At 32.4% G+C, this 244,050-nt stretch overlaps 44 protein-coding genes and 2 pseudogenes across 50 annotated transcripts; 27 read left to right on the top strand and 19 right to left on the bottom strand.

The window, feature by feature from the left end:
* Window positions 1-6,470: 6,470 nt before the first annotated feature.
* Window positions 6,471-7,706, bottom strand: LOC124911638 (ATP-dependent Clp protease proteolytic subunit-like). The gene is made up of 2 exons (XM_047452141.1): window positions 7,391-7,706; window positions 6,471-6,853 (listed from the first exon to the last, which is right to left on the bottom strand). The coding sequence occupies exons 1-2, from the start codon at window positions 7,704-7,706 to the stop codon at window positions 6,471-6,473; spliced, it is 699 nt and encodes a 232-aa protein (XP_047308097.1).
* Window positions 7,707-15,802: 8,096 nt separating this feature from the next.
* Window positions 15,803-18,864, top strand: LOC124911637 (ATP-dependent Clp protease proteolytic subunit-like). Its single transcript, XM_047452139.1, has 3 exons — window positions 15,803-16,196; window positions 18,161-18,376; window positions 18,452-18,864. The coding sequence occupies exons 1-3, from the start codon at window positions 15,803-15,805 to the stop codon at window positions 18,862-18,864; spliced, it is 1,023 nt and encodes a 340-aa protein (XP_047308095.1).
* A 370-nt stretch (window positions 18,865-19,234) lies between these two features.
* LOC124911636 (glucosamine 6-phosphate N-acetyltransferase-like) lies at window positions 19,235-20,168 on the top strand. The gene is made up of 3 exons (XM_047452138.1): window positions 19,235-19,243; window positions 19,313-19,613; window positions 19,831-20,168. The coding sequence occupies exons 1-3, from the start codon at window positions 19,235-19,237 to the stop codon at window positions 20,166-20,168; spliced, it is 648 nt and encodes a 215-aa protein (XP_047308094.1).
* Window positions 20,169-20,367: 199 nt separating this feature from the next.
* Window positions 20,368-21,658, bottom strand: LOC124912028 (uncharacterized protein At5g03900, chloroplastic-like). Its single transcript, XM_047452582.1, has 6 exons — window positions 21,603-21,658; window positions 21,373-21,517; window positions 21,212-21,298; window positions 21,037-21,100; window positions 20,803-20,946; window positions 20,368-20,728 (listed from the first exon to the last, which is right to left on the bottom strand). Exons 2-6 carry the CDS (start codon window positions 21,432-21,434, stop codon window positions 20,585-20,587), a joined length of 501 nt encoding a protein of 166 aa, XP_047308538.1. The 5' UTR covers window positions 21,435-21,517; window positions 21,603-21,658; the 3' UTR covers window positions 20,368-20,584.
* A 231-nt stretch (window positions 21,659-21,889) lies between these two features.
* LOC124912027 (pentatricopeptide repeat-containing protein At3g02330, mitochondrial-like) lies at window positions 21,890-24,694 on the bottom strand. Its single transcript, XM_047452581.1, has one exon. The coding sequence runs from the start codon at window positions 24,474-24,476 to the stop codon at window positions 21,912-21,914; it is 2,565 nt and encodes an 854-aa protein (XP_047308537.1). The 5' UTR covers window positions 24,477-24,694; the 3' UTR covers window positions 21,890-21,911.
* Window positions 24,695-25,666: 972 nt separating this feature from the next.
* On the bottom strand, window positions 25,667-31,051 carry LOC124912024 (subtilisin-like protease SBT6.1). The gene is given in 11 exon segments (XM_047452579.1): window positions 25,667-26,017; window positions 26,163-26,223; window positions 26,299-26,802; window positions 27,464-28,004; window positions 28,006-28,527; window positions 28,748-29,011; window positions 29,110-29,294; window positions 29,588-29,704; window positions 30,077-30,229; window positions 30,298-30,426; window positions 30,493-31,051. Coding segments are annotated over 11 exon segments (2,736 nt in total). The 5' UTR covers window positions 30,658-31,051; the 3' UTR covers window positions 25,667-25,922.
* Window positions 31,052-32,743: 1,692 nt separating this feature from the next.
* Window positions 32,744-36,170, top strand: LOC124911635 (annotated as a pseudogene).
* Window positions 36,171-40,478: 4,308 nt separating this feature from the next.
* LOC124911633 (ATP-dependent Clp protease proteolytic subunit-like) lies at window positions 40,479-41,207 on the top strand. Its single transcript, XM_047452137.1, has 2 exons — window positions 40,479-40,719; window positions 40,795-41,207. The coding sequence occupies exons 1-2, from the start codon at window positions 40,479-40,481 to the stop codon at window positions 41,205-41,207; spliced, it is 654 nt and encodes a 217-aa protein (XP_047308093.1).
* A 370-nt stretch (window positions 41,208-41,577) lies between these two features.
* On the top strand, window positions 41,578-41,970 carry LOC124911632 (proline-rich receptor-like protein kinase PERK1). The gene is made up of 2 exons (XM_047452136.1): window positions 41,578-41,586; window positions 41,656-41,970. Exons 1-2 carry the CDS (start codon window positions 41,578-41,580, stop codon window positions 41,968-41,970), a joined length of 324 nt encoding a protein of 107 aa, XP_047308092.1.
* A 265-nt stretch (window positions 41,971-42,235) lies between these two features.
* LOC124911631 (ATP-dependent Clp protease proteolytic subunit-like) lies at window positions 42,236-43,920 on the top strand. The gene is made up of 3 exons (XM_047452135.1): window positions 42,236-42,431; window positions 43,217-43,432; window positions 43,508-43,920. The coding sequence occupies exons 1-3, from the start codon at window positions 42,236-42,238 to the stop codon at window positions 43,918-43,920; spliced, it is 825 nt and encodes a 274-aa protein (XP_047308091.1).
* A 3,084-nt stretch (window positions 43,921-47,004) lies between these two features.
* On the top strand, window positions 47,005-47,397 carry LOC124911630 (proline-rich receptor-like protein kinase PERK1). Its single transcript, XM_047452134.1, has 2 exons — window positions 47,005-47,013; window positions 47,083-47,397. Exons 1-2 carry the CDS (start codon window positions 47,005-47,007, stop codon window positions 47,395-47,397), a joined length of 324 nt encoding a protein of 107 aa, XP_047308090.1.
* A 2,679-nt stretch (window positions 47,398-50,076) lies between these two features.
* On the top strand, window positions 50,077-50,805 carry LOC124911629 (ATP-dependent Clp protease proteolytic subunit-like). The gene is made up of 2 exons (XM_047452133.1): window positions 50,077-50,317; window positions 50,393-50,805. Exons 1-2 carry the CDS (start codon window positions 50,077-50,079, stop codon window positions 50,803-50,805), a joined length of 654 nt encoding a protein of 217 aa, XP_047308089.1.
* A 365-nt stretch (window positions 50,806-51,170) lies between these two features.
* LOC124912029 (proline-rich receptor-like protein kinase PERK1) lies at window positions 51,171-51,574 on the top strand. The gene is made up of 2 exons (XM_047452583.1): window positions 51,171-51,184; window positions 51,254-51,574. The coding sequence occupies exons 1-2, from the start codon at window positions 51,176-51,178 to the stop codon at window positions 51,566-51,568; spliced, it is 324 nt and encodes a 107-aa protein (XP_047308539.1). The 5' UTR covers window positions 51,171-51,175; the 3' UTR covers window positions 51,569-51,574.
* Window positions 51,575-51,833: 259 nt separating this feature from the next.
* Window positions 51,834-53,512, top strand: LOC124911628 (ATP-dependent Clp protease proteolytic subunit-like). Its single transcript, XM_047452132.1, has 3 exons — window positions 51,834-52,029; window positions 52,815-53,030; window positions 53,106-53,512. Exons 1-3 carry the CDS (start codon window positions 51,834-51,836, stop codon window positions 53,510-53,512), a joined length of 819 nt encoding a protein of 272 aa, XP_047308088.1.
* Window positions 53,513-53,887: 375 nt separating this feature from the next.
* Window positions 53,888-54,820, top strand: LOC124911627 (glucosamine 6-phosphate N-acetyltransferase-like). Its single transcript, XM_047452131.1, has 3 exons — window positions 53,888-53,896; window positions 53,966-54,266; window positions 54,483-54,820. Exons 1-3 carry the CDS (start codon window positions 53,888-53,890, stop codon window positions 54,818-54,820), a joined length of 648 nt encoding a protein of 215 aa, XP_047308087.1.
* Window positions 54,821-57,150: 2,330 nt separating this feature from the next.
* On the bottom strand, window positions 57,151-57,879 carry LOC124911625 (ATP-dependent Clp protease proteolytic subunit-like). The gene is made up of 2 exons (XM_047452128.1): window positions 57,639-57,879; window positions 57,151-57,563 (listed from the first exon to the last, which is right to left on the bottom strand). Exons 1-2 carry the CDS (start codon window positions 57,877-57,879, stop codon window positions 57,151-57,153), a joined length of 654 nt encoding a protein of 217 aa, XP_047308084.1.
* A 966-nt stretch (window positions 57,880-58,845) lies between these two features.
* Window positions 58,846-59,409, top strand: LOC124911621 (ATP-dependent Clp protease proteolytic subunit-like). The gene is made up of 2 exons (XM_047452125.1): window positions 58,846-58,921; window positions 58,997-59,409. The coding sequence occupies exons 1-2, from the start codon at window positions 58,846-58,848 to the stop codon at window positions 59,407-59,409; spliced, it is 489 nt and encodes a 162-aa protein (XP_047308081.1).
* Window positions 59,410-59,779: 370 nt separating this feature from the next.
* On the top strand, window positions 59,780-60,172 carry LOC124911619 (proline-rich receptor-like protein kinase PERK1). Its single transcript, XM_047452123.1, has 2 exons — window positions 59,780-59,788; window positions 59,858-60,172. The coding sequence occupies exons 1-2, from the start codon at window positions 59,780-59,782 to the stop codon at window positions 60,170-60,172; spliced, it is 324 nt and encodes a 107-aa protein (XP_047308079.1).
* Window positions 60,173-60,367: 195 nt separating this feature from the next.
* On the top strand, window positions 60,368-60,712 carry LOC124911618 (glucosamine 6-phosphate N-acetyltransferase-like; the record flags this gene model as incomplete). The annotated part of the gene is made up of 1 exon (XM_047452122.1): window positions 60,368-60,712. A coding segment is annotated over one exon (333 nt), but the record flags the coding sequence as incomplete, so codon positions are not given.
* An 833-nt stretch (window positions 60,713-61,545) lies between these two features.
* Window positions 61,546-62,103, top strand: LOC124911617 (ATP-dependent Clp protease proteolytic subunit-like). The gene is made up of 2 exons (XM_047452121.1): window positions 61,546-61,621; window positions 61,697-62,103. The coding sequence occupies exons 1-2, from the start codon at window positions 61,546-61,548 to the stop codon at window positions 62,101-62,103; spliced, it is 483 nt and encodes a 160-aa protein (XP_047308077.1).
* Window positions 62,104-66,222: 4,119 nt separating this feature from the next.
* Window positions 66,223-69,203, bottom strand: LOC124912025 (pentatricopeptide repeat-containing protein At3g02330, mitochondrial-like). Its single transcript, XM_047452580.1, has one exon. It carries the CDS (start codon window positions 68,988-68,990, stop codon window positions 66,426-66,428), a length of 2,565 nt encoding a protein of 854 aa, XP_047308536.1. The 5' UTR covers window positions 68,991-69,203; the 3' UTR covers window positions 66,223-66,425.
* Window positions 69,204-70,053: 850 nt separating this feature from the next.
* Window positions 70,054-75,583, bottom strand: LOC124912023 (subtilisin-like protease SBT6.1). Of its 2 annotated transcripts, XM_047452577.1 has the most exons (10): window positions 74,845-75,583; window positions 74,650-74,778; window positions 74,429-74,581; window positions 73,940-74,056; window positions 73,462-73,646; window positions 73,099-73,362; window positions 71,813-72,881; window positions 70,647-71,150; window positions 70,512-70,572; window positions 70,054-70,366 (listed from the first exon to the last, which is right to left on the bottom strand). In XM_047452577.1, the coding sequence occupies exons 1-10, from the start codon at window positions 75,430-75,432 to the stop codon at window positions 70,272-70,274; spliced, it is 3,165 nt and encodes a 1,054-aa protein (XP_047308533.1). In that variant the 5' UTR covers window positions 75,433-75,583; the 3' UTR covers window positions 70,054-70,271. The 2 variants fall into 2 exon arrangements, with proteins under 2 accessions (XP_047308533.1, XP_047308534.1); XM_047452578.1 differs by lacking the exon at window positions 74,845-75,583 and having other exon boundaries at window positions 73,940-74,066.
* An 831-nt stretch (window positions 75,584-76,414) lies between these two features.
* LOC124912529 (protein SYM1-like) lies at window positions 76,415-77,484 on the bottom strand. 2 transcript variants are annotated; one of them, XM_047453165.1, is made up of 3 exons: window positions 77,224-77,484; window positions 77,044-77,138; window positions 76,415-76,971 (listed from the first exon to the last, which is right to left on the bottom strand). In XM_047453165.1, exons 1-3 carry the CDS (start codon window positions 77,398-77,400, stop codon window positions 76,563-76,565), a joined length of 681 nt encoding a protein of 226 aa, XP_047309121.1. In that variant the 5' UTR covers window positions 77,401-77,484; the 3' UTR covers window positions 76,415-76,562. The 2 variants fall into 2 exon arrangements, with proteins under 2 accessions (XP_047309121.1, XP_047309120.1); XM_047453164.1 differs by having other exon boundaries at window positions 76,418-76,971; window positions 77,044-77,141; window positions 77,224-77,483.
* Window positions 77,485-78,610: 1,126 nt separating this feature from the next.
* Window positions 78,611-81,135, top strand: LOC124911510 (pentatricopeptide repeat-containing protein At5g21222-like). Its single transcript, XM_047452010.1, has 4 exons — window positions 78,611-78,753; window positions 78,832-79,013; window positions 79,087-79,983; window positions 80,071-81,135. The coding sequence occupies exons 2-4, from the start codon at window positions 78,942-78,944 to the stop codon at window positions 80,890-80,892; spliced, it is 1,791 nt and encodes a 596-aa protein (XP_047307966.1). The 5' UTR covers window positions 78,611-78,753; window positions 78,832-78,941; the 3' UTR covers window positions 80,893-81,135.
* Window positions 81,136-81,271: 136 nt separating this feature from the next.
* On the bottom strand, window positions 81,272-82,367 carry LOC124911614. Its single transcript, XM_047452117.1, has 3 exons — window positions 81,957-82,367; window positions 81,661-81,846; window positions 81,272-81,553 (listed from the first exon to the last, which is right to left on the bottom strand). Exons 1-3 carry the CDS (start codon window positions 82,365-82,367, stop codon window positions 81,272-81,274), a joined length of 879 nt encoding a protein of 292 aa, XP_047308073.1.
* A 2,033-nt stretch (window positions 82,368-84,400) lies between these two features.
* Window positions 84,401-88,818, bottom strand: LOC124912653 (protein tesmin/TSO1-like CXC 5). Its single transcript, XM_047453300.1, has 8 exons — window positions 88,205-88,818; window positions 87,545-87,652; window positions 87,222-87,399; window positions 86,293-86,646; window positions 86,088-86,182; window positions 85,912-86,006; window positions 84,764-85,171; window positions 84,401-84,683 (listed from the first exon to the last, which is right to left on the bottom strand). Exons 1-8 carry the CDS (start codon window positions 88,450-88,452, stop codon window positions 84,550-84,552), a joined length of 1,620 nt encoding a protein of 539 aa, XP_047309256.1. The 5' UTR covers window positions 88,453-88,818; the 3' UTR covers window positions 84,401-84,549.
* A 6,329-nt stretch (window positions 88,819-95,147) lies between these two features.
* On the top strand, window positions 95,148-101,017 carry LOC124911613. Its single transcript, XM_047452116.1, has 6 exons — window positions 95,148-95,341; window positions 95,416-95,533; window positions 96,195-96,392; window positions 99,087-99,113; window positions 99,261-99,347; window positions 100,556-101,017. Exons 1-6 carry the CDS (start codon window positions 95,148-95,150, stop codon window positions 100,592-100,594), a joined length of 663 nt encoding a protein of 220 aa, XP_047308072.1. The 3' UTR covers window positions 100,595-101,017.
* Window positions 101,018-106,516: 5,499 nt separating this feature from the next.
* On the top strand, window positions 106,517-109,365 carry LOC124911145 (NADPH:adrenodoxin oxidoreductase, mitochondrial). Of its 2 annotated transcripts, none has more exons than XM_047451589.1 (13): window positions 106,517-106,744; window positions 106,806-106,910; window positions 107,008-107,121; window positions 107,203-107,256; window positions 107,324-107,440; window positions 107,509-107,618; window positions 107,703-107,776; window positions 108,138-108,199; window positions 108,290-108,485; window positions 108,581-108,644; window positions 108,732-108,799; window positions 108,884-109,035; window positions 109,108-109,365. In XM_047451589.1, the coding sequence occupies exons 1-13, from the start codon at window positions 106,628-106,630 to the stop codon at window positions 109,339-109,341; spliced, it is 1,467 nt and encodes a 488-aa protein (XP_047307545.1). In that variant the 5' UTR covers window positions 106,517-106,627; the 3' UTR covers window positions 109,342-109,365. The 2 variants fall into 2 exon arrangements, with proteins under 2 accessions (XP_047307545.1, XP_047307546.1); XM_047451590.1 differs by having other exon boundaries at window positions 106,718-106,744; window positions 106,994-107,121.
* Window positions 109,366-109,455: 90 nt separating this feature from the next.
* Window positions 109,456-113,912, bottom strand: LOC124911144 (polyprotein of EF-Ts, chloroplastic). Of its 2 annotated transcripts, XM_047451587.1 has the most exons (5): window positions 112,074-113,912; window positions 111,753-111,935; window positions 111,368-111,487; window positions 110,385-111,093; window positions 109,456-110,253 (listed from the first exon to the last, which is right to left on the bottom strand). In XM_047451587.1, the coding sequence occupies exons 1-5, from the start codon at window positions 113,809-113,811 to the stop codon at window positions 109,626-109,628; spliced, it is 3,378 nt and encodes a 1,125-aa protein (XP_047307543.1). In that variant the 5' UTR covers window positions 113,812-113,912; the 3' UTR covers window positions 109,456-109,625. The 2 variants fall into 2 exon arrangements, with proteins under 2 accessions (XP_047307543.1, XP_047307544.1); XM_047451588.1 differs by lacking the exon at window positions 111,753-111,935.
* Window positions 113,913-124,754: 10,842 nt separating this feature from the next.
* On the top strand, window positions 124,755-126,621 carry LOC124911610 (protein SPEAR3). The gene is made up of 5 exons (XM_047452113.1): window positions 124,755-124,966; window positions 125,096-125,185; window positions 126,071-126,135; window positions 126,299-126,389; window positions 126,517-126,621. Exons 1-5 carry the CDS (start codon window positions 124,757-124,759, stop codon window positions 126,619-126,621), a joined length of 561 nt encoding a protein of 186 aa, XP_047308069.1. The 5' UTR covers window positions 124,755-124,756.
* A 3,185-nt stretch (window positions 126,622-129,806) lies between these two features.
* On the top strand, window positions 129,807-130,930 carry LOC124911609 (probable xyloglucan endotransglucosylase/hydrolase protein 26). The gene is made up of 4 exons (XM_047452112.1): window positions 129,807-129,959; window positions 130,020-130,163; window positions 130,257-130,450; window positions 130,522-130,930. Exons 1-4 carry the CDS (start codon window positions 129,807-129,809, stop codon window positions 130,928-130,930), a joined length of 900 nt encoding a protein of 299 aa, XP_047308068.1.
* An 833-nt stretch (window positions 130,931-131,763) lies between these two features.
* Window positions 131,764-132,435, top strand: LOC124911608 (probable xyloglucan endotransglucosylase/hydrolase protein 26). Its single transcript, XM_047452111.1, has 2 exons — window positions 131,764-131,957; window positions 132,027-132,435. Exons 1-2 carry the CDS (start codon window positions 131,764-131,766, stop codon window positions 132,433-132,435), a joined length of 603 nt encoding a protein of 200 aa, XP_047308067.1.
* A 1,510-nt stretch (window positions 132,436-133,945) lies between these two features.
* Window positions 133,946-137,838, top strand: LOC124912425 (casein kinase 1-like protein 3). The gene is made up of 14 exons (XM_047453043.1): window positions 133,946-134,173; window positions 134,349-134,389; window positions 134,705-134,774; window positions 134,882-135,030; window positions 135,376-135,471; window positions 135,563-135,633; window positions 135,930-135,991; window positions 136,075-136,138; window positions 136,314-136,398; window positions 136,495-136,621; window positions 136,719-136,844; window positions 137,008-137,143; window positions 137,282-137,474; window positions 137,556-137,838. Exons 1-12 carry the CDS (start codon window positions 134,098-134,100, stop codon window positions 137,049-137,051), a joined length of 1,011 nt encoding a protein of 336 aa, XP_047308999.1. The 5' UTR covers window positions 133,946-134,097; the 3' UTR covers window positions 137,052-137,143; window positions 137,282-137,474; window positions 137,556-137,838.
* Window positions 137,839-140,820: 2,982 nt separating this feature from the next.
* LOC124911606 (E3 ubiquitin-protein ligase ATL42-like) lies at window positions 140,821-142,302 on the bottom strand. Its single transcript, XM_047452109.1, has 3 exons — window positions 141,977-142,302; window positions 141,554-141,900; window positions 140,821-141,476 (listed from the first exon to the last, which is right to left on the bottom strand). The coding sequence occupies exons 1-3, from the start codon at window positions 142,300-142,302 to the stop codon at window positions 140,821-140,823; spliced, it is 1,329 nt and encodes a 442-aa protein (XP_047308065.1).
* A 14,578-nt stretch (window positions 142,303-156,880) lies between these two features.
* Window positions 156,881-157,979, top strand: LOC124912071 (ethylene-responsive transcription factor TINY-like). Its single transcript, XM_047452627.1, has one exon. The coding sequence runs from the start codon at window positions 156,982-156,984 to the stop codon at window positions 157,765-157,767; it is 786 nt and encodes a 261-aa protein (XP_047308583.1). The 5' UTR covers window positions 156,881-156,981; the 3' UTR covers window positions 157,768-157,979.
* Window positions 157,980-174,138: 16,159 nt separating this feature from the next.
* Window positions 174,139-182,285, bottom strand: LOC124911260 (dolichyl-diphosphooligosaccharide--protein glycosyltransferase subunit STT3A). The gene is made up of 21 exons (XM_047451717.1): window positions 182,047-182,285; window positions 181,827-181,889; window positions 181,450-181,505; window positions 181,270-181,341; window positions 181,075-181,180; window positions 180,906-180,956; window positions 180,417-180,512; window positions 180,188-180,247; window positions 179,996-180,109; window positions 179,024-179,110; window positions 177,845-177,948; window positions 177,460-177,555; window positions 177,173-177,293; window positions 176,873-177,085; window positions 176,494-176,778; window positions 176,260-176,403; window positions 175,989-176,175; window positions 175,804-175,901; window positions 174,762-174,841; window positions 174,489-174,666; window positions 174,139-174,391 (listed from the first exon to the last, which is right to left on the bottom strand). Exons 1-21 carry the CDS (start codon window positions 182,161-182,163, stop codon window positions 174,326-174,328), a joined length of 2,394 nt encoding a protein of 797 aa, XP_047307673.1. The 5' UTR covers window positions 182,164-182,285; the 3' UTR covers window positions 174,139-174,325.
* A 1,003-nt stretch (window positions 182,286-183,288) lies between these two features.
* Window positions 183,289-185,657, bottom strand: LOC124911615 (protein phosphatase 1 regulatory inhibitor subunit PPP1R7 homolog). The gene is made up of 6 exons (XM_047452118.1): window positions 185,318-185,657; window positions 184,865-185,095; window positions 184,604-184,750; window positions 184,382-184,524; window positions 184,195-184,309; window positions 183,289-183,678 (listed from the first exon to the last, which is right to left on the bottom strand). The coding sequence occupies exons 1-6, from the start codon at window positions 185,603-185,605 to the stop codon at window positions 183,598-183,600; spliced, it is 1,005 nt and encodes a 334-aa protein (XP_047308074.1). The 5' UTR covers window positions 185,606-185,657; the 3' UTR covers window positions 183,289-183,597.
* A 3,479-nt stretch (window positions 185,658-189,136) lies between these two features.
* LOC124911603 (probable E3 ubiquitin-protein ligase RHC2A) lies at window positions 189,137-189,496 on the bottom strand. Its single transcript, XM_047452105.1, has one exon. It carries the CDS (start codon window positions 189,494-189,496, stop codon window positions 189,137-189,139), a length of 360 nt encoding a protein of 119 aa, XP_047308061.1.
* Window positions 189,497-200,925: 11,429 nt separating this feature from the next.
* LOC124912466 (cytochrome B5-like protein) lies at window positions 200,926-202,093 on the top strand. Of its 3 annotated transcripts, XM_047453092.1 has the most exons (6): window positions 200,927-201,112; window positions 201,185-201,279; window positions 201,372-201,407; window positions 201,510-201,587; window positions 201,668-201,759; window positions 201,857-202,093. In XM_047453092.1, the coding sequence occupies exons 2-6, from the start codon at window positions 201,187-201,189 to the stop codon at window positions 201,924-201,926; spliced, it is 369 nt and encodes a 122-aa protein (XP_047309048.1). In that variant the 5' UTR covers window positions 200,927-201,112; window positions 201,185-201,186; the 3' UTR covers window positions 201,927-202,093. The 3 variants fall into 3 exon arrangements, 1 of the variants encoding a protein (XP_047309048.1); XR_007096671.1 differs by lacking the exon at window positions 201,857-202,093 and having other exon boundaries at window positions 200,926-201,112; window positions 201,168-201,277; window positions 201,367-201,587; XR_007096670.1 differs by lacking the exon at window positions 201,857-202,093 and having other exon boundaries at window positions 200,930-201,112; window positions 201,185-201,277; window positions 201,367-201,587.
* A 1,002-nt stretch (window positions 202,094-203,095) lies between these two features.
* LOC124911322 lies at window positions 203,096-208,311 on the bottom strand. The gene is made up of 14 exons (XM_047451790.1): window positions 208,067-208,311; window positions 207,255-207,310; window positions 206,902-207,076; window positions 206,684-206,785; window positions 206,110-206,181; window positions 205,801-205,917; window positions 205,415-205,492; window positions 205,204-205,266; window positions 205,005-205,101; window positions 204,601-204,679; window positions 204,301-204,512; window positions 203,879-204,024; window positions 203,677-203,799; window positions 203,096-203,577 (listed from the first exon to the last, which is right to left on the bottom strand). Exons 1-14 carry the CDS (start codon window positions 208,148-208,150, stop codon window positions 203,428-203,430), a joined length of 1,554 nt encoding a protein of 517 aa, XP_047307746.1. The 5' UTR covers window positions 208,151-208,311; the 3' UTR covers window positions 203,096-203,427.
* A 5,301-nt stretch (window positions 208,312-213,612) lies between these two features.
* Window positions 213,613-214,534, top strand: LOC124912074 (mitochondrial import inner membrane translocase subunit TIM17-2-like). The gene has a single exon (XM_047452632.1). It carries the CDS (start codon window positions 213,686-213,688, stop codon window positions 214,352-214,354), a length of 669 nt encoding a protein of 222 aa, XP_047308588.1. The 5' UTR covers window positions 213,613-213,685; the 3' UTR covers window positions 214,355-214,534.
* Window positions 214,535-216,885: 2,351 nt separating this feature from the next.
* On the top strand, window positions 216,886-218,161 carry LOC124912052 (probable 3-hydroxyisobutyrate dehydrogenase-like 1, mitochondrial). The gene has a single exon (XM_047452608.1). The coding sequence runs from the start codon at window positions 216,910-216,912 to the stop codon at window positions 217,933-217,935; it is 1,026 nt and encodes a 341-aa protein (XP_047308564.1). The 5' UTR covers window positions 216,886-216,909; the 3' UTR covers window positions 217,936-218,161.
* Window positions 218,162-220,870: 2,709 nt separating this feature from the next.
* On the top strand, window positions 220,871-224,348 carry LOC124911355 (receptor-like protein kinase 5). The gene is made up of 2 exons (XM_047451829.1): window positions 220,871-223,624; window positions 223,702-224,348. The coding sequence occupies exons 1-2, from the start codon at window positions 220,954-220,956 to the stop codon at window positions 224,124-224,126; spliced, it is 3,096 nt and encodes a 1,031-aa protein (XP_047307785.1). The 5' UTR covers window positions 220,871-220,953; the 3' UTR covers window positions 224,127-224,348.
* Window positions 224,240-227,293, bottom strand: LOC124911356 (hexokinase-1-like). Its single transcript, XM_047451830.1, has 8 exons — window positions 226,791-227,293; window positions 226,359-226,509; window positions 226,083-226,265; window positions 225,935-226,009; window positions 225,398-225,553; window positions 225,099-225,328; window positions 224,944-225,025; window positions 224,240-224,752 (listed from the first exon to the last, which is right to left on the bottom strand). The coding sequence occupies exons 1-8, from the start codon at window positions 227,060-227,062 to the stop codon at window positions 224,405-224,407; spliced, it is 1,497 nt and encodes a 498-aa protein (XP_047307786.1). The 5' UTR covers window positions 227,063-227,293; the 3' UTR covers window positions 224,240-224,404.
* A 7,619-nt stretch (window positions 227,294-234,912) lies between these two features.
* LOC124911602 (ATP-dependent Clp protease proteolytic subunit-like) lies at window positions 234,913-236,055 on the bottom strand. Its single transcript, XM_047452104.1, has 3 exons — window positions 235,753-236,055; window positions 235,434-235,680; window positions 234,913-235,355 (listed from the first exon to the last, which is right to left on the bottom strand). The coding sequence occupies exons 2-3, from the start codon at window positions 235,666-235,668 to the stop codon at window positions 234,913-234,915; spliced, it is 678 nt and encodes a 225-aa protein (XP_047308060.1). The 5' UTR covers window positions 235,669-235,680; window positions 235,753-236,055.
* A 1,867-nt stretch (window positions 236,056-237,922) lies between these two features.
* Window positions 237,923-241,786, bottom strand: LOC124911601 (annotated as a pseudogene).
* Between the last annotated feature and the right edge of the window lie 2,264 nt (window positions 241,787-244,050).

Here is a 244,050-nt window from a genome sequence, read left to right as displayed (position 1 = left end):
GAGCCAGCCCAATATGAGTCGGTATATCCTTGAACATCTAGGTGACCTTGGGGCTTAAACAACAAGCCCTTACCCGATGTTGCCTTCAAGTATCTCAGAATGCGATAGACTGCATCCATATGAGTCTCGCGAGGATCATTCATGTATTGGCTCATAACACCAACAACATATGTAATGTCAGATCTAGTATAAGCAAGGTATATAAGTCTCCCGACTAACCGTTGATATCTCTCCTTATCCACCTCGGTACCAACACCTCCGAAGAGCTTATGATTAACTTCAAAAGGTGAGTCCTCAGGTTTGTATCCCAACATCCTAGTATCATATAGGAGATCAAGGACATACTTTTGTTGGGAGAGAAAGATCCCACGAGACGATCTAGCTATCTCAATCCCAAGAAAGTACCGCAACGAACCCAAGTCTTTGACCTCAAACTCGGTCGCCAACCGTTGTTTGATTAAGTTAATCTCATCTTCATCATCACCCGTTACAATGATGTCATCGACATACACAATCAATATTGTGATCTTGCCTCCTTGTCTCTTAACAAACATTGTATGGTCTGAGTTGGTCTGCTTGAACCCAAACTTTATCATAACACCGTGAAATCTCCCAAACCATGCTCTAGGAGATTGTTTTAGCCCATACAAAGTTTTCTTGAGTTTACACACTTTTCCTTCTGTAATATGAGATGAGAAGCCAGGAGGGACATCCATATAAACTTCTTCCTCTATGTTGCCATGCAAAAAGGCATTCTTCACATCAAGCTGCTGAAGATTCCATCATAGATTGACAACACAAGAAATTAGGATCTGAATAGAGTTCATCTTGGCGACGGGAGCGAACGTCTCATGATAGTCAATCCCAAGTGTCTGTGTGTATCCCTTCGCAACCAGTCTTGCCTTGTACATTTCAACAGACCTATCTGGCTTATATTTTACAATGAACACTCATTTGCATCCAACTGTTTTTTTTTGCCAATTGGAAGAGTCACAAGATCTCATGTGTCACTCTTTTTAAGAACATTCATTTCTTCACCCATAGCACATTCCCACTTTGGTTCAAGTATAGCATCCTGCCAACACTGAGGAATATGAATAGAAGCCAAAGTGGAAACCAATGCACAATAGGAAGGAGATATAGAATCATAAGAAACGAAGTTAGAAATAGGATGTTGAGTACATTTTCTAGAACCTTTTCTAACAGTTATGGGAAGATCAAGGTTAGAAAGAGAAGGATTACCGTTTATATAGGAAGAAGGAGCAACTGTAGGACTAACTTCCGGATCAGACAATTTAGGGGGTAATATAGCATCTCCATGTTGTCTACGTGAGTATGTTACCAAATTCGGTCCATCTAGTCTACCAGGTTTCAAAATGGTTCTCCACTATAAAGTGCTTTCATTTCCTCCTGTAAACATGATTCTCCACTAGAAGGTGCTTCCCCCTCCTCCTGTCTTGGAAAAGTAAGAGGGTCGATAGGAGTGGAAGAAGACTTCATGTTTATTTCTTCTTTTTCTAAATTCTCCCCTAAATAGGTAAATATGAGCTGGAGGTGTAATAAGGAGTTGACTCCCAGAAAGTGACAACATGACTAACAAACACTCGTTTAGTGGGAGGATGATAGCATTTGTACCCTTTCTGAGTTGGAGAATAACCGATAAAGACACATTTTAGAACCCGGGGATCTAACTTTCTACGCGATGGAGCAGAGTTATAAACAAAACAGACACATCCAAAGACACGAAGTGGGAGAGGATGTTTTGAAGTATGTGGGAGAAATGATGTTGGAGTCTTGAACTTAAGAACAGTAGATGGAAGACGGTTAATTAAATATGATGAAGTTAAAATTGCATCTCCCCATAGGAAGCTAGGAACATGCATAGTAAACATAAGAGACCTAACAACCTCCAAAAGATGACCATTCTTTCTCTCTGCTATCCCATTTTGCTCAGATGTTTTAACACATGTAGTAAGATGCACAATGCAATGAGAAGATAAGTAAGACTCAAAATCCCCATTAGTATACTCTGTACCATTGTCGGTCCGTAAGATTTGTATAACAACTTGAAATTGTGTATGAATCATATCATGAAATAATTTAAAGCATTCAAATACTTCATTTTTGTGACGAAGTAAGTAAATCCAAGTGAGATGCGTATGACAATCAATAAAAGTGACAAACCATCTATAACCGGAATGACTAGTAACCCGAGACGAACCATAAACATTAGAATGAATGACAGAAAATGGAGTCATGCTCCTTTGATTACTAATAGGATAACTGGAACGTTTGTGTTTTGCAAGTTCACATGGTTCACACATAAAGTCAGAGCTACTACATTTCTTAGTTAAAGTAGGAAAAAGATGTTATAATACACCAAATGAGGGATGACCACAGCGTCTATGTCATGAATGCAAAACTCTAACGGAGAATTAGTTGATACTTGGTGGACCATCGGTGAAGAAGTAGGCACATCCTCTAAGACATATAAGCCATTGCAAACTTTACCCCCACCAATCGTCTGACCGGTTGTTATGTCTTGAAAAACACAATGAGAAGGGAATAATGTTACCGAGCAATTTAAAGACTCTGTAATACGTTTACCAAATAACAAATTTGAAGTGAATGATAGAACATGTAAGACAGAGTTCAATGGTAACTTAGAAGAAAGCTGAATAGACCATTTTCCTAGAATAGGTATAAGGGATCCATCTGCAACCCGAACTGTATTATGTTGAAATAAATAAGAGCTAAACAAGCTAGAAGAATTTGTCATATGGTCAGAGGCTCCTGAATCGATGATCCAAAAATTAGAAGAAGGATGTGAGGTTGTTAAGGCAGAAGCCATATCGGAGTGGGCAAGATGAGAGGATGTGGAAGAAGCAAAAGAGTTGGCTAGCAAGTTGTAAAGAACACTTGTCTCCGAAACTGTCAAAGGAAACTCCACTATAGGTGGAGGAGTATCCATACCAGAAATTTGTGTCTCCATTGAAAGAAACCCTAACCCTAATTTCATAGCTCTGATACCATGTTACAAATGAAATGATTCAATAATAGGGTTTTTCATTATTACAGCCTCTCCAATAGATGGAGATTATATACAGGGATAAGAGGCTTAAAACCTAATGTATCTGGGCCTTAATATATATATGGGTCTTAATACATAACACCCTAAATATATAAATACTATACAATATTAACCCATTATTTTAACACGCGTTCATTTATACAAAATAACGTCGTTTTGTTCGTCTTCTTCGCTGAGACGAGGCGAACGCCGGATGATCGCGCTCAATGCCGACGATCTCTTCTTCTTCTCTCGACCTCATCCTCTCAAATTTTACCCTCGTGCACGCCTCTCTCTCACCATCATTACCCCTAAGATAAGATTTCAAATCTTATCCTAGAATGGGCTGGCGAGGACAAAGCAGAAACAAAGAAGAAGAATTTCAGAAGCAAAATTGAACTTTAATTCAACTTCAATAACCGATCTAGCTCGAGTATAAATACTCTCTATGTGTTCTTCTTCCCATCTATCCAAGAAAATCATACTATCACAGCCTGCTCAAAGATCTCAACGGAGCTTCGACGACTGGTTTTTAAAGAAATCATTCCGGCGATCCAAGCTTCGATTTCGAGTTCTGGAAAGCTTCCTTGAAGTCATTAGTGTGTTTTCCAATTCCTACTAAGTTTTCAATCAATCTGTAGTTCAAGTTGTGATTCAATTTTTTTTTTAAATTTCAATCGAGTTGATCTTATTTTTGAATCAATTTTATGCTATGTGTAGTCAAAATTGATCCTAAGATGATTTCCAATCTTTTTATCGAAATAGATTTCATCAAATCAACCTTAATCGAAAAAACTCAAATTTGATTTGAAAATCTGGAAATTTTTAAATTCATGTTTTGAGCTTTTATGCTTGAATTTTGATTCAAAAAGTTGTCTAACATGTTTGTAAACATGTTAGGATGATTTTCAAATCATAAAACATACATTCCGATAATTTTTGATCCAACTGAAATTTTTGAAAAATAAAGTTTAAATTTCAGTTTTAAAAGTTGTCCCTCGGATTATTCCCTCTAGATAGGAATGAGGTGGGTGAGAAGGATAGAGCTCAACTTATTATATACGGATACAGATATTCCTTGTCATTCTAATCTTGTTATAGTTCGACATAGCTCTCTCTTTATCCTTATGTCTTTTATCCCTGGGATGTCTTCCTCGTTATAGAGCTTGTGTAATGTTTTTGTTTTGGCGGTGTTCGACTATAAACATAATTTGGAAGCTATTGGAACAAGAGTTGTGCCCTAAGATGGCCTAATTAAAATGTTCTCAAATCTTTCCATTGAAATCCATTCGGAAAATTGATCTTTGTAGGGCCTATTGATCGATTATATGATTAAGGATTGTGATCCATACATCCTAGAGAGTTCTTAGCAACACACAAATTATGTTTACAAGATATATATCAAAATATACAAATTTGTTATTTCATACCAAATGAAGAACATTCGGTCCTCTATGACCGAGTCTTGTAGGACCGAGGACAGAGAAGCTTTGGTCCTGACCGAGACCAATGACCTAAAAATTTGACCTAAGACCGAGATCCAAGACCGATATCCTTGAGTTAGGACCGAGAAGTTTGACCTAGGACCGAGAGGTCCAACCTTAGGACCGAGCATCCTAGACCCAAGACCAAGCCCCTCCGGTCCTTCGACCGAGAATCCCGAGCCTCAATCGAGAGCTCACTCGGCATAGACCGAGCCTTTCCGATCCTAGACCGATGAAAATGGACTCAAGTCTTAGGACTCTAGTCTAAGGTCTATTTAGTTCCATTTTTCAAAATAATCTTGAGAGGTATGAAAATGATTTCAAAGTATTTACGGGATATTTCCCAAACAAATATTTTGACTAAGGCCCGTTTGGTGTTTATTTCTAAACCCTAACATCATTTTCTGATATTTTCAGAATATATTTATTTAATCTTGTATTACACGCAATCGTAAGTACGCCATTTTAATAATTTTGTATAATTATTTACATAACCCGAACCTACCTTGTTTAGGACGCTGGACCAATAATTCGAAAAAATAAATGTTATAAATAAATCTTTTGCTAGCCAGACTTTTGAAAAATAAATTTGTTCTTTAACGGGCACGGAGAACATATCGCGAAAGCCTTTTCTCGAGTGTAACTAAACAACGAATTAGGAAAACTCTAGTGCTATTACGTTTTTACACGTACGCTAAATGATTTATTTTTGAATCTCTAAACCAAGCGCCAAAACTATATCTTTGTACAATTTTTTTTCTTAAATAATTTTTTATTTAAAAGAGATTTTTGACTTGTAAACTGATGCTATATTTTTATACCTTTACCCGTTCAGTGACTTTTAAATCAGAACTAGAATCCCGAGAAACTGGACGTTAGGACCGGTAGGACGAGAAAAAAGGTGCGTACAATTATATAAATAATTTCCCTCATTATATTTATTTTATATTAATTACTCTTTCTTAAACAAATTTAAAGTCCAAAATTTATAATTAAGTTAATTTTATAAGGTGAAATCAATGTGAAAAATATGTAAAACAAACAATTTCATATCTTTGTAATAACTTAGTTCATTAATTTAATTACAAAATTAAGCTAGAATTTTTAACTTAATTTAAATAACTTTACATAATAATTATTACGTAGACAAACTTAAATTCCTTATAAAAAATAATTGATAGACGGTTTAATGAAACTCTATCTTAAATAATCGTATTTTTAAAATTTTGACTAAGGATGACAATTTGTAACCATCTCGTAGTAGCCGAACCGAATTGTCCCGTTTTGACATTTTTTTTCTGATTTGATCGGTAATTGACCGGGGATGGGTCGGGGATGATATTTATGTTCCTCGTCCCGAACCGCCCTAATTTCACTCCAAACACTAAAAAAAATTAAATATATAAAATTACTAATATATTTATTTATTAATTATTTTTTTATAAGAATTTTAAGTTTATTTCTTTATAAATATAAATTTTTAATATATTAATATATTATATTAAAAAAATCGTTTATATAATTGAATTATATAAAAAAATTGTTTATTTTTGAGAATATGATATAAACGGTGCTCCACAGGGATTCTCTGAAATCGAATGGGACAGGATTGTACGTGGAGGGGTGATAAATGCATTCTCTAGTCATGTCGCGTCATAACATGATATTAACTGATAAATATATAAATTGATGAGATAATAGGAGATATTTGACAATATTATTATATAGCAATTTTCACTATTTTGTTAAATCTAAAAATGAGTTTAATGTTGCAAGAAAAATGTTTAAAAAAAATAATTGTGTCAATTGTATGTGACATTCTTAGTGCAAGCTTAATACCAAAAAGAAAAAAAAAACTTAAGTTGAATCTCTAAAATTCATACAAAGCAAACTTATTATAGGTTTTAAAAAAGCCACTAAACATTCTCCGGTGCATTTTGAACTGTCATCAGCCCATCAGGACGTTGGATAACGACCTCATCAATTAGTCCCAATTTCTTGGCCTTTTCAGGAGTCAAGATATAGCTCTCCAATGGATGCTTTTCCGAGATTATTTCTACAGTTTGTCCAGTATGTTTGAAATACAATGCACTCAATACATCCATCTTCTTGACCCAATACTCATCCATTTGTGGATGATAAGCTGTTTGATAAATCGTAATCTCTGAATTTGGGAGAGCAAATCTTCGTCCATTTGTCCCTGCAGCCAACAAGAGTGAGCTCATCTCCATAGCTTGACCCAAACATATTGTGTTTATGGGACATCGAATATACTGCATTGCGTCGTAGATAGCCATACCTATCATATATAACAGCAAATTATTAAGTGTCTAACTTAGATCGATGGACTAAACAAAGAAAGACATATTACTTTTTGTATACTTTAAGTTTAGTTTCAAATAATTTACCATCCAATCAATAATAATTTTAGAACATATTTATATCCTTCCTATATATATATAATGTTTTTACTTAATAACTTAAGTCAAACAATATTATTTGAAAACATAATCACTTGGTTATTCAGGAAATAATCCTAGATCAAACAAGACCATGTTTTGTGATTGTCATACAAAAAAAAAGAACAATAATTACTTCTTTATTTTTTTCAAAATCTGAACATTAATAATAAATTTCCTGTGTAAGAAAAATGTTATAAAAGTAAAGATAAGTTAAACACATACAAATATAAAAAATCAAAGGTCTTATCATTTATATATGTAGACACATAAACTTAAAAAAATATTATGTCTAGATGAGATAAGGATTATAAATAGTTTGTATAATGATAGTAATGAGTAATGTAAAAAAGGAAGAAGCTAAAACAGGAAGAAACCTGCATAAACAGCAGGCACACCAAAAGGATAATTGATGTACAAGTTGATGGGCTTGGACGGGTTCTCGGACTCCAGGAACAAAAGATTTTTTATAATATTATTGACCGAATTATACTTGTCCATACTCTCAATGATGTAAATGTTTCTTTCTTTTAAATGGATATCAGAGACCATGGAATAAGATCTTTTTGTCACTGCTGCCGAAGACAACCGTCGGCTGATCATCATGTTATTAGATGTTTTCGCCATTGACGAAAACAATAGGCCAGCATTTACCGCAACTTTACGGGTTATCCTGATCAATAGGCTCCCCATGGCGTCTATCTATATCTATATATATATGAAGATAATGTTATATATAAAGAGCAATTTGTCGAATTATAAGCTTATAAACTAGCTAGAAACAGTTTTAGATCTAATTAATTAAATCAATCAGCAGTGAATTATTAATCATAATATATACCATACCTTAAAGAAGAATGGACTGTTCCTTGTACAAGGGTGGTGATAATGAAGGCGAGGGATGGAGATTCAATGATAGGCGGCTTCTTATTAATGAAACACGAATTGGCAAGGAAATAAAATATAGGAGATTTTTAATTAAAATAATATAATATTAATATATATACTATTCAAATTATATATTTCATATATTATTTATTAGTTATTTATTACCATATATATATATATAATTAATTAATTAATTAATTAATTAATGATGCTTAATTCGCTATTGCTTTATATTTGAATCTTGGTATGAATATAGATACATATTTGGATAAAAAAAATGGGTTGAATTAACTATTGATATTCTTTACATTAATATATATATATATTCTATTTCCTTAAATATTAACTCCTAATTAAGTTTGATACATGTACTCACCATTTGAATTAATAAATATATAGGACTATAATTTCTCCTTCCTAATTCTAATTTACTCCTTAAAATTACTTTCCTTTCTAAATTATTTTATTTTTAAAAAATAAATATTATATTTAAAAATTACAAATTTAAAAAGAAAAATTAAAAGAAAAATTAATATTTTAGTTATATATATATATAATTTGTTAATCATTTCATAATATCTTTTTCTAAATTAACTCTCCTAAAATATATATTATTAACTTATAATTATAAGTTGCATTTATAAAAACTATTTATATATATTATATAATTTATTTTATTTAATTATTTTATAATTTTACAAATATATATTATATATATATAACTTATTTAAAAATAAATTTTTCAATATATTTAAATATAATATATATGTATATAACTAAAATAGTATTTTCTATTTCCTAATTAATTCTTTTTTAAATTCTTAATATATTTAAATATAATATATATATATATAATATATTAATTTCTTTTTATTAATTTTTTTTCTCTCATTAATTAAAATAAATAAATTAGTATTTTAGATATATATATTATATTTAAATATATTAAGAATTAAAAAAATAGAAAATAATAATAAATATTTTAGTTATATATATTGCATTTAAATATATTACAAAGCTAATGTTTAAATAATATATATATATAAAATATAATTATGAAAATTTTATTTTATTTTTTCCCTCATCATAATATATTTATATATATATTATAAATTCTTTCATAATTTTTTTCTTAATTAACTCTTCTAAAATTACTGTCCTTTTTAAATTTATTTTTTCTTTTATTTTTTCTTTTATCATAATATATATATATATATATATATATATATATATATATATATATATATATATATATATATATATATATATATATATATATATATATATATATATTATTGACTTATAATCATTAACAATATATTTAAATATAATATATATATAATTAAAACATTAATTTATCTTTTTAACACTAATATATATATATATATATATATATATATATATATATATATATATATATATATATATATAACTAAAATAGTAACTTCATATATATATATATATTAAGAAACAATAAAGAAGAAAATTTGAATGAAGAATTTTTTTCTCTATTATCTCCCTCTCATATATATTTAACTTTTAGTTAATAACAAGATATATAATTATTATTTTGTCTCTTTTATCACTTTTCATATATATTTTAGATTTAGAGTTTATTTTAAATAAATTTTACTTTAATGTATACATGACTAATAATTTCACAATAAACCAATTTAATTATATTTTAAAAAATATTATATAAAATATACTTTTACTTTCCTTTTTTTTATAGTAATTAGTATAAGGTTATTCGGTTAAAATATGTGTGTATATATAATAATATTATTTTGTTGAATAGTCATTAAATTTTTATTAAAAAGAGATAGATTAAAAATATGGATAATGAATTGAAGAAGAAGAGTAATTAAAGAAAAGATGAAGAGCCTATGGCTAAGTATTATCCCTTTTCATAATTTAACCCTACTTTGTGACATATATATTTATAGAGAATAGAAAGAGAATAATAAAAAATGAATTCCTAATTAGTTGGGGGTGTAACAGATTAATTAAACTAATTGTTAACTAATTGAGAAAAAATATGTTAATCACGTGACTATTTTAACTTCTCTAATATCCTCTTCAAACGAAACGAGGAGACACAAACCGTGAGTTTGTCTCGTAAAAGTGTGAATCTGTGAGATGAAAGACCTTTGGTGAGAGTGTCTGCAATCTGATCTTCGGTAGGAATGTATTTAATGTAATGTAGTTTGTTTGCAACTCTTTCTCGAACAAAATGAAAATCGATTTCTATGTGTTTTGTGCGAGCATGAAACACCGAATTTATTGATAAAAAAAAGTGGCGCTAATATTGTCACACCATAGAGTGGGAGGAGCCGATAAAGAGACTCGTAATTCACGAAATAGTGATTGAAGCCAACATAGTTCTATAGTGGCATGAGCGAGTGCACAATATTTGGATTCAGTACTTGAGCGAGCAACCACTTTATGTTTCTTTGAGTTCCAAGAAATAAGATTATCACCAAAAAAAATACAATAACCAGTTGTTGATCGTCGATCATCCGGACAACCTGCCCAATCTTCATCAGAGAATGTTGTTAAGGTAAGTTTGGAGTTGCGACGTATGAAAAGACCATTATTAGGAGTATGACGTAGATATCACAAAATTCGTTTGACAGCTATCCAATAAGTTGTTGTGGGAGTTTGCATAAACTAACAAGCTCGATTTACTGCGAATGCTAGATCGGGATGTGTGAGTGTAAGGTATTGGAGTGCCCCAACAATACTACGATAAATTGTGAGATTAGAGAGTGGATCACCATCATATCGAGAGAGAGAGAGATGAACCCGAAGCAATTGGTGTATGTAATGATTTTGAATTATTCATATCAGCATGCATAAGAATGTCTTAAATGTATATTGTTTGAGATAAAAATAATTCAGAGTCGTTGCGTGTTGCTTCCATTCCAAGGAAGTGATTTATTTGACCAAGATCTTTGATCGGAAAAACATCATTTAGTCGTTTAATTGTGGTTGAGATATGAGCTCGAGAATTACTTGTGAATATAATATCGTCTACGTAGACAAGTATATAAGAAGTAATGTCATCAAAGTGAATAACGATGTATCTGACTTAGTTTCAATGAATCCATGAGAGAATAATGTAGATTTTAGCGTAGTGTGCCAGGTGCGAGGAGCTTGTTTGAGACCATAAATGGCTTTGTGTAGGCGACAAACGTGATTAGGAAATTTTAGATGAAAAAATTCAGGAGGTTGTGCCATGTAAACTTCTTCGTTAAGTGAACCATGTAAAAATACATTACTAACATCCAACTAATTAATTGACCACCCATTAATAACAACTAAAGAGAGTATGGTACGAATCGTTGCTAGTTTGATTACATGGCTGAATGTATCTTCATAATCAATACTTTGTTGATGATGAAAACCTTTGGCGACAAGACGAGCTTTGTGACGCTCAATAGAGCCGTCTGTTTTATATTTAAGCTTAAATACCCATTTACAACCAACTACATTTTGTTGTTGTGATCGAGGAACAAGAGTCCATTTTGTTGATTGTGGAGAAGTGCATTAAATTCATTTGTCATAGCTGAAAGCCAAGAAGGGTCTTTATTAGCCGTGGTAAAATATGTTGGTTCTAAAGCGGAAGCAGTAATAGTGTGTGATATGAGAGCCTAAGACCATGATCGAGAACGAGTTATCATAGGATGTGTGGAACAAGTAAGTGCTTGTAGAGGAGATGGTGTTCTAACTTGAGGTTAAATAGATGTAGGTGTAGTTGATATAGATTCAGAAGATACATGCTCAATAATGGGAGATTCAATAGATGTAGGTGTAGTTGATATAGATTCAGAAGATGTAGACTCAATAATGTGAGGTTCAATATGACTATCTTCTATGAGGGGAGTAGGAGATACCATTATTGGTGTAATTGGAGTGATATGTACTACCATTGAAGATGTAACTAGAATTTGAGGTGTTTGGGGAGATGTTGAAGAGTTTGACAATGGAAAATCGTATTCATTGAAGGTAACATGTCGGGATATAAACATACGTTTAGTTAGAATATGTAAACACTTATAGCCTTTGTGAGAAGAGCTATAACCAAGAAAGATGCATTGTACGGATCTGAAATTGAACTTGTGTTTATAATAAGGACGCGTGAGAGGGTAACATGCACATTCAAATGTCTTTAGTGAGCCATAGTTTGGAAATTTATTAAATAAAACTTCAAATGGAGATTTGCGTTCCAATACTGGAGTTGGGAGCATATTGACGAGGTATGTTGCCGTAAGAAACGCTTCAGGCCAAAAAATTTGAGATAATTTTGCATGGGAAAATAATGTCAAACTTGTTTCAGTTAGGTGACAAATCTTTCTTTCAGCGACACCATTTTGTTCACTATTATGTGGGCAAGTGAGTCGGTGTTGTATACCATGAAGATCAGTAAGTGTCTGAAGGTTGCGATATTCTCCTCCCCAATCTGTTTGTAATATTTTTATATTTCGGCTAAACTGATTTTCAACCAATCTTTTAAATTTGGTAAAAATATCTAATACATCTGATTTTCAAGTAAAACGACTATAATCATCCATACAAAGTACAAAAACATTTGTAACCATTAGAAAAATTAACCGGAACAGGTCCCTAAACATCAGAATGTATCAAATCGAGAGGAGCAAGAGTACGTGAAACTGATAATGGAAATGGTAATTTGTGAACTTTTCCAACAAGACACGATTCACAAAATGAAAAATTATTTTTGCCTAATGTTGGTAACTTGAAACGAGAAATAATAAAAGATGTTGTTGGTATAGTAGGATAACCTAGATGATGATGCCATGTGTCAACTGGTGAACGTTTTCCAAGGAAAGCTTGACATCTAAAAATGTCTGGTGGTTTCTCGAGACAATACAATCCTCCTTTAAGTAGTCCCCTTAAAAGTTCAACTTTCGTAATCTGGTCCATTACAACACAATAAGAAGGATGGAATTCGAAATAGACATCATTATCGAAAGAAAAACGTGTCACACTTAGGAGATATTTTGAAATATTTGGTACGTTTAACATATTCCGGAGATGTAATATTTTTTGCATACTCGGAATAATGGAATTACCAATATTATGAATATGAATAGTCATTCAATTGCCAACTGTAATATTACTTGTACCTGAATAAGGAACATGAGATTGAAGATTACATAAATCTGACGTGATATGATCTGTAGCACTTGAATCAGGATACCATGATGGGTCTGGAATTGTAGATGGAGCAGCCATCATTGCTACCGGAGTGATTTGTTTTGATTCGTATCGATGGTAACAATCAACTGCTAAATGACCATTTTGATTACAAAGTTGGCAAATAAGATGTGATATTTATATAGTGGCTGTGTCCGAGTTTACCGCAAGTGATGCACTTTGGACGATTTCCATTATTTTGATTGCCACGTGAACCCTCACGATTTTGTTTGAAACCATTTAGATTTAATCCATTATTGGTGTTGTTGAAGGAATCAGGCCTACTATTTAAAGAACTATATCCATTATTGAAGGGCCCAATGCTGAAAGACCCACTATTAAAAGGATCAGTCCCATTATTAAAGAAATTAGGCTCAAATTTGTCAATAGCATTGTCTCCTGTTGCATTAGGATAGAAACAGTTCCTTCCTTCAGATTATTGAGCTAACGGATGAGAGTAAACTGAAGAACCATGCGACCGTCCTCATGCTCGACGATGATTATTTCGATTTCCATGGTTTTGACAAGATCTCCCATAAGCAACATTTACAAAAAAAACATTTACTTGGCCGGATTACAGAAGTCTTTGTTCGTGATTTAGTAGAAGCCTTGTAAGTTCGCCAAGACTTACAGGTTCAACTCTTGTCGTGATTGCAACGATGAGTGATTCGAAGTCTCGTCCAAGGCCACTGAATATATACAAAACTATATCAAGATCTTGAACTTTCTGTCTAGTAATTGCAAGTGAGTGGGCTATTGATTTCATTCTTTACAAATACTCATGTATTGTGGAGTTTCTCTTTTTTTGGGTTTGAATTTGTAGTTTCAGTTGCATTACTCTAGTAGTAGATTGACTAGAAAACATGGTTTCTAGGGCTAACTAGAGTATTCTTGTTGTTTCTGTGGCTTCTTTTGCAAGTGCAAAAATATTTTTTTGTAAGTGTAGAAATTAACCAATCTAGTATTCTTGAATCTTGAATCTCTCATTCTTCATACTGTGGATTCTTGATATTATCTCACTGTGGATTCTTGATATTAATGACTGTGACATCTTGAGCGATAATTGCACTTCAGTCGCACCACCTTTTCAATGACTCAATATGTGGACCTGTACCTGCAAGAGATAGTTCGTCTGTATGGTATTCTAGTAAGGATAGTTTAAGACTGAGACCCATGTTTCACTTCTCATTTCTGGGAGAGTCTTCACAAGGGAGTTATAGGTATCCCGATTTGCAAATGAAGTATCCCGAGACCCATTCTTCATGCAAATGAAGTATCCCGATTTATTCGGTACGTTTTAATTTCGGGGTCGAAATTCTTTTAAGTTGGATCGAGTTGTCACACCCCAAATTTCATTTTAGACCGAGTAACTTCGGTCCTAGCAAAAACCAAGGACCCAAGGCAAATCTGTGTCGGGGACAAGGGAAAATCTATGTCACGACAGAAGGGTCTGACCGAGGGAGTCCGACCGAAGGGTCTAACTAAGGGAGTTCGACTGAGGGGGGTCCGACCGAGGGGGGGTCCAACCGAGGGGGTCTGACCGAGGAGGTTCGACCGAGGGGGGCCGACAGTTGTCACACCCTAAATTTCATTTTAGACCGAGTAACTTTGGTCCTGGCCAAAACCAAGGACCTAAGGCAAATCTGTGTCGGGGCCGAGGGAAAATCTATGTCACGAGCGAAGGGTCTAACCGAGGGAGTCCGATCGAGGGGGTCCGACCGAGGGGGTCTGACCGAGGGGGTCCGACCGAGGAGGTTCGATCGAGGGGGTCCGACCGAAGAGGTTCGACCGAGGGAGTCCAACCATGGGGGTCCGACTGATTATATTTTTCTAACCCATACTTATGCCACCTCATGCTTATGCCACCTCATGCTTCTAAACTCATACTTATGTCACCTCATGTTTATGCCACTTCATGCTTATGCCACTTCATGCTTCCAAACCCATATTTATGACACCTCATGATTATGCCATCTCATGCTTCCAAACCCATACTTATGCCACCTCATGCTTATATCACCTCATGCTTCAAACCCATACTTATTAAACCAACTGATGACAAGCAGGTGATCAGCCCTCTTTTGATAACCCATGCCTATGACAAGCAGGTGACCAGCCCTCTTTTGATAACCCATGCCTATGACAAGTTGGTGACCAACCCTTTTTGTTAACCCATGCCTAAGACCAATGTTTTTGTAATAATGGACCATCTTTTAATTGTTTTTGATGTAAAGGACCGTGTCTGCTTTTAAAAGACCGAAGTTTGTATTGCCACTTATATATATATCACTCTTCCGCAATTGTTTCTGTTTTTCCGTTTAGGTGTGTACGTTTTAAAACATCCTGCACTCGGTCTAAGTAAATTAAGAGTCAGAGGTGTTACAGTTGGTATCAGAGCAATGGTTGCGAACCTTTGTACTTTTACACACATGCTCCTGCAACTGCAACTCCAAGGACTCACCTTCAGGTTATTAAGTGTTTAAATAAATTGTTAAACTGATAATAAATTGTGTAGTTCTATTTCCATTAGAATCATGAGAAGAGGAACAAGAGTCAATGCATCTACCCCATCTGATGAGGCTGACCAGAACAACTTATCTGGCCTTGTTGGTGCCTTGAGGGATCAAAACCGGATACAGAATGAGAAGATGAGGGACCAAAGCTGAATCCAAAACGAGTAGATGTGCAAAATGTTCCAAGCTAATGGGACTAATCTGAATCATGCCAGCAACAGCTACGAGGGAGGTAGCCAACCACCAGCCTATAAGCAATTCATGAGCTTCAAACCAGTAGACTTTAAAGGAAGCACTGATCCAATGGTTGCTGAAGAGTGGATGCAGTCAATGGAGACAATTTCCGAGTTTATGCAATGCAGCAACTCAGATAGGCTAAGGTGTGCATCTTTCATGTTCAAGGACGACGCTAGAATCTGGTGGCAGGGAGCCAAGTCCACTCTAGACCTTAATGCAGCAACCTGGGAAGAATTCAAGGTTGTATTCTATGGCAAATACTTCACTTTAAGCACTAGGAACAAGTTGGTCAGGGAGTTTCTGGAAATCCGCCAAGGAGATTCAAGTGTTGTTTACTATATTAAAAATGAAATTTACAAATTATTATATTTTTTTAAGGATTTTATTCCAAAACTTAACTAACATTTTCCTCCGTCATTTGACCGTCTATTCCGAATTGCCCCGTTTGGGACGGTTTTTCCCCGAAACCGAACGAGAATGGGGCGGGGATGGTATTTGTGCCCCCCACCCTGACCCGCCCCGATTTCACCCCGTTTTCACCCCGATTCTTCCCCGAATACCATAAACATAATTAAATATATTAAATCACCAATATATTTATTTACTTACTATATTTTATAAGAGTATTAAAATTATTTCTTTACAATAATATAAAATTTTAATATATTACAATATATATTATATTAAAAAAATCGTTTATATAATTTTATTGTATAATTTTTATTTATTTTTTTAAAATAAAAATTATTAACGGTGCCCCGCGAGTTTCCCCGAAACCGAAAAAAACCGAACGGGGCGGGGATGGTATTAAAAAAATCCCCGAAATTAAAATGGGGCGGGGATGGTAATTGCATTCCCCGCCCCGAACCGCCCCATTGCCATCCCTAGCTACCGGCTTTCTAAAAGCTTAAAGCTTTGTTTGTTTATATTTTCAAACCAAAGAAGTCTTATCTTCTCTTTCTCTCTTCTTCTTCTTCTTCCGGCGACAAGCTTCTTCCGGCGACTTTATGGATTCCTCACTCCTCTCTCTCTCTTCAGTTTCCCAAACAAGATACTGTGAAATTCTTGTACTTTCCATGATTCTTTTGAGGTTTTTTTGGGTTTTTTGGATTGTTGGGCGGCTCTGCGCCAACGGGCAGAGGGACAACATTCAATATCCATGTTTTTCATTTGAAATTGGTTTTATATATATGTATCCCTCATTCTCTCCCTCCTTCACACTTCACAATTCATCATGTTGAATCTTATAAAATTCGCAGCAGCAGCTGCTTCCCGACAACCACTTTCAAGAGATTTTAAACAAAAAAAAATGTTTCAAAACTTAATTAAATCAATAAAATATATTATTAATTAATTATTTATACACCGACAACCCATTTGCAAGCTGCTAGCCTGCTGCTACAGCCTACCGGCTTTCTAAAAGCTTAAAGCTTTGTTTGTTTATATTTTCAAACCAAAGAAGTCTTATCTTCTCTTTCTCTCTTCTTCTTCTTCCGGCGACAAGCTTCTTCCGGCGACTTTATGGATTCCTCACTCCTCTCTCTCTCTTCAGTTTCCCATACAAGATACTGTGAAATTCTTGTACTTTCCATGATTCTTTTGAGGTTTTTTTGGGTTTTTTGGATTGTTGGGCGGCTCTGCACCAACGGGCAGAGGGACAACATTCAATATCCATGTTTTTCATTTGAAATTGGTTTTATATATATGTATCCCTCATTCTCTCCCTCCTTCACACTTCACAATTCATCATGTTGAATCTTATAAAATTCATAGCAGCAGCTGCTTCCCGACAACCACTTTCAAGAGGTTTTAAACAAAAAAAAATGTTTCAAAACTTAATTAAATCAATAAAATATATTATTAATTAATTATTTATACACCGACAACCCATGTGCAAGCTGCTAGCCTGCTGCTACCGCCTACCGGCTTTCTAAAAGCTTAAAGCTTTGTTTGTTTATATTTTCAAACCAAAGAAGTCTTATCTTCTCTTTCTCTCTTCTTCTTCTTCTTCCGACGACAAGCTTCTTCCGGCGACTTTATGGATTCCTCACTCCTCTCTTTCTCTTCAGTTTCCCAAACAAGATACTGTGAAATTCTTGTACTTTCCATGATTCTTTTGAGGTTTTTTTGGGTTTTTTGGATTGTTGGGCGGCTCTGCGCCAACGGGCAGAGGGACAACATTCAATATCCATGTTTTTCATTTGAAATTGGTTTTATATATATGTATCCTCATTCTCTCCCTCCTTCACACTTCACAATTCATCATGTTGAATCTTATAAAATTCACAGCAGCAGCTGCTTCCCGACAACCACTTTCAAGAGGTTTTAGGACTCCCCCATTTATTTCATCATTCCTCTTGGAAAAGAGAAGGATCAATGTCACTGGGTTGATCGACGACGAAAACGTTGAATCCATAATTTTTCAACTCATGTACTTTGAGTATAGGAAACCAAAAGCGCCAATCCAAATGATTATCAATTCTGGGGGAGGATTAATAACTTCAGGTAGGTTTATTTCTTTTCTTTTTTCTTCTTCTTATTACATTACCTAATTGGCTATTTATTGATTTTTTATATTAGGACTTGCTGTTTATGATCAAATGAAGGCGCTGAAATGTCCTGTACACACTTGTTGTGTCGGGAATGCAGCATCCATGGCTGCAGTGTTATTGGCAGGAGGGGAGAAAGAATTTCGATATGCTTCCGCGAACAGCTCCGTGATGATCCACTCTGCCATAGGTGGATATCAGGGAAGCTCAAAAGACGTACAAATTACATTTAATCAACTAATGGCAGAGGAGAACAAAATTGTTCTCGCTTTGGCAAGAGACACCGGAAGTTCAATCGATGTTATCAGGAAATGTATTGAGAGGGATAACTTCATGTCCCCTCAACAGGCCAAGCATTTAGGATTGATCGATATCATAGGTATCCTTCCCCTCATTCTCTCGCCAAAACATGAACATCCCAAGGCCGACAATGATATGAATTAGGGTTCTAAATATGGTTCTGTCTAATTGATTAACTATTAGGAATTATTATTAGTTAGTGGATTATATTCCCCATCCCCCATTATGATTATGATGGGCTTTTGTTTTTTTTGATGGGATGATACTGCTGATTATGAAACCAAAGAATTTTATTGTTTTGATATTATGTAATGATGCTGAAATATTTTGAATAAATTTTGCTGAAATATTTTGAATGAATTTTGAGATTGTTTATGTTTGACTTCATTCTTTTGTTTGATCTGTTATTTCTGATTAATTTAGGTTAAACAATTCTATATAAGCTTATATAACTTGGCTCTAAAAATACAAATTCTCTTAAAATATCAGTAAAGCTTATATAACTTGACCTAGAATGAGCCAGGTAAGAACAGATTGACTGTAATTCATTCACCAGGGTAAAAACAGATTTACTGACATTATTCATGTATAGGTTGTGAGGGCATTAGAAGGAGATGTATCGTTGGCTGATCTAAACGAAGGAATCAAGCCTGGACACAGTACAGTATACAGTTCTCATGAAAGTTCTGATTACGACACAAGCCAATACAATGAAGATATGAAGAAATTTAGGAAGATGGCTTTCGAAACACAGGAGCAGGGAAGTAGCGAGTACAGTGGAGGAAGAACTACGAGCGAATATGGTTTGAATCCATCCGGTTCAAGCAGTGAAGGAGTTGTTAACACGAGAGAAATGGAAATGGGGAGGTTGAAGAAAGACAGTTCAGGGTTCGGTATTGGAAGCTAATTGTAAGACCTTAAATTCATTCTTATACAAAGCAATTTGTTTGTGTATTTTATTGCAAGATATATATAAGTTTCAATTCTTTATTTTAAATTTATTGGTTGAGTTTAGTTTATAGGTCTCATTTGACTTGGCTTGTGTATTCATTCTCTATTGAGATTAACCAAAATATTATTATAACTTCATTTCTGATCATAATTTCGAAGAGCGATTCCGAGAGTTGAGTTTATACGGAGACGATCATGTAATTTGTGTAATTGAGGATCCAATGAACAAGAATAAGATCATTGCAACTGGGAGTGTGTTCATCGAGAGAAAGTTCATTCGAAATTGTGGAAAAGTTGCGCATATTGAAGATATCGTTGTCGATTCCGCCGCTCGAGGGATGAATCTTGGGAAGAAGATCGTAGGTTTCCTCACTGATCATGCTCAATCGACTGGCTGTTATAAGGTGATTCTCGATTGTAGCTTGGAGAACAAAACGTTTTATGAAAAGTGTGGTTTCAAGCAAAAGGAAATCCAGATGGTTAGATATTTCATTTGATTTCAGTTTTCAAATAATGTTAGATATTTCATTTGATTTCAGTTTTCAAATAATGTTAGATATTTCATTTGATTTCAGTTTTCAAATAATGTTCAATTTAAGATGATATTATTTAGGGTTTAAACACTCCTTTGCTTCATCTGTTATTTCTGATTCAATTTAGGTTAAACAATTCTATACAAGCTTATATAACTTGGCTCTAAAAATGCAAATTCTCTTAAAATATCAATAAATCCTACTCTACAAAAAGAACCTGAAAATATATATAGTTGTGAATTGGTTTTACAACAAAAGAACTAGAAAGCGTTGTTGTTGTCGATCTTCTTCGGGTAATAATTCTCATTTTCTGCTGCTGTTGTTGGCAATCCTATATCTATTATGGAGGAATGGATACGCCTCGAGGCTCTCGACCTCTGTCATTCCAACTTCTCGAGTTCATTTAGCTTTCGTTCCCACTCTTGAGCATCGAATTCTTGTTCGAACAAGTCTTTGTCGGTACTGTAAACTATTATATCTTGTCCAATGAAAGTTCGCTGAGCCATATCTCGGGCACTCAGAAGCTAACCGTGCAAGAAAAAGAACATGTGTTTTAATTGTTTTGTATTATGATAAAATTGAGTAAAAAAATTTTTACCTTTCGCATAAGAGTGTAATCTGGTGAGTTAAGTGCTTGGGCAAATTTCTCCCTAGCCGAATTTCTGTTCTCTATTTGGGCGTTCTTGTTGCGAATCAGGAGCCATCGGGCCAATGGAATCAGAAAAAATGAAGCAGCATAAACCTAACAAATTAACCTTCTTATTAGACACATATATATATAGGCAAAACCATTAAGCTAAAATAGCAAGGAAGTTGTATTATTTATTCACACCTGAAGCCAAGGGAAAATGGTACCCACAAACGAGATGAATCCAGTTGGTGCAACTGCAACAGTTCTTCAAATGAAACAAGATCAATGATTATCGTTAAATGTGAGAAAAGTTGGATCATACTTCTTTGCCAAACTCGAATAAACCAAAAGAATGATTATCGTGCTTAAGACATACTTTAGCATGCCATCGAGTACAATTACGCCAAAGAGATTGAGGGCACCGAGACCAATGACCATTGCTTTCTCAGACGAGCTGGTTTTACTGCAAAGCCAAAATATGTTTTACTTGAGAAACTTTTGGGGCAATAGAAAAACTGTTTTAAAATGAAACCCTACCTGAATTGCCATTTTTTCTCCTCGAAAAACTTCTGAACCCCTCCTCTACCCAATCGGCCCATTTCCTCCCAACATATTCTTTTCTATTGCTCCTCTGGGGAGAAGCTGTACGCTGTAACGACGGGAATCAGTATAATATATTTCCCTGTATAAAATAAACCACACAAACAGATTGAAACAACTAGTGCTTTAACATATACATTTTTTAGAAAAGTAACATCCAAACATACCTCATCGTCCACCTCTGGCTGCCCATCAAACCGCAAAAGCACAGTTAGGATGTATGAATCATCCTCCTGGAACAAATCACGAAAAAGAAATCTAGAATCAATAGGAAACGTCACTTTGGATTTATTCGGCCTCATAACAAGGATATCATGCAAAATCAAGAACTTGCAAATTGGGGAAGAGAACAAACAGTTTGAATCAAGCGGATTTTTCCTTTTCAGAAAAACCCTTCTCCAAACAAGTTTCGAGTCTAAAACATAAACCATATTAATTAAGAATTAAAAGACAGCAAAACTTACTTGATTGTGTTCTTAATCCATAAGAATATCCTCGAACCAAGTCATTTCAACCATTAGCAAATGAAGTTGTTGATAAATCTCTTGGCCTCTCGGATGAGCCTTGTCCGCAACTAAAAACATATGTAATTCATTCTTAACTTCAATCCAGCTGCAACCCGGTTCCTTCTTCAATCGACCAGACCTCATCATCTTCCTAACCTCTTTAACTTCATCCCACATTCCGGCATCAGCATAAACATTTGACAATTGAATTAAGGCAGCCGAATCTTCATTATCCATCTTCATAATAGCCTTTGCTGCTATTTCAGCTATCTCAACATTCCCTTTCAATTTACAAAGATTCAGCAATGTTTTCCAAGTAACATCATCAGCTTCATACGGCATCTCTTGAATAACCTCCAAAGCTTTTCTAATTTGACCAGACCTTCCGAAAATATCAACCAGACAAGTGTAATGCTCGAGCTGAGGATCCACCCCGTATTCTTTCTTCATCGAGTTGAAGTAATTCACCCCTTTCTCGACCAGCCCCATGTGGGCGCACGCACGGAGGATAGCTACTAGAGTGGCGTGAATCAGCTTCAATCCCTCGAGCTGAAGGCGATCGAAGGTTCTCAACGCCTCGTCAGCAAGACCGTGATGAGCGTAGGCGGTTATCATCGCGTTCCACGTCACTATATCACGTTTTAAAGATCTCTCAAAAATCAGTTTACTGTCGTCCAAGATTCCACATTTCGAGTACATGTCCACCAGCGTGCTGGATATTAACACATCTTGTTGGAGATTGTGTTTCGTAATTTGAGCGTGGATTTGTTTTCCGAGTTCGACTGTTGCCAGATTAGAACATGTATCGAGAACAGTGGCGTACGTGTAAATGTCGGGTTCGGCTTGATCTTTTAACATCTTGAAGAAGAATTTTTGGGATTCTTCGCTTTGGTTGTGTAACGAGAAGCCTGAGATTATCGCGTTCCATGATATTATCGTTCGTTCTTCGAGCCGGTAATGAATCTTTTCTGCCTCGTCAATCTTCGCGCATTTGCAGTACATATCGACAAGTGAACTCCCGACACACCAGTCGAACCCCATGCCAGATTTCACTATTCTCGTATGAATTTCCAATCCTTTGTTAAGAGATTGTTGACTCGAACAAGCTTTCAATACGCTACCGTAAGTGAAGTCATCGGGTTCCATTCTGGATCGCAGCATCAAGACAAATAACGAAAGAGTTTCGCCTTCTTCTCCGTTTTGAACATAGGCTGCAATCACAGCATTCCAAGAGACAGCATCCCTTATTGGCATCTCATCAAACACTCTTCGTGCAATAAGGGAATCACCACACTTTCCATACATGTCAAGAACAGCATTCGCCACGCAAACTTGAGACCATAGACTACTCTTTAAAGCCAATCCGTGAATTTGGATTCCCTGTAAACGACCCTGGATCAATGAACAAGCACTTACTGCTCCTGATAGAGTTATTTCATCAAATGGAAGACCAGACTGAAGCAAACGTTTGAATATCTGCAAAGCATCTAATCCTTGACTACTTCGAACGCAGCCAACAATCATAGCATTGTAGGATTGCACACTATGATTTCTCAACGAGTTAAATAGCTTTCTAGCATCAGATAATCTACCAGATTTTGCATACATATCTAAAATTGAAGTTCCTACTAACATATCAGATCCCAAGTTAGTCTTTAAAGCATGAGCGTGTAACTGAGAACCAAAACCTACTTCACATAAAGCTGCACATGATCTAAAAACGCTAGCATAAGCAGATTGACTCACCCCAACTCCATCTCTCTGCATTTTCTTGAAGAGTTCCAAACCACCGTAAAGCTGTTCATTTTGAATACAACCTGCAATGGCAGCACTCCAAGAAACCAAATTCCTTTCAGGCATTTCATCAAAGAACTTCAACGATTCCTCCAATTTCCTACATTTCGCATACATGTCTATCAATGCACTGCCAGTTACCACATCACAATCAAAACCCATGAAGACTGCAAGTGCATGAACCTGTATCCCCATCTCATAGTTATCCGAAGAAGAACAAGCTTTTAAAACAATGGCAAAGGTTGCTCTATCCAACACCAAGCTCTCCATCTGCATCATCAGTAGGAACATCTCTAAGGACTTCCTGTACTTACCAATCTGTGAATACCCAGAAATTAACGTATTCCACGAAACAACATCCTTCACAGGCATTAAATCAAACATGGAATGTGCAACCTCCAGGTTTCTAGATCCAACATAACCAAAAATCATGGCATTCCATGAAATCATATCCCTGTGAGGCATTCTGTCGAATACTTTACGTGCATAATCTAAAGTTGAACATTTTATATACATCTGCATTAAGCAATTCGTTACAAAAACAGTGGGTGTGAAATGAGTCAATACCATCCGGGCATGAGCTTGCTTCCCCGGAAATATCGCCGCTCGCTGCGAACATTGTTGGAATATGTGAGAGAAGGTTCTCTTTCCTTCTGCTGCAACGGTAGTCACTGAACGGATATGACGAAAAGAATGAAAATGGAGTTGAGGAGACAGACTGAAGAGGAATCGCTTGAACATAGGTGAGGTAATTTATGAATGGCTGCGGCGCCATGCTCTACACCGACGGCGAAGGCGACGGCGATTCCTTCCTCCCAAGAAGAGAGAAAGATCGCTTCACAAAGTCACCGAGATTTTAAGAAGAATGAAATTATTGCGGCGGAGGAAGAATGAAGAAGAAACTGCCGTCTCTTCCAAATCAATGGCTGTCCAGCGCAGGGCAAGGCGGGAGAGAAAGGAAATTTGTTTTTCTTTTTACTAGTAGGGCATTTTTTATTATAAAAAATAATCAAACAAATACTTTTTTCAATGAAATATTTCTTTCATAATTTTTTTTTTTTTTTTTTTTTACCAAAACATTTGGATAAAAAAAAAATCTTTAAAAATTATTATATTTCAAATCCTAACCCAATATAATTATTTATTTATTTATACGAAATTTGCAACTAGGGATTACAATTATAATCTTTTTAGTTGTTTCTCATCTGATTTGTTACGTTATGAACAAGTTTTCTCCCGATTTGATCGAGATGGTATCAGGGCTGGTCTTAGGTAAGGCAGGTTTGATCTCTAAATCGACATGTTTAAACATGTTATTTAACCAATCAAACTAGATTAATTTTATTTAAAATAATACAAACTTATATTATATTTAGGGCACCTCAATGCTTGTGTCAATACTCGATGGTATTTAAGTCTCCATCGTTACTCTTTATATTTTATAAAAAATTTAAGTTTATTTTTTAATATTAATATGAATTTTCAATATATTACAATATATTACAATATATATCGTATTAAAAAAGTCGTTATATATAATTTTATTAAATAAAAAAAATATTTTAAAACCGATATATAGTAAAAAAAAATCTCCAAAATAAAATAGGACGGAAATAATATTTCCCAAAATAAAACAGGGTTGAATGGTACTTATTCCCCGCATAAATGGTAAATAAATTGTATTTGCTAGAGTTCTTTTCCATATGAAATTGTCAACTAAATGAGTTCCATCAATAGAAAATTTTGATGATTTTGGGTGCTCACTTTCCATTGACATGGAAGCATGAGAGTTAACTTTTTGTGCTCAATCTTTAGCACTAGTAACAGTTTACTATTTGTTTGACATAATAACATAAATTGATAAAGAAATGATCTTTTGAATCCGAATCTAGATTAAAAAAAATAATTATATAGAAAAATGAAAGATGTGATAAGCAATGGAAAAAGATATAAGCTTATGTTCTTCTGTACTGTGTAATGGGTGCTTGCTAGTATACACTATTTAAGTACCAGAGTCTACATAATAATAAAAATCGCCTACAAGAAGAAACTGAACATAATCATAATCGAAATTATAGTCAATTCTACAAAACTTACCATCATCATCATCATCAGAAATTCCTAATCATATCAAAGCCATTTTTATGATGATTGTGATGATATCTATTGCATAAGAACTACTTAAGGCTATAGGTTGGTGAATCGGGTGGCCGAATTCGAACCTTTCCTCCTCCTCCTTCGCTTTTGCCGAATCCTCCATAAGCTCAAGAAAAGCAGCAAACCTACCAAAATATTTCAAAAAGATGAATTCTACTCCAATGTTATATCATCTAAGGTCTTGTTCGGTTGGTTTGGGTTATTTCGGTCTTTTTAACCAGATAACCCAAACCGAACAATGGCTGAGTAAAGTACCACCAAAATACTAACCACAAACAGCGACAATGGCAGGAAGGAGCCAACGACTGGCAGCTAGCACGGACATGTCGAGCTGCACAAATAAAAAAAAATGAAGTACACGATGAAAATGCAAAAAAAAATTAAATAAAATAAGAGAGTTTCTTACATCATCTGCACTGAGTATACCCAAGTACTTATTCCCGGTAGACACGTCTTTTATCTTTGTTGAACCGGGACTTCTCAAATTGTAAGTCTCAGACGCAAAAGAAGAAGAGTTCAAACCTATCCCCAAGTCGAGGACTGGATAGCCTGGCAATCTACGGTTTCTACCCCTGACATGTAAGTTATATCCCTTTGTACCCCATACTTCAAACCTGGAATCACTTCCACATACCAAGGGCTTTCCAACAACAGCAGAATAAGCAGAAAAGTTAATATCTGTTCTTCGAGAAGGTAATTGGTTGTCATTTTGGTAGATGGGTTTGTCTATCCTCATTTTCCCTGAGAAAAGCACAGGATCTTTAACATTTTTGCTGGTGAAATCCAGCATTTTCCTCAATAGCAAGTAACAATTCGTAACCATGTGGCTGCTGTCTAGACAGTTGGAATCTCCGTATACTGCGATTCGACCACTGCCCGCATCAAGAAAACCAAGAATAGGATAGTCTGCCTGCATCATTCACATTCAAAGTCTTAAACATTAGCAAATCCCAATATAAGACTCCCTTTTATGTGTAAATATTTGTGTGTAAAATCTATCTTCTTTTATTTGTTTTTTTCAACCAGATGTAAGAGGCTAGCACAACATCAATTGAACCTTATACCTCAGCCTCTTAGATTAGAGTCTTTCGAATGAAGCTATCATGGGCGGATAAAAACCTAACTTGTGGTCTAATCCAACCACAAAATGAAACCGGTGACATGTTTAACCAAACGAAAAGGTATGTGTTTCTCAAAAATGTTTGGGCCATAACCCAACCGTAGTTTTTTTCTTAGACCAGAACCTTTTAATCCGGAGGAGGCTCACGCCATAGCCTCCCTTAATCAAAGTGTTCTAAATGGTTATAGACTCTTAGTTCAAAATTCTTACCACTTGAACTATTAAGGATGGGTAGCCCAACCACATTTTCATTTGTCAAATAAAAGTGTAATCTCACTCTGCTATTATCGATCGAAAAACATATTTGTTTTTGAAACACACCAAGCTGGGTCGACCAACAAGCTTCTACTTAAGAAGCAGAGACTCTAAAACCACACAGCTTTATTTTCGAGCGTTACAAATACAAATCAGGAAGAAAGAAATGAGAAACAGAGGACGGATAAGATTTTACCTTAGACTTGGAGCTTAAGATGTTCTGTGTGGCTCCACTTTCTGAGCTATCCATGAAAGGGAAGTTATGTACATACCCACCTCGAGGAAACCTAACAATATCTGTCCCAGAAGCATATCGCGTCTGCTCATCGTCAATAAAGAAATCACCATTCAAAATCTTATCACCAAATGCAATACCCAAAGGGGCCAACAGATCATTCAAGGCAGGAACATTAGCGCCACCTGTCACCGGGGTCCACCAACTTCTCGTATTATCATCGAAAAATCTCATTTTCACCATCGTGTCTATGTTATACCATTCGGAAAACACTATAAGGCCTAGCCCGGTATGAACAATGTCATCCCTCAGTTTCCTAATCTCCTCAGGGAAATACTCATCTTCAAGATCAACCAATAGGAGTGTTCCATACTGATGAGCGTCAAAACATGTCAGAGGCGAACCGAGAGTCTCAACATAATATCCAGCCTCCGTCAGCATATTGAACATTATGTGAAAATTTGTATGTAAATGGTCGCCATGCCAATCGAGAATGTCGACCATCTAACGAGTCTCTAGGAATATAACCAGGCGGGTATTTTATATTGTGAAACTGATCCCAAAGTATGCGGTTTGATCTCGGAGGAGTGGGGATCACTTTCAGCTTCAAGCGAAGAACACAAGTGCTGCTTCTTTTTCCAGCTTTCTCCTCTTTATCAGAAGGACTGATCACATTGAGAGTTATATTGCCTTCAATTTCACCGGAGAACTGAGCTCCTTCTTCTTTAATTTGTATGTAGAGGGCTAGGAAACCAGTCCAAGGCCAAATTACCTCTGAATATTTGAAATGAATACTAAGAAGATTACCCACTTCGTCTGAAGGATTCCACGTTGGCGAACCTTCAACATAACCAATTACACCCATCCCATTCAAAATGGTTGCGTTAAAGACTACAGGCATTGCACCCGCATAGAGTGGTTGTCGGCAAAAAGGCCACGAATAAGGACAATCTGTATAATCAAGTACACCAGGGAAGATGCTTGCTCGAGGTTTATAACTCTTTAGAATTTCAAAGGATTCTAACCTGACATAAAAATGATACATAACAATAATAAAGAACTTGATTTCCATGCAGGAGGAACGCTTCTTCGTTAAAAAGGGGTTTTGCTTTTTACTTTCATGTCACGCTTTAGCTGTTGTGCTTAATCGACCTCATTTTCATTTTATGCATGGACCATTTTCAAAAATAAAACTAAAATTGTGAAAAATACACACATATTGAACCGAGAGGGTGAAGAACTTACAGATCAACTCGTCCTGCACCTTGTTCATACATATTTGGTCCAGGAAGCTTTGAAGCGCCTTCAACAAGTGCTTGCTTCATGCTTGCGGGATTTAGTATTTTCTTTCTTTCAGTTTCGGGAATGACACTAGCTAGAAGGCATACTACCCCAGCCACTACTGGACTTGCCACACTAGTGCCCGATAAACTTTTACAACCTGTACTAATTTTCGATCCCATAATCTCCCTCCCATATGCCACAACATCAGGTTTCACACGACCGTAGCTATAAAAATAAAACAAAAAAGATTTCAGTTTGGCATATATGGTCCAAACAGAAATATATATCAAAATATATCCGCCCATCCATACGTATATACATACCCATGAGGGATCTCCCAAGTGCTCATGCCACGTGAAGAAAACGAAGCTATGTGGTCATTGTAATCGATGCCACCAACACCAATAACGTCACTTTGATCTGCTGGATTGTTTAAAGTACCATAGAGAGGTCCATCGTTTCCAATTGCCGAAACCATGATGATATTGTTAGCTGTCAATTACCACACCTGTTAAAAATTCACATAAAAAAGAAACATCCATATCTTATGAGGACTCCAAAGGGATATCATTCTAAGAAATAAAATCTTACATTTATCTCAAATGCATATACAAATTTTAGCAATAAACTTAATGCATAAAATCCCAAAAGGTTTGAAAATACTAAAGATCACTCTCGAAGCAGAAAGACAAATAAAACTGATTATCATGAGCAATTCTTCTAACCAAATAGTATACAAAATGAAATTCAGATGAAATACAAGAACAGATCACATCACAAAAGGCAAGAGAGGGAAGTTACCTTCTCCACAAATGGAAGATCCAAATAATCAGGTCCACCTATACTCAAATTTAGAACATCCATATTCATTGCAATAGCATAGTTGAAGGCATCTAGGAACCAAGAAGTGTACGACACCTGCAAGAAGCTGAACTCAACCTTCTCATAACTTTGCAAATGACAAAGTAGACAACAATCAAAAGAAACAGAAACCAGAATGTGGACGAACAAACATAAAAAAAACTTAATCTTAAAGGCCCCTATTTGGAAACACTTTTGTTTCTTTATCTGGATCCAGATCAAGATCCAGATGAGAAACAACTAACAACTAAATTCAACTTCCAAATGTGATACCATCTGGGGATCCACATTAAGAAGTATAACAGAAATGGTGTTCTCAAGAAGATAGCAACATCAGAGCTATGATATTTACCACTGATAAACACTACCAAGTGCGAGGAAACAGTTGACAGGAGGTATTATTAATTATCCATGACCAGTTTACATTACCTGAGCATCTGTAAATACGCGAAATGCATAGATTTCAGTGTCGGGTGCAAATCCAAGACACTCTGAATCTTCACCAGCAATAACACCAGCAACAAATGTCCCATGACCAAGATTATCATTCAATGTATCCTCATTTGTCCAATTTGTCCGCTCCTGAAACATAAATTATTTATAAATAGATAGGGCTAAACCTCTATATGGGATCCTTAGGAGATGCATACCTTGATGTTTCGGAAATGTGGGTGATTAGCTCGGATGCCAGTGTCAAAAATAGCCATCTTCACTTTTGCACCAGTATATCCTTTGGACCAAAGCGTTTCGGCACCAAACAATGATGTAACTTGAGATCTCTGAAACATCAATCTTAAGTAAAATTCATAAACACTATATCTTGTTTCTTAACGCAAATCACTTACATCCATCAAGAGGTTGCGTCTCCCATCAATGCTGAAATTAATGGAAGGAGAAGCCACACCATCCTCAGTCTCACTAAACGACATTGCCGTGAAAATCTTTCCAGGCCGCTTCTGCCCATCGACAAAAGCTCCAACTCGCTTCGTTTTCTTACCAAGTAAGCTCATTTGATAGCTTAAATCTACCCATACATCTTTAACAAGCTCCAATTTCCGAATCTCCTCAATCAAGCTTTCCTGAACCCCATTGTCAACCTCCACCAGGCCGAAGTCTGTTGGAAACTTCGCTGCAGGGTTCTTTCGCTCAACCCATTTCCACCCGCTAACTCTTACGCTCTCTTCGAGATAGATCTTGTGAGCTTCCGCTTTTTTGTAGTCATGAAATCGAACAACATAGTTCTTAGAATCAGTTACTGTAACCTCATCGGATCCTTCTATGATCGAAGTTGAAGTTAGGGTTTGATAAGCAATTCTGGTACCATCTCCATATATTCAGCATTTTTTAGGGCTTAGAGGATTAAGAATTTAGCAGGATTCATGAAAATACAGACTTTTGAATCTGTTCTCCTATAATGTCCTGCAACATCCTTTGAATAGGATAAGTTTTAAATATTAATGTGTCCTTCAACTTTTGTTAGTTGTTCAAATTGACATCTAAAGTTTATTATCCAAATTAACTATAAAGTTTCATATATATAATTAAATCTATACCAAATAATATTATAGATTTAAAACAATGTTCCCTATGTTTCTTACAAGAAAAAAGAGAAATTGAAAAAAGTAACTTTTATTAGCTTTTTCAATTAAATTTTTTTTTTTGTTTGGTTAGGATGTCTTGTTTCTCTTTTTATCACTATAATTTGAGTTGGAGTTGTGTCGGTTCAGCATCCTATTCAATCGAATCAAAACTTGTGTTTCAAATTTTTATAATTTGAATAATATTATTAGTCATTAGTGAGTCGTTTGTTGTTCTTACTCTCCAATTGTGTTGGTTACCGTATTTGTGTCAGTCTCTTTCTTAGCAAAAGAAAAAAAAAAAGAAGAAATATCGGATTAAAAATTATTTTTATTTCTTTTCGATAAAGAGTTAGGTAACTTATCCTCAAATGATTTGTATTAGTTTATCACTATTTCAATCCTATAATAGATGATAATTATTATTTGGCAAACCCTATTTTAAGGTTATTTATCAATTTTTATTTTGTGGTTCTGAATATTTGATATAAATTATTTTAATACCGTTTTATTAGTTTGTTTAGTTGTTATATTTTAACCGACGTTAAACAACGAGTTTATTTTTTAGTGACTTTTCATAAATTGTATGATGGTGATGTATTTTTCATTTAGAGTTTTTTTAAAATTATTTATAATTTGATATTTAAATTATAATTTGTCTTTTAAATATTATTTTGTATCATTAATTAATTATTTTTTAATAAGTAACTCTTAATTAAATTAAAATTAATTTCTTATAAAAAATTAAAATAATTTAGAATGTAGTTGTAAATTTTATATGAGGGGCTAAAGTTATAAAATTATTAAAATTTGGACTAAATGTGTTATTAATTGTATTAAATGACTATTCCTTTTTTTAAAATGTTCAAATAATGCATTAATTTTGAAAAAAAATAATTTCAGACAACCCAAATATAACCAAAAAAATAAATAAATCCTTCACCAGATTAAGAAAACAAAAGGATTACAAAATTAACAAAAAGGAAAAAAGAAATATAACGTGGCGGAAGCTGTATCTATTATAAATATTTTTATTTAGAATTCTTATCGATGTGGAAACGTCTTCAACCAATCAAAAATCTTAAAAGTTCATTCGGTAATTTCTATGGATAAGATTTTCTGACGACTCTTTTGTTTGTTTGTTCTTCTTCTTCTTCCTCTTCTTCTGCAGCCAGCAAATGCAATTCATGGAAACAACTGAAAGCAGTAAGCTCTCTATCTCTCTCTGATCAAAATTGTTCATTTTAATCCAAGATAACACTGTATTCCTTGCTTTGTTTATCAGTTTATTATAGCTTTCTGATTCAAGAACCAGAGCAAATTTCCCAAAAACAAAACAAAAATTACTTTCATTCTTAATAATCGGTTTTTGAGAGTGAGATCGACCAGTTGTAGCCAAAGAAATGCTGGGGGAGTTTGGCAAAGATAGACCAATTAAAACCAATCACCACCGAATCCAAGCTTCACCAACTGCGGTATCCGAACGAAGAAGAACGATGCGACGGTGAATCAGTGATCGATGGATGTGATTTGTCGCCGTCATTTGATTCAGTGGGACTATGCACGTAGTACACCACCGATTTCGGGAATAGAGGAGACGATGGCGCTATACTCGTCGCGTCTGATTCCGATTTTGTTTGAGCCATTTCCTCTATTTCTTGCCAGAATACTTGAATAAATTGAAAGGATTTGTTTGCATATCTATCTTAAATTACTTAGATAAGTAGAAACGTGTAAACAATTGAGAGTGGGAAAAGTAACGGCCGGTTTTGGGAATGAAAACCGGAAAAGATTCTCCATCTTTGCATGTTACCGACGCTAAAACGTTGTTTGGCAACATTTCCATGTTTGTCGCTAAAAGAATTATTGTTGCCATATTTTATTTTTATATTTATTTATTGTGTGTGATGAACCGGAATCTATGCATGAGAAGCCGGTCGAATGATTCAGATTACATACGCCATCATCTTCAAAAGGATAGAACCGCTAGATTCAAGCCTCTAAACTTTCTCAACTTGAACAATTTGTCCCCTCAATTTTTTTTATGTTGTGCATGACCCTTGAACTTTTAGGATTTGGAAAATATTAGTGGGGATAAATACATCACCTTTGACTTGACAAGAATATTAAATTTATCCAAGATATCCATAACGATAAATATATAATATTTTATATGTATATCCATAACTTTACTAATGATGTCACATTTATTCAAATGGATAAAAAATATATAAAATGTTAACTTTTAGTCAAGTTAAGTAATTAAGATCACCCTCTTCAAGAGATCAAAAGATTGGGATGGATAATGTGTTTTCATGTATTATTATTATTTTTTTACTAAGAAATTAAAAGTTTTTTCATGTCAATTATGATAACTGTTAAAGATAATTTAATACAATAAAAAATAAATAATAATAATAAATTGTACACGGAAGATCCTGATTGCATATCTAATTAATTAAATAATAACTATTTAAAATATAATATTTTCACATTAATTATATTTAACTTTTTAAATAATTTATTAATATATTTAAATTATAAATTAAAATATTTATATTATGTTATTTTAAGTAAAATTTAAATAAATTATTATATATTACTTTTAAAAATTATAATATTTGAAAATTAATTGGAAAATTAAATAAATTGATGAAATTTACAAAAATCTTAACACTCCATTGACCTCAATAATCACTATTATCACTTAAGCTACCTTATAGAGTTATCACGTCTTAATTTTAAATAGACTAAATTTAAAATAATATTAAATTATTCTTAATCTTAATATATAATAATATAATTTTACCCCAATTATTATTTTTTTATTTCAATTTTTATAACTCTTTAATATAATTTTTTTTGTTATATAAAAAGAATTGCAATTAAGTTATTAGAAATTATATATAAATTTTAATTAAGTAATTTTATAATTATGATTCATAATATGACAAGATTAATAAAAATAGTGTAAATTGTAAAAAGCTAAATAAAAAGCAACTAAATAAAATATTAATAAATTGAAATTATAAAGTAACTGAAATACACTATTTTAAATAACAGGTTCATGCACTATTTAAATAATATATTTTTTAAACTTTTAAATCTATATTTAAATAATATTTATAAAATAATTAGTATGTAAGATAATATTTTTTAAAACTAAATATCCATAAAATACAAAACTTTGGTTATTTATTAAAAGTGGTAAACTAATATATATTTATTAAAAAGTGTAAAATAACATATTACAAATATTTTATTTTAAATTATTTATAGATCATGGATAATCTTGCCTAAAATAACCCAAAATTGTTTAAAAGAGAGCCGCATGCATGTCTAAAGGAGAAAGGCATTTCAAGCTTGATTCTCGAAAGAAGCAATTGTTTAGCTTCTCTATGGAAACACAAATCATACGAACGTCTTCATCTTCATATTCCTAAACAATATTGCGAGCTTCCACTAATATTGCCTTTCCCTTCTACTTATCCAACTTACCCAACAAAACAACATTTCATATCATATCTAGAGGATTATGCACGACATTTTGGGTTGGTTCCATCGTTTGGGGAGACTGTCGTTCATGCAGAGTTCGATAATGTAAGTGGTTATTGGCGGGTGAGGAGCCAGACCAAGGGAGGGGAGATCAAAGAGTATGTCTCTTCGGAGTTGATTGTCGCCACGGGCCGGTGAGAATGCTGATGACTTTGTGCCGGAGATTGAAGGAGTCGACGAGTTCTTGGGGACGGTTGTTCATAGTAGTTGTTATAGGATTAATGGTGAATGTTATAGAGGAAAGAAGGTTTTGGTTGTTGGATGTGGGAATTCAGGAATGGAGATATCTTTGGACCTTAGCGATCATGATGCCATGACATCTCTGGTTGTTAGAAATACAGTAAGTTATATTACTCGACACAAAATATTTCAATCTTAAATGAAAACATATATATTTTTAAAGATAAATAAGTTTTTTTTATTATCTAAATGGTTTAGGGTTTAGGATTTGTATCAACTTTGATTTTTATTTATATTTTTAACATAAAGGTTGGGACTTGGGAGTTATAACATAACACAATCTATACACAAACCAATTATTTAATTTAGTTCTTAATACAATATTATATATTTACATAAGTCAATTTTCTTTTTCTTAAGGTGCATGTTTTGCCTCAGAAGATGTTTGGAAGATCAACTTTCGGCATATCTATGAATTTGCTCAAGTGGTTCCCCGTGAAGATCGTAGATTATTATTTGCTCATGATGTCATGGATCATACTTGGGAATACAGCTCGATCGTTATGGTCTAAACCGACCAAAGATTGGTCCCCTCGATCGAACTCAAGGGCATTTCTGGAAAGACGCCTATCTTGGATCTTGGTACACTAGGGAAGATTAAAGTTGGGGACATTAAGGTAGTTATATTCTCTTTTATTCTAAAAAATATTTTTCTAATTGTTACGAAAATAAATAAAGATTGCTAAAGGGCGATGTTGATTCACATGTATGATAATTAAAGGTACGACCCGGAATAAAGAAGGTAGATCGTGACTCAGTCGAATTCGTAGATGGAAGCATGGAGGAGAATTTGGATGCTATCATTTTGGCAACAGGTTACAAAAGTAATGTACCAACTTGGTTAAAGGTACATGATCTTATTTTTCTTTCCAATTTATTATTAGAATTAATTAATCAAAGTACGTATCAAGTTAATTGGTTAACCTTTGTTGGTGAAACATTTAATCAGGAGACATGTTTCTTTTCCAAAAAGAACGGGCTTCCTCAAAATCCTTTTCCAAGAGGATGGAAAGGCAATAATGGTTTGTATATATGTTGTCGGATTCACGAAACGTGGCCTGCTCGGTACTTCCATGGAGGCAAGATGGATAGCGGAAGATCTTTTTATTGATAGGAAAAAATCTATTTTGAATTATGTCTCATTAATATAAATTGTTATTAGGGTTTGTGGTTTCTTGTTGATGAACCTAGCTATATTTGTTTAGGGTTATCTCTACTTTGAGTGGTTTTTGTTTTTAATAAAGTTATTTTGACAAGGAAATTAATCTTATGAGAAAAATTGTGATTAGTTAATCTTAGTAGATCATTTTATTATATACATATATATATTTTCTTTTTTTGAAACTTACTATTTGTACTATTAAGTAACATCATAGAGGAAAAAATAAAAGTATATAAGGAAAACATGACAATTAAAGAGGAAAATTGATCCAAATACAAAAAAATAAATCAAATTAACAAAAATTAGATTACATTTTATTTTCTATCATTTCACAACTCATCCTTAGTCAATTCCTCCCTACAAACCATCTTGTTAATTAACCTCTAAACTCAATTCAAAAGAAAAAGGGAAATTAGTTGATAATGAAAGAATGCATGATTTCCTCAATAAGCCATATTCCAAGCCTTATTTGAAAATTTGCTCAATTGAAATATGAATAGCTAGTGATTTTTTAAATCGGTCTAGATATAAGAGATGACTTAATGGTGTTGAAAACATTGTCCATGTCAAGTATTTGACGACCTCGGTAAGTTATAAATGGTCAACCCAAATAATCGTGATATTATATCTTAGCGAGATCTATAAAATTTTCACGTTGGTCAATATTATACCTTGTTGTTGAAAAAGGTTATGGGAAATCTTATGGTTTTCTAACAAATAGTAAATATGTGATAAAGGAAATTGCCGTTGCTCACCGTTATTAATTGTACGGTGAAATCGCACTCCATCTTTCGTTAATATATGGAGTCAATGTATTATTTATTTTTAAGTTGATTAAAATATTTTTTTGAAAACAAAAAGAATGTACGTACCTAGTTAGAATATAACTAATAATTAAGTGATCATAATTAAAGAGATTGTAGGGAAAAGAGTAGACAGTGATCTTATGGTCGGGGAGGAGGAATTAGGAGACGACAATCATGGTCCATTCACACGTGATTGCCATAACTGGAAAGCATGCAAATAATATTATTATATATATATATGCAATATCATTTTCAAATAAATGATCAATATCGATTACTCTCTAATATGAATGGATGATGAACAGTATATTACACAGTACGTACGTAGTACATTAATTAATCAAATTAAAGTGATTCATGGTCGGTCGAACATGTTATATCACATTTCCATTTTTAGCTCATGATTTTCTTCACCCAATTGGTCCACCCCGAAGACCCATCTTAATTTCAAACATCTGATCACGCGCACAAATCATACTTTAGGAATGGGCTATCACTGCAAACTTCATGTATGTGCCCTCTAATTCAAAATATCTCATTTTTGGTTAATTCAAATGGTTCATCACAACTAACTCATAGTCAACATGAGACTTATCGTACGTATTAGGCATGGGTTGTAGCTCGCGTTGTCCACTTCCCTAAAATGTGATAAACCTCTAACACAGTTTTAAGACATAGGGTCGGATTGTAGATTTGGTGTATTACTTTGCACCCCTCGTTATTTTCAACATATCACTCAAATCATCTAAAGTTCTTGATTCTTTTGTTCATTTCTTTCCATCTGAGTTTTGATGTTTCTTAGAACTTGTAAGAAAACAAACTTTATTATAGGTTTTTTTTCTCCATATAACGGGGTAGGTATATTACATAAACATTTAATTGGATTGAAATTTTGAAATATGACACATCATTCCTTACACTTTGTTATCAATATTTTTTTCGCTCTCTATTAATATTACTCATATTATATATCCATCATATATAATTATTATTTTTTTTAAGAATTCTTTTAGAAAAAAATATCTGTTAATTAGCTTTTTGGACTATGTATGGTTATTGATCAATAAACTTTGATATAGCCTTAGATTACCAAGTTAGCATATGGCATAAATTTCAAAACTTTCATGAAAATAATGATCCAATAAAAAGATTAAAAGATTCAAAATATATACCAACCGGAATATTAATGTTGTCGTATGAATAGTTGACCTGGTTTTAAACAAATGAATGGTCCCTAGCTCCTTTAATTCACATTTTACACATTTTGGTTATAAATGAATTATATATTGTAAAATTAATTAATTAAAAGTACTATTTCATTTATCATGTTCCCATTAATGTCGGCATTGACTCAAAATATTATATGCATTGACCCAACCCAAAACTCTCCTTTAGTATGCGATCAATTGAAAGGGATGGATCCTTTTTTACTTAGCTAGTCAACATATATAATATATAATATATAATATATAAAAATAAAAATAAAAATAAAATTATATATATACAATGATATTATAAAAATATTAGTTGTTAAAGCTAAACAACAAAACCATAACATCATTGTAGAGAATTCAAATAAATAATATGAAGGTTTCATTTTCATAAAAATAAACTCTAATTTAAAAATAAAATACACCCTATCATTCAAGTTAAGCTGTGAAAAAAGAGAAACAAAAAAAAAGGCACATAATTACAAACTTTTATTGACATGATCTCCCTTGTAGTTAGTTGTAACTACACTATAAAAAAAAAATATAAGCTTTGTCAACTTAAGACTTGTTTTAATAATAAATGCAATAATGATTATGTTCTTGTTAATAATTTTAGAATATATATATATATATATAAGTTGAAAAATGTTATATTATGTATTGGAAGAAATCTAACTAAAAAATCACTTATATTTTTAATTTATTATATATTAATAAATTGAGATTATTTGGGTAATTAAATTCAATTATTCAACTAATCCGATAACATCAAATTCTTATTGAATTAAGTCATTTTCAATCACTAATTTAAAAACCAAAAAAAATGTTTCAAAACTTAATTAAATCAATAAAATATATTATTAATTAATTATTTATACACCGACAACCCATGTGCAAGCTGCTAGCCTGCTGCTACCGCCTACCGGCTTTCTAAAAGCTTAAAACTTTGTTTGTTTATATTTTCAAACCAAAGAAGTCTTATCTTCTCTTTCTCTCTTCTTTTCTTCTTCCGGCGACAAGCTTCTTCCGGCGACTTTATGGATTCCTCACTCCTCTCTCTCTCTTCAGTTTCCCAAACAAGATACTGTGAAATTCTTGTACTTTCCATGATTCTTTTGAGGTTTTTTTTGGGTTTTTTGGATTGTTGGGCGGCTCTGTGCCAACGGGCAGAGGGACAACATTCAATATCCATGTTTTTCATTTGAAATTGGTTTTATATATATGTATCCCTCATTCTCTCCCTCATTCACACTTCACAATTCATCATGTTGAATCTTATAAAATTCACAGCAGCAGCTGCTTCCCGACAACCACTTTCAAGAGGTTTTAAACAAAAAAAAATGTTTCAAAACTTAATTAAATCAATAAAATATATTATTAATTAATTATTTATACACCGACAACCCATGTGCAAGCTGCTAGCCTGCTGCTACCGGTAAGGATGACAATTTGAAACCGCCCCGCGAAAACCGAACCGAATTGCCCCGTTTGGGACGGTTTTTCCCCGAAACCGAACGAGAATGGGACGGGGATGGTATTTGTGCCCCCCACCCCGATCCGCCCCGATTTCACCCCGTTTTCACCCCGATTCTTCCCCGAATACCATAAACATAATTAAATATATTAAATCACCAATATATTTATTTACTTACTATATTTTATAAGAGTATTAAAATTATTTCTTTACAATAATATAAAATTTTAATATATTACAATATATATTATATTAAAAAAATCGTTTATATAATTTTATTGTATAATTTTTATTTATTTTTTTAAAATAAAAATTATTAACGGTGCCCCGCGGGATTCCCCGAAACCGAAAAAAACCGAACGGGGCGGGGATGGTATTAAAAAAATCCCCGAAATTAAAATGGGGTGGGGATGGTAATTGCATTCCCCGCCCCGAACCGCCCCATTGCCATCCCTAGCTACCGGCTTTCTAAAAGCTTAAAGCTTTGTTTGTTTATATTTTCAAACCAAAGAAGTCTTATCTTCTCTTTCTCTCTTCTTCTTCTTCTTCTTCCGGCGACAAGCTTCTTCCGGCGACTTTATGGATTCCTCACTCCTCTCTCTCTCTTCAGTTTCCCAAACAAGATACTGTGAAATTCTTGTACTTTCCATGATTCTTTTGAGGTTTTTTTGGGTTTTTTGGATTGTTGGGCGGCTCTGCGCCAACGGGCAGAGGGACAACATTCAATATCCATGTTTTTCATTTGAAATTGGTTTTATATATATGTATCCCTCATTCTCTCCCTCCTTCACACTTCACAATTCATCATGTTGAATCTTATAAAATTCACAGCAGCAGCTGCTTCCCGACAACCATTTTCAAGAGGTTTTAGGACTCCCCCATTTATTTCATCATTCCTCTTGGAAAAGAGAAGGATCAATGTCACTGGGTTGATCGACGACGAAAACGCTGAATCCATAATTTTTCAACTCATGTACTTTGAGTACAGGAATCCAAAAGCGTCAATCCAAATGATTATCAATTCTGGGGGAAGATTAATAACTTCAGGTAGGTTTCTTTCTTTTCTTTTTTCTTCTTCTTATTACATTACCTAATTGGCTATTTATTGATTTTTTATGTTAGGACTTGCTGTTTATGATCAAATGAAGGCGCTGAAATGTCCTGTACACACTTGTTGTGTCGGGAATGCAGCATCCATGGCTGCAGTGTTATTGGCAGGAGGGGAGAAAGAATTTCGATATGCTTCCGCGAACAGCTCCGTGATGATCCACTCTGTCATAGGTGGATATCAGGGAAGCTCAAAAGACGTACAAATTACATTTAATCAACTAATGGCAGAGGAGGACAAAATTGTTCTCGCTTTGGCAAGAGACACCGGAAGTTCAATCGATGTTATCAGGAAATGTATTGAGAGGGATAACTTCATGTCCCCTCAACAGGCCAAGCATTTAGGATTGATCGATATCATAGGTACCCTTCCCCCCATTCCCTCGCCAAAACATGAACATCCCAAGGCCGACAATGATAAGAATTAGGGTTCTAAATATGGTTCTGTCTAATTGATTAACTATTTAGTATTATTATTAGTTAGTGGATTATATTCCCCATCCCCCATTATGATTATGATGGGCTTTTGTTTTTTTTGATGGGATGATACTGCTGATTATGAAACCAAAGAATTTTATTGTTTTGATATTATTTAATGATGCTGAAATATTTTGAATAAATTTTGCTGAAATATTTTGAATGAATTTTGAGATTGTTTATGTTTGACTTCATTCCTTTGCTTGATTTGTTATTTCTGATTAATTTAGGTTAAACAATTCTATACAAGCTTATATAACTTGGCTCTAAAAATGCAAATTCTCTTAAAATATCAGTAAAGCTTATATAACTTGACCTAGAATGAGCCAGGTAAGAACAGATTGACTGTAATTCATTCACCAGGGTAAAAACAGATTTACTGACATTATTCATGTATAGGTTGTGAGGGCATTAGAAGGAGATGTATCGTTGGCTGATCTAAACGAAGGAATCAAGCCTGGACACAGTACAGTATACAGTTCTCATGAAAGTTCTGATTACGACACAAGCCAATACAATGAAGATATGAAGAAATTTAGGAAGATGGCTTTCGAAACACAGGAGCAGGGAAGTAGCGAGTACAGTGGAGGAAGAACTACGAGCGAATATGGTTTGAATCCATCCGGTTCAAGCGGTGAAGGAGTTGTTAACACGAGAGAAATGGAAATGGGGAGGTTGAAGAAAGACAGTTCAGGGTTCGGTATTGGAAGCTAATTGTAAGACCTTAAATTCATTCTTATACAAAGCAATTTGTTTGTGTATTTTATTGCAAGATATATATAAGTTTCAATTCTTTATTTTAAATTTATTGGTTGAGTTTAGTTTATAGGTCTCATTTGACTTGGCTTGTGTATTCATTCTCTATTGAGATTAACCAAAATATTATTATAACTTCATTTCTGATCATAATTTCGAAGAGCGATTCCGAGAGTTGAGTTTATACGGAGACGATCATGTAATTTGTGTAATTGAGGATCCAATGAACAAGAATAAGATCATTGCAACTGGGAGTGTGTTCATCGAGAGAAAGTTCATTCGAAATTGTGGAAAAGTTGCGCATATTGAAGATATCGTTGTCGATTCCGCCGCTCGAGGGATGAATCTTGGGAAGAAGATCGTAGGTTTCCTCACTGATCATGCTCAATCGACTGGTTGTTATAAGGTGATTCTCGATTGTAGCTTGGAGAACAAAACGTTTTATGAAAAGTGTGGTTTCAAGCAAAAGGAAATCCAGATTGTTAGATATTTCATTTGATTTCAGTTTTCAAATAATGTTAGATATTTCATTTGATTTCAGTTTTCAAATAATGTTCAATTTAAGATGATATTATTTAGGGTTTAAACACTCCTTTGCTTCATCTGTTATTTCTGATTCAAGCACTCAAGCAAAAAATCGTTTATATAATTTTATTGTATAATTTTTATTTATTTTTTTAAAATAAAAATTATTAACGGTGCCCCGCGGGATTCCCCGAAACCGAAAAAAACCGAACGGGGCGGGGATGGTATTAAAAAAATCCCCGAAATTAAAATGGGGTGGGGATGGTAATTGCATTCCCCGCCCCGAACCGCCCCATTGCCATCCCTAGCTACCGGCTTTCTAAAAGCTTAAAGCTTTGTTTGTTTATATTTTCAAACCAAAGAAGTCTTATCTTCTCTTTCTCTCTTCTTCTTCTTCTTCCGGCGACAAGCTTCTTCCGGCGACTTTATGGATTCCTCACTCCTCTCTCTCTCTTCAGTTTCCCAAACAAGATACTGTGAAATTCTTGTACTTTCCATGATTCTTTTGAGGTTTTTTTGGGTTTTTTGGATTGTTGGGCGGCTCTGCGCCAACGGGCAGAGGGACAACATTCAATATCCATGTTTTTCATTTGAAATTGGTTTTATATATATGTATCCCTCATTCTCTCCCTCCTTCACACTTCACAATTCATCATGTTGAATCTTATAAAATTCACAGCAGCAGCTGCTTCCCGACAACCATTTTCAAGAGGTTTTAGGACTCCCCCATTTATTTCATCATTCCTCTTGGAAAAGAGAAGGATCAATGTCACTGGGTTGATCGACGACGAAAACGCTGAAGCCATAATTTTTCAACTCATGTACTTTGAGTACAGGAATCCAAAAGCGCCAATCCAAATGATTATCAATTCTGGGGGAAGATTAATAACTTCAGGTAGGTTTCTTTCTTTTCTTTTTTCTTCTTCTTATTACATTACCTAATTGGCTATTTATTGATTTTTTATGTTAGGACTTGCTGTTTATGATCAAATGAAGGCGCTGAAATGTCATGTACACACTTGTTGTGTCGGGAATGCAGCATCCATGGCTGCAGTGTTATTGGCAGGAGGGGAGAAAGAATTTCGATATGCTTCCGCGAACAGCTCCGTGATGATCCACTCTGCCATAGGTGGATATCAGGGAAGCTCAAAAGACGTACAAATTACATTTAATCAACTAATGGCAGAGGAGGACAAAATTGTTCTTGCTTTGGCAAGAGACACCGGAAGTTCAATCGATGTTATCAGGAAATGTATTGAGAGGGATAACTTCATGTCCCCTCAACAGGCCAAGCATTTAGGATTGATCGATATCATAGGTACCCTTCCCCCCATTCCCTCGCCAAAACATGAACATCCCAAGGCCGACAATGATATGAATTAGGGTTCTAAATATGGTTCTGTCTAATTGATTAACTATTTAGTATTATTATTAGTTAGTGGATTATATTCCCCATCCCCCATTATGATTATGATGGGCTTTTGTTTTTTTTGATGGGATGATACTGCTGATTATGAAACCAAAGAATTTTATTGTTTTGATATTATGTAATGATGCTGAAATATTTTGAATAAATTTTGCTGAAATATTTTGAATGAATTTTGAGATTGTTTATGTTTGACTTCATTCCTTTGCTTGATTTGTTATTTCTGATTAATTTAGGTTAAACAATTCTATACAAGCTTATATAACTTGGCTCTAAAAATGCAAATTCTCTTAAAATATCAGTAAAGCTTATATAACTTGACCTAGAATGAGCCAGGTAAGAACAGATTGACTGTAATTCATTCACCAGGGTAAAAACAGATTTACTGACATTATTCATGTATAGGTTGTGAGGGCATTAGAAGGAGATGTATCGTTGGCTGATCTAAACGAAGGAATCAAGCCTGGACACAGTACAGTATACAGTTCTCATGAAAGTTCTGATTACGACACAAGCCAATACAATGAAGATATGAAGTAATTTAGGAAGATGGCTTTCGAAACACAGGAGCAGGGAAGTAGCGAGTACAGTGGAGGAAGAACTACGAGCGAATATGGTTTGAATCCATCCGGTTCAAGCGGTGAAGGAGTTGTTAACACGAGAGAAATGGAAATGGGGAGGTTGAAGAAAGACAGTTCAGGGTTCGGTATTGGAAGCTAATTGTAAGACCTTAAATTCATTCTTATACAAAGCAATTTGTTTGTGTATTTTATTGCAAGATATATATAAGTTTCAATTCTTTATTTTAAATTTATTGGTTGAGTTTAGTTCATAGGTCTCATTTGACTTGGCTTGTGTATTTATTCTCTATTGAGATTAACCAAAATATTATTATAACTTCATTTCTGATCATAATTTCGAAGAGCGATTCCGAGAGTTGAGTTTATACGGAGACGATCATGTAATTTGTGTAATTGAGGATCCAATGAACAAGAATAAGATCATTGCAACTGGGAGTGTGTTCATCGAGAGAAAGTTCATTCGAAATTGTGGAAAAGTTGCGCATATTGAAGATATCGTTGTCGATTCCGCCGCTCGAGGGATGAATCTTGGGAAGAAGATCGTAGGTTTCCTCACTGATCATGCTCAATCGACTGGCTGTTATAAGGTGATTCTCGATTGTAGCTTGGAGAACAAAACGTTTTATGAAAAGTGTGGTTTCAAGCAAAAGGAAATCCAGATTGTTAGATATTTCATTTGATTTCAGTTTTCAAATAATGTTAGATATTTCATTTGATTTCAGTTTTCAAATAATGTTCAATTTAAGATGATATTATTTAGGGTTTAAACACTCCTTTGCTTCATCTGTTATTTCTGATTCAAGCACTCAAGCAAAAAATCGTTTATATAATTTTATTGTATAATTTTTATTTATTTTTTTAAAATAAAAATTATTAACGGTGCCCCGCGGGATTCCCCGAAACCGAAAAAAAACCGAACGGGGCGGGGATGGTATTAAAAAAATCCCCGAAATTAAAATGGGGTGGGGATGGTAATTGCATTCCCCGCCCCGAACCGCCCCATTGCCATCCCTAGCTACCGGCTTTCTAAAAGCTTAAAGCTTTGTTTGTTTATATTTTCAAACCAAAGAAGTCTTATCTTCTCTTTCTCTCTTCTTCTTCTTCTTCCGGCGACAAGCTTCTTCCGGCGACTTTATGGATTCCTCACTCCTCTCTCTCTCTTCAGTTTCCCAAACAAGATACTGTGAAATTCTTGTACTTTCCATGATTCTTTTGAGGTTTTTTTGGGTTTTTTGGATTGTTGGGCGGCTCTGCGCCAACGGGCAAAGGGACAACATTCAATATCCATGTTTTTCATTTGAAATTGGTTTTATATATATGTATCCCTCATTCTCTCCCTCCTTCACACTTCACAATTCATCATGTTGAATCTTATAAAATTCACAGCAGCAGCTGCTTCCCGACAACCATTTTCAAGAGGTTTTAGGACTCCCCCATTTATTTCATCATTCCTCTTGGAAAAGAGAAGGATCAATGTCACTGGGTTGATCGACGACGAAAACGCTGAATCCATAATTTTTCAACTCATGTACTTTGAGTACAGGAATCCAAAAGCGCCAATCCAAATGATTATCAATTCTGGGGGAAGATTAATAACTTCAGGTAGGTTTCTTTCTTTTCTTTTTTCTTCTTCTTATTACATTACCTAATTGGCTATTTATTGATTTTTTATGTTAGGACTTGCTGTTTATGATCAAATGAAGGCGCTGAAATGTCCTGTACACACTTGTTGTGTCGGGAATGCAGCATCCATGGCTGCAGTGTTATTGGCAGGAGGGGAGAAAGAATTTCGATATGCTTCCGCGAACAGCTCCGTGATGATCCACTCTGCCATAGGTGGATATCAGGGAAGCTCAAAAGACGTACAAATTACATTTAATCAACTAATGGCAGAGGAGGACAAAATTGTTCTCGCTTTGGCAAGAGACACCGGAAGTTCAATCGATGTTATCAGGAAATGTATTGAGAGGGATAACTTCATGTCCCCTCAACAGGCCAAGCATTTAGGATTGATCGATATCATAGGTACCATTCCCCCCATTCCCTCGCCAAAACATGAACATCCCAAGGCCGACAATGATATGAATTAGGGTTCTAAATATGGTTCTGTCTAGTTGATTAACTATTTAGTATTATTATTAGTTAGTGGATTATATTCCCCATCCCCCATTATGATTATGATGGGCTTTTGTTTTTTTTGATGGGATGATACTGCTGATTATGAAACCAAAGAATTTTATTGTTTTGATATTATGTAATGATGCTGAAATATTTTGAATAAATTTTGCTGAAATATTTTGAATGAATTTTGAGATTGTTTATGTTTGACTTCATTCCTTTGCTTGATTTGTTATTTCTGATTAATTTAGGTTAAACAATTCTATACAAGCTTATATAACTTGGCTCTAAAAATGCAAATTCTCTTAAAATATCAGTAAAGCTTATATAACTTGACCTAGAATGAGCCAGGTAAGAACAGATTGACTGTAATTCATTCACCAGGGTAAAAACAGATTTACTGACATTATTCATGTATAGGTTGTGAGGGCATTAGAAGGAGATGTATCGTTGGCTGATCTAAACGAAGGAATCAAGCCTGGACACAGTACAGTATACAGTTCTCATGAAAGTTCTGATTACGACACAAGCCAATACAATGAAGATATGAAGAAATTTAGGAAGATGGCTTTCGAAACACAGGAGCAGGGAAGTAGCGAGTACAGTGGAGGAAGAACTACGAGCGAATATGGTTTGAATCCATTCGGTTCAAGCGGTGAAGGAGTTGTTAACACGAGAGAAATGGAAATGGGGAGGTTGAAGAAAGACAGTTCAGGGTTCGGTATTGGAAGCTAATTGTAAGACCTTAAATTCATTCTTATACAATGCAATTTATTTGTGTATTTTATTGCAAGATATATATAAGTTTCAATTCTTTATTTTAAATTTATTGGTTGAGTTTAGTTTATAGGTCTCATAGCTAGTCAACATATATAATATATAATATATAAAAATAAAAATAAAAATAAAATTATATATATACAATGATATTATAAAAATATTAGTTGTTAAAGCTAAACAACAAAACCATAACATCATTGTAGAGAATTCAAATAAATAATATGAAGGTTTCATTTTCATAAAAATAAACTCTAATTTAAAAATAAAATACAACCTATCATTCAAGTTAAGCTGTGAAAAAAGAGAAACAAAAAAAGGCACATAATTACAAACTTTTATTGACATGATCTCCCTTGTAGTTAGTTGTAACTACACCATAAAAAAAAATATAAGCTTTGTCAACTTAAGACTTGTTTTAATAATAAATGCAATAATGATTATGTTCTTGTTAATAATTTTGGAATATATATATATATAAGTTGAAAAATGTTATATTATGTATTGGAAGAAATCTAACTAAAAAATCACTTATATTTCTAATTTATTATATATTAATAAATTGAGATTATTTGGGTAATTAAATTCAATTATTCAACTAATCCGATAACATCAAATTCTTATTGAATTAAGTCATTTTCAATCACTAATTTAAAAAACCAAAAAAAATATTTCAAAACTTAATTAAATCAATAAAATATATTATTAATTAATTATTTATACACCGACAACCCATGTGCAAGCTGCTAGCCTGCTGCTACCGCCTACCGGCTTTCTAAAAGCTTAAAGCTTTGTTTGTTTATATTTTCAAACCAAAGAAGTCTTATCTTCTCTTTCTCTCTTCTTTTCTTCTTCCGGCGACAAGCTTCTTCCGGCGACTTTATGGATTCCTCACTCCTCTCTCTCTCTCTTCAGTTTCCCAAACAAGATACTAAGAAATTCTTGTACTTTCCATGATTCTTTTGAGGTTTTTTTGGGTTTTTTGGATTGTTGGGCGGCTCTGCGCCAACGGGCAGAGGGACAACATTCAATATCCATGTTTTTTATTTGAAATTGGTTTTATATATATGTATCCCTCATTCTCTCCCTCCTTCACACTTCACAATTCATCATGTTGAATCTTATAAAATTCACAGCAGCAGCTGCTTCCCGACAACCACTTTTAAGAGGTTTTAAACAAAAAAAATGTTTCAAAACTTAATTAAATCAATAAAATATATTATTAATTAATTATTTATACACCGACAACCCATGTGCAAGCTGCTAGCCTGCTGCTACCTACCGGCTTTCTAAAAGCTTAAAGCTTTGTTTGTTTATATTTTCAAACCAAAGAAGTCTTATCTTCTCTTTCTCTCTTCTTCTTCTTCTTCCGGCGACAAGCTTCTTCCGGCGACTTTATGGATTCCTCACTCCTCTCTCTCTCTTCAGTTTCCCAAACAAGATACTGTGAAATTCTTGTACTTTCCATGATTCTTTTGAGGTTTTTTTGGGTTTTTTGGATTGTTGGGCGGCTCTGCGCCAACGGGCAGAGGGACAACATTTAATATCCATGTTTTTCATTTAAAATTGGTTTTATATATATGTATCCCTCATTCTCTCCCTCCTTCACACTTCACAATTCATCATGTTGAATCTTATAAAATTCACAGCAGCAGCAGCTTCCCGACAACCACTTTCAAGAGGTTTTAAACAAAAAACAATGTTTCAAAACTTAATTAAATCAATAAAATATATTATTAATTAATTATTTATACACCGACAACCCATGTGCAAGCTGCTAGCCTGCTGCTACCGGTAAGGATGGCAATTTGAAACCGCCCCGCGAAAACCGAACCGAATTGCTCCGTTTGGGACGGTTTTTCCCCGAAACCGAACGAGAATGGGGCGGGGATGGTATTTGTGCCCCCCACCCCGATCCGCCCCGATTTCACCCCGTTTTCACCCCGATTCTTCCCCGAATACCATAAACATAATTAAATATATTAAATCACCAATATATTTATTTACTTACTTTATTTTATAAGAGTATTAAAATTATTTCTTTACAATAATATAAAATTTTAATATATTACAATATATATTATATTAAAAAAATCGTTTATATAATTTTATTGTATAATTTTTATTTATTTTTTTAAAATAAAAATTATTAACGGTGCCCCGCGGGATTTCCCGAAACCGAAAAAAACCTAACGGGGCGGGGATGGTATTAAAAAAATCCCCGAAATTAAAATGGGGCGGGGATGGTAATTGCATTCCCCGCCCCGAACCGCCCCATTGCCATCCCTAGCTACCGGCTTTCTAAAAGCTTAAAGCTTTGTTTGTTTATATTTTCAAACCAAAGAAGTCTTATCTTCTCTTTCTCTCTTCTTCTTCTTCTTCCGGCGACAAGCTTCTTCCGTCGACTTTATGGATTCCTTACTCCTCTCTCTCTCTTCAGTTTCCCAAACAAGATACTGTGAAATTCTTGTACTTTCCATGATTCTTTTGAGGTTTTTTTTGGGTTTTTTGGATTGTTGGGCGGCTCTGCGCCAACGGGCAGAGGGACAACATTCAATATCCATGTTTTTCATTTGAAATTGGTTTTATATATATGTATCCCTCATTCTCTCCCTCCTTCACACTTCACAATTCATCATGTTGAATCTTATAAAATTCACAGCAGCAGCTGCTTCCCGACAACCATTTTCAAGAGGTTTTAGGACTCCCCCATTTATTTCATCATTCCTCTTGGAAAAGAGAAGGATCAATGTCACTGGGTTGATCGACGACGAAAACGCTGAATCCATAATTTTTCAACTCATGTACTTTGAGTACAGGAATCCAAAAGCGCCAATCCAAATGATTATCAATTCTGGGGGAAGATTAATAACTTCAGGTAGGTTTCTTTCTTTTCTTTTTTCTTCTTCTTATTACATTACCTAATTGGCTATTTATTGATTTTTTATGTTAGGACTTGCTGTTTATGATCAAATGAAGGCGCTGAAATGTCCTGTACACACTTGTTGTGTCGGAAATGCAGCATCCATGGCTGCAGTGTTATTGGCAGGAGGGGAGAAAGAATTTCGATATGCTTCCGCGAACAGCTCCGTGATGATCCACTCTGCCATAGGTGGATATCAGGGAAGCTCAAAAGACGTACAAATTACATTTAATCAACTAATGGCAGAGGAGGACAAAATTGTTCTCGCTTTGGCAAGAGACACCGGAAGTTCAATCGATGTTATCAGGAAATGTATTGAGAGGGATAACTTCATGTCCCCTCAACAGGCCAAGAATTTAGGATTGATCGATATCATAGGTACCCTTCCCCCCATTCCCTCGCCAAAACATGAACATCCCAAGGCCGACAATGATATGAATTAGGGTTCTAAATATGGTTCTGTCTAATTGATTAACTATTTAGTATTATTATTAGTTAGTGGATTATATTCCCCATCCCCCATTATGATTATGATGGGCTTTTGTTTTTTTTGATGGGATGATACTGCTGATTATGAAACCAAAGAATTTTATTGTTTTGATATTATGTAATGATGCTGAAATATTTTGAATAAATTTTGCTGAAATATTTTGAATGAATTTTGAGATTGTTTATGTTTGACTTCATTCCTTTGCTTGATTTGTTATTTCTGATTAATTTAGGTTAAACAATTCTATACAAGCTTATATAACTTGGCTCTAAAAATGCAAATTCTCTTAAAATATCAGTAAAGCTTATATAACTTGACCTAGAATGAGCCAGGTAAGAACAGAATGTCTGTAATTCATTCACTAGGGTAAAAACAGATTTACTGACATTATTCATGTATAGGTTGTGAGGGCATTAGAAGGAGATGTATCGTTGGCGGATCTAAACGAAGGAATCAAGCCTGGACACAGTACAGTATACAGTTCTCATGAAAGTTCTGATTACGACACAAGCCAATACAATGAAGAAATGAAGAAATTTAGGAAGATGGCTTTCGAAACACAGGAGCAGGGAAGTAGCGAGTACAGTGGAGGAAGAACTACGAGCGAATATGGTTTGAATCCATCTGGTTCAAGCGGTGAAGGAGTTGTTAACACGAGAGAAATGGAAATGGGGAGGTTGAAGAAAGACAGTTCAGGGTTCGGTATTGGAAGCTAATTGTAAGACCTTAAATTCATTCTTATACAAAGCAATTTGTTTGTGTATTTTATTGCAAGATATATATAAGTTTCAATTCTTTATTTTAAATTTATTGGTTGAGTTTAGTTTATAGGTCTCATTTGACTTGGCTTGTGTATTCATTCTCTATTGAGATTAACCAAAATATTATTATAACTTCATTTCTGATCATAATTTCGAAGAGCGATTCCGAGAGTTGAGTTTATACGGAGACGATCATGTAATTTGTGTAATTGAGGATCCAATGAACAAGAATAAGATCATTGCAACTGGGAGTGTGTTCATCGAGAGAAAGTTCATTCGAAATTGTGGAAAAGTTGCGCATATTGAAGATATCGTTGTCGATTCCGCCGCTCGAGGGATGAATCTTGGGAAGAAGATCGTAGGTTTCCTCACTGATCATGCTCAATCGACTGGCTGTTATAAGGTGATTCTCGATTGTAGCTTGGAGAACAAAACGTTTTATGAAAAGTGTGGTTTCAAGCAAAAGGAAATCCAGATGGTTAGATATTTCATTTGATTTCAGTTTTCAAATAATGTTAGATATTTCATTTGATTTCAGTTTTCAAATAATGTTCAATTTAAGATGATATTATTTAGGGTTTAAACACTCCTTTGCTTCATCTGTTATTTCTGATTCAAGCACTCAAGCAAAAAATCGTTTATATAATTTTATTGTATAATTTTTATTTATTTTTTTAAAATAAAAATTATTAACGGTGCCCCGCGGGATTCCCCGAAACCGAAAAAAACCGAACGGGGCGGGGATGGTATTAAAAAAATCCCCGAAATTAAAATGGGGCGGGGATGGTAATTGCATTCCCCGCCCCGAACCGCCCCATTGCCATCCCTAGCTACCGGCTTTCTAAAAGCTTAAAGCTTTGTTTGTTTATATTTTCAAACCAAAGAAGTCTTATCTTCTCTTTCTCTCTTCTTCTTCTTCTTCCGGCGACAAGCTTCTTCCGGCGACTTTATGGATTCCTCACTCCTCTCTCTCTCTTCAGTTTCCCAAACAAGATACTGTGAAATTCTTGTACTTTCCATGATTCTTTTGAGGGTTTTTTGGGTTTTTTGGATTGTTGGGCGGCTCTGCGCCAACGGGCAGAGGGACAACATTCAATATCCATGTTTTTCATTTGAAATTGGTTTTATATATATGTATCCCTCATTCTCTCCCTCCTTCACACTTCACAATTCATCATGTTGAATCTTATAAAATTCACAGCAGCAGCTGCTTTCCGACAACCATTTTCAAGAGGTTTTAGGACTCCCCCATTTATTTCATCATTCCTCTTGGAAAAAAGAAGTATCAATGTCACTGGGTTGATCGACGACGAAAACGCTGAATCTATAATTTTTCAACTCATGTACTTTGAGTACAGGAATCCAAAAGCGCCAATCCAAATGATTATCAATTCTGGGGGAAGATTAATAACTTCAGGTAGGTTTCTTTCTTTTCTTTTTTCTTCTTCTTATTACATTATCTAATTGGCTATTTATTGATTTTTTATGTTAGGACTTGCTGTTTATGATCAAATGAAGGCGCTGAAATGTCATGTACACACTTGTTGTGTCGGGAATGCAGCATCCATGGCTGCAGTGTTATTGGCAGGAGGGGAGAAAGAATTTCGATATGCTTCCGCGAACAGCTCCGTGATGATCCACTCTGCCATAGGTGGATATCAGGGAAGCTCAAAAGACGTACAAATTACATTTAATCAACTAATGGCAGAGGAGGACAAAATTGTTCTCGCTTTGGCAAGAGACACCGGAAGTTCAATCGATGTTATCAGGAAATGTATTGAGAGGGATAACTTCATGTCCCCTCAACAGGCCAAGCATTTAGGATTGATCGATATCATAGGTACCCTTCCCCCATTCCCTCGCCAAAACATGAACATCCCAAGGCCGACAATGATATGAATTAGGGTTCTAAATATGGTTCTATCTAATTGATTAACTATTTAGTATTATTATTAGTTAGTGGATTATATTCCCCATCCCCCATTATGATTATGATGGGCTTTTGTTTTTTTTGATGGGATGATACTACTGATTATGAAACCAAAGAATTTTATTATTTTGATATTATGTAATGATGCTGAAATATTTTGAATAAATTTTGCTGAAATATTTTGAATGAATTTTGAGATTGTTTATGTTTGACTTCATTCCTTTGCTTGATTTGTTATTTCTGATTAATTTAGGTTAAACAATTCTATACAAGCTTATATAACTTGGCTCTAAAAATGCAAATTCTCTTAAAATATCAGTAAAGCTTATATAACTTGACCTAGAATGAGCCAGGTAAGAACAGATTGACTGTAATTCATTCACTAGGGTAAAAACAGATTTACTGACATTATTCATGTATAGGTTGTGAGGGCATTAGAAGGAGATGTATCGTTGGCTGATCTAAACGAAGGAATCAAGCCTGGACACAGTACAATATACAGTTCTCATGAAAGTTCTGATTACGACACAAGCCAATACAATGAAGATATGAAGAAATTTAGGAAGATGGCTTTCGAAACACAGGAGCAGGGAAGTAGCGAGTATAGTGGAGGAAGAACTACGAGCGAATATGGTTTGAATCCATCCGGTTCAAGCGGTGAAGGAGTTGTTAACACGAGAGAAATGGAAATGGGGAGGTTGAAGAAAGACAGTTCAGAGTTCGGTATTGGAAGCTAATTGTAAGACCTTAAATTCATTCTTATACAAAGTATTTGTTTGTGTATTTTATTGCAAGATATATATAAGTTTCAATTCTTTATTTTAAATTTATTGGTTGAGTTTAGTTTATAGGTCTCATTTGACTTGGCTTGTGTATTCATTCTCTATTGAGATTAACCAAAATATTATTATAACTTCATTTCTGATCATAATTTCGAAGAGCGATTCCGAGAGTTGAGTTTATACGGAGACGATCATGTAATTTGTGTAATTGAGGATCCAATGAACAAGAATAAGATCATTGCAACTGGGAGTGTGTTCATCGAGAGAAAGTTCATTCGAAATTGTGGAAAAGTTGCGCATATTGAAGATATCGTTGTCGATTCCGCCGCTCGAGGGATGAATCTTGGGAAGAAGATCGTAGGTTTCCTCACTGATCATGCTCAATCGACTGGCTGTTATAAGGTGATTCTCGATTGTAGCTTGGAGAACAAAACGTTTTATGAAAAGTGTGGTTTCAAGCAAAAGGAAATCCAGATGGTTAGATATTTCATTTGATTTCAGTTTTCAAATAATGTTAGATATTTCATTTGATTTCAGTTTTCAAATAATGTTCAATTTAAGATGATATTATTTAGGGTTTAAACACTCCTTTGCTTCATCTGTTATTTCTGATTCAAGCACTCAAGCAAAAAATCGTTTATATAATTTTATTGTATAATTTTTATTTATTTTTTTAAAATAAAAATTATTAACGGTGCCCCGCGGGATTCCCCGAAACCGAAAAAAACCAAACGGGGCGGGGATGGTATTAAAAAAATCCCCGAAATTAAAATGGGGCGGGGATGGTAATTGCATTCCCCGCCCCGAACCGCCCCATTGCCATCCCTAGCTACCGGCTTTCTAAAAGCTTAAAGCTTTGTTTGTTTATATTTTCAAACCAAAGAAGTCTTATCTTCTCTTTCTCTCTTCTTCTTCTTCTTCCGTCGACAAGCTTCTTCCGGCGACTTTATGGATTCCTCACTCCTCTCTCTCTCTTCAGTTCCCCAAACAAGATACTGTGAAATTCTTGTACTTTCCATGATTCTTTTGAGGTTTTTTTTGGGTTTTTTGGATTGTTGGGCGGCTCTGCGCCAACGGGCAGAGGGACAACATTCAATATCCATGTTTTTCATTTGAAATTGGTTTATATATATGTATCCCTCATTCTCTCCCTCCTTCACACTTCACAATTCATCATGTTGAATCTTATAAAATTCACAGCAGCAGCTGCTTCCCGACAACTAGGGATGGCAATGGGGCGGTTCGGGGCGGGGAATGCAATTACCATCCCCGCCCCATTTTAATTTCGGGGATTTTTTTAATACCATCCCCGCCCCGTTCGGTTTTTTTTCGGTTTCGGGGAATCCCGCGGGGCACCGTTAATAATTTTTATTTTAAAAAAATAAATAAAAATTATACAATAAAATTATATAAACAATTTTTTGCTTGAATGCTTGAATTAGAAATAACAGATGAAGCAAAGAAGTGTTTAAACCCTAAATAATATCATCTTAAATTGAACATTATTTGAAAACTGAAATCAAATGAAATATCTAACCATCTGGATTTCCTTTTGCTTGAAACCACACTTTTCATAAAACGTTTTGTTCTCCAAGCTACAATCGAGAATCACCTTATAACAGCCAGTCGATTGAGCATGATCAGTGAGGAAACCTACGATCTTCTTCCCAAGATTCATCCCTCGAGCGGCGGAATCGACAACGATATCTTCAATATGCGCAACTTTTCCACAATTTCGAATGAACTTTCTCTCGATGAACACACTCCCAGTTGCAATGATCTTATTCTTGTTCATTGGATCCTCAATTACACAAATTACATGATCGTCTCCGTATAAACTCAACTCTCGGAATCGCTCTTCGAAATTATGATCAGAAATGAAGTTATAATAATATTTTGGTTAATCTCAATAGAGAATGAATACACAAGCCAAGTCAAATGAGACCTATAAACTAAACTCAACCAATAAATTTAAAATAAAGAATTGAAACTTATATATATCTTGCAATAAAATACACAAACAAATTGCTTTGTATAAGAATGAATTTAAGGTCTTACAATTAGCTTCCAATACCGAACCCTGAACTGTCTTTCTTCAACCTCCCCATTTCCATTTCTCTCGTGTTAACAACTCCTTCATCGCTTGAACCGGATGGATTCAAACCATATTCGCTCGTAGTTCTTCCTCCACTGTACTCGCTACTTCCCTGCTCCTGTGTTTCGAAAGCCATCTTCCTAAATTTCTTCATATCTTCATTGTATTGGCTTGTGTCGTAATCAGAACTTTCATGAGAACTGTATACTGTACTGTGTCCAGGCTTGATTCCTTCGTTTAGATCAGCCAACGATACATCTCCTTCTAATGCCCTCACAACCTATACATGAATAATGTCAGTAAATCTGTTTTTACCCTAGTGAATGAATTACAGTCAATCTGTTCTTACCTGGCTCATTCTAGGTCAAGTTATATAAGCTTTACTGATATTTTAAGAGAATTTGCATTTTTAGAGCCAAGTTATATAAGCTTGTATAGAATTGTTTAACCTAAATTAATCAGAAATAACAAATCAAGCAAAGGAATGAAGTCAAACATAAACAATCTCAAAATTCATTCAAAATATTTCAGCAAAATTTATTCAAAATATTTCAGCATCATTACATAATATCAAAACAATAAAATTCTTTGGTTTCATAATCAGCAGTATCATCCCATCAAAAAAAACAAAAGCCCCCATCATAATCATAATGGGGGATGGGGAATATAATCCACTAACTAATAATAATACTAAATAGTTAATCAATTAGACAGAACCATATTTAGAACCCTAATTCATATCATTGTCGGCCTTGGGATGTTCATGTTTTGGCGAGGGAATGGGGGGAAGGGTACCTATGATATCGATCAATCCTAAATGCTTGGCCTGTTGAGGGGACATGAAGTTATCCCTCTCAATACATTTCCTGATAACATCGATTGAACTTCCGGTGTCTCTTGCCAAAGCGAGAACAATTTTGTCCTCCTCTGCCATTAGTTGATTAAATGTAATTTGTACGTCTTTTGAGCTTCCCTGATATCCACCTATGGCAGAGTGGATCATCACGGAGTTGTTTGCGGAAGCATATCGAAATTCTTTCTCCCCTCTTGCCAATAACACTGCAGCCATGGATGCTGCATTCCCGACACAACAAGTGTGTACAGGACATTTCAGCGCCTTCATTTGATCATAAACAGCAAGTCCTAACATAAAAAATCAATAAATAGCCAATTAGGTAATGTAATAAGAAGAAGAAAAAAGAAAAGAAAGAAACCTACCTGAAGTTATTAATCTTCCCCCAGAATTGATAATCATTTGGATTGGCGCTTTTGGATTCCTGTACTCAAAGTACATGAGTTGAAAAATTATGGATTCAGCGTTTTCGTCGTCGATCAACCCAGTGACATTGATCCTTCTCTTTTCCAAGAGGAATGATGAAATAAATGGGGGAGTCTTAAAACCTCTTGAAAATGGTTGTCGGGAAGCAGCTGCTGCTGTGAATTTTATAAGATTCAACATGATGAATTGTGAAGTGTGAAGGAGGGAGAGAATGAGGGATACATATATATAAAACCAATTTCAAATGAAAAACATGGATATTGAATGTTGTCCCTCTGCCCGTTGGCGCAGAGCCGCCCAACAATCCAAAAAACCCAAAAAAAACCTCAAAAGAATCATGGAAAGTACAAGAATTTCACAGTATCTTGTTTGGGAAACTGAAGAGAGAGAGAGGAGTAAGGAATCCATAAAGTCGACGGAAGAAGCTTGTCGCCGAAAGAAGAAGAAGAGAGAAAGAGAAGATAAAACTTCTTTGGTTTGAAAATATAAACAAACAAAGCTTTAAGCTTTTAGAAAGCCGGTAGCTAGGGATGGCAATGGGGCGGTTCGGGGCGGGGAATGCAATTACCATCCCCGCCCCATTTTAATTTCGGGGATTTTTTTAATACCATCCCCGCCCCGTTAGGTTTTTTTCGGTTTCGGGGAATCCCGTGGGGCACCGTTAATAATTTTTATTTTAAAAAAATAAATAAAAATTATACAATAAAATTATATCAACAATTTTTTTAATATAATATATATTGTAATATATTAAAATTTTATATTATTGTAAAGAAATAATTTTAATACTCTTATAAAATATAGTAAGTAAATAAATATATTGGTGATTTAATATATTTAATTATGTTTATGGTATTCGGGGAAGAATCGGGGTGAAAACGGGGTGAAATCGGGGCGGATCGGGGTGGGGGGCACAAATACCATCCCCGTCCCATTCTCGTTCGGTTTCGGGGAAAAACCGTCCCAAACGGGGCAATTCGGTTCGGTTTTCGCGGGGCGGTTTCAAATTGCCATCCTTACCGACAACCATTTTCAAGAGGTTTTAGGACTCCCCCATTTATTTCATAATTCCTCTTGGAAAAGAGAAGGATCAATGTCACTGGGTTGATCGACGACGAAAACGCTGAATCCATAATTTTTCAACTCATGTACTTTGAGTACAGGAATCCAAAAGCGCCAATCCAAATGATTATCAATTCTGGGGGAAGATTAATAACTTCAGGTAGGTTTCTTTCTTTTCTTTTTTCTTCTTCTTATTACATTATCTAATTGGCTATTTATTGATTTTTTATGTTAGGACTTGCTGTTTATGATCAAATGAAGGCGCTGAAATGTCTTGTACACACTTGTTGTGTCGGGAATGCAGCATCCATGGCTGCAGTGTTATTGGCAGGAGGGGAGAAAGAATTTCGATATGCTTCCGCGAACAGCTCCGTGATGATCCACTCTGCCATAGGTGGATATCAGGGAAGCTCAAAAGACGTACAAATTACATTTAATCAACTAATGGCAGAGGAGGACAAAATTGTTCTCGCTTTGGCAAGAGACACCGGAAGTTCAATCGATGTTATCATGAAATGTATTGAGAGGGATAACTTCATGTCCCCTCAACAGGCCAAGCATTTAGGATTGATCGATATCATAGGTACCCTTCCTCCCATTCCCTCGCCAAAATATGAACATCCCAAGGCCGACAATGATATGAATTAGGGTTCTAAATATGGTTCTGTCTAATTGATTAACTATTTAGTATTATTATTAGTTAGTGGATTATATTCCCCATCCCCCATTATGATTATGATGGGCTTTTGTTTTTTTTGATGGGATGATACTGCTGATTATGAAACCAAAGAATTTTATTGTTTTGATATTATGTAATGATGCTGAAATATTTTGAATAAATTTTGCTGAAATATTTTGAATGAATTTTGAGATTGTTTATGTTTGACTTCATTCCTTTGCTTGATTTGTTATTTCTGATTAATTTAGGTTAAACAATTCTATACAAGCTTATATAACTTGGCTCTAAAAATGCAAATTCTCTTAAAATATCAGTAAAGCTTATATAACTTGAACTAGAATGAGCCAGGTAAGAACAGATTGACTGTAATTCATTCACCAGGGTAAAAACAGATTTACTGACATTATTCATGTATAGGTTGTGAGGGCATTAGAAAGAGATGTATCGTTGGCTGATCTAAACGAAGGAATCAAGCCTGGACACAGTACAGTATACAGTTCTCATGAAAGTTCTGATTACGACACAAGCCAATACAATGAAGATATGAAGAAATTTAGGAAGATGGCTTTCGAAACACAGGAGCAGGGAAGTAGCGAGTACAGTGGAGGAAGAACTACGAGCGAATATGGTTTGAATCCATCCGGTTCAAGCGGTGAAGGAGTTGTTAACACGAGAGAAATGGAAATGGGGAGGTTGAAGAAAGACAGTTCAGGGTTCGGTATTGGAAGCTAATTGTAAGACCTTAAATTCATTCTTATACAAAGCAATTTGTTTGTGTATTTTATTGCAAGATATATATAAGTTTCAATTCTTTATTTTAAATTTATTGGTTGAGTTTAGTTTATAGGTCTCATTTGACTTGGCTTGTGTATTCATTCTCTATTGAGATTAACCAAAATATTATTATAACTTCATTTCTGATCATAATTTCGAGAGTTGAGTTTATACGGAGACGATCATGTAATTTGTGTAATTGAGGATCCAATGAACAAGAATAAGATCATTGCAACTGGGAGTGTGTTCATCGAGAGAAAGTTCATTCGAAATTGTGGAAAAGTTGCGCATATTGAAGATATCGTTGTCGATTCCGCCGCTCGAGGGATGAATCTTGGGAAGAAGATCGTAGGTTTCCTCACTGATCATGCTCAATCGACTGGCTGTTATAAGGTGATTCTCGATTGTAGCTTGGAGAACAAAACGTTTTATGAAAAGTGTGGTTTCAAGCAAAAGGAAATCCAGATGGTTAGATATTTCATTTGATTTCAGTTTTCAAATAATGTTAGATATTTCATTTGATTTCAGTTTTCAAATAATGTTCAATTTAAGATGATATTATTTAGGGTTTAAACACTCCTTTGCTTCATCTGTTATTTCTGATTCAAGCACTCAAGCAAAAAATCGTTTATATAATTTTATTGTATAATTTTTATTTATTTTTTTAAAATAAAAATTATTAACGGTGCCCCGCGGGATTCCCCGAAACCGAAAAAAACCGAACGGGGCGGGGATGGTATTAAAAAAATCCCCGAAATTAAAATGGGGCGGGGATGGTAATTGCATTCCCCGCCCCGAACCGCCCCATTGCCATCCCTAGCTACCGGCTTTCTAAAAGCTTAAAGCTTTGTTTGTTTATATTTTCAAACCAAAGAAGTCTTATCTTCTCTTTCTCTCTTCTTCTTCTTCTTCCGGCGACAAGCTTCTTCCGGCGACTTTATGGATTCCTCACTCCTCTCTCTCTCTTCAGTTTCCCAAACAAGATACTGTGAAATTCTTGTACTTTCCATGATTCTTTTGAGGTTTTTTTGGGTTTTTTGGATTGTTGGGCGGCTCTGCGCCAACGGGCAGAGGGACAACATTCAATATCCATGTTTTTCATTTGAAATTGGTTTTATATATATGTATCCCTCATTCTCTCCCTCCTTCACACTTCACAATTCATCATGTTGAATCTTATAAAATTCACAGCAGCAGCTGCTTCCTGACAACCATTTTAAAGAGGTTTTAGGACTCCCCCATTTATTTCATCATTCCTCTTGGAAAAGAGAAGGATCAATGTCACTGGGTTGATCGACGACGAAAACGCTGAATCCATAATTTTTCAACTCATGTACTTTGAGTACAGGAATCCAAAAGCGCCAATCCAAATGATTATCAATTCTGGGGGAAGATTAATAACTTCAGGTAGGTTTCTTTCTTTTCTTTTTTCTTCTTCTTATTACATTATCTAATTGGCTATTTATTGATTTTTTATGTTAGGACTTGCTGTTTATGATCAAATGAAGGCGCTGAAATGTCCTGTACACACTTGTTGTGTCGGGAATGCAGCATCCATGGCTGCAGTGTTATTGGCAGGAGGGGAGAAAGAATTTCGATATGCTTCCGCGAACAGCTCCGTGATGATCCACTCTGCCATAGGTGGATATCAGGGAAGCTCAAAAGACGTACAAATTACATTTAATCAACTAATGGCAGAGGAGGACAAAATTGTTCTCGCTTTGGCAAGAGACACCGGAAGTTCAATCGATGTTATCAGGAAATGTATTGAGAGGGATAACTTAATGTCCCCTCAACAGGCCAAGCATTTAGGATTGATCGATATCATAGGTACCCTTCCCCCATTCCCTCGCCAAAACATGAACATCCCAAGGCCGACAATGATATGAATTAGGGTTCTAAATATGGTTCTGTCTAATTGATTAACTATTTAGTATTATTATTAGTTAGTGGATTATATTCCCCATCCCCCATTATGATTATGATGGGGGCTTTTGTTTTTTTTGATGGGATGATACTGCTGATTATGAAACCAAAGAATTTTATTGTTTTGATATTATGTAATGATGCTGAAATATTTTGAATAAATTTTGCTGAAATATTTTGAATGAATTTTGAGATTGTTTATGTTTGACTTCATTCCTTTTGCTTGATCTGTTATTTCTGATTCAATTTAGGTTAAATAATTCTATACAAGTTTATATAACTTGGCTCTAAAAATACAAATTCTCTTAAATCTCTATTAATTTATAGATTACATCATATTTGAAAAAGGAGACAGGTTTTATAATTGGACCATATATTGATTTTTTTTAATTATATATAGAAATTTGAATTCAAATATTTTTACTTTTCTTACTAAGACTGAAGTAGTCCGAAGAAAACTATAACTGAATGTTGCCCTATAGTGATGATTTTTTTTTCATTTTTGGACTATTTTGTACTTTTTTTTCAAAGTTTAGAGGCTTAATACTTTTCAGAGTAAGATATGAGGCATTTTTTTTTGTCCTTTTTTCCAATATCCTATTATCATAGAGATTGACAACTTCAGGAATGAGAATACACTTACCGTTGTGGTCTTAGGATCAAGATACGGAGCAAGTTCTTCAGCTGTGACCACTCCGCCATTTGATGATATGTACTCCCCAATCTGTACGTTTATGTGCATTGATCAGGAATGATTGTATGCACACTAGTCAGATGATTGAAGATAGACTTGAGAAGTAGTCAATTACCAATTTCCAACGCTCCTCTTCTATACCTTGATTTGGTTCACCATCCCCAAAAACAAATGAGAAAATCTAAAAAAAATAAAAGGAAAATCCAAGTTGCCAAGTTAGCATTTGTTCTCAAATCCCCAGGGAAAAGAGGAAGCAAACAATAATAATATTTTGGAAATCCTGACAGACAGATTCAACGAAGTTCATCCCATTATATGCTCGCTTTCGTTGCCTCCTGTAGTAATATGGATCCCAGTACCTAAAGAGAACCTTGCATGAGTTAGGCTTCAAATTCATTCCAAGTAATGAATTCAAACAGGATAAAATTTAACTAGTACAATGATACAACATAAATATTAGGGCTTCGAAAGGCCAACAGTTTAGAAGAGTTACAATAGGATGATTATGTATTATTTTTAGTGGATAATTAATAAAATAGGATAGTTCTGGCACATTACCAAAACAAATCAGTGGGACTGAAGAAAAATGTGAACCCTGAATCATATGATCTTCCACGCCTTCCACGATTATCTTCATCACTATAAACAAGATGTTTGAAAAACAACTCATCTGTGAGAGTCTGACAGTAAAAAATAAGATGATGAAGTGTGTATTCTATATAAATGGAGGTAAGTTGCATATAGCTTAAGAATAATGTCAATAGATACCTTCTACTTGAAAGCAAAGCAATAATGGTTGTGTAAACAATTACAATTGAAGCAATTAGTGCCGTTCCAAAGGAGACCCTTACTACATACTCAGCTGCTGACTGTATAGTAACAAATATTGAGTAAACTTTTTTACCTTTCGCCTAAGAGTGTAATCTGGTGAGTTAAGTGCTTGGGCAAATTTCTCCCTAGCCGAATTTCTGTTCTCTATTTGTGCGTTCTTGTTGCGAATCAAGAGCCATCGGGCCAATGGAATCAGAAAAAATGAAGCAGCATAAACCTAACAAATTAACCTAGATTATTAGACATATATAGGCAAAACCATTAAGCTAAAATAGCAAGGAAGTTGTATATTTATTCACACCTGAAGCCAAGGGAAAATGGTACCCACAAACGAAATGAATCCAGTTGGTGCAACTGCAACAGTTCTTCAAATGAAACAAGATCAAGTCAGACGATTTAGTGTAAAATGTGAGAAAAGTTGGATCGTAATTCTTTGTCAAATGCATTTTTTGTCACTTTAACAAAAGTTGATACCAAACTCAAATAAACCAAAAGAATGATTATCGTGCTTAAGACGTACTTTAGCATGCCATCGAGTACAATTACGCCAAAGAGATTGAGAGCACCGAGACCAATGACCATTGCTTTCTCAGACGAGCTGGTTTTACTGCAAAGCCAAAATATGTTTTGTTTTGGGGCAATAGAAAAACTGTTTTAAAATGAAACCCTACCTGAATTGCCATTTTTTCTCCTCGAAAAACTTCTGAACCCCTCCTACCCAATCGGCCCATTTCCTCCCAACATATTCTTTTCTATTGCTCCTCTGGGGAGAAACTGTACGCTGTAACGACGGAAATCTGTATAATATATTTCCCTGTATAAAATAAACCACACAAACAGATTGAAACAACTAGTGCTTTAACATATACATTTTTTAGAAGAGTAACATCCCAACATACCTCGTCGTCCACCTCTGGCTGCCCATCAAACCGCAAAAGCACAGGTAGGATGTATGAATCATCCTCCTGGAACAAATCACGAAAAAGAAATCTAGAATCAATAGGAAACGTCACTTTGGATTTATTCGGCCTCATAACAAGGATATCATGCAAAATCAAGAACTTGCAAATTGGGGAAGAGAACAAACAGTTTGAAACCACAAAGAGCATACAAATAGTAGTTTTTTTTCCGACCAGAGTATTTTATGGTGAGGAGGCTGGCACTACATCCCACCTCCCACTTCACTCAAGGTGCTTTAAGTGAGAACTGAACATAATACATTACTAATTTAAGGACAAACCTCTAAATTCCGAAAAAAATAAAATAGCTCAAAACCTTATAGAAATGGTAAAAATGTTCACTCTCAATGGAGTCTCAGTGTAATCCCCTTAAGTTGTTGCTACCTTGCCTTAGAATTCGTAAGTAGTACACGAGTGAATTTTATACTAAGACTGAAGTAGTCCGAAGAAAACTATAACTGAATGTTGCCCCATGGTGATAATTTTTTTTTCATTTTTGGACTATTTTGTACTTTTTTTCAAAGTTTAGAGGCTTAATGCTTTTCAGAGTAAGATATGAGGCATTTTTTTTTGTCCTTTTTTCCAATATCCTATTATCATAGAGATTGACAACTTCAGGAATGAGAATACACTTACCGTTGTGGTCTTAGGATCAAGATACGGAGCAAGTTCTTCAGCTGTGACCACTCCGCCATTTGATGATATGTACTCCCCAATCTGTATGTTTATGTGCATTGATCAGGAATGATTGTATGCACACTAGTCAGATGATTGAAGATAGACTTGAGAAGTAGTCATTTACCAATTTCCAACGCTCCTCTTCTATACCTTGATTTGGATCACCATCCCCAAAAACAAATGAGAAAATCTAAAAAAAAAAAAGGAAAATCCAAGTTGCCAAGTTAGCATTTGTTCTCAAATCCCCACCCTCTCCCCCACATTGTTCTCTGACGATGTCCCCTAGGCTCAAGGGGCCTTCTCTTTCTTTCTTCAATCGTGGAGATCAGGACAAGTGGGTTGGTTCGTCCTCATGAGTTGCAGCCTGCAATCCGAACTGAGGACAGGTTTTGGGGGTTAGCTCACCCTCACGGGATCGCGACCCTTTGTCCCGGCCATTGTAGCACGTGTGTCGCCAATGACATAAGGGGCATGATGACTTGACGTCATCCTCACCTTCTTCCGTCTTATCACCGGCTGTCTGTCCAGGGTTTCCAACCTCAACGATGGCAACTAAACACGAGGGTTGCGCTCGTTGCGGGACTTAACCCAACACCTTAGAAAGCTCATTTATGGGTTCGCGAACATGTTCGTTTAGAGTCTCGTTTACAACCTTGTTTAGTATTTATTAATAAATTAATATTTAATAACAAAGAAAAGAGAAAGATATTCACCTAAGTTGTAAACGAGCCGAACTTGAGCCCGAAGAATATATGTTAAACGAGCTGAGATGAAACCTGAAACTGTTTGGCTTGGCTCATTTACAATGCTAAGAATCTATAATCACTAATCTCTCACAAGTCACAATTGGATTCCAAACAAGGCCTTATGTTTAAATTCGGGAACATTACCCATCAAATCATCAACTAAAACACAAAAATATCATTCTTATTGTTTTTCTCTTTTCATAAATGCATTCAAACAGGGTTTTCTTTTCTTGTAAAAAAAAATCGATTATCTCATATCCTTATCAAGCGGATTTTTCCTTTTCAAAAAAACCCTTCTCCAAACAAGTTTCGAGTCTAAAACATAAACCATATTAATTAAGAATTATAAAGACAGCAAAACTTACTTGATTGTGTTCTTAATCCATAAGAATATCCTCAAACCAAGTCATTTCAACCATTAGCAAATGAAGTTGTTGATAAATCTCTTGGCCTCTTGGATGAGCCTTGTCCGCAACTACAAACATATGTAATTCATTCTTAACTTCAATCCAGCTGCAACCCGGTTCCTTCTTTAATCGACCAGACCGCATCATCTTCCTAACCTCTTTAACTTCATCCCACATTCCAGCATCAGCATAAACATTTGACAATTGAATTAAGGCAGCCGAATCTTCATTATCCATCTTCATAATAGCCTTTGCTGCTATTTCAGCTATCTCAACATTCCCTTTCAATTTACAAAGATTCAGCAATGTTTTCCAAGTAACATCATCAGCTTCAAACGGCATCTCTTGAATAACCTCCAAAGCTTTTCTAATTTGACCAGACCTTCCGAAAATATCAACCAGACAAGTGTAATGCTCGAGCTGAGGATCCAACCCGTATTCTTTCTTCATCGAGTTGAAGTGATTCACCCCTTTCTCGACCAGCCCCATGTGGGCGCATGCACGGAAGATAGCAACTAGAGTGGCGTGAATTGGCTTCAATCCCTCGAGCTGAAGGCGATCGAAGGTTCTCAACGCCTCATCAGCAAGACCGTGATGAGCGTAGGCGGTTATCATCGCGTTCCACGTCACTATATCGCGTTTTAAAGATCTCTCGAAAATCAGTTTACTGTCGTCCAAGATTCCGCATTTCGAGTACATGTCCACTAGCGTGCTGGATATGAACACATCTTGTTGAAGATTGTGTTTCGTAATTTGAGCGTGGATTTGTTTTCCGAGTTCGACTGTTGCTAGATTAGAACATGTATCGAGAACAGTGGCGTACGTGTAAATGTCGGGTTCGGCTTGTTCTTTCAACATCTTGAAGAAGAATTTTTGGGATTCTTCGCTTTGGTTGTGTAAAGAGAAGCCTGAGATTATAGCGTTCCATGATATAATCGTTCGTTCTTCTAGCCGGTAATGAATCTTTTCTGCCTCGTCAATCTTCGCGCATTTGCAGTACATATCGACAAGTGAACTCCCGACAAACCAGTCGAAACCCATGCCAGATTTCACTATTCTCGTATGAATTTCCAATCCTTTGTTAAGAGATTGTTGACTCGAACAAGCTTTCAGTACGCTACCATAAGTGAAGTCATCGGGTTCCATCCTGGATCGCAGCATCAAGACAAATATCGAAAGAGTTTCGTCTTCTTCTCCGTTTTGAACATAGGCTGCAATCACAGCATTCCAAGAGACAGCATCCCTTATTGGCATCTCATCGAACACTCTGCGTGCAATAAAGGAATCACCGCACTTTCCATACATGTCAAGAACAGCATTCGCCACGCAAACTTGAGACCATAGACTACTCTTTAAAGCCAATCCGTGAATTTGGATTCCCTGTAAACGACCCTGGATCAATGAACAAGCACTTACTGCTCCTGATAGAGTTATTTCATCAAATGGAAGACCAGACTGAAGCAAACGTTTGAATATCTGCAAAGCATCTAATCCTTGACTACTTCGAACGCAGCCAACAATCATAGCATTGTAGGATTGCACACTATGATTTCTCAACGAATTAAATAGCTTTCTAGCATCAGATAATCTGCCAGATTTTGCATACATATCTAAAATTGAAGTTCCTACTAACATATCAGATCCGAAGTTAGTCTTTAAAGCATGAGCGTGTAACTGAGAACCAAACCCAACTTCACATAAAGCTGCACATGATCTAAAAACGCTAGCATAAGCAGATTGACTCACGCCAACTCCATCTCTCTGCATTTTCTTGAAGAGTTCCAAACCACCGTAAAGCTGTTCATTTTGAATACAACCTGCAATGGCAGCACTCCAAGAAACCAAATTCCTTTCAGGCATTTCATCAAAGAACTTCAACGATTCCTCCAATTTCCTACACTTTGCATACATGTCTATCAATGCACTCCCAGTTACCACATCACAATCAAAACCCATGAAGACTGCAAGTGCATGAACCTGTATCCCCATCTCATAGTTATCCGAAGAAGAACAAGCTTTTAAAACAATGGCAAAGGTTGCTCTATCCAACACCAATCTCTCCATCCGCATCATCAGCAGGAACATCTCTAAGGACTTCCTGTACTTACCAATCTGTGAATACCCAGAAATTAACGTATTCCACGAAACAACATCCTTCACAGGCATTAAATCAAACATGGAATGTGCAACCTCCAGGTTTCTAGATCCAACATAACCAAAAATCATGGCATTCCATGAAATCATATCCCTGTGAGGCATTCTGTCGAATACTTTACGTGCATAATCTAAAGTTGAACATTTTATATACATCTGCATTAAGCAATTCGTTACAAAAACAGTGGGTGTGAAATGAGTCAATACCATCCGGGCATGAGCTTGCTTCCCCGGAAATATCGCCGCTCGCTGCGAACATTGTTGGAATATGTGAGAGAAGGTTCTCTTTCCTTCTGCTGCAACGGTAGTCACTGAACGGATATGACGAAAAGAATGAAAATGGAGTTGAGGAGACAGACAGAAGAGGAATCGCGTGAACATAGGTGAGGTAATTTATGAATGGCTGCGGCGCCATGCTCTACACCGACGGCGACGGCGACGGCGATTTCTTCCTCCAAAGAAGAGAGAAAGATCGCTTCACAAAGTCACCGAGATTTGAAGAAAAATTAAATTATTGCGGCGGAGGAAGAATGAAGAAGAAACTGCCGTCTCTTCCAAATCAATGGCTGTCCAGCGCAGGGCAAGGCGGGAGAGAAAGGAGATTGGTTTTTCCTTTTACTAGTAGGGCATTTTGGATTATAAAAATAAACAAACAAATACAAATTTCAATGAAATATTATATTTGATTGAAAACCAATTTTTTTACCAAAACATTTTGGAAAAAAAAATTTAAACAAAAATAATTTTTTTTTTCTTCAATAAATTATTATATTTCATTCCTAACCCAATATATTATTTATTTATGCAAGATTTGTCACTAGGAATTACAATTATAATCCATTTAACTATTTCTGATCTGAAATGTTCCAGACAATTTCTCCCCCTGTGAAAATGGTAACAGGGTCTGTCCTAGAGTAAGAGAGTCGAGGTTTGATCCTAAATCGATATATGTTTTAACATGTCATTTAACTAACTAAGTTATATTATTTTTATTTAAAATAATACAAACTTATTATATTTATTTAATAATATATAAAATATAATTATTTAAATTAAAAAATAAGAATAATTTTCAGTTGTAAGAAAATTCCAACGTAAAATAAGGCGAGAATAGTAGTTAAAATATTTCAAAATAAAACAATTTAAGCATAAATCTAGAATAATCACGAGCCACATAAATTGTATTTGCTATAGTTCTTTTGATCAATAGAAAATTTTGATGAACTTGGGTGCTCACTTTCCTTTCACATGAAAGCATGAGAGTTAACTTTTTGTGCTCAATCTTTAGCACTAGTAACAGTTTACTATTTGTTTGACATAATAACATAAATTGATAAAGAAATGATCTTTTGAATCCAAATCTAGATTAAAAAAAATAATTATATAGAAAAATGAAAGATGTGATAAGCAATGGAAAAAGATATAAGCTTATGTTCTTCTGTACTGTGTGTAATGGATGCTTGCTAGTATACACTATTTAAGTACCAGAGTCTACATAATAATAAAAATCGCCTACAAGAAGAAACTGAACATAATCATAATCGAAATTATAGTCAATTCTACAAAACTTACCATCATCATCATCATCAGAAATTCCTAATCATATCAAAGCCATTTTTATGATGATTGTGATGATATCTATTGCATAAGAACTACTTAAGGCTATAGGTTGGTGAATCGGGTGGCCGAATTCGAACCTTTCCTCCTCCTCCTTCGCTTTTGCCGAATCCTCCATAAGCTCAAGAAAAGCAGCAAACCTGCCAAAATATTTCAAAAAGATGAATTCTACTCCAATGTTATATCATCTAAGGTCTTGTTCGGTTGGTTTGGGTTATTTCGGTCTTTTTAACCGGATAACCTAAACCGAACAATGGCCGAGTAAAGTACCACCAAAATACTAACCACAAACAGCGACAATGGCAGGAAGGAGCCAACGACTGGCAGCTAGCACGGACATATCGAGCTGCACGAATTAAAAAAATGAAGTACACAATGAAAATGCAAAAAAAAATTTAAAAAAATAAGAAAGTTTCTTACTTCATCTGCACTGAGTATACCCAAGTACTTATTCCCGGTAGACACATCTTTTATCTTTGTTGAACCGGGACTTCTCAAATTGTAAGTCTCAGACGCAAAAGAAGAAGAGTTCAAACCTATCCCCAAGTCGAGGACTGGATAGCCTGGCAATCTACGGTTTCTACCCCTGACATGTAAGTTATATCCCTTTGTACCCCATACTTCAAACCTGGAATCACTTCCACATACCAAGGGCTTTCCAACAACAGCAGAATAAGCAGAAAAGTTAATATCTGTTCTTCGAGAAGGTAATTGGTTGTCATTTTGGTAGATGGGTTTGTCTATCCTCACTTTCCCTGAGAAAAGCACAGGATCTTTAACATTTTTGCTGGTGAAATCCAGCATTTTCCTCAATAGCAAGTAACAATTCGTAACCATGTGGCTGCTGTCTAGACAGTTGGAATCTCCGTATACTGCAATTCGACCACTGCCCGCATCAAGAAAACCAAGAATAGGATAGTCTGCCTGCATCATTCACATTCAAAGTCTTAAACATTAGCAATTCCCAATATAAGACTCCCTTTTATGTGTAAATATTTGTGTGTAAAATCTATCTTCTTTTCTTTGGTTTTTTCAACCAGCTGTAAGAGGCTAGCACAACATCAATTGAACCTATACCTCAGCGTCTTAGGTTAGACTCTTTCGAATGAAGCTATCATGGGCGGATAAAAACCTAACTTGTGGTCTAATCCAACCACAAAATGAAACTGGTGACATGTTTAACCAAACGAAAAAGTATGTGTTTCTCAAAAATGTTAGGGCCATAACCCAACCATAGTTTTTTTCTTAGACCAGAACCTTTTAATCCGGAGGAGGCTCACGCCATAGCCTCCCTTAATCAAAGTGTTCTAAATGGTTATAGACTCTTAGTTCAAAATTCTTACCACTTGAACTACTAAGGATGGGTAGCCCAACCACATTTTCATTTGTCAAATAAAAGTGTAATCTCACTCTGCTATTATCGATCGAAAAACATATTTGTTTTTGAAACACACCAAGTTGGGTCGACCAACAAGCTTCTACTTAAGAAGCAGAGGCACTCTAAAACCACACAGCTTTATTTTCGAGCATTACAAATACAAATCAGGAAGAAATAAATGAGAAACAGAGGACGGATAAGATTTTACCTTAGACTTGGAGCTTAAGATGTTCTGTGTGGCTCCACTTTCTGAGCTATCCATGAAAGGGAAGCTATGTACATACCCACCTCGAGGAAACCTAACAATATCTGTCCCAGAAGCATATCGCGTCTGCTCGTCGTCAATAAAGAAATCACCATTCAAAATCTTATCACCAAATGCAATACCCAAAGGGGCCAACAGATCATTCAAGGCAGGAACATTAGCGCCACCTGTCACCGGGGTCCACCAACTTCTCGTATTATCATCGAAAAATCTCATTTTCACCATCGTGTCTATGTTATACCATTCGGAAAACACTATAAGGCCTAGCCCGGTATGAACAATGTCATCCCTCAGTTTCCTAATCTCCTCAGGGAAATACTCATCTTCAAGATCAACCAATAGGAGTGTTCCATACTGATGAGCGTCAAAACATGTCAGAGGCGAACCTAGAGTCTCAACATAATATCCAGCCTCCGTCAGCATATTGAACATTATGTGAAAATTTGTATGTAAATGGTCGCCATGCCAATCGAGAATGTCGTTACGAACATCTAACGAGTCTCTAGGAATATAACCAGGCGGGTATTTTATATTGTGAAACTGATCCCAAAGTATGCGGTTTGATCTCGGAGGAGTGGGGATCACTTTCAGCTTCAAGCGAAGAACACAAGTGCTGCTTCTTTTTCCAGCTTTCTCCTCTTTATCAGAAGGACTGATCACATTGAGAGTTATATTGCCTTCAATTTCACCGGAGAACTGAGCTCCTTCTTCTTTAATTTGTATGTAGAGGGCTAGGAAACCAGTCCAAGGCCAAATTACCTCTGAATATTTGAAATGAATACTAAGAAGATTACCCACTTCGTCTGAAGGATTCCACGTTGGCGAACCTTCAACATAACCAATTACACCCATCCCATTCAAAATGGTTGCGTTAAAGACTACAGGCATTGCACCCGCATAGAGTGGTTGTCGGCAAAAAGGCCACGAATAAGGACAATCTGTATAATCAAGTACACCAGGGAAGATGCTTGCTCGAGGTTTATAACTCTTTAGAATTTCAAAGGATTCTAACCTGACATAAAAATGATATATAACAATAATAAAGAACTGATTTCCATGCTGGAGGAACGCTTCTTCGGTAAAAAGGGTTTGCTTTTTACTTTCATGTCATGCTTTAGCTGTTGTGCTTAATCGACCTCATTTTCATTTTATGCATGGACCATTTTAAAAAATAAAACTAAAATCGTGAAAAATACACACATATTGAACCGAGAGGGTGAAGAACTTACAGATCAACTCGTCCTGCACCTTGTTCATACATATTTGGTCCAGGAAGCTTCGAAGCACCTTCAACAAGTGCTTGCTTCATGCTTGCGGGATTTAATATTTTCTTTCTTTCAGTTTCGGGAATGACACTAGCTAGAAGGCATACTACCCCAGCCACTACTGGACTTGCCACACTAGTGCCCGATAAACTTTTACAACCTGTACTAATTTTCGATCCCATAATCTCCCTCCCATATGCCACAACATCAGGTTTCACACGACCGTAGCTATAAAAAATAAAACAAAAAAGATTTCACTTTGGCATATATGGTCCAAACAGAAATATATATCAAAATATATCCGCCCATCCATAAGTATTTACATACCCATGAGGGATCTCCCAAGTGCTCATGCCACGTGAAGAAAACGAAGCTATGTGGTCATTGTAATCGATGCCACCAACACCAATAACATCACTTTGATCTGCTGGATTGTTTAAAGTACCATAGAGAGGTCCATCGTTTCCAATTGCCGAAACCATGATGATATTGTTAGCTGTCAATTCCCACACCTGTTAAAAATTCACATAAAAAAGAAACATCCATGTTTTATGAGGACTCCAAAGGGATATCATTCTAAGAAATAAAACCTTACATTTATCTCAAATGCATATACAAATTTTAGCAATAAACTTAATGCATAAAATCCCAAAAGGTTTGAAAATACTAAAGATCACTCTCGAAGCAGAAAGACAAATAAAACTGATTATCATGAGCAATTCTTCTAACCAAATAGTATACAAAATGAAATTCAGATGAAATACAAGAACAGATCACATCACAAAAGGCAAGAGAGGGAAGTTACCTTCTCCACAAATGGAAGATCCAAATAATCAGGTCCACCTATACTCAAATTTAGAACATCCATATTCATTGCAATAGCATAGTTGAAGGCATCTAGGAACCAAGAAGTGTACGACACCTGCAAGAAGCTGAACTCAACCTTCTCATAACTTTGCAAATGACAAAGTAGACAACAATCAAAAGAAACAGAAACCAGAATGTGGACGAACAAACATAAAAAAAACTTAATCTTAAAGGCCCCTATTTGGAAACACTTTTGTTTCTTTATCTAGATCCAGATCAAGATCCAGATGAGAAACAACTAACAACTAAATTCAACTTCCAAATGTGATACCATCTGGGGATCCACATTAAGAAGTATAACAGAAATGGTGTTCTCAAGAAGATAGCAACATCAGAGCTATGATATTTACCACTGATAAACACTACCAAGTGCGAGGAAACAGTTGACAGGAGGTATTATTAATTATCCATGACCAGTTTACATTACCTGAGCATCTGTAAATACGCGAAATGCATAGATTTCAGTGTCGGGTGCAAATCCAAGACACTCTGAATCTTCACCAGCAATAACACCAGCAACAAATGTCCCATGACCAAGATTATCATTCAATGTATCCTCATTTGTCCAATTTGTCCGCTCCTGAAACATAAATTATTTATAAATAGATAGGGCTAAACCTCTATATGGGATCCTTAGGAGATGCATACCTTGATGTTTCGGAAATGTGGGTGATTTGCTCGGATGCCAGTGTCAAAAATAGCCATCTTCACTTTTGCCCCAGTATATCCTTTGGACCAAAGCGTTTCGGCACCAAACAATGATGTAACTTGAGATCTCTGAAACATCAATCTTAAGTAAAATTCATAAACACTATATCTTGTTTCTTAACGCAAACCACTTACATCCATCAAGAGGTTGCGTCTCCCATCAATGCTGAAATTAATGGAAGCAGAAGCCACACCATCCTCAGTCTCACTAAATGACATTGCCGTGAAAATCTTTCCAGGCCGCTTCTGCCCATCGACAAAAGCTCCAACTCGCTTCGTTTTCTTACCAAGTAAGCTCATTTGATAGCTTAAATCTACCCATACATCTTTAACAAGCTCCAATTTCCGAATCTCTTCAATCAAGCTTTCCTGAACCCCATTGTCAACCTCCACCAGGCCGAAGTCTGTTGGAAACTTCGCTGCAGGGTTCTTTCGCTCAACCCATTTCCACCCGCTAACTCTTACGCTCTCTTCGAGATAGATCTTGTGAGCTTCCGCTTTTTTGTAGTCATGAAATCGAACAATATAGTTCTTAGAATCAGTTACTGTAACCTCATCGGATCCTTCTATGATCGAAGTTGAAGCTAGGGTTTGATTTTGATTTTGATTTTGGGGAAACAACAAGTGGGTTCCGTCTAAAGAGGGTCTGAAGAAAAGGAGAGCGATTGAGATGATAACGACGACAATCGATAATTTGAATCCTAACATTAGTGCGTCGATCATGACGAACAAATGATCGACGCCAAATCTTTCCACATCGGAGAAGAAAATGAGAGAGCGACGAAGAAGTGATTTCTCAGACGATTTACATGCAAGTAAGTCTGCGATTTCGAATTCCTTAATTGGGTTTGTTTTGACCTCTTAACCCAAATAGCAAAGAAAAAGCTTTCTCCAAAACAAGAAAACTCTGTATACTAACTCCAGTTTTTTCCATCAATCTTTCTTCAAGATCACTTTTTTTTCACTCACTTAATTTCTATTAGTTTTGTCATTGAACTTTATTGATTTGTTCATTTTTCTCATCTTTTAAATACCTAAGCAAATTTATTACTATGTTTTGTTTTTTTAGTTTAGAAGGATTTACTTCAATTTAATGTGGTAGTAGTGAAATTGAAATAATTGTTAAACAATCAGGGACATTTAAATTATTGTTAAACAATCAGGGACGATAGTAGGACTTGTATGCCCGATAGTCGGGTACAAATATTTTAAATTGGGGTCGGGCATTGGGAAGGGAGAAGGTACCAATTGGATATGGGTCGGGATGAGAAATGTACGAAACTCAAACCGATATCTGATTATATTAATATAAAAAATATAATGTTTTAAATACATTATCGTTAAAAATATTTTAAGATCTATAACATAAATATTTAGGTAAATAATGATATTATTAATTTTAAAATTATGTTTCTTCTTATTCGACTTCTACTATTATATAAGTTTTTAATCGGGTAGTAGGGTACTCGTCGGATCAGGTACTCGACGAATTGAGAATATGATGGAAAAAAATACTTATGTTGAAGTTATGATCGAATAAAAAAGATCGGATTTGGGGATGTGAATAGGTAATTCACTACCCGACGAGTAAGGTACTCGTTGTCATCCCGATAAACAATACGCTCTATCATACTTTATCCTATGTCAATGCACATAAACAAGTTTACATTCTTTTGCTCAATTTTATCAAGATTTTCATTCAAACTCACAAATGAATTTCACAAGTGATTCTAATGAAACTCGAAAACTTTCCTACAATATACACAAATTCCTCATAACATAGGGTAGGGTTGGCTACTACAATCAAAATTAGAATGATCTTTTACAAATTAGAAGGTTTGTCGTGATCCCTATCATGGTTTTTTTATTCCCTTTAAACGCAGAGAGTTTACAAACCGTTGTTTCCAAGCAACATCTTTTTGTTGTTCCATCCACGACAAAAAGACACTATCCAACAAGCAAAACAAGTTCACATAAAGGAGTTGGTATCTCACATGAACAAATCCAAAGTTTACCATTTGGATAAAAGGCCATACACCACCTTCCAATATCAATGCAGGCATGAAATCCCTCTTAACACTTTCCTTCACTTCATAAATACTTGTATTCTTACCGGATGAAAAACCCATGTATGTTAAGAACGCCAACAAACTCAAGGGCCCGAAAATTAGGCTATCCATTGCAACTTTACAAACCACGAATTGAACCGACCTGGCTTGTAGATTAAGCCTTAGCCTCATAAATTGGTCCAACCATTCATACCTATAATAGTCAAGAATTTGAATTTCACATACAAAATTAAGGAATGTATCATGGGTTAGAGTAATTACAAACCATAGGTGACCGGTTGGTCCAATGAAACCAAAACCGAACATGCTTGTTACAGCCACTCGTTTCCAGTCAATCTGCAGGAAGTTATCTTCTCCATCCTGCTGTTTTTATAATTATACACGATTCCTTAATTCCAACGGTCAAATGCAGAAAACATAAAGATTCTGGAAATTATTGACTCACTGTCGTATACGACGTGGCGGCGGAGATACAAAGGTTGCGCCTTTTGGCGGCGGAGAAGGAAATCATGGATTGAGCAACGATATCTCCGGCGGCCCAAAGAATGCCGGAGGTGGCCACCTGAGTTCTCACTGGATGAACTGATAAGCAATTCTGGTACCATCTCCATATATTTAGCATCTTTTAGGGTTTAGAGGATTAAGAATTTAGCAGGATTCATGAAAATACAGACTTTTGAATCTGTTCTCCGATGATGTCCCGCAACATCCTTTGAATAGGATAAGTTTTAAATACTAATATGTCCTTCAATTTTTGTTAGTTATTCAATTGACATCTAAAGTTTATTAGCCAAAATAACTATTAAAGTTCATGTATATACTATAATTAAATCTATACAAAACAATATTAGAAATTTGAAATAATGTTTCCTCTGTTTTTTAAAGAGAAAAGAAGAGAAATAGCTTTTTTTTATTATTTTTTTAACATCGGGATGTGTTTTTTTTCTATCACTAAAATTTGAATTGAAGTTGTGATTTTGTTTGGTTCGACATCCTATTTAACCGAATTAAATTTTTTGTTTCGAATCTTTATGATTCGTATAATACTCTTAGTCATTAATGAGCCGTTAGTTGTTCATAATATCTGATTGTGTTGGTTATCTGATTACCGCATATGTGTATATGTCCGTAAAAAAGAGTTATGTAATTGATTTTTCATTCGTAAACTTTTATATGATTTGTATTAGTAAATGGTCAATTATTATTTGGTAAGACCTTTTCGAAGGTTGTTTATCAACTTTTATTTGTCATTCAAAATATTTGATATAGATTATTTCGACATCTTTTTGTTAGTTTGTTCGACTTGCTATCCTCGTTTAAAAATTTTAATGTGTTCATTTTTTTTGGGTGAACTTCCATAAATGGTATGTTGGTTAGATATTTTTCATTTAGAATTTTTTAAAATTATTTATATAATTTGATATTTAAATTATCAATTGTTTTCTAAATAATATTATTAATTATTTAATTTTTAATAAGTAACTCTCAATTAAATTAAATTAACTTATAAAAATAAATAAATTAGAATAGTTGTAAATTTTATATGAGGGGCTAAAGTTATAAAATTAGGACTAAATGTGTTATTAATTGTATTAAATGACTATTCCTTTTTTTTAAATGTTCAAATAATGCATTAGTTTTGAAAAATAATAATTTCAGACAACCCAAATATAACAAAAAAAAATAAATAAATAAATCCTTCACCAGATTAAAAAAACAAAAGGATTACAAAATTAACAAAAAGGAAAAAAGAAATCTAACGTGGAGGAAGCTGTATCTATTATAAATATTTTTATTTAGAATTCTTATCGATGTGGAAACGTCTTCAACCAATCAAAAATCTTAAAAGTTCATTCGGTAATTTCTATGGATAAGATTTTCTGACGACTCTTTTGTTTCTTCTTCTTCTTCCTCCTCCTCTGTCCACTCTTCTTCTTCAGCCAGCAAATGCAATTCATGGAAACAACTGAAAGCAGTAAGCTCTCTATCTCTCTGATCAAAATTGTTCATTTTTAATCCAAGTTAACACTGTATTATTTGCTTTGTTTATCAGTTTATAGCTTTCTGATTCAAGAACCAGAGCAAATTTCCCAAAAACAAAAATTACTTTCATTCTTAATAATCGGTTTTTGAGAGTGAGATCGACCAGTTGTAGCCAAAGAAATGCTGGGGGAGTTTAGCAAAGAGAGACCAATTAAAACCAATCACCACCGAATTCAAGCTTCATCAACTGCGGTATTTCATCTTTCATTCACCAAATTTTAATCAATCTTTTACAAATTCTGATCAATTGATTGATTGATTGCAGGAAACAACCCATCAATCAGAAAAAATTAACAATACCCAGATGCTGCAGCAATCTCGTTGTCTGATTTGCTTAGAGAACAAGAGTTGTTCAAGAGTTCGTTCAAGAACAAAGTTAATGAACGTTCTAATCGAAAGTGGTAAGCCAGAAGAAGTGCACTTAATCTTCAATGGTTTAATAGAAGAAGGCCATATACCAACACTAGTAACATACACAACCATCTTAACCGCTCTAACCTTACAAAAGCGTTTCAAATCAATCCCATCTCTCATTTCCAAAGTCGAACAAAACAACATCAAACCAGACTCAATCTTCTTCAACGCAATGATCAATGCCTTCTCTGAAGCAGGAAAAGTTACAGAAGCCATGAAAATCTTTAGAAAAATGAAAGATAGTGGCTGCAAACCCACAACCAGTACTTTCAACACATTGATTAAAGGATTCGGAATCATTGGTAAGCCAGAAGATTCGATGAAGCTACTTGAATTAATGTCTCATGAAGAAAATGTTAAACCAAATGATAGAACCTTCAATATATTGGTTCAAACTTGGTGTAAGAAGAACAATGTTAATGAAGCTTGGAATGTGGTTTATAGAATGGTTGATTTTGGTGTTAAACCAGATGTTGTTACTTATAATACTTTAGCCAAGGCTTATGCGCAGAATGGGGAAACCAATCAAGCAGAGGGAATGATATTCGATATGAAGAACAATAAGGTTGTACCAAATCAAAGAACTTGTGGAATCATCATTAATGGATACTGTCAAGAGGGTAATATGATGGATGCTTTGCGGTTTGTTTATAGGATGAAAGAATTTGGATGTCGTCCCAATCTTATCATCTTTAATTCTCTCATCAAAGGATTTCTTGACATTATGGATACAGATGGAGTCGACGAGGTATGATTTGTAGCAAATTAATTACCCATATTCATATTCTAATCAAATTCAATTATTCATATCATATGATCTTCATGATTCTGACAGACATTGACATTGATGGAAGAATATGGTGTAAAACCAGATGTGGTAACATTCAGCACAATCATGAACGCTTGGAGTTCACAAGGACAAATGGAGAAATGTCAAGACATTTTCCAAGACATGGTGAAGACTCGAATAGAACCCGACATTCATGTTTTCAGCATTCTGGCAAAAGGATACGTTCGATCAGGATCACCAGCTGAAGCAGAAGCTGTTCTCAAGACAATGAAACAATACTCTGTTCGTCCAAACGTTGTCATCTTCACAACAATCATCAGTGGATGGTGCAGTGCAGGGGAAATGGAATACGCTATGAGAATCTACGAAAGAATGTGCCAACTTGACATCTCCCCGAATTTGAAAACATTTGAAACTCTTATATGGGGATTTGGAGAAGCTAAACAGCCATGGAAGGCTGAAGAGTTGATTCAGGTTATGGAAGAAAAGGGTTTTAAGCCTGAGAAGAAAACAATTCAGTTAGTTGTTGATGCGTGGCGTTCTATCGGGTTAGTTGATGAAGCCAAGAGGATTTCACAAGATGAAGAAGAGTATAATATAGAAGCTTCTTATTCAAATGTCTTGCAAATACCAACAACTATGTCTTCAAGTAATAATGGGAGGAGCCATATGGTTATAAATTATTATGGAATCCAATCTGAAAGTGTTAGCATCAAAATGAAGCTTCGAAATCATAACCTCAGCTGGGGGCGAAGATCGTTAACTACACAACCGCAGCCCAAAACTTGCAAATTGCAGTCTTGTGTTATTTACAGGCCTCATGTAAATTCTTCATCTTCTTCTTCTGGAGTGGTGATCTGGAACTGATATGGATCGAACCGATAAATGTTTTTAAGGTAAGGTGTACATATATATCATGGGAATATCTTGTTGTAATATAAACTTTGTTGGATTTGGTTATGTTATGGATCAATCATTTATAATACAATTATTGTAAAAACCCTGAATTCTCAAAATTAAGTAGCCTAACATAAACCTTAAATAATTGAACACCTCTGTTTTTATGTTTCATTTGGGCTATATAAAAATTTGGATAGATTGGTTCAACTTTAAGGTGAGAATGACCTATAGCAACAGTTATCAACCTTTAACGACGGAATTTTCATTGTGGTTATTGCTCAATATTTATTTAATTTCACAAGTAAACCATAAAAATAAAAGTGAATGTCAAATCTAACTAACATTCCTATATCTTTGTACAAGACTGTTGTCTGAATTTGATTGTTCTAATGTTATTTTCCGGGTCAATGGATAAGGAACAAGAGATATGCAATTTGTGTCGTGTCTTGACCAACTTCCCAATCACATATCCTATCGAATGAATGTCCAACTCCAGCTTTATCGGTATTTCTTTATTGTTTCTTGAAACGGGCAAATCTCCTCTAGCACCATATAACGGGACTTTATCGCCTTGAAGCCTAACATATACCAAACGATGACTATTTCTCGGCAGATAGTACCTCTCCAACTGCAACAACCAAGTAAAATAGTTTAAAAAGTAAGTTATATTATTATCGACAGTGTCATAGAGCCGTCGCTAATTTTAGGTTTTTGATGTTAATGATTGTTATTTACATGACCGGTGGCAACAACTATTTCTGAATAGAAAAGTTGAAGAGGATAAATGTTGAGTTGAATGCCAAAGAAAGTGGCCGGATTGTGTATGAACAAATTCAATGTGGAGTTTATTGTTATCATCGTTGTTGGAACACCCGAATAATCTGATCCTTGTCCCATAAGGAAGTTATGCACCATTAGACTCTGCAATTAATGTTCATAAATATTTAAGGTATGAGATATTATTATTGACCTTTTTGGTGAACAATCCTAGCCTTAGCTAGGTTTTTTGTTGTAAAAAAATAAATAAATACCTCGACCAGGATTTGAGGTTTTAATGGCGTACTGACTCCCCATAAGATGAAACATAATAGAAAGAAGATCGAAAATAACCCAAACAGGGCGATCAAACATTGGCATCTCCAAATCATCAACTCATCATCATCCACGTGGTGTTCTTCATCTATCTTGTTGAATGCATGCCAACTTTTTTCATTCTTTTTCCTGCCAAGCCACGAAAATCCGTGAATCCTGCCGGATATCCAACTGCCAGAGTATCCGAACGAGGAAGAACGATGCGACGGTGAATCTGTGATCGATGGATGTGATTTGTCACCGTCATTTGATTCAGTGGGACTATGCACGTAGTACACCACCGGTTTCGGGAATAGAGGAGACGATGGCGCTATACTCGTCGCGTCTGATTCCGATTTTGTTTGAGCCATTTCCTCTTTTTCTTGCCCCCGAATGCTTGAATAAATTGAAAGATTTGTTTGCATATCTATCTTAAATTGCTTAGATAAGTAGAAACGTGTAAACAATTGAGAGTGGGAAAAGTAAGTTAGCCGGTTTTGGAAATGAAAACCGGAAATGATTCTGTCTTTGCATGTTACCGACGCTAAAACGTTGTTTGGCAACATTTCCATGTTTGTCGCTAAAAGAATTCTAAAGCCTTAAATGTTGCAAGACTTTTATTTTTATATTTATTTATTGTGTGTGATGAACCGGAATCTATGCATGAGAATCCGGTCGAATGATTCAGATTACATACGCCATCATCTTCCAAAGGATTGAACCGCTAGATTCAAGCCCCTAAAGTTTCTCAACTTGAACAATTTGTCCCCTCAACCTTTTTTATGTTGTGCATGACCCTTGAACTTTTAGGATTTGGAAATTATTAGTGGGAATAAATACATCACCTTTGACAAGAATTTTAAATTTATCAATGATATCCATAACGATAAATATATAATATTTTATATGTATATCCATAACTTTACTAATGATGTCACATTTATTCAAAAATGGATAAAAAAAAATATATAAAATATTAATTTTTAGTCAAGTTTAGATAATCTCTTTAATAGATCAAAATATTATTATTATTATTATATTTTTTATTAAGAAATTAAAAGTTGAGAGTTTGATTTTCATGTCAATTATAATAACGGTTAAAGATAATTAAATACATTAAAAAATAAAAATTAAATAATAATAATAATAATAAATTGTACATGGAAAATCCTGATCTAATTAATTAAATAATAATTATTTAAAAAATAATATTTTCACATTAATTATATTTAACTTTTTAAATAATTTATTAATCTATTTAAATTATAAATTAAAATATTTATAATATGTTATTTTAAGTAAATTTTAAATAAATTATTATATAAAAATTATAATATTTGAAAATTATTTAGGAAATTAAATATATTGATAAAATTAAAATAAATCATAACATCCAAATAATCACTATTATCACTTAAGCTATCTTAGTAAGTTATATCACTCAAGCTACTTTAGTGAGTTATTAAGTCTTAATTTTAAATAGACTAAATTTAAAATAATATTAATTTTTTTTAATCTTATTATATAATAATATAATTTTACCCCAATTATTATTTTATTATTTCAATTTTTATAACTCTTTAATATAATTTTTTGTTATATAAAAAGAGTTGCAATTAAGTTGTTATATAAGAAATTATATATAAATTTTAATTAAGTAATTTTATAATTATCACTAATATTATGTATGACAAGATTAATAAAAATAGTGTAAATTGTAAAAAGTTAAATAAAAAGCAACTAAATAAAATATTAATAAATTGAAATTATAAAGTAACTGAAATATAATATTTTAAATAACAGGTTGATGCACTATTTAAATAATATATTTTTAATTTTTAAATATATATTTAAATAATATTTATAAAAGAATTAGTATTTAAGAAACTTTTTTCTCTTTTTATTTTGCTTATGAAACTTACCATAAGTCAAATGGTTAGATTGTAGTTGGATATGATCATGTAGATAATATAATTTCTTTAATAAATATAATGACTATATACACACATAATATGTGGATTAAATTTGATAATTTTTTAATAAAAGAAAATAGATTTTTTCACTAAGAACCACACAACCATACATGTTGGAATTACATGGATTTTAGGGTTTCTTTATAGGGTGGCTTTTGTTTCCCTATATAGCTGAGCTAAAAGAGAAAATTTGTTTTTTTTAAAGGATTAGAATATGTAATTTTATTTTGTTAAACCCTTTTGCATAAATTAGAGATATTGAAATTTTTCTTATTTACCATCATGCCAAACAAGTAAAACATAACTTAAATTTAAATTTATAAAAAAAAAAATATCTAATTAAAATTCAAAGAAATAAAAATAAACAGTCATTCAAATGAGGCGGTTATACAAAATTAATTGATAGTCCACAAACGAAGAACTACAGCCAGTTCAGTTTGAATGACCGTTGTTGTAAAAATAATAATAATAATAAATAGTAATGTATAATCATTTTGCTGTAGTAATCTTACAGAGTATTGATCTACTGAATTGAATTCATCTATTGGTTAACCTTAATGCTCATACCTTAATTCTTCACCTATGAATTATGAGTACTCTTTACTTTGGTATCCCCGTTTTCCGAAACAGTTGTTGATCCTACCCTGCATTCATTGTCGGAACCACCATTGCTGATAGCCAATCCAGTTCTAGCCAGCGAAGAACATTCCGACTCTGTTAGACATGCAAAAGGGTATAAGCTTTATTGATTTTTTTAAGAGATCAGCTTGATAAGGAGAGAAAAGAAAGCTAACCTTTTATTTCTCCCAAGGTAATAAGCTTGTTTAGACAATCTCGAAACTTTGTCAATACAATTCTTTCTTGTTCTATGTAAATGTCTGACATCTTTTGTCCGCTAGACAGCTTTGAAGAAGTGTTATGGTTGGTCTCTTTTGGGGAAGAAGCAGAAATAAAAATGGAATCTTGCTCATCGCACATTAGTGCTAGAGTTCCTGGAGACATCGGTTTTCCTTCTTTTGGAGCAGCATCTGAACCGGATGAATCTGGATTGTTGTTTCTATCAGCTGCGATGCCACTCGGACTAGCATCAGTTGTACTTCTTTCAGTTGCATCTTTTTGGTTTTCTAACCTGTCTTGAGTTGAGGAGACTACTGAATTTTCTTTCTGTTCTTCAGTCTGTTCATCCATTTCATCCTTTTTGTCTGCGAATGATTATAGAAATGAAGGACTCACATTAATAGCGATTATATTCAAATCAGCACTTCAACTTCCGTTTGAGCCATTTTGACTAAAAACATAGACTGGATGTTATTTTCGAGGGAAAACATTAAGATTTCGAGCCCCTCTGTTTTCTGTTACCTACTTTAAGGGTGAGTTTAATATTTAATTTTTCTTTAGTTTTTTAGTTTAGTGTGCCCGGGCCAGCCTTTACAAGCCTCGGCTAATCCTGGAGGAGGCTACTGTCATAACCTCCTACTTCAATCTGGTGCTTTCATCGAGATCTTAGGAATGTAAGCCCCTTAGTTTAGTGTTTTAGGTAAAAAAAAGGAAGTTCATTTCCATTCCTCAATGTGCATCAAAAGCTCGTTTTGCTTCAAATTTTTTTGAAAAGAGCTCATATTATTACATCCTGTGGACAATTTTTTGTTACCTTTAAGTTTTAAATCATCTATACACAATCTTTGCATCTCCTTAATCACAATTCTTGACCTAAGTATTCTTTTTTCTTTCAAAAATCATACAATACATTGTAATTTGAGCCATTTCTAAGAGTTCAGGAAGCAAAACGAGTTTTTGATGCAAGTTGAGGAAGCAATATGAACTTTCCAAACAAGAAAATAAAAAGGTTTTAAGATTTTCTGTCAGAGAACAGAAATTTAACATTTTTCAAGTTGAATGGTGAATTTGAGTTCCTAATATCATGTACAATCCAACGAGTTACCTGTCAGTGTCTTTGCAGCTTCTTCTGAATGTACAACTAAAACCGAACAAAGTTCCTTTAAGTCCTCTGGTTGAATTATATCAGCTAAGAGAGACCTACATCCACATTTTCTAGTCAGTTCTATAAAACTTAGTATAGCCAAAAGATCAGCAACATTCACAACATATTTTAGTTACCTGTAAGTAAACTTTGAAGGACCCAAATTTGCAGCATGGCCAACAGCAATGTTAGACATGGAAGGAGAATGTGCAGATGATTTTACCTGGTTCGCCTGTCACACATAAATATTTAACTCGGATGCCTTAGTTTCACAAAAGTCCCAAAAAAAACGAAAATGAAAAAAAAATCACAAACAACTTTTCAAAATTGAAACATATGTACCTGTTGGAAATGTGGAAGCTTGTGAGTGGGTGAATCTTTGGTGGGAAAGAAGAGTTCTTGACCTTTTCTCTTCTTGGTTAATTGAGGGGATCCAAAGCCAGATGAAGAACCAATGGCATTAGTTATGGCAGCATTTGTTGCCTGCTGGAGGTAAGCGACATTTGTATGTTCTCCTTGGAAGAGAGCTTGTCTCTCTTCGCTCCCTTCAAAATTTTTGCAGTCCATACATTTGCAATTTTCAGAACAGAGAATGTTTGCTTGAAAACACTCGCAATATTTCTTCAGACATCCAGATTTCTTGCAGTGACAACCCTTGTTGTGTTTCCCCAACACCAAGACATCCCGAGCTTCCTCCTATAATCATATTAAACACTACTAAGTTTTAAGTACTCAATTCAAGCAAGCCCTTGATTCTGTAATCAAGGTATTTCAAAAATAGGAATTTTAGCTAACCAACAAGTTTCAAAATAGGAATTACAATGAGAAGTCGCATTTAGATTGGCGAAATAGCTAACTACCAGAACCTACAGTTCACTTGTTTTATAATTAACAAGGAAAGTGTTGCACGTGAAGATTTTGTTGCTACATCAAGTTTTTCTTTTTGATAAAGTAAGACTCTTTTCCACTAAACCATGGCCCCGTGGGCAATACTCAGAAGAACCATTACAAAGCAATATAACGAACAGATACATCATCAAGAGATTCAAGACACAGAGAAAGAAAAGAAGAAAAGACAAGCATCGGCCAAGAAACAGGTGTGTGTTCGATGAATGGAGTGCATCGCCACAACTCTTCTGGTTCAAGGCATGAATCACACATGTGATGAAATGTACTTAATTAGTTTGATTCTTAACATGGTCAATGTGACTTTCGCGTTTACTATGATCTTAATAAAATTCTCATTAAGAAGGAAAAAGAGAGATGCGCACCCTACTATCTTTCGCACCATGTGGGCTACTAGCAATTTTTGGTCTGAATGCATTTGGATTCCGCTCTAAGGTTGCTTCGACTGCCTCTCTCCTTGCAGGCTCGTGTTCAACATTATTGTGGCAATTGGTACAGTTGCACCCATCACAATAGATGCCAGATGCAAAACATTCACAATACCTGATAAAAAAATACAAATCAACCCGATAAGAAACACAATGCTCACATCTGAGAAGTCAAGACCATAAGTTGTACAAACAACTAGCCCATTTGAAAACAAACTTTTTTTTAATAATTTTGTATACATGGTTGGATCCACACTTACAGCTTCAAGCATTTTGAATGTTTACAGTTACACTGCTTTTGCTTCTTTGGAGTACCATCTTTAACATCAGCATTTGCTCTCTGGCGTGTCCTGGGAGATTCCGGCTTTCTGAAGAAATAAAAAAAAATGATCATCAGTTATGTTTCTTGAAAAGGAGAAAACTTTTCATAAGAACCACAGTCAAACCATCACTACATAAATGCCCTGAATTGCTAGTTATGTACTCTTGAGCATAAAACAAAAACAGTGCCCTAAATGAGTCTGCAAACAGGATAAAGATTGAGAATCATATATTACCATTGTCTTGCATCAAACCCTAATAATACAAAATGCCAACAGAGGAAGAAATAGTTAGAAATCCCTACTTCAGGAGGTTCCAAAATGATTTGCTCACAAGAGTTAAGCTTTTGTCAGCATCAAAGTTAGAAGATCAGTCATTACAAGAGAATGTCATAAATTCAACTCATAATGGAATAATGTTGGATTTCCTATTCCAGGAGTGTTAGTTTATTAAGTGTTTATACATATAGATGATTGTTCAAACTTAGAAAGAAAGAAAGAAAGACACATGGTTATTAAATTCGTTCATCTTTCCCATATATCGCGAGAGTTTCAGATTCTAATACATGGGAGATATAGATTCACAAAAGTAAGGCTTACACAGGACGAATGGAAGAATAAGGCATCTGGGTTTGCATCGGCATCAAAAGCATCGTTTGCTGCTGCGTCGGTGACTGCATCTGAGCCATTGTAAGAGGCAGCGGTCGCAGTAGCTGAGGTTGAGCCGCCGCCGACCGCTGAGGATGTTCCGGCAACGTGACAGCTCCGGATGCGGCGCCATGTCCTGTAAAATCCAGCTGCCTCGCGAGTTTTTTCGGCGGCACATCCCCTCCTTCAGCTTTCTCCATCGATTTCAACGATTTCTAAACCAAACAAACAAAAGCTGAACTCGAATTCAGTGATGTTTCTCTCTGAAACATAAAAAAAAATCAGCAGATTTTGAATCGGGCGTAGCTGGGTATCAATTGAAAGGCTTTAAGAATCTGTTGTTTTCACGAAAACAACAAATTTCCAATACAAATACCAATCTTTATTTGAAAACACAATCGCGGATTGACCCGAATCAAAGAAACGTAAACCAAATTGCAATAACTTGATGGTTTCTCAATGCGAAAAAGATAGAAAATTTCTCCGATTTTGAGAGGAAAATCGAATAGAAAAGAGGAAGATTCAAGATTGGGTGTGAGAGAAACTGCGAATGGGTTTTTCTTTCTTCTTTCAGTACTCCCTCTCCAGCTTTTGAAATTCAATTTTGTTGTTAATATTTGACGGTAAGATTAATAACACTCGTTTAATCGGACGGTTTACAATTAAAGTTTCATCTAATGGCTGAAATTCATAGAGAAGCCGATGGATTTATGACAACCGTCCGATTTCAAGACCTTCCTTTTGTCAAAGAACACGTGCGGACTTTGCCTACATTGAGAGCGAGGATCTCCCGCCGTATCAGCATATGAGAAACACACTTTCGACCATTTAGAACATGACACGTTGCACTTCCCATTTTTTTATCAACTATTTTCATTTTTGAAAAAAAAATCGTAATTAAATTATTATTATATTGATTAATAATAGTATTAGGCAATAAATTCATTTTTGACAATCTCAATATATGTATTTGACTTCTAATTTATTTTTACTTATTTTATTTAATTAACATTTTATCTCAATATTTATATAATTTATCTAATATTTTATATATATAATGAAATTATTCCTCAAACATGATTTTCAAATATATTAAAAATTTACCTTTTTTATCCACTTTTTCTATAAAAGAGTTTAGTCTAATTTAATTATAATTTTTATATCACTTTTATTTTTATTTTGGCTACTAAAAAAAAATATATATTACAGTAGAAATGTGAGATTATTTATAATTTCTTAATTTTTTTTTTAAATTTAATTTACTATTTGTTTTTTAATTTTTTAAAAAATAACAAAATTCATCTTTATACACTCATTTTTCTCTATAATCTTTCTTTTATTTTTGTTAAGCATACTTAAAAAAAAAATTAAGCACACATATAGTACTTATTTATTATCAGTGTTGGCCCTAAGATTTGGACTGCCCCAGCCTCCCTCGGGTAAAAAAGAAATCGATATTTTTGTTGTTACTTATGTCTAATTTAAAAAATGGATTAAAAAAATAACTTTTGATGAGATTTCAACCCATAATCAACTAAAAAACTTACATAATTATCTTCCACCACTAAACTGTAACATTTTTTTGTTTAAAACTATAACAAATTTAATAAAATATCTTACTAATTTAATGATTGGGCTGTTCAAGGGCTTGCCGGACTTACCGGTCCTGTGTATTATTTTAAGGTCATTCTCTACTGTAACCCTAAACCAATTTAAAAGAAAAATATTTATATTTTTTTCTTTTCATTTTCTATGAGAGGTAATATGAATCAGCATAATATATAAAACACAAAATATAACACTAAAATTAAAATAATAATTCTAGTGACTGAAGTGGTTTTTAAGTACCGAAATTACTAATTCAATATTTACTTAGAATTTCAATAATTATGTTAGTTTTTTCTATAAAAAAATTAAAAATCACTTTAATCAAGTTAAATAATAAAAAAATAGATTTTTATTTCAAAACACAACCATTATATCAATTATTTAATCAATCATTTTAAATACCAAAATTATTTTTACTTTTTTTAATCTAAATTAATTATTAAATAAAAATATAGAGAGTAAGGGTAATTTAGTAAAAAAAATTTAAAACTATTTTTTTCTTAATTTTAGTCCAGCATGGGTTTTGGGAAAAAACCCAAACAAAACCTAGTATTAATCACTTTCTCAAACGAGGCCTTAAAGAAAAAGCATATAACTCAAATTATATTTTTTTTCAAATATAAAATAGCAGGATTTATGAGGGAAAATCACATTGAATAGTTAATTTTCTGGGTAACAGTTAAATAAATATGGTCCAGCTTTCTTAAATGGGCCGACTCATTTGGTCCCACAAAAATACTGTGGACTTTGGAGAAATGATGCCCTATTTCAACTAACAAAGCCCTTTTCAGCCCACTTTGATTAATCAATCTCAGCCTTTTAATCTATGTCTTCTTTCACAAAAATAAAAAATAAAAAATTGTTCCGTTCTAATTTCCATTCCTAATTAGAACGGCTAAAAGCATCTCCGGGAATTTTTTTTCAGGGTAGAGCGGTTTACGTGACTTATTGAATTTTGATTTTAAAAATGGATTTATAGTTTGGGATGGCCTCATCAATGGTTAGTTAAAATTTCATAAAATGTTTATAAGAAAACTGAAATTAATAATAAACAAAAAAATTGTTTCTTTATATTAAATTATAAAATAAAAAAAAATAGATAAAAAAAAATAGGTCAATCTATCTAAATAAATTAAAAACAATAGTTATATATAAATTTTATTTGATACAAAAGTCTAAGATGAAAATGAACTAAAATTAAAGATTCATGCTAAATATGACAACATTTAAAGTAAAAATATAAATATATAATATTTGTTAAGAGTGATATATTTGATGTTTAATTTATAGAGTAATGATAGGGGACGCGAATATTGGATATTCAGTTTAAACAGAATATTTTTTTCTCTTTTTTTAAATTAATTTTCTCACTTTCCTCATTAATTAATTAATTTCTCCCACTCTCCTTATTAATTAATTAATTTATTTATTTCAGTCTCTTTCATTAATTCTTTTCTATCTCACTAATTAATTTTTTTTTACTACTAATTAATTATTTTATCTCTCCTATTAATTAATTTATCTCTTTTACTAATTTATCTATTTTCTATTTAGAATGTAAGGTTTAAGAATTTAGGGTTTAAAAAAAAGAAAAAAATTAATTAATAGAAAAGAGAGAAAATAATTAATAAAAATGACGAAAGATAAATTAATTAATTAATAAAAATAGTGAGAGAAATTAATTAATAACACGAAGAAACGAGGAAAGATAATATTCTATGATTAAACAGAATATCTCAACTTATTTTAATGAATGCAATGATTCTGGGCAATTTCCGAACTCTAATGAGGAACGGTGATTCGTGCGTTCGGGTACTTGCATTCTTGAAGATATTTTTCTGAAGAAGTTTTATCAAAATTAGAAATGAATCCCTGATGAAACCACAAATCATCATCTTGTTCTGACTCTGATGATTATGGAAAACTACTATTTGAAGGCAGACGGAGAGGAGAAAAAGAGAGTAAATAGCCCAACCAATTAATTCTCAACGACCCATTCGTTGAAAGTTAAACTCCAAAGTAGAAGGGGTGGTTGGACTACATCAATCGACAGTACCAACTGAGGCTTCCAATCCAACTAACTGGACGAGGAAAGGATGAATGAGTGTCTAACTTTGCTAACTCCCCCTTCTCAACTCGTATCTTCTTCGTTCTGGAAACACGTCTTCCTATTCCATCTTTTCTCGAATCTCCTTTAACGGAAGAAATAGAAGCTGGTTCCCTTCCTGCGCTTGTTGTTTATCTTTCGTTCTTATTTCATAACCTTTTTTCTTCTGATTTGGAAGCTCGGACCCGGTCAAGATCCGAACAACAAGGAGCACTCAACTACTAGTCTAGTCGTCTAGTAGTTTTTTTTCTATTAGTTGCGGGGATTCGTGGAATTTCTGTGGATTGCGTTGGGGAAATCTACCAAAGCTAGGCAGATAGATAGACTCCTTTCCTGCTGCTAATGGAAAGCAGTCTAAGCTAGAACTTAAGGTCGACCTCTTTTCCAAAGATACCCCACTTCCCGGTCTAGCTTCACTAACAGTATTCACCGCTTTCCAAATCTCGTATAGCCACCGGCGGAGCCTGAATCTTATGAGAATACCCCACAAAAGGCTACTGGGAAATGGGAACAAGATGTTTGGAACTTACAAGTCTGGGTTCAACTCCGTTTGTACCCACTCTGATTATGCCTTTCGCATTTTCGGGGTGCGCATTTCAGTAGAATGGGGCGGGCAATGCCACAGGTCCCCAAAATTAATCCTTCCTTCAAAACCACTGATAATGACGAATCCGGATCTAGGTCTCAAACTCAAACTACTGCTTCAAATAGCTTGAGCGAGCGATGTGCGCTCACGTGAAGCAAGGCAAGATTGCATGCTGCTTTTCACGCGCGAGAACAGAGTAAACCAGGTGCTTCAGCTTCATCCGTGGGATTTGGAGAAGCCTTCTAAGCTTTTTTTTACTATATGAAATCCACACTTTGACACCTGAGATTCCGTAACGAGTAGATACTGGAGCAGGAGCATAATCTATTTTCTGGAAACCTGAACGAATCTCCCGCTTATTCGGCTTGAGCATCAACGATCGGCCTTTACTCATCGGATATTTTTGTTGGCACGAAGCGACGTGGACGCGGAGCCAACGAGTTTAGTCGAAGAGCTCCAGGAGTCTAAGGGAAGCGTTCTGTCTTTTCCTTCTCTCGACGCTAGGCTCAAGTCACACTTTTGGCTTGCTACAAGCTGGGTTCAGGGACCATCGAATAAGTGATGATCCAATAATTCTTACTCATAGAATTCTTGGACCCTTAGCCTGAGCCTATTCTTCTTCACGTGAAAATGCCCTATCTCCTATTGAACAGAAAGCCCTTAATGGGCGGGTCAATCAGGTTCATCCCTTAAACAAATTGGCCTACTTGCTTCACGGGCGCTGCGCCAGGGAAAAGAGCTCCCTTTTTTCCTGAGAAAACTCAAGAAGGAAAACAAAGTCCGGTGACATCCTTAAATGTTTCCCAACTCTGAGAGGGTCGATGTAATTGAGTCGACCAGAGGGAGAGGAACGGAACGACCAAGTTCTTTGCTGGTGTGCAGGATGGTTTCTGGGAATTTAAAACCCGATTTCCTCCATAAATTCTCCGATCCAAATGGCAGAGAAGTTTCCATATTTATACCCGGCTGACGTCTTAGTCTCTTTTCTAGTAACAGGTACTTGAACTCAAAAAAGGGAAGATTGAATCAAAGATTAAGAAGTTTCAAACTTTTTATTCCAGATCCATTAGAACTAATATTTGGATGTTTTTCTGCTTGAGCGGACTAGTTGCTTTAAGGCGAGCTAGCAGATGAGCTAAGCAGCATACACCATTGCTTTAAAGACGGAGAGCTGATTTAAGCAGGATGGAAATTAGGGGGGGAGCGCGCCTCAAGAAGTGCTGCCGCAGGCACCAGATCAAGGACATGTGGAAGGATTTATCCCGACCCTTGTGAACATCTTTTCTTAATGTATTAAAGAGGGCTTCTCTAACCGGTGAAAAGGAAATTCTTTGAAAGACAAGAATAAAATAATTTTCTGTGGTGAAACAAAATATCGCTCATTTGTTCCCCGAGGTTGAGAAGAAGACAATGAATGGAATGGTCCGGCAGTCGCTATAGAATATCGACTTAGTCTTAGTGAAGCTAGTCTTACATGAAAGAGGGAGGACTACTTTGAAAATTTGTTCATCCGGGAAACGAATTGGAAAGGTGCTCCAGATTGATTATACTACCTCTTATGCGATTTCCTCTTCTGTGGACGCACCTACGTATGACCCGGGACGGGAAGATCAAGACTTTATTCTTCGGCGCCGCACCGAGAATTCGGGAGGGGGCGGGACACTGCGAGGTGGGTAGTTTATCTAGGGCGGATGCCTCATAAAGAGTGAACTCTTGTTCTTGTCTCACGATAAAGGCTCTTTCTTTGTCTTTTTGGCTTGCCATCTTCTATTGTATGACTCTTCGGGTGCGAATAAACTAGTGACCAGACTAAGGTATGGGCGTTGAGAAAGAGTCGTGAACAAGAAGCAAAAACCTCTGGTTCGAGCTAGTTTTATTTTTTTTTAGTTGTTTTTCAACTGTACTGACTTAGACCACAGCAGACGTGGCTTAGGCTTCGGGGAGTTGAAAATAAGCATAGATCCGGAGATTCCCGAATAGGTTAACCTTTCAAACTGCTGCTGAATCCATGGGCAGACAAGAGACAACATCATCACGTGGCTGCTAAAGCAAGCTAAGCTTCACACGGCATATCGGAAGCCAAAGAAAGGAGAATCAAGGGACCTTATACTTCTAGGCGTCCCGCCGCGAGAGCAGATGAACGAGAAGAAGAAGATTGGCCTCCAAAAAAGACCGGACGAATCCGAATAGGGATATAAAAGATAAGGGCTGGGCTGCCTAGGCCAACAAAAGCGAATCCGGAGTGTCTCGTTAAGGCGAATTCCCGGATCGTTTGAGATTCGAATAAGTCTTTTCGCTCAATGCACGCTTTTTGGATGAAACATTTTTTTAGTGGGAATACTCCTTGTCTCTAACTCACTAGAGGCTCGGGAAATAAAGAGAAGAGGCCTTTTCGTTGTTGCTCGCTACTGGCTTGGTACTGGTCCTATGTGAGCCAACCAGTCAGTCCTATCAGCGAGTGGGCATGAAAATCTTCTTCTTTCTTGTATGACCTGTACCGACTTGATAGCCCAGGCGATCCTGAGTTTTTCTCACCTATCCTGTAGACAGCCCGTGAACGAGGGAAGAGCCCTTTGAAATCCGGAAATGCGCTGATGGGAAGAGTAAGGGCAGCGATATTATACTGCGACGTCGGCTCCATACCCTGTATCAAGGGGAGGATTATCGAAGTTCGGATCGCATGCACACTAACGGAAGCAGATAAAACCCGGGAGTTCAAGTTCTTTCTACTGGACAGAGGAGAAAAAGATCTCTTTTTCTATACTTACGGGAATGAAAGCGTCGAAAGGTGAAAAACGGAAAACTGGGGCCCTTTACAAAAAGTATGAAAAACAAAAAACGGAATACCTGGGTTGCCGGTAGTCTTGCTAACTTAGCAGTTAATCTCTGTCCTGAATTAGGTGGTAAAGGAACTTTCAAGAGACATGCTATAAAAATAGCCCCATTTTTGAAGCTTCTTATTTGGATAGGAATCAAGAAAGTTGGAAGTTCAAAATACTTGAAAAAAAAAAGATTCTGGTTTGAAAAAACCCCCGGGAAAGTATAGGCTCCCAGCTCCATCTCGGCCGGCATCCTGCTCTCGAGGGGGTAGGGTCCTGGAGCGAACTACTCATTGCTGTGTTGCCCCACTACCGCTGGCAGGCCAGCCGGGCCGTGGGCGCGGTAGGAACGGGCTTCGCTGACTTTGCGGCAGCAAATTCGCCTACCCTATCATTACTCTAATTTATATAAACTTAAAATATCTTATTCTTAAAACTTGTATTATCATGTATTTTTGGGGTTTTATAAGTATTTTAAAGAAAAATATTATTTTAAAAAAAAATATTTGGATTTTAATTTTAAATATAAAATAATAATTAAAATGATAATAATATGATATAAATAAATTTGTAAAAAATTATAAAAAACCCAAAAGCAAACTAACTATAAGAGCCCGATTAAAGTATTACACCAAATCAAACAGGCCTTATGCCTAACCCTAAAAGACCCAATTATAAGCTTCAGATTGTGCCTCTTCTTCTAGGGTAAGAAGAAAGAAGATCAAGAGAAATCGTTTAGACATACTACCACATGAAAGATATCGTGTTCCTTAAACACAAACTTTTACTTGAGAAGTTCCCAGATATGCGAGCATATGATAGGAAGGTGAAAAAAGCTTAGTTCAAGAAGAAGAAGAAGAAGAAAGATCTTTGGTAGTGGGAGCTTATACATATCTTCCGTATTCAAGCTTAACTTTCACTGATGTCTTTTTTTGTGTGATTTCTCTGCAGGTTCCATCTTATATATCTAGATCTGTAGCAGGAAGCTATGACAATGAAGCCGTAGCTATATTTGCATTGATCTTCTGTTGTGAATCTAATATTCACAACAATGATGATTCTATTTCCAAAGATGAGGATGCTATTTCCAAACAGGAGGATTCTATTTCCAAAATTACTGAGGGTTGAAATAGACTTAGTTATATCTTTTAAGGGTTATTTTATAATTTGTTAGTCTATAAATAAGGATAGAATTGTAAGGAGAGAGATATATTTTTGGTATTCTAAATTGTTATACTTTCTCTTTCTAATTACCAGAGTCGTCGCTCCTGGTAACCCTAACCCTTATAATAAACTCCCAATTTCTATTCAGTCTGTTCTTCTATTCATTATGTTTCTTTTATCAATCTATTCTTCTATTCAATCTGTTCTTCTACCTATTCTGTTCTCATTCTGTTCTTTTACTCGTTCTTTTATTCTTTATCTATTTTACGAAACCATTATTGTGAGATTTATATCGTGATTGACAGTAAGGTCACGACAAGTGGTATCAGAGCTTACGATCCTCGGACTTCCGCTGAGAATGGTGAATTCACGTAGCAAAAATAATGAAGAGATGATCTAGAATCTGACTGAACGCATCGAGACGATGGAATCACAAATTAATGATAAGTTCCAGTTACTACAGCTAGAGAATCTCAAAATTAAGGAAGAAACTGCTCGTAACTTCAAGATTATGCAGAAAGCTAACGCTGAAAAATTTGAATCTATAATAAGGCTGTTGGAATCCAAGAATTCCAACACAAATAATAAATCAACCGAAGACAAAGGAGGAGGTTCAAATACACCTCAACTACAATCGAGATTTGGTTATGGAGCAACCCCTTACGAGAGAGATGGTATTTACAGAAGGCCAGACAAACAGCCGGTCGAACAAAGTTTTGGAACAACTGAGACTCCTATCAATAATCGGAAACACACTACAAGTCCTAATTCGATACGGACCGCGGGAGATCATCCATTGCCAAATTGGGAAGAATTCTCTGAAGAGGTGTTATTAGCATTTCAAGAAGAGGGACACCAAAATGTGATAATAGAATTTAATCAGTTGAGACAAACAAAGACTTTGAAAGACTATATCTATCAATGGCGAGAGCTAAGAGCATTGGTTGCAGCTAAATGTTTTCCACAGAACGACGAATACTATGTGAAGAGTTTCATGAGAGGCTTACGACCTGAATTGAGAGAGGTTTTAAAGATGGCAGGACCAGTGACATTAGATCAGGCAATAAAACTAGTTGAGGTGAAGGACGAATTTCTCGAACCTCTTGGTAAGGAAAAGAAATTGTTCACCAAATTGTCAACTCAGACCTCAAATGAAACACAACCAAAACCTCCATGGAGTAATAACCAACAAGGTACGTTTAAACCAACTATTAACGAAAATACTACTGAAATACCAGTTAGGGATCTCACGTTTGCAGAAATGAGAGAAAAACGTGCTAAAGGTATTTGTTTCAAGTGTGACGGAAAATATTCCAAAGATCACGTTTGCCCCAATCGTCATCAGTTATTCAATATTGAAGTAATGGAAGACGAGATAGATAACTGGTTTAAAGCTAAAGGGGAGTCCAAAGCCGAATATATCTATGATGACTGTCTTAAGGCTAAAGAGGGGGTTAGAGTCGAAGGAGTTAACGACGGGGGTTCGATTTCAATGCACGCTCTTAATGGGAGTGCGAATAATGCTACGCTCAAGATTCTTGGACAACTCAAAAAAAGGAAAATCACTATATTAATTGATAGTGGCAGTACGCATTCGTTTATTGATGAGGGTACTGCATCTCAGTTGGGTTGTGTTCTAAAGGAAACAATGCCTATGGAGGATACTATTGCAGGCGGAGGCAGAATATTTAGTCGATTCTTATGCACAAATTTGGCTTGGAAAATGCAGAGTCATGATTTTCTACTAGACTTCCGAACGATCAAATTGGGAGGTTATGATATGGTTTTGGGAGTTGATTGGATGACTAAATATGGACCAGTGAGCCTTGATTTCGAGGCGAGAGTTATGAAAGCTAGGTTATCGGGTGAGAAGATTCGACTGTCGGGTGATAAAGAGGGCAGTTCCTTTTATTTAATGACAGGGGACGGCGTAGCTCGTAATGTGAAGAAGGATGACGATTGTTTTGGGGGTCAACTATTTTTTATGAATGCTGAGTCCACAACTCTGTTATCAGCCCAAATTCCTAAATTCTGTAAACAGTTTCCGATGCAGAAGCCACGTTCGAAAAGGGCAAGGAAGTTTTTAAGGGGAAGGGGATGTTGTGAATCTAATATTCACAACAATGATGATTCTATTTCCAAAGATGAGGATGCTATTTCCAAACAGGAGGATTCTATTTCCAAAATTACTGAGGGTTGAAATAGACGTAGTTATATCTTTTAAGGGTTATTTTATAATTTGTTAGTCTATAAATAAGGATAGAATTGTAAGGAGAGGGATATATTTTTGGTATTCTAAATTGTTATATTTTCTCTTTCTAATTACCAGAGTTGTCGCTCCTGGTAACCCTAACCCTAATAAACTCCCAATTTCTATTCAGTCTGTTCTTCTATTCATTATGTTTCTTTTATCAATCTATTCTTCTATTCAATCTGTTCTTCTACCTATTCTGTTCTCATTCTGTTCTTTTACTCGTTCTGTTATTCTTTATCTATTTTACGAAACCATTATTGTGAGATTTATATCGTGATTGACAGTAAGGTCACGACATCTTCACCTTTTATTTATATATAAAGGTAATATTTCGGTTATTGAAACCGTTTTCTACGACATTTTGTAGATGATCTTGACATATCTAACGTTTCTTATTTGAATACAGCTTCTCCATTTTTGGAAGCTTAGTGATACCAAATAGCTCTAATGTGTTGGACTTTGTAATGCAGGTTGTTTTGGGAACATTATTGGCAGCATTGGTACCTGTTGTTGGCTTCAATGCTGTCATGACATCAGAACACTTTGGTTCTTTTTGGGTGAGCCCTAAATATGTCTGACAATAAAATCTGATAGTATTTGCTGCGATTTTTTTTCTTTATCTTAATGTTTTGATTGAATAGTATTGATGGCTGGCACTGCGCATAAAATATATCCCTTCCAACATGTTTGTTTTGAGAAGTATTTCAATGCTTTCTTACGTAGTTCAAAGTTCTACTTCTATGGATGGATTCAAGTTACACATAGGAGATTCGTCACTGCTAGGTTGCATGGGATCATTTATTCTTTATGCTTGCATTTTATATTTTCTGATGCTGTGGATATTAGATGTTGATATTTTTACTTAATTGCGAGTTTAGATGTTCTGATTTAGCTTCCTATTTAATTGAGATTTAAACTAAGGATAAACATATTCCTATGAAAATTTATGAAGTCGAGTTGGTACACAGATAATGTTGTCATCCGATATGGTGAAACCAATCTAGTGGATTGATCTCTTCTTGCTAATTTGTATGAACTAAATTAATTGAGGGAATTCAATGGAGAAGAGAAGTTGTTCTTGGAAGTAAAAATAAAGTGCTTGCTTTATTATTGATTACTGATTGCATGTTGCATGGGCTTTCTACCTAGAGACTTCAAGATCATTAACAGGCTGTATAGGAGTTTGATGATCATATGTAAAAATTTGGGAATAGAAATGAGTTATTTTTTTTGAATATGCTGTTACCTTCTAGTGTTAAGTATAGAAATGAGTTATTTATAGGTTGTTTGACTTAACCTAGTGCTTCTCTATCCATTGTTATATGCTGGGAATTCTCTCACCCAACATGTTCAGAGTGACTGATACCCTAGTTGTATCTGTATCTGTAGGCCTGTAAGATTCTCTTATATGAGCTTCTTTTACTTCATATTGTAGAGATTGATGATGATCGACAAAGTAGAATGGGGTAGGCCTGTAAGATTCTCTTATATGAGCTTCTTTTACTTCATATTGTAGAGATTGATGATGATTATCGACAAAGTAGAATGGGAATATTCTGTGTATTCTTGTCCATCCTTTGCAGACACATATATATAGATTAACAAAATGTTGATAATTTTCCAAAGAATATAATGGGATTCCTCTATTTTCAATGCAGACCTAGTAAAAATAAAACAGAAAACATAGTTCCATTGGGTCCTCATGTAGTGTAGCTTTTAAAATGTTGATAATTTATACTTATTATATGCTTATTCTCTAATTCAGGGCTGTGTTAGCAGTACTCGTAGCATTGGTTGCATCTAGCCCAACAATGGGATGGAGTGGACGAAGCTTGAGTTTGCTTGATCCGTAAGTGTTTCTACTGCCCAACAGTTTTGTTTAAAGTCATGTAATAAAGAAATAAAATTACAATAATTTTTTTTATTGTTAAAGGAAGTGGTGATTGATTAATAAACCAATCGCTATAGCCTATCACGATTGGTTATATATTAATCGTCGTTACCATCAAGGCAACAACAAGGAGACTTCTACCGATTGAGAGCGATTGGTGTATGACCAATTGCTTGGTTTTGAGGTTAATAACGACTGATTTACCAATCGTTATAGGGTCTCTTTACTATTGAAAATAAACCATTTATTTTTAATTAACATCTATAGTATTTATTCTTATTAATTATTAATTAATTGACATTAACAAATAAATTCCCATAACATCAATTCAGCCGATAATATTGTTAATAAACTGATACAAGGGAAAATGATATTAGGGTTAAATATAGTGGCGGGAATAAAGTGGCAGTTATAATGTAGTAGTATAAATAGAACAGTTAGTTGTTAAGAATAGTTATGAAATCATTTAATTGAAAGTTCTTGTTAGAAATTCTCCCTAACAGTTATGGTTCTTTCTCCCTTCATCAATTCTTCACTCCTCCTCTCAATATAATTCAAGATTTATACCTAATTCTACTTCAAGGTATAACAGTGGTATCAGAGCTCGTTCTTGGCAAAATGATGTGCAAAATGGTGTGTACTATGAGGTATATAGCAGAAACAGACTTAGATGTGATTCAATTTCCTTAGTCGTGCATAGAAACCGTTCACAGGTGAAATCAGCAAGAGTTAAAGGAGAACTGGATCATTATTGTTGATGAATCGTACTTGTTGATGGATCGGACTATTTGTGGAGTTGCCGGCTAGTTGGAGAAAAAGAAGAAGGGAAGACGAAGTTTGTTTGCAGAAGGAGTTTGCAGAAGAATCTGGTAACAAAATTAAGATTGTAGAGATAAGTAATGATACAAACCGTAAAGCTCCATTATGACTGACTGTGATAGTTTCGGCGGTTTCCGATTTCGCGAGGGATGGAAAACTGATTTTAATTTGTTCATCGAAGGCTGAAGAAGAAGGAAAAGGATTCCAGTACATGCCATATTTGTTTGAAGGTATTAGATCATCACAAATAATTTTTGTATTCTATTCTAATTGTAGGAAAGTAAGTAAAGAGAGAAAATCTGACAGCAATTAAAAGAGAACAGAAGGTACAGGCTCTGCTCCTTACCTGCTCTGCTCTGCTCCATCCCATCCATCTTACTGCCCCATCTCCATACCATCTTACTGTCCCATCTCCATACCATCTTACTGCTGTACCGGCTCCTTACCATTCTTGCGGCAGTTTTGTTACTTTAATTAGGGTGCGTGCGCGTTTTGTTACTTTCAGGAAAAGATCAATTTTGTTACTTTCAGGAAAAGATCCATTGAAATTAGGGTGTGGTTGATTTGAAAATGAATTTTCCCAAATTCTTTGGAGAAGATGTCGAAAATATCGAAGACTGGATTTATGATGTAGAAAGATTTTTTCAAATTAACGGTACGCTCGAAGAATATGAGGCGCCTCTTGCCACAACTCACTTGAGGGTAAAGGCACTACAATGGCTTAGAGAACATGTGGTCATGAAAACTCTTAGCAAGGGATTGACGTGGAGAGAGCTGAAACGACTATTGCGACGCGAGTTTGGGTTACGTGTAAGGGACAATCCACAACATAAGCAAACGAAGGTGCATACACAATCGTGGGAGTTGATCGCGGAACAAGGTCGACATATAACCGACTTGTTAAAATCATGGAGGATCGTTGATGAACCTAAAAGACAGAAATAGAAAGTCAATGATGAAATGACAAGGCAAAAATGGGAAAACGATCGTAAAAAAATGATATTGAAATCCGATGAGTTATTGGAAGATGGCGAGCAACATGGTATTGTAAAAGATATGTCACAATCAACGCCTTCCCCATTGACACATTCGACTCCAAACAACGAAACCTCTTTTGATGACGATTGTTCTAAAGTGGAAGACGAGCCTCCTTTCGACGACTTTTGTTATGAAAAAGAAATTGAGACTCCACGTACTAATGATACAAAACACGACAATCTCAATCTTGATGAAGAAATTTACGATAATTCATGTTCTTCGTTTATTCATTTGCAAGTCTCCTTAGTGTACAATGACCGAGAGAAGACGAAGTCAACCTACGTTGAAAAGGATGATCATTATCAGGGTGACTTGGGAGAAACTGAAATTGAAGAAATGTTTGAAGATGTTTTGGGCCTTGAAGATATGATGTTGGCTTTTGATCCAATTTCTCAAGCATACTTAGCGCCAAGTTCAAATTGCGTCCAATTTTTGTGCTTCGAGAAACCAGAAAAATTTGGGTCTTGCTTTCAGAAAATTTTATGGCATAAAACATGGATGAGATGCAAGTACTTATTATGGTTTGAAGATCCACCTGATGCAGAGTTTTGTAATTGTTCTTATGGGCTACAATCGATAAATCTTGTGGGACAATTTGTATGGTTTGAAGAACCACCCGATAGTCTATGGAAACAATTTGGGCAATTTATATGGTTCGAAGAGCCACCAGATGTTTGGGACTTTCAGCAGAAATTTCGTCTATTGTCGTTCGCGGACGAACGAATTGAAGGAGAGGGTAATGATACAAGGGAAAATGATATTAGGGTTAAATATAGTGGAGGGAATAAAGTGGCAGTTATAATGTAGTAGTATAAATAGAACAGTTAGTTGTTAAGAATAGTTATGAAATCATTTAATTGAAAGTTCTTGTTAGAAATTCTCCCTATCAGTTAGGGTTCTTTCTCCCTTCATCAATTCTTCACTCTTCCTCTCAATATAATTCAAGATTTATACCTAATTCTACTTCAAGGTATAACATAAACTTACATAATTGAGATTAAATCAATTCAGTAGATAATATTGTTAATAAACTTACATAATTTAGATCACCCCATCATAATATACTAATGGTTCATAACTCAAAATCAAAAAATCAAAACCCATCATAATGGGGATAGAGGAATATAAGTATAAAAATTCAAAAGACTAATAGTTAAGCATGTTAAGAGTTCATAAATCTAAATCAATCAGACAGCGGAGGGAGAGTGAGAAAATTACCGATCAGTCTATCATACAAAACTGATAGGCTGTTCAGGGTTAAAAAAATTATCCTTTCAATAGACTTTTTGATAAAATTTATTGAAAGTTCTGTGTGTTTGAACACATGGTTACATTTTTCTTCTTTGCTTGAAAGGGTGATCTTTACGGATTTTTACATCTTTTGAGTATTCTTGAAATCTGCCGTTTACAAAATTGATCATTATCGAGCTGTTAATCGAAGGCGTATCTACCACCTTTGACACTGACATCAAATAATATTGTCGTCATGGATGTTGTTTTTCCCACACTCAGTGTCGGGGAAGCAGCATCCATTGCGGTAATATTACTTGTTGCCGGTGTCAAAAGTGGGAGATACGCGTCGATTAACAGCTCGATAATTATTCATTTTTCAAACTGTGGATTTTAAGGATACTCAAAAGATGTAAAGATCTGTGTAGAAGACAAATGTACCCATGTGTTCAAACACACGGGACATTCAATAGACTTTATCAGGAAGTTTATTGAAAGAGATAGTTTTTTTAACCCTGAACAGACCAAATAGTGTGGTATGATAGACTAGATCGGTAATTTCCCCCTCTCTCTCCGTTGTCTGATTGGTTTTGATCATTAACTCTTAACATTCTTAACTACTTTTTATTTTTATTATTAGTCTTTTGAATTTTATATTCTCTCATCCCCATTATGATGTGGCTTTTATTTTTTGAGTTATGAACAATTAGTATATTTTGATGGAGTGATCTCAATTATGTAACTATTATCTGCTGAATTGATGTTAATCTCAATTATGTAAGTATTATCTGCTGAATTGATGTTACGTGGAATGAGTTATTATTTAGTTGTTTATTGATGCATATCTTCCACCCTTGACACCAGCCATCAATGATGCTTTCTCGACGCACATTGTGTGTATAAGACATGTAACGACTTGAATTTAACCGTACATTGCAAATTCTAACAAATTAAGAAATTATTAGGTAATGTAAACCAAATAAAAAAAGAAAGACAATAAGACATTTATGTTCAAGGTACATCAACTGTGTTATTATGGAATTTGACATTCCCTCGTCGATCTCTACACTTATGAAGACTTGTCTCTTTTTCAGAAAAATGAGAACATGTGTGTACTCTTTCGTTATGAACAATTTTACACACCTGTAACATTTATGGAGATTCTTTCTAAAAAAAGATTGTTAAACATATTGAAAGGATAAATTACGACACATTCTCGTTCTTTCTAAAAAAAAAAGAAGAGTGTTCATAATTGGAGACATCGATGAGGAAATGTTTAACTCGGTAGTAAACAATTGATGTACCTTAAACATAAAAGTACTATTTATTTGGTTTACATTACCTAATATTTATTTAATTTTTTAGTTCTCGCTATATGATCAAATACGAATGTCCCGTATATACAATGTGTAGGGGAAGTTTTGTCCATTAGGCAGTGTTGTTTGTTATCGGTGTTAAGGGTTATAGATCTGCTTTAGCTCTAAACAGTTTATTCATGATTTCACTTGGCCGTGGATATGAAGAATCATCTAGGGATGTAAGTATTCAAGTCAAACCGTTTGCAAACAATGAAGATAAATTAATTCATATTTAACTATAGCTGCTGATACAACATACTTTATCATTCTGTTGTTTGAGATTTGACCACTTTTGATCTATGGATTAATATTCCCCATATTATGATGGTATTCTCTGTTAAGCAGTATATATATGTCATATATGGTGTTTTTTACAATATTAAACAAAGTATGACCATGTAATTCGAATTTCTAACTCTTGAGCCATGATTTTTGGTGGTCATGAGTTTATTTGGAACTTAATTGTTTAATTTGTTGATTAAAATATAATAAGAAAAAACATTTAATATATTTACTTAAGTTCATTCATTGTCATAAATTTAAAATAAAATATCTTTTGTTTGATTGTTTTTATCATATTTTGAGAATTATATGTATATTGAACTGTTTCAGTCAATCAATAATGAATGTTAAGTGGACGAGCACTATTTCCAGACAATGATGAATATTCAATTCGCTTATCTATTCTACAGAACTCTAACCCTAGTTAGTTTAAAAGAAAATTATTTATATTTTTTTCTTTTCATTTTCTACAAGAGGTAATATGAATAAATATAATTTGTAAAACATAAAATATAATAATAAAATAAAAATGATAGTTCATGAAAAAAGTAATTTTTACAAAATTACTAGTTTAATTTTCACTTAAAAATTAATAGAGATTATACTAGTTTTCTCCATTAAAAATTATAAAATCATTTTAAATTCAGCTAAATATAAAAAAAAACAAAAATAATTTTTTATCATAAAATCTAATTATTATATCAATTATCCTTTAATTTTTTTTATATAAATTAATTATTAAATAAAAATATAGAGATAAAAAATAATTTGGTAAAAAAATTAAAAACTATTTTTTTCTTAGTTTTAATCGAAAATTATTTTTTTTCAGAAAAACCTAAATAGAACTTATTAACCACTGCTTCTTTAACCCTAAACCCTCCTTGAGGAAAAAACATGATTTATGAAGTAAAAACACATCTTTAAACTTGAAGGGTAATTTTCTGGGTAAAAGTTAAATAAATATGGTCTAGCTTTCTTAACTGGGCCGCCTCATATTAGCCCATAAAAATACTGTGGACTATGGAGACATGAAGCCCAATATTTAATTATAAAGCCCTTTTCAGACTACTTTGATAAATTAATCTCAGCCATCTATCTCTGTCTTCTTTGAAAAAAAAAAAAAAAAAAGTCGTTCGTTCTATCTCCATCCCCAAATCTACCTTCGCCGGAAATACAAATTGACGGCTAATCGTCGACCGGCGGTTATTGATCGGAAAACATGTCAATATCTAAGGCAGGAAGGATTTTATGCAGGACCTTTTCTTCGCTCTCTGTAAATCCCTTACGTGTTTGTATTGTCGGCAGTGGACCGGCTGGATTTTACTCAGCTGAGAAGGTACAAGCTTCTTGATCTCTTTCAATATGATGTTTATTTACTTGTGATCTGCACAACGTAGATGATGAAAGCGAATAAGGAAGCTGAAGTTGATATAATTGATAGATTGCCCACTCCATACGGACTGGTCCGTTCAGGTGTAGCACCTGATCATCCGGAAACAAAGGTTTGATAAAATAAATAATGATACACTTCAGCTGCTGCAGTTCTAATTGATAGTTTGGCGCTTAATTGATCTCAATTTACCAGAAACATTGCAACAGATTGTGATGAATCAATATGGTCGTGTTGCGAAAAATGATAGATGTTCTTTCTTTGGAAATGTATCATTGGGATCTTCTGTTTCTTTATCTGAGCTCAGGGAATTATATCATGTGGTTAGATTTTCTACTTGATCTCTTTTGCAATTATACTTTAAATGTCTATTTTTAATGAAATGTTTCATTTACATTGATTAGGTTATCCTAGCGTACGGAGCTGAAAGTGATAGAAATCTTGGTATCAATGGAGAAGTATGTGGTATTCTTATTGATCTGTTAGATGTAAAATCTATTGTTAAAATTCCATGCTTTTTTGTAGGATTTGTCGGGGATTCACTCAGCAAGAGAATTTGTTTGGTGGTATAATGGACATCCCGATGGGCATGATCTTGCTCCAGATTTACAGAGTTCTGATACAGCTGTTATTCTTGGGCAGGTATTTAATGTTCTTGTTGAGATGACAGAAGAATGAACGATTGAATTCTGAAAACAGTTCTGTTTTAGGGTAATGTAGCTCTTGATGTTGCCCGCATACTATTAAGACCAACTGCTGAATTGTCAAGAACAGATATTTCCAGTCATGCCCTAGCTGCCTTGGAGAAGAGTAGTATAAAGTAAGGAATTCTTTCATTTGCTTATTATGGGAGGAGACTTTTACGAATGATATAAATTCTAGGTCTAAATTGTCATTATTGCAGGAAGGTATACTTGGTTGGAAGACGTGGACCTGTACAAGCAGCTTGCACTGCAAAAGAGTTACGAGAAATCCTTGGTATGTGTAATCTAAATAATAAGTGCTTATTTGAATTCAGCTCAAATTAAACTAGAAAAGATCTAGCTTAATTCGGGGAGCTATGAATGACTTAACTCGATATTCGATAATATAGTAAGAGCTTACAAAAGGCAACTTGAACCCCTATAAATGAATCAAAACATTACTACAAGGGTAAAATGGTCTTTTAACTTCTTAACATTAGTTTACACATTTTCATTTGATTTATTCAAACATATTTTTTTTCAAACACTTCACCCCATTCGGCACTTAAATTCAGTGTTGTAACACTTATTTTTCAGTTTTATCAAAATACACCCTAATATCAAATCGCGTTTGTTTCCATATTAATGTGATGCAGGTATTAAAGATTTGCATGTTCACATCCAAGAAGCTGATCTAGTAAAAACTCCCATTGATGAGGTACATTATGTTCTTCCATCCTACAAATAGCGCCATATATTAGTGCTCTACAGGAGTTGACGATTTAGTAATATTGTCAACTGGTAAAAGGAAGAGCTAAAGAACAACCGGATTAAAAGAAGGATCTATGACTTGCTCTCTAAGGCGGCTACAGAATCTTCCAAGCAAACAACTGGTCAACAGGAACTTCACTTTGTTTTCTTCCGAAAACCGCACAGTTTTCTAGAATCTGATAATAAAAGAGGACTTGTTGCTGGTGTGCATCTTGAAAAGACAATTCTTAAAGGTAAAGTTTCTCCACCATGATGTAATCTGAGTTTTACCAGAAGGATTTATTAAGGTGGATCTCTAATAGATTTGCTCGTCTGTTCACATTTGCAGAGGATGAAGACACAAGGAAACAGTTTGCGGTTGGTACTGGGCAGTTTGAAGATCTTGAAAGTGGGTAAGTAAAACAGAGTTTATATATTGACTCCTCTTGAGGAAGAATGTAGATATATGATTTCCGATTTAATGGAAATGTACAATGCAGATTAGTATTAAAGAGCATTGGTTATAAATCTGTTCCTGTTGATGGGATACCTTTTGACTACAACAAAGGTATAATAGTAGATCTAGGGTTTTATTTGAATAACCAAGTGGTTATTAGGGTAAAAAGAGTTTAACAGGAAAAAGTGTTTTCAGGCATTATACCGAATGTTGGAGGCCGTGTTTTGAGTCATACATCCTCGGGTGGGGATTTGGCAGCAGTAGAAGAAGGTGTTTACGTGAGTGGGTGGTTGAAACGCGGCCCAACGGGGATCATTGCTACTAACCTTTACTGTGCTGAAGAAACAGTAAGCAGCAACATCCTTTTTATTTGTGTTAATATGAAGAGGAGATATAAATTGTTCAAATTTGAATTGCAGATTGCAAGCATAAGTGAAGACATTGAGAATGGTAGATTGGGATCTTTGTGTAGACAAACTAAGCCAGGGAGGGAAGGGCTTGGTCGGTTATTAGATCGCAGGAATGTCAAAGTGATACCGTTTAGTGCCTGGGAAAAGATTGATGCCGAAGAAACGAGGCTCGGGATTTTGAAAAACAAACCTAGAGTTAAATTCACCACATGGGAAGACCTTCTTCAAGTTGCCTTGCATTGATTGATCATCATTATTTATAACAATTGTTTCTTTTTAAGACCATTGAACATCAACAACTGTGATTGTGTAACTTATTTTTCAAAAAAGGAAATTGCTGGGATATTTATGGCCGTGTTTGACTGAACAAATATTTTCCCTGAGATAATAAAACATCGCATTAGCTACATCGTTTGTAGTCTATATAAATACAGAAACAACCTCAAAACACATCAAAAAATTTCAGTAGTTTTTTTATTAACTTTTTTTGTTTTCCTTTCAGGGCGAGCGAGCAATTCTAACCGTTTTTACGCATCCTCTGCAATACCGGCTGTCTCTCCAAGCGTGAATTTAACAAACCTCCTGACTTTAATATTCTCCCCAAGAGCAGCGACAGTTTGCTTAACCAAATCCTTAATCAAAACACTATCGTCCTTAATAAACGGTTGCTCAAGAAGAGAAAGCTCTCCAAGCCTCTTCGATATCCTCCCTTCAACAATCTTCTCCCTTATATTCACCGGTTTCGTCTGAAGATCTTCTCTCTGCATCTCGAGTTCCTTCTCCCTCTTAATCACGCTCTCGGGAATATCTTCAATTGAAACGTACATCACTTGAGGGCACGCAACCACTTGCATTGCTAAATCATCGACTAGCTCCTTGAATTTCTCGCTCCTTCCCACAAAGTCAGTCTCACAGTTGACCTCAACCAGAACGCCAATTCGTGAATCGTGAATGTACGATCCAATCCTGCCTTCGGCTGCAATTCGACTTGATTTCTTATCGGCTGCTGAGAGACCCTTCTTCCTTAGGTACTCTTGCGCCTTCTCCAAATTCCCTTCTGTTTCTGCAAGTGCTTTCTTACAGTCCATCATACCGGCCCCTGTTTCGTCCCTCAGTTGTTTAACAAGAGCTGCTGAAACCGCAACTGTAGGTGCCCTGCAATTGGTGGTGGGTTTTAGTTAGTTATAAAACTGAAAAATAAGTATAACGAAGTGAAATTTAAGTACTTCATTCAATATTTTGTCACTAAATTTTCAGTTTCTATCGAAAGTAAAGAGGCCACTTACTTGTCAACAGCTTCAACCGCTACGGGTGGCTGCTCATTAGGAGTAGTAGTCTCAGCTGGTTTAGCAGATGTTTGAGCAGCAACTTCTGCAGCAAAGTCCTGGCTTTTCTTTTCAAGACCTTCACCCAAATTGTATCTAATAAATCTCGTCACTTTAATATTTTCTCCTATGGTTGAAATCATCTGCTTCACCAAATCCTTCACAATCAACTTATCATTCTTAATAAAAGGCTGTTCAAGCAATGACAACTCGTCAAGTCTCTTTTTGATCCGTCCTTCGACAATCTTGGATCTTATCTGCTCTGGTTTAGACAAAAGATCTTCTTTCTGCATTTCAATCTCCCTTTCCTTATCCACGATTTCTTGAGGAACATCTTCTGAAGAGAGATACTGTACTTGAGGGCAAGCAGCAGCTTGCATGGCCAAATCATCAACCAGTTCCTTGAATATTTCACCTCGAGAAACGAAATCAGTTTCGCAATTCACCTCTACAAGGATACCAATCCTGCTGTCGTGAATGTACGAACCGATTCTTCCTTCAGCTGTTTTTCTACTTGCTTTCTTATCTGCACTTGCTAACCCTTTCTTCCTAAGGTATTCTTGAGCTTTAATTAGGTCACCTTCGGTTTCTGACAGGGCTTTCTTGCAGTCCATCATTCCTGCTCCAGTTTCTTCTCGCAGCTGCTTAACAAGAGCAGGTGCTATTGCCGCTGTAGTGTACAATGCAACTTTGGTTAGGTATATTAATTTGAAAGTTTAGCTTAGAACAATCCAAAACAAGTTTTTTGTTTGAAATGAAAAAAAATTTATTGACAATTTACCGCAGTCATGTAGGAATACTTGTATAGTTGTGAATATCTTAGAACAATCCAAGACAAATTTGTTTTTACAAGTGAAGAAAAACAAAAAATTGTCTTGGATTGTTCTAAACCTTGTGTTTGACAAACAAGATGGTGTTATGATGTTGTAGCAAAAAAAGATAACCTTTCACTGTGCTTTCCGTTGTTGAGGGATTTTCATTTTGACCGTCTGAGTCGAGGCTGGTATTATTGGATACAGCTTCAATCTGTTCGATTTCAACAGTGTTCGCAGGGGCATCATTATCTGATATAGTTTATTCAATGATTATCAAAGCCCAACAAAATAGAGCAATCGCTCTAGGAATATGAAAAACAAACCAATTATATAAACAAATTAAATATTAATGTATATTAGAGGAAGTGTCTCCCAGAACATATGCAATTTATTAAAAGGCAACTTGATTTCTTATGTAATCAGTGATATCCCTTTGAATGAATCATAATCCGGTATTGCAGATAATGATAAAAATCTTCAATATCAAAGGAAACAACAAAAGTTTATAACAAACCTTCAGTAATGCTCTCCTGTGGAATAGGAACCTCGGGCAGTTCTTCAATTGAAGCTTGTTCAGATATAACAGATTTAATTTCAGTTTCTGACACCGAGGTTTCTGCAACTGCACTCTCTTCAAGGGGCAATTTTTCGCCATCAATATCCAGGTTGTCCTCTTCAACTTTGGCCTCAGTTTCTCCTAGAACATATGCAATTTATTAAAAGGAAAATTGATTTCTTATGCAATCAGTGATATCCCATTGAATCATAATCCGGTTTTGCACATAATGATAAAAATCTTCAATACCAAAGGAAACAACAAAAGCTTGTAACAAACCTTCAGTAATGCTCTCCTGTGGAATAGGAACCTCAGACAGTTCTTCATTTGAAGCTTCTTCAGATATAACAGATTTAATTTCAGTTTCTGACTCCGAGGTTTCTGCAACTGCACTCTCTTCAAGGGGCAATTTTTCTCCATCAATATCCAGGTTGTCCTCTTCAATTTTGGCCTCACTTTCAAGAGTTTGGGATGAACTAGAGATGGGAATTTCTGGGTTCTCTTCATTATCAGCAGTTTGAGTCTCTTCTTCACTAGCCTTACTTTCAGGAGTTTGGGGTGAACTAGAGATGGGAATTTCTAGGTTCTCTTCACTATCAGCAGCTTGAGACTCTTCTTCGCTAATCAGTATTTCTAACGAGATCGGTTCAGGTTTTGTTTCCGACGCATCACTTTCTACATCTTTTTCTTCAGCTACATCAACAGAAGGAGCTTCATTTGAGGGTATGCTTTCATTAGGAGTTGATTCTTCTACTGCTTCACTAATTTCATTTGAAACCTCCTCTACTATAACTGCCTCTACACTTTCTTCCTTGGTAGAAGTCCCATCATCAATATCGGCTTCAGTTTGAGCGACACTTCCTTCTAACACATCAGCTGCTTGTGATGTGGACTTTTTTTCCTCCTCTCTACTATCCAGGAAAGATGCAATATCCTTATTTTGAAGGAAAGCCAGCATAAAAGGGTTCGATGCTTTATGGACAACACCTTGCTTGAGCTTAGCATCTAACTCCCCAGCATCTTCTTCCTTCTTCATTGTTAAGGTCACTTGCCCTCTCGTTATACGCAAAACTCTCACACGAACTGCTTGACCAACCTCCAGTGAAGATCCAGCACCCATAAGGCTTCCAAGTCCTTCATCTATTTCCTCCGCTGTAGGCAAAAATCCTTCCTCACCATCCGGAAGAGAAATAAAGGAACCCGATCTAGTTAAATTTTTTACAGTTCCATCAAGATCTTGTCCCTTGACAAACTTTGACGATTTCCTACCCTCATTTTTCGTCTGATTCGACTTAGGTGGACCCTTTCTCGGAGGCCTCCCCCTATCTCCACTAGAAGAAGGATCTTGTGATTGCTGAGATTTGTTGTTGTCATCACCCTCACGCATAGTGAGAGATATACGTCCAGTTTCCATGTTTGCTTCTAGTAACTTCACGGTTACCTCTTGCCCAACAGAGACGACACTCGCAACCTCCTTAACAAAGCTATCACTCAACTGGGAAACGTGCACCAGACCATCAGTAAAAGCCCCAAAATCGATAAAAGCTCCAAACGGCTGGATTGACTTAACTTTCCCTGTAAATGAAGCGCCAACAATCAACTCTTCGTTCTTCACTGGCGGCATCTCACTTTTCCTAACAGGTCTTGCACGCTTTTTTGCAGCTGCAGCTGCAGCCTCTTTGGCAGTTGAATCCTCATTTGACACATTTTCAGCATCAGTTGCAGGAAGATTGGTATCAGTAGCTGAAGAATCTGCTTGTTCAACAACCAAACCAGGTGCAGAAGCTGATACACTACGGAATGTTAGTTTATGACCTGAAGAAAATCCACCTCTGAACTGGGGAAACAAAAAAACCGATGTCACTAAAGGTAAGACTCGTTTAGTTGAGGGTAAGGCTTGTTTAGCAGATTTCCTCAATATATTGTATCGATTTAGATTTTCACTCCTCGTACTAAATACATTCCCGTGTACAAGAGGAACACTGTTAACTGAACTCGGTAGTATTGCAGGCGCCATGATTATTCCTTTACAGAATACAGTTTAACTATCCGCAACTAGAATTATCCCTTCATTTTTCTCAGCACCTGTCAAATTGTAAGATAAGCAGAGAATCAGAACCAATGAAAATAAAAACTTCCTTAAGGATAGTATCGCAATCTCCATTTTTCACAGAATTAGAAACGCAATAAGTTCTATACAGATAAAAAAAATATAACGATTTTGAACAAAATAACATAAGATGATTTATACAAGAAATGGGCTCTTTATTTCCCCGTTTTTTCTCACTTGCACAATATTAGACTTATTTCGAAAACGAACGAACCAATAAACACTAGACTTATAATGTTTATATAGTGTACAAGCCAAAATTCAACAACATTACAAGACTTATAACAGTGAGTGAACTCAACCGGCATTCTAAGCATTACAAATTGAAAAGAATTAAAATGAGAAACCTAATAATACAAGTCCTGAGCTCGAAACGTAAAAGCGTAAGCCAAATAATCAGAAGAAATTACAAATTGAATCCAATTCTAACGTCTGGAGGTTCAAATAAGGTTGAAACGTTTCCATTACATAAGAAATGGAAGATACAATTCAGGAAGTGAAGTGAAGTGAAGTGATGAAGCAATTCAAGTTCACTAAGTAAGGAAGAAGACGAGGACCGGCAACCTGACCTTATGAATGTGAGAAAGAACCGGTCGAGGATTTGAAGTCTGAATCGAGTTGCAGAAATGATGTAGAGATTCTGTGAAGAAGAAGAAAGCATAAAACGAAAGGTGAGGCTTCAAATTCTTATCTCCATTAATATCATCATCTTCTTTAAATTACACTGCGCCTATTTTCTTGCAGCTCTGTTTTTTTTTTTTAGCTAGACTTTAAACGTGGGCCTATATGTAACCACATTATTTATTTAAATGGGCTTTCTTGATTAAGTTAAGCCCAAATTCTATGTTGTTAAGAATTAAGACCCCTGGTCCCAAATCCTAATTGTCAGTCTTTTAATTCTATGTTGTCAGCCCAACAAATATAATAAGCAATATTTAAAATTGAAATTTCAAAATTAAGTCAGTAGAATTGATAATTTACTTGAAATTATGATAGTTTAATTTAAAAATATTAATTATATAATATTATTTATATATATAATTAAGTATTATATATTAAAACTTAAAAAAAAAATCTAAATATTAAATTAATTAAAAATAACAATAAGTAAATGACAATATGAAACAATTATATTTAAACAATTAATTATATTAATTTATTTATTTGAATAAATAATAATAATATATATATATCAATATAAATTTACTTTTTTTAATTATAAAATCGTAAAATTAAAATTATTTATAAACTCGAAAAATTATAAAATCTTATTATTGTTAATATAAAATACTTTATCTAAAATCAACTAGTTATATAAGATTCTCTAAAATAATAAAATTTTAGGATTTGAAGAGTAAATAATAAAGAAAGATAAACGCATAAGAGTTAATCAAACTTGTTAGCATAATTACTTAAACAATTGCATGTTGAATTATAAAATTGATCCATGTGGGTAGCTAGCTATTCAAGTAACAAGTTGCCATAGTTCTTAATTTACTCAAGTTGCATGGGGGCTTGAGTTAAATGTACTTCACTAGATTTACTAACCTTAAATTACTCAAAACAATAGAGATCGTGATTATGACTATGAATATAATAACAAAAACAATTTTTCCATGAAAAGCAAATTAAGGAAGGTAAAGATGGTGCAATATAATATGCACCCTTGGACACAAAGAACCTTCCCTACCCCAAGTATGATTGCATCTTGATCTCACCCCAAAGCATCCAATCATTATTTGAGCTTATGATTATTATTGAATCATATCATTGTCAACATTGTTTTATCTATAAATTAATTAGATTTTAATGAAATCGTTAAGAGTCGTGAGGATAATGGTTGTGTTAGTGTGATTCATATAATAAACATTGTTTGCGAAAAAAAGTTGTATTATTGTTTGAAATAGCTATTATAAATAAATTTATAAACATAATCATATGTAAATGTTAGTGTTTCAAATAGGCTTGACTTTTGGATGCCCTTTATGCTAGTTGGATATGATCAAGTTGTGGGTGTACAACTCATTATCATGTAACCTTGAACCTTCAACTTGTATTAATTATAGTTTGATTGATTATGATTCAATTGTACTCCATTTAACCCTAATTTATGAGAAAGAATGCATACTTACACAATTACCCTTTTGAGTAAACCATTAGGCACACACAAGTAATTATAAGATAATTATGAACATTAAACAAGAAAATTAATGTGACTTCAAAAATATAATTTCAATAGTCCACATATTAGAATATATATTGGAAAGAAGAAGTGTTGAAAATGGAAATTAATTAAGCTTAGCATAAGATCATAAATCCAAGATAGATAGATAGATCATCATAGAGCTAGCTTTTGGGATGTTGGTTTTGTTTTTATTATTATATGCTCCCAAGAAAACAGGACAAAAGAGTAGACCATATACATTAATATTTTGCTCATTTCCCATTTTTAGAGAGGGCCACTTATTTATATTTTGATCAATATTTAAATCTATCTATCTAGATTGATTTGAGGTTTTATTGAAAGGTTTGTTATATAATTATTTAATAGGTTCAATCAATAAATCTATTATTCATAAATATCTATTTTATTATTCATAAATAAATAAAATTGTCTACCGAATTGGAATGAATGTGACGTGTTAATTGAATTTTGATTAATTAATTTATAGTTTATAACTAGTGTTTCATTGAAAATTTTATGAACCCATTAACTTTTCTAGGCTTTTTTCTTTGTTTAATTAATTTCTTTATTGTATTTTTGTATAGTGGTGTTTAAATGAGATTTTACCTACCCAATATTGGTTTTTATAATTAAATTGTGATTTAAAATATATTAGTACAAAAAGTAGCCAACTGTTAATCCCATGAAGCATCTTGACACGCCCTTCTTCACAGATTCCGAGGTCCCATTTGCATTGGTGTCAAAATTAAAGAAATAATTTAAATCCATACTTAATAGACTTTATTTTTTTTGCATTGGGAATAAAATCTTCCAAGAAGGATTTATGGGCAATATTATATATCTTTGAGTAGTACCCAAAATAGATCTGAATTAATATTTAAGTTTGTGTGTATCTTTCCAACCATCCCTACAACATTATAGTATTAACCACATGTTTCCACCAAATCACATGAATTATATGTTACATATAATTAATTACTCAATTTATCCTAATTAAATACAATTTCCTTTTTTATGTTTTTTATTTTCAAAAATTAGCACAACTCTTACATTATAATCGATTTCAATTTAAAATATTTTACAAAAATATCTATATAATATGACATAAATTATAGTCGTTTAAACATAACGTAAAATAAAATAAAATCACATTGTCATTAAATTACACACCAAAAATACAATTCAAATTAATCATTTAGGAACAACACTAAAAACATAAGAAAAAAATGATCAATTTAAAATGTTCTTAATTAGTGAGAATTGAATTCGAGACTCTTATTTTGTTTAAACAATACTTTTGTCACTTGAACTATTATAATAATATTCTTTTATATGAAAAAAAAAATAAGATCTAAACATAAAAAAATGTTAGTTTTATAAAAAAAAAATGAAAAAAATCTTGCAAAAGAAATACAAGAATGGTTGTATTAATTCGTTTCACATGAAAGGAAATAAATTGCATTAACTTCTTAGTTATTCACAAAATAAAAATATTCATGACATTTAGATTATAAACTAACCAGTATTAATTATCTGACATTTGTAGTTATTCGTGTGTATATATTAAAATATATATATATATATATATATATTCATATATATATATATACATATTCATCGATCTGTTGTCCTAAAAAATGCTTAATTATATAATACTTGCTAATACTTAAAAGGGGTTATATAAAAAAAATTGCAGACAAATATTGAATCTAAAGCTCAGAGTTAAATAGTGTTAAGCTTAAACTAATTAATTAACTCCACTCTTTATTATACATACAACATATTAAAAAAGTCATATAATATTAGTTTCAAAGTCATCGTTTGATATGGATTTGTTTAAAAATTTTACCCAAAATACAAATACCACTATTATATATCTTTTAACCATTAAATAACTTTATTCAGTAAGTAAAATACTAAAATAATTTTATTCTAATTTTATAGAATTTAAATTTTACATACAAAATAATTTATAATAATTCAACTAATTAAAACCCAAATAACCTATTTTTATCGAACAAGTTTTTATTATTATAAAAATCCACTAAAAAAATTCAAATAATCAAACATCAAACAAGTTCTAATTAATGTTCAATAATTAGTAGTTACCAAGAAAATACACTTACAAACACACGCTATACACGGTGTGGATGATTTTCTTAGTTAGCAAAGGTTTATCCATGTGCAACATAATCTACGGTAGATATTATTTGCATTAATTAGTGTAGAATTAATATTAATTTTCCCTCCATTAATAATTAACTAGTAGTTATCTCTTTGTTTTACTATTCCTTATTGCATATGTTTCATTATTATGATTATTATAGAAAATAATGTCAATGGAGTAGGAATTGAATCTGCAAAGGAAGGTGAAGCTTAATGGAATTTTTTTTTGAAAATAAGGTAGTCATTGTCAAAAGAAAAGAAGGAAGCCGAAAATGTGAGATTAATTAGAGTGGAATTAGTGAGGCTCAACAAATGAATACAACATGTAGATATGGAATGACGACATAAGTGATTCAAAGGTTCGATATTCTTGCCATCGCATTGACGTTGACTCTCGTGATTTTTTTTGTGACAATATTGCGCCTCACCTCAACGAGATAATCAACTAACAGTTTCTTTTAGATTAATTAGAAATAGGAAATCATCAATCTAGTATCATAAGTTAACCTAATCAAAAACAACTTACAAAAGCTTTCATATATATATATATATAAATATATATGAGGAGAATTTAATGAAAAATATTTCTAGACTATTTTAAAATAAATAAAATTTTAATTCAAGTGTTTCCATTTACATGATAAGTTAGTACTAAATGCGAAAAGACACTTATAAAGAAACAAATTATTCAAAATAAAGTTAATGCAACCACATGATAACATAGTGTCAATGACTTTGCTGACAAGCCATGTTGTCTTGTTTTCATATTATTATTGGTGCGAGGAAAATGAGTTTAGATTCTTTAAGCATGAAAGACCACTTAGATCATAATAGTAAAGAAAAATATATATATCAAAGTTTCAACCCCAAGTTAACAAAAAATATTTCAAATTTCTCGACAACTTTGAGTTATCATTTCATTCATTTTTTTACTCAATGCAACATGACATATATAAATGATAGTCATTTAAATATAACGATAAAAATAATACAAAATACAAGTGTTCACTTTGTCACCAAACACATCCGAAACACACTAAGATTAACTATTTTAAAATAACAATAAAAAATAAACAAATAATGTTCACCAACGAACAAACATAATATAAAATCTAACTAGTTCGAAAATTCTCAAGAAGATCAATAAGTTCACCGACCGGCTCAACCGGGTTTTCAAAAGAATTTTGTCTTATCGCTATAATAATAGTATTGAAGAGTATTTATTTCATTCTAGTTTTATTCATTGAAAAATATTAACATGAAAATATAATTAAAAATTAGGCATGGTTAAAAGAGACAAATATCTCACAATATTTTTGTCATGCATAATGTATTATTAAAAAAAAATTCACTTAATATGATGTAATGTGCTGACTTTCTAAATTACAAAAAAACAATTATATAAAACCCTTTAACAAGCAAATTCATTGGAAAGTACATCTTCAATTTGGTCGAGAATTAAGAGTTCAGGGATGTTTTCATATTCTTGCGTTGGATAATAATTCCAAGGCTTATCTTTCATCTGACTAATTAAATAATTATTAATAAAATAGTTTTAATTATAATTAAGTTATCTAGTTGCACGGTTGGAGAGACGTGGCAAATTGTAAGCCCTGGAATTAAATTTGGCATTAGAATATTTAAAATAAATAACTTAATTAGTTAATACGAATTGAAAAGAAATAACTTATGATTCTTGCTTACTCTTTAATTAATAATATATAAATATTGCATCAATGGTATTATTGGGTACTCAGATTTTGACTATTGAGAGCAACTCACCGTGTATTGACTTTATATATTGATTATTTTATTTAAGAAATTTATTTGTTCTCATATGAGTTTAATCAAGATTAACAATACTAAACCTCTTATTATCCATAAGATATATATACTTAATTAAATTTATATATAGATGAACGAATTTATATTAGGGTTAAGGTCAGGGTCAGCACAAAATAAAAAAATTATCTTACATTTTTATTTCCAATTTAATTTAGTATTTGCATTTTTAATTCATAAAAAATAAACTAAACTTACGTTTATCCATTCATTTTGTTCATAATTTTTTAAGTCTACAGAGACAAATTCAGAATTCAGAGTTGGGATGAACTCCAAAAAATTTGAAGTGACTTAAAAAATTAATGAGAAAATTTTAGATAAAATGAATAGCTAGATAAATGTAAGTTTTATCAACTTTTTTTTTTATAATTAGATAAACAAACGGTGAATTATATTGAAAATATTGAAGAAATTAAATGATAATGTAACATTTTGACCTTAATTTTTTTTAATCCGCCCTGAGTCCATCACAAATTTATTTCAAATCCACCCCAATTTGAATTATATATATATAAAAAAATAAATAAATGATACATGTATAACTTACCACATGTATATGATCTAATTAACAAATATTCTGACAAATCTATTCAATCTTTACAACATGAATATGATCTAATTAAAAAAATGAATGCATCTATAATTTAGATCTTAAAAGGGTTAATTTATTATTTACGTCTTCAGTCTTCTTTTCTTATCATTTAATATTTATCTCATATTTTATTTAGTTAATAGTGTAAAAAAAATATATCAGTTGTTGAAGCACGCAAGTTTGCATAGTTATATAAATAATTAACCAATATATTTATATAATTAGTTAATTAAGTCATAACCAAAATTTTATTTTAATTTAAAGCGAGAATAGCGTGACAACAGACAATAATGTAAACATTTAAAATGTGACGTGGGCATGTCAACATAATGAATAAAATATTATTAACATATGGTTTCACAGCTACCAATGACCATACTCTATATTTTTATATTATTTAAGGATTAATTATTGATATATATCATATATGTGTCATAAAATCATCTCAATTATTATGAGAAAATTCTTATTATTATTTTAAGTGCAAAGTGATTTCAAATGAACACACAAACTTCTTAATTATTATATATTTTTTGAAATTCTTATATATAATATAAGTTGAAAATAAAAGTATTATTATATATATTTTTTCATGTTTAAAAATAAAATAGATAGTTACAAAAGAAACAAATAAAAAAACAATACAACCTAAAAAAACAGGCCACCAACAACAACAAAAAAAATGAAATATAATAAAGGAAATGTTAGAAATATTGTCTTGAAAAATAACTGAAATATATATATATATAAATTATGTTACAAATAGATGAAATAAATAAAATATATGAAAAACAATATCACCGAATAAATTGTTGATTCGAGGCATGTGCTTAACACATTTCCCTTAAAACAGTTCCACCGTCTCCCCATGTGCTAGAGCTTATCACAGATGGCTGTCTCCTAGGGTACAACGAATCTAGTAGTGATTCAGCACCGAAATCACTACACAACGAGCTTGATAAAGTACCTGAACTATCACCGGGTTTCAACGGAAAAATCGAACAAAGAACTCGAAGAACACTCACAAAACATGAAGAAGACTTTTGGAATTCTAGTGTGAGAAAAAATATAAGATAATGTAAAAAATTTGAGATTAGAGATGAGGGATTTTATATTGTTGAAAAGTTAAACTTTCATAAAAATAAAATCAACCATTAATCTTTGATCCAACGGCTGACCTTGATTGCCTCTTCATTGCCCTTTGTATTTTCTCTTCGATAGAAAATACACGTTACATGATTTTCTTGCTAATAAATTGATAGTAATAATATCATGAAGGTTACAATGACAATTAACAAAATTAAACATATTTAATTTGATAATTGTTTTTCAAGCCATTAAATGTTAATTACATCATTAACAAAATAATTTAATTATTTGGATCAAATTTCACTTTAATTCACGTTTGAATTTTATGTGAATTTCGTTTGAATTTCATTTGATTTTATTTACCCAAATTCTCATTTCCATTCATTAATGGAATTTATGAATTAGTTTAAAATTCCAACAGGAAATATCTAAGACATTTTTCAATAAGAATTCATCACTTTTAAAACAATCCAAACATGCTAAAATCAAGAGTATGTAAAAAACAAAGGTGGAGCATCAACCAAAATATGTAAAAAAAATCATACTTTTGTATTAAGGAAGTGACAAATAGTCCTTACATTAAATAATTTAAAAATAAAAAATAATACATTCATTAACGCAAAACAATCATCTGTCTCAACATATTCGAAATTTTACAAACGGAACTAACAATTACAAAACAAAAAACTTCATTAAATACACAATTATTTTTACAAAAATACCTAAAATCCATCAATATAAAAAAAACATCTAAATACACATAAGGAACCCAAAATCCAAAAATTAACATTCAAAATATTAAGAACATTTTATATAAGCTCTCAAATTTATATATTTTAAACAGTTAAAACAATAATATACTCAAACAACAACAAAGACAATTATATTAAAGTAAGTCATAAAAATTGTACATGCCCTAATCATGTCTCTCCAATTCTTACATCTAAATTATCTAAAAACAAAAAACAATATAGCACACTCGTGATCAATGCACTTTGCCCATATCTTGTTACACTAACATATATATATATCGATATATCCCATCCCCCATATCAAAGAATTGATATAAATTACATATAATTAGATGCTTGGGAAGAAGAGCCAACATGTAAGGGATCAAGTAATGAGTGTGAAAAAATCAAAAGAAAACAAAGAAAAAGAAACAAGTAATTAATTATAATAGACACACTTTATAAGAGAAACTTATGGACATGGGTTGTCCTTTTTTATGTAATTTGCTTCATGAGTCCTCACAATCACATGCTTGTTTTAACAATACATGAATATAGATCAATCAATCCATCGTTATATCATTCTTTTCACTTTCCACCACACATCTGATCTCTCATGACCCACAAATCATGTGTTCTACAGCTCAATTTTTATTAATTTCATTGATCAACTATCTATATATTATTTTTAATCAAAAACTTAAAGTTTCCTTTGTGTCTAGATTAAGTAAACTATGAATTGAACCAAACTATGAATTGAAATCTATCGAGACTACCATAATCATAATGGAACCCCGACTAGAACCCAGATAGCTTATGGTTGTGACTTGTGATCAATTAATAAATATCATAGTTTTGAAACCCGGTCGGATCGGTAAACCCGGTGAACCGGTTGTCAAATCGGGCTGGGTAGATGAAAAAATTGGAAATTGAATTAACCCAGTTAAACCCTACCAACCCGCCGGTTGGACCGGAAATTCGGCAACCCGGGTTAACCCAACGGATTTATCCTATTTTTTTTTAAATCACTTATTTTCTTTCTCACTTGTCACTTTCTTAGTTCTACTCTCCCCGTTTTTTTTTGTTCTAATTGAGTTTTCCTATTTCTAGTTTCATGTGTGTAGATTACCGATTATAATTCTAAACATTAAGAATTACAAAATTTTTCATTAACCTCAAACTCCACCACTTACTTGAACTAAGTGATTTCGTTTTTATCGGACTAAAAATCAATTGGATTAATTTTTACTATTTTATATTATTTTATTATTATATGAAAATCACTGATTGAACCACTCTACTAACCGGTTGAACCGACTCAATTCCTTCACCAGTTATAGTTAGTTATATAATTATGAACTTTATATGATGTTACTAGATAAGATTTATAGTAAAGTTAGGAGGCCGATAATTTATTTGTCCCCAAAAGACAATCCCTATAAAGTTGCTGCCAGATTTTCTAGAATCTTAATTTTATTATATTTTTGATTTGGTCCAACGTTATAAATATATATTTCCTAACTTGAATTAATTATTAATCTATTAAATTTATCCAATTTAGAGCGCGTGGGTGCCACTTATGGTTAATTTCCACTATTGTTAATTTCTTAATCAATCTGCATCAATCAATATACAATTAATTAATTTACAAGGCTAATGAGATATAATTATATAATACTCACTCATCTTCTATCAACTCTTTATTTATCACTATTTTAATACCCATTTATCATTAAAATATTATATACTTCTATGTTAATTTTTTTTTTTAAAGTTACATAAGATCACACAAAGTCATTCAACCCTTTGGGCCGACACTGATTCTCACTATTTCAGTTTTTTCTTAATTAGATCATTATGCTTAAATTTGAATTAAATGAAAATTAATATATGTTGAAATTAGTAAATAATTAATTTAATAAATTTTGAAGCATGCAGTTAAAGATAAGAGACAATCACTTTCAAAAGTTAAAAGTATCCAAAAAGTCATAAGTCTAGTTGGGGAAATAAATAATAATTAATTTGATAGAAGATGGGAAATGAACACAAAATCTATGAATATAAAAATATATAGAGACAGAGACAAATCTAATCTCAATCTTATACAGCTATGCAATAATTACAAGTAAGTTAATTATCTTTTCTAGGGTATCAAAAACAGATTAAAAGAGAAGATGATGATCATTTTAAAGATGGATCTTACAAATTAACTTCTCTCTCTTAATTCTGATCATCTATAATACAGAGATGGGAAGCAATTACTTTGGGGAGATGAACATAGGATCATCAGGAAATGAAAGATCTTCAAGAAAAAACAGGAAGAACAATAATAATTCAGAAAAACCTAAGCAACCACAAAGAGGACTTGGTGTTGCTCAGTTGGAGAAGATGAGGCTTCATGGTCAGATTAATGGTTGTTCATATCTTTCTCCATATCCAACTACTGCCTTTAACCAGGTTCATTTTTTCTTCTTCTTCTTCTTTCTATTTGAAGGATGAAATCATTTCATTTGTTCATAAATTTATCTAAAGATTGGAAATTTATGGTGAAAATTGAATACCCATAAAAAAAATATCTACATGCAGGAGGATTTGAGGCTTCAAACACCATATTCATCATCATCTTCATTGTCTTCTTCAAGCTCTTATGGATATCAAGGTCATCAGAGTTTTCTGGTAATCACTAATTTAGTACTTGATTGCTTTCTTATTAAGAATCTATTTTTTAATTAATTGTGATGACAGACCAACTTTTGATAACCAACAACTTGGAATCTATGAAATTTTTTGTGCCCTAGAATTAATGATTATTTTATTCTTCTCCAAGATTCATAGATACATGTATAGAAATTACTTAGGATATCTTAGTTTTTTTTTCTTCTGAAAAATCCAGGAAAATGTCTAGGGAAATGAAGAGTTACTACATGTCTATTTGAAAATGACATTTCTTTAATTAACTTGAAATGTTTTTAAAAAAATTATTAGTATCAATATTATCTCTCATGAACTATTTATGAAAAGAAATCAATTGGCTCCAAAAATTAGAGATATTGATTTTATTTTTTTTGTGTGTAAAAGTAAGACTTTTTTTCCATTAAATCAGAGCCTCATGAAGTTCACATGTAACTGTGAATCAATATCTTGAACCATTAACAAATTTGTCACAAATTAATCAAATGAAACTAAAGTTTTGATAAATATATCAAAGTAAGCAGTATGCAATAAGATCAATGCAGTTATTTGTTAAACTAAATAAATAAAAACTCTTTAATTAGTTACATTGTTAAACTGCAATTAGTTTTTCTTAATTATAGGAGTTATTTGATATCAATTTTTGTTAATATTAATTTACTTATATATATTAAACCAACTCTTGTAATCAAATTGCTTCAATTCAGAAATAATACAAAAGTTTCAATATATTTTCTTTAAGATCCTCTTGTCTTCAAAAGTCCTCTTGTTTTTTTTTTCACAATTCTAGTAATTAATAGTTGTATGACAAATTGAAGTTTTATTAATTAATGTCTTTTAACATTTTAGAAAATTTGAATCATTTGACAGATGGGCATGAATGAATTTAGCCGAACAAACATAAACTTTGGTGATTCCCATGCCAAAATAGCAAGGTATATTATCTTATTCTAATTTAATAAATTACATTTAATACTAGGAGATAATTCATTAAAATTTGATGGCATAACTTTGAACAATACAATTTTCTTTATCAATTTTCAAAATTATTATGTGCAATAATTTTTTTTTTTTTTACTTTCATTTGTACTGAATTAGGTGGAATAATACTGCTGGCAATGGAATGACAGATGGCCGCCACTATGTTGATCAAACTAGTATGACTGGACACTTCTTTAACACACAAGAGGTATCTCTATCTATTTGGATATCAACTCATTAATATATATTGTGTATTTTTGTAAAGTTCTATGGATTTATATATAGTGATGTGAAATTGTAATGCAATATCAGTTAAAACAAATTCACTATTGTAGGACATACAAAAGAATTATCGAGGTGACCGAATGACTTCTATTCAAAACTGTGACACGAGTTATGGCAATGAAGAGGTGGATTTGGAACTCAGGTTATCGCTATAGACTAGTTAGCTAGAAATTCATATGAATGATTTAATTCACCCAATCGATGTCTCCATCCATATATAATACCCGAGGCATAAACTCATGAAGATCAATTTAGATCACCCCTCATGGTCAGACCTAGCTCATTAAAGAATAAAGAAAAGGAGTTGGCACAAAATGGAGTAATTATCTTTATGCATGGTTTAAGTTTCTTATATTTTTGTTGGGTTTAGAATTAATTTAGAGGGAAGTGTTCTCATATCTCCTTAATGCAACTAAATTTGACATTATCAGCAATATAACATAATATTTTTCTTGAAATGTCATTCAAGAGTGTTATATATCTTAAAACTCCACCTACAAATAAAGATATATATTTTGTTAAGGTGAGTAATGATAAGAATGTCACTCTTTTTACCCAAAAATGGGTCAATTGAGTACTTTAGTTGTTAAAATATTTTAGTAATTATTCTTAATAACTATTTGTATCATATATATATATATATATATATATATATATAATATAAAGAGAGAGATAAATTAAAATTAAAATTATAAATTGACACATACGGAACTTTTCTATTTTTCTTCGCGACATGGAACTTGGATATTGAACAACCTCGAGAAATCTCGCCTCTGAACATAATCATACCGCCATCTTAAAAGATAACGTCATAAATTATGATTGAATGAGAAAAAAACATATAAACATAAAGGGAAGGGTTGTTTGATTTTTTTTAATATGATTTGTTTTATAAGTTTGTTTCAATGTTAATATATATGTATATATCTGTTTTTAAAATTAAGGAAAATTAGCGGTTGCACCTCATAATTATAGCTGGAAAATCGAACCTTGACAGGTTGAAATTTTATATTCTTTCTAAGTTAAGAAAAAAGTCTAAACAATTTATAATTGAATATAAATTTTTATTAAAAATATTTTAATGGCTATTAAAGAAAAAAATCAAATTAACGCCAAAACAACCGCACTAAATGTTGCACGAAGCAGAAGCTAATAATGCTTGTGAGCTAGATATGGAACAAGTTGTAACAATTATAAAATAATAAATTGTCTCAAATATTGGATGTGTTGATAATTTGAAAATCTTGTCAAGCTAATATTAAGTATCGTTTTTATTTGTAAATTACTCAAGAAAATGTTGATCTAGCTTTAAATAATAATTGTTTTGAAAAAAAATTTAAGGTCTTAATTAAAAATGGGGAGTAATGACTTTGAAATTGAAAAAAAAAATTATTAAGAAAAAGAATCTATATTTTTCATGGTTAAACAAAAAATAATTTCTCTTTAAAAACAATAAAATTTGATTAAAAAAAAAACTTTGACAAGTTACAAACTACATAATTCATAATAATATTTTTTCAGGAAAATACATCTATCAAAATCAACTAACATATATAATACTTTTAATCGAAACGGTTATTAATTTTGTTAATTATATATATATATATATATAATTAACAAAATTATATTTGAAAACATTATCATATAAATTAATATTCAAAATCATGTATTATAATTTAATGTTTTGAAATTGAGAACATACTCTTGTATGTTTTTAATAAAAATAAGTTGTTGTCATTCAATCATATTTTCTTTTTTCTTGTCAAATGAACTTTTTATTAATAAGTAAAAATTTAACAAAATATATATATATATATATATATATTATATTATATTATATAGTGTGATATCACATCATTTAACTTTTAGTTGAATATGAAATTAACTAGTTAGTTATAATTCTTTTTTAGTTTCGGAAAATTTAAAGTATGTCGGGAGTTATTCCTTCCTTTTAAGATATATGAATTCAATATATAATTTGTTGGATAATGTTTGATTTTTATTTGTTTCATGTATTTTTATTTATTTATTTTTTATTTCATATTTTTGTTTGTTATCCTTAAATAATATGTCATTTATAATAAATTTATAATTTTCAAACAAAAGGTTATTTATTCTCTCTAATAGATCAAACGCGATCAGTCTTTTCTCTAAGGAATCTATATATACAATTATGCTTAATTTTTAAAGTGTTCGGATTGTCGGATCGAGCGCTATGATTAATTTGAATATATATATGAGATTAATGAATATTTGGGTCGGATTGTGGGTTGACCCGCCCATAAACTTAAAACGGTTAAAAATAAAATTATAAATGTTACAGATATGTTTCGAATTTGCAGCCTAACAAAAATAAGTACAATCCTTTAACCAACTAGACTAATAAAACTTTATATTTTAATTTCAATACCAAATTTGATGAACACGGGACTTTTAACAAACTGTGATTAATTTGAATATATATGTGAGAGTAAATTAAAAATATTATCATATCTTAACCGTAATTTATTTTTCTCGATTTTATATCTTTACTCGTACAAATACACGTGCTACATGTTAGTTTGAGCTAAAACTTCAAATTAATTTAACCCAAAGTTCCAAACCCAATAACTAAGATCCAACACTGGAAAAGGCTTATTCAAACTGGACCTTAATTAAAAATACTTCCAAAACAAACTGCCCTTTTAAGTCGTGCTTCATTTATTTATTTATTTGAACGAAAGAAAAATGTTGTGACTACATTCCATCTTTCCTCGTTCATGTTTTTCTTCTATCAAATTATGGTTTATGCTTATCGATATTATTTCAATGACATTTGCTATTCAAAGTTAAAAACATGTTTTGTTTCAAATTTGTTATGTTTCATATTTATTAACACGGTTAAAAATTGAGTTTAAATGGGAAGTAATAATTGTAGGGTGTTATGCTAACTTTTCTTTATTCCAAAAAAATAAAATAAACAAAATAATAATGTTGTTTAAACACCCAACAAAAAAGAAATGAAAAAAAAAATCACAAATTGACAAATTGATCATTATAATTATATGGTTAAATAGCATATACTTTTGGAGGACCATCTCAAATCTCAATATTATGATTAAAAAAAAATCATAATTGCACAAATTTATAATGTAAGTTGTGTAATTGCACAAATTTATAATGTAAGTTGTGAGTGTTTAATTGCTTATAATTAAAAAGAGGTAGACACGTCTATTAAGGAGAATGAATGAATCTAGTATTTGATCATCTCAACAAAACTGAACATACCTATATAAAGCCAACAATATTGAAAACAAAATCAAGCCAACTAAAATTCCATCTACAGAAAGAAGATTATAATATGGCGACAAATAATGGGCTGTGGTTTGTGATGTTCTTAGCTATTTCATTTTGCTTCATCGGCCACATCGAAGCCAAGTTCTCCACCGACACGAGTTTCACCTTCGGGGCGCAACAATCTTCCTTTCTCAATGGAGGAAATGACCTACAACTTGTCCTCACCAATACTACTGGTGCTCGATTTTAACTTAATGCATATTATTATTATTACAAGTTATTCGATTTACTTAAATATTCTTTCGAATGTATAATTGTAGGTGGCGGAGTTCAATCAAACAACCAGTTCTTGTTTGGCAGCTTCCAAGCAATGATCAAATTGATTAAAGGAAACTCGGCAGGAACTGTCACAACTTTCTACGTAAATCTAATCAATTCTTTAACAAATTTATATAATTATTAACTAGTGTTAAATTGGTACTAATTACTAATCCTCTTGTGGGTTGATTTTCAGTTATCCTCCACAGGCGACAATCATGACGAAATTGATTTTGAGTTCTTGGGAAACGCATCGGGACAACCTTATACCGTCCACACAAATATTTTTGCCCAGGGAATCGGTGCAAAGGAACAACAGTTCCGCCTTTGGTTCGACCCAACTTCTGGCTTTCACAACTACACCATTCATTGGAATCCCTCCCAAGTTGTGTAAGTTTAAGTGGAAAGATTTCAATTTCTGATTTAATGTTTCGATTACCAAAGATCCTTTTTTTTCTCAGGTGGTATGTGGATAGCACTCCGATTCGAGTATTTAGAAACTACCAAAATCAAAGAATCCTATATCCGAACCGTCAGCCGATGAGGGTTTACGCTAGCTTATGGAATGCAGACGACTGGGCAACTCAGGGTGGACGTGTCAAGACTAACTGGACTCTAGCCCCGTTTGTGGTCAAGTACAGCGGGTTCAAGCCAAGTGCATGCGTGTGGACAGGAAATGTGAGTATTACACAGTGCGCTCAAAAAACTCGTGCAAATTGGTGGACCTCTCCTGCTTATAGCCAGTTGAGCAATTCCCAAAGGAACAAGTTGACATCGATTGGAAAAACATACAAGATCTATGACTACTGCAAAGACTTCAACCGTTTTCAAGGAAAATTTCCTGCTGAGTGTTCCTTGCCTCAATTCTAAGGGCTCTTGTTGTTTCCCGGAATTCGCACTATCACCACCTTTCGTTTTTCCATTCCAATAAGCTTCCAAAATACTCCGGCTTAGAGACATTCAACATTTCTGTTTCGATTATACAAGTTTTTCATTCAATTATCAATTATTTTCTATAATTTTATTTATCTATTGTCATAAAAAAAACAATATTACCTATAATTAAACAGCTGGCCAGCCGAAAATTACAGTATAGTAGTGGGCATCATTAGTCTCATTCATGTTAAGGGATTATTTTCCTAATTCAACCGCGTCCCAGCTGTGTTCTATTCAAATTATGGGATTTTTCCCCCTCTTCCTTTTTTCCAATTATATATATTTTACTATTTAAACAAAAGATTGATCAAATAGATAGATAGAAATAACCTTTGAGATGGCGAAACTGTGTGCTTTCTTCCTCGTATCTATCGTTTCAGCAATCACATTTTACCCGCCGCCATCCATCCATGCGAATTTTGCAAAGAGCATGTCTTTTACCTTTGGAAGATATCATTCTTCCATTTCAAACAATGGCAATGATCTTCAGCTAGTCTTGGATAAAAACTCAGGTAAGCAATCATATTATATAAGATAATAACGCAAAAAATAATCCAAACTTCATACTTCAGGCTCGGGTGTTCAGACAAAGAAGGCATTTATGTTTGGAAGTCTTGAGGCGAAAATCAAGTTCATTCCTGGTAACTCTGCAGGAACTGTCACAACCTATTATGTAAGTCAGTCTGTCTCTTATATAGTTCTATACCCATCAATGTTATCATCACAAGTCATAACTATATTTCAATGATTGATCTGATTACTGATAGATGTCCTCCAAGGGAAGCAAGCACGACGAAATAGATTTCGAGTTTTTGGGTAATGTAACAGGGCAACCCTACACAATTCACACAAATATCTACATTAAAGGAGTAGGTAATAGAGAGCAACAGTTCCGTCTCTGGTTTGACCCTACTTCTTGTTACCACAACTACACCATTCACTGGAACCCCTCTGCAGTTGTGTAAGTTAGTAAATTTTGTAGTTTTCATTCTTACATTCATGAATAATAATCCTATATGGTTCATTCCAGATGGTATGTGGATAGCATTCCAATTAGGGTTTTCAGAAACTACGAGAATATAGGCATTCCCTTCCCCAATCAAAATGGAATGAGGGTATATTCCAGCTTATGGAATGCAGATGATTGGGCAACTCAAGGCGGGCGTATTAAGACAGATTGGACTGAAGCTCCGTTTATAGCTAGGTATACTAATTTTAAGGCTAGGGCATGCAAATGGAATGGAAAGATTAGCATTACTCAATGTGGGAACAAGACTGCAGCAAATTGGTGGACTTCTACTGTATACAGCCAACTAAGCTATGATAAACAGGGTCAGATGAATTGGGTAAGAGACAATTACATGATCTATGACTATTGTAAGGATGTGAATCGGTTCAATGGGCAGATACCGGCTGAATGTTTCCAGACACAATACTAGGTATAACATATATACATGGATTCAAAGTTTCTTCTTTTCTAGTTCAAAATTTCAACTAATTGAAAAATGTAATGGACTATTCTACTATTGGCTTCTTATTCATATCATACAATATGTAATATTATAAATGTTCTTCTCTGATCCACATTTTTATGCATAATTGTCTTTACAAAGACCTTAGACTTATTATGGATATCTTACATCACATATGCACAAAAGTGTGTCAAAAAAAAGGAAGAATTTCGAATCAGACATACTTGATCGAGTCATACAAACACAAAGGCAACTAAAGAAGACAAATAACACTGAAAAATCTACCATTGAAGAAGAACCAAGGCGCGAGTCACCTGTATGACCTCTGCCAACCGCCGTTCTTCTGCAACGAATAAACAAAATGCGATTAGTATCGTCGGAGAAGACGAAGGTTGGGGGAGAAAGACCAGGCAAGGTATTGGGCCTACGAGTGGACGTGGTGACAAAATTATTAGGCCTTAGGCCTACTTTATAATAAGTGGGCTTCAAGCTGCAGCAGCCCAATCTCCTATTTTATGATAAAAGTCTCAATTTTTTAGTTGGTTTGATTCGGTGGCACATTATTTAGTTAGGTCACGATGAAAATCGAATCCAACCAACTAAGAAAAATTGATAATTTTCTGAATTGATTCTCTTTAAATAATAAAAGTTTGTCAATTTAATCTAAATAATTTTTTTTAAAATTAAAGAAGAATTAGTATGACACTCCACAATAATGATCCGGTTTAGACTTAAAGCACTTCTAGATGGAATCGAAGATTTCTTAAGTTGATTTTTACCACTGAATTACTTTGGTGAAGTAATTTTTTTTTTTATTAAGGGTTAGAATATTCACACATATTTATTATTTTGTATATTTTATTTTTTTTCTTAAATTTATTTTAATTTAATTAATACTTTAATATATATATTTTATAAATTAAATTATTTTAAATTATTTTTTTAAAGATATTCTGAGTCAATTATTTATTTTAATCTATTTGCACTTATTTTTTTTTATGTTAGGTTATATTTTGGTCGTTATGTTTAAAAAAAATTATTAAAAAATTATTTAAAATTTTATTTCCAAGATGTTTATCAATTAACTTTTTTATTCTATAATTTATTATATTATATTATATATATATTTTTTTTTATATTCTTTAATTTATTATATTATATTTATATGTTTGTTTGTTTTTTTTTTTTTTAGCAATTATACTGATAAATTGATTTTATAAACAGACAAAAACAAACCGAAGTTTAAATATAAAGAATCAAAACGGTTACAAGGTAGATTTAGTATATATAATTTAATCATTTACAGTTAAACCAGCAAATAGTCGGTGATTCTAATCACTACCTTCCCCGGGATGACATTTACGCATTTACCCTTGCTTTATATACTCATTATTGGACTTCCAACCGTCTTTAGCGACCAATTTCCCGAAATTACCCTCCATATAATCAATCTACGTGGCCGCGTTTATCCGCTTCCCTTCGTCTCATCAAAGATCATCAGAAATGACCGAAGCCTTTTTGCTTATTACTGGAACTTTAATCCGATCAGTTCAGATTTCTTCTTTGAAATGACACATTGATTTTGATTACCTGAATGATTCGATCGGTTCACTTACTCAACTAGCTAGTATGGAAAGGATAATCGGAGGTAAATACAAGCTCGGCCGCAAGATCGGCGGAGGATCGTTCGGCGAAATCTATCTCTGTGAGTTCTCTTGTTCATTTCTGCAAATATTTAACTAGTTTATGTGATTTCTAATGAATGTGAGAGATATATATGATCGTTCTTCATGTTTATCACTTCTTTTTTGTATTACTCCAGTATGAGCTCTTGATATCAAACGAATTCATTACGGTTTCCTATTTTTATCTTTCGTCAGGTACTAATGTTGATACGTTTGAGATCGTTGCTGTGAAAATCGTGAGTTTCTGTCATATGTTTCAATTTAGTAATTTGCACATTTCCTGCTGAAATTCAGTGGAATGAAGTGTTGTGCATATATCCTTTTTTCCCTTTTTAATCGTGTAAATTGAACTTCATTGCTATGAATATAAGTTGATCAACAAACACTCGACTATAGTATAGTTATAATTTAATCATGTTTACAGTGACAATTGAGTTATGTTGTATAATCTGGTGTTTCATCATATAAACGTGTTGTAATCTATTTGAAGGTATTCTAGAGTTATCAACTGAACCTTGTAAGAACTATTTCATCTTCGCTTGATATTGTAGGAAAAGAGCGAGACGAAACATCCACAACTTTTTTATGAGGCCAAGATATACAACATCTTGCAAGGAGGAAGTACGTAGCATTCGATGTTAATTGAATTTATTTATTCGTTCATTGTTGCCACATTTTCTGATATAGCTGCTCAATATTCATTATCTTTTCTTGTACTACTATTCTAGGTGGCATTCCTTCCATTAAATGGTCAGGAGTAGATGGCGAAAACAATGTGCTTGTCATGGATTTGTTGGGGCCGAGTCTTGAAGATCTATGTGTATACTGTGGCAGGAAGTTTTCACTGAAGACAGTCTTAATGTTGGCCGATCAAATGGTAAGCCCTCGATTAATACCACATGGACAGTGGAAGATTTTGTTAATTGTTCATCAATAAAGCCTCTGCTCTTACATAGCAGTCTACTAGTAAATCCTCACAATATTTACTTGCTACAGTATTGTATCAAACTTATTATTCAGAGGATGTACTAGTGTTAATGAAGTTAAATGTTTGATTATATATTTCCATTCATTTTATGAAAACGGTGACTTTCAACTCCTATTCTCATTATTCATTTATGCTGTCCCTTTCTTTGTACTTAAGTTTGAATAAATTATATCTAGCTATTCCTCAGCAACTAAGAGTTAGTGAAGCTTCTCCCTCTGTTTGAGTCTTCTGCAGCTCACAAGAATAGAATATGTACATTCTAAAGGTTTTCTGCACAGGGACATTAAACCTGATAATTTTCTCATGGGTCTTGGACGGAAAGCCAATCAGGTGATTGTGAATCCTTAAAATTTTCTTTGTGTGGACATCACTTGTGCATGCTCTCTTATCGAGGGTCTCTCTCGTGGTCGTATTTTATCAGGTTTATATTATTGACTTTGGGCTTGCCAAAAGATATCGAGATTCCTCAACGAATCGCCACATTCCTTATAGGTATATTTCTGTTAAGTTCGGCCTTCACTTCTCATGCTTGTTTCTTTCCTCACATTGCATGTAGCATGAGTTTCAATATTGATTTGTGACTCTTAAGCGACTAGTTTGTATTTATTAGTAGTATTAATTTTTGTGATTCTGTTTCCTTTCAAGTAATTTTTTTTTGATTCTGTATCTTCTCGTGGTATTGTAAAATCTTACCTGCTGCCTCTTGTTTCTGAGTTTGTCGTGACTCGTGAGTTCTCTTAATATATGCTGACAACAAAAGTGTAAGTGTGTTCTAAATGCTTTTGCAGGGAGAATAAGAACTTAACAGGCACTGCTCGTTATGCTAGTTGCAACACCCACCTTGGTATTGGTAAGATATAGAATCTAGATGCCTTCTTAGCATTTCACTGTCTGAAAGAATGTTCTTGACCTGTGTTTTTCATTCTGCTGAAGAACAAAGCAGGAGGGATGACCTAGAGGCTCTTGGTTATGTACTTATCTATTTCTTGAGAGGAGGGTAACTTATATTTCATAAAGTTCTCTATTTTGTCTCTCTTAATTCCACTATTAATGCACCATGACTTGTATGACAACAAATCTTGCAAACATTTATTGGTTCATATGTTGCAATTGTCTACTTGTTATGAACATCTGATTTATTATTGTTTTGTTATGTGATCTATTTTTTACAGCCTTCCATGGCAAGGGTTAAAAGCTGATAATAAGAAGCAAAAATATGACAGAATATGTGAGAAGAAACTATCCACGCCTATAGAGGTATGCCCAATATAACCATCTACAAATAGCTTACTAATTTCTTTCGGATCTGAATACTTTTCCCCAAAACAAACTAGCTCTGGGCATCATTTGCAGGCTTTGTGCAAGTCTCACCCAGTGGAATTTGCGTCATACTTCCATTACTGTCATTCATTAACATTTGAGCAGAGACCTGATTATGGTTTTCTAAGGCGTTTGTTGCGTGAGCTATTCGGTCGTACAGGTAAAACTAGTTAGTCTGTTCCATTACATACAAATATTAGATACTCTTCCATTTATAAGAATATGTTAGATTCTAACTTTCTGATTGGATCTGTAAGGATATGTATTGGACTACATATTTGATTGGAGCATCCTCAAGTATCAGCAGCAAGGTCGGAAAAGTAAAACTCGTCAACCATTATATGTAAGCAGAACAAATCCAACTGATGCAGAGAAGGATCAAGGTGAGCTTTTATGTGTTATGTAATAATTAGTTGTTTGAGTGCATTTAATGATATCGAGGAAGCACTGTGAAGTTAATAATGAACACTATTGCCATTCCACTATGAATTACTTTGCTGTATTTTCCTTCTCCTTACTGTGTGATTACTTCATTGTTAATATTAGCGAGTATCATGCTTTCCACTCAGCCTCGGCGGAAGAACTCATGAGGCAGCCCAATGCAACTAATCCAGGCTTTATCATGCAGCCTAGAACACCAACAATGAGGAATCTGAAAAATGACAATACCTTCTTGATAAATGTGAGTTGTTTACGAAACTATACATTGAGTCTATTTGAAAACTGCTATTTTAACACAATCTCGATCTCTAAAGATTTTTTTTTCTTTTTTATGATGGTGAGTTTTGAAAACCATAACAAATGTAGATTTCTATTACAGACTGTGAGCAGTTCAGACTCGCCATCTGCCTCGTGTTCTCGAGCTGCTGACAAGCAAAGAGTCTCAAAGCCGGTGTTGCCCACTGAAACTAAAGAATCTACTCATGGAAATGTCGATAAAACCAGTCCTTCTGGTGTCTGGATGCCATCTTTTCATCATATTTCTTATCCCAAGTAATTATTACAGCCAACAGGTAACATTATCAAGTCAACTGTTTTATTTTTCTGCCGATTTTGAAAAAAGTCCTTAAAATTTTGTGGGCAACATATAACAGGTTGCATCCTAGGTATTTTGAGTTCAATCATTGTAATTGCCAGCAAGAACTCAGTTGGAGGTTGTCTTGTGAATTTCATACTCCTCCATGTCTGTCCGATTGACTCCAAATAATGCTCGTAAAATCAAGAGATGTCTATTTCCACGGTGTGTAGTGTGGTGTGGTGTTATCGCAGATTGTTGTGCAAAGAATCTGTGATTTCACATTAGTTCAGTAATTATTTGCGTTTGTTTGAAAAACTCTTTAAATCTTAACCTTTTTATATATTCCAATATCTATTCTACAAACAAAATTACATAATTAAATATATCAAAATATCCTTTTGAAATACAATTCAAAATCTTATGTTTAAAAAATACAATTTTTTAAGATAGTCAATTTAACCACCCATCTTTGATCTGGTTTATAAAAATTTTATTTTTACATTTATAAGTTGTAAAACCATATTATGTATATATAAGTTTTTTTTTTGGTATTTTTTAGATAATTTATAGCAAATAAATGTTACAATGGTTGAGCTGAGTAAACCATGAGTTGGCGCCTAGGACCTTGAGTCTGTCTGCCATTTTATTATTATTTTTATTAGAAAGAGTTAATACAATATTATAAAAAAGAAATTGATTATTATTTTAATAAATCGAAAACAGTGAAGTATTATTATTATTAAACAAAAATAAACTCAAGCTCGCTTGTGGTCCAGATCCAACTTGTCATATTCTCTTTCTTTCCCATAATTATTAAATTGCCACCATTTTCATTTTTTCACAATTAATTACACAAAAAAGTATTTTGATACAATTAGCCGGCTTTCATGATGATTAAAAATTAAAATTAAAAAATTGGTATTGTTCAGAAGAGATTCTCATCATGGGCTACATTTGTCTAATTTAACTTTAATATAGTTTAATTTAACTTTAATATAGTTTTTCATTATTGTTATTATTTTTGGATAGCATTAACAACGAACCATTTCTTGTCCTACCCACCTTTCAAACAATTTTTCCCAAACTACCCACCTTTTCATTCACATTCCCAAACTACCCACATTTCTCTCTCTAAATCATTAATCAACCCATTAATTAACTCACTCTCTATCTTAACCTACTAATTAACTCTCTCTCTCTCTTAACCCATTAATTAATTCCTCTCTCTTTCAACTATTAATTAATATCCTCACTTTTAAACTATTAATTAATTCAATTGAAATATATTATATAAATATTAAAATAAAATAACCTATATGTTTTATTTTTATTTAAATCTATAAATATAATATATATAATTCAAATTAAATACACTAAATTAAATAATTTAAATAGCTATTATAAATTAAAATAAATTAGAATACATTACGGAACTTGAAATAAAATATATTACATAAACATTAAAATAAAATACATTATATCACAATAAAATACATAAACATTACAATAAAATAAAATACATAATAAATATTAGCAAATTGCTTTTCCCACCCCCTCCCATATTCCCACCCCCCCGCCTAACTCCTTAATTAATTTCAAAATGACTTATTTATCCCTACCACCTTTATATATTTACACATTTCTTATTTTATTTATTTTATTTACCACCTTTATATATTTACACATTTCTTATTTTATTTATTTTATTTTATTTTATTATTGAGTGTTTTTATTAAATATAATTAATTAATTAATTTTTAATATTTTTTAACTTTATTTATTTAATTAAAAATACAAAATATTATTATTTTTATATTATAATTATTTAAAATATATTAAATATTGAAATATATAATAATTTAATAAAATATAAATATTTAATATTTTATTATATTTTTATATATATAATTAATATAATAAAATATTAAATATTTATATTTTATTAAATTATTATATATTTCAATATTTAATATATTTTAAATAATTATAATATAAAAATAATAATATTTTGTATTTTTAATTAAATAAATAAAGTTAAAAAATATTAAAAATTAATTAATTAATTATATTTAATAAAAACACTCAATAATAAAATAAAATAAAATAAATAAAATAAGAAATGTGTAAATATATAAAGGTGGTAAATAAAATAAATAAAATAAGAAATGTGTAAATATATAAAGGTGGTAGGGATAAATAAGTCATTTTGAAATTAATTAAGGAGTTAGGCGGGGGGTGGGAATATGGGAGGGGGTGGGAAAAGCAATTTGCTAATATTTATTATGTATTTTATTTTATTGTAATGTTTATGTATTTTATTGTGATATAATGTATTTTATTTTAATGTTTATGTAATATATTTTATTTCAAGTTCCGTAATGTATTCTAATTTATTTTAATTTATAATAGCTATTTAAATTATTTAATTTAGTGTATTTAATTTGAATTATATATATTATATTTATAGATTTAAATAAAAATAAAACATATAGGTTATTTTATTTTAATATTTATATAATATATTTCAATTGAATTAATTAATAGTTTAAAAGTGAGGATATTAATTAATAGTTGAAAGAGAGAGGAATTAATTAATGGGTTAAGAGAGAGAGAGAGTTAATTAGTAGGTTAAGATAGAGAGTGAGTTAATTAATGGGTTGATTAATGATTTAGAGAGAGAAATGTGGGTAGTTTGGGAATGTGAATGAAAAGGTGGGTAGTTTGGGAAAAATTGTTTGAAAGGTGGGTAGGACAAGAAATGGTTCCACTTTTTTGTCATTTCTTTCCCGCTCTCTATCATTACTCATAATTTAAATAGGATCATAGTTAATCCTTACGAAAAAAATCAAAGATATAAGGGAGAATAAACCCGGTTTAGTTAATCCTTTCCAAAAAAAATCAAGATATAAGGAGAATAAACTGAGTCTAGTTAACCCTTTCGAACAAATCAAAATATAAAGAAAAATAAACCCAGTCTAGTTAATCCTTTCGGAAAAAAACAAAATATAAGGAAGAATAAACCCGGGTCTAGTTTAACCCTTTCGAAAAAATCAAGATACAAGGGAGAATATACCGGGTTGAGATCTTTTGTTCCACAAAACATGTGAGAACATGTCTCACTCTATACCAAATGACAAAACGATCCGCTTAGCTAACTTAACCCCTAATCCCTAAACTCATTTCTTCGAATAAACCCGGGTTAGTAACCCCTTTCAAAAAAAATCAAGATAAGGAAAATCTTTTGAATACGTATTCATATCCTCAAGTTCAATTTCATGAGTTTAGTTATTTACATTCAGAATATTTAAACAAAAACTTACACATAAAAGTGATACAAAAAACTATACATTCAAATTAGAACTCAATGAATTATGTTGAGGAGATCTTCTAACTTCTCTATTAACAAACCATTGAACTGTTCTTCGAGCAATCGGCAACCAAATCCTCCTCCTCCTCTCTTCTTCCTCCCTACCATTAACATTACTGCTACTACTACTTTCACAATAATTAATAGCAGATGATGATGGTGATGATTCCTTAACATAATAATTCTTCATCAAATTCAAATCTCTAAATCTCGGATGAACAATCTCAGACATTGATCGTTTCTCGTCAGCTGACACAATCTTCGATTTCTCATCTTCAATTCGCGAAACTGGTAATTGATGATAATTCATCTTGTTTAACTTAATCTCAAACTCCCTTTTCCTTCCCATCTCTTCTTTTATACTCATGCTTTGATTATGATTATCATCAATGGCTGATGCTGATGATAATACTTCCTTGTTTGATAATTCCAATTGAGAAAATCTATTGCTTGACATTGCTCCAATCATTTCAGAATTCAAGAACATCAAATCAGATGAACTCACATTGCTCCATCTGTTCTTAAGTACGAAATCATTCACAACAATCCTATGATTGAATCTATGCATGAATTTATCATCATCCTCTTCTTGAATCGGTTTTTCATCTTCTTTTACAGAACTATTAATACCTGTAACAATAACAATAACAATTCTTGTGATTATTGATTAAGATGATTAATTAATTAAGAAATGATTGATACAATACCTTTCTCTTTATTCATCATCTTTCTGAAGCTACCACCCAAACTAAATCTGTTCGATCCTATACGTTGACTATCAGTCGATTCTCTTTCGACAAACAATTCTAAAGAGGAATCTTGTCTCAAACTATTGGAATTATTATTATTATAAGTGAAGATACTAAGATCATCAATTGTGACTTTCTGTCTACACAAAGGACAACTCGAATGTTTCTCAAGCCATTGATCAACACAAGCGATATGAAAAGCGTGTTTACACTTGGGTAATAATCGAAGAATCTCACTTTCTTCAAATCTCGACAAACAAACCACGCATTCAAGTCCTTCCCTCGTACCCTTAAGTGAAGAAAACCTGTTTTTTTTTATTTATCAAGATAAGATTTTTATTCTTCATTTCATGTTTATGTGATAAAGTTAATAAATGAAACCTGAAGAATGGAAGTGAATCGATGACAGTTCTATCAATCCCAGAAAACCGAGAAGCTGACCGTCCGATGAAGGTGGCTGCCCTGTTTTCATGTTCTTCATGTATTGATGACGTGGATCCACGGTGGCAGAATCTTGCATATATGAGAAGTAAGAAAGTTAACGAGAACATTATAGAGAGAACCGCGATTACAACTGCTAGACTTGGCTGGAAACCGGCGCCGGCGCCGGAGCCGTCTTGATAAATAGAATCAGTACCGGAATATTGAGCCTCGCCGGAAAATATGATGTTAAAGAACAATATTAAGATGGCCGCCACGATCATCATCTTCTCCGGCGGCCGGCTTTTTCTCTATCTAGAAGAAGGTGAGCGTTGAAGATGGATTATAATTTATATATATTATTGTTTTTTGGTTTGTCAGTTTTTTAAAATTTGTTCTTTGTGGGTCCAAACATGTTGTGTTTTTTTAATATAAAAAATGAAATTGTATTGTTTAAGATATTCAAAATAGTGATGAAAGCAGAAAGAATTTGAATTAATTTTATTGAGAAAATTGCATGATCCACTATTGTAAGCATACACGTAATCAATCACATGAGATCTAACGGGTTTTCCAAAAATTGAATAAATATATATTTTACTCTTTTTTCTAGAAATTATTATTTGGTGAAAAACCTAAAATTATCCTCAATCATGCATTTCTTAAATTTATTATACTAGTGTGACACTTGTTAGAAATAATGTCTTGAAATAACAGAAAAATATATATACATACGATGTTACAAATAAATAAAATAAAATAAGATATACGAAGAACAATATCACCGTATTTGATGGTTGATTCGAGGCATGTGTTAGACACATTTCCCTTAAAACAGTTCCACCGTCTCCCCATGTGCTAGAGCTTATCACAGATGGCTGTCTCCCAGGGTACAACGAATCTAGTAGTGATTCAGCACCGGAATCACTACACAACGAGCATGATAAAGTACCTGAACTATCACCGGGTTTCAACGGAAAATATCGAGCGAAGAACTCGAAGAACACTCACAAAACAAGAAGAAGGCTTTTGGAATTCTAGAGTGAGAAAGATGAAGGATGAAGTCTATGTAAAATGAATAATGAATGGGTATATATTGCTGAGAATTAAACTTGTAAATAAAACCATCCAAACGTTTATTAGCAATAAATATTGCTCATTCATTTGTTAATTAATCCATAACTAATTAACATTAGCCTATACGTTGATTTGCAGAAATGCAATGTTAGACATTCAATGCTAATGCTAGCTAATTGAAGAGTCCATACGTTAGCCAATAGGCCAATTAAAGCTAAATGTTTATCCTAACATTATGCTTTAATTTTCTAATTAGGCATTAAATATTAATTTAAACAATTAATATTTAATTATAATTTGGATTAAATTCACCGTTAATTCACGTTTGAATTTGTGTGAATTTTATTTGATTTTATTTATTTACAATCTTATTTCCATTCATTAATGGAATTAGCTTAATTCCAACAATCCCCCACATTAATGGAAATTGAAAGATTAACCCGGTGAAAGGTTCAACAGTTGAATTCTACATAGGATAGGTAGGTGTAACCCTTTGAACCTTCCCTTGTGAAAGCATATAACTTTACTAGCTGATTAGTAGACTCGATGTCCTTGAACTATTCTGCCTTTTGTGTAAACGATTACACACTTTCACATAGAATTCTCCCTGATACATGTCAAACTCTCATGGATGTGTCCATTTTGGCCATGGAACACGCGCCTGGTTCTGTGAGAGGGTCTAGAATTGAGCCGTGCAATTCCTTCAAAGCGGCCCCACTTCTCCCTCACATAGGTGATCTCTTTGTTCACAAAGAATCATTAAAAGCGATATGCTTATCCTCGTCAAAATATATATTGTTTAATTATAGGATTAATCCTCAACAATAACTTTCCAAGTTAGTACAATTAGGTTGTCCCATTGAACCTAGTTCTTGGGATCTCCAGTCTGCATAGGTTGGGTTTTCCTTCATACCAACTTATAGTAGGCTAATATCTCAAAAGACTTCATATTATCTCTCTATTCAATAATCTGATTAGTGGATCCACAATGTTATCTTTGACATACATAGTCAAATTTGATAACTCCATTAGAGAGTATAGTCTAATGACATTATGTCTAAGACGTGTATGTCTAGACTTGTCATTTACTCTAAGCTTGTCCAATTTCTAATTACTATCACAATAATTAGAAATTTATGTTGGTACATTCTTAGTTAACCTTGGAACATCTTCTAATAAGAAGCATAAACATTCGTACATGCTTATCATTTAATTTTTTTTTATGAAAATATTGTTTACTTGGCTAACTAGTAGACAAAATGTCTTTGAACTATTCTGCCTTCGTGTAAACGATTATATATTTTACATAAAAATATTTTATTTTTCGACATAAGTCAAAAATATAGATTATAACGTTTAATCTATCCATCATAAGTTTCTTAGAAGATTTCCATACGTAGATTGCACTTCTAAGTGTAAACATATTCACTTTAAGACGTAAAGTCTTTCATTTAATAATATCAATATATCATTTGATAACAACATGATATTTTGTTTAGTGCAATTCATATCCTTTATGGATTAAATCATTTTTATCGTAATTTTCAACGATAAAAATATTATACAAAAGACACGTAATGAAATAATTTTCATTGTCTTCATGATATATATAATTGTCACATCCACTTTTTAATAAAAGTATGATCAAATTTTCATATCATTATTATAAAATTTGTTATAAGTCATATCAAGACTTTATAAACTTTCTTTTTCATTTATTTCATAAATCTTTTTGAAGACATTGGTTCTTCAAAGTTTTATGAAAATAATGTCAAAATATGACACATTTCTTGATTTCAAAATCCTCAAATCTAAAATATTGATTTGAACACCAACTCAGCAAATATAAACAAGACATTTTCTTGTTATTTTCTTTCTTTTTGTAAAGTTGCGCAACTTTATCTTTTATAGAGAACATATTTCTCTAACAATAAATTATCTTTTTATTTATCATAATATACACAATTATTTTTGTGTTATAATCAATAAAAATATTTGCCCCCACATTCGTGTTGGTACCCTTGTTTAAATCACACACTTATATGATTTAAATCAATGATTTTCTAATCAAGAAATTGTCACACAATTCTTTTACAAATTTCTTTTGTTATACTTATCATACCATGAATAAGATAACTATATCATAAATATTTAATTGAATAAAATATAATTTCTATACAAGAGATTAGAATGTTTATTCATATATAAATCATTCTTCACATAATCTCTACATAGGAAATTAAAATATTTAATCAATTAAAATATTTATTTCAACACTTAATTTCTATAAAAGAAATTAGAATATTTAATCAAATAAATATCCACCATATCACATAATTTCTACAAAAGAAATCAGAATATTTCAAGCATCTTTGACCGAAGTCGCTCAAATATTTATTTTCGGTTGCACGTTTGCATCCCATAATATCGGCACGTTTGCCACATTATTCTCAAATCAAACAAGACTTTCCTTGTAATTATTTGATTTCAAAATATCAAATCCAATAAATCTTTATGATACAATTAAACAATGTATATCAAATATATTATATTATACCAAATTTAATATATCCATATATATGTTATTATATATTATTGCTTCATGAATTTTTGTCACCACAATAAAACAACTATAATATATATAGTCAATAACATAGAAACGTAATCAAATAAATAATATGTCATATATTATTAAACAAATATATATATAATTTCATTTATCATTAAAAATACGTTTAAAAAATACATGATAATTAATTAGAATATTAATTATTACACTTAATTAGAATGCTGATCATTTATCTTTAATCTAATATAAAACTATCTAATTATAAAAATAAATATTCATGTCATCAATTATTCGTTTCTTAATTAATTAGATGACCTTTAACATTCTTTAACAATTCTTTGTCAATCAAAGAATACAATTTGTGACAAATTTCAAAATTATCTATTAAAATAAAAATAGATAGAAAATAAATCTTAATTTATATATATATATATATAAATTTCTAGATAATCATACTTATTATGAATAACATGAATCATCATATTATTAGCTAATATGCATGATTTATATTAATAATCAATTAGCACATAATCAAATATATTTCATATATTAATCGAAGCACTTACATTGCCATGTTTTGAACAATAATCGGCGTGAAGCGACTATGCATGCTCAAAATAAATCTTAGTAGATTGTTCTCACCGAGACAATTTTTGCGAAGACAATTTTGACTAACATAGTCATGTCTCTTTAAATGCATGATTAGAATAAGTTCTAAAACAAATAACTTATTTAATCTCATTATACATATGACCTTCATTTTCTGTCATTATGAATCACATAATTTCTATAGTGCCCCATTTCATTTCATTTAATAATTTTTACACAAGAAATTATAATGATTTTCACATCAATGACTCAAGTCTGATTTCTATAAAGAAATCATTAACTACCTCATTCATCTCCAACATTAATGGATAGAGTCATTTTAAGGAGTCAAATTTCTACCAAGAAATCATTGACTATCCATTCATCTCATAATTTCTACAAGAAATTGGAATGGTTTCAACATCAATACCTTTAACAAGTCTGATTTCTACAAAGAAATCATTGACTATCCCATTCATCTCATAATTTCTACACAAGAAATTTGAATGGTTTCAACATAAATGACTAGTGTCATTTTATAACACAAGATTTCTATGAAAGAAATCATTGGCTCCATTCATCTAATAATTTCTATACAAGAAATTTGAATGGTTCCACCATAAATGACTAGTGTCATTTTATCACGTCCGATTTCTATAAAAGAAATCAACGTAAATGACTAATGTCATTTTATCACGTCTGATTTCTACAAAAGAAATCATCTTATCAGTTGGATTTGAACAGGGGACCTCCCTTACGTCACACACCATTGCGTCTGAACTTTGAACCACTGCACCAATGCGTCATTTCATTGTTGTACCGCTTTTATGACCTTTTGTCTTCTTTTTAGAGAAACATAATTTTCTCTTCTTTTTAACTTAAACTCTGTCAAACAATATATACCCATTTAAAACCATAACTTATTACCATAATAAAATGTAATATATAAAACAATGTATAAATAAAGATATCATCTCTCTTTATTTATTAAATCATCCTACCATATTCTTATTAATTATATTGTTTAATTAAAAAGAATGTATATATTATAATTAATTATTTTAAAACTGAAACCATATGTTTCAATTATAATTAATTTTAACACCATTAATTTTCTAAAAATTGAAAGCTAACATATTAGTTACTTTCTTATTTTTATTCTTTGTTATTAATAATTTTAATAACCAACAAACATTTAAGTAAAAATAAAATAAATTATTATTTTCTAATTTATTTTGTATAAAATGTTTAAATAATGAATATACATCATTTTTCTTTAGAACATATATCTACATCAACATATATTAGCTTATAAAAGTAAGCTTTCATACAAATAATATTAATAATAATTAACATTATATGTATAAATAAAGACTTATCTTTATTTGTAGATTCTTTTATTCCTTTAGATGAACAACTTTATCTTATCGAAATAAGCAATCATCTCCTTTGCAACATCGCGACTCAGATTCTGAAACATCAAAGACAAAGATTTTCGACGGCAAAAGCTGCTAAATAACTTAGCACACGAAACTGTTTTAAGATTGTTAGAAATAATGTCTTGAAATAACAGAAAAATATATATACATACGATGTTACAAATAAATAAAATAAAATAAGATATACGAAGAACAATATCACCGTATTTGATGGTTGATTTGAGGCATGTGTTAGACACATTTCCCTTAAAACAGTTCCACCGTCTCCCCATGTGCTAGAGCTTATCACAGATGGCTGTCTCCCAGGGTACAACGAATCTAGTAGTGATTCAGCACCGGAATCACTACACAACGAGCATGATAAAGTACCTGAACTATCACCGGGTTTCAACGGAAAATATCGAGCGAAGAACTCGAAGAACACTCACAAAACAAGAAGAAGGCTTTTGGAATTCTAGAGTGAGAAAGATGAAGGATGAAGTCTATGTAAAATGAATAATGAATGGGTATATATTGCTGAGAATTAAACTTGTAAATAAAACCATCCAAACGTTTATTAGCAATAAATATTGCTCATTCATTTGTTAATTAATCCATAACTAATTAACATTAGCCTATACGTTGATTTGCAGAAATGCAATGTTAGACATTCAATGCTAATGCTAGCTAATTGAAGAGTCCATACGTTAGCCAATAGGCCAATTAAAGCTAAATGTTTATCCTAACATTATGCTTTAATTTTCTAATTAGGCATTAAATATTAATTTAAACAATTAATATTTAATTATAATTTGGATTAAATTCACCGTTAATTCACGTTTGAATTTGTGTGAATTTTATTTGATTTTATTTATTTACAATCTTATTTCCATTCATTAATGGAATTAGCTTAATTCCAACAATACTAAAATCAATAACAACCTGTGAAATATAAGGTTTTGATATGTTAAAAATTGTTATATGAAAGTAAGATAAATCGAGTCTATTACGAAACCAATTTGATCAATACAATAAATATATTAATTAATGTTAAGTTGTATTAATTTATTCTTATTGTCTTTATTTATTTAAAAAAAATTTACTATGTTGACATTTTTAAGGTTAAGTTTTCTTTTATTAATATCAAAGTTAATTAGAAACTAGTTTACAAAGTGGTGGAATATTTAAAAAAAAAAAATCATTTCTTTGAAAGAAAATTGTTTAAACAAAACGGAAAAAATTGATAAAGAAACCAAAAAAAATAGCACCCACACAAACAAGACAATAAAGAAGAAATATAAAAAAAAAAATATGACATCTAATATTAACTTTTCATATATTATTTCCCCTAAAAAATCGCCTAAATCAATATACCTGCTGAAACATATAAAAACTGAAATATGTATGATTGAATGTTAGGTTGGATATTTCAAAATATTATACCTAATATCTGAATAATTCAATTCGAAGAATATAGAGTATGATAATTTAGTAAATTTATATTAAAAAAAAATGTTATTTAGACCTTAGTATCAATTTTATTTTTGGCTGAATTCGATTGGGCTGGACTTTAATGTATTAAATATATATTCTTAGACATTTGTTTAAAATAAGAAACAAAAAATTAGATGGTATTGTTTTTATTATATCCTTAAATGATTTTGTTTGTTGTACTTTAAAATAATGATTTTTTAATCAATACTATAAGTTTAAATATTTGTAAACAAGAAAAGTCTATTGGTCGAGTCATGCAGAGCAGTTGGATCAAAACAGTCAATTAAGAAAGTCAACGTCTGAATTTGATTAAAGTAACCATAGCTAATTATGATCTGTCCATGTATAAAAATGAAATAATACAATAATTATATCTTTGAACATATTTATAAATTTAACAAATCATTAAAATGTTATTTATCAGTATATATCAAAGTAATTAATGAATTAATAGAGAGTTTAAATGTATTTATATATAAATAATTGATTTAATTAGTGTATATATAAAGCAATAATCTAATTTTTTATATTGATGAGTTAGCTCTTTAAGCAAAAAAAAAAGTCAATGCTTGGTAAATCAAACTTAGGCCTTGTTTGATGAAGGGTTATTTGTCTTAGCTAAATTCCATTCCCTAATACAATCATCATCATACACAATAATAAAATATTCTTACTTTATTAATTTTCTAATATTTAGAACCCTAAATACAAATATTTTTAGTAATTTAATCTAAAATAACATATATTAAATAACCCTACACCAAACAAGTTCTTGGTGCTCTTTACAACCTTTTCCAGGGCAGTTCTTATTTTCAAAGTCAGATACAAATATACAACTAATTAATGATCATCAAAGGAAAAATAATAATAGAATATTATAAGTTAGGTCATATGTGTGTTCAAAGTCCAATTAATTTGGTGTCTTTAATGTATATCAACATTATATATAATATATATGCTATTAATTAATATTGTAACTGGTCTATCAACAAAGAGAAGTATTTAAGAATAAATTAGGATGTTTTCAAATATTTAATAAGCATTCTAAATAGTGAACATATTTTATTTTTTTTATCTTATTCTAAAAAGTCAGTCATTGGAACTTTTGATTTTATTTTATTTACTTAAAATTTATCCATTTTATTATATATTTTTTTCAACCATCAAATTATTCAATTTATCAATTAAAATACTTTTACTTTAATTTTATAAAATTTAAATAATAAAAATATTATCATAATTTAATCAATTCAAAATTAAATAACTTATTTTTTATTAAATAAAATTTTTGATAAAAAAATTGAAATAATCAAACATCAAACAAGTTCTTGATGTGATTATTTTCATTTAAAAAACAAATAAATTTTAAAATATTTGAACTTCTCACCTAATCAAAAGAAAAATACCTCCAATTGTAAATTGTTACTCTAAAGATATAAATTATAAAATAAAAATATTCTATATTAATGGATTCGAATTCATCAACAATTTTGTTTAATGATTATGATCTTTTAGATATTTTATTCTACAAATGATAATATTATAGCTTCAATCAATTCTTATTTTTTTTTTTTTATCTTTTTCTTCTTTCTAGTGAAGGATAACTTAGGGTCCGAATTTTGTATTTAGAATTTTTTTTTTTCCTACCTAAATATAATATAATAAAAAATATATATGTACCCTTAAACTTGATAAAAATATTTTTGTTAGATTTATAGGCTGAATTTAAATAACTTTATCCATACATCTTAAGAGCCCAAAATTTAATTTTTTATTTATTTATTGTCATAAGCCTAAAATGGAGGATCCAGTTTGGAAAAATATACCTTTAATGGGCCAATATAGTCCAATTGATTAAATTTCTAATTTAGAGTTTTTGTAATGGTTCTTTTTTTTCGGAATATGTTCTTGATCCACTTATAAAGTGAAAATTTTGGATTAATTCTAAAAATTTGTATATTATATATATATATATATATATATATATATATATATATATATATATATATATATATATATATATATATATATATATATATATATATATATATATATATATAATACACACAATTGTTTTATATTTAAAATATAAAATCGCCATAATTTATGTGGAAACATGAAAGGGACAAAGTCTGTACAATTACTGTTCAGGACGTGGTCCAATGGGCTCAAAGATGAGCCTACGGCCCACTTGAGATGACTAAACTGATGACGAAATCCTTTTCTATTAATAGAATGGTCCCATATTTTTGGAATTATGGTTAAATACGCCCCTGAAGATTTGAATTATATCTGACTATTGTTTCTAGATAAAACTAGATTGATTAACCAAATATGATGTTTTGATTGTTTATTTTTTTATTATTGAAAATTAAAATATATTAAATGAAAATTAAACTCGTGAGTTTGAGTCTATTATAATCACCCTTGACACATGAACTATATTATTGTGTTTTGATGCGCTTATATTATCCATGAGTTCATTAATTTGTTATTTTTTTTATGAATTTTAATTTTGACTTTTATGATACGAGGTTTAGTTTGGTTGTATATAAATTTAGATGTTATTTTTCATAATACATGAATTATTAAAAATAAAAAATAAAAATTTATGTCACTAAAAAGTGAAAGGTACATTTTTGAGTTAACAACTCCGGATTATTTATAAAGTTGTATGTGATTGGATTTAATTTTCTTTTATAGAATTCATCCATTCATGAAAAAATGGAGAATGTTTACTATGGTTTTTTTTATAGACATAATTTAATTTTAAAGAAATAAATAAAAAAATATGTTATTTCATTATTTTTTTTTTTTTTGAGAATATGATAACGGGGTTACGTGTCATATGCATGGCTGCAAGTCACCAAGTGGAAGAAAGCTTAAAAGTTCAGTAAAACTATGAAAGTTAAAAATATAAATATAGAAGAAAGTTTTGAATAAACAAATAAATTCTAGTCCATTTTTAAAAGTTCATCAAAACAAAGAATTAAATTTTAGAATTTATAATTATTTTATTTTATTTTGAATTAAGAAGAACTAGACATTTCACGGTCATTACTTTCCGCTTCCATTGAATCGTGTTAGGTGACAATTGAACCTGTAACACTTTGCATGGTTTCTTAGGCAGACTCTTTCCATAGAATCATTCTGGTGTGTTACAATTTATTATTATTATTATTATTATTTTAAATGTTAAAAAATAACACATATCTTTATCCTAATCGAGATATTTAATCTATCAGTAAACCCTTGTGCCATTGGACCATAGTAAGTTTAAACATAACCAAATTTTGAGAAAATAAATATTATATTGATACATGTACGGTGATAAAAATAAATTCTTTTTATTATTTAAATATTAAAAGTTATTATTATTTTGTGAATGTGTTAAATGTTTCTGAATATTATGTATTTTGTTGAGTGGACAGTTTTTGTTTTTTTTATAAAATGGTAGTTCCATTTTATCATTACTCGTTTTAAATGAACATGAGTTTATTAAACATCGCCCCGTCGGTAAGTTAAAATTTGTGAATTTTTTTGATCAACCATTACCAATCATATCATGTATATATATCTTCAAAGAAAAATAATACGATGTAATAGAAATGTTTTTTTTTTATCCAACTCTCTTTTTCTCTATTTCAAATGAAAAAAATCGTTTAATCACAACAACAAAGTATTACATAAAAAGAAAAAAATAAGAAAAAACAGTACTAAATAAGTTATCGAGCTCGTAAATTATCGAGAAGACGATTAACTCATTGAAAGACTCGCATGACTTTTCTAAACGAATCTGAGAAAATTTCATAATAATAGTATTATGAATGATACACATCGGACGACTACGATCATTGAAAGTTTGACGATTTTTCTCCAACTAGATATTGTCCCAAAAAATAATTGAGATGGTAACTATAATATGTAGGCATGTCATATCAGTCGCACAAATCCATACTCATAATCAATTACCCAAAGACTCTAACATCACCTAATGAATCTCAGTAATACGCAACAAAAGACTCATATATTAATCAGCTCTCGACAATACATAAGTTGCTGATTCAACTTTTCGTGACACATACGACAACTACTAGTCATACATATTTCACTTCATAACTAAGTACTCAAATTCCTACGATGAATTTGTTTATTATATAAATTGATACATTTCTAAAAAATAATACAAATGAATGTTTCTTCTTCGTGTCATCGATCAGTTGCAATCGATCATCGGTGTACTGCTATAATGGAACATAGTGGAAGAAGGAAAGTCGTCCATGAAAGTGATTTTTACATGCATGTTGAATCTAATTTGTTTTTTTTTCACCTAACTATTGGTATAGGTGAATTTATTGGTACTGTTAGCTAGCTAGCTAGCTAGCCCTAGTTGTGGGACAAACCCTAAAGCAATGGGGTGGACTTTTATGATTCATGTTTTTATTGTGTCTGTCGTGCACTGCCACAAATTTGTAAACACCTTCTTCCACCATTAGTTTCATCCACATATTACATTTATATTTATATATTTATATCTATTTGTTTGTTTATGTCAGATCAAATAACACTATGTCCTAATATATACAAGTAGTTACATCTAATGTAATGTTTAATTTCTTATCACATGAGTTTATATCAAATGAGCTTAACTTTATATATAATGAATTTTGGAAACTGGCATTGAGAAATTATTAAAGAAAAATGAATGTTAATTAGTGATTGTGATAAATAATTAAAGGTATCATGTCGCATCATTAACATCTCATTAATGAAATGACCCTTAAAATAATAATAAGATAATCAAGGCATCTATCTAGCTATCAACTTGAATACTAGACCTTAAATTATTGATGTATTTGATCAATGTTCATAAACAATCTAGGGACCCATTTCAACAATTAGTGACATAATTTTCAGCTCTCCCTTGACCCTTCATTTATATTTTATGCCTCCTTACTTCTTCCTAGATTTTGCACAAGTGATTCATCTACAGTCTTAGGTGGGACATAATAGTCTTTTCATACAATTGTGTCATGTATATATGTAACTCATCAAGGTAACTTGCTAATTTATTGCAAGGCAAACATCCACTAAAGAACATAATTATGATTGCCAACATTTTACTATTGAGTCTTCTTTTTTCGGTCAAAGAGATCGGTTGATTGTGAAGGATTAATGAACTACTAAGAGGAGACTCATTATTGTATGTCATTCAAATGGAAAACCGCAAAATTAAATTTGTATCGAAGAGGACCCTTCATATCGATCTCATTGAGAGAATGAACTTAGAATGGAGAAGATTGATACAATAAAAGATAGAATATCAAACCCTCGATTGAGAGATGTACACGTGGTCGTTACCACGAGAGTACTAATTTGAAAGGAGCAAGCCTAAAATCATTGATCTCATCTGTTTTGAAAATCTCGATTTAGAGTAATTACAAGTTTTCTCATACTTGCACCTATTGTTTGATGGCCTTTAGGCACAATTAATTAGAGTATTCATTAAGCTTGTTTCCTTTTATAATTTAACTTGATTGTATATTTTTTACAAAATATTTTTAATAATAAAAATAATGGAGAGAATCTAGAACATATATATTCAATAGTGGAGTTAATGAGAATAAATTAATTTGCAAGATGAGTATTGTTGATAAGACTTTGATTTTGACATTTTAGTAAAAACTTCTTTATTGAGACCCTTTACAATGAGTGACCAAATTTAGAAAAATAAATTTCGAAACTAATAATTATAACTTAATAATAGTTAAATTTCCACACGGATGGGGTTTGTTCAAAGAACCGATGCAAGCTGAAAACCTACCATAAATGGATACTGAGCAATCCCTATTTACTTCCATTAATGGTTAAAACCCTAATGGCAACCCATCACCATTTAAAAAATCGAGATTACATTAATGGAAATCCAAACAAGGCTTTAAAAATTAATTAGCAGTTTAATTTTTTTTTGTATGTCCTAGGAAAACAATTATAGTACAATTGTAGTCCTTCATCCAATAACTACTAGGGTTCATAATAATAATAATAATAATAATAATTACAGAAACATAGGTAAAATAAACTATGTTATCTTTGTGTATGGTTAATTAATGAATGACTCAACTGTTAATAATGTTATTTATTAACTGCAAACTGCTTCATGGGCCCAAATCAATTAAAGCCTCATGCTTCTCAGACATGGTAACACTGTTTAAACCATACACCTTTTAATTATGGAAGAAAGTCAGATATAAATGAAGAAGGAAATTCATTATATATATATTCTTTAATACACAATGTACCTAGCTATTAAAGACTGTTTAATTGAAATTTCATAATAATAAGCAATTTTGTTTTCCAAATAATTTATATAATACGATATAAATGAGGGACGTTTAAGTTTAGTGACAAAAATATTACAAATACACAATATCCACAATGTCACCAAACACAATCGAAACACAACGAGACCAACCGTGAAAGCATAAGAAAAAATGTTCACCAATTAACAAACAAACATAAAATCTAGCGTTAATAAGTTCAGATATCCTAAAGGATGTGAATGTGTTCATCTACCGTCTTCACTGGTTATAATCTAAAAGTGATCTCCCTTATCGTAATAATGATAAAATTAATGTGGAGTAAATGCATGCATTGTTCGACCGCGATCACTTAACGTTTTACGATTCCTTCCAAACTAAATAGTTCACTAGAAAATAATCGGGGTATGGATTCATCAACTCAATCCAACCGAGCTTGCGGTTTTTACCTAAGTATTTAACAATCGACGATTGACTATAAGACATCCCTCATTCAATGTTAATAATGTTTTAAAATAAGTCCAAATCACACTGACTTTTTTTGCAATGTAAAAATAAGTAAGGTATTGTGAGAGTCGCCCTCGAGTTTTAGGCTGCCCCAGCCCTTAATAGAAAAAAATGTCGATATATTTTTTTTCCCTTAGTTATGCGCATCTGGCCGAGCCTTATTTATATCATGTTGAGAAAGATCTAGTTTAAAAACTTTAATAAATAATGATTTCCCTGCAGACTAATCATAAAGAATATTTTTTTATGCATTTATCTCTTCAATATCTCTATTTATATTACATATATTTATTTATATTCCTAACAACATAATATTTTTACCCTATATATAAATAAATTGATTAATATTTTTCAACTATAATTATTATGATATTTAATAGAGTCAGACTTTCTATTATTAATATTAGTCACGAAGAAGTCAGTTAATTTATTATTTATAAAAAAAAACTTAATTTATTTGTTGACTTGTAGTGACATGTTAGGATTGATTCATCCAAACTACCTAAAACTTCTAACTTAGCCAAGGGGGCCTTTATTTGGTCATATAATTTGAAGCCTATTGATCAAAATACATAATTAAATTTAATTATATTATCTTTAATTAATTATAATATTATTATTAATTAGTTGAAAAAAATAGTCATATGAAAGAGAGAGTTAGAAGAGGTTGCCCAAAACAACAAAGCGTGACAGCTGCGTCACTGTAGAAGACTGCCTTACCCTTTACAGAGGCAGGTAAGTAAGTAGTAACTGTTCTTTTCCCTATTTATTTTTTATTATTTTTTTATTAATTAATTAATTAACTAATAAATAAATAAATAAATAAAAAAAGACTGCTATATATATTTCGTGTACTTGATCATCATTATATTATTTCAGTTTTTCTTATAGTCTTGTTATATAAGGTGCTGTAAACCCATAAGTCTAGTTCATCTCTCTCTAGATCTTTTACTTTCTCTCTCTTGGATATTTTCGTAAATAAGTTTAAGATTAATGCCGCATTCTGAAACGGAATCGAGTACGAACTCGTCATGTTCGAATACTCCGGCGTCGCCTTCGTCTTCATGTGGTCGGGCGAATGATAATAACAATATGAAGCGGTGCGGATCGTCTGATCCAGACCCGGAAATTGAGAGACCCGGGAAGAAGAGAAACAAGACGACGACGACTACTACTACTGATAGCGGTACTAACAGCAGCAAGCATCCGGTTTACAGAGGGGTCCGCATGCGGGCATGGGGCAAGTGGGTCTCGGAGATCCGAGAACCGAGGAAAAAGTCTAGGATTTGGCTCGGAACTTTCTTGAACCCGGAAATGGCTGCCCGGGCCCATGATGTAGCCGCTTTGTCTATCAAAGGAAGCTCGGCTATCCTCAATTTCCCCGAACTTGCCGATTTGCTTCCACGACCCGCCACGTCATCCCCACGTGATGTTCAGGCGGCGGCGGCTAAGGCGGCGGGTATGGAACATTTAGTGCCGGCGTCGTTGACGACGGCCGGAGTGGAGTCGTCGGAGGAATCGTGTTCTGTTTCGCCGTCGTCGGAGGAGGCGTCGGAGGAGGAATTGGGGGAGATTGTTGAGTTGCCGAGTTTGGGGGAAACGAGTGGAGTTGGTGAGTTTGTGTTTGAGGATTCGCCGGAGTACGGTGGCGGTTGGGGTTTTCATTCTTCTCCGATGTGGTGGGATGAACATTGTATGAATTTCTCCGATCAGATTTCGTCGGCGTTATTGCCGGAGATGTCTGATTTCAACGGTCTTCTGTGGCAACATCAATGCTGATATTAATTAACACGAAAAAAATTATTAATTAATTAATTAATGGTGTGCCTTCTCTCTCACTCTTGCTGTCTCTCTTGTTTAATAATCTCTCTTGTTGTTTTTTTTTTTTTTTTTTTTTGGATCATGGGCAAAAAAATTTATCAATTTGCTTGAATCTGATCACTTTTTTTTGTGTATGTTTGAGTGTGATGGAAATGTTTTTGTTTGATTTACCTGTCGACTTTATAAATTTTGTTGGACAAAAAAATTACTGTTTTTGTCTCTCTTTAGATATTAATTATTTCTTAATAAATTATTGTTTGTCCGTACAATTAAAAGGTAAGCCTTTTAATTTTACTACAAGGATTTTTAACTAACCCACATTATCACTGATCACTCATCAAATACAGATTACAAACTCAAAAGTAAATATTAAAGAATACAGCCAATTAAGATTTTTCTTACATCATGTTTAATTATTAGGGTTAGGATTAATTTGTCATAATTTAATCATAAGGGTTATTTAAAGTCACAAATATCTTGTCTAAAAAATATAATATTTTATGTTCGATTTCATGTAAGAACGTTATGATCTAAAGAGGGTTATGTTAGTTCTCTCAAAAACAAATTATGACTCACATGATTATAATTTGACAAAATTTAATATAATTATTGTATAAATAAAATAAATATAGTCTTAATTGTGCAATAATATTGAAATCACTATAAGTTTGTTGCATTAAGGGAATAATATAATAGAGACAAATAGTACATATTGTCTCAACTAATTGTCCTTTTATTATTATTTTTAAGATAAAAAATTTGTTATTTTGTTTAAGAAAGAAGTGTGATTATAAGTTGAACATTTAACATTTACGTAATAATCTGTTTCAATAATTTTACGTAATAAATTAATAATATTTAAAGATATTTTACGTTTAAAAGCAATTTTTTCTCCCAATCTCTCTTATATCTGAATAAGCCGAACAAAAAAGCTGAATCAAATTTAACATTAGTTAATTTATGTTTAATGATAAATGTTGAAATAAATTTTATTTTATTTATTTTGATAAAAAATTAAACATTTGATAGAAAAATCTAGCGGTGCCAAAGAAAAAGAAAGAGAGAGGAGGCACGTGGTATTCCCGATCTAATTCCCATAACATTGAATTCATGAATTCCCCACACGACAACTTTGGATGGTCTATAAGCCTCTTCCTACATATATATAAATGTAATAAACTTATAATTTTTTTCTCAATGATTGAATAATATTTTGGGACAGCTATAAATATAAATTGACAGTTTTTCAGATATAAATAAATAAATTATATATATACATTATTTTTTAATAACTATTGGTCGGTCACTACTCACTTATAATAGCTAGAATAGTAGAATAGTGTATCTTTACATTAACTATTGCGATCCATCATACCAATTATTAGATTCATATCAGATCATAGTCTATTTCTGACAATAATGTGATCATTTTTATATTAAGAACTAAAATGGGTGTTTTGATGATTTAAACCTTATAATATTCTAATCAGAATCACACCAATTTGGTATCATTAATTAATTATCTAAAATAATTCATCATTATGGGGTGAAATAATCATTTTAAAATATACTATACAACAACAACAATTTTATTTGTTTTGAAAAACAACACTATATATATAATTTGATTCTGCGATCATGATTTTGTGGGGCTGTTAGGGTTTCATTAGTCTAGGGAGTGGGGCCCTCACGTGAGGCTGGAAAAATAAAAAATAATTTATTAAGTAATAATAATAATATAATAGTATTGGCTTTAATAAAAATTGACCTTACATGTAGGCTTTTGTTTAAATAAAATCTAAATAAAATAATTGTAGTATTTTTCTCTGGCCCCATCGCCACGTGGGTCGCTTTCATTGAAGTTAATATTAGGGTCAGCTTGTTAATAATATAATGTCCTTTTATTTTCTTTTTTTTTTTTACAATTAAAATAAAATATGTTAAAAAGAAATTATCCCAAAATAGCTACAGCTTAGCTACCCACCTTCATTGTTTATTTCAATTGGCATTACCCTTTTGGGCTATCATAACATAATTAGTTATTAATTAATTAAATTATTTATTGAATAATATATATTATATATATATAACATTTAGCAAGAGGATTAATATAATATTATTTACACCATTCTAGATTAGGTACATATTTTATTTGTGTCCACATGATGAACCATACACAAGAAAGATAATATTCTACAAATCAAGTTAATTAGAGTAATTATGTAATTAAATAACAACTGGGTTTATCATAATTAGATGCATTAATTGATAAGTCACTTCTCTTGTCTAAGCATATTTAGGTTTTGATTATATTCTAAACCAACTTAATGAAAGAAAAAAACTGCACATCATCCTCAACTACCAATACTTATGTTATAAGTTTTCACGATTTCGAATATAAGCAATATGTTGCACTAGATGAAAAGAAAACGGATTGAGCATTAGTTTATTGAATTGGTGAATTGTTCTCAAAGGGTTTTCAAGAAAATCGGAAAGTTGTGGTTAGTCTTTTACCCGTCAAATTATCATAGAGAAATGAGATATTGTGTGAAATTGTTTTGATTAATTGAGTCATATGTATGTCCCATAGTCCTGAAAATAAGGTTGATAATTTGCCGACGAAACGGGAAGGTGTAGCAAAAATGGAACAAAGACTCTTAAGAGTTATGATCAGTGTTGTGACAAAGACAACACGTACAAATAAAAGAGGATTCAGACATTATCGACAGAGGAAGATAAACTCTGGTAGGCAAAGAGAGTTACTTATGAGAAGAAATGTATTTAAAAGTCAAATTAAGTTAAATGTGACTACATCATACAGCTGTGATCCAAAGAATATAATGTGTATGTAGGACCCAAATAGCATTTTTGTCTTCTAAACTTACAATCTACTACTGTTATTTTTTTTTTCATATTATAATTAACATGACTTAGACCAAAAACTTGTTACTATGTAATTAAACACAGGTTACAAAGTACAATTTTCCAGCATTGTGGAGAGAGAAAAGTTCTTCTCCTAATAAATTCTTATATTTAGTGGTCTAAATGGGTCTCTTTTGATAAAATGATAAGAATAAGTTTAACGTGAGATATTGTTATTCTTTTTTCGATAAAATTATTTCAACTGAGTTGTTTTGGGAGAAATTATAAAAATTTAGGTTTTCCACTAAAATCTATTTTATAGGTAGAGTGCGATTAACCGTGGAATTTTAACTGATAAGATGTATGTACAATAGTCTTATCTTAGTTAGTCGAGGTCTTTTGTGTCTCAAGCAGGTGGAGATAACTTCACATCTTCTTTTACATTGTAAGGAGGTGGTTAATATTTGGAGTTTTCTTTGAAACTGGTATTCATTGAGTTATGCCGAGAACCATTAGTACGTGTTGGGAAACATGGATTTAGGCGGCTAGATTTGCGAGTCTAAGACAATTGAACTATATCCCTATTATTTTTTGGTGGATAATTTGGTTGAAGAGGAATTGTAGAATCTTTGACAATCTCAAACGACCGTTGCAGATGTTTTTCAATACTATTATTTGACATTATATAAGGTTCGATTTGGGAAGCCGACAGATTCGGTCGGAAATCTCGTTGTCATTTGAAAATATATTTGCACATATTAATTTTTAATACATTTGATAAATTTTTCTTACCTATATTTTATCGTTTTATTTAAACAATAATCAATTTCATAATATAATTGTATATATTATTTTATAAAAAAAAACATATGGAAATTTGGGGAAGTTAGTTTACAAACTTCACATTGAAGATAACTGTCACATATTGAAAGAAGACTATATAGATTCCCATTACTCTTCATTGTTTTAATAAATAATCTAATTTAGGTACGACTCCTTTGAAGGGTATATTTTTTCTGATTTTTTTTATATATATAATGATTAAGTTCCACACCTCTAATTTTATTTTTATATTAAGTTGAATCTCATAACTCTAATTTTTGACTTCGTATGACTAGAATTTTTTGCAAATCAAAACACAAAAATGTTTAAATAAAAGTTTGATATTTAAATAGACTAAAAGAACTCAAAACTATTTATTATTTATATATTTAAATAGATCTGGAAATGACAATCTAGGGTTCGTATATATATATTTTCTAATGTTTTTAAATGTTAATTACAACTGTATTATGTACGGTGAAGAAAAGCATCAAATTAAGAGCTTGCCTAAAAAAGGACAGCTATTTGGTTGGGAACTCAATTAATTAGTTAGTACATATTATTTATAATAATAATTAAATGTGATTGGAGGCCAAGAAACCTAAGATCTAGCAAAACATAATACATCAAATTAATTAACATTAATAAATAACCCTAACTTTACATTAAATCCCTTTACAATTATTTCTATGTTTGAAAACAACCCATAATTAAGTAGTACAAATTTATATTTAAAAAAAAAATATTAATTTATACATAATAATTGTTACAAATGGGAGGCTAGCAATCTATAACATAGGCAAAAGAGATGAAAAGAGAAATATAACAAAGAGTTATTACCTCAACTCATATGTTTTTTAAGAATACACAATGATTGTACTTTTAAGTGTTATTATTTGGCTGACCCCAAGTAATAATTGTGAAAAAAATGACATTCAATTTTGATACACCCACCATACCAATACAATTTATAGTTTTACTATTGTTAAGGATAAAATATTTATATTAATTATTATTCAAAAATATTTCATGATAAGTTTAGATAAAATTAATTCAATATAAGTCAAGATATATAGGCCTTCTCATTCTTCAAGGTTAAGATTTATCAAATAGTTTAAAATCAACATGAAGTTATGTACTATTATTATCTATATGATTTTATTTTTGTAAAAAAGAACATAATAAGTAGCTTTTTTTAGTCTTTTTCAAAATCAATAACATTTACCTATGATTCTTTCTTTAGTGTAGTTATAATTTAATATGTAGATTATAATTTATAGTGTTTGCTTGTTTCAAAATCATTCCAATTGGGGCAAGTAATACTTGTTTGACTTTAAATATTTAAGTATAAACTTTAGTCCTTTTTGCCTACCAATTTCTAAGTTGACAACAAAAACAAACAAAAAAATTGTAAAAAATAAAATATTCATATTTTTTTTACTTAAATTTATTCTAATTCATTTATAAATTTTATCAAACAAAAAAAAGTACTCTCATTCTTTATTTTCATAATTTTTAAATTTGATAATACTTGTGAGAAAGTATTTTTATTTATTTATGACTAGCCAAACTTTTTGTTTGTTTGTTGGTGGATGTAGATTAATTATATTGTAATAATGTCTCAACTGATTTTCATTAACTCTTTTTTCTAATCCAACTTATTTGTAGTATAAATCCTTCATGTTATTTTTGAACATCTAATTTATATCTATTATATAATTATCTAAAATGTTAATAATAATACTACTACTAATAATACAAATTATAACAGAAAATATTGGTTTATAACTTTATTATTAATAGACATAATGCATGGCCATGATTGGTGTGGATTATTTAAAATTAATTTCATTAACATTTCAATCCATTATAACATTGTTAAAATTATCCAATTATCTTTTTTAATTGACATTTTTAAATTTTTTTTCAAAATAATCACTTGATTATTCAAAAATAAATAAAGAAGGTGATGACACCAATATAAATTTATAATTTTTTTATTATAATTTTAATTACTTTTTTTTCTTTTTAATCAATACTTCATTCTTTAAAACGATTCATGTATATTAAAATTGATAAGAATCGTTTAAACACAACGAATGAAAAAAAAATATGAAAAAAACAAACACGCTACCCAACATATTATCTAGCTCATATATCCTTAAAAAACAAATAACACCTCGATCTATTCTACCGACTTTTCAGAACAAATATAAGAAATCGTAATAATAATACCCATTGGACGACTACGATCATTGAAGGTTCGACGATTTCTCTTTAACCAAATAGTTCATCTGAAAAAAAAATCGGGATGATAACCCAAATATATGTATTCCTATCATATTAACCGTTCAAATTCAAACTCAAAAATTCGAGAATCGCCTAATTAATCTCAATCATACTCCACACAAAAACTCTATGAGTCATTGAATCAACTTTCTTATAATATATAAGACAACGACTTACTATAATGTCACAAAAATTTCATAAAACGTCCATATATAATCAAAAGACTTCAACTACACAATTATCAATTACATAAATTTATTAAAATTGATAAATATTTCAAATTTTAGTCTCAATAACACACAATATATATTAAAAAAAATCTTCAATAATCTATACTACATTAATGGTATAAACTAAATTCTTAATTATATGATTTAAGAAATTGCTTAAGGTTGACCTCATAATTAAGTGTCCCTTGTTAATTGAAAAGTTTCCAACCTTCGTCAATTAATTAGTTCTGTAAAGATCTGTCCAATTAAGCATATTTTACGATATTATTAATAAATTAAATCGTTTATAATAATAATAATAATAATTAATTAATGTGGTTTTATTAAACATGGGCTCTAACTCTTATACAGTACGTACTTTATAAAACAATGCTGTCTTGTCTCCTCGTCTTAATTAATTAATTAATAATTAATTAATTAATTAGTTTGACGTTAACTAATTAGTTCCCGGAGATCCAAGTCAAATGATTCAACAAATCATTCTTTCTCTACTAATTTAATTTTAATTAATTAACTTTTTTTATCATAAATTATTTTTATTTCCGGTTTTGGAGGACTAATTAATTAATTAATTAATCTCACATGTTTCTCCTACTTATTAATTACGCACATATTTAACCAAAGTCAATGCACACCCCCAAGTCCTTAATAACAAGTCATTGTTAATCATTTATTACCCCCATAGTGTAAGTTAATTATTATTATTATTATAAAATTTAAAAGTTTTTTAAACCCAACTAAACTAAGAATTAAAATCTATAAAAATCAAGATATATTAATGAGAACGAAATGTTTTCAAGAAGGGCGATAAACTCTCCAGCATACTTCACAAATTTTTCATAACAAATCTTAAAAACGTCATAATAATATAATAATATTTAGATATTAGCACTAAAAGCAGAAAAATATTTATGTAGAGGTTGCAATAGGCATAAGTCTAGTAAACCAAAATTATTAACTATACATTTTTTTAATCCTAACATTTAAAATAATAATAATTTTGTATTAGTTGTTTAGTGATTATTAAGATAAATAGACAAAATGTTCATTTTTTCACAATTGCATGTTTTAAAAAAATGTCCTTTAACTAGCTTTGTCCCTAAATGATAATATGAATAATTACACAACATTTAATTATTTAAATTCTCACATTGCTAGTGTAATCTTGCATTTCCATACAAAAAAAGTTCTCATGAGTTCATTGTACTAAACTTAAATAATCTAAGTTACTTATCTCATTAACTATAAGAATTAACTTTGTCGCTATATTACAACATGATTTTGAGGGACTAGCTAAATACACGTGCTTATATATGCCTCTAAAGAGGCCGACAAACATATCTCAACTCGAAATTTTACTAAACTTTCTTACATTTTGATCAATGTGACACCAAAAAGATATCAAATTCTCGTGCAAGTGGAAAAAGATCGAAACCAAACATTTAAGTATTGGAAGCCTGTCAACTGTCTATTTAAGAAGGACCCATAACACTTATATACCGAGCTCCTATATATTAGGTCAGTTTTCTTTGTGGTCATACTCATACTCAGAAAAAGCCGAACATGTACAAAATGTGGTCCAAGAGCATACCTTTAATGTGTATATATATATTTATATACAAATGATATTTTTTAACTTTGATAGTTACCTGCACAATTCACGTGAAAGTCACCGTCTATTGGGATTAGAAACGCGGAAATATTAACAGCGTATAATTATTTTTAATGTAGGCTAATTGAGCACACGGGTTATATGAGGTTCGAGTACGCCTGTGAAGGGTCCAATGTCCACATGTCTCTTATCAAACTGGCTAACAATGTAAGCAACTAGACTTCTTATACGTTTTCTTATGAAAAAAATCATTTAATAAGACATTTTTAGAACATGGGTTTGTGCCTTGCTTACTTACCCGTTTTCTTAAGAAAAAAATGTATACCATATAATAAGATGTTAAGGTTTGTATTAATTAGTGTATCGAAATGTTACAATTATCTATATTTTGACTTGGTAGTTTGATTGTCTTGATAATTGTTTTTTAATTTAAGATAATAATGTCAATAGAATAAACAAACATAGTTGATAACACAATCTATCATGGTAACTTAAGTAATTAATAAGAGTTGATTTCACTAAATATTCTTTAAATTAAAGTGAGGAACAAATTTAATAATATGGAGACATTATATATTAGTTTCTTAATTCCATTAACCCTAAACCCTAAACCCTAAACCCTAAACCCTAGCATTTAGTCCGTGCATTTGCACGAGTAATAATATAAAAACTGTGAAAAAAATTACGAATAACATTTTTAATTTTATTTTTAACCGTTTTAAGTTTATGGGTGGGTCAACCCACAATCCGATCCAAGTATCCAATTTAACCACAGCTCTCAGTCCGACAATCTATTTTATATATATAGATTAGATAGTTAAAAAGTTGAACTTATATTAATATTAAAACGTCCCGCGTTTATCAAATTTGGTGTTGAATTTAAAATATAATTTCTTTGTAGCCTAGTTGGTTAAAGAGTTTTACTTGTTTTGTTAGGTTGCAAGTTCGAAACATAGTTCTAGCATTTTTAATTTTAATTTTAACCGTTTTAAATTTAAAAACGGGTCAACCCACAATCCGACCCAAGTATCCAAATTAACCACAGCTCTCGACCCGTCAATCCGGACACTTTAAAAATTAAGCATCATTATATATATATATATATAGATTAGTTGAATAAAGCTTAGCCATCATACACCATAATATATATAATTAATTAATTAATTAATTCCCATACCTACCCTTATTTGGATTGGGACCCTCTTATTTAAAATTGCTGCATTAATATTTTGCCCCAAGTGCAGTCCCTTTCCCATATAGCAAAATCGTTGTTTCGTGGTGGGTGTTTGATATGGGTCATTTGAGTCGAGTAATGGTCTGCAGAGCTCTCGTCACACAAAAAGACGAGAAAGTATGGACCCAAAATTATCTAACGATCAAGGTTAATCTTAGCACGGAACAAAAATAGCGATTATTGTTTGATCTCTTTTCGTGTATAATGTTAAATTGAATGCCCAATATTTTAAATATGTATTTGTTATTGTTAATGACCAGAAAATTAAAGGAATAATAATTAACTAGTTGAGGATATGAATCAAAATTGCAAAAGGTGCAGTCAACATTGCCAAGTTGATATAAACTGAAAGAAATATATATTGTCCACTTATAAGTTCTCTCATATATATTTAAAATTATGAAATAATAATAATAATAATAATAATAATAATAATAATAATTGGTTGTGGCCACTATTTTATTTTTTCTCTAAATACTGAAATTAGCCAATAATTGAGTATGTGCCAAATTAACTTTATGGAGACAAATGAATACTTTTGGGCTTTTGGGGCATCTTTTTTAACATTTTCCTCTCCCTTGAGACAAATAGTGGAAAAGGTACCCAACTTTTTGTTTTCCACTTTCTGGCCCACCTCAAAAATCACAAATCAATTGGAACATAATTAGTACTTATAATCTATCTATGTTATTCTCCACACATATATTAATCATTTTTTTTCTTTTACTTAGTCACAGTTTCTCCTTTGTATGTACCGACGTGAATGGCTAATTTCTATTTAATTAACTAATGATGTATTAAGTTTAAATGAGAAAAAAAGAAGTTCAAATCCAAGAAGTAGCGCGGGGAGATTATCATTTATCGATAGCATATATATTAACAACATAATTAAATATGTTTATTTTATATCATATTGAGTGTGATCTTTAGAGTTTTGGCTCAAGTAATGATTGAAATTTTAAGGCGGGTATTTTTACGAATCACCAAATGTGATGTTTTCTTCTCAATAACTATATATGTATGTATTTTTCTCAGCAATTTGAAAGTTGTAGGTATTCATGGTGTGATATTTTACTTTAATTTGAATATAATGTTGACCCAATTATAGCAATAAGAGTTGTAATTGTAGGTCAATTTTGTTGTAAGATTATAATTTTGAAAAACATAAGGAGAGTATAGTGATGTTGCCAATCTCCTTGAAAGAGATCTTGGTTCTAAGATCCACTTCTGAAAGTTAAAGTCGAATCGATTATCATTCTTAAACCACACATTCAGAAGATAATACACTAAAGTCGTATAAAAAGTTTTCAAATATAAGTCAATTCTTTATAGCAAGACAATCAAATAAATAATTTAGCATGCTCTTCAGGAGTTGGTTATCCATTGCGGCAAAAAGATGCGAATATTCTTAGTCTTCTTGAGAGGTTCTGAGTTCGAATCCGTCAGATGCAAATTCTACGCCTGATTAAGTGTGTTTGCGGGTCACATTTTTTTTATAATATGATACGACTATTAATGTTCAACTTAAATGAGGGTTAATTAACATCTAAATAAGTCTTCTTTTCTTAAATAAAATAATAGAATTATATGATTATCTTCTTCATTTTTCAGTTTAGAATTGGTTTAATATAAATAACCTTTAATTATTATAATAATCAATTTGTTTAGCCTACAAAGTTAGAGTGTTGTTGGGTTTTAAATTATTGAGACTAATCTTAAATAACATATTATTTAATTATGTATTAATTTTTATATGAGTCTTACTTAACTACTCTCAATAATTTATACTAAACAAAATTATTTAAAACTAATCAATTCATTAATCAAATAATTTAGAACCACAACAATTCCAATATTATTGTATATAAGAAGTTAGCTAGGAGAGTAAAGTACTGTCCTTTACATTTATTATAACCTATATTTGTAAAATATTAATAATGATTTTTTCAATATGTTTGTATCTCATTTTTTTTCATTAACATTTTTGTATTGAGTATTTTTTTTAAAAAAATTGACACTGTGATATTTACACTGGTACATTTTTATACAAAATAAAATAAAATATATTTATTTCTCAAAATAAAAATTATTAACAATAAATAATAATCTATAATTGTAAATGTTAATAAAAGAAACTGCATTTTCCAGCTCAATAGAGCTGTCCTCTTGTCTAATGTTGTAGGTGAAAATAATACATGGTGCATGTATAATATCATCTTTCTGAATTTCGAGATATTTCTATTTCCTTATTTTAATTAAAAATATTATTTTATAATATGAAAATTAAGTAAATATATATATTATATATTGGTAGATAGATAGCTTTGGTGGGTAGGATATTGATTTTGAGATGCAATTATGAAAGTGAATAATGCATGTACTTATTAATATTTGTATGTCGTGTCACATACCTTCATCTATAAATTTTTATAATATTTTATTTTAAATTAATGTATTTTAATTAAGTTGGTGGTTGAATTTAGTTTGACCTAGAGGATATGGTATATTTATATATGTTATTTAAGTTGATATTTAGTCATACAAAAAGACGAAAGTATTATGCCAAATATTCCATTGCTATTAATCAATTCATCTATAAAAATAAAAATAAAAATAAAAGATACAGTCCACTTGTTAAATTATTGGAGTAATTTGGAGACTAAATTTTAGTATCTCAATTAATTTTTTAAAAATAATTTAGATTATTATGATAACCTAATATTTTTAGGTTAAGTTGGTGCTTTAAATTAAAATTTAACTATAGATAATAGGGTTATAGAAGGTAATAAACTCATTAGTTTAAGTTATTATTATTATTGCTAAACTATGAGAAAGGACAAATAAAATAATCCTCATAAATTGGGCCTTATTCATTTATGGGTTATCTAAGGCTATTTCCAAATAAGTTATATTGAATTATTTAATGTTATTTAGATAAAAATATGTTATAAGTAAGGATGAAAAAAATATTAATTTAAATGTTGTGATTAATTATATAAGATAAAATAGTTAATTGACTTAATAAAATTTTACAAAAATATCACTTTCAAAAAATCAATTTTTTTTTATGTATTTTATTTTTATAAATCATTCTTATTATATTGAACAAACTCTTCACCCTAGTTTTTGTTATTAATTATTTTTTAAAATATTCTATAGGATAATCTCGTTTTTAATATTTTGATTTTCTTTTAAAATTAATTAAATATAGCCATTATTATAATAATTTAACAAATTAAAAACTTAAATATTTTATATTTTATAAAAAATTCAAAATTTTAAATAACTGAATACCATTTTTTTAAAACGGACTGTGTATTAAAAATGATAACAAATCGTTTAAATATAACGAAAAATGCATTACATACAAAATAAAATAAAAATAAAAATGTCAACAAAACATAAAAAAAATAAAAATAAATACAAACATATTACTAAACATGTTATCGTACTCGTAGTTATTTAAAAAAAAAACGATTAACTTCATTATCGACTCTATATAAACTTTTTTAGAAAGAATCATAAAAATTGTTGTAATAATAACATTATAAATGTTAAAATTCAACTAGTTATCTCTTATTCATTATATATAAATAGTATATCAAAAGAGGAATTAACTATTAATTAGATATTTTGATTGAAAAAAAAAAGTAAAAAAAAAATTGAGAAAAGATAATTTTGTTTTGGTACAACTTAGAAGAACAGTAAGTGTCGGCATTTGGAGGTAACGACAACGTGCGTGCGTCACAGACAAACCAGTCAAACTTCTCTCACTGGATTCTCAGGTGGGTCCCACTTCCTTTTCTTTTTTTTTTTAATTTTGCAAATTGGTCCCCAAATCATATACTTTGGGGGTTGGTTTATTTATTTGCACAGTTTTTCAAGATTTGCGGCTGTGGAAAACCCTTACTTTTCTTTCTACAAAAAGTAACTCTTTCCTTTCTTTCTTTATTTCATTTTATTTTCGAACCATACATGTGTGTGTTTTTTAATAAATATATAAAGATTTTTATTATCTATTTGATTTCGAATATCAGAAATTAATCCCACGGTTTGTAGATCGTTCGCTAGTCACATTTTCATCATTTCTCGAGATCATGTTCATCAAAGTAATAAATTATATTAATTTATCGAATTTAGAGATATTTTTTCATTTTACCAACAAAGGGTCATTAAAACGGATCTTTCAGTTAGAGAACATCTTACAGGTATCCTCCAATTATTTCTTTATATTTTTTATACAAACATTTTTCGGCATTGCTTACCAAAACACTTGATCAATGACAATTTTCAGTGTTGCTCAGAATATTTAATATAAATTATCTCGACACCGTTTGATTATTAGTTTGTTCGACTTGCTATGCTTCTTCACTCATCGTTATAAATATTGTTTAGATTTTAGAATTTACAAGATTGTTGGATCTTCTTTTTCAGAATTTTAATTATTACAAATAACATCTAGTTATATTTTTCAATTTAATTTTTTAATATGTAACTCGTTATTTGAATTTAAGATAATTACGCATGTTAATTGAAACCTTAAAGTCATTACTCGTTTATTTTTATTTTTTTATAATCAAAACTTAAAAGAAACCATATTTTCCTTATTTGATTATAATTAGCATTTGCTTTCTTGTCTTGTTTGTTTATTAAGCTACTAGTATTACTATTTGATTTTGAAGTATGGAATAATTTTAATTTATTTAAATAAGTAACATCACTATCATTTATTGTCGACACTATTTGAGTCTCAAATAGTCATTAATATTTCATCACACGCATAAGAATGTCAGTGAGAAGGGCAAAGGATAAAATTATGACATTTGCTTGACCAACTCCTTTTTTTTTTTTTAATAAAGAGAATAATGAAAATAAGTGATTGTTTGATTAATTAAATAATCACACATCATATATTCAAAAACAAAATCACGTACTCAATTTATCTATTAATTTAGTATTATATAGAATTCCTAGATCATGCTCTTATGTTTTTCTGTGATAAAATAAAATAAAAATCAATTATGCTTCATACTTTCATAAATCACATAATCTCTCCTCCAGTTTAGGGAAAATAAGAGACGGATACTAACCTAAGTTCCTGGGTTCGAGCCTATCAGACGACAAATTATGCGTTTAGTTAATTGATTAGGTGTGTTTGCGGGCTACATACTTAATTTGTTATTTAATTTTTTTAATCTCTTTTTCTAGTCTAGTATCAATAAGAGGTGGATATTAATCTTAAATTTTCGGGTTCGAACCCGTACGATAAATTTCATTTCTACTCCTGTTAAATGGTTATTCCAATTTTTTCCCAAGATCACATTATGATAAACCATTTTCATTGTGATCTTATATCTCAAAAGATAAAAAAAAAAATGAATAAATTAAATATGATATGAGATAATTAATAATTTTCTTTTCTGTCCTACAACTATGACATTAATAACAAAACATCTCACTTCACTTAAAACCTTTGTCATTAATCTTAAAAAAATAAAAAATAAATAAAAGAGTTAATAAGTCAAATTTTCAAAGAAAGGTTCATTTTCATGTTCATTATTCTCAACAACTAGATTATTTTGTAGGGCTAGTAAATAGTTTCATTTAATTTACAAATTGGTCCTTATTTGTGAAATTATATTTTCACAAATACTATTAAACTTTATTATATAATATATATGTGATTAATTGATATTTGGTGGGGAAGAATTGATTTGTAGCCACTAAAGTATAAACACCGTCTTCTTCATTTATTCATCATGTTTATAATATTATAAAATTCCATCTTTTGTCGGCACAAAACAAAATAGAGAAAAACCAACATTATTAATTAGCCCAAATATTACTATTTTAAAAATAAAAATAAAGATAATTTGTCTTATAGCTATCCGATATATTTCATCTTTTTGCATCTCCCGAGGTCACCCACGCACCACAATCACATTATTATATATAAATAGTACATTTTTTTTATATTATTAAACAGTAAGTATATAATATATAAATATTTAAATATTTATATTTGGTAGATTTAGAAGAAAGATACGAAATGGACTTGGCACCTGCCGATGAAGAAGAAGAAGTAGAAGACAAGAAATGGGTCCCAAAACCCATAAATTCAATATCTTCAATTCCATTTTCATCTTTTAAAAATAAACATCATTTTTTTTCCCTTTTCTCTTCTTTTCATCTGGTTTCCTTTTTCATAAAAAGTAACCTGCCGACTTGGGTCTCGTTTGGATTCCCGTTATTTAATTAACCCGGTTATTTAAATGATTGGTGAAAATTTTGAAATATGTATATTTTTGGTAAAAATAATAATAATAAAATTAAAATATATGATATTTAAATTAATGGATTGAGTAATATAATGAATGAGAGTAAAATAATATTTGATTAATTTTAATTATTTAAATAAGTCAGATCAAACATAACCTAAGTCTCCTATGAACTAATTAACCTTAAGCTAGCAAGTAGGACAAACTGACTGATTGGACTATTTTATTTTCATATTTTCAATACTTACATATATTATAATTTACATTTTAATTTTCACACTGAATAAGTATAAAAAAATACATAATTTAATGGGATATCTGAAACATGATTTTGTTGCAATTACAAAGAGCATAGGTGATAGGTCCCCCAATTTGAAAGCACCAAACATAACTAATTAATGGCCGGCTTACTTATTTGACACCTGATTAGACTTCACTACATTCCAATTCAATTATACACAACATTGTTTTTTAGCTAGGGCTAATTTGATTTGTATAATAAATTGCTATAGTAACAAATAAATAAATAATATTAAAGCTGAATAATCTGGAACAAATTAAACTGTTGCGATTAAGGTATCACACACAAACTATCCACCCTTCCTAAACATTTTTTTACCTTTTGGTCATCTGGTAAAAAATAAAATCGCATTTGTACATAACCGGGTAGAAATGTAAGTTATTCAAGATTAAATTCAAATGACACTAGCAAACAAGACTTTACTTGTATAACCTAAGGGCAAGATAACCCATGTGGTAAGATCAATTTAAGAGACCAAAATATCACATATTCAATTTTGTAAGCGTTTTGAGTTTAAACGGGAATCATAGCGTGACGTCATGCCCATTCTCCTTTAATTCAAAAAATAAAAAAATCAACATTAACAAATGAATTCTAAACCAGGCCTAACATTAACAAAGCAGCTGCTTATTGTATATCACAAAAGAAGTAGACCATTTTGGTTGGTTAATCCAACACTAATAAAATTTCAGAAAAAATCTGTAATTAAAGATGAGTAATAATAAACTTGAAAATTTTTGTGATCCAGATTGAAGAAAGAAGAAGTATATCTGATCTGACTACAAAATCCATGATGATGATCATCCCTTTCTCTCCGTTTCTGTCAATAAAATGGCTTACACATAACTGAGCCACCTAAAATACTAAGTCCCCTAAAAAATTTCTCATTTATTGCCAAGGGTTCTTCTTCTTCTGATTTCTCTTCGCGCTTCCTGTCGAGCTGCTGCTACTTTTCTGTCAAAACCAAAAAACACAATACGAAATCGGGTATTTTTCTTCTGTTTGAATTTAAAGATATTGCTATTATTCGATTAATTGCAAAGGTACTTACAGTTTTAGATTTCTTGGTCTTTCCTCTGATTCTGTTCTTTGGAGATTTAAGCTTGTAGATCCTTACCATCCAATGATGAGTAGTGAAAACCTCCTCGAAATGGGTAAGCTTAAAGTACTTCTTCCCGATTTCTGTTCCTCTTACTCTATCGTAAGCTTTACCATCTGTCTCCACAAATCTACAACAACAATAATAAAGGAACACAGCCAGCTCTATAAATAAATAAAAACATTGTATAGAAAGAAAGAAAAATGAAAGCAGTTCCTCACGCACCTGTAATATGAAAGCTTGTACATCAAACAGTTCAGCATGGTTGGAGTGGCTTGTGAGTCTATTCGGTACGACCCATCTCTCTTTTAAACACAAGCAAACGAAACAGACACAGTTTTGAACATGTTAAAAAAATGCAACAAATATCAAGCTAATATAAATTTGTAACAACTAGTATGAAGATACTACATCATGTATTTTTGGGAAAAAATAGAATCCTTTTTATTTTATGAAAAAGTGGATTATTAGGGTTGAACAATATTAAATTGTTATAAGAAATAAACTAAGGCCTTGTTCACTTTGGGTTTTTTAAAAAACTCATCCCAAATCAATTTTCCAATCAATCACTTCTCAACAATCACATCACTCATTTCATTAACTAAAATACTAAAATACCCTCTATTTTAAATTATTATTTTTTATTTTATTCATATATATCAATACCCTTTAAGTCTTTTTAACAAAAATAATCATCAACTCCTCAAAATCATCACCAATCATTACATTTTTCCCTCTCTAGGTTTTTTTAAAAACCCCAATCCGAACAAGGCCTAAGGGTATTTTAGTTGATGATGTGATTGATAATGGGATGGATTATTCCCTTTATCAAATGCTAGACACTTTGCCAAGCCAAGAAGACAAGATGATGAAGTAAGAAAAAGAATCTACTCAAATGTGATGATTCAGATTAGAATGTGAAAGCAGAGTCCCCATAACTTTACCAACTGGAATGTAAAGAATGGGAACTGAATCGTGATAAGATGTTATCCACGACATTGTAGTTAGCAATGTAGCTTATGAGTTATGAGGCTAGTCATGATAATTTCGTATTCAACAATGTATAGTTTTGCTTATTATAAATTTTGTAAATCTTTTATTATTATACAAGGACGCGTAACCACTGTCCTGTTAAGTATATAAACCTAGAGGTTATAGTTAGATGATATGAATGGTGTAGAAGGGTCTATATCCTCTCTTTTTTCGATCTAGGCATCGTCTCTTTATTCTATATTCAATACTATAGTTGTTACAAAGTGTAACTTACAAGATAATCAGGTTCCTTGATGTGCGGAAATACACCACCACCAATTCTAACCATCCATAGAAATTTGTTAATATCGTCACTGGGATAGCCAACCAAACCTGCAAAAACCACAATATATCATCAGACTATTCTTGAGATGTACATATAACAGATGGTCTTTCAAGAGCATTATTTGTGGAAATGACCTCCAAATACAACCAGGACATATTTCACATCCAAAGAATTAAAAATCTCCCAAGCTGCCTTTTCAGGGGACGACATAGCAGTTCCAACAGTTGCAATATGTGTGTTATTCCATGTATTGTTATCAACAATGACAGTCCGATTAGCCATAGCAGTTGTTTGGTAACCATAATCCCACCACGAAGCAACCTGAAATCAAATGTTTATTTCAGAACCAGTATGTATTACAAAAACAGACTCGAGGAAAATATTAAAATAAAATAGTAGACTCACTTTATCATCGACATCTGTGTTGTGGCTTAACCATGAATAAGCCTCTCTAAAATCATCAAACACGTGAAGACCATCGTGGCTACGTGATGTCAAAACAATAGAAGGAGCTGAATATGCTTCTGCAGCAGCCCAGACACAGTGAACCTAAAAGGAGCAATATTTTTCTTATAAAGTAAACAAAATGACACCACCTTAGTAAACAAAATGAAGAACACGGGAAACAGCTTATCTTACCACATAGAAAGCACCAAGCAAGACGAGCAAGAAAATAGCCACCACAGAAGATTCCAAGGGTAAAACTTGGAGCCTCTTCTCCAGCTGGGATTTGAAAGTAGTATTTTTTACACTGTCTTTCTCCTTTTCCTTGTCCTTCTTCTTATGCTTTCTTGACGCTCTTTCCTTCACCAATCCATCAGATTTTTCAGCCTTTTTGGACTCTTCTTTTGGAAGACCTTCACTGTTTTCAATTTTGACTGTCTCAGTTTGTGTAACTGCACTTGTCAGCTCGGTATCCCCTGCCTAGTGGCCATAAATCACAAATGCGATAATAATTAGTAGAAAGAGATAATAAATACAATTAAGCAGTAACGATGCAAGAAAATGATGTTCTCACTTCATTCTGGGAATTAGCTAATGCTCCAGGCAATTGGAACTTAATTGAACTTGTAAGCACATTAAAAGCTTCAGACAGAGCAATTCCAGATGTAATGCAAGCAGCAGGGGCAAGTACAAGCATCAACCGTACCATCACTCCAGAAAAATAAACTGATGTTACTATGTAAAGAACCACAAAGGAGCTTGCATCAGATAACGGCAAAAAGCAAGCCTGTCATGTTAAAGAAAATGTGAATCGTTAATAAGGTATTAAATAAAATGCAACCATTTTGAATTTTAAATAAAGCATGGAACTTACAATAATGCCAGATGGAACTAAAAATGCCAAAACATTGATGTCCATAAAATAAGATGGCCATGTGGGCGGTTGGTGCTCACTAACACTGGCAATTATAGGTATGTATTTGCTTGCATAAGTTCTGCCACAATGACAAAAAGAAAATACCTCACAAAAGTTAGCTCAAAATAATGCTCCATAATCGGAAAAGAGAGTCATGGAACATCGACCCAGAAAAAAAAGATAACCTAGCTTGTGCAATCAGTTGAACATGATAAACAAAACTGTTGGGCAGTAGAAACACTTACGGATCAAGCAAACTCAAGCTTCGTCCACTCCATCCCATTGTTGGGCTAGATGCAACCAATGCTATGAGTACTGCTAATACAGCACCACATACTGCCCTGAATTAGAGAATAAGCATATAATAAGTAAGAATGACGATTCATATTAAAAGCTACACTATATGAGGACCAAATGGAACTATGTTTTCTGTTTTATTTTTACTTGGTCTGCATTGAAAATAGAGGAATCCCATTATATTCTTTGGAAAATTATCAACATGTTGTCAATCTATATATATGTGTCTGCAAAGGATGGACAAGAATGCTCCTAATATTCCCATTCTACTTTGTCGATCATCATGAATCTCTACAATATGAAGTAAAGGAAGCTCATATAAGAGAATCTTACAGGCCTACAGATACAACTAGGGTAACAGCCACTCTGAACATGCTGGGTGAGAGAATTCCTTTGATGTAGTAAACAAGAGCAACCACGTGGATGATAATGAAAACCTGTAGACAAAGAATTTTTTAACCAAAACATTTGAGAAAACCAGACAAGTACAGAGTAAAAAATATGGCTGAAGACAAAAAATAATAATTATAAATAAAAGATAAGAAAACAAACCACCATGCACAACATACATTATATTTTTACTTCCAACAAGATCCAAACGAATCAACAGATTTTTTCAAGTAGCTTTCTCAACCAGAACTATACATGAATGTAACAATGGATAGGGAATCACTAGGTTAAGTCAAACAACCTATAAATAACTCATTTCTATATTTAACACTAGAAGGTAACAGCATATTCAAAACAAGCAACCACCAAACTAATGCTATATTCACATTAGATGATAACATTAGCTTTGAACCTTTGCTAGGGGGCACCCAAATTTTTACATATGATCATCAAACTCCTATACAGCCTGTTAATGATCTTGAAGTCTCTAGGGAGAAAGCCCATGCAACATGCAATCAGTAATAAAGCAAGCACTTTATTATTCAATCATGAATGTGATTAAACACCACAATCTAAAAAGAAGGGGCACTTCTAGGAACAACTTCTCTTCCCCATAGAATCCCCTCAATTAATTTAGTTCATACAAATTAAAATTAGCAAGAAGAGATCAATCCACCAGATTGGTTTCACCATATCAGATGACAACATTATCTGTGTACCAACTAGAGTTCATAAATTTTCAAAGGAATAGGTTTATCCTTGGTTTAAGTCTCAATTAAATAGGAAGCTAAATCAGAACATCTAAACTTGCAATTAAGTAAAAATATCAACATCTAATATCCACAACATCAGAAAATGTAAAATGCAAGCATAAAAAATAACTGATCCCATGCAACCTAGCAGTGACGAATCTCCTATGTGTAACTTGAATCCATCCATAGAAGTAGAACTTTGAACTACTTAAGAATGCATTGAAATACTTCTCAAGACAAACATGTTGGGAGGGATATATTTTATGTGCAGTGCCAGCCATCAATACTATTCAACCAAAACATTGAGATAAAGAAAAAAATTCGCAGCAAATACTATCAGATTTTATTGTCAGACATATTTAGGGCTCACCAAAAAAGAACCAAAGTGTTCTGATGTCATGACAGCATTGAAGCCAACAACAGGTACCAATGCTGCCAATAATGTTCCCAAAACAACCTGCATTACAAAGTCCAACACATTAGAGCTATTTGGTATCACTAAGCTTCCAAAAATGGAGAAGCTGTATTCAAATAAGAAACGTTAGATATGTCAAGATCATCTACAATTATCTCAAATTCAAACTAAAGCACTCACATACACAATTGCCCTCATAGTTTTGAATGATAGTGCAAAGATTGCACACATTCAAAAAAGAGATTGCTTGACGCAAGTTATAAGAAAATCTAAATGACCAGAATCTTCAATGTTATGTTCCATATTTGTATGACAACATAAGGCTCTGAGCTTATAAAGATTATCACGAGTAAAATTAAGTAGACAACTAATTTTTCCTTGATTAGGCAAGCCTAAGAACATCGGAAAAATAGATGTCTCGGAAGGCATTTGCGAAGAAGGAACAACTTATAGATATTATCTTTCTTACATTCTTAACAACAAGCTTGATATTTCATTTACTTACTCATATTATAACAATAAGTGAAAAAGGTGATGCACTAGTCTTCTGACAATAAAGCAAAAGAAAAGCAACTGAATAGTTATTCTACACTCTCTCTAGCCATTGAATAATGAATGTTGATCTATGACAAATAGTAACAAGCATTAAGAATGTAATACTAGGACGGACCATTAAAAAAAATTACTAGAAGAAGAGAGATTTCATCCATGAAAATTTTGTTTGTATATACTAAGATCATTAAACCTCCCACCTGTGAATTACAGGGAGGAATATCCTCATAAAGATTAAAGTCTCCCTATAGTATTTGATGGGTCCGAGTAGCATTTCATCTTTTATTTTCATGATATTTGCTTGCATATGACTCATGAAATAAATATAGAAAATACTTCTAGTCGTATAATCTCTGATGAACTCAGTACACTTACAAGTGGTGCATACGCAATATAAAGCCGAGGTGAGTAACGACCAGTTACAATGCACAGTAGCACATGCATTGGAATAAGGTTAATAATAAAGGTATATCCTCCCCACGAGCAAACCTGGAAGGATAAATTATAAGCCAGCATGAGTTATTTAAATGCATGTAAGGTGAAGCAAGTGGTAGGACAGATGCATACCATGTAGAAGTATGCTATGGCATTTAAGGTTGCATAAAAAAGGGATCCTGTGTTCAATGTCTGTTATGAAAAAGACGGTAAGTTAGAATCTGATCTGCATAATTTGAAGCTCATACAAAATTTCACCAAAACAACTAGGTGAAAAAAAAGATAGCTACCTACTAGATCAGTAAAGCATTTATAGAGTACAAAATGTCGTAGAAAATGGTTTCAATAACCAAAATATTACCTTTATATATAAATAAAAGGTGAAGATCAAGGCAAATATAGCTACGGCTTCATTATCATAGCTTCCTGCTACAGATCTAGATATATAAGATGGAACCTGCAGAGAAATCACACAAAAAAATACATCATTGAAAGTTAAACTTGAATACGGAAGATGTGTATAAGTGCCCACTACGCAAGAAAATACTCGTTCAATGCTAAATCACTTGATGAATTATAATTTTGTTGAACTTATTTTATGCTTTGGTGTGACAAACATTATTGTATATAAAATACAAAATTCCTTCAGATCTTTGAAGCTTTCAAATGTGTTAGAACATTTTGGTAAATATGTCATATGCATAAATCCATTCGATATCTAAAACTTTTATCATCGCTTTAGCGGCGAAAGAAAACTTTGACAATGTATATTCTTATGGTGCAGGCTGCAAAATGCAATTCCAAGCATCCAATCTTACAAACAGAAGAAGAGAACAATGCAGATATTTACCATTGCTAACAGTGCTGCTGCTGTTAATCCCGCACCAGTGCCTTTAACTTCCTGTAAGAAGCAAAGTAATTAAATTATAAATCATTCGCATAGTTATAAGGAATAACATATAGAAAATTTTAATTCAAAGAAATGTATCTCAAGAGATAAGTATCCAAAGAAAGGAAACCTTTGTTAGGAAGTAAGCTGACCATGCAGCAAAAGCAGAGAATACAGGAGCTGTGAACACACAAATAGTTTCCACTGATAGAGGAATATTCAATGATTGAAGGACCCTGCCACAAAAGAAGATATTCACTTATCACGGTTATCATCACTCGCCTTTACTTGTAATAAACAAGTAGAGTCAATCTCAGTTACTCACCACCACATGGTCCCTGCAGTCAATGTTAAACCAGGATAAACAGTTCCCCCAATCACACGCCCAAGAGGATACCTTATAACAATACAATACGATACTAAGTTGACCTTCGATATGCCAGGTGAAAAATATGTTGTTTTTTTGTCTTATAGAACTAATCGATCATTTTATGAAAGAGGTTACCATGTCCGATCATCAAACCAGTTCCAGAATTCATATATGCCATTCTTAGTGAGAAACTGAAACAAAATAAAAATAAAGATTAGGAATGCAAACCACTTGTCATCAAGAGAGGCATTAAATTCAATATGAAGCATTTCCAAATTACAAAAGAAATTCAAAACGTGTCAGGCTCAATCTCTTTACTGAATCAAGCCTATATATAGATTTTGCGAATGAAACAGAGTGAACCTGATTATAACAAATTCATTAAATGATTCTCGAATTTGATTAATTCAGAAATCAAATGATCTCGTACAAATTATTTATGAAAAATGAACGTCGACAATTAGATACATAAAATGCAACTAAGAAGATTCATCCGTTGACCAAAAACAAACCTGAGTAACTCTATAATTGAAATAAGGATCGAACTCGTGGATAACACTCTCATACTTTATAACCTGGAGATAGAAAACCAAGATGTGATCTTTTAAGTATCAAATCGTAACGCTTATGGTACTGAATTGGTACATGAGTGAGGATAGTTCATAGATCGGATCCGTTATATACACAAGAAATGCATATGGATAATTCAATTAAAAACTACAAAGATCTTACGGAGAAAAGACGAATCGAAAATGCGAGAACTCCTATCAGTAGAAGGATGAAGGCAGCGAAAACATTTCCAAATGCAACTCGTAGAAGTGATCCTTTGGCGCTATCGGAGGCCGCCATTGATGGCCGCCGGCCTAAGCTCCGAGATCGGAAAAATCCTAGTTTTGGGATGAGAGAAAGAGAGAGAAAGAGAGTGATTGAAGGAAGGAAGGAAGGAGACTTTGAGGGGTTAATAAGCTTTCAGTCTCGACCTGAAAGACCTCACTCAAAGACTATCAGCGATCGTTTATTCTGATTTTATTATCATTTAATATATATATTTCTGAAATATTAAACTTGGTATTAAAACTGTTAATAAAATGTCTTGTAGAAATAATATTCATCTTAAGTTTTATTATTACAATGTTAAAAGGAGATTTTATATCAATATTTCTTATTATATATTTATCAGAATAAAAAAGTTTCGATTGTATATTCAGTAACTAATATTAAATATATTTTGAAATAATTATTGAAATAAATTAAGTAAAAAATATTAATATAATAAAAAAATATTTTATTAAATAGAAAGTCGATAAAAATAATCGAAGAATTCATTTATTTGTATGAGAATCCGTCAATGTTAAATTTATGTTATGTTTTTCTTTTTTTAGTGAACATTTTTTGCTTATATTTTTAATATTACTTTTTAATGGTTAATTTTATTGTGTTTTGGATATATTTGGGACAAATTAAAGTATTGTATACTCTGTTTTTATATTGTTTAAACATACTTGTAAATAAAAAAAAATAAAATAAAAGGCTTACTATCTTGATAATCTAGACATACTATCTTTATGATCTCATCTATTTCTTTATAAAATTTACCTTTTTATGTAAACAAAAATTGAACATCACCTAATTCTTAATATTTTTTATAATAAATTAATACTTAATATATATGAAAGCTAGTAATTCTAATTCTTTTTCTAAAACCAAAAATTGTAATTTAATGTCATAACCTAGCTCTCTTAGCCGATTATTTGGCTATAAACATCACTTGAATTATAAGTTTTGGATTATAATCTTAACTATAATTATAGAAAATACTTGAATATAAGATTTAAAATCTAATCTTATATAAAACAAAAATCAAATTAACTTTAATAGATGAAGGATAAAAAATAATATAACTATATATATATATATATATATGAATAGCATTTTTTTTAATCAATATTTAATTAAATAAACAAATGGGTAGTGAAATGGATAATCCTTTTTTACATAAATCAGGAAAATGTTATTCTTCACAAAATGGATTATCCATGGCAATAATTCTTAATAAATAGAAAAATATGATCACCCTTCAGAGCAGCTATATATTATACTTTAACAAAAACAAGCAAACTCTTAATTGGAACAAGATCAAGATCAAGCCAAAGAAAGGTTCCAAAAGAAGATGGATACATACTATATGCAAAACAATATCTATCTGAACCCCATACACCAAAATCAGAGCTCATTGTTATGTGTGAATTCCGTCTAGATAAATAATGCAGGCATTTGCGAATTTCAAGCAAACATATCAGAATCGATTTGTTGAACATTAGTGAAGATCTCTCTTAGAGCTTTTGTGTAGTTTGGGGATTTCGCCTGCAGCCAATTCAAACACAAACATACATTCAAATCAATTAGATGTCAAATGATTCTGGTTTAATAATAACAAAGCTCCTGTAAGTTCATGTGATTTAACCAGAACAGAGCAAGCAAAGCATAATGGTTTTTGAATAATATCTCTAGATGAGTAAACCGTCAATCCATTTTGAATGTGTCTCACTAGTTTCATTTCCAAATGTGATCTCATCTGGATCATCGTCCAGATGAGATACTTCATTCAAAAAAGTGTTTACAATCAAATTTATTCACACGGGCTTTCTGTTTCTGGATCTGTTTCCAAATACATAAACCAAGATAAATCTCTGAATTTAGTTTTCTAATGTTTGTGTAGCAAGATCTGTTTCAAGAAAGAATGAAAATTCATATGCCATGTAATACAAATATTTGAAACCGTAAACACAAAACTTTGTTAGACTTGGGTCATGTGAAGCATAGCATTTTTCAAGTCCTCGTGCAAATAAACTAATAAAAGGGATCATTATGAAAGCATACACATGGATTACGCTCGAGATAAATGGTGGTGAGTGTGTCCTTTGACCCTTTAACCGCCTCATCAATACCATCCAATGATGATATTTGGTTATCATTAAGCCATAAGTCTTCTAGTCTGCAATTGAAGAAACGGGTTACAAGGAAATAAATAGCATATAATGAAAAGTGAATTTTCTTTTTTGTTTACTTTGTCAAGGTCTCAATGCCAGTAATTGATGTTAGCTTATTGGCTGAAACATCCAAGATTTTGAGGTTTATCAAAGTAGATAACCCTTCCATGGTTGCAATACCATTGTGGCTCATGTAAAGTTCTTCAAGAGCAATGCATCCCTGAAATTGAGAAACTGAAAATTAATGATCTATCTATTCGATACATCAATACTAGGGTTTGATTGGCTGATTGGCACACCTCCAGTCCAAGCATAGAAGTGATTCGATTACTCTGTAAACTGAGCTTCTTTATACAATTTAGGCCACATAAATTAATAATCCGGATTCGATTTCTACCCAGCCATAGCTCTTCCAATTTTACGAGATTCTGTATGTTCTCCATTACCTAGTTTGGGATAAAATATCAAAAGACTGTAATTAATTTCAGTCCCAACTCCTCCCTTTCACATATTTTATCTAGTTATCAAAACCAAAGTATAGAGATGATCATAGAACTCACACGCAATCTGTTAGACCCGAGTTCAAGGATTCGCAGTTCATGTAAATGGTCAATCTCCTCTATCTTACTGACATCATTCTTTGATACATAGAGTTCCTTCAGTGTGTTGGAGACCTTAGACAATCCTTCCAACGATGTGATCTCATTGAAGGAGACATCAAATACCAGAAGCCACTTGAAAATACTGGCATCTGGTATTTTATTCAACTTATTGTCCCTAAGCACAAGTTCCTGGAAAATGAAAAAACTCATGAATGACAATGAATTTGATATACTATTGTGAAATCAAAGAAAGAACAGACACAACTGTTTAGTTTTGTTTATCAAAACATGGCTGACAAAGAAGAAATAGGGCACATATATCAGTATTTGGTTTTTCACAAATTACAAGTTTTTCATGAAAATACTGTAATGAAATTGGAAGAAAAAGAGAGAATGGGAGAATTAACATACTTCGAGGCCGGCAATCTCGTGCCATTGAGAAATAGGTTCGACACCTGCATCGTCGATAAGGTTCTGTCTTAGAGAGAACTTCTTGAGAGCGGAGAGATGGCTAATTCGTGAGTCAATTGTTGTGAGACGGTTGGCTGTCAAATCGATTTCGGTGAGAGTAGAAGGAAGCTCGACAGAACTGATATCGTGAAGCTGAAAGCTTGTTAGGTCGAGGACATTCGATGATGAATCGTCATCAAACGTAGGTTGGACTTTGAGCTCCGGAGACGGTTCGATTTGATCGTCCATTGGAGGGAGGGAGGGAGAGATGGCGAATAATCTAGAGAAAACAACTAAGTAGGTTGGAATTTGGAAGAAGAAGAAGAAAACCCACAAATACTTTTTTTTCTCTTTTAAGAGAGATCATGAGTGTAATTTATTATTTATTTTTATCAAATTTTATTTTTTCAAAATTATATTTATTATAATATATTAATATAATATAATTGAATTAAAGTTGATAATTTGGATTCATATATAATTATCAAGAGTGCAGTCAATTTCTTATAAAAAAAAATTAGTTAGGATAATGTTTTTTTTTTCTTCAATCAATTTATTTAATTTGATTAATAAAAATATTAAAAAAATATCTATATTAGATGTTACCCGAATCGCCCAATCTATCATCTGAAGAGGAGTTTGGATTCAAACCCCGATTTGAACAGGAGAAGTACACCATTCTAATGTGCCTTAAATGATCCACATCTCAGGGTCAAGTGATGACGAGTACATTGAATTATTCATGTGACTGGGAGCCCTCACAGCACAGGCACAACGACGCAATTATCAGGGGCGCACTCTACCGCTGAGTTAATAGCCCGTCGTGCAAGTCCCTATTGAAGGCTCGCTATGCCAAAAGCGAGAGAAACTCCATCTCTCTTTCTTTTTTCGCCACACGACTCTCATTCACTCATATTTATTTATTTTTAATTTTTTTAGTTGGAATTGTAATTTAGTTTTATAATTCATCTGAGTTGATGTTATTTTAATTTAAAATATCTCTATAATATTAATTAAATTGAAGGTTAATCGAATTTGGTTCGGATCAATTATAAATAAACAAGACACTCTGAACTCTCACCCTAAAATTTGACCATAATTAAATAAGTTTAGCCATTAGCATATTTAATATGTATATATACTTTTTTTTTTATATATATATATGTTCAATTTTACTTCTTAATGTATTCTTTTTATTTTGCATTATTTATTTATAAGTTGTGTCATGTAAATACAGTTGGCAACTTAGCTATAACCGAACGGGGCAGTTTTATGAATCTAATTAAATCCAATGACTGAGAGTATGGGCTTTTTTTTTCAATTATTTTAGATTAACATCAGTCAAAATATAGAATTTATAATTTTCATTTAAGTTTTAAAATTTTACAAATTTATCAATATAAAAGTATGATGATTTTTAATTTTAGGTAAACTTGTAAAATTATTAAAAAAAATTATCTTTAAATTTTAAGAAATAAAAAAAAAAAAAGTAAATTTTTATTTACATATTCAACAAAAAAAAATTATTATTTATTTAAATAAATGAATTGATGTAATAAATTTTATAATTATAATTTTTTTTATTGTTATTCTTTTATATCAATTTTTAAATTAATTTTATATTATCTTATTTATATATATATATATATATAATAATATATAATTAGTACAAATATTTTTTCAAAATTATATTTATTATAATATAATAGAAATTAAAGGTATTAATTTAGATTAATATATAATTATTAGTAGGCATTCAATTTTATATGTGCACGAACACGAAAAAATCAAGTCACAATTATGGTCATGTATTTTGGGTTCGAGTCAAAATCAGATCGATTTATTTAACTTGTTAAATAAATATGTGAAAATTAGGTCGACCTAAAATGTCCAAAGTAAACCCACTAACCCGTTTATAATTTTCTTTTATAAAATTTGGTGTTTATCATTTCATTCTCATTCATTATTTTTTTTTATAGTTTTTGTTTTAATAGGATTTATGTTTTAATTTTAGGGCTGAAGTTTTTTTTTATTATTTAAAGAAATGTGATATTAATAAATCATATTAGATTCGAGTTTAATTAGGTTAATTGAGTCGGATTTTAGTTAAATGTTCAGGTTAAAGATTTTGATCTGGATGTCACGTTGAGTTAAGCATTTTCATCCGCTAATTTTGAAAATTTTAAACTAGATTTTGACTACCTTATTGTGAATGTTTTTTTTTTATTTCTAAAATTAAAAAAAAAAAGTATTTATTTATTTAATCTAAAAAAATTAGATAAATTATTATTACATAACAATAGAAATAATTAATCAAAACGTTGATACCAAGCATTGTGCTCTCCATCTAAAACAAACTGAATAATTGGAATGCTTCATTGATAATTAATTATAGGTCAAAGAAAAAATAATGAAAAGTGCACGGTTGTTTGAGTGGTGGAAATGAGTGGGTTCTTGTTACAAGGGCTCATGAGAATTAATGACAAATTCTAAGACATTTACTTATAAATTTCAAAACTTTTATTTATCCCATTACTCCATTCTATATAGTTTATAAAAATGAAACTATGGGAAATAGCTAGAATAGTTTTCCTCACGATGAAGACTAAGTTACTTTTCGACGTTCAACTGATCATAAACCGTGGGAAGTTCGTCGGAAAAGTATTAAGCTGCCGCAACACTCACGTCGATGACGTTCAAAAAGTTGTTTTCGAGATGAGGAACAACATAAATGTAACGGACTCTCCGTTTTCCCTTAAAGACAACGATGATGACGGGGATGCACACGTGGACAAGGCGGCAGAAGACTTCATAAAGAAATTCTACAAGGAGCTCAGACATCAAGAGAGTTTGGCCAAGCTGGATTCACAGTCACCTTACCACGTCTACATCCGGTGATGACGTGTTATATGTATAAGATCAACTAATTAATTTGGTTCACTCCTTGAACTGCAAGCTCTACCAAATTACCAATAGCTTTATATATATATATATATATATATATATATATATATATATATATATATATATATATATATATATATATATATATATATATATATATATATATATATATATATATATATATATATATATTTGTTTCTTTTTCTTATTTATTTCAAATCACTTTTAATAGAAAAACATGTTTTGTAAGTAAATATTTTTTTTACACAAACTCTGTTTTTAGATCCAAACAATGACAATATATATTGGTCTCGCTGAAGGTAGGGGGTAGGGAGTTGATGTTATTAATTTGTTAATATATATTTAATTAAAACATATTTCAGAATATTATTTAATTTAAATCAACCCTCTAATAAGATATTATAAAAAAAAAATTGTTCAAATTCAACTCAACTTTCTAGTTGGACAAACCAATTAGGCCAATATATATATAACTTTTTTTTTTTATTTTTATAAAATTCAATAAATTTTTATTTTAGTTTAAAATAAAATAAATAAATATATATCTTATCATCAATTTTGAATTGAAACAGTTAATTTAATGTTAACCACTAAATTAAGTTAGTTGAAGTGTTAATAGTAATTTTTAAAAAATAAAAAATATTATATATTCGATTCTCATTTAAATCGTTTTAAGTTGAGGTGGAGTTTACCGTCGTGAAATATGTTAGTTTCTTATATTCAAACTAAAATTGAGATAAAATTGAACATATTAATAACATTAATTTTTATTGTTCGATAATGAATTCACGAATCTTATAAAATGTAATAATATATAAATTGGACCAGAAATAAAAATTGAGAGTGAGCAGTAAATTAATAATGTTGAGTAGTAGGGCAGTAAATTCTGCATCGACAGAGAGGACAGGAATCATGTATGGAAAGCCACTTGGCAATACAGGTGGAATGATACACGTGGCAACAGGGCAGTCTTTTGCCGGAGGAATCTGGACCGAAGTTTTCCATACAGACGGCACAAACAACGTCGTCGTCGGAGTTTGTTGTTCCGTCGTCGGCGACGACGGTAGGCATCTCCGACACAAAAGAAGACATCTCTTCTTCAGTGGTCGCCGGAGAAGAAGAATCTTTGTCTTCTTCTTCACGGTTGCTCCAATCCATTGACATAGCCATATCCAGATCGAAATAATCTTCAAATGATGATGATGATGATGCCATTTCTAATATAATTTGATCACTTCTATATATACTATCTAATTAAGCTAGAATCAATGTATTAATTGATAATGAGATTTATGATATATGTAATACCTTATATAGATAGAAAGATAGATAGTGAAGTGGATGATAAAAGGGGGTCCCATTTAGCTAGAAAAAGGAGGAGGAGACTCCATTGTTGACTGCTTTTTTTTATTTCCTGCAAATTAACCACTAGCAAATTATACTACTCTGCAGGAAATTTCCTTTATTCTAATTTATACATATATTTTAATGTTTTGAGTTACTTTACTATCAAATAAAAATAATATACTTTTTTTTTTATTAATTTATAAGGAAAGTTATAATTTGATGGAATAACCCTCGTAAGGGGGTTATTTCCACTTTTAACATGTCATTAATAATTTTATCATTTTTGACCATTTTTACCCTTTATTTAAAAAAAATAAAAAAAATAAATAAATTTAGTAGTGCGCCTTTCAGTTACTGAAATGTCACTTTCTTCTCCCCTTTCCCTCCTCTCCACCAACCGTCCTTTCCCCGTCCTTCCTTCATCATCATCAACGCTTCCTTCATCAAGGTTCTTCATCATAAAGCTTCCTTCATCATCAAGCTTCCTTCATCATCAACGGATCCTTCCTTCATCATCAACAAAACTGGAACGTCTTCAACATTCAGGTTAGACGTTCGTCGTTTTAGGGTTTGTCGTTTAGAGTCTAGGATGTAGGTTAGGTCATGGAATAATGGTTTTAGAGCTTGGCTGATTTGTTTTACAGTGAAATATACATCCGACGAAGGTGACGAAGGCGACAATGCATCTGTCGCAGGCGACAGTGCATCTGTCGCAGACGACAGTGCATCTGTCGCAGGCGGGAAATGCATCTCTCGCAGGCGACAGTTCATCTGTCGCATACGACAGATGCATTTCCCGCCTGCGACAGATGCATTTTCCTCCTTGCATTTTCCTCCTTGCAATTAACACTGACTGGTCACTGTCACTGACTTCTTTGAATTTTTTTCAATTGCAGATCACATGAATGTTGGTGTTTTTCTACTCTTTGATGGAGACTGGAAAACTGATGATTGTGGGGTTAGTTCTTTTGTCTCAAGTTCGTGTCGTGGTGTGAATGTACCCCGAAATGCTACATATGAAGAGTTAGCTTCAATTGTCTATAATTCTATTGGTGTGGACAAACTAAGATATGACTTAGTGTTCAAGGTAAAGTATAATATGCTAATGATCAATTCTCCTCCTGCAACAATCATTGGAGATAGCGATGTGGCGTTCTATTTACAAGAACTCTCGTCTTCACTGCCCAATCATCGCGCCCCGCTATGTGTCTCCTTAATAGAGAAGTCAATACCTTCAACTCAACAAAGTGAAAGACCAGAAAATGACATATTTGAGCAGCAAGATATCTTACCAAGGCATCGAGATGTGTTTGAGCAGCAAGATGTATTCCCAAGTCAACAAGATGTATTCCCAAGGCAACAAGATGTATCTGAGCAGCAGGATGTGTTTGAGCAGCAAGATGTATTCCCAAGTCAACAAGATGTATTCCTAAGGCAACAAGATGTATCTGAGCATGTGTTTGAGCAGCAGGATGTGTTTGAGCAGCGAGATATATTTGAGCAGCAAGATGTTTTTGAGCAGAGAGATGTATGTGAGGAGCAAAATGTTTTTGAGTCGGAAAATGTCTTCCCAAGTCAACCAAGCACTTCCCATGTTAGGAATACATTCAGCCATACTGAGGGAACCAAGCACTACTTCTCATATGAACCACTCGAGATCGAAACTCCTGCTCCATTAATTGAAAATTCATTGGAAGTGGGTACGTTTTTTGATAACAAAAAAGAAATACAATTGAGGTTGCATAGACATGCGATGTCTAATCACTTTGTCCTTAAAGTGGTGAAGTCAACAAAAAATCTTTGGTTTGTAAAATGCATGGCTGAGAACTGCAAGTGGAAATTGCGTGCTATGAAAGGAAAATTCTCGGAGATGTTTGAGATCAGAAAATTTGTAAAAGAACACACATACTCAATTTTGACGAGACAAGACAATGTGAGGCAAGCACCATCATAGGTAATTGCGGAGTGTATCAAACGTAAATACATGGACCATCACCATGACCACATGCCTAAAAAAATAATGGAAGACATGCATACAAGTTATGGGTTAACTTTGACATATAATAAGGCTTGGAGGTCAAGGGAAAAGGCCTTAATGGCGGTGCGAGGAACTGTGGAGGATTCCTATGGTGAATTGCCATCCTACCTGTTCATGTTGCAGAAGAAGAACCCAGGTACCATAACTGACATCCAGACGGATGAGGAAGGACACTTCAGGTATATGTTCATGTCTTTAGGGGTTTCAATTAGGGGTTTCATAGGATGTTGTCGTCCTGTATTGTGCATCGATGCCAGCATCCTTAAGCATAAAGTTGGAGGTCAACTACTGGTTGCGATAGCATTGGATGCGAACGAGCAACTATATCCCGTTGCTTTTGGTGTCGTTGATTTAGAGAATAATAACTCTTGGACATATTTCATGCAACAACTAAGGTTGGCAATTGGATCAGTCCCGGATCTCGTCTTCATATCCGATAGACACCCAAGTATTGCCAACGCCTTGTCCGCAGTTTTTCCAGAAGCACATCACGGTGCATGCACATACCACATCAAAATGAATATAATGGCCAAATTTAAAACTGATAACTGTCATGTTGAGTTTGATTTGGCTTCTCGTGCATACACCGAGACCACGTTTCAGAAGCATTTTGACAAGATCAGAACTAAAGACCCTAGGATTGCTCAATATTTGGAACAAATTGGAGTGGATAGATGGAGTCGTGCTTTTTTCCCCGGTTCGCGATACAATCAAATGACAAGTAATTACGCTGAGAGTTTTAATAGTCAGTGCAGAGAAGCTAGGAAATATCCCATAACAACATTAGCTGACTATTTAAGATTCACAATACAAGATTGGTTTTATCATAGAAGAGAATAATCATCCAACCACAACGAACATTTATCTCCATATTATGAAAAGTTATTACGTGAGGAAGGTGAAAATGCTAGATTCTACAGCGTTTATCCACTTAATCGATTTCAGTTCCATGTGCATGACGGTGAATTTGATTTTCAAGTTGACTTCAAGGGTCGAACATGTACTTGTAGGGTATTTGATGTATCTGGTCTTCCTTGTACGCATGCCCTGGCTGCTGCCCGTTTCCGGAAATCGGTTCCATATGAGTTGTGCGCAAGGTTAGAGAATTTTTGTTCCATAAGTTATGTTCAATTTATGTTGTGTTGAATATATGTTATGTTGAATTTATGTTATCACTGTATAATTTTTCAGGTTTTACTCAACTGAATCGTGGTGCATGGCTTATGCGGAGACATGTTATCCAGTTTTTCAACATAATGAAGCTTGGGACATTCCCGAACATATCAAGAAACGAGTCTGCCTAAAACCCCCCGTGAAGATTAAGAAAGGACGACCAACAACAAAACGTAGATCATCACAATGTGAGGTTCGTAAAGAACGGAGACGGTGCGGCTCATGTGGCGGTCTATGTCATAACAGAGCAACATGCTCAGCAGTGATGCCTGCACCATCTACTGCAAGACCTTCACAATCAAGTGCCCAATCTACACAACCTTCACAATCAAGTGCCCAATCTTTGGCATGAAACTGTTTTAGGGTTTTGATCAAACCGTTTTTGTATGTACATCAAACTGTTTTAGGGTTTTGATCAAACTGTTTTTGGGGTAGGGTTTTGATCAAACTGTTTTTGGGGTAGGGTTTTGATCATCTGTTTTTGGGGTAGGGTTTTGATCATCTGTTTTTGGGGTAGGGTTTTGATCAAACTGTTTTTGGGGTAGGGTTTTGATCATCTTCATATTTCATCTGTTTAAGTGTTGTCATCTGTTGTGTTGTCAAAGAGAAATAGCAGGATTGATTTCAGGAATGCAGGAATGCATCTGTCGCAGGACAAATAGAAGTAGCAGGAATGCATTTCTCGCATGCGACGGTGCATCTGTCGCAGGCGGGAAATGCATCTGGCGCATGCGACAGATGCATTTCCCGCCTGCGACAGATGCACCGTCGCATGCGAGAAATGCATTTCATTTATGTTTTGTGCTTAATTATATATATATACTATATTATATTTGAATTCAAAATAGCAAACTAAATTACATTCAAAAATAAATACATATGGTTTACATTCAAAAATATACATAGCTAAATTATGTCCATTTTCTATGGGTCTATTATATGGTGGAACAACCTAACTACCCATTTTTGTCTCCAAAAAACAATGTTCTCTGATGTCACAGCTGATATATCCAATTTTGCAGTAAGGTACTCCAAATACATGATTGTAAAAAGACCACAGTCTCCACTCTTCGTGCACTTGGGGACTCTTGGGTGTGGTAATACAACATATGACATTCCTTCCAAACTGAACTTAGGATACTTGATCCTGTCAAACTCGGTCGTTCCAAATAGAAAGAGATATGGAATCATTTCACATAGTGGTTTCATGAACTTGTCATAGTGATTCTTTTTGATAAATCCTTGTTCGCAGTCATAAACATTGATGCACCAATCTTGTAGTTACACCTCACAAAGGACTCAATGCTTCATATTAAGATTCATAGGGAAATATATCTTATCTACAATCATCCAAGAAGTCATCAATTTTCCTTCATCACCCCTGAAATATTCCATCAAGTCATCGTCGAATTGGTATGTTTGTGGATTTTTGGAGAACTTTGAATAACGTAACGACAACCTCGTAGAGACATTACAGTCACATATTGAGAAATCCATCGGTTGATAAGTCTTGGGAAAATTGGCAACCTTTTTTTTAAGAATGTAACATGCTGCATCTATCTCCTGCGACAAATTCGAGAAAATGAAGTAAGCACAGAGCATCGAATGAATTAAGCACAGAACATGAAGAGAAATAGCAAGAAATGCATCTGTCGCAGGCGACAGTGCATCTGTCGCAGACGACGATGCATCTGTCGCATGCGCCAGATGCATTTCCCGCCTGCGACAGATGCACTGTCGCCTACGCCAGATGCAATTCCTGCTATTTCTCTTTAACCTGCTGTTAATACAATACCCAAAAAACAGTTTCAACAACAAAACTTACCTGATCATGTAGCCAATTCTGAGGCCTCAACATTCTGTTAAACAATTCTCGACCAACATGGAAAAGAACCAGATTTATCTTGTCATCATCCTCCAGCTTCAACCATTGTTTCAAATCATCCAACAGTTCACTATCATAATCTAAAAGAGGATTTACAGTTACTGGATCAATGAGTTTAAAGGATTTTCCATTAGGATCTGTATAGTTCCCCAATTGTGTGGACCTCTTCTTTCTCCGAAAACTCTGTCCCTGAAATCTTGTTGGAGTCAATACCAATACATCATCATCCTTCTTCTTTCCCAACTCAGCCTCTTCATCATTCTTCTTTCCCATGTCAGTCTCTTCATCATTCATCTTTCCCATGTCAGCCTCTTCATTCATCTTCCTTTTCTTGCCCAACTGCTGCAACCTATTTTTGGCCAAAACTACCTTCCTCTTCTTCTTCGTGGCCAATTCTTTCTTTCCTAACTCAGCATTCTTATCAACAACTGCTGCAGCCTCTTCATCTTTGTTTTCATTCTGCTCGGCTTCTTTGTTGATCTCCAAACCATCAACAGCCTCTTCATCTTTGTTTTCATTCTGCTCGGCTTCATTGTTGATCTCCAAACCATCAACAGCCTCTTCATCAACAGCCTCTTCAACTTTGTTTTCATTCTGCTCGGCTTCATTGTTGATCTCCAAACCATCAACAGCCTCTTCATCAACAGCCTCTTCATCAGCAGCAGTTTCAACAACAACAGTTTCAGCAGCAGCATCTTTGTTTTGATCATCATCAACAACAGCTTCTTTGTTCATCTCTAAACCATCAACAGCAGAAGCATCCTTGTTTTGATCATCAACAACAGCTTCTTTGTTGATCTCCAAACCATCAACAGCAGAAGAATCTTTGTCATCATCAACAACAGCAGCATTGTTTATCATCTCTAAACCATCAACAACAGCATCCTCCAACCCAACATCATCATTGTTTATCATCTCCAACCCATCAACAACAGCATCCTCCAACCCAACATCATTCATATCAGCAGCATCTTCTTTTTCATTCGGTAGATCATCAACATCATCATTCTCATCAGCAACATCTTTGTTGATTTCCAAATCCTTCTCCACTAAATCATCAGCAGCAGAAACATCATTCTTTTGTTGTTTTATTTCACCCAATAATTGGATTATGTGTTTGAACATAACCCGTTGATCTTCTTTCATTACCTTCATTTCAGTTTTCAGCTCCTTCACATCCCTTGTCAACTCCTTCACATCCTTTGTAAGCTCATCAAACTTGTCATTATTCTGGGCTTTAGTCACCGGATTGTCAAACTTGTCTTGCCTAGTAGGAGAACTGTCTTCTTTCTTTTGAGGACTCGTTGCTGAAGGGACATGGCTTGATTCACGAGTAGTAGACCGAGAGCTGTCTTCGCTAGATTCATCACTAGACTCGATCCTCTTAATTGCTGTCCTTTTAATTGTTCTCCTCTTGGGCGTTTGTTTGGGAGTACCATCTTCATTCTTTCTCTTCCTACCATCCACCTCAAATAAATCATCATAAATGTAATCTCCCATTTCTTCAAAGTCATCCCCACAGTGGTTCCTCTTCTCTTCCTCAGACTCATGAATCTTGTTAAAGACATTGCATTTGAAAAGGGCATTGGATACCTCTTGGCTAGTGTTGGTGTTGCTTCTGGAGGCTGTAAAAAGTAATATCCTTGGGCATGTATGTTTTTCCTCGATCATATCCGCAAATTTGGGGACAAATGTCTTCATAACCAAATATGTCCAGACTTGGAAGGCTATGGCGAAGCCACTAATAGTATAAGCAACATCACAGTTCCCCTTGCAAGTTTCCTTCTTCTCCACATATAGCTGCCGAAGATGTTTCATGTCCTTGTCAATACCCTTCAAAGTTGAATTGAATGACACCTTTCCCCATGGAAATTGAAGGAACATTTCCATATCCTCCACCATGCTGAAGATCTTCAAACATACCCTCTTCCTATTATCAGATCCAAAGAGACACTGGTAGATAAGGTTGATGAGCCCAAGCTTCCATGCATCCTCCTTCTCAGAGCAGTTGAGGAAAACACTTTGAACTTCTGTCACTTTAACAACTGTTTTGCCACCAAAGTATTTATGGACTAGGGGTGGACATTCTTCAGCGTGCCAGTTTTCAATCACAGGAAATCTTCCAAAATTTAGGCCTGTTACCAAGGCATATTCCTTCATGCCCCAGTAAAGCTGCTGACCATTGACTAAGAAACTTATTCCCTTCGAATTGGAGCTGCTTTTCCTGATCAAAATCTGGTGGATTATTGTTCCTGAGAAAATGACAGTAGGGCTTTCAATAGATACTGAAATTGACTCTTCATAGCCCTTTCCATAAGACCAAAGTGATTAAACTTGTCCTTGGTCTTTAACAAGCAGGTGCAAGTAGATTTCCATGAAACACGTCCAGGAAAGTTCTCAATTACAGTTTTGTTTTTGCATTTGGTTGGTGCCATCTGCAAAAAATCAATAAGTCAGAATAATGAAAGTAAATACCACTAATTTAAAGGAAATATGACATATGTCGCAGACGACAGTGCATCTGTCGCAGACGACGATGCATCTGTCGCAGACGACGATGCATCTGTCGCAGACGAATAGTATATTCTGTCTGCGACAGATGCATCGTCGTCTGCGACAGATGCATCGTCGTCTGCGACAGATGCATCGTCGTCTGCGACAGATGCACTGTCGCCTGCGAAAATGCATCGTCGCCATCGACAATAAACCCAAAACCCTGCAACAGCCTTCGACAGAAGCATTTTAAACCCAAAACTAAACCTAAACAATAAACACTACCTAAACCTAAACACATACCTAAACCTAAACAATACCCTAAACCATTCCTCCATTATAGCATGCATGGATATAAAACGGAGAACTAGGATAGAAACGGGGAAGATAAACTCACCTTCGACGTTCTGGAGTTGAGATTCTCGTTGGGGGCTCTTGTTTGTCGTCGGAGCTCGTCGGAGCTCGTCGGGGTTCGAGGGAGGGTTCGAGGGAGAGGACGTCGTCGATGTTTCGGGGATTTTCGTCGTCGTCGTCGTCTTCGGGGTTGATCAGTCGTCTTCGGGAAGTTGGAAACGAGAGAGAGGGAGTGAAAGGAGAACTGGGGAAAGGAACGACGGGGGAGAATGAAAATCATTTTTTTTTTTTTTTTTTTTTAATAAAGGGTAAAACTGACCTTTTGCCTTGGCAAAAGGTCAAAAATGATAAAATTATTAATGACATGTTAAAAGTGGAAATAACCCTCTTATGAGGGTTATTCCATCAAATTTCCCTTTTTTATGACAAAACAACCCGAAATCGACTTAAAAGAGTTTATATAAGTTGATATTTTTCTTTTATATTAATTTTATAAAAAAGAAAAAAAAACGAAACGGATTTATATACGGTCAGTTGAGGTCAGTTGAGATGACGTTAAAAAATGGGTTAAATGTGTTAGTGACCACTTGAATTTTTTTTGACGAAAATACTTTATTCACGTAACGCGAAGGGGAGGATCGTCATGCGATGGGAAGGCATGTGAAAAGTCCAGAATGATCGTGACCTTCACGTGACGATCCTGCCCTTCGCGTGACGATCATGCCCTTCTCGTGACGATCTTGCCCTTCACGTGCCCCTTCGCGTGACGATCCTGCCCTTCGCGTGAGACGGAATAATGTCGTCAAATATTTTGAAGTAGTCATCTGCGCATCTCACCGCGCATTTCGTCAAATTTCCCTTTCTCCGTGATATTATTTAATTTTAGTTTTTATTTTCTTCAAGTCCATTAAGGACATAACAAATCTAGAGTCAACTAACTCATCCAAAAAACAATTAGTAACTTAATAGGTTAAAACTAACTCAAGACAAAACAATATATATTTTTTTAATTTATTATTATAAGAATTTAATTATTTGGAAATGAAAAGATATTTTATATTACTAAGTGAAATACAACTTATCAATATGGGATATTTATTAAATTAGATTAAAACAAAAAATTAATATACCTAGAGATGCCAATAATTAGGGCCAGAGTCCATCCCAATTTTTTTCTTGAATTAATTTTTGGATCAGTTGATGTGTAATTTGTTTATATAATTGGGAATTATAAGCCGGGGGGTCTATTTGAATATTCTACCTAAAATTGAACTCCTTGTATAATTTTGCTATATATTTATGTAGCAGCCCCCATGATATCCTTAGAAGACTTGTTCTTGTTCATTTAATATTTTTGGTTGGTGTAAAGTGTATGTGATTTGATTATATAATTATTTATAAGGTTGACATTAGTTTTCAATACAAATAATAGTACATGCATGGTTAATTAGATTAAATTACCTTAAAATTGGTTAATGGAATCTATTAGTGCTTAATTAAACAAAATATTAAATTTACCACACATGTTTTAATTGAATAAATTTAGTTCCACCCATATATAAATTTAATTCCACACACCAAAGCAAACCGGCGGCTAAGAAAATATGAAAGTGGCAGTAACAGGAGCTAGCTAGTGACTTTGAAATTAAAGAATGATGTTTCTGAATTAAAATGTGTCACAAAGAGCAATAAAATATTGGATAATCTAACCCATTTACAAATTAGTTTAATAATCAGGTGCTGGTTCTACACTTTTTCTTTTCTTTGACAAACTTTATTTCAAAAAAAATATATTATTATGTGTTTGGGTCTCTTTCTATCTTGGCCCAAAATATTTAGGCTAGTTGCTTTCATATTTACACAATGTTATAACCCTTTTGTTTATTATTAAGTTAAATGCATCTCTCAAGCTAGCCATTGTTAGTTTTTATTTACTCTAGTTATCTCTATTTACATATCAATAGATAAATATCATATTCAAAACAAAACTAAGACTAAATTTAGAGACTCATTAAAAAACTATAGTTTGAAATAAGTCGGTTAAAATTTCGAGTTGACTTTTAAAATTTTACAATTTTAAGATTCAAATAAAGTTAACGAGTCTAATTTTAAGTAACTCTTAAATAGGTATACTCTCACGATTTTAAATTTACGATGATAAAATTTTACGATTTTACGAGATTATAAATAATTTTGATTTTATGATTTTACGTTTAGAAAACAAATTTATATTTAAAAATTAAAAAATAAAATTATTATTTATTCAAATAAATTAATTAATTATATAATTTTTTATAGGGTTATTTATTTATTATTAATTTTATATTTAAATATATAAATTTTTAAAATTAACTAAGTATAAAATACTTAATTATATATATAAATAATAGTAATATATAACTATTATTTTTTCAAATTAAACTTTTCATGAAAACTCTAGAATTTACGAGTTTACATCTAGCCAAGAATTTTATTTAAACTCTCAATTTTGACCACATTAGTTTGAATGAATTTGAAGAAAAAAATTATGGTGAACTTAAAATGTAAAAGAAAAACTATGAATAAAATAATAGATAAATATTTATTTTTTAATTTTATTAAAATATATATAAACAAACAGTAAATTAATTAAAATAAAAATTAAAACATTATAAAAATAAAAAAAAAAAACAAAAAAAAAACAGGTATGGGCCCAAACATAGATCAGCCTATGCGATATTGGTTAGCAGAGTTAAAATTGGATTGTCCATCCTTTAATTATTGTAGTTGTCGCTGCGTATATTCATTATGAGTTTAAGGTTTATGATAAAACAGAAAATGACTCTATATATTATCGAGCTCGTAAAATTTTGAAAAAAACGATAAATTTATCGACGAACTCTATTGGTTTTCCGGAACGAATGAATCTTAGTAAACATCATTATAATAATAGATAATGTAAATGATACACACCGAACCACTACGATTATCAAAAGTTGGACAATATCTCTCGAATCAGATAGTCCACCAAAAAATAATTTGGATGGTAACCCAAATATATAAATATGACATAGGAGTCGCATCAATTCAAATTTCTCAGCAACTATCAAAGATTCATGCACCACCCAATAAATCACATTAATCCTTCAAATAATAACTATCACGATTCCATTTAAAAAAAACAATATAATAATTAAATAAAACAAAAATTCAAACTATTTTTATTTTTATAAAAACAATATTTATTTTAATTTTGTAGAAAAAAATCCAAATCAAATCAAGATGAAAGAAGCTCTAAGATGGATCCAAGTTCCAGCATTTATATGTAACATTAATATTTGGTTATTTTAAAGGGAATTTAATTTAATATAATATTTCCATCTTCTTCAATAGCTGTCAATGTGGAGATTGGAGATCGGCCTGCCAGTCGACATTACCCACTAGCCGGCCGGAGAAATCCGATTTCTCCAATTGCCGTTAGGGTTCTTCCAGCCGTCTTCTCCGACGACGATTTGGCGACCTACCCTGTAAGCTCCCGCAGATCAAGCTCCAAATTTGCCAGGTTAGTATGCACAAACACATTTGCTTGCTTGCTTCCCTCTCGATTTACATTAAAGAACGCTCTTTGAACCAGTTATGGAGATGATGATAGTAGTAGCATTGACATTGATATTGGGAATCGTATTGGTCGCTCTATTATTCATACCCAAACAGCTGAAAAAATCTGGTGCTCAATCTTTCTTCTTTTCTCTCATTTCTCGGAAAATTGATGCTTGAACAGCTCCTTAACTCATGTAGTATTAACAATCATTACAGATCAGAGCAGAAAGAATCAGTCAAATGTTAACTCCAACAAGGTACTAATCAAATGAGGAACTAAGCTGCTGCTAAATTATCAGAAAAATAGCATATCTTTTGTGAATTCATCACATTCATTGCTTCATTTGTTTGGTTATTAGGAAGGCAAATTGCATAGCAAAGCTGAAGTGGCATTGCATAACAAGAGGACTGATTGTTGGATTATCATCAAAGATAAGGTTTATTATTATAAACTATAGTTTGGTTATGATCAAAGTTTGATGTTCTTTTCTGATGTTTACTGTAATAATCTGTGTAGGTGTATGATGTTACCTCTTATGTGGAGGAACATCCTGGAGGAGATGCGATTCTTGTACATGCTGGTGAAGATTCAACTGAAGGATTTTATGGGTAAGAAGATTGATTCATTCCTTATGGTTTAAAACTGCATTTTGATTGTTTGTTCAAGGCAAAATTAAGTATATTTGTGTGTTTTTGTTTGTGATAGGCCTCAACATGCTACTCGTGTATTCGATATGATTGAGGATTTTTACATTGGAGAGCTGAAGATAAACTAAATTGTTTTGTTTTGTTGTTTATTGGGACATTTTGATATTGATGTATTTGTTTGTCTTTCTGCAAGCAATCAAGTCTTGCAAATGGTTTTGGATGCTCATTGGTTGGAAAAGTTTATAATTAGACATTTGTTAGAATTGGTAATCTTGCCTTTTGATTTTTCTGTTGATTTGAAGGTTTTTTAAGGGAATTGTGTGGATAAAATAAGGAGAAATCGTGTTTTATTGAAACTCATAGGGCTGACGCACCTTAGTATTCTATCAGCTAGGAACTGGGTGAAGAATACCTTGTTTTCGGATGAATGAGTTTGAGTCATGAACTTGTCTTCTTCGTCTAGCACTCAACAACAAAGATGCATTTCCACACCTATCTCCATTGTTCGGATAGTCTCGTTGACTTGCTTTCTTTTGAGAGCAGTAGAAAGTAAGAAGAATTTGATTGTAAAAGGGATCCATCCAATCTTTTTACTTTTTATTTATGTTGGTTAAAATCTCGAGTTAATTATTATAATTTTATGGTTTTAAAGAAGAGTAACAAGTTTGATTTAGGTAAATTCTTAAACTAGTTAAACTTTTATGATATTAAGATTTTATAAGTACAAATAATTTTGATTTTACGATTTTAAAGAAAATATAAATGAAATTATATTTATGAATGAAATATAATATTATCTATTTAAATTAATTAATTAATGAAATTAATTTTGTAAATATAATATTTTTATAATATAATTTACTTATTATTTTTTTAATTAATTTTATACTGAAATGTATATTGATTTTTGGAAATAATAAATCTCTATAAATACTTAAATATTTATATATTAAATATTATGGTTGATTAGTTCAACAAAGCAAACTATTTGTGGAGAAAACTGAAAATCAATGAAAACCGTTATATTTAGTATTTTATGAACCGAATTTTACCAATTGAACTATCATATCCTAGTGGGTTGTCGAATACCGAAAAACTATCTTATACATCCAGTACACCGACCTAACATACAAACTTGAAAAGCTTACAAAGATAAGGGATAAGGTAAAAATACAAATGGAAGAGCTTAACTGTTAAGAATTTACATATACAAAATCAAAAGTAAATGACAAACAATAGGAATGGGAAGGAAAGGGGATTTATAATGATAATGATAATGTTTTGTTTCTCTTGTTGAATTTGCATATTTTATTATATCTTACACCAGACCAGAGAGAAGCAAGTTCTATTTTCTTAGTAATGAACATAACCAAATCAAATCAAACAGACACTCTTATCACTCCACATTGCACGAACAAATCAAACCCCCCCTTCTCTTCCCACCAAGAAGAAGAAGAATCAATCGATTGAATTGAGATCAATTAAATAATTTTATATTAAAAAAAAAAAGCACCTAAAGAATCAATTTAACAAGAATGGCATGATTTTCTTCACTCCTACCATTATCATCATCATCATCTGTGCAGAATCAACCTCCCATATCTTCAATAATGATGACATTTGACTTATTTATACATCGAATTTCTTGGGCTGTCGCCATTGAGCCAATGTTCTTGACAAAGAATAGAGAATTGAGCGACTAGGAGCCCCTTTCTTTCCGTAAATGTGCTTTCCTCCCAAATCTGTGAATTTTGCACCTTTATCTTTGCTTCTGTCAATCTGCATCACCCGAATCATCAGCTTATAATGTTGACTTATTCTTTATTAACTTTTCAAAACAAAAAAAAAAAACATTACAATCTAGAAACAAGATTATACCTTGCTTATTTTTCCAGCCTTTAAGTGATACCGAATGCCAGACCAGTTGATTGACTGAGAAAAGTAAGAACGGAATGCAGAGATTGGGTACAAAAAATTATCCACCAACATTGCAATAAACACCTGCCAACACATTCGACAATGTCAAAATCAACAGTCCCCACAGACCGAGAAAGATTATTGGGTATTCATTTGCACTCACCAGGGACCAATTATATGTAGCCAATGACAGTTGTGGAGCTTCAGGTGATAACATGTTACATAGTTTTACTTCTACTCTTGTCAAGTTCCACATAGATAGAAGTTCCACTAAGGTGCATATGGCTTGCCCGGCTGCAAGTAACAACCCTGTTTACCAATTTATTTATTTATTAGAATGTTAGAACATGAATATTGTGCACAAATCATGTTAAAGAACATGTCTAGTAGAAATTAAGTAAAGATGATTGTGGGTCCAAATCCTTTGTTTTGTTGTAATTCAATTCTAATTCTAATTTCAGTTTTATCCAAACATAGTCTTAAAAGAGAAAAAACAAATACAAACTTCCCAAATTTGCTGTGATGATCTCAGTTCATTTATTTATATGGAACACAAATAAAATTAGAAAGTAGAATATTGCTTACCATCAGAGATACAGTCAGTTTCTTCCGGTCGGTGTTGTTTGGAATTGATCACTAATGCTGCGGCAAGATGAGTAACAGCCATTATGTATGGTGCCACAAATCCCCAGGATAGATAACAGTGGGTGCAAAATAATGCACGGTTCATAATCCAGTTAACCCTAGATGTATATGATTCTAGGACAAATGTTTGCTTCCTTAAGTAATTCCAATACCTGCACATGGAGTTTTAATTTTGAGGTTCTTGAGAGCATTAAAGAGCAGAACAGCAGCAACATCCAAATGAACTCCAAAGTTTGTAACCTTGAAAAACTAAGATCACTTGCAAGAGGGTGAGGGAATAAGGCAGTGGGTGGTGATGTAATCAACCTTTTATTTGCACCTGAACAAAATGAGATTAATCAAATTAAGTTAAATTTTTTTATAGATAATGAATAGACATGATTCACCGCATACAAGTATTTAACAATATTTTATTTTCAAATAAATAATTTGACTTTTTGAAAGAAAAAAGCTCAGGTCAATTAAAAATGGATTATTTGGGGGGTTTTGGGTTGGGTTAAATGACTAAAATATCTTTTTGTATTCAGTATTTGAACATATAAAAACTAAAGTAAGGGTATTTTAGCATTTTAGTTGATGATTTAATTGTGAAGTAATTGATCATGGGAGTATAAAGGGCAAGAGTGGAACATTTGAACACATACTAGATATAGCTGCAAGAGTCATGTCATCTGAGTAACCCCCATCTCGAAGTTTAGAAACTACCCCATGGTTATCATTTCTGAAGTCATTTGCATGCATCTGAAGATGAAAAGAATGTAGATACAAGAAAATTAAAATGGGCAAGATACATCACATAAAGAGAAAATAAAAGGAATTAATGGAAATGTTACGGTTACTTGCCATCATGCAGCCTCCCCATAAGAAGAATGTTTTCCCGCCAGTAGCAAACCCCATTGAACAAGGCTGTAGAGAGAAGTCACTTTCACAAATTATATAGTATAAACAAGTAATGCTGCAATTGATACTGTAGGTAAATTTGGGATATTAGATAAATAAAGAAATGTGTATTAGGCATATATGAAGATATAGTAGCAAGTAGTAGGTATCTTACCATATGATACTCGTATATGCAATAACTTCCCAAACTTCCTGAAGGTAAATCAAGAGGGTAACCTGTTTGAATGAATATCTGCACAGCAACAGCAGTAAGAAAACTATAAATAGGGAAGGATAACCTAATACAGTTCTAACCAAAATTGGAGAGGCTGTTGTTTTGCGGAAAAGTAGTTTTCGTTATATTTTAAAATAATTGTATGGTTGATAAATAGTTACAAGACATTTAAACAAAATAAAATGGTTAGATGATTAATATTTTAAGGAAAAATCAAATTTATGGTAAAAACAATAACACCATTTGATAAAAAGTGGATTGGGGAAAATCCACTTCTCCCCAAACAAGGCCATTTTATGCCAGAGAATCTTTTCTATCAAACATACTTTAGGATTTTTTTCCATCTCGGCTGTAAGAGCTCCAATTGATCCCGGATGAAGTCTAACATCGTCGTCTAGAAACAGAACATATTTGCTGTCTTTATGCATATTCTCCACCCCCACCTGCAGAAATACAATACAATCCATTGTTTAGCCCGACAATAGTAATTCGTGCTTCAAGGGGAAAAAAATATACTACCAGCACTAAGATCATGTACTATGAATGCAAACCCACAACTTTTAGCATTTCCAAGAGAAAATTTATACTGTTATGATAGAAAGATATGTATTGAGATTAGTAAGTTATTCACACACCAATTGATTGTGGATCTTTTGGCTACAAGTTGTTGACAAACCAGCTATGATAACTTTGGCATCAAGTTCATCCTGAAATGTCACAGCCCAACCAAAGAAAAATGTCAGGACAAGAACCTGGTATAATAATTATGTCTTGAACATGACAATTATATCCATCATTTAAGTATGTCAATGAGTAAGAGGACCAGCAGCTATCAATCTAAACCATGGCAAGCATGAGGATAACTTACAAGTGGTAGCAAAAAAAAGTTTCTTTATTAATCATAGGAAAGGCAATTCGTTAGCGAGCCTATCAAGAATAAATAAGAAAAACTGGATGCTGATCTATTAGGTTGAAGAATAGGAAATAAAATGAATTTCTTAGAGACATCTCCTTTCCACCTTCATGATTTGTACAAAAATCCTCATGAAGTAAAAATCAAGTTTTGATTATTCACATAAATTCTGCTAAATTTCTGACAGAAATATAGTATGTAAATGTGATAACAAAAATGCATTTTATCTTGCCCCCAAAGACATCTGAATCAATCAAATTTCTTGAGAAAGGACATTGTAGGGCATATATACGTACCTTATAATCTTCCAATAGGCAATTTAGAGCGCCATATGCTGGATCTTCGGTGTTTTCCACCACAAAAATAAATTGCAGAGGACCACCATATAGAGATGTAATCTGCACTTGTTAACAAAAACATATATATAAGAATTTTGAGAGGAATAAATCATGAATTATGCAAGAAGTGTAAGTTCACATGAGTGAAAGGGAGCATAGCCCATAACCAAGTTCACCTGACTTCTCCAGTTATGAAGGTTATGTTCTCCAAATCCTTTCAAAGGCATTACCACACTAACTCTCGGCAGGATAACTTGGTTATTATGCTCAAGCTTGTCAATATCATGGTAAAGGAAAGCAAATGAATTGCCTGTTTTCATGCTATCTTCCATTTGTCTTATCTCCCTATTCCTGCACAAAGAAATCAAATCTTGTTTAAATCTTTAGTTAATAATTCAATTTCTCACATATGCGCCATACTAAAAGATAAACCAAACATTGTTTAAAACGAAAGTTAATATCATGTTGATTACAAACAGCTGTAATAAAAGATAAACCATAGTTATATGGTAATGGATCTAAAAATTACCTCACATATGCAGCACAAACCCAACCAAAAGCAAGGAGTAAGCAGATTACATATCCCTAGAACATAAATGAGAGTCAGTTCAAAGTAAAAGCCAATACAATCATTTCTAGTAATCAACATGGAATAATTATCACTATCAGCTCCAGTATACCAGCACTTCACCAAACGCCTCTAAATCCAAATTCTAGACGATTGTTCTTGCTTTTTAACGCACAACACATTTAAATCATTTAAAGTAATGAGCAGTCAGTATAGTTTATCAGTAACAACAAACTATCAGCCAAAACAATCAGGAATCACAAAATTTCACAGCGTAGAGCTTTTTCTTCCTACACATTGATTTTGCTGACCAAATTAGGAAGCAAAGTGCAATTATCCGATATTCAAACAGCAGATTACGTATCCCTAGAACATAAAGGAAAGTCAGTTCAAAGGAAAAGCCTCTAATCAACATGGAAGAATTATCACTATCAGCTCCAGTGTACCAAACGCCTCTAAATCCAAATTCTAGACGATTGTTCTTTCTATTTTTCTCTCAGTAAAACGCACAACACAATCAAATCATTTGAAGTAATGAACAGTCAGTATAGTTTATCAGTAATAAAACCAAACTGTCAGTCAAAACAATCAGGAATCACGAAATTTCACAGCGTAAAGCTATTTCCTCCTACACATTGATTTCGCTGACCAAATTAGGAAGCGAAGTGCAATTATCCGATATTCAAACAACGGAAAACGAAGCGGAAACGAACGAATGAGTGTGGATTTCGGTTTTCCATAACGAAAATTGATAAAATAAGATGTAAACGAACCTGGATCTGAACACAAACACCTAAGGTAGTGCAGAAAGTTCTGCTGGCATAAACCACGAACGCATCAAGAGAGTCGATCTGCATTGTCTCTCTCACTCTATATCAGCACCTCTCTCTCCTTTCTCTCTCCTTATATCTTCCGGCCGGTAGAGTCTCTAGGCCTATATCTTAGTGTAATTTGTATGTTTCAGGCGGCCGTAGATGATGAAGAAGGAAAGAGACGATGTAGAGAGAGAGAGAGAGATTAAGAGAGAGAAAGGAAAGGGCAAAAATGTGAAGAGACCGCGTAATTTTATATTTCGAAGGACAGATGAGCGCGTTTCATACACGCACAGCTCGGAAATTGAAGAGAGGGAGAGACCGTTAGATGAGGTTGTTAATTGTTATAACAAATTAATTAAAATATCATAAATACTAAAATCTACCTTTCTATGGTAATTAATTTTTTTTAATAATATAATTTAAATTTTAATTATATAATTGTTCAATGATTTTTTAGCTATTCTTACTGAGTTGTCCGAAACATAATTCTCCTTATTTACTCAATCTATTCTGACCTAATACATATTTTAAAAAAAAATCTTATGATAAATTAATTTAAAATAATATGGCCCATCTATATAATTTCAAATTATAAATGATTTTTTTTTATTTATTTAATTGATTTGGTTTATTGATTTGACACGTGGCAAAAAGATGGGATCTTTGGGCAAAGATGCTCGAGTTATACCCGAATCTCCTACAGTTGATTTATTTATTATTTTAAAAACAGAATAAGTAATTATACATGAATGTCATGACTCATGTGATTCAATAATATAATATATTCTTTAAAGTTGTAACCTAGGATCCTTTATTATTGTTGTTGCACTCATAATTTTTAGGATCATAATAAATATATTAATGTAATATTTAATCAACTAAAATATAATATTTTATTAATTAAAATATAACATTATTGTTTATTTTAAATATAATAAGTATATAAAAAAATAGATTTTTTTTACCTAGAATTCTCCTGAATTCAGGAAAGGTAAAAATACCCGGTACCGGAGTGGATAATTATAGAATTTATTTCATTTATAATAGGTCTTGTTTGTTATTGTTTATTATAATAAACTCGAAATAATACTAAGTGGTGAAAATTTTGCAAAATATGTATTTTCAATTAAAAGATTTGAGGGTATTAATATATAATAATAAAATAAGTTTAATTTTTTAAAATAAAATATATTTTAGTATTTTAATTAATTAAGAGGTGAAATGAATAAGAGAAGTGATGAAATAATGTTTGAGTAAAGAATTTTATTATAATTTTATAATAAATGAAACTTGAATCACAAAAACTCAATTTGATGAAGAAAAAAATAATAATTAAGAGGCAATTTCGTTTGAATTGGCCATTATCAATATAATAATTAGGTGATGATCTTTTGGCATATGTCATACATGATTTTGATATTGACCCTCTGTTTTTTATATTTATATTGTTAATTTCAAACATTTCATTATAGATAATAGTCTTAATCATTACTCTTGAGTGATACATTGAACAATAAAGGAAATATGTTTTTTTTCTTGTGTTACAAAAATGGCATGAATAATAAAAAATTAATTTAATAAATAAAAATATTTAAAATATCTTAATATAAAAAAATAATAATAATAATTTAATATTTTTATTAATGTAATTAGTAAAAGGATATGGTTTAATTTGTGAATTTTATAGATTATTACAAAAATGACTTAAAGGTTGGTTAATTTTTTTAAATAAATGTTTATTTTGAATATTTGATTTTTTTTAATATTTAAAGAGTATTAATATATAATAATAAAAAAAATAAAATTTCTAATAGAATAATGAAATAATGTATGTTTATAATTTTCTTTTTAAACTCAAATTCTTTTATATATAACTAAACTTGTTTAAAATATATTTGGGTTTTATATTAGAGTTCTTTGTGTATAACCTAAAATAATGCTTAACACTAGCAAAAAAATATTCAAGTAATTTATTAAATTAATATTAATAAATATAACAATGAGGTTTTAAACGGAGTATTTAATAGAGTATGTCTGCATATCCATAAACTAGTCTCTAAACGAAATTAATTTTTTCACGAGTTTCTAAACGAAGATATTAGCAAGTCTATTAACAATCTTCTAAACAAACGTATATGCGAGTCCATTAACGATCTTCTACTTTGACTCATTTAAATTTTCAAGTTTTTAAATGAATTCGAACTCGTATTTACTGAGCCAAGATTTGAATAGCCAGCCGAGATTCGAATAACTAGTTAATAGCTCGATTCATTTACATCATTGGAAATTTTAAAGAGAATGAAATGACGCAATCTGTTTGGCTTAAAAAATAACAAATATTTTATCTCTTCTTTCCCATCACTTTTTATTGATTTTTGGGATCGGTAATGTGATGACAAATCATTCTCTACCCGTATAATCATATGAATAATAATAATAATATCTAAATATAAATAAACAAACAACACCCTCCAAGTTGATGACATCATGATGCAAGTCATGTTGCCATCTCACATGGGTTATTATTTTTCCAGCTTGCAATTCAAAAACAAATTACTGCCAGCCTGGACAACCATGTGAACCTAGGTGGGCTGATCTCCACCGTTAATCTCCTTATTTGGGTGGCCCCCGCTGACCACAAACAAACCTACCGGTCTTTGTTTGACCCCTCCCTCCACTATACAGACGCTAGCTGGTTGGTTCTCTCAAACTCTTTATTTCTCAATAAAATAATAATAATAATAATTTTCATAGCAGTCCCTACATTTTTATTATAGTCAAATAAGCCCCTAAACTTTTAGATATGTCACTAATTTGATATTATTTCGTACCTTTAAAGGGGACCCACATTTTGAGCAAAATGTCTTGTCTTGTGATTTCCCCAAAGGCAAATGGAAGTTTCCTTGTTCACAATAAATTTTTAGTAAAATCTTGAAAGATGTCAGTATATATATAAAAAGACAACCCATCCATGAAGAATAAATAAACATCATCGTATTAAACGACAAGACAAATAATTTATTGAAAAATAATATACAGTCTTATACAATAAATTCTTATAATCTTTTGAAATTTCATTGTAACGAGAATAAAAAGAAAATTGAAAATATTAATGTTGTTAGATCATATTTATATGATATTTGAAAGTTGTTTAACAACTGTTAGCTATTACCAAAAACTTAGACCCTAAACCAAAATGATACATTGTATAGGACACCACCATTAATAATATAGATGATAATAATGTAATGAATTGTAAATAACAAGTACATTTAGAAATTTATTGTTTCAATAATATTATTGTATAAAGACTTAGGCCTAGTTAAGTTTGGATTATTTAAATAAATAAAAAACATCATTTCACTTCCTTATACTTTATCAAATCATTTAATTCATTAAAAAAAAATTATTACTTTTTATTTTATCATTAAATATTAATATTTTTATTTTTTTGTAGTAAAAAAAATTTATGTCTTTTCAAAATCACCACTAATAATTCTTTTTCAAATAATCCAAATCTCTCTATATAATAATTTTAATTTTGAAAGTGTCCAGATTGTCGGATCGAGAGAGCTGTGGTTAATTTAGATATATATATATATGAAAGTAAATAGATATTTGGGTCGGATTATAGGTTGACCCGCCCATAAACTTAGAACGGTTAAAAAAACGATATAAGTATGTTTCGAACTCGCAACCTAACAAAAACAAGTACAACTCTTTAACCAAGTAGACTAATAACACTTTATATTTTAAATTCAACACCAAATTTAACGAAGGTGGAACGGTATAATAATATATCATATTTTAAATGTGTTATATGTGAAGATTAACATGGATGACAACTGGATCAGGCCCACAAATAAGATAACAAAAAATTAATATCCTTTTTATACTTTCTGGCTGTATAGGTAGGTCCATTTGGACCATCTATCTACATAGGTAGTTATCAAGAGCAAGTATTCAAAATCAAGAGGTTCTCTAAACTTGTTGTGGAATTGTAAAATCTATAATTTATTTGAAATGGTAAAAATTATTAGTTAATATATTATTATTATTTATATAGATAATTAAATATTTATATTTAGTCAATTTTATATATTTAAATAATAATAATAAGTAAATAACACTACAACAAAATTATTATATTAATTTATTTATATAAATAATAACTTTTTATTAATTTATAAATATAATATTAATTTTTTAATATGAAATCCTAAAATCAATGAAATCGTTTAATAGTTAATTTAATATTTTAAAAATGTTAATTAATCAAATGTCACTACTAATTAAAAGAATGTGGTTAGTCTGGCCTTCCATAAATAGACATGTTAAAAAAACTAGGAAGTAATGGGCTTTATCAGCCCATCTTGTTTTTCAAATAAAGCCCATTTGATGAAAACATAAGAACAAGTTTTTAGTCATTAATAATCGAATCAACAAATTTGTCAAATGATTTTCTTATAATAAAAAAACTAAATTCACATCATTTATTTGTTTATTCTATTTCAATGTATAGATAAATTGATTGAACAAATTCACTAAGTTAATTTAAGTGATCAGAGTAATTCTTAAAAAATTAAATATTACCGGTTCAATTCAAACGTATAACGCATTAAGTTTTCACGAAGGTTGTCATTCTAACATATTCTCTTCATCAAATAACTTATTTCAAATAAGAACTCGATTTAGAGATTGATCCTGAATTTGAAGTTGAATGGACTTAAAAATATATATGCTTAAAATGAAATTGAGTTTAATAAATAAAAGTAAAATTAAGTAAATATTTCATTGAATTAATTTGAAAAACTTAAAAAAATATATATATATAATTTAACCTTATTTTAAAAAAAAAATAAAATAAATCTTATCATATTAAAAAATACATTCTCACACCTTCTCTCAATTCTCATCAAAATAATTATAAATTTATAATCAATAAAACTTTAACAAAAAATTAAATAAAATAAAATAATTAATTATAATATGAATTTAATAAAAATCTATCTAAGTCTCTTTCTTTCTTAATATATATTATACTTTCTTTTAATATAAAAATAACTCTCATTTAATAACAAATCTTAGTTTTTTTCTCTTCTCGATCGAACTCCCTGTATATAAGTATAATATATATGAACAGATTTCTTTTTATTTTTTATGAAATTACTTTATGAAATTTTCTTATATATATATATATATATATATATTTTTTTAGAAATACTGGGTCTTCTATTGAATATGTTTGAAAAACAAGAGTTTTTGGAATATGTTTCCAAAAATCCTTAAATATTATTTTATTTGCTCCGTTATATTTGTATTTAGAAAATAAATATGGTAATTTATTTTGCTTAACGACATATTATACTAATATAAAATCCTTTTATTCTTAAACAAAAAGAAAAGGGTCATATATTCACATAATATAAGTAAAAGTACTAATTTGAATTTTAATTTGATATAAATAAAAACAGAAAGACCAAAGAATTAGTCGAAATCAGCAGCTTTGCCCCCTCTTCCAAGAACCCTAATATTTTAACCTAGAATCCCTCTCTTTCTCTCTCTAGATTTGTTTGAATGGGAACGCCGGAGACATCAAGGGAGCCATGTCCGGATCGGATCTTCGATGATATAGGCGGAGCATTTGGTATGGGAGCAGTAGGCGGCGGCGCGTTTCACTTTCTTAAAGGAATTTACAGTTCGCCTAGAGGCGATCGCTTTATCGGCGGTACTCAGGCGATGCGAATGAATGCGCCGCGTGTAGGCGGTAGTTTTGCTGTATGGGGTGGACTCTTTTCTTTAGCCGATTGTACTCTCGTATATGTTAGACAGAAGGAAGATCCATGGAATTCAATCATTGCTGGGGCTGCTACAGGGGGTTTTCTTCAGATGAGACAGGGTTTAGGTCCTGCATCGCGTTCTGCTTTGTTTGGTGGTGTTTTACTTGCTATGATTGAAGGTGCTGGTATAATGATTAATAAATTTGTTAGTGCACAGCAGCAGAATATGCCGATTATGTTTGAGGATTCTATGCCTGATTTGAATCGTGGGTTTCCTGGTGTTCAAATGCCCAATTCAATTCCATCAGAATCATCATCATCTTCAGATTCATCTTCTTCTTCTTCGTCGTCGTGGTTTGGAGGGTTGTTTGGTGGGAAGAAAGATGAATTAACAGAGAAGAAATCTGGAGTGACGGTTCTTGAGAGCTTTGATGCTCCAATGCCGCCAACGTTTGAGTTGAAGTGAGATCTTTTTATTTGACTGTTTATTATTTGAACTAAAGTTTCAATCTTTACAATGATTTTAGTAGAATTCTACGATATAGTTTGAGAAATTTTTTGTGTTATTTTACTGAATTGGGTTGGATTTTTGATTGAAGTTTTATGATAAACCTTTGATATTAATATGATATTTTTTTTACATGGATCATTATTGTAAGTTTGTTTAATTGAGTTATTAAGATTAATCAAACCATATAATTCATGACAGTGGTTGTTAAGAAGATATTGGTTTTGTATTATGTTCTACTTAATTTAAATAAAATGGTTCTAGACACCTCATATTGCGAAGGAGTGCCATGTTTAAGCCTAGTATGTCTAAAGATATTCGATTTTGTGATCTTATCATGATTATTTGGATTGAAAGTAAAAGTTGGAAATTCAGCGATAGGCTATGTATGATATTGGGGATTGAGTTTAAGTTCTCCTCGTCTCCACAATCAACCCACTTTTTTTTCTTTAGTCATTTGGTCACTTGTAGCAATTTTGGTGTTCTTGGGAGCTTCGACCTTCGTGTGTTCTTCAACGCCTGGTAGGGGAAGAAAAGGTCTCCAAATGCCTTAATGTACCGTTAGTTTTTCTATTGGCGATTCGTTAGCCGCCTTCGCGATGGTTGACCAAGCCCTTTCCCTGGTTGACACGCATTGATCTGATGATGATGATTCTACCATTGACTAATGAATTTTTGAATTAGTTGATAAACATTTTTGACTTATGTTATCATTGTTACTTCTCACCTGGTCTGTTGTATAAGAAAAAAAAATGATGATAATATTTTTTTTAGTACAAAGATTTAAAAAGTATAGATATATAAAAATAAAATAAAATATAAGTTATTTTAATATTTTGGTTAGTAAATTGATTGATTTGATGGATAATAAGGGAAGTGAAATTAAGGGTGTAAGCGGTTCGGTTCAGTCGGTTTTTACCGAAAAATTCATCTCAACCGTTGATTTCATCTGTCGGTTTACAGTTAAATGTCGGTTCAATTATAAAATCGGTTTATTCAATTTACAAGTTTAATCATTGAAAAATAACAAATATATAATATATTAAATTAGAAAATAAATAATATAATAAATTAGGTAACAAGTCAATTATTTAACTTAAAAAGAAAATATAATATAATATTAATTAAATTAAAATAAATTTAAAAAATAAAATAAAAAACATCAAATAATAAAGATGTGTAAGATTAGAACTTTTAACAACCAAAAAAAAGTTGAAAGGTGAATATTATATATAAAATTGGATAGAGGTTTTAAATTTGTTTATTAAGTCGTAAAATTTTATTAATGTATATAAAGTTGACCAAATGTGTTAAATTTATTAATTTAACCGAAAAAAATTAAATGCTTAATTTTTTTTTATGACGTGAAATTTTATTTTATAAGTTCACGTCAGTCGATTTTTTAATCCAAATTATTTGGATTGAAAATAATTTTTTAACTTCAATTTATGTCTTTTTCCCTAATTTTATACTCAATCATCTACTCCATCTCCTCCCTCACCCCTTCTTCAACTATTTTAATTCACTTTAAAATAAATAATCAAGATGTCTTTAACCTCTCACAAGTCAAAAGATAAGATGTGAACAATACTACAAAGATGAAATTAAGAGATAAAACAATGAGAAAAAAACGTCTTTAACTTCTCACAAGTCAAAAGAGATATATAACATTCAGATTTCGAGTACTCTTGTTCTTATTTGGAATAAAAGTTATTTCTGATCTCTTAATCGAAGAATATAATGTTGAAAATGACGATGAAGAAGAAGTTATTTCAGATCCATTCCACGTGCAGTAACTTTACCTTTCATGGTAATTATTCATTATTTCTAATTTTAGATTGAAAACGATGATTTAGATTAAAAAAATATATATTTAATAGTTGGCAGCCAACCTGCATTAAGCTGTTAAATTTTTCTGAAATAAATTTGACACAATTGACATAAATAAAATTTTACAACTTAATAAATAAATTTGAAACATGCATCCAACTTTATACACAAAATTGATATTTATCCCCTCCAAAAAAAAGCAACATCTTTATTTTTATCATTAGACTAGAAAGACATATACTTAAAAAAGTATTGAAACTACGGTCGATTGGTTTATTCTATCTAAATTGTCAGCCGAACCAGCCATGATCAGTACAAAGTAATTATAAACCGATCAAAACTCGGTTCAGTCGATTTTTTTACGGTTTGATTTTTCAATTTTTTCGATCTTACTTAAAACACAAGTGAAATGATGTTTGATTTTTGTTTTTTAATAATTTTGCTGTTATATTTAAATTGATCTAATTTATATAGTATTATATAAATTTAAGAAATAATATATATACATATAATAGTTCTAATATTGTTTTTAGAATAATACATTTGTTAGTATATATTAACATAATTTAAAATTTTAACAATTAAATTCGAAACTCTAGGATATATATAAAAATAAAATGACAAATCTTGTTGGCATATGATCACAACCGTTGATCTATGATCTCTAGGATAATAGGGGCAGAATGAGATTGATTTGCTCACTCCACCACCACTTCTCTCTACCAATATTATCCATCAGCCGCCATCGCCACCGCCAAATGGCCACCGCCGGTCAAGTCGTCGTTAGTCCTTCCAATACCCGACTAGGATGGATCGGCACCGGAGTAATGGGTCAATCGATGTGCGGCCATCTAATCAAAGCCGGCTATTCTCTCACCATATTCACTCGCACTCAATCCAAAGCCCAAACCCTAATCGACGCCGGAGCAAAATGGGCTACTTCACCTCGCGAACTCGCCGCTCAATCCGACGTCGTATTCTCCATCGTCGGTTACCCTTCCGACGTTCGCCAAGTTCTCCTCGATCCTTCTACCGGCGCTCTCTCCGGCCTTAACCCAGGTGGAATCCTCGTCGACATGACCACATCAGAACCATCCCTCGCGGTTGAAATCGCCGCTCACTCTGCCTCAAAATCCTGCTTCTCAATCGATGCCCCTGTCTCCGGTGGCGATCGCGGCGCCAAAAACGCCGCCCTTTCTATCTTCGCCGGAGGCGATGAAACCGCCGTTTCCCGTCTCAACCCGATATTTTCTCTCCTGGGGAAAGTGAATTACATGGGTGGACCAGGAAAAGGGCAATTCGCGAAGCTGGCGAATCAAATCACAATTTGTACTACAATGGTGGGATTAGTTGAGGGTCTGATTTACGCTCATAAGGCCGGTCTTGATTTGGAACTGTACCTTAATGCAATATCTACCGGCGCGGCTGGATCAAAGTCGCTGGAATTATATGGAAGTAGGATCTTGAAGAGGGATTTTGAAGCTGGGTTTTTTATTAATCATTTTGTTAAGGATTTGGGTATTTGCTTGAGAGAATGTCAGAATATGGGTCTTGCTTTGCCAGGGCTGGCATTGGCTCAGCAGCTTTATCTGTCTCTGAAGGCTCATGGGGAAGGTGATTTAGGCACCCAAGCTTTGATTCTCTCTTTAGAGAGGCTCAATAATCTTTCTCTTGATTCGGCCAATTCATCAGCTAAGGCTTCTTCTTAAGTTTGAATCAAATGTTATACTACTAATAATGGGATCAGTTATCTGTTATCTGTAATTGTAATATTGGTTATGTTTTTTACTCAATTGATCTTGATTCTTGAAGAAAAAAGCTTTGAAATTGAAATCAAATCTCTTTTGCTAATGGAGATGGAGTTGTAGAAGAAGAAACTGTGATCTTTCTATCTTGTAAGACTAGTGAATAGGTAAAATCCATTTTGATTTTCAATAATTACAAGTATCTGTTAATTTCCACAACAGAATTTAACCGCAATATGAGCTTCTAGTGGAAATGGTACATTACCCACCACCACCATAGTAGTAGTAGAATTTAGATTAGATAGACTTGACCATTTTAATAACTGTTCAAATTCGACGATTCTTAGGTCATGCAAACATCATATAAATAGTTAGCAAGGATGTGTTTTTGGAAATTATTTGATCTTGGGATGCATTTGTTGTATGTTTTTTTTTTTTATGATAAAGGTTGAGCAAAACACCATAGCTTGAATCAGTAGAAAATTTGGAAACAAAAACAAAGACAAAGACTTGATGAGTAGAGTCTTGGGTGGGAGATATCTTTATGCCTCAAATTTCTTTGTAATTATCAATTCATTGATTGATTCATTTTGTGACTTTTAACATCCTTGACCAACTGTTGTTATATTTATCTTTATGCATTCCCACATATTTTCTATCTTCTTCCAACAAATTGATAAAAATTAAGGGTTGTTTTCATACCGATAGAATCCTCAGGGAGGGGCAAAAACCGTCATTTGCTTTCCTGTTTTTTTGTCTGTTCCCCCAGAGAGGGGCAAAATAGTCATTAAGATTTTTATTATTGGTTTGCCCCCCTTCAATTCGATCCAAATTGGTTTTCATAGACTTTTTCAAATCAATGAATTCTGCTTCTAGAAAGTGTTGCTTGCGTCAGCAACCCACAGATATAGATATCACTAGTTTGGTAATCTAAATCTCAAAAAATCTAATAAAAAATCATTTTCTTTTTCTTCTAAAACAATATTATATAAAGTTACCCATTATCCCAACCATTTAAATTTTCATTTTTTCACAAAAAAAATTGCATTTAATCTCAAATAAATCTTCACTTCTATAAAGATTATAATATTTCAATTTTATTGTAATTATAATTAAAAAAAAATCCCAAAACTAATAATCTGAAGTATATAAAGATCACATTATCAATTACAATTCATTTCTGATAAAGAAGCAATATAAAATTAAAGATTTTATTTTATATTAAAGTTTTGGAGTATGTCACACTCACAGATTAAAATAAAAGGGAAATTTGCAATTTGAACAATTGGGTCCTTTTATTTCCTTGTATAGCTAAATGAGTGTTAAATAATATTGGTATTGCCTTTTGTCTATATTTTTTTACTTCTTAAACTACATAAAAATTGAAATTTTATTGTATCATTTTGATTTATTTCTTCATATATTGGTCAGGTATCTAATTCATTCATCTTCTTGTTAAAATTCTATAATTGCAAAACGACTTCTTCTTAAGAAAATATTAAAAAAATGTAACACTTAAGACTTAAAAAAAAACTAACATGTACAAAAATATAAGAACGAAATAAATTTGGTTTTCTAATGCCCAAAATAGACTAAAACTACCCACTCATATACTTAAAACACTGAATTATACTAAATATGTCATAAAGTCAATTTAGATGAAATAAATTATTTGTGGCAATTAGTAAGTTTGTAGATAAAGTAAGAGAAATTAAAATTTATAGAGTAAATATAATTTTATTTATAAGGTTGATAGCCTTTTCAACTTTCTCTATATTCCACTTAAAATATAATTTCAGAATAGTTGACCACCACTATATGTTGACCAAGATAAATCATAGCGGACGATCTTGACTAACGCAAATGATTTAAGGCCCTGCGTTGTTTTGACACTTTTATCCGATTTCAAACTTTGATAAAATGACAATTATACCCTGTTTCAATTGTTAATTAATTAATTTAATTTTTTTTTAGTAATTTTTAGAAAATTTGAATTAATGCAATTAAAATTAAAGACTTAAATAGTTGAGCTTGGAAATTGTTGAATTTTCATCAAAATGCTATTATTACGATTGTTTTTATGATTCATTTTAAAAAGTCGACAGAGTCTGTTTAAAAATTTGTCATTTTTCTCGAGAATTTAAGAAAATAACTTATTTAGTAATTTTTTTTTTAGTTTTAGTTTTAATTTTTTTCTTTTCTTTTTCTTTTTATTTATTATCTTTTCATATCAATCTTTTTTCCTTTTTTTTTAATCATTTTTAATATATATGTTTTTTTTTAAATATTCATTTTATTGTTTAAATAAATTCAACTTATTTATTGTATAACATACTTTTGAAATATGAAATAGTTATAAATAATAACAGGTTAAGCATAAAAACAAAAATAATAATTGTCCATTTTGTCACCAAATACATTAAAAAATTAAAATACAATAAGATTAATTATTTGAAAATAATAATTAAAATATAAACAAACAAAATATCAACCCATAAATAATAATAATAATAATACAAATCTAACATTAAAGAGCTCAAATATCTACAAAAAAAAAAAATAAAAAAAAATTAATGAATTCATTTCCTGATTTTACCGGAAAATTTTGAGTACTTTTAATTATTTTAATGATAGTCTTTTAAGTGAAAAAAAAAACAATATAAAAACATAATTCATCTCTCTCGTCACAAATTAACCATTTAAGAGCAGTAATAAAATCATAAAAAAAATATAAAAAAAATTAGTCACCAACTGTCTCCACTTAACTTCGCAGAAAATCAAAGAAAAATTTGAGTATAAAATAAAAAAATGGGAGAACTTATAGATAACAAACAAACCTATATATATATATATATTATATATATATATATATATAAATGAAAGTTAGCCCATTCATACTTATCAATTGAAGATCATCTTCCTTCATATCCTCTACTCCAAAATAAAGATGTCACCACCATTATCCACCGGTTAACTGAAAAAATGGCGAAAAAATCCTTCTCGCCGGCGCCGTCTTCTCTCTCTATCCTCTCTCTGTTCCTCCTCCCCTGCATCTTCCTACCATTTCTAGCCAATTCCCAGCTCCCAAACGAAGAAGAAGCAATCTTGCTTAATATCAAGAAAATCTGGTCAAACCCACCAGTTCTATCTCACTGGGTTCCATCTTCATCAAATTCAACTCATTGCAACTGGCCGGAGATCATTTGCAGTAATGGGTATGTCACCGGAATCCAATTAATCGATCTGAATCTCACCGAACCAATCCCACCTTTCATTTGCGACCTTAAAAACCTCACTCACATCGATTTTCAGCTCAATTACTTCTCCGGTCCTTTCCCAAAAGCATTCTACAACTGTACCAATCTTCAATATCTAGATCTTTCTCAAAACACTTTCACCGGACCAATTCCAAATGACATCGACAGTCTTTCAAAACATCTCAATTTTCTCAATTTATTGGCGAACAATTTCATCGGAGATATTCCTCCGGCAATTGGACGGTTCCCGGAGCTCAAATCATTGAATCTTATTCAAAATAAGTTCAATGGTTCTTTCCCTTCTGAAATAGGTGATTTGTTAAACCTTGAATTTCTTGAACTGTCATTTAATAATTTCACACCATCAGAGATACCTAAGAGATTTACCCAGTTGCAGAAACTTAAAATCTTTTCAATTAGAAGCTCGAATTTGATAGGTGAAATCCCAGTTCAAATTGGAAATATGACGGATTTAGTAGTTCTAGATTTAAATAGTAATGCCTTAACAGGGGAAATCCCAAAAGGGTTACTTTTATTGAAGAACTTAACTACTATCTGGCTTTACAAAAATCGCCTTTCTGGGCCAATTCCCCGACCAATTGAATCCATGAATTTGGAAATTATTGATCTTTCAGAGAATTTCTTTATGAACGGAACAATCCCATTTGAATTTGGAAATCTAGAAAACTTAAAAGAGTTGTCTTTGTTTGATAACCAATTTTCCGGCGGCTTACCGGAAAACCTTGGTCGTCTTACCGGATTTCAGATTCTCCGGTTATGGAACAACAGTTTTGAAGGAACAATTCCTCAGGATCTTGGTCGTTATTCAAACATAACCGACTTTCAGGTTAGTTCGAATAAATTCACAGGTTTCTTACCAGATGGTTTATGCGAAAGAGGTGTATTGAAAGGGTTAATAGCATTTGATAACAACTTCACCGGAGAATTACCCAAATCTATCGGAAATTGCCCGGCGTTGAAGACAGTTCAGGTCCAAGGTAACAACCATCTCACTGGTGAAATCCCAATTGGACTCTGGACTTCATTCAATCTCTCTGTTTTGATATTAAACGACAACTCTTTCACCGGCGAGTTACCCGACACAATTGCGATGAATTTATCGCGAATTGAGCTCTCCAACAACAAGTTCTCCGGGGAAATTCCAAACAGTGTCTCTTCATGGATTCGTTTAACCGTTTTCAATGCGAGTAATAATCTTTTCACGGGTGGAATTCCTCAAGGTTTAACATCTCTTCCTTCTATAACTACTATATTGCTTGACAACAATCGGCTTTCGGGTAATCTTCCATTTGATATAATCTCATGGAAGGTTCTAAACATGTTGAATCTTCGAGGAAATCAACTCTCTGGCGAAATCCCACCTAAATTCGGTTCTTTACCAAGTTTAACTGATTTGGACTTATCCAATAATCAATTCTCCGGCGAAATCCCACCTGAGTTTAACGATTTGAAGCTGAATGTTCTCAATCTTTCCAACAATAAATTCTGGGGAAAAATCCCGTCTGTGTTCGAAAACGGAGGCTACAATTACAGTTTCTTGGATAATTCAGGTCTTTGCGCGAACAACCCATCAGTCGGGATTAATCTTTGTTCGGAATTGACGAAGAATTCGCGAAGAAAGAGCAAATCTTGGTTTGTGGTTATGGCGGTAGTTTTGGCTGTTCTGTTTATAGTTTCAGGTCTATTGCTGTCTCTGTTTGCGGTTGGATATTATAAAAAGAGAAAACTGGAGATGAATTCGAAATGGAAGCTCACTTCGTTTCAAAGACTTGAATTTACAGAGATGAATATCTTGCCGGGCTTGACGGAGAAGAACTTGATCGGAAGCGGAGGATCGGGGAAAGTTTATCGAGTTCCGATTAATCGTTCTTCTGGTTCGGTACAATTCGTGGCGGTGAAGAAGATTTCCAACAAGCAAAATTTGGATGAGAGAACTGACAAGGAATTTCAGGCGGAAGTTAAGATACTGAGTACGATTCGACACTCTAACATTGTCAAACTTATGTGTTGTGTTTCTAGCGATAAATCGAAGCTTCTAGTTTATGAATTCCTGGATAACCGAAGCCTGGACCGGTGGTTACACACGAGAAAGGATAACTGTGTGCAGCCATGCGATCTGGGCTCGGTTCATCAATTTACGTTGGATTGGCCTAAACGGCTTAGAATCGCGATTGGAGCGGCTCGTGGGCTTAGTTACATGCACCATGATTGCACGCCGGCTGTAATTCATCGAGACGTGAAATCCAGCAATATTCTCTTGGATTCCTATTTCAACGCTAAAGTTGCTGATTTTGGCCTGGCGAAGATATTGCTGAATCCAGGAGAAGCTAACACCATGTCTGTCATAGCCGGTTCAATTGGATACATGTCTCCTGGTAAGTAAGCAAAATTATTAACAAATTTAGCGATTAATTCTTTCTTATACTTGTTTTCGGAATTTGAATCATCTCAGAATACGCCCAGACGACAAGAGTGAACGAGAAGATTGACGTTTACAGCTTTGGGGTAGTCCTGTTGGAGCTTGTGACAGGGAAACAAGCCCACCTGGGAGGTGAAAACACTAGCTTGGCCGAATGGGCTTTGATTCAAATTCAAGAAAAGAAACCGATAGTGGAAGCCTTGGACATGGATGCAATGGAACCGTGCTATCTCAACGAGATGACTAGAGTATTTGAACTCGGAGTGTATTGTACTAGCGCTCAGCCTTTGACTAGGCCGAGCATGAAGGAAGTTCTAGAAATCTTACTGCGTTGCGGCCAACAACATCAGGCGAAGGACGGGGATAGCAACATGTCTCCCGAGGCCTCAGGAGTTCCTTTATTGAAGAATTCGAGACGCGAAAGGAAAGAAGAGGATGTCTTGGTGGACTTAGTGTGACGAATTCCCAGTAGGGCAGGTGTTTTTGTAACATATATATATATATTATAGCAGCATTAGGTTTTCTGTTCTGATCCATATCCGAATGGGATACTAATATATAAAAATGTCATTTTTCAAATAAATCTATCAACGACGACTTCTCGTCTAGATTTGGTTTCCAAATGGGACAATTTAGGAAAAAACATTTTCCAGGTTCAGATTTATTCTATTTCTGTTGAACGGTGAATGATGATAACTTTGACACAACAACATAAAGATACCAGTCATGGCCATGGTCAGGATTCTTCAAGCTCCAAGTATTGCGAGTGAGAGGCGGCCAAGAGAGTGGCTCCGATCCCAGAGCCATCGCTAGAGAGCTCTACGACAACATTTTCCGATGCTTCCCCTAGCAACTCATCGAGAGTACTCACCATATAACTGCTGAATTTCCCATAGTGCTCGAACAGCCCCCCATCCAGTGCTATAACCGACTTCTTCTTGTTATCGATATCCTTAACCGTTTCTCTTCCTATTTTCTTGAGAATTCCGAAGATCCCAGCTGCAGATAGACGTGCTCCACGCGTGGCGACAATGTCACTCAGTTTTACTATTATCTTTCTTGTCTTAAGCGAGGTATTCGATATCTGGAAAAATAAAGAGATTGTGGAAACTTTATTAAATGAAGGCAAATGATGTCATGACTTGGAATGTAAGTCTCCGATATTTTAGAAATTTAACGTAAATAATTCAAAGTAATCCACTTTTACGTCGAATCTCCAAATAACCACAGAGCAAACAAGCTTTATTGAAAAGAATTAGAGGTTTAGAAAGTTACCTCGAACACATCCTTCAACTTGCTCGCAACCACTTTCAGGTCCGGAGTAGAGTCGTGATGCATGGCTGACATGTGAGGAGTCCTAAAAGAACCACAGACAATTCATAAATAAAGGGTCATGTGTTTTGACATATCGAAAACAAGCATAAAACTACCTGAGTACAAACGGAATTTTCAGTTTTGGGGGGACGGTATCACCAAAAAATGCAGCTTCTTCCGCCATTCTGAGTAGAACTCTGCGGACTATTTCACCCAAATACATTCCTGAAATGATCTTCTCAAAAATCTGTTCCCCCGGGTTCAGACTCTCATCGTCAAGTGCAGAATCATATTCACTTAACGGAAGATGTGAAGATCGGAAATTGCCCCATTCCATATTAATAACCTTCAAAGTTCAAATAAACTATCAATTACCATAAACTATTTTCCTTGTTTTATTTTGTAACTATCTTACCATCTCCCCTGATTTGGGCAGTAGACCTTGCCATTTGGGAATCGCATTCGCCCTTTCGACATAGGCAGCATTGGTTCCAGTACCCAATATGACAGCAGCGATGACATCGGGGTTGTTATATCTTCCTCCTGCCAAGGTTCCTATTGTATCATTAACCTGCAAACAAATTAACCTCTTACATTCTTGAAAACTTTACTACATAAACTAAGAGAGCATTGGATAAAACTGAAAATCAAGGATTACCTAATGATTTCTTTTTTGTCGAATTAGTTAAGTGTCTAAAAAGTAAATGAATATTATCTAAATTTTATGTAGACGTAATACAGGGAAAGTATTTAAAGATTATTTCATCATTATAGAGACTTAAACTGAATAATTTTCATGAGTTAAGGTTGTTGTATGTGCATACATTGATACTATATTACCGAGTTATGTAATTCCTAACTTTTCAAACCAAATCAGTTTTTTGGGGTGATCAAGCTTACATGGTGGGTAGTTGGTGTTAGCAAATAGTGCCTAAATAACAAAAGGACTTACTAAGGCTGCCACACGCATGTCGACCCCGGCTCTTTCCAAGGCTTTCGTCAGCTCGCCAACAACATCCTGTCCAACCTGTTTGAAACGTGTTTCCAAAGATCAAGCAACATAAATGTTTACAAGATTTAAAAAAGCAAATGAGTTTTACCGCATCCTCAATAGAGAACCCTTTGGTCCATTTGATGAGAGTCCCAGAAGCAATCGATGTCTGCCTAACAGGGAATGAGAAAGTAAAACCGAGCTCCCTTTGCCTGCCAGGCGGAATATGGAACTCCTCATCCTCTGTATCAATGAAATCAGCAAGCGCCTTTGCAATGAAATCAAACAGTTCCTGGCCAAAACAATAAACAACATTTTCAGAACTCAGAAAAGAAGGAAAAATCAAAATCTGGATCATATATGAGTAAACAAGGTAAAAACTCACATTTGAACTCCCAACCATCAAGTGAGGAGGAATGGATACTTCCTCAAATTCTTTTTTAACAACTCGATTGTCTTTTCCACCCAATTGCACACGCAACACACGGAAATTTGTACCACCAAGGTCTAATGCATAAAACCAACCTTTCTCATCACTACAAGACAAGTTATGATCAGTTATGAAATACATGATTGATGTTCTTCTACTTCACTGTTTCATATGGACAAAAAAGAAACAGCTTTCCTAAACTATGATTAGAATTAGCATCATTTTAGATTAACAAAATGTAAACTGAAATACCCAACAACAAAAAAAGGGTTAGTGAAGCCAAAATCTGGGTTCTTCAAATTGATAACCCAACATCAGTCAAAGATAGCATCTTTAAAGCATCAGATTCCTTAAAAAGTAGATAAAAACAAATATATATATATATACCCTGTAGGAAGATTGTCAACGTAGCTGATGAGCATCTTGAGCTTACTGCCACCTTCAGATGCAAGACCAGCATGCATCTCAACGGTCATAGCGTCGGCCACTTGCTTCAGCTTCCCAATTGGAGTATCACACTTTTCCTCGAACTCTCTCAGTATCGCTATCGCCTTTGCCCATTGACCAGAGCTCCTCAGACGATGGCGAACAATCAGTGCGGCGGCGGCGCAAACCGCGGCAGCCGATACTGCTACAACGCAAACAGTTATCTTTCCCATTACAGAAAAAGTCCAGATCGGTAGAATCCGCAATAGGTTATAGTTGTTCCTGTAAAGATGAGTTCTTTTGCTCTCGTTGTCTGAGAAATGCCGTCTAAAGATAGTGGGCGGATTAGTCGAACTTTCAATTGACTAGAAATATCATGTGTTCGGCTAAGAGGAAGAGGTCATATCAGTAGAGAGAGAAGATAGAGTGGAAGGTGGGGAAAGCCAAAAGATTGGGACTTGGGCGTCATCAATGATGTTAAAGAGTCTAAAACTAAAACACAGCTAATTTTTTAAGAAGGTTTCTCTTAATCTCTAGTTTAGATCTTTATCCTTTGAAACTTTGGCTCATTTATTCGAGCCAAACTAAGACTGGTCAACCTAATCTAATGTGTTGATTGGTAGAAAGTTGGATAAAATATTCATTTTTTTATTAGTTCCTCAGATAAAAAAAAATATCTTTACCATCCAAACCCAAGTTCTAATTTGGGATTTTCTTCTTAAAATCATTCATCAAAGAATAAAAAATTATCATATAAATAATCTATTTAATTAAATATGTATTGATATCTTTATTATATTATATAAAATACAATATATATAAGTAGCATTTAAAAAATGTGTTAAATTGACATTTTTTTATTACTTTTAGGCGGATAACGAGGAACCATCCAAATATCATGCTCATTTTACATTCTGGGTCAATTAAAGTCAAACCTAGGAAAATTGTAGGTTCAGTTTGAGAGGGTTATGGTATATTGAAATTGTCATCAAAGAAACGCCAACTACATGAGTTGATTGAACTTATTTTCTTTTTCAAACGAATTAACAACACAACAAATTATTTTTTCACTCTAATTCTTAGAAATTCAATTACTAATATCAAGTTGTTAAATGGTTTGATTTTACAATTTAACAAAATATATATTTCTTAAATATTTAGTCTAATAGGCCAAATGATTAGTGTTCCATTCCTTCTAAGAATATGCCTTGAATTGGGACATAATTAGTATAATTATTTTTATTATAATTACAACTTTATTAAAAGTATTACTTCCTAATAGACTAAAATATATCAAGTTACTTTTTCCCATTTGCAGTTTGTTTGTTTCTCTGTTTTGGAAGACAAAAACATGTTTTCTTATGGTGGGGTACCAATAGGGTTAGGATTCAGGGTTAGACAATTGATCAAAAAATTAGTAGTTAGAAGTAGTTAGCTAAAAATATTAAATAAGTCCTTGATCTTCAAATTTAGTTACAAATGAGTCTGAGAAATTATGCCAGGCTTACCAGCAAATATTATTAGCATCCTCAAATTAGTCATTTTACAGCTATTTTTAAATTTTGATTTAGTATAAAACTATTCATAGCTCAATTGAACAATAATAATAATATTTTCTAAAATTGTTTCCAAATAGAGTAAATTATATTGTCCCTATTCATTTGTAAAGTATCCCCCTACCTACCTGCTTATTGTATGTATTTCTATTACCTAAATAAAGTAAATATTATAACATGGCTTACTCAAAAGGGGTAAAAGATGACATGTCACATAATTGAGGTTAACTACTAATCAAATCTATGGTTTTATTTAGTGATTTTCTTTAAATAACTAAATCTAATGTCAATGGAAGTGTCATTGACATGCATTATTTATTGGGCGAAGAAACTTACAGGTTGTTTTAGGTGGAAGCACAATAAATTCAATGCTCCCTGGCTCCCTGCTGCCTGCCAATGGTGAAGAACACATGATAAATCATAGCAGCACATTTATAAAACTGGCATCAGTTTTGACTGATAAATATAGCAGAAATTAAAGTCACATAATCAATGTAACTGTTGTCCTAATTAGTCTTCAATCACCAACCAATGCTAGAATTCACTTGGTGAGAATCGAACTACATGACAACTAATATAAGGCTATTGTTATTTTAAAAGATAGGTTTACATAAATGTAAATATTTTTCTTTTGGGCTAAGTTTAAGCCTGGTACAGCACCTACATAGATACGTCCATGTCTAGAATTGATCGAGCATCACTTCATACAAAACAGTCATTTACAACACATTTCCAACGTTTCACATTTAGATATGAAGACAAACAATATGGGCACTCACTTGTTGAGTATGTATTGACAATTAAGCCAGTTCATTATCATTGTTAATAGCAGCTGCACCTTTTCAGGAAAAAACGACCAAAGATCTTTAATTAATAACTGAAATCATGAAGTGATGAGACATTGAAAATTATCGATATAATAATGAGCAGAAACAGTTGATTACGAGTATCAATATGCTTAGGTCTGAAGCCTTGCATTCTATTATGGTCAAAAGTTTTGCTGGCACTTAACCTTTGAACCTCTATCATGTTGAAACTCTAAGTGAATACATATATGTCAGTTATCTTTCTGAAGCCTTAAAGGCTTACAAATAGCAAGCCAGCCATCAATGGTGTAGTAACAATAAATAACACAACTAATTCTACACTTTGAACTACTAAAGTATGTTCATATTCCAATAAAGTAGTGCAATATATAATTAATGTTACCTCAAGAACAAGGATGTCACATCTTATGCCTGCATTTCATGATAAATGAATCAGTAATATCATTACAATTTACATGTAAATTCAGGATTACATTCCTAATACAGGAAAACTATCTTATATACATAAACAAAAGAAGAGAACTACGATTGATAATAACGGTTTCTACTACCAATGATTCAACTCAAATCAAGACGAAAAAGAACACTGTATACATCTATATCATTAGAAAATCAATGATCTGACTTCATTTCATTACTGAGCTGTTTCAATACTCGATAAATCAAGAGTACAAATTACTACAGTTTGATGCAATTCAAATTTTCACCAAATAAAAACTGCTTTCGGGATCAATTACCAATAGTTTCATTATGTAGAGATAGAGTATTACTGTCTAGGTGGTGGCGAGCTTTGGTCCTCCGGCGGCCGGACGGCCGGACGGCGTTCTTCAGTTCTTCAGCTTCGGCACCGGAGGAAGAACCACTGTTTTACTGTAAGGCTAGAATTCAGTTAGACCCATGAAATAAACCATTATTGTGGCCTTTACGATAATATAGGCCCATAATAATAGGTTCATACAAATTGGCCCATATTGAAAATTTTTGAATAAGAAAAAATTAAAAGTAACAAAGTTTAGTCTCTTCAAAAAGATACCACGAAAACTAAGTTAAGAGATTTTTTTATTTTTTTTTAAGTCAAAAACTTATTTATGTAGAATTACCTTAATAATTTTCTAGTCAGTACATCTTTAATAAATACAAACTTCATTTTATACAAATTTTGACATTGTTATTATGTTATATGATTAAATGGATCATTTTCAATAAAAAAAATAAAATTATGTGATATGAATTCATGAGGCCAAGAATTGAATAATATTCCAAAATTGTAAATACAAAAGTTCTAAACATCGTTAAAATTAGTTATATTGTCAAATCTACGAAAAGTTTCATAGAACTGGTTGGAGAAGAGTTAGTCGTCATTTTTTAAGGACTTTCGTGTTCGATAATATCTCAGTTTTCATGTATTTTAATTTTCGTTTTTTTTATCGTCATTTTTAGTCCTATTGTGTTTAACAATTTACATTTTACCTAATACATTACCCATTTATCTCTTGCATAATGTTTTGAAAGTTTAAATTTATTTAAATACTAATTAAGTTTTTCGAAAATAGTGATAAAAAAACAACTAGCGAGGAATAAGAACTTCAGTTGTAGAGAATAAATTTCATGAACATAAAATCGTAAACCCTAAACCTAATTTGAAAAGAGAAAACAAATTATTTGGAAACTCCACGTATAAAAATAGTGAGAAAGGAGTCTTAAGAGGCTCAACTTGCATGGTTGGTATGGAGTCCTATATATATATATTATTTGGAGTATGGGATATCAATACATATATAACCTAATTAATTGTCCTCTTGAATACTAATATACAATCATACAATTAATTATCAGTCACACCCAACTCTAAGCTAACTAAACTTGCTTTCCAATTTATCAAATAAGTCGACGCAATTTGAGACACCGAGACTCAAGAATTTAGTTAGGTTACCCTCACACTAATAATTAATCAACCTTAGTTTCGTACCTAATGTTGTCGCATTGGAAATTTCTTTTCCAACATGCTAGGAAGACTACAAGAATCTTAATAACCGGTCTTTTTGCACATTGAGTCAACTCGTAACTCTAATCGTTTAAAAAAAAAAGACATAAAAGTATTAAACACTATTCCCTACCCAACCAGTACTTAGTTAGACAAATATTCTTAGTCTTTCTTCTTTGAAACTAGTTTGGCACCTATTGATGGAACATATATACAACTTGTTAATATATATATAGTAACATCTAACTTTATATATATGTATCATGAATAAAGGGGTATATAGTGAATGGGCTAATAATTAAAATATATTAAGAGTAATTAATTAATAAATTGATCAGATAGACAAGTGAGTGGCTACTGGCTAGTGGTGCCCATGTTGACATACATTTATTTCCTTAAGTAGCAATAAAGTTTGTTTTGATATGAAAATGAAAGGTTGCTGTTTTAAGTTGGAATTTTGACTTAAAAATAATTTTAATTAATTAATTAAATAAATATGGGAATTAAGAGAACATGATAAAAACTATTCCCATATATACTCACATGCCCACCCTTTTTAGGTTGAAGCTTTCCAAAAAAACTAATTTTTTTTCATAGAACAATATGGGCAAATATATTTTTGTGGGATTCTTAAACTTTAAAAGAAATAAGAAGTTAAGAATTGAAATTGGGGATCGAGGACTTGAATTTATTAAAAAAAAAATTGTCAATTTTTTAGAATTAGAGAAATAAATAGTAAAAAAGTTTAAAAAAATTGAAGGGTTGCACTGCAACTTTAGCGTAAAAAAAACTTTGAAATAGAATTCAGCATACCTCAACCATATCCTCAACCATGTTGTCTGCCTGTTTAATCCATTCTTGAGAGAACTGTGAATGTTTGCCTAATTCAAGTTCATCGTACATCCCATATATATATAATTTATATACAATTAGAGAAATAAATAATAAAGTAACTAAAAAAAATTAAAAATAAGGGTTGTGTCATTTTTAATGTAAAAAAATCTTCGAGATTGACTTGAATCCACCTCAATCCTAACTTTAGCTTCGTCCATGCTCTAAATTGTTATTGTTTGTTTAATCATTTCTTAAGAGAACTATCAATGTTTGCCTAATTCAAGTTCACCACATTCCATATATATATATATAATTATTTTATTTATTTATCTCAATATCATGATTAATATAATTGTATATGTTTCTAATCTACATACACAAACCAATAACCTAATTTATTTTGTATTATATAATTAATATAATTAGCTAGAAAGGACTAATTTATAAAATTATAAAGCAACAAGAATCCACTAGTATTTGATAAGAATGATCATGAGACATAGATTATCAAACTTAATTAATCAATAAAGACATGAATGTGATGCTTAAATAAATAAAATAATACAATTATAGTTGGTATATATGGTCCACAAAGCACATTTGTATCACGAGAGTGATTCTTCTAGCTACCTATAAAGATTACAACTTTTTTTTTTATCTATCTATTATCTACAATCTTTTTTATGTACAAGTCAACTTTCTATTCATAATAATTATTATTTTACCACTTTCTGAAAATGGTAAAGATTTGATGGATGGTGGAGATGAGTAATTACTAATTATTAGTTAATGTAAGCTAAATATACCCATTAAAGATATATTATTCTTAAATGAAAATAAATTTAAATTAAGGGGTGGGTGTCTAATCTAGGTTACAAAATTTGTCCCCTACGTGAGTCTATTGATATTACAATTAGTTGACTAGTTAGGTATGGGTCCTTACAACTCACACAAAGCCATGTTGATCAGGTTCTAAGTTAGCCCCACTGCCACTTATCTAATGAAATGGACATTCTGCCTATTATTATTTTTTTAAACATAATTTGTTTTTGATAATAATATTTGAGAAGAAAATGACAATTTTACCCTTAATTTATTATATTTGTTGGTAATTTAATTAAACTTGATCAAGGTACGTAGCTAGGGTTTGTATATGTAGTTGACTAGTTTGGTAATTAAGAATTAGAAGAGATGAGTGTATTTATGGATTGAAAAAGAAGAAGGGTACTGTTTATTTATTATGATTCTATTTTTAAAATTTAAATTATTAATAACTCTTAAAATAGGCTCAAGGAGGCACCTAAATAATATTATTATTGTAATCTAAACCTTTTGATAATTGTTGTCATTCCATTCCTGGTTTTATTTTATTTTTAATTTCTCATTTGATAGTAGAAAAAAGTTCAACTCATTTTAAACCATTTATTAATTAAAAATATGGGAAATGCCAAATATATTAATTGGACAACCAGGTATGTCTACTTAATTAGTTTCTAATGGAAAAACAGTTTCGAGAAATACAATTACTAGGGAAAGTTAATGATAGTTTGACTTAATTAAAGAAACATATATATATTCTCTTGTAAGTATTACAAATTATTAGTATTTGGTTTTATTTTTATTTTTAAGAATTTCACTGAATTTTAAAATTGGTCATTAGAGACAGTATGTCATCTCCACAAAAGAATTTTTTTCAAAATAATAATAATTATTATAGAAATACTTGTGAACTAACTATACAAATAATTTTTAGTTACTTTTAGTGTTATATACTATAAATATTATCTATACAAAAAAAAAACTATATATATATTTATATTTATATTCCTATGTTTGTACCAAAAGCTCCTTTAAATTTTATTAATATTTCAAAGTGGTAAATGTTGAGAGTTTTGTTTGTGTTTTAATTATATTTGTCTAATTTGTTTAGCACATATAATTAATAAAATAACATAATCATAAATATAATTATGTTGACAAATTTGGGGAATAAAGATAATAGCTTGTTTTTAATATAATTGAATATCACATAATTATATTCTGATTAGTTGATTGAATAGAGTTATAAACATCATTAATCTTATGATAGATAATTTTGAAAGAAAAAAAATATATACTCACAATTTTTTATTTTATTTAAAAGGATGCAACCAATTTATTAATCCACTTACATAAACAAACAAAATAATATCATAAATTTTCAAACCCAATAATAATAATAAAAAAATAAACTAAAGAAAATATTGAATCAAATTGATGATAATTTTAAGGTGTTTGAGTAAAAATCTAAATAATATTAATATATAATGATATTTATATATCAATTTAAAATATATGAGTTTAAATTGAAGTCAGTCATACAAGGACAACTCAAGTTTACAAATTGAAGTATATACAAAGGTATTATTCTAGAATATGTTTGTTGTTCATTGTATTATTTTCAAAGATATTTTCCCTTTTGATTTCACGTTTAAACAATCTGTTTTGCTTCATTTTTTTGTCCATCTTTTAGCACCTTTCATATTTAATTTGGTTTTCAATCTGGAAATGCCCCAAAAGTCAAAACTTATGAACTTAACTTTGTATTGTTACTAGCAACTGTTCTCATAATTAGTCATGTTTTAGTTGAAATTTGTATCTATTTCTAACTCCTCATGCTTGCAAGAAGATATATATGAGCAGATGCGATTCAAGAACAGGTTTGTTTTTTTTTGAAAACTCCCAGAGACAACTTTAATAACATAACACACTAAGTAAAAACAGATTTACTTCTTTAGATTCAAATGTAGCATAGATAAAGAAACAAAAGCCCATCATAATGGGGGATGGAGAATATAAATATGATCCAAAAGACTAAATAATAATAATAATAATAAAGTAGTTCATCCATCAATATCATCAGCGGGATACGGAGAATCAATATCGTCGAGCGAGGGAGAATCAGACTTGCGAGTGAGAGAGGGAAAGTTACCTATTACGTCGATGAAACCTAACTCTTTGGCCTGTTGAGGGGAGATATAATTATCCCTTTTAATAGACTTCATCAGGAAGTCTATTGAAAGGCCCGTGTGTTTGGCCAACTTACGGACAACAATCTTGTCTTCCTCTACTTGAAGAAGGCGATCAACGCCGATCTTCACATCCCTTGTGAAACCTTGAAATCCAGCACTTGCCGAATGGATCATAATGAAACTGTTGATTGAGGCATATCTAAAACCTTTTTTGCCTGCTGCAAGTAACACTGCAGCCATTGAAGCTGCATTCCCGACACACGAAGTGTGTACGGGACAAGCGAGAGATTGAATCTGGTCGTAAATGGCCATACCTAACATAACAAATGAATAAATTATTAGGTAATGTAAGAAGTAAGAAGAAGAAGAAAAAAGAAAAGAAAGACAGAAACCTGAGGCGAAACTTCCTCCCCGAGAATTGATGATGATTTGAATCGGCAACGTTGGCTCTTTGTGCTCCAGATACATGAGTTGACAAATAACCGAATTGGAACTTTCCTCATCAATCATTCCATTGATGAAGACCCTTCTGGAATCAAGAAGGATTGAGAAAACATATGGATGGGTGCGGAAAGTTCTTGAGAGTGGTCGGGAAGCAGCTGCAATGATCTTTCTCAGACTCAACATTGGAATGGCGATCTGTGAAAGAGGGAGAGAATGAGCTTTCAAAGGATGAAAATACAACCTTATATAATAAAAACTATTACTTACCGATTTCAACCAATTTCAAATAAAAGTAGGGTTTGTCCCCCCTGCCGCTGCAGCAGAGCCGCCCGACAACCCATTTTCCCTGCCGCTGCTGCAGAGCCGCCCGACAACCCCATTTTCCCTTTTCCCTGCCACAACCCAAAAGGGAATCCATGGAAGGACGAAGAAATACAGTATCTTGTTTGGGAATTTCTGCAGAGAAAGAGAAATATATGTTAGAGAGAGAGGTGCTGTGAGAGTGAGGGTCGGGCTTCTTCGGGGGCGGGGCTGCTTGAGAGAGATGGCTTCTTCGGGGGCTGCTTGAGAGAGAGATGGCTTCTTCGGGGGCTGCTTGAGAGAGAGATGGCTTCTTCGGGGGCTGCTTGAGATAGAGAGAGATTCTGTGATGAAGAAATCAGCCTCTCATATATATATATATATATGCTGACCTTTAAAAAAAACTAAAATATATATTACCATTTTTTTTTTTTTTGTAGACTCTTGTTGTTTCACTGTATAGGACTCCTGCACTCCAACCTTTCTTCAGTGAATAAGCTACAGTAACCATCAAACAAACACAATGTCAAAATGAGGTATTAACATGGCTTAATTTTCTATCAACTAATCTGGTAATTAAAAGGCTGTGCAATGGCAAACACTTGAAGAGTTAATGGGATACTTCTCTCTAAAAAGCAGCTATATAAATGACAAATCCACAAGTTCCAAGGGTATTACTAACACAATCCATTTAGAAAATAAGAGAAATAATCTATTGAGTCAAGCCGAAACAGAAGCTTTTCCAGCCACCTCAAGTTTATTAACTCCTTACAAGCTTTATCACCCAAGGTTAAATAACAAATATATAGAGGATCCTGGAATTTTGGCCAATCAACATGCATTCCCCTTACTACGTTCTAAGATCGGTAAAGTAAAACTTTCCCATCTATAACTCACATACAAAAATTGACTTAGTGATAGTTGAAATAAACAAATTCAGTGGCAGATGTACATATAAGTTGAAAGAATCCTAGTCAAAGAATTTCCCTGTGCCTAGTATGTGATGTCAAATAGTTTTATTTATTAAATAATTCAGTCCATTTCTGTTGTATATAAGCAGCTAAATTTTGTTTTGCCAATAAATAGTCAAACTGTCTATCAAAACTGAAATAACTATCTAGTTCCTGCTTATTGTAGAAGATTTCCAGTTCCTAGAATGTTGATGTCAAATAGTTTTATATTATGTTCAATTCAGTTTCTGTTGTATATAGGCAGCTAAATCATTTCCTCAATAAATAGTCTAACTGACTATCAACACTGAAATAGCTATCTTGTTTCTGCTTATTGTAGGAGTCCAGTTCATATCTAACAAATTGCCTCAAGGTTATGATAGCAGATGTAACATCTTTCAGCCACAGTACATTTGTTATTGGATATAGAAGATCAGAAGTCAAAAACATAACAACAAACACTTCTGGAAGTTAAAGTTTGCCAGTGTCTGATATACATTGACATTAGCTTATAATGGAGGACACAAACCTGTTTAATACACCAAAATGCAGCTCAAAAAAAGGAAGTCTTGACAGAATACAGTAACATCTGTGTGGTTAGCACATGGCGACTCAGAGTTGGATGGATATCAATGCAGATGGTTTTTGTACAATTTCTTCCACCAATACACAGCAACCATATAATGTTGAATCGTCAGCAACCTAGATACATAAAGTCAAACCCAAGTTCCTAATATGTGAGTTTAAGCATTATAACAAACGAATTTAAGCAAATCACATCACACTGATTTGATGTGGGTTTTTTTAGATTATTTTGCCCCCTTGATATTCCCTAATATAAAAGGGGTCCTACTACAACATAAGAGCTTGTAGCCTCTAAAGGAAGTATTTTCCACTTGATTCTTATAATGCCTAATATATCTGTCATGTCGAAAAATCAGCTTGTAGACACCCCATTTTTACACCCTTATATCTAATAAAAAGTCTGGTCTAATACAATACTCATGTTCGTTATTTGGACCGGGGAAAACCAAAAAAATAAAAATATCTTTTGATAAACTGGCTCAGAAAGGCCTAAAAACTATGATCCAAAGGACGAATTTAAAAAATGCTCAATTCCCGAGTCCCCATGTACCTTATAACTGCTGAATTTCCCATAGTGCTCATCGAGAGTACTCACCATATAGCTAACTGCTGAATTTCCCATAGTGCTCGAACAGCCCCCCCATCCAATGCTATAACCGACTTCTTCTTGTTATCGACATCCCTAACCGTTTCTCTTCCTATTTTCTTGAGAATTCCGAAGATCCCAGCTGCAGATAGACGTGCCCCACGCGTGGCGACAATGTTACTCAGTTTTACTATTATCTCTTTCTTGTCTTAAGCGAGGTATTCGATACCTGTAAATATAAAGAGATTGTGGAAACTTTATTAAATGAAGGCAAATGATGTCATGACTTGGAATGTAAGTCTCCGATATTTTAGAAATTTAACGTAAATAATTCATAATAATCCACTTTTATGTCGAATCTCCCAATAACCCCAGAGAAAACAAGCTTTAATGAAAAGAATTAGAGGTTTAGAAAGTTACCTCGAACACATCCTTCAACTTGCTCGCAACCACTTTCAGGTCGGGAGTAGAGTCGTGATGCATGGCTGACATGTGAGGAGTCCTAAAAGAACCAAAGACAATTCATGCCAATAACGTAAATAAAAAAGGGTTATCCGTTTTGACATAATGAAAATAAGCATAAAACAACCCGAGTATAAACGGAATTTTCAGTTTTGGGGGAACGGTATCAACAAAAAATGCAGCTTCTTCCACCATTCTGAGTAGAACTCTGCGAACTTTTTCACCCAAATACATTCCTGAAATGATCTTCTCAAAAATCTGTTCCCCCGGGTTCAGACTCTCATCGTCAAGTGCAGAATCATATTCGCTTAACGGAAGATGTGAAGATCGGAAATTGCCCCATTCCATATTAATAACCTTCATAGTTTCAAATAAACCATCAATTACCATAAACTAATTTCCCTGTTTTATGTTGTAACTATCTTACCATCTCCCCTGATTTGGGCAGTAGACCTTGCCATTTGGGAATCGCATTCGCCCTTTCGACATAGGCAGCATTGGTTCCAGTACCAAATATGACAGCAGCAATGACATCAGGGTTGTTATATCTTCCTCCTGCCAAGGTTCCAATTGTATCATTAACCTGCAAACAAAATAACCTTCTTACATTCTTGAAAACTATACTACACAAACTAAGAGTGCATCGGATAAAACTGAAAATCAAAAGGTTACCTAATGAATATTTTTTGTCAAATTAGTTAAGTGTCTACAAAAAAAAAAATATCTAAATTTTATGTACATGTAAGTTTACACAGAGTTTAATAAATATGGAAATAATATCGGGAAAGTACTTAAAGATTATTGTCATTATAGAGACTTAAACCGAATAATTTTCAAGGGTGAAAGTTGTCTTATGTACATTGATACTATATTACCGAGTGAAGTAATTCGTAACTTTAAACTAAACCAGTTATTTTTGGGGTGATCAAGATTTATTCCCAGATGGAAGTTTGCTTGGCCCCCAACCGCTCCCATTGGAAAAATTCTTTTCATAAGGTTACATGATGGGTTTAAACCATATTTTTAATGTAAATTGAATTGAATCTAAATAATAGATTAAGTAATAAGTTGGTGTTAGCAAATAGTGCCATATAACAAAGGGACTTACTAAGGCAGCCACACGCATGTCAACCCCGGCTCTTTCCAAGGCTTTTGTCAGCTCGCCAACAACATCCTGTCTAACCTGTTTGAAACGTGTTTCCAAAGATCAAGCAACATACATGATTACAAGATTTAAAAAAAGCAAATGAGTTTTACCGCATCCTCAATAGAGAACCCTTTGGTCCATTTGATGAGAGTCCCAGAAGCAATCGATGTCTGCCTAACAGGGAATGAGAAAGTAAAACCGAGCTCCCTTTGCCTGCCAGGCGGAATATGGAACTCCTCATCCTCTGTATCAATGAAATCAGCAAGCGCCTTTGCAATGAAATCAAACAGTTCCTGGCCAAAACAATAAACAACATTTTCAGAACTCGAAAAGAAGGAAAAATCAAAATCTGGATCATATATGAGTAAACAAGGTAAAAACTCACATTTGAACTCCCAACCATCAAGTGAGGAGGAATGGATACTTCCTCAAATTCTTTTTTAACAACTCGATTGTCTTTTCCACCCAATTGCACACGCAACACACGGAAATTTGTACCGCCAAGGTCTAATGCATAAAACCAACCTTTCTCATCACTACAAGACAAATTATGAAATACATGATTGATGTTCTTCTACTTCACTGTTTCATATGGACAAAAAAGAAACAGCTTTCCTAAACTATAATTAGAATTAGCACCATTTTAGTTTAACAAAATGTAAGCTGAAATACCCAACAACAACAAAAAGGGTTCAGCCAAAATCTGGGTTCTTCAAATTGATTACCCAACATCAGTCCAAGATAGCATCTTTAAAGCATCCGATTCCTTAAAAAGTAGATAAAAACAAAAATATATATACCCTGTAGGTTCAGTTTGAGAGGGTTATGGTATATTGAAATTGTCATCAAACAAGCGCCAACTACATGAGTTGATTGAACTTATTTTCTTTTTCAAACGAATTAACAACACAACAAATTATTTTTTCACTCTAATTCTTAGAAATTCAATTACTAATATCAAGTTGTTAAATGGTTTGATTTTACAATCTAACAAAATATATATTTCTTAAATATTTAGTCTAATAGGCCAAATGATTAGGGTTCCATTCCTACTGAGAATATGCCTTGAATTGGGACATAATTAGTATAATTATTTTTATTATAATTACAACTTTATTAAAAGTATTACTTCCTAATAGACTAAAATATATCAAGTTACTCTTTCCCATTTGCAGTTTGTTTGTTTCTCTGTTTTGGAAGACAAAAACATGAAACATGTTTTTTTAAGGTGGGGGTACCAATAGGGTTAGGATTCAGGGTTAGACAATTGATCAAATAATTAGTAGTTAGAAGTAGTTAGCCAAAAATATTAAATAAGTCATCGATCTTCAGATTTAGTTACACATGAGTCTAAGAAGTTATGCCAGGCTTGCCAGCTCATATTATTAGCACCCTCAAATTAGTAATTTTACAGCTATTTTCAAATTTTGATTTAGTGTAAAACTATTCTTCATATCTCAATCGAACAATAATAATATTTTCTAAAATTGTTTCCAAATAGACTAAATATATTGTCCCTATTCATGTGTAAACTGTAAAGTATCCCCTACCTACCTGCTTATTGTATGTATTTCTATTACCTAAATAAAGTAAATATTATAACATGGCTTACTCAAAAGGGGTAAAAGATGACATGTCACATAATTGAGGTTAACTACTAATCAAATCTATGGTTTTAATTAGTGATTTTCTTTAAATAACTAAATCTAATGTCAATGGAAGTGTCATTGACATGCATTATTTATTGGGCGAAGAAACTTACAGGTTGTTTTAGGTGGAAGCACAATAAATTCAATGCTCCCTGGCTCCCTGCTGCCTGCCAATGGTGAAGAAAACATGATAAATCATAGCAGCACATTTATAAGATTGGCACCAGTTTTGACTGATAAATATAGCAGAAATTAAAGCCACATAATCAATGTAACTGTTGTCCTAATTAGTCTTCAATCACCAACCAATGCTAGAATTCACTTGGTGAGAATCGAACTACATGACAACTAATATAAGGCTATTGTTATTTTAAAAGATAGGTTTACATAAATGTAAATATTTTTCTTTTGGGCTAAGTTTAAGCCTGGTACAGCACCTACATAGATACGTCCATGTCTAGAATTGATCGAGCATCACTTCATACAAAACAGTCATTTAAAACACATTTCCAACGTTTCACATTTAGATATGAAGACAAACAATATAGGCACTCACTTGTTGCAAAGCTTGGAGTATGCATTGGCAATTAAGCCAATTCATTATCATTGTTAATAGCAGCAGCTGCACCTTTTCAGTAGAACGACGAAAGAGCTTTAATTAATAACTGAAATCATGAAGAGATGAGACATTGAAAATTATCGATATGATAATGAGCAGAAACAGTTTATTACAAGTATCAACATGCTTAGGTCTGAAATCTTGCATCCTAATATGGTCAAAAGTTTGCTGGCACTTATCCTTTGAACCTCTATCATGCTGAAACTCTAAGTGAATACATATATGTCAATTATCTTTCTGAAGCCTTAAAGGCTTACAAAAAGCAACGGTACAAATAACACAACTAATTCTACACTTTGAACTACTAAAGCATGTTCATATTCCAATAAAGTAGTGCAATATATAATTAATGTTACCTCAATAACAAGGATGGATGTCACATCTCATGCCTGCATTTCAGGATTACATTCCTAATGCAGGAAAACTATCTTATATCGATGAACAAAAGAAGAGAACTACGATTGATAATAACCGTTTCTGCTAGCACAGATTCAACTCAAATCAAGACGAAAACGAACACTGTATACATCTATATCATTAGAAAATCAATGATCTGACTGCATTTCATTACTAAGCTGTTTCAATACTCGATAAATCAAGAGTACAAATTACTACAGTTTGATGCAATTCAAATTTTAACCAAATAAAAACTGCTTTCAGGATCAATTACCAATAGTTTCATTATGTAGAGATAGAGTATTACTGTCTAGGTGGTGGCGAGCTTTGGTCCTCCGGCGGCCGGACGGCCGGCCGGCGTTCTTCAGTTCTTCAGCTTCGGCACCGGAGGAAGAACCACTATTTTCCTGTAAGGCTAGAATTCAGTTAGACCCATGAAATAAACCATTATTGTGGCCCTTATGACAATATAGGCCCATAATAATAGGTTCATACAAATAGGCCCATATTTAAAATTTTGAATAAAAAAATATTTTATTATAAAATAAATTAAAAGTAACAAAGTTTAGTCTTTTCAAAAAGATACTTAAGAAATTTAATTTTTTTTAGTAAAAAATTTATTTACTTAGAACTACCTTAATAATTTTATAGTCAATGCATATTTAATAAATACAAACTTTATTTATACAAATTTTGACAATGTTATTATGATATATGAATTCATGAGGCCAAGAGAATTGAATAATATTACAAAATTGTAAATACAAAAGTTCTAAATATCATTAAAATTAGTTAGATTATCATATCTATATTAATATAATGTTCACAACATGCAGTTTTTTAAAATTCGTTTTGAAAAGTGCCATAGAGCTGGTTGGAGAAAAGATAAGTGTTATTTTTAAGGACTTTCGTGTTCGATAATCTCTCAATTTTCATGTATTTTAATTTTTGATTTTTTTAATGTCATTTTTAGTTTTTTTATGCTTAAGGATTTTCATTTTACATAATACATTATCCATTTAAAAATGATAATATATAATATCATGTATCTTCCATTTTAATATACATCGACTATTCTCGTACATAATGTTTTGAAAGGTAAATTTATTTTAATACTAATTAAGTTTATGAAATTGTGATAAAAAAAAACAAGCGAGGAATAAGAACTTCAATTGTAGAGAATAAATTTCATGAACAAATCTTAAATTCAAACCTAATTTGATATGAAAAAACAAATTATTTAAAAACTCCACATAAAACTGCTTAAGAGGTATAAGAAGGTAAGTTAATCATATATAATGATGAAATGGATGAGAAAGAGTTGTAAGAGACTCAACATGGATGGTGGGTATGGAGTCCTATATTAAATATTTGGAGTATGGGATATCAATACATATATATAACCTAATTAATTGTCCTCTTGATCATGATATACTAATATACAATCATATAATTAATATCAGTCACCCAATTCTAACCTAACTAAACTAGCTCTCCAATTTATCAAATAATTCGGCGCAATTTGAGACACCGAGACTCAAAAATTTAGTTAGGTTACCCTCACACTAATAATAAACCAACCCCGCCTAGTTTCGTACCTAATGTTGTCGCATTGGAAATTTCTTTTCCAATACGCTAGGAAGACTACAAAAATCTTAATAACCGGTCGTCTTGCACATTGAGTCAACTCGTAACTCTAATCGTTTAAAAAAAAACAAATAAAAGTATTAAACACGGTTCCCTACCCCAACCAGTACTTAGTTAGGCAAATATTCTTGAGTCTTTCTTCTTTGAAACTAGTTTGGCACCCATTGATGGAACATATATACAACTTGTTAATATATATTATAGTAACATCTAACTTTATATAT

Source organism: Impatiens glandulifera, chromosome 8, assembly GCF_907164915.1.
Source record: "Impatiens glandulifera chromosome 8, dImpGla2.1, whole genome shotgun sequence".
NCBI classification, from domain to species: domain Eukaryota; kingdom Viridiplantae; phylum Streptophyta; class Magnoliopsida; order Ericales; family Balsaminaceae; genus Impatiens; species Impatiens glandulifera.
This window is presented reverse-complemented; position numbering and strand designations above follow the sequence as displayed.

What these genes read in the sequence shown, in the direction of transcription:
- LOC124911144 (XM_047451587.1), bottom strand. Translation starts at nt 113,811, where the DNA reads ATGGCGCCTGCAATACTACCGAGTTCAGTTAACAGTGTTCCTCTTGTA. An exon ending in ACAGGAGAGCATTACTGAAG is followed by an intron (nt 111,936 to 112,073) that starts GTTTGTTACAAG and finishes CATATGTTCTAG; the next exon opens with GAGAAACTGAGGCCAAAGTT. An exon ending in ACAGGAGAGCATTACTGAAG is followed by an intron (nt 111,488 to 111,752) that starts GTTTGTTATAAA and finishes AAACTATATCAG; the next exon opens with ATAATGATGCCCCTGCGAAC.
- LOC124911609 (XM_047452112.1), top strand. Translation starts at nt 129,807, where the DNA reads ATGGCGACAAATAATGGGCTGTGGTTTGTGATGTTCTTAGCTATTTCA. An exon ending in GAGGAAATGACCTACAACTT is followed by an intron (nt 129,960 to 130,019) that starts GTCCTCACCAAT and finishes TATTATTACAAG; the next exon opens with TTATTCGATTTACTTAAATA. An exon ending in GAACTGTCACAACTTTCTAC is followed by an intron (nt 130,164 to 130,256) that starts GTAAATCTAATC and finishes GTTGATTTTCAG; the next exon opens with TTATCCTCCACAGGCGACAA.
- LOC124912529 (XM_047453164.1), bottom strand. Translation starts at nt 77,400, where the DNA reads ATGCTAAATATATGGAGATGGTACCAGAATTGCTTATCAGTTCATCCA. An exon ending in CCGCCACGTCGTATACGACA is followed by an intron (nt 77,142 to 77,223) that starts GTGAGTCAATAA and finishes TTATAAAAACAG; the next exon opens with CAGGATGGAGAAGATAACTT. An exon ending in GGACCAACCGGTCACCTATG is followed by an intron (nt 76,972 to 77,043) that starts GTTTGTAATTAC and finishes TGACTATTATAG; the next exon opens with GTATGAATGGTTGGACCAAT.
- LOC124911638 (XM_047452141.1), bottom strand. Translation starts at nt 7,706, where the DNA reads ATGGGGAGCCTATTGATCAGGATAACCCGTAAAGTTGCGGTAAATGCT. An exon ending in TGTGCCTGCTGTTTATGCAG is followed by an intron (nt 6,854 to 7,390) that starts GTTTCTTCCTGT and finishes TATATATGATAG; the next exon opens with GTATGGCTATCTACGACGCA.
- LOC124911631 (XM_047452135.1), top strand. Translation starts at nt 42,236, where the DNA reads ATGAACAAGAATAAGATCATTGCAACTGGGAGTGTGTTCATCGAGAGA. An exon ending in TTATAAGGTGATTCTCGATT is followed by an intron (nt 42,432 to 43,216) that starts GTAGCTTGGAGA and finishes TAAAATTCACAG; the next exon opens with CAGCAGCTGCTTCCCGACAA. An exon ending in GGGAAGATTAATAACTTCAG is followed by an intron (nt 43,433 to 43,507) that starts GTAGGTTTCTTT and finishes TTTTTATGTTAG; the next exon opens with GACTTGCTGTTTATGATCAA.
- LOC124911610 (XM_047452113.1), top strand. Translation starts at nt 124,757, where the DNA reads ATGGGAAGCAATTACTTTGGGGAGATGAACATAGGATCATCAGGAAAT. An exon ending in TCCCATGCCAAAATAGCAAG is followed by an intron (nt 126,136 to 126,298) that starts GTATATTATCTT and finishes GTACTGAATTAG; the next exon opens with GTGGAATAATACTGCTGGCA. An exon ending in ACTTCTTTAACACACAAGAG is followed by an intron (nt 126,390 to 126,516) that starts GTATCTCTATCT and finishes TCACTATTGTAG; the next exon opens with GACATACAAAAGAATTATCG.
- LOC124912028 (XM_047452582.1), bottom strand. Translation starts at nt 21,434, where the DNA reads ATGGGCCGATTGGGTAGAGGAGGGGTTCAGAAGTTTTTCGAGGAGAAA. An exon ending in GTACTCGATGGCATGCTAAA is followed by an intron (nt 21,101 to 21,211) that starts GTATGTCTTAAG and finishes TTTCATTTGAAG; the next exon opens with AACTGTTGCAGTTGCACCAA. An exon ending in CCATTTTCCCTTGGCTTCAG is followed by an intron (nt 20,947 to 21,036) that starts GTGTGAATAAAT and finishes TTAATTTGTTAG; the next exon opens with GTTTATGCTGCTTCATTTTT.
- LOC124911510 (XM_047452010.1), top strand. Translation starts at nt 78,942, where the DNA reads ATGCTGGGGGAGTTTAGCAAAGAGAGACCAATTAAAACCAATCACCAC. An exon ending in TTCAAGCTTCATCAACTGCG is followed by an intron (nt 79,014 to 79,086) that starts GTATTTCATCTT and finishes GATTGATTGCAG; the next exon opens with GAAACAACCCATCAATCAGA. An exon ending in ATACAGATGGAGTCGACGAG is followed by an intron (nt 79,984 to 80,070) that starts GTATGATTTGTA and finishes TGATTCTGACAG; the next exon opens with ACATTGACATTGATGGAAGA.
- LOC124911621 (XM_047452125.1), top strand. Translation starts at nt 58,846, where the DNA reads ATGTACTTTGAGTACAGGAATCCAAAAGCGCCAATCCAAATGATTATC. An exon ending in GGGAAGATTAATAACTTCAG is followed by an intron (nt 58,922 to 58,996) that starts GTAGGTTTCTTT and finishes TTTTTATGTTAG; the next exon opens with GACTTGCTGTTTATGATCAA.
- LOC124912023 (XM_047452577.1), bottom strand. Translation starts at nt 75,432, where the DNA reads ATGATCGACGCACTAATGTTAGGATTCAAATTATCGATTGTCGTCGTT. An exon ending in GGTGCAGGACGAGTTGATCT is followed by an intron (nt 72,882 to 73,098) that starts GTAAGTTCTTCA and finishes TTTTTATGTCAG; the next exon opens with GTTAGAATCCTTTGAAATTC. An exon ending in TGCCATTGTCGCTGTTTGTG is followed by an intron (nt 70,367 to 70,511) that starts GTTAGTATTTTG and finishes ATATTTTGGCAG; the next exon opens with GTTTGCTGCTTTTCTTGAGC.
- LOC124912071 (XM_047452627.1), top strand. Translation starts at nt 156,982, where the DNA reads ATGCCGCATTCTGAAACGGAATCGAGTACGAACTCGTCATGTTCGAAT.
- LOC124911260 (XM_047451717.1), bottom strand. Translation starts at nt 182,163, where the DNA reads ATGGCGGCCTCCGATAGCGCCAAAGGATCACTTCTACGAGTTGCATTT. An exon ending in TCAAGGAACCTGATTATCTT is followed by an intron (nt 174,842 to 175,803) that starts GTAAGTTACACT and finishes TGTGTTTAAAAG; the next exon opens with AGAGATGGGTCGTACCGAAT. An exon ending in AGACCAAGAAATCTAAAACT is followed by an intron (nt 174,392 to 174,488) that starts GTAAGTACCTTT and finishes TGGTTTTGACAG; the next exon opens with AAAAGTAGCAGCAGCTCGAC.
- LOC124911608 (XM_047452111.1), top strand. Translation starts at nt 131,764, where the DNA reads ATGTCCTCCAAGGGAAGCAAGCACGACGAAATAGATTTCGAGTTTTTG. An exon ending in TGGAACCCCTCTGCAGTTGT is followed by an intron (nt 131,958 to 132,026) that starts GTAAGTTAGTAA and finishes GGTTCATTCCAG; the next exon opens with ATGGTATGTGGATAGCATTC.
- LOC124911602 (XM_047452104.1), bottom strand. Translation starts at nt 235,668, where the DNA reads ATGTTGAGTCTGAGAAAGATCATTGCAGCTGCTTCCCGACCACTCTCA. An exon ending in GGGAGGAAGTTTCGCCTCAG is followed by an intron (nt 235,356 to 235,433) that starts GTTTCTGTCTTT and finishes TTGTTATGTTAG; the next exon opens with GTATGGCCATTTACGACCAG.
- LOC124911637 (XM_047452139.1), top strand. Translation starts at nt 15,803, where the DNA reads ATGTGCAAAATGTTCCAAGCTAATGGGACTAATCTGAATCATGCCAGC. An exon ending in AATCCGCCAAGGAGATTCAA is followed by an intron (nt 16,197 to 18,160) that starts GTGTTGTTTACT and finishes TAAAATTCACAG; the next exon opens with CAGCAGCTGCTTCCCGACAA. An exon ending in GGGAGGATTAATAACTTCAG is followed by an intron (nt 18,377 to 18,451) that starts GTAGGTTTATTT and finishes TTTTTATATTAG; the next exon opens with GACTTGCTGTTTATGATCAA.
- LOC124911633 (XM_047452137.1), top strand. Translation starts at nt 40,479, where the DNA reads ATGTTGAATCTTATAAAATTCACAGCAGCAGCTGCTTCCCGACAACCA. An exon ending in GGGAAGATTAATAACTTCAG is followed by an intron (nt 40,720 to 40,794) that starts GTAGGTTTCTTT and finishes TTTTTATGTTAG; the next exon opens with GACTTGCTGTTTATGATCAA.
- LOC124911627 (XM_047452131.1), top strand. An exon ending in GAAAGACAGTTCAGAGTTCG is followed by an intron (nt 54,267 to 54,482) that starts GTATTGGAAGCT and finishes ATAATTTCGAAG; the next exon opens with AGCGATTCCGAGAGTTGAGT.
- LOC124911613 (XM_047452116.1), top strand. Translation starts at nt 95,148, where the DNA reads ATGGGAAGAGTAAGGGCAGCGATATTATACTGCGACGTCGGCTCCATA. An exon ending in CCGTAGCTATATTTGCATTG is followed by an intron (nt 96,393 to 99,086) that starts ATCTTCTGTTGT and finishes TAAGGTCACGAC; the next exon opens with ATCTTCACCTTTTATTTATA. An exon ending in CCTTTTATTTATATATAAAG is followed by an intron (nt 99,114 to 99,260) that starts GTAATATTTCGG and finishes TTTGTAATGCAG; the next exon opens with GTTGTTTTGGGAACATTATT.
- LOC124911606 (XM_047452109.1), bottom strand. Translation starts at nt 142,302, where the DNA reads ATGATGATCGTGGCGGCCATCTTAATATTGTTCTTTAACATCATATTT. An exon ending in GATTCACTTCCATTCTTCAG is followed by an intron (nt 141,901 to 141,976) that starts GTTTCATTTATT and finishes AAAAAAAAACAG; the next exon opens with GTTTTCTTCACTTAAGGGTA. An exon ending in GATGATGAATAAAGAGAAAG is followed by an intron (nt 141,477 to 141,553) that starts GTATTGTATCAA and finishes TTATTGTTACAG; the next exon opens with GTATTAATAGTTCTGTAAAA.
- LOC124911145 (XM_047451589.1), top strand. Translation starts at nt 106,628, where the DNA reads ATGTCAATATCTAAGGCAGGAAGGATTTTATGCAGGACCTTTTCTTCG. An exon ending in AGAGTTACGAGAAATCCTTG is followed by an intron (nt 107,777 to 108,137) that starts GTATGTGTAATC and finishes AATGTGATGCAG; the next exon opens with GTATTAAAGATTTGCATGTT. An exon ending in TTTGAAGATCTTGAAAGTGG is followed by an intron (nt 108,645 to 108,731) that starts GTAAGTAAAACA and finishes TGTACAATGCAG; the next exon opens with ATTAGTATTAAAGAGCATTG.
- LOC124911617 (XM_047452121.1), top strand. Translation starts at nt 61,546, where the DNA reads ATGTACTTTGAGTACAGGAATCCAAAAGCGCCAATCCAAATGATTATC. An exon ending in GGGAAGATTAATAACTTCAG is followed by an intron (nt 61,622 to 61,696) that starts GTAGGTTTCTTT and finishes TTTTTATGTTAG; the next exon opens with GACTTGCTGTTTATGATCAA.
- LOC124912027 (XM_047452581.1), bottom strand. Translation starts at nt 24,476, where the DNA reads ATGTTCAAGCGATTCCTCTTCAGTCTGTCTCCTCAACTCCATTTTCAT.
- LOC124911629 (XM_047452133.1), top strand. Translation starts at nt 50,077, where the DNA reads ATGTTGAATCTTATAAAATTCACAGCAGCAGCTGCTTCCCGACAACCA. An exon ending in GGGAAGATTAATAACTTCAG is followed by an intron (nt 50,318 to 50,392) that starts GTAGGTTTCTTT and finishes TTTTTATGTTAG; the next exon opens with GACTTGCTGTTTATGATCAA.
- LOC124911636 (XM_047452138.1), top strand. An exon ending in GAAAGACAGTTCAGGGTTCG is followed by an intron (nt 19,614 to 19,830) that starts GTATTGGAAGCT and finishes ATAATTTCGAAG; the next exon opens with AGCGATTCCGAGAGTTGAGT.
- LOC124911625 (XM_047452128.1), bottom strand. Translation starts at nt 57,879, where the DNA reads ATGTTGAATCTTATAAAATTCACAGCAGCAGCTGCTTCCCGACAACCA. An exon ending in GGGAAGATTAATAACTTCAG is followed by an intron (nt 57,564 to 57,638) that starts GTAGGTTTCTTT and finishes TTTTTATGTTAG; the next exon opens with GACTTGCTGTTTATGATCAA.
- LOC124911628 (XM_047452132.1), top strand. Translation starts at nt 51,834, where the DNA reads ATGAACAAGAATAAGATCATTGCAACTGGGAGTGTGTTCATCGAGAGA. An exon ending in TTATAAGGTGATTCTCGATT is followed by an intron (nt 52,030 to 52,814) that starts GTAGCTTGGAGA and finishes TAAAATTCACAG; the next exon opens with CAGCAGCTGCTTTCCGACAA. An exon ending in GGGAAGATTAATAACTTCAG is followed by an intron (nt 53,031 to 53,105) that starts GTAGGTTTCTTT and finishes TTTTTATGTTAG; the next exon opens with GACTTGCTGTTTATGATCAA.
- LOC124912653 (XM_047453300.1), bottom strand. Translation starts at nt 88,452, where the DNA reads ATGGAGAAAGCTGAAGGAGGGGATGTGCCGCCGAAAAAACTCGCGAGG. An exon ending in ATGGTGCGAAAGATAGTAGG is followed by an intron (nt 86,647 to 87,221) that starts GTGCGCATCTCT and finishes ATATGATTATAG; the next exon opens with GAGGAAGCTCGGGATGTCTT. An exon ending in CCTTCAAAGTTTACTTACAG is followed by an intron (nt 86,007 to 86,087) that starts GTAACTAAAATA and finishes ATGTGGATGTAG; the next exon opens with GTCTCTCTTAGCTGATATAA.
- LOC124912425 (XM_047453043.1), top strand. Translation starts at nt 134,098, where the DNA reads ATGGAAAGGATAATCGGAGGTAAATACAAGCTCGGCCGCAAGATCGGC. An exon ending in AACTATCCACGCCTATAGAG is followed by an intron (nt 136,399 to 136,494) that starts GTATGCCCAATA and finishes CATCATTTGCAG; the next exon opens with GCTTTGTGCAAGTCTCACCC. An exon ending in TGATGCAGAGAAGGATCAAG is followed by an intron (nt 136,845 to 137,007) that starts GTGAGCTTTTAT and finishes TGTTAATATTAG; the next exon opens with CGAGTATCATGCTTTCCACT.
- LOC124911322 (XM_047451790.1), bottom strand. Translation starts at nt 208,150, where the DNA reads ATGCAGATCGACTCTCTTGATGCGTTCGTGGTTTATGCCAGCAGAACT. An exon ending in GACTCTTGCAGCTATATCTA is followed by an intron (nt 204,680 to 205,004) that starts GTATGTGTTCAA and finishes CATTTTGTTCAG; the next exon opens with GTGCAAATAAAAGGTTGATT. An exon ending in AGTGATCTTAGTTTTTCAAG is followed by an intron (nt 204,513 to 204,600) that starts GTTACAAACTTT and finishes CTCCATGTGCAG; the next exon opens with GTATTGGAATTACTTAAGGA.
- LOC124912074 (XM_047452632.1), top strand. Translation starts at nt 213,686, where the DNA reads ATGGGAACGCCGGAGACATCAAGGGAGCCATGTCCGGATCGGATCTTC.
- LOC124912052 (XM_047452608.1), top strand. Translation starts at nt 216,910, where the DNA reads ATGAGATTGATTTGCTCACTCCACCACCACTTCTCTCTACCAATATTA.
- LOC124911356 (XM_047451830.1), bottom strand. Translation starts at nt 227,062, where the DNA reads ATGGGAAAGATAACTGTTTGCGTTGTAGCAGTATCGGCTGCCGCGGTT. An exon ending in GTTGACAATCTTCCTACAGG is followed by an intron (nt 226,510 to 226,790) that starts GTATATATATAT and finishes CTTGTCTTGTAG; the next exon opens with TGATGAGAAAGGTTGGTTTT. An exon ending in TGATGGTTGGGAGTTCAAAT is followed by an intron (nt 226,266 to 226,358) that starts GTGAGTTTTTAC and finishes TGTTTTGGCCAG; the next exon opens with GAACTGTTTGATTTCATTGC.
- LOC124912466 (XM_047453092.1), top strand. Translation starts at nt 201,187, where the DNA reads ATGGAGATGATGATAGTAGTAGCATTGACATTGATATTGGGAATCGTA. An exon ending in AACAGCTGAAAAAATCTGGT is followed by an intron (nt 201,280 to 201,371) that starts GCTCAATCTTTC and finishes ATTACAGATCAG; the next exon opens with AGCAGAAAGAATCAGTCAAA. An exon ending in CAAATGTTAACTCCAACAAG is followed by an intron (nt 201,408 to 201,509) that starts GTACTAATCAAA and finishes TTTGGTTATTAG; the next exon opens with GAAGGCAAATTGCATAGCAA.
- LOC124911355 (XM_047451829.1), top strand. Translation starts at nt 220,954, where the DNA reads ATGGCGAAAAAATCCTTCTCGCCGGCGCCGTCTTCTCTCTCTATCCTC. An exon ending in AATTGGATACATGTCTCCTG is followed by an intron (nt 223,625 to 223,701) that starts GTAAGTAAGCAA and finishes GAATCATCTCAG; the next exon opens with AATACGCCCAGACGACAAGA.
- LOC124911615 (XM_047452118.1), bottom strand. Translation starts at nt 185,605, where the DNA reads ATGGACGATCAAATCGAACCGTCTCCGGAGCTCAAAGTCCAACCTACG. An exon ending in CTTCTATGCTTGGACTGGAG is followed by an intron (nt 184,525 to 184,603) that starts GTGTGCCAATCA and finishes TCTCAATTTCAG; the next exon opens with GGATGCATTGCTCTTGAAGA. An exon ending in ATCTCGAGCGTAATCCATGT is followed by an intron (nt 183,679 to 184,194) that starts GTATGCTTTCAT and finishes AATTGGCTGCAG; the next exon opens with GCGAAATCCCCAAACTACAC.
- LOC124911614 (XM_047452117.1), bottom strand. Translation starts at nt 82,367, where the DNA reads ATGGCTCAAACAAAATCGGAATCAGACGCGACGAGTATAGCGCCATCG. An exon ending in AACCTCAAATCCTGGTCGAG is followed by an intron (nt 81,847 to 81,956) that starts GTATTTATTTAT and finishes CATTAATTGCAG; the next exon opens with AGTCTAATGGTGCATAACTT. An exon ending in TAGTTGTTGCCACCGGTCAT is followed by an intron (nt 81,554 to 81,660) that starts GTAAATAACAAT and finishes TGGTTGTTGCAG; the next exon opens with TTGGAGAGGTACTATCTGCC.
- LOC124912025 (XM_047452580.1), bottom strand. Translation starts at nt 68,990, where the DNA reads ATGTTCACGCGATTCCTCTTCTGTCTGTCTCCTCAACTCCATTTTCAT.
- LOC124911603 (XM_047452105.1), bottom strand. Translation starts at nt 189,496, where the DNA reads ATGGCATCATCATCATCATCATTTGAAGATTATTTCGATCTGGATATG.